The sequence below is a fragment of the Hippopotamus amphibius genome, chromosome 14, assembly GCF_030028045.1.
Source record: "Hippopotamus amphibius kiboko isolate mHipAmp2 chromosome 14, mHipAmp2.hap2, whole genome shotgun sequence".
NCBI classification, from domain to species: Eukaryota; Metazoa; Chordata; class Mammalia; order Artiodactyla; family Hippopotamidae; genus Hippopotamus; species Hippopotamus amphibius.
In genome coordinates this window covers 64,338,792-64,627,149 of record NC_080199.1, presented here as the reverse complement: position 1 = coordinate 64,627,149, position 288,358 = coordinate 64,338,792, and the positions used below count along the sequence as shown (strand labels likewise).

The 288,358-nt window shown below is 43.6% G+C and overlaps 4 protein-coding genes and 1 non-coding gene across 12 annotated transcripts; 3 read left to right on the top strand and 2 right to left on the bottom strand.

Annotated features, from left to right (window-relative positions):
- Positions 1–2,588: 2,588 nt before the first annotated feature.
- On the bottom strand, positions 2,589–3,409 carry CCDC70 (coiled-coil domain containing 70). Its single transcript, XM_057706999.1, has one exon. It carries the CDS (start codon positions 3,255–3,257, stop codon positions 2,589–2,591), a length of 669 nt encoding a protein of 222 aa, XP_057562982.1. The 5' UTR covers positions 3,258–3,409.
- Positions 3,410–41,092: 37,683 nt separating this feature from the next.
- Positions 41,093–51,998, top strand: TMEM272 (transmembrane protein 272). Its single transcript, XM_057707211.1, has 4 exons — positions 41,093–41,099; positions 42,134–42,193; positions 46,743–46,825; positions 51,636–51,998. Exons 1-4 carry the CDS (start codon positions 41,093–41,095, stop codon positions 51,996–51,998), a joined length of 513 nt encoding a protein of 170 aa, XP_057563194.1.
- An 11,762-nt stretch (positions 51,999–63,760) lies between these two features.
- On the top strand, positions 63,761–100,200 carry DHRS12 (dehydrogenase/reductase 12). 6 transcript variants are annotated; one of them, XM_057707866.1, is made up of 10 exons: positions 63,761–63,865; positions 68,214–68,347; positions 70,035–70,117; positions 75,471–75,563; positions 76,643–76,724; positions 93,076–93,137; positions 94,406–94,510; positions 95,926–96,016; positions 98,546–98,683; positions 99,575–100,200. In XM_057707866.1, exons 1-10 carry the CDS (start codon positions 63,810–63,812, stop codon positions 99,682–99,684), a joined length of 954 nt encoding a protein of 317 aa, XP_057563849.1. In that variant the 5' UTR covers positions 63,761–63,809; the 3' UTR covers positions 99,685–100,200. The 6 variants fall into 6 exon arrangements, with proteins under 6 accessions (XP_057563849.1, XP_057563848.1, XP_057563851.1 ...); XM_057707865.1 differs by having other exon boundaries at positions 63,788–63,865; positions 68,160–68,347; XM_057707868.1 differs by lacking the exon at positions 75,471–75,563 and having other exon boundaries at positions 63,788–63,865; positions 68,160–68,347.
- Positions 100,201–101,223: 1,023 nt separating this feature from the next.
- On the bottom strand, positions 101,224–271,081 carry WDFY2 (WD repeat and FYVE domain containing 2). Of its 3 annotated transcripts, XM_057707863.1 has the most exons (12): positions 270,641–271,076; positions 200,743–200,810; positions 186,749–186,822; positions 154,437–154,491; positions 150,114–150,264; positions 142,813–142,925; positions 129,860–129,986; positions 116,667–116,772; positions 112,747–112,848; positions 111,561–111,691; positions 109,269–109,377; positions 101,224–107,889 (listed from the first exon to the last, which is right to left on the bottom strand). In XM_057707863.1, the coding sequence occupies exons 1-12, from the start codon at positions 270,775–270,777 to the stop codon at positions 107,860–107,862; spliced, it is 1,203 nt and encodes a 400-aa protein (XP_057563846.1). In that variant the 5' UTR covers positions 270,778–271,076; the 3' UTR covers positions 101,224–107,859. The 3 variants fall into 3 exon arrangements, with proteins under 3 accessions (XP_057563846.1, XP_057563847.1, XP_057563845.1); XM_057707864.1 differs by lacking the exon at positions 200,743–200,810 and having other exon boundaries at positions 270,641–270,772; XM_057707862.1 differs by lacking the exon at positions 101,224–107,889 and having other exon boundaries at positions 109,173–109,377; positions 270,641–271,081.
- On the top strand, positions 203,864–203,935 carry TRNAE-UUC (transfer RNA glutamic acid (anticodon UUC)). The gene has a single exon. It is a non-coding gene; the product is annotated as a tRNA-Glu (tRNA).
- Positions 271,082–288,358: the final 17,277 nt, after the last annotated feature.

Genomic DNA, 288,358 nt, shown 5'->3' with positions numbered 1-288,358 from the left:
GTGCTTCAAGAAGTGTCTGGCCGGCGAATTCCTGAGTCTTGGGGAGAAAGGTGGCTCTGCAGTGTAAATTGGGTTGGTCTTTGTCTTTCCCCACTGCCAGCTGGAAATTCAGCTTTGTTTCTGCTAAGTCAGCTCCATGCATCCGTTTTTCTGCTTTCAAAATTTTTGTTGCTGCTGGCTTTTCTCTTATTCTTTGTTCTTGTGGATTTCCATCTTTTCAAGAATCTCTTTACCGTGTTTTATTGGGATTTAGGGAGGGAGTAGAAGCTGATGAATGCATTTGTATGTGATCTTTAACTAGAAATCCCTTCCTTTTCTCTTTCCATCCCTGCTTCTTCTGGGCTATTTCTTGCCCCAATTCGAGAGAGAAGAGGGCTTTAAGGAGATCATCGAGAAGCTTAAAATATGGCACCTAAAGTTTGGGTAATGTGGTGGTCTGGTGACTAAGTCATGCCTAAGAAATCCACAGGGCAGAACCGGTGTTACCTCCAGAATCACTGGAATTGCTGAATCTGCAGCTCTCGCTGCACTGAGGTTCCCACCATCCTGCACACCATCCACTGGACAGATCTTCTAGAGCGAGGGCCCCTAGCTGTCTCCCCCTGAAATCTTTTTTCTCTTAAATATTTATTTATTTATTTATTCACCTGTGCTGGGTCTTAGCTGCAGCGTGCAGGATCTTCACTGACGCATATGGGATCTTCATTGCAGCACGTGGGATCTTCAGTTGCGGCATGTGGGATCTTTTAGTTGGGGCATGTGAACTCTTGGTTGTGGCATGTGGGATCTAATTCCCTGACCAGGGATCGAACCTGGGCCCCCTCCATTGGGAGTGTGGAGCCTTAGCCACAGGACCACCAGGGAAGTCCCCGTCTCCCCTTGAAATCTGACTCTCCACACCAGCATCCTTTTCCCTCCAGTTCTGACATCTTTGCCCAAGGGCCCGCTGGGAGCTGAGGATGCAAAGCTGGGTGTGTGGCAAAGGAGAAAGTGGCTCCCAGTACCCTGGCCCTTGAGGATCAGAGGGCTTGCAATGAACCCCAACTTCCCCAGAGTGATACAGAGCCGTGGAGGCTGCTCCTGGAGTCGGCCCACTCTCCTGGTACCCAGATGTCTGCTCAGCACACCTAGGGGGACCCTGTCCTCTCCTCTCCCTGTTTCTCGACCACCACCCCAAACCACAGTGAAATCCCCAAGTGCTTTAGGCTCATCCAGCCCTGATGCCATCATTGGCTGAGCTACTCTAAAGCCATATCCCATGACCCAGTTTGTGTTAGAAAAGGAATGGGACCAACTGGTAGACAATGTGGGCTCTGGTCCCGGTTCTTCCATTTGCTACTTGTCTGGCCGTGTGCAGTCCCTCCGCTTCTCCAGCTCTCTGCTTAGGAACACACCTGTACAATGGGTTTATGTACCTTCCCTGTCGATGCACAAAAGTTGTGGTGAAGGTTACATGAGCTGGCAGATGTGAACCTGCTTCTCAAATAGTAAAGGATGCACAAAGGCAAGGTAAGTTGCTGTGTGAATGACAGTGAGGGACTGGCCCAAGAAAAGGGGAAGCAGGAGAAGTTGGCCCTGACATTTCTTACTACCCACATTCTGGTCCCTTCCATACCAGTGCCCACCTAGAGGGTCTAATTCCCAAAGAGAAGTATGGCATGAAAGTTATGGTGTGTAACTTGCTGACCACATTAGTGTACATTCATTCAATGTACTACCTCCTTGGGGCATTTTAAATTTAAATGAATGGAAGGAGGGAAACACAAAGGAAGGAACTGATGGTGCAGAAATGCAGGTATGTGCGAGGCCTGCGTGCATGGGAGTATCAGGGCAGGCAGGTCTCCCTTACTCCTCCCAGATGGCCCTACCTGGTCCACCAAACTCCATCAGCAGGGAAGGGCAGTGCTTTTGTGGGCGGAGCTCTGGAGGCTCAGCCTCAATGCCACGCCCCTCTCTCACGCTAGCAAATGGGCAGTGGAGAAGTTTGGCGGACCCCTGGAACCGTGAGTGAATGGACCATTAGGGGATGCTGCCTGTGTATTTTAAACGGTCTGCCAGGTGAGGACAACCCCCAGATGAGTCGGTAACAGCAGTGAAGGCTTTTCTAGAAAGCTATCCGCCCCCTCCAGGCCTCTAAGACTTCCCTGAATGGAGGAGAGATGACTGCCCCGCAGCTCGACAGAGGCAGAGACATCTCCGCCCCTCTCTGTCCCTACCTGCCTCTTGCTGGCGTTGTCTGAACCCCCACCCCCAGCCCCATTCTGACACTTTTAAGGAGAGTCCAGGGTCTCCACTCACCCCCTCCCACGCATGCCAGGCTCGCGGGAAGCTGCTCACGGAACCCAGCTCTGCGGACAGCAGTGCGGCCTGGAGGGTGGGACTATGACCTCACAGTCTCACAAAACCTGGAAGAATGCAGCTGGCCCTCCTCACAGAAGCTGGTTTTCCAGACCTCTCCTCAGGACTTTATTAGATCTTTTGAAGCCAGGAGACAAATAAGAGCATCTTTTCTCCAGCACGTGGGGTTACCCTGGCCTCCAGTCCCAGTCCAGCAGAGCGTGGACCCCGCAGCGCTTCGGCGCCTGCGCTCATGCCCTGCCCCGGATGGAGGCTGGCGACCGAGGACCACCGTTGCCGTTGTGGTGCCCGCCTGCCAGCATCTGCTCCTCCGCAGCCGGAACACCTCCTTCCACCCAGAAGGCCTTCTCCTCTTCCCAGAGGGCATTCTCCTCCTCCCAGAGGGACTTTTTATCCTCCCACAGGGCCTTCTCCTCCTCCAGAAGGGCTCTTTCCTCTACCCACAGGGCCTTTTCTTCCTCCCACAGGGCCTTGTCCCCCTGAAGGAGGGTCCGGTCTCTTTCCCACAAGGCATTGTCCTCCTTCCAGAAGGCCTTATCGTCCTTCCAGAAGATTCGGTACTTTTTCCAGAAGGCTTTCTCTTCTTCCCGGAAAGATTTTTCCATTTCCCAGAAGGCTTTCTCCTCTTTCCAGAAGGTTTTCTCCTCTTCCCAGAAAGGTCTCTCTTCTTCCCCAAAGCCCAAGATTTGGCCCCTGAAAGCACGGATCTTGCTGCGGAAATTCCACATCTTGTCCCTGAAGTCTTCTGTCTTCTCACGGAAGTGTCTCATCTCTTCCCGAAAGGCCTTTTCTTCCTGCAGCTTGTGGATTAGTTTCTTCTGGCGAATGTTGGATGAGGAGACCACCAGTGAGCGGAAGCAGGCAAGCCCCATCCATTTGCTCACCTTGAAGGGAAACATCTTTTTGGTCGGCCAGGATGGCGGGGTGGCTGCGATGGAAGACAGGGCCGCTGGCCAAGTCCAGGTCAGCTGGTCCAACCCTGTGGAGGCACCAGACAGAACATGTACATGAGTAGCGTGTCCCAGAGAGCAAGCCCTGGAGTCTGTGCCATTTATTTGGATTTTTTTTTTAATCTTACAGTTTTGTTTTTTGTTTTTTTACATACACATGTATCTATTCTTTTTCAAATTCTTTTCCCATTTAGGTTACTACAGAGTATTGAGTTGAGTTCCGCTTCTATACCGTAGGTCCTTGTTGGTTATCTGTTTTAAATATAGCAGTGTGTACGTGTCAATCCCAAACTCCCAGTTTATTCCTTCCTCCCATTCCCCCCAACCCCGCCCCGGCCCCGTAACAATAAGTTCATTCTCTAAGTCTGTGAGTCTGTTTCTGTTTTGTAAATAAGTTCATTTGTATCATTTTTTTTAGATTCTGCATATAGGCAATATCATATGATATTTGTCTTTCTCTGTCTGACTTACTTCTCTTAGTATGATAATCTCCGGGTCCATTCCTGTTGCTACAAATGGCATTATTTCATTATTTTTAATGCCTGAGTAATATTCCATTGTATATATGTACCATATCTTCTTTATCTATTCCTGTGTAGATGGACATTTATGTTGCTTCCATATCCTGGCTATTGTAAGCAGTGCTGTGATGAACATTGGGGTGCACTTTCAAATCATAGTTTTCTCTGGATATATGACCAGGAGTGGGGTTGCTGGATCATATGGTAGCTCTATTTTTAGTTTCTTAAGGAACCTCCATACTGTTCTCCATAGTGGCTGCACCAATTTACATTCCCAGCAACAGTGTAGGAGGGTTCATTATTGGGAAATTTTAACCATTGTTCTCTTTGTCCCCTTGGTGGTATTTGTGAGGGACAAGCTCTGGTAGAGAAAGATGCTGGGTAGTCATGGCTTTGCACTGAAGAGGTAGTCAGTACTTTCAAGCTCAAGGCTACTGAAATAATAGAATATCAGCCAACAAGGACAATGGTTCTCAACCAGGGTGTCAGGACACACAAGTGTGACATGATCACTTAAGAGGTATGTCACAGTTTTGTTTTGCTTTTAAATAATCAAGTGCCCCAGCCCCAAGTGACTTATTTGTGTTACATCAACCAGAATACATCTGAGGTTTTGGCTTTCTCACTTGGGAATTGTTCATAACCTTCTGATTGGGCGTGCTCACAGCAGGGGGCCACACGTGTGCATGTCCTCTGTTTTAAGCCACATGGGAAATAGAAGGTGAGACCCACGGACCTGGAGGAGTCGATTTTAGTAGAAGCATCTATTTTGGGAAGTTTAAAACCAAAAGGTGAAAGACGACACTGAATGTTGGCTAGGAGGTGGGAAAGAGGAACTCTCCCATGGTAGCCAGTCGTATTGAAGAATAATGGAGATATGTTATGACCCAGTAGCTCCACTTGCAGGTATATGCCCTGAGGAAACTTAGAAGTTGTGTCCAGGTTATGTGTACAGGAATGTTCAAGCAGCTCTGTTTATAAGAGCTCAACACTGCAAGCCATCCAGTGACCATCGCAATAGAATGGAGTTCAAATGTGGTGGTCTGTTCACGCAACAGAGAGCATAGCTACATGCAACAATGTGGATGAAACTTATAAACATAATATTGAAAGGAAGAAGCAGGATCAAAGACTTTGAAAGAAAAAGTTCCAAAACAGACAAAATTAAACTCTATTTTTTAGGGAAATATGCTTAGATGATAACACAAAAAAGACAAGCAAGGACTTGAGTCCCATTAAGTCAAGATAATAATTTCTTAGGAGGTTAGGATTAACACGTACACACTACTATGTATAAAATAGATAACCAACAAGGACCCATTTACTATATAGCACAGGGAACTCTCCTCAATCCTCTGTAATAACCTACATGGGAAAAGAATCTGAAAAAGAATAGATATATGTGCATGTATAACTGAATCACTTTGCTGTACACCTGAAACTACCTCAACATTGTCAATCAGCTATACTCCAATATAAACTAAAACATTTTTTAAATATATAGTAATTACTTGTGTGTGAGGAATGAGGTAGGGAGGTAGGACGCTAAGGGTTGTGATTGTGTGAGAACAGGAGAGGAGCTTCTGAGCGGCCGGCAGTACTACACCATTTCTTTACTTGGAGGCAGTTGCGTACGTGTTCATTATTTTTTTTAAAAATTGCTAATTTGTAGATATGTGGATGCTTTATGTACTCCAGTAAATGCATTGTATTTCACAATGAAATAAAATCTAGGAAGAAAGAAAGAAAGAAACAAAGGAAAGAAAGAAGAAAGGAAGGCAAGAAGGAGGGAGGCAGGGAGATCTCCAAGTATTGCCATTATCTGATGTATCAGGTGTCAGAACCAAGACAAAAATTCCTGTAAGAAAGGTGGGTTGAGAGATGAGAAGGAGGTCTGGACGTGGGTCAGCAGTTAGCGTGCCGGGGAGACAGGGGTGTGTGCCCATGGCGAGGGCACTGATTCCCGTGCTGAGCTTTCTGGAAGCAGCTGCCAGGGTCTGGCCTCACTCAGCGGGCCTTGCCGAGCACCACACCCTGGAGCACCGTGAAGCCCTGAAGGAGATGTCTGGGCTTTCTCCTTCTTTTTCTACTTCCTGACTTGGGAGCAGGGAGTTGGGGATAAGGAAGGACACATAGCTGGCATGTGTGTGTGTGTGTGTGAAAGAGAGACAACGTTTGTATCAAGTGCTGGACCGATGGATAACGAAAACATTTAGCAACTTGGTCACTAATTTCAAATGAAAGCTTCCCTCCTCATACAACCCTGCAGCTGAAGGAAAATATACAGACACCCACACTAAGAAGCAAATTTAAAAACACTGAATGCTATCACTAAAGAAAATAACTATATTTTTCAACAAACAACAAAGTAAGGTTTACAGAAATCCCCTTTTGTGTGTGAGACCTGTCTGTCCCCAGTGCGTGCCCTACACAATAAGGAAACACTTGTGCAGGCTTCTGACTTTCTTCTACAGTGTTTCCTGGACGTATCCCAAAGCCGAAAGTGACCACCTTCCAAAGTATACTAGAGCTTTATTTCTTACTCCATAAGCAATGTTTGCACTAACTAGACAACTCGCTGAAACAGTTGAATAAATTCCTCTTTCGTTTTTGCCATAGATACCAACTATCACCCAGTGCTACATTTCACCGCATCCATGTTATCCCCAGCCATTATTTTCTGGCTCTTTCTGGCCTCACACTTTCTGCAGGTCTAACACCAGCGTTGCTTTTAGTGGGCTTTCCTTTTAGGGCTGCTCTCCACAAAGAAACAGAGCGTGTCTGCCTTTATGAGGAGGAGGGAACCGCAAAGCTGAGTGGAAAAGTCAGTTCAGGGCAGCTGGCCCAGGGGAGGAGGGAGAGAAGAAAAGGAAATAGTCTTCATAAAAGAGCAGTTGACAACCACCACACCCATTCCTGTTATTGGCTCTGCACCCTCATCCTACAGCAAGCCTCTCCGTGTAACTGTACCTCTTACGATCACCAGTGACCCGCTAGTTGTTCAGTCCTTATCCTGCTGAGCTCTCAGCAGCACTGGGCATGAATCCTCTTTGACTCTCCTTCCCTCTTGACGTCTACAACGCCAGGCCATTCTGTTCTCCTCCTACTTCCCTGATGGTTCTAGTCTCTTTGTGGACTCCTTTTCCCAACAGAGTATACTTTACCCACTTAGAGCAGAACCTACCTCATAGGCTCTTGTGGGGAATAAATGGGTATGTCAAGGGCCTAGCACAGTGCCTGGCACATAGCAAGTGCTCAATACATAAGAAATAAGGATAACTATAGTTACTGTTTTGTGTCATTTGCAGTCTTCTTACAGTGGCATGCTGGGATAATCATGACCTGTCCCTACAAACATTTTAGCCTTATCCCTCTGCCGTCTCCCCTGACACCTAGGCTCTGGCCACCTGGAATTCCTCAAACATGCAGAGTTTTCCCCACTTCCACGCCATGCTGCTCTCTCTCCTGAGATAGTCTTGCCTAAGCCCACTTCACTTTATCCAGCTAACACTTCAAGACTCAGATAAGGAGTCCCCTCCCCTAGGCAGCTTCTCCTGAAACTCCCCCACCAAGTTCAGACTGAACAAGTGACCTCCCCACCCCCGCACCACCCCATCCCGCTAGAAACACTTCATCTCCCATCTCTATGTCTATCATCTAGCACAACCTCTGGTACATTTAATAGATGTTCAGTAAACATCAGCTGACTGAACAGCCGTCTTCTGTGTTAGAATGTTGGAAGAAATTGATCTTCAAAGTTTTTCTCACTACCACTTAAATTATCTTTGAGAAAGAGATAAAGTAAGTACAATATCAAACACAAGGAAGCCTATTTAGATACAAAGTCCAATATAACACTGTAAGCATGTGTCTATATAGATATAAAAGCATGAGTCAAAGGCACATGCTTAATCTTCAATCTTATGCTTCAGGGTCAGTAACTTACTTTTAAAGGAAATGTCATATATCACACTATGTTTAGAACAAATCTAAAGCCAACAGGTACTTACTGCTTAGCTGTTTCCCAACTGTGCAAGTCCCGTAGCCCTCAGAGGGCAGGCCGTCATTGTCACATCAGATCCCTAGTGATGTCACTTTCACAGGCTCCCCTAACACTGTTTGCAAAGACCCCTCTGTCCCTCCTCAGTCCTGAGTCACAGGGTGGAGAGGGGCAACATAGGACCCCAAATGAGAGACTCTAAAAAGTGGAGGGAGAACCTGGAAGGTTGGAAAGACTTCGTCTTCCATCTTTGACTCCACCAATAGACTGGCGCTACTGATGACTTGAAAATGATTGTTACCTCACCGTCTACCTGGGTTGTGTCCAGGAGCAGGCTTCCGGGGAATCGTGTTTTAGTGTGTGCGGGGGTTGCGTGTGATGAATCGCTTCTCTTGTTGCTTTCACGATTCCCTCTTTGTCTCTGTCTTTTGACAGTTTGACTATGATATGTCTAAATGTGGACCTCTTTGAGGTTATATTATTTAGAGTTTGTTGAGCTTCTTAGAGGTACAGATTTGATGCAGATTTTCCTCGCATTTGGGAAGTTTATTTCTTCAAATATTCTTTCTTCCTCTTTCTTTCTCCCCTCTCCTCCTAGGATTCCTATTATATTCACATTAGTAGCTTGATGGTGTCCCACAGGTCTCTGAGGCTCTGTTCAGTTTTCTTCATTCTTTTGTCTTCCTGTTGCTTAGACTGGATAATCTTCATTGACCTGTCTTCAAGTTTACCGATTCTTTCTTCTCCCAGTTCAAATCTGCTGTGAGCCCCTCTATTTTTTATTTTCAAGGCCAGAATTTCTATTTGGTTCTTTTTAAAAAATAATTTCTATCTCTTTATTGCTATTCTCTATTCGTTCATACATCATTCTTATGGTTTCCTTCAATTCTTTAAGCATGGTTTCTTTTAGTCCTTTGATCATATTTATAACAGCTGTTTAATAGCTTGGTCTAGTAAGTCAACATTTGTAGTTCCTCAGAGACAGCTTTTAACCAAAAAGAAAATAACTCAGAATTATAGTTTCTATTGCCTGCCTTTTCCCCCTGAATATGACCCATTCTTTCTTGTTTCTTTGCATGTCATATAAGTTTTTGTTAAAAGTGAACATTTAAATATATGTGCACCCAATATAGGAGCACCTCAATACATAAAGCAAATGCTAACAACTATGAAAGGGTAAATGCAAGGCAGAAATAGAGACACAGATGTAGAGAACACATGGACACCAAGTGATGAAAGTGGGGAGGGTTGGGGGGGGATGAATCGGGAGATTGGGATACCAAATTGTACACTCTAAATATATGCTGTTTATTGTCTGTTAACTGTATTTCAATAAAAGTTCTAAAAAAAAAAGTGAACATTTAAAATAATATAACCTTAAATAAGATAATTATATTACAAATAATGTAATGTGATAATTCTGGAAATAAGCTTGCCCCCTCTTCAGGTTGGTTGTTGTTTTGTTGTTATTACTACTTGTTTGTTTAGTGATTTTCCTGGACTAATCCTTTTTCTTTTAAATTATTTATTTATTTATTTATATTTTTGGCTGCATCAGGTCGTAGTTGCAGCATGCGGGATCTTTCATTGCAGTGCGAGGGCTTCTCTCTAGTTGTGGCGTGTGGTTTTCTCTTCTCTAGTTGTGGTGTGTGGGTACCAGGGCTCATGGCCTCTGTAGTTTGGTATGCGGGCTTTCTAGTTGAGGCATTCGGGCTCAGTAGTTATAGTACACAGGTTTAGTTGCCCTGTGGCATGTGGGATCTTAGTTCCCCGACCAGGTGTTGAACCCACGTTCCCTGCATTGCAGGATGGATACTTTACCCCTGGACCACCAGGGAAGTCCCTGCGCTAATTCTATATAGTCTGCATTTTTTGTTGTGTGTGGCCACTGAAGTCTGAAGTCTGCTTGATTAGCTTAGTGGTCAGCTAATGATTGAACTAAGAGCTCTCCTTGAACTGATTAGTCTCCCTTTCTTTGCTGAGGGGTTGTGTGTGTGTGTGTGTGTGTGGACATGCCTTCAATGTTCATTCAGGCAGTTTATGATTCTGCCTTAGGCTTCGCTTCCCGCCTGTGCAGCGTCTCAAGGTCAGCCTGAAGTGAGGAATTATGATCTAATCAGGTCTTTTGGGGGCATGTGCGCACTCACACACACGTGACCTTCCAGGTTTCCAGAAACATGTCAGAACTTTTAAAAGCTTCCATCTGATTCTCCGATTATTCTTAAATTATTGGTCAGCCTCTTTTTAGCCCCAGTTGGTAACACAGCCTCAGGCAGCTGTGATATTAAACAATTACACTCATTTTTTTTTTTTTTTGGACAAATACCCTGAGGCTAGGGCTGTTTGTACTAGCTAAGCATTAAGTTAGGTCAAATAAAGACAAGTTTTATGGCTGGAGCATTTCAGTGAACTGCCAAACAAGTTAACTGTTCACAATTCTTTGGAGATGAGAATTTGGGGGACTCTAATCCCGTTCTGTCCCCTTACTTAGTCATTCTAAGATTCCGGATTCATTTTTTTTTTTTTTTTACCATTCTTCTTTTCTAATGTAGAAGGTGGCTGTAATAATGGAGGTAGCAGATAGTCTGAATCATGAGTAGTATTGTAGCTGGGGAGTCAGAGAGGAGTAGATGCTACAGGGAATATTTCAAAGAGAGACTCAGCAGGTGATCAGGTGGTTGCATGGGATGAAGGTGGAGGAAGTAAGGACAGGGCTAAGGTACCTGGTCTCAGTGCCTAGAAAGTGACTGTGCACCGATTAGAAATTTGAAATTGAAATAGAGTTGATTTAGATGAGTTGGTGGAGTATTCTTACATAGAACCTTGGGATCCTCAGTGATTCACAATTAATAAAATGTTTGCTATTCCAAGTAAATCTTAAAGTCTCTGGAGGAAGTAGTAAATAAGATTACTATTGCTAAATGTGAATGGTGGGCTTCCCTGGTGGCGCAGTGGTTAAGAATCCGCCTGCCTAATGCAGGGGACATGGGTTCAAGCCCTGGTCCTGAAAGACTCCACATGCTGCATTGCAACTAAGCCATGCGCCACTACTGAGCCTGTGCTCTCGAGCCCACAAGCCACAACTACTGAGCCCACATGCCACAACTACTGAAGCTCGAGCACCTAGAGCCTGTGCTCCATAAGAGAAGCCATGGCAATAAGAAGCCTGCGCACTGAAATGAAGAGTAGCCCCCGCTCTCCGCAACTACAGAAAGCCCACAACAAAGACCCAAAGAGCCAATAAATAAAATTTATTTATTTATTTATTTATTTATTTTAAAAAATGTGAATGGGCACTAAAAATAAATTGATCCTCAGCATCAATGAACTCACATGATTGAAAAGGACAAAATTCTCTCTCCCACGCTTTGCGCCAAATCAACAGCTTCTTTTCACGCAAGATATGGAGTTTAGGTTAAATTTTGTTCAGTACTCTCATTTTAAAAAATAGTGTTATCAGTCTTGTTAGTCTTCAAAGCAATACATGTTCATGGTAAAAAAAAAAAGAGAGATATTAGAAAATTGAACAGAGATGAAGAAAATTAAAGTCATCCATAATCCCAATACACAGAGGTCACCACTGTAAACGCTTTGGGGGGTAGTCTTCCAGTTTTTTCCTGCACTTACAGCTACGTATATTCTAAACAATTGGTTTTAGGCTGTGCATACTGTTTTGTGGCTTGCCTGTTTATGTAATAATATGTCATAAAATTTTCCCCATTTCTTTAAATACTTCTGAGAACATGATTCTCTATAACTGCAAGAGTGCATATTCCCCTATTTTTGAAAATTGATTTATTCCATTAGGAATATAGATTATGTTCCTGGAAGAGTAGGTCAGATTGGAAAATTGCTCACCAATGAAGGCAATGGCAACATCATTAATCATCACTGCTATGGCCTCAGTCTCTGTGTTGAAAGGAGAGAATTCTTTCTGGCAGCTCTAGTCATAGAAAGGGATCACTCATGGGAAGTCGGCCTTGTGCAGGCAGACTTTGTTTTGTTCCTGCTATATCCACCGTGCTCATTTCACACAGAGCTTCTGAAATCAAGCAGAAAAAGACCAATAACCCAATAGATAAATGGCCAAAGGGTGTGAATACATTGATTGCATACAAATGCAAGTGGCTCTAACATAGTAAAAATTTCCAACCTCAATTATAGGGAAGCGCAATTGAAAAGAAATATTGCATTTCTCTTCTATCACACTGGCAGAAATCCAAAAGTTTGACAATACACTCTGTGAACAAAACTGTAAGAAAATAGGCGCCCCTATACAGTGCTGGCAAGGATGTAAAATGTTTCAACCCCTGTAGTGGTGGATTTGTCTGTACTAAGGTACTAACAAAATGATAGATGCATTTACCTATTGACTCAGCCATTCCATTTCTAGAAGTCTATCCCACAGGTATGCTCATACAAGTACAAAATGATATTGCGAAAGGTTATTCAAGTCCTTGGGGTATTGTTTGTAACTGCAGAAGATTGGAAAGAATCCAACTTTCTCACAATAGGAAACAACTTGAATAAACTCTGGCATGTCCACAGAGCAGAGTACTATGCAGCTGTAAACAACTGAGCAAAGGCTTCAGTGTGCTGATATGAAGTGAAAAAAACCCAACAAGGTACAGAATATTGCTACATATTGTGTAAGAAAGAAAATAAGAATATATACCTAGGTATTTGTTTACATTTTCACAAAGAAATACTTGAAGAAAAACACCAAATTAATAAAAATGATTATGAGGGAAACAATGGAGGAGGCCGGGGTAGAAGAAAGACCCCTTTGTAAATTGGAAACAAACAAATAAGCATAACCATATATCTGATAGTACCATACCCACACAGGGGAGGAAGGATTTATTTTAACTGACTTTAGGGCACAATGTTTTGACCCTACTTTCTTAGTGGGATGTAATCGAAGGACAAAAAGAACTACAAAGAAATTTGGAATCTCATCTTGTTAATTTTATTTTTTTAGTAGTGTTGGTATTGTTATTTGAAACTTTCTATTGTAGGACAAAGCATATAAGTAATTGTGTTAATAACATTAGGAATCAAGATTTTTAATGTAAAAGGAAAGGAATACAATATAATAACAAATAAGTTACATAAAATGCTATATGCGGGGGTGAGTCAAAAATTATCCGCACTCCGGTTATATTAAAACTTCTGTTGGCCGCACTGTCTTATCAGTGTTTTCCGTTCAAGGCTACTGTCTCCTCAGTCACTGCTGTGCAGGTGTGAACATGTTATATCAGTTCATTTGTAACAGGGGTGCGAGCAAAAATGGAAGCCCCACTTGTGATTTGCACAAAAGAAGAGCAGCGTGCAGTGATTTATTTTCTGTGGTCTGAGGGTGTACCTGGTGCCGTTATTTATCGGAGATTTTGTGCGCAGTATGGAGAAAGAGTTTTGTCACAAAGAAGTGCGTATGAATAGATAGAAACGTTCAAGGAAGGTCACACAAGTGTTAGCCATCAAGAAGGAGCCGGGTACCTGTCCATATGAAGACGTGAAGACAGTGGTGCATTCGTGGCTCACAGCTCAGCCTAAAACATTTTTTAATGAGGGAATACGAAAGCTTGTTGACAGATGGACAAAGTGTATTAAAAAGCAAGGAGATTATGTCAAAAAATAATGTATTTGTCTTTTCTAAAAGTTGATTAAATTCTACAGCTAGAGTGCAGATAATTTTTGACTCTACCTCGTAGTATTAAATTTAAATTTAAAAATTGTAATGAACTCATGACTGTAAAAAATTTGAATGTATACCTCTGCTTCTTGCGATGGACTAATAGCAACAATATGCCAGAAGTCATGAATATCTCCCTTGTGCTCAGATCTTAGCCCCTAATACCAGCCCTTACTAAGTGGAACCAGGGCTCTGCTGATAAATGATTGTTTCTCGATATAGGAAAAGGACGGTTCAAGGTGAACCTGAGACATGTTTTTCCAGAAATCAAGGCCGTTTTCTTGTCATGTCAAAAGGAGCCAACTTGAGTAGGCTCCTACTGACCAAAATTATGTGAATTTGACCATCAAAAAGAATAATGTTTGTAGTTAATTGAAACCTATTCAGTCTCTAAAATCCATGAATCCGCAATGATGCTAATGGTTTAAAAAGACAGAAAATGCCCTTGTCACCATTTAAAGTCCAATTAAGGCTATTAACGTCTCAGAAAAAATTGAAAATTAAGGGAATATTTGAAAATTAAAGGACAGTTGAAAGAATGAACAATGTATGCTGCCTTTCATTTAGAAACTGTAGACCACGCTACCAAACAGCCCCACTGATGTGGGAAAGCTTTGCAGAAGAACCTGGGCTGATATATGCAGAAGAAGTGATAGAATCAGGTAGAATCTACCACTGTTTCACATACCTAATGATATATTTTTGGCATTTTCATTCATAGTTTTTAAAAGCATTAGATGAATGATTGATGGGGACATTTGTATTGTTCCAAATAACACCACAGATTCCATGTCTCAGTGAAATATACCATTGTATGATGCAGGGATCGGGCTATTATCTTTCTCTGGAGGTTATTTTAACACCACAAAATGTGGGTCGACCACATATCACATGCCTCTTGATATAATGCAGTGTGACTGTCTCATATACATAGGGTTCTCTAGAAGCAGAGCCTGAGTTCTACTCGGGGAGGGTTCTTGGGAGAAGGAGAATGAGGGAAGCAGGGAAGGGCAGGGGAAAAACTATGCAGGAATGTGTCTCGGCTGGGGAAGAGCAACAGCCTGATCTACCGGGTAGCTGGGGAGCATGAACTGTTCCACACAGTTGATCCCACCTTGACGTCTGTGTCAGCACCTGCAGCCTCTCCCTGGGCATTCCGTGCCACCATTTCTATGGCCACAGCCACATGCTGTTGCTAAAAGGGCACGATGTGAGGTCCTAGAATATAACCTTCATGAAGGTGGGTGCTACAGGATGAGTTACGTGTCCCCAAGTTTCATATGGTGAAGTCCTAACCCCTCAGAATGTAACTGTATGTGGAGATTGTGTCTTTAAAGACTTAAGTTAATGAAGTTAAAAGGAGGTCATTAGGGCGGGCCCTCATCCAGTACAACAGGTGTCCTTATAAGAAGAGGAAATGAGGACACAGATACATACAGAGGAAGGTCATGTGAAGACACAGGTAGGAGAAGATGGACACCTACAAGCCTAGGAGAGAGATCGTAGAAGAAACCAAACCTGACAACACCTTGATCTTGGACATCAAGCCTCCGGAACTGTGAGAAAAATAAATTTGTGTTGTTTAAGCTACCCAGTGTGGTACTTTGTTACGGCAACTCCAGCAAACTAATACAGCAGGGATTTCTGTCTTGTTTACTGCTTCATTCCAGCACTTAGAACAGTGTCTGGCAGGTAATGAACACAGTCATTGGATGAATGAATGAATGAATGTTCTACTTCTAGAGTTTCAAATCAAAGCAGGAGAAAAGATGTCTGCTTGCAGATTTTCTCTCTCTGTATCTGTGGTTTCTATTCTCTTGCTCCCCTGCAGCATATTTTTTATCCCAGGAGAGGTTTCACTCTTACCTTCCCCTCCCATCTTCTTCCAGCAGAAGAAAGACTTTTACTCACTGGCCCATCCTCTGAAGGTTCTGTGTACAACACATTTTCTTCTGTTCAGTCCTTGGGATTTTGTTTTTGGTGGTTGTGGTAGATTGGATTTTCCGAAGATTGCCTTAGCAAGATCCCTCATTCCGTATTCTCTTCCTGCACTGTGACCTCAACAATGCCCCATCAGGAGGCAGAATCTACCTCCTCGCCTTGTGCCTGGGTGGATCTTTGCAGCTTCAACCAAAGGAGGAAGTGGTGCCACGTGACTGCTGAGCTGTCGTGGGCTGGAGCCCTTGCTGCCGGGGAGCCAGTGATCGTGCACATCTTTCCCCAGCTCCACGCCCAGTGGAGTCGTGTCAGTAGCCTGAAAACAGCCACAGTGGGATTATTAATATCACAGAAGCCAGCAAAGGCTACAGTCACAGTCACACACACACAGAGCTGGTTGTTAAACATTTACCAGCAAACTACCGTTTCTCAGGCTACGTCATAACAAGTGGTACAGCTTCCCCGGGTTCTCCCTCTTTTAGTACATGTGCTCTTAAATCCTTGCTGCCATGCTGTGCAAAAGCCCAGGGCCCATGCAGAGGCCACAAGTGGTGTCCTGGCCGACAGCCCCGGCTGAGGTCCCCTCCCCAGCAAGCATCAGTCACCATGATCCACGGGAATGAGGAAGATTACTGATAACCGCCGCGCCAGCCACCATCTGCCTGCCAAGCCCAGTCAACCCCCAAAACAGAGAGATATAATAATAGTAAATAATGAGCACTGTTGTTTTATGCCACCTGGAGCGGTCGTGCAATTATCAATAATCCGAACAGTGATACTTGCTCTGCTCTTCACCAAGGCATCATAATTTAAAAGGAATGAAAATGTACCAGTTTCACATTGAAAAAAAATCTCTGTTTTACATGATAAATCTTCATACTCAGAGAAAGATTCACTCATTCACTCATTTATTCAACAAATATGTACTGAGTGCTAATTAAGCATCAAACCCTGTGCTCCCTCAGCATTAAGGGTGCAGGACCCCTCAGTACGCAAATGGAGACAAAATGGAAACAACCAAATACAAGTGAAGTGTGAAAGGCACTGCATTAGAAGTGTGTTCAGAGTCCACTAGAGGGGCACAAGGGAGAAAGGGGCCAACTCTTTTTTAAAAACTTTTATTGAAGTATGGTTTATTTACAGTGTTGTGTTAATATGTGTGTGTGTATATGTTCTTTTTCATATTCTTTTCCATTACGGTTTATCACACGATATTGAATATAGTTCCCTGTGTGATACAGTAGGATCTTGGCATTTATCCATCCTATATTGAGTAGTTTGCATCTGCTAATCCCAAACTCGTAATCCTTCCCTCCCCTACCCCCGCTCCTCCTTGGAAACCAAACGTCTGTTCTCTATGGCTGTGACTCTCTTTCTGCTTCATAGATAGGTTCATTTGTGTCATATTTGAGATTCCATGTATAAGTGATACCATATGGTGTTTGTCTTTCTCTCTCTGACTTACTCATTTAGTATGGTAATCTCTAGATCCATCCATGTTGCTGCAAATGGCATTATTTCATTCTTTTTTATGGCTGAGTAATATTCTGTTGTATATATGTACCGCATCTTCTTTATCTATTCATCTGTCAATGGACACTTGGGTTGTTTCCATGTCTTGGCTATTATAAATAGTGCTGCTATGAACATAGGGGTGCATGTATCTTTTTGAATTATAGTTTTGTCTGGGTATATGCCCAGGAATGGGATTGCGGGATCATATGGTAGCTCTATTTTTAATTTTTTGAGGAACCTCCATACTGTTCTCCATAACGGCTGCACCAATCTACATTCCCATCAGCAGTGTAAGAGGGTTCAGAAAGGGGCCAGCTCTTGATCATTGATTGGAGGCGTGCAGAAATCGGAAGACAGTCAAGGAAGACTTCAGAAACAACGTCTGGGCTGAGTCCTAAAAGCGAGGCCGTTTTCCAGGTTATAAGTGGGGAAGGCTGTCCAGACTGAGAGCAGCTCACAAGAAGGAATGAAATGCTGGGGTCCTGAAGCCCTTGCTTTGTGTGACTGGACAGCACCCCAGGAATGCTAGACAGTTGCTGAAGGATTCTGAGGGGGCAAGTGCATGCTGAGGCATGTTGAGAAATATTGGGTCAGCCAAAAAGTTCATTTCAGTAACATCGTGTGGAAGAAACCGAACAAACTTTTTGGTCAACCCAATAGAAGGCTGGAAAGATATGCTGCGACCAAGTTATGAAGACCCTGACTCTGTCCTGAAAAAACTCTTGGTAAAATAAAATTAAAATATTATTTTTTTAACTATTTATTTATTTATTTATTTAAGGCTGTGTTGGGTCTTCATTGCTGCGCATGGGCTTTCTCTAGTGGGGAGTGGGGGCTACTCTTCATTGCAGTGTGTGGACTTCTTATTGTGGTGACTTCTTTTGTTGCGGAGCACGGGCTCTAGGCATGTGCGGTCTTCAGTAGCTGTGGCATGCGGGCTCAGTAGCTGTGGCTTGCAGGCTCTAGAGTGGAGGTTCGGTAATTGTGGTGCACGGGCTTAGTTGCTCCGCGGCATGTGGGATCTTCCCCAACCAGGGATTGAACCCATGTCCCTTGCATTGGCAGGCGGGTTCTTAACTACTGCGCCACCAGGGAAGTCCCTAAAATATTATTTAAAAATCTACTGTAAATCAACAAATGACATCATTCCTGATGAGAAAACACTTGGGGCTTACTATGTGCCTGTCATGTGTGTCACTGCACACATGACACATCTGTTCTGACTGGTTGTCCCTTAAATTCTGATTGGTCAGGGCCCTTGTCCAGTTTTTAAATATTTAAAAATATCATCCCTGAAAACATTATTAAAATCAAGAACAGGGCAAAGTGGGTAGGATTTACCAGTTTGTGAGTGATAGGCAATTTATTAGACAAGGAAATAAAACAAGAGGTAAATAATTACTAAAAAAGGAGGTAAACCATCATTGTTTGCAGATCATTTGACTTCATTCCTTTAAAAAAAGAGAGAATCAACGTAAAATTTTAGAATGGATAATAATCAGAAACAGTAATTAAGAATGCCACTTCTCTCCAAATGGATTTATACATTTAATGCAGTCTGGAACAAAATTACCATAGGATTTTCCCCCTGGGGAAACTTGATTAAATCACCTTTGAAAAAGGTGATTTGGAAAAATAAATATATGAGAAAGATGAGGCGTCTGGACCCAGTCTCTGGTCTCAGGATTCCAGGCGAGGAGAGAGAACGGGTTGCCGAGGGACTGGAGGCTTGCCAGGGGCTGGAAAGGAAGCCGTGGGCAAGGCAACTGTTTCTTGGAAGAGGCCGGTATTCCACGGAAAGGGGAACAGTTGGTGGGAGGAAGCAGGGAGAAGAGAGGCTGGAGAACTGTCAGGGAGGGGGGCACCAGTGTCTCAGGGCGGGTCCTCACATCCTCCCCAGAGCCCCGGGGACCGCTGAAACTGGGGCTCGAGGACACTCCAATACTTTCCTGGAGCACCTTGGGCAGCTGCCCAGTTCCACAGGGCCCTTACAATCTGAAGAACTGACTGCCTTTATTTATTTCTCCTAGACCCAGGAGTTTCTTTATTTATAAAATTGCAGTAAAATATACATAACATAAAACTTACCGTCTTGACCATTTTTAAGTGCACAGTTCAGTAATGCTAAGTACATTCACATTGTTGTGCAACCATCACCACCATCCATCTCCACAGCTCTTTTCCATCTTGCAAAACTGGAATGGTACCCATTAAACAACCCCCCCCCCAATCCCCTTCTCCCCGCAGCCCCTGGCAACCGCCATTCTGCTTTCTGTCTCTGTGAATCTGACTACTCTAAATACCCCAAACAGATGGACTCATACAGAATTTGTGTTGTTGTGACTGGTTTATTTCACTTAGTACAGTATCCACAAGGTGCATCCAGGCTATAGCTTGAGTCGACTGTCTTTTCATTCTTTGTCTTCTGTGAATTAGTTCAGGACTCAGATAGCCTCCTTCTCTTTTTTCTCAAGCTATCTTCAGGAAAATTATAATACTGAGAAAAGTCAACAAGAAAATGAGAGTGTCTATTGAAAATGCTTTCTGATACAGGTGGAAGTTGAAGGGAGGGACCCTGATGTTCCTCCCAAATTAGGAAACTGTCAGGATTCGTAGATGGTAAATATAGAAAAAGTGACTCAAATAGAAGAGTGACATCAGAATGGAAAGTTCTCCAAGGGAGGCATGAAAAGAATGAGAATGGTTACACAGAACTAATTTGTTTGAGAATAACACACATTGAAAGACAGCCCTCTGCACAGTTTGGGGGAGGCCGGTGGGAACGAACACTTGGGAACAGGGGAGTCAGTGTTGACTGGTTCCCTGATCGCTCATTATGTGGTGCTCAAATTGGTCTTTGGCCGACTTCAATACTCCCTTCGTTTCCGTGGCTTCTGTCAAGAAGTCAGGCATTCCCTCATTAACTCACAGACTCCTTTGTAATTAAACTCAGGCATACACTCATTAACTCATTACTCTTTTGAATTAAAGTTCCTTATGGGATACATTGGATTTTATAGAATAATCCTTTCACTCATAGTGTCTGGCTTGGAGTGAACACTACTTATTTGACGAATGATTGAACTCACTTTTACCAGCAGGGCCGCATTAAGCAGGCCATCTCGAGGCTTACAGGCAACAACATGCATAATAAAATTGATACTCTGAATTCAACGTGTAACTCAGTTCTACTAATATGTGGCCTTTATTCACATGGCAATAATTGTAGTGGCCAAGAGCATGGACTCTGGATCACATTACCTAAGTTCAAGTTCGTTATACATTTGGTAGCTAGGTGACTTTGGGTAGTTACTTAATCTCTCTGTACCTCACTCTACTCATCTGTGAAATGGGGATAAGAATGGCACCTACTTTGCTCTGGGCAGTCTTTTCAACAGCGGTTTTCCACTCATTTCCAACAGTAGCTGCTCCCACTCTGTTGCTAACTTCTGTGTTGCCCTCCACCCGCCACCACTGCATCTTCTGTTCAACTTTTCCCTTCTTCCACCACTTTTGTAAGTAAGTGCCCATATTAAAGTCCCTCTGTTTTCTTAAGTGATAAAGCTATTATTATTACTGTCATCTAGCCTTCGAATCTCATAATCACTTTCCAAAGACTCCTGCTTTTTCAAAAAATTCCTCTATTTCTGTACTTAAATATGTAGCGTCTGGTTTGGGAGAAAACATTCCCTCTTTGCTGCGTCTACAGAGGCACCTGAAAAAGCTACTGAGAGACCAGCTATGATTCTTTCCTTCCCTGACCTCCTAGGAGGACGGCCCTATAACCTGAAGTTTAGTCTGTTTTGAGCTCTGAGCTAAAACATGCTCAAAAAGGGCTACTGTCCTTCTCCAGCCAGCTCCAGGCTATGATGGTGGGTCTGGGAGTCTGGAGGCTCTGTCCTCCCTGCTCACAGTCACCCCACTTCAACCTGCTTGGGGGAGATGCGGCCAAACAGTGCAGAGAAGATTCACGTCACCTCACATGCCATCCTTTCCTCCAACGGGTTCCTCCGACTCCTAGCCCACCCCACCCCACCCCACCAGGCGGTGTGAAGTCTTCAGTTTGGATTCAGGGCTGGAGATGGGCACCGCCAGGATGAGGGTGAGACAAGAGAGGTAAGATTGAAGGAGATGTCCCCCTCAGGGCCACGCAAGTGCAGGATCAGCTTGAAAAAGGAGCCCTTCCTTACATTTTGTACAACAGGTGCCTCTCTGCCCCACCTGGTCTCACGCCTTTAGACCATCGCTCTTCACCAGAACAACAATGCGAAACTGAGAATGTCAGGGTTGGAGGAGGCGGAACTTCCCTGGTGGTCCAGTGGTTAAGACTCTGCACTTCCAGTGCAGGGGGCGCAGGTTGGATCCCTGGTTGGGGAACTATGAAGGCTTTTAATATCCTAAGACTCCCCTGCTTCTCCAAGTGTGGTACACGGAGACGTAGCAGGGTCGGAAATGCAGATTCCTGGGCCCAAGCCCAGACCTACAGATTCAGAATCTTTGGGAGGTGGGGCAGGAATCTGTATTTTAACAAAGAGCCTCGCGTACTTCTGATAAACTAACAGTGGAGAACTTCTGCTACTTGATGCTTACCTGTCACAGATAACACAGCCTCCCAAAGTAGCCTGCTTCAGATCCAAAACAACGGCGGTTAGAAAGTTTATCACACTGGGCACAATTCCGTCTCCCTGTCACTTCACTCTGTCTCAGATCTAGAGTCTGGAACGACACTGAATAGGTTTCATCTCTTTTCTACATCGCAATCCTCAAGCACTTAAGTCGTCTCTCAGGTCCTCAGCCCACTTCGAGGACCTTAAGCCTCTTTAAATAGTCCCTGTTCAATCGACTCCTCACAAGCCACCAGCACGTAGAGAGAGCAAGAAGGGAGACGAGGCTGCCAGACACGCCTGCACTACCAACTAAAGTAAGGCCCTGAAATAGAATGTTTCCAACAGTAACTTACAACTCCACTGCATTATAACTTCGGCATTTGACTTAGCCTAGCTTTCAAAGGCTTCCCAGGGGCTGCGCTGCTGCCCCCTTCCGGCCCTGGCAAGTACTGCAGGGTGTTGAAGCTGGCGGTGGGGATGCGCTTTCCCCACACGTGGGAGTGGGAACGCGAGATAATCCCTCCCTCCCAGGGAAAAGCCAGGAGTTGCTATCCTGCTGCGGGAGAGGAATCTGAGGCAAGAAACAGAGAAAGGAGGCGTGCGGCGGAGAGAGGGGACCGGCAAGCGAAGAGAAGCCCGTTGGCTGTAAACCTGGACAACCCCGGCCCCACAGTGGCCAAGTTCTGCCCGGTTCCAGACCTGGCTCTTTCACCAGCCCAAAAGGTGAGTCGGGACAGCCCTGTGCAGCCTTGGAGAAAGAATTCTAGCAGATGGTTTCTCAGAATCATTCAGAGGAAGATGATGACAACGTGCTGATTTGTGCTTCCTGAAAAGAAAATGACTACTTTGTGAAAGTGCTTTTCTTAATTGTGCGGAGGGAAGGAAAACGTTCATCTTCACTGAGTCTAAGGAAGATGGTTTTTCTCGTGGAAAGAATAGTTGTAAAGGAACAATGAACTTCAGGGTGAAAGCAAGTTGTGCTGGGCTCTTAGAAACAGCTTGGTAACTACAGGGCAGTGAGGAGGGATTCCCTAATGGGTCTCTGAGCAGGTGGCTTTGACCTAGTCATTGTAACAGTGTGGTAGAGCTCAGAGGAAGTACATTTTCCCTTTCATAGGGACCAAACAATGAAGGACACCTAGGGAAGTGGTGGGGTCACTCTGGCACACAGTACGTACGCAGTTACCTCCAAGGAATTCATGCAGGATAGAATAGGTGGCGGGGGGGGGGGGGGGGGGGGGGGCGGGGCGGGGAACAGAGCAGAGGATATGTGAAGAGCTACAGATAGTAAAGGATGTGTGTCCTGAGCACCCAAAACAAATGTTAGAAATATTCGATAACTCTGGTTAATATCTGCCTTTGGAGGAACAGGTATGGAGGTGGTTAATATTTAGCATTTAATGTTATTCAAAAGCAAGCAGTGAGCTAGGGTTCCCCCACATCTAATTCAGGAATAAACAGTCTAATTGACCAAGTCAATCCCTAAAAACCACAATCGCCAAGATATGCTCAGGTTGGAGCTTTGAGGTGAAAATGAGCAATGCTAAAAACTGTCGGAGTGCTAAATGTTAAGAAAAACGCAGGCACCTACAGATACAGGCTCGCTGTGGAATTAGGACACAAACCAGAGGTTTAAGATAAAGTAGTATTTTATACATTTGAACACTGAAACTGGGAATGTTAGTTATAAAGGTGTCAAACATAATTGTTGGCATTTTGGACTAGATAATTCTTTGTCGTGAGGGGCTGCCCTCCTGTTCTTGCAGGGTATTTAACAGCATCCCTGGTCTACATCCACTAGTCACTAACTCAGTCATGACAATCAACAGTGTCTCCAGACAGTGCCGAATGTCCCCAGAGAGGCAAAAGTACACCTGGTTGGTTACCACTGAGATACACCAATTGGATTGAAAAGTGAAAGTGTGTGAATAATTGCCATTCAGCGACTATTATCAATGAATGCCCTATTGTCAATTAATGCCCTTTTTATATCACTAAACTTCTAGGGGAGAACGCAACAGGGGCTCTTATTTTTTTTTAAACACCCATTTTTTAAAAAATGGTTCATGCTTTTATTTATTTATTTATTTATAATTATTTATTTATTTATTGGCTGTGTTGGGTCTTCGTTGCTGCACACAGGCTTTCTCTAGTTGCAGAGAGCGGGGACTACTCTTTGTTGTGGTGCGCGGGCTTCTCATTGCAGTGGCATCTCTTGTTGCAGAGCACGGGGTCTAGATGCGCCAGCTTCAGTCGTTGTGGCACGTGGGCTCAATAGTTGTGGCTTGCGGGCTCTAGAGCACAGGCTCTGTAGTTGTGGTGCACAGGCTTAGTTGCTCCGCGGCATGTGGGATCTTCCCAGACCATGGCTCAAACCCGTGTCCCCTGCATTGGCAGGCGGATTCTTAAGCACTGTGCCACCAGGGAAGCCCCAGGGGCTCTTATTGATGCAGAAGTAAATGAGAGACAAACAACCCCATCACTGTCGTACACAAGTCACTGCTGATTCCCACTGGAGAGAAGGGGCTGCCTAGCCGACTCCCCCAATCACTTCCTGTTTCAGATTTCTACCAAATAGGAAAACTTTCTACCAAGTGAGAAACATATTCATTTTCTTAGCACTTGGAAAGTTTAGAAATTGCCTAAGATGGTCCTTACCACTGTAGTTAGCACAGATCTACTCTGTTGAGCATCTCCTGTGTGTGAGGGGTCCACCCTCTTTTAGAAGAGCTTCCATTTGAAAGGGCCAGGAGGAGCGTGTGATGAGTTTTTATGAGTTTCGCATAATAGTGAATAGATCTGTCATAGCATATTTTTGTTTGTGTTTTGTTTTGTTTTGTTTTACCTTTTGACCCCCTTCACCCATTTCTCATTTCTACACACTCCCCTGCCCCCATACCTGCCACCTCTGGCAATCACCAGTCTGTTCTCTATGTCTATGAGCTTGTTGGTTTTTGTTTGTTTTTTTGAGATTCCACATATAAGAGATATCATATGGTATTTGTCTTTCTCTGTTTGACTTATTTCACTTAGCATAATGCCCTTGAAGTCCATCCATGTTGTCACAAATGGTAAGATTTTCTTCTTTTTATGGCTGAATAACATGCTGTTGTATGTATACCTCAATTTCTTCATCCGTCGATGGACTCTTAGGTTGTTTCCATATCTTGGCTATTATAAATGAACATGGGGGTGCATGTAACTTTTTAATTTAGTGTTTTTCTTTTCTTCAAATAAAACCCAGAATTGGAATTGCCAATTCATATGGTAGTTCTATTTATCATTTTTTGAGGAAACTCCATACTGTTTTCCACACTGACTCCACCAATTTACATTCCCACCAACAGTGTATGAGAGCTTTCTTTTGTCCACATCCTCACCAACACTTATTTCTTTTTTCTTTTTTTTTATAATAGCCATTCTGTGGCTTTGATTTTCATTTCCCTGATGATCAGTGATGTTGCACATCTTTTCATGTGCATGTCTTCTTTGAAAAATTCTTATTCAGATCCACCCACTTTTTAATCAGGTTTGGTTTTTGCTATTGAGTTGTATGAGTTCTTTATATATTTTGGATATTAACCCCTTCTCAGATATATGAGTTGCAAGCATTTTCTCCCATTCTTTTCCTTTTGTTGATGGTTTCCTTTGCTGTGCAGAAGTTGTTTTAGTTTGATATAGTCCTACTTATTTATTTTTGCTTTTATTGCTTTTACTTTTGGTGTCAGATCCAAAAAATCATCGACAAGACCTATGTCAAGGAGCTTACTACCTAAATTTTCTTCTAGGAGTTAGATAGTCTCAGGTCTTACTTTCAACACTTTCATCCATTTTAAGTTCATTTTGGTCTATGATGTAACATAGTGGTCCAGTCTCATTCTTTTGCATGTGGCTGTTTTCCCAACACCATTTATTGAAGAGACTGTCCTTTCCCTATTGTATATTCTTTGTTCTTTTATCACAAATTAATTGACCATATATGAAATAATAAATCCCACTGGAAAGGTAATATACAGTAAAAGTAGTGGATTAATCCTTTATAAAGCTAGTATGAAGGTTAAAAGACAAAAGTTATAAAAAACAACTTATGATTAGAATAATTAGTCAAAGGATACACAAAATAAGACATAAAATGCGACATCAAAAACAAAACTTGTGGGGGAGAGTAAAAACATTGAGCTTTAGAATTCAGTCAAACTTAGGTTATCAACTTAAGACCTCAAATTAACTGTTATAGGTACAAATTGTTATATGTAACCCTCATGGTAATCACAAAGCAAAAACCTATAGTAAATACACAAAAGATACAGAGAAAGGAGTATAAGCACAGCACTAAAGAAAGTCTTCAAACCACAAAGAGGAGAGCAAGAGAAGAAGGAACAGAGGGACTCCAAAACAGTCAGAAAACAATTAAAAACACGGCATTAAGTACATCCCTGTCATAGCATGTCTGAATCTGTAAATTCACACAGAGAGTTCTGTAAATAGAAAAGCAGATTCACTATTATTTTCTCAAATTGCAGCTTTTTGTGGGTTTGGCACTCAAAAGATATTTATTTTTGCTTTGAATTGAAATAAATCCATAGCAAAGGTCATAAAAAGTAATTCACGAAGCAGGACATAAACCAGAAAACAATCAGTGAAAGAATGTGCAGCATCACTGGTAATCCAAAATGTAAGCTAAAATGATAATTAACTTTCATTTTCGCTTATGAAAGTCATAAAAATGATCTAGTCTTTCTAATACCTGCTGCTGGCTATGACGTGGTGAAACTGGAGCTTTCATATATGACCAGTGGCACTGTAAATAGATACAAGTCCTTTGGAAATTAATTTTATCTCAAAAACCAAAAAAACGCTCATGCTTTTTAATTCAGTAATCCCACATCAAATTATTTATTCTAAGGAACTATCTCATGTATGAAAAAAAAGGTAATTTTCATGGAAAGATATGTCTCATAGGATTAGTCAAAACAGCAAAAAATTGCAAGTAAATATTCAATAATAAGATATAGGTTGGGTGTAGTATGGTATATCCTGCTCTGTGGAGTGTGATAAAAGTGTTAAAATGATGGTTACGAAGACCACACAGCTACAGAAGGAATTTGTGTGTCAAAATGTGAAAGGGGAAAAAAAAAAAAAAAAAAGGGGGAGTTGCCTGGTGGTCCAGTGGTTACGACTTGGGACTTTCACTGCCAAGGGCCCAGATTCAATCCCTGGTCCAGGAACTAAGATCCTACAAGTCATGCAGCACAGTTGGGAAAAGAAAAAAAAAGTGAAGTGTTAATTTAATAATTGTTGGGCTAGGAGTCCTGTAGCTTTTTATAATGACAAATGGTTTTCTTTTCTCTATGACCTAATTTTTCTGTTATGTACTTTATTTTCATAATTGTAAAGAAAATATTCAAAAAGAGGAAAAGAATATTTCCCGCCTGCCATCACATCATCGCTCCCCTTTTTGTTTTTCTTCTCAAGGGACTTATTTCTGCTTATCTGGGCCCCTAATAAGCTACTTTTTGTCTCTGGAATTTGGAGAAATAATTTACATTTCCTTTCCAATGATACTTTTTTTTTTCTTTTGGAGTAGGTCCATTTATTTCAAATTAATTTACATTAATTATCAGTGTTTCATAACTCCAGGGAGGAGAGATCAACATGCGTAGATCTGCCAAAATACTGGCACTGACACGCCATCACATTTTCTTGGTGGAAATGGAGAAAACAACTTTCCGGGGATTCATGAGTTTCCTCTAATTGTGCCTTTGGGCACACATGTATTTCCTGGAGATATGGTTCACTCTTACTTTTTTTAATTAAAAAATATTCAATCCAATGATACTTCTTGAATGTTTTAAATTGTAAAATTAAACCTGCTCATGGGTGAAAAAGTAAAGCAGAATTAGGGTATGAAATAGAAATGAACTTACTTCACACACCTGCCTCCAACACTTTCCTCTGGCCCCACCCCCCTGGCCCTATACACGGCCACTTCTCTCCATAGGTAACGGCTGTTAACCATGGTTTGGTGTGTGTGCTACGTCTTTTCCTACGCATGTATGTACACATGTGGGCATTTTTTACATGAATGAAATTGTACTGAACACATCCCCCTGCCTGCTCTGCTTGTGATAGGTTGTACCAAATTGCCCTCCAAAGAAGTGGCACCTTGGGACTTCCCTGGCAGTCCAGTGGTTAAGACTCCAAGCTTCCACTGCAGGGGGCATGGGTTCCATCCCTGGTTGAGGAACTAAGATCCCGCATGTTATATGGCTTGGCCAAAAAATAAAAATAAATAAAAATGAAAGAAGTGGCACCTTTCATATTCCCACCGACGATGTAGCCTTAGCTGTTTCCCTCCCCGCTCACTAGAATCCTAAACTGCTTTCATCTTTGCCTGTCGGGTAAGTGAAAGCTGATACCCCATGGTTGTTTTAATTAACATTTCATTCTTTATCATTGTGTGATGTTGAACATAATTTACGAAGTCTATCGTCCGGCATTTGGGACCTTGTATGGGAATTCTGTCTTCTCCTGGCTGGGGACCAAAGCTCAGTTCCTGCATCAGAGCCACCTGTCTCCTAGGGAACATGCTTTACGGTGTGACAGAATTAGCAGCACATCATTCTTTTTTACTTCTCATCCATCTTGCCAGTTTATAAAGTAAAGGGCTTGGAGGAATAAGAATGGCCTCATTTATAAGATGGATCTAATACCTGTACCTTGTGTTGGTGTGTCTCATTGGGTCTGATGTTATAACCGATAAAGTGGTTTTTTAAAATGGATGTTTCTACCACTCCTTGCAGTTAGTAACTAAAGAAAGCAGTCAATTTGGGATATTCAAAACTGTTTAAATCTCTCTGCATCCCTACACTGGTTTTTCTGTTTTTTTTCTTCAAGGTTCACAGGAAACTAAAGCATGTACCTCTTAGCCCAGTTAGTGATACAGATGTTTGTGTCATGATGTAACACAGGCAGATACAGGTGGTTTCCACAAAACTGCTGTGGATTTAAAGACCGGGATATCGTGTGTTGTAGGTGTGACAGGAACAATTCACATGTTTTAAAGGAAATTTGTGCATTTGTGGCAACTCCAGCACACAGCTATGAACAGTTTGCCCTTATCTCTCTTCCCTCTGTTATTTCCCTTCTATGACGTAGAAGGAAAGTGTTGGCCCTCGGCTAGATGTAAGGTCCACACCCAACCCTGGGAAGAAAAGCCCACTAGCCTCTCAGTGTTACTTGCATACTGCTCCCTGGTACCTTGGCCTGTGCTATTGAAGTTCACAAGTCCTAAAACTCTAGACAGCTGTCTGAAGGCAGGGACGCAGAGCATCTGGAGCTGAGACAGGAAGAGAGGTGTGTAGGGACGGGTGACATGTTCTGTAATGTTTCCAGGGACACGGGGAACGGGTTTCTCTCCCCCGCCCCCGACACCCGAGCAGGTGACGAGACTCGCCCAGAGCAAGTGCTTTGCGTCATAGCAGGGGACACACCTCTTCTTTACCTAGATGAGTGAGGTTAGGAAAGACCCTTAAGAGCCCTGCTGGGCCACAACCCTCTGCTGCCCTTTGAGATAACTGGGTTTGTCCTTGGGAACAGGACAGTTGTTTTTCTAGATGGCTTTTTAGTGGCTTAGCTTATGTGGCACTCCTGTGGTAATCGACCTCAACAAGTGTGGATGCCAACAAAAAAAAATCTGTAATTCATTCAGCAACCAGTTGTCCACGACTGGGGGCCTCCTTTCTGTCTGACAAAAGGGCGAGCACCTGGCAAACCCATCAGGCCAGGGAACTGGTCTAGTTTCATGTCTCTCGGTGAAAAGCCACGTCAGTGATGGAGAGGAGGCTGTTGTCTAATCCGGCCTGCAGTTCCCCTGATTTTCTGTGTGTAGGGCCACTAAGGTGACAGTTTTGCAAGGATATTGTAGGAGGGACGAATCCTCGTGACAAGACGTTTGAATAGTAGTTTATGGAATCATTCATTACGTGTATAATGAAGACATGCTGTCTGCTGCACACGTGTCTTCCACAGTTGCTTCTGGAAAGGCAGCGGGAGGAAGCAGGACCGTTGAGGGACTCGCTGGGAATTGCCCAGTCCTGAATTCTGTGGGAGAAAGGGTGTATGACACCCTTACGCTCAGCTCGGATGTTCTGTGTCCTATTTTCTCACCACAATCAAAACTAGGAAAGCCAGTTCTGATCGAGTGAGAGCAGGCCTCTCAAGCATGGCAGATCTTACGACCCCTGAGTTCCAATCCAGCTGCGTGGCCTTGGGCAAGTTCTCAACTCCTCGGACCCTCCGTTTCCTCATCTGTGAAATGGGCATGATATTCCTTACCTGGTGAAACACGATCGCACACCCGCAAGACTGATGGAGAAGGTGCTGACCTCCTTGCAGCCCCTGAGTCTCCCTGGGAAGCCCTTCCTGTCTGGGTTTATTCCACTTTCCTCCTGCTCTGTGGTAAGGAGCAGAGGCTGGGCTAGGAAGTTGCGGACATTAGGTTTCAAATGAGTCACAGAAGCCTCATTTCAAATCCCAGTTCTGCCACTAAGTAACTAAGTGGCTTTGAGCATATGAACTGTCTCAATCTCAGTTCTCTCTGTGCCTCCTGGGGAATCCTGGGGACGAAATGAGGCGACACATGGAAGACCTTGGCAGGGCGCTGGCGATTTGCCTCTGACTTCAGTTGACCCGTTTCCCATCACATGGACCCTGACTTGCTGTGGAGGGGCTCCTGCAGATACCAAGGCAGCTTCTGAGTGTGGCACGTCCTAGAAGCAAAGCAATAAGGAATAAAAGCCGCATATCTCACTGTAATCCCCGGAGCTGCAAGCGCTGGCTACGTCACCCTGCCTGAGAGTTAGCGGAGGATCAGCGGGAGAGAGACGCTGCCAGAGCGAGCGTGGGCTGCCAGGGCGGCCTCCCGCCAGCAGGCCCGCGCTCAGTGGTGGCACTGGAGTAAGTCACAGCAAGCGGCAGCCTCCAGCAGTGGGCTCTCCTCCTTAGTTATCACTTCCACCTCTGTCTCTGCACACACATACCCTGTCACCGCCAGCATCCTCGGCACTCAGGTCCTTCCACCTGGAAGGGCCAGCAGGCAGCACTGCCGAATGCCAAATGAATGCCATGGTCCCCGGCCTGCAAACCTCTGTGGTACCAGCAGTGATGCCTTTTAAAAAGCCTTCTTGCAAATGGACCCATGCCCATTCAGGACAGGTTCCTGGAGGGACTTTTCGTGTGAAGTGAGGATGTTTGCCCCAGGTCCTGTCTGGATCAGCCAGCGCCCCCCGCCCACCCTGCCAGCTGAACTCTCTCAAGCAACAAAATGGTAGAAAATTGCAGAACTGTCCCATACCCAGGCACTATGGGCAAAGGGACAGCCCCCCACCCCCTCCCCCAACATAATGCATTTATAGGGCTACCTCATTCCCTGGGCAGGAGAATTTGCTGTCCTACCTGATTGGTTGGATTTTTGTTCTGTATTTTTAAAGTTATGGGTATTTATTCCAAAGAAGGGAAGCTCTTTCTCATAGTGTCCACAGTGAAGCTGGGGTGGGTCTCCCGGCTTCCTGGGTCGGGTCCAGGCTGCCATGGTCAAGTCCATGCTTACCCTTCCTCCTTGGACACTGGAGAATGGTGTTATAATTGAGAAAGCTACATGTGTGTGCAGAAGTGAGAAGGGCTCCAGTTCTGTCGATATATCTGAATCAAATCTGGGCTCTGCCAGTTACTGGCACTGGCTTTAGAGCAAATCTTAAGTCTCTGAGTCTCCAAGGCTCCATCTGTAAATAGAGTTAATAGGGACTTCCTAGGTGGCACAGTGGTTAAGAATCTGCCTGCCAATGCAGGGGATCCAGGTTCGAGCCCTGCTCTGGGATGATCCCACATGCCTCTGAGCAACTAAGCCTGTGCACCACAGCTATTGCCCTCTAGAGCCTGTGAGCCACAACTGTTGAGCCCATGTGCCACAACTACTGAAGCCCACTTGCTTAGAGCCTGTGCTCCGCAACAAGAGAAGCCACTGCAATGAGGAGCCCGCACACCACAAGGAAGAGGAGCCCCCACTCACCACAACTAGAGAAAGCCCATGTGCAGCAACAAAGACCCAATGCAGCCAATAAACAAATAGAATAAATAAATAAATTTATTTATTTAAAAAAAAAATAGAGTTAATAGTACTTCCCCGGATCATTGTGGGGATTAAATACAAGAAGATGTATACCCACTGACCCAACACCTGGCACTCAGCAATCGCTTGGTAAGTGATACTCATTATTACCTTGCCCTCCAGGCCCTGTGTCTTCCCAGCTGTGCATCAGTGGGCAAGCTTCTTAACCTCTCTAAGCTTGGTTCCCTCATCTGTGAAATAAGGGGTGTTTCAGTGTGACCATGGCTAGTAAGGCCATGCCTGCAGGCTGACCAGTGTCGAAGCCGGCACCTGGAATCCAGGCTGACTGAGGCCACCTGCAGGCACAGGGGACACACACAGAGGTGGTTAATTGGTGCCAAGTCAATCCTGCCACAGCTTCCCTAATAAATTGTGACTAAATTATGTTTGATTCCCAGAAACTTGTCGGTGAGCAAGAACAATGCCAGGAGGTGTGGAGAAGGCGTGTTATTGGTGCATTTCTAAAATTGCCAGCAATGGTGAGTCACAGCTTTGAGAAATGCCCTAGTGTTGAAGGATTTGGGGCTCTGAGATCACATGACTTGTTAAAACCAAAAAGTGAACACTGCAGGTGGTCTGTCCTTGGCTCAGGGTGGCCCCAGGGTAGAGCTGGGAGGAAAGTGTCCAACCCTTTCTTGATGCCTCTACTTCTACTCCTTACTTGGGGACTTTTAGCTTTTTAGAGTACATAGGATATGTTTCCAACATAACATGTATTTGGAAAATGTTTGAGTGAATAGAGTCACTGATGCAACCAACGTATAATGGCAGCAGAGCTGGGGGACGTGCAAGGAGAAGTGAGTGGATTTGGATTGGGGTAGCTTCTTGCACCCCCACTCTACCCTGTCTCCCTGCCAAATTGGACTTTCCCCTACTATCTCCTGGTGGGGCCCTTTGTGTCCAGAGGGGTTGGCCTACATCACAGAAGTCCCAGGCTGTATCATGACATTTGGAATGTCCTTCTAGCAAATCCCAAGCCTTGGGGCTCCTTGGGATGAAAGCATTTACCTCCTGGTGAGACATGTGGTCTGTCTTTTATACAGATGAAATGTGAATAAAGGGAACCTTGTGGGAAGTCTTAAGCAACTTGTTGTAGAACAATCATATTTGGAAACATCAGGCAGAGGGTAGAGTGGACGAAGGTATAGGGTCAGGAGACAATGGGGTGGTGATTGGTGCCTGGCGACTATGGTATTGACATGCTGATACCCACATCTGGTCACCAACTCCCCACCTCCCTCTCCTCCCAGGACAGCTCATTCACTGCTGCATCCCCAGCACCTCCAATAGTGCCCAGCACATAGTAGGAGTGCAGTGACTGTCCACTGAATGACTAGGTGGGTGAATGAATGAACCACCAGCTCCTATGACAAGCTTCTCCCCTAGCCGATGTGCCCAGCCCCCATCTCATCCTCCTCAGGCACAGCTTGACATTTTACTCCCTGCAGTGGCTCTAGGGCGCACAGCCCCCTTCATCTCTGGAACACACCTACCATATGGGGACCAGAGTGGGGGCAGTGGTCCTGGACCCATTCCTGCAGAAAAGAAAATGAGCTTCAGATCACTTGAAAGACTCTTTGTGAGCAGACCCCTGTTCACCTTTGTGCCACCTCCTCTGCTTTCCCTTCTCACCCTGGAAAGTGCAGCTGGACAAAAACGTCTTCACTTTCCTAAAAACACCAAGTTCACTTTGTCCTCCAGGCCTTCTAAAATGCATTGTTGGTTGGAAGGGGGAAAATATAGTCATCAGGCAGTGGAAAAATTGGGAAACACTCTGACTGGGGTTCAAAATTAACATCACCAATGAGGGACAGATGGCCATCATCTGTGCAGCAGTCTGGCTGAGAAGGCACAACCTAATCCAAACACAAGGGGACAGGGGCAAACCCAAAGTGAGGAATGTTCTATTAAAAAAAGAGTGGGGAGGACTGTTGTCTTAGTCCTTTCGGGCTGCTGTTAACAACTTGCCATAGGCTGGGTGGCTTATAAACAACAAAGGTTTATTCCTCACAGTTCTAGAAGCTGGAAGTCCAAGGTCAGGGTGCCAGCATAGTTGAGTTTCGATGAGAGCATCTTCCAGGTTGCAGACTGCTGACTTGCCCTGTATCTTCACATGATGGAGAGCAGGAAGGAAGCAGGCTCTCTCTTGTTTCTGATGTGGGCACTAATCCCGCCCATGGGGGCTCCACCCTCACGACCTCATCTAATCCTAATTACCTCCCAAAGGTACCCCCTCCTAAAATACTATCACATTTGGCTAATGTTTCATCATGAATTTAGAGAGGACACAAACATTCAGTCCATAACAACTGTATTCTTCAAAAATGTCAACACCTTATGAAACAAAGGCTGTGGAAATGTTCTAGATTCAAGAGGACCAAGGAGATTTAGCAACAAAAGGCAATACTTGACCTTAGATTGTATCTAACCAAATTGGAATTTGGATGGTAGAATAAAGTATTCTCTCAATGTGAATTTAAGGAAGTTTGCCAACTGTACTAAGGTTATAAAAGAATGTCCCTATTCTTAGAAAATGCACACTGGAATTGTTTCCAACTAAAAAGTTTAAAAACTTAAAACAAGAAGCATACAGACAAAAAACCAAGTGGTATGTATCTGAATGTTTGCTCTATTACTCTCTACTTTACTGAATGTTTAAGAATCTTCACAAATAACAATTCTTTTAGAATTTAGACTGGAAAAAAGCCTCCCTGGTCTTATCCTGAATTTCTTACAATGCTGCACTACATGCATGTACACCACAGTGTTTTCCTTTCAAGTGATTTTTAAATTTTCTTCTATATAGCTTTCTACATTTTCCACCTTTCCTGTGAAATACTACATGCTTATGTAATGAGAGAGCAATGTTCTACTTTAAGAACAATCTTCAGATATTCCCTTTGGGTGGATTGGCAGCTGGCCCCTAGCCACATGTGAAGTTAGCTAAGTGGTGGAAGGGAAGGGAGGGGCTTGAGGCCTGGAGGAGTGACCCTTCCATCTGTCTGTCCATCGAGGGAGCAGAGCAGTCTCTGTCACGGCCTCAGACCCCACCCAGCCATCTGGAAAGCTCTCCTGAGCTATTGCCGGCCCTGATCGTCAGCCTCCCCATCTCACACGTTCTTTCCATCAAGTTCACGCTGCTGCAGTATAGCCGCTTCCCTGAGCCCCGACACTGGCCTGGGGGATCTATTCAACAACTGAGAAGCAATGAGACCTTGCTGAGTGCACGTGCAGTGTGTGCAGTTGGCCTCCGGCCATCACAGGATGACTCGACTAAATGCGACAGGTACGGTGAACCCAGGTCAGGGCACCTGTCGGGGCGTCCTGGGAAGCCCTCTTAGCACCACTTGGAGAGGGCGGCTTGGTGAAGCCAGGCACAGGGGAACACTGGCGGAGGGGCCTTCCCCCTGAGAATGGACCAGAGGCCCACGACCCTGGGTGTTTCTGCCCCCAGGGAGGTGGACAGAGGCTCACGAAAGTCCATGTACTTAATGTCGAGTGGCAATTTTATCCTACAATTCTGGCTGTGAGAAATAGCACATTATTTGATTTGATTTTTTATGTCCTTTTACAACTTTAAAACTTCTCGTTTTGTCAGTAAAATTAAGCTGCCTTCATGTTCCTACTTGCCAGAGCAGCAAGGAAATCAGTCTTGGGCATTGTGGTCACAGCATTCAGGGTATGGGGTGGGGGATCCCATGTACCTCTTTGGGGGGTTAGGGCAGGGAAGGCTCCTACTCTCTGGGCAAAACCGTCGTGAGCCCATACAGACCCTTTGTGCAGTTCTTAAAAGGTGCCCTCCTGGTAGGGGTAGCCTTAAGGACACACAACTTAGGAGCTTTTCTTCCCCCAAAGCGCATCCCTTCCTCCAGGCAAGAGGGATTTCCACATTCACTCATCCCTTAGCCTCACCAGGCCCCCTCTTTCCTGTACAAACTGCACAGCAGTGCACTCCGTTCCTGTGCCAAGCTTGGGATGTTGGGGTCTTTCCAAGCCTGGGGGCTTGGTGGCCCCTCCCTAGGTGTTCCTTGTAGTAATTCCCTCTGGACGCTGCGAGGAAGAGGGCCACCAACCTCAGGGCCATCCAAGAACTCCACTCCTCATCAGCTTAAGAGGTCTCCCCCTCCCCCACCCCGCTCCTCCCCCTCTTAGGGCACTTTCCTCCATCCCTTTCCATTAGGACAATCCCAGGGAATTACCCTCAGTGGCTCCAAGACGCAGAATTCGGCATCTCTTGTCAGACATCAGGAAGAGAGATGCTGACACCTGTCAGTGTGATATGTGTTACTATGTCATCCTGTTACATGGACAGTGGAGAGTCAAACCTTTGGCAAGTCCCCTGGCAATGGAGGTGGTTTTAGAAAATCCTGGAGCTCTGGGCTCCCAGCTCCCTGTGGGCTCCCCTGGCACGTTAAATGCAGTGAATTCTGAACCAAACATGTCCTGTCCCCAACGCGCCTCTTCTTTCCATCCCTCACATTTCTGTCAATGCCACCACCATTCTTGGCACCCAAGCTCAGCACCTGAGTCATTTTCTACTCCTTTCTTTCCTCTATCACCACATCTAACTGGTACCGGAGGCCCTGCCCCATCTACACTTTGTGATCTCCCTCCCGGCTAAACGATGGATCAGCCTCCCCGCAGGTCTCTCAGCCGCCGTCACCACCCCATTGGCTCCTTTTTCCCAATGATTTGTCTTTGATTATGTCATTTCCCAGCTCCCAATCCTACAACTCTGTTTATATTCCTAATAAAACCTTGTTCCAATCTTATCTCCCACTTATCTGTTATGGATGACCTATGCTCAGCTAAAGGGAGGTTGTGCCACTCCCCAAAACCACCCTGAGCTTTTCTTCCTTGAATCTTTCCCTTTAGGGTTTTCCCTTTGACCAAAAAGCTACTCCACCTATCAAAACCCTACCCATTCATCAATACCAGTGGCAATATCACCTCCTTCTGGAAGCATTCCTTGATTTTCTTGGGACTCTTTCCTCCTCTTGTCTTCCTTACTGCTTCATGCACCTCTGGTGGCCCCTCTCACATGCTGATTTGTATTGGCCCCTGGGTACACATCTCATCTCCTTTATGGCATTGTGAGGTCTGTGTTGCCGAGTCAGTGGGGGCCTGAGGAACAGGCCAGGTGAGAGGGTGATGCGTGCTGATACAGGGATGGAGAAGAGGGAAGGATGCAAAAAATGAGATAGAGACAGAATCACTGGATGTACCAGGAGAGGGCAGAAGTGGCACAGATGATTGAGGTTTTGGTGCCTTTATAGATGCAGGGACGTGGAGAGGGCAGTTTGGAAAGAGGACTTTAGTTTGAGTTCATCCTCCTGGACTCCTTGCCAATTGCCTCCTGCGTATTTGGTCGCTGAGTGGAGACCCCAAAGGGTGGTTTTGCAGAGAAAAACTGCTGGGTCCTGGACTCAGTTTCCCCATTAAATTATTTAAGCAAGAGAGCAGGGGCTACACTTGCTATTCAAAGGAATCAGGTTCTGGAGACCCTGGAGAGCAGACTAAGCTAGACACCGCCCACTTCTCCTACCAAGATTCCTCCTTTTAAAAATGCTTTGGATACTTCTGGCCATGTAGTGGGATGGATAGCTGGGTGCTACTATGTTTTTAAGGAGTGATGGTGAGAGCAGCAGAGCTAAACCCACTTCAGGATGTGAGCTGGAGCCCTGAGCTAGTTAATCCCGATACCACCCCATGAGGCCACCCTTCCAGGGGGTCTTTCTTCACAGCCTTCAATGTCAGGGATCAGTTCGTCTGTGTTCTTGGCATAAAGAAGGATTCTGCTCCAACCTCTTGATCCTAATATCCTCCTCCCACCATTGCTCTAATTCTGAATTATTTTCTCCTTTGGGACTCTCGGTTGACTTAGCAGTTTCACTTGGTTCTTTTAAATGGACTTGATAGAAACTCATTTCATCAGAAACCAGGATGTGGCCTCAGAGCCACATAGGAATTGGTGCTTAGTAAACTCAAAGGCAGGGCAGTATTTATTAGACGTGGTCATTGCTGTCAAGCCCCCATCCTGGCCCGAGCAAGGTCAGCAGGAGACTCAGCCACTATCTCGGAGGGCTGTCCTCACCCAGACTGCGTAACCAGGTCTCCAGGGATGCAGGGGGATAGGGGGAGAGGGGTTTCCAATCCCTGGCTGTGGCTTGGATGGTCCTTATTAGCACCAAGTGGTAAAGAGGCTCACTTGTGAGTAACTGCTGGTTTCTTTTCTCCCAGTGAAATCCCATAGCCCGGCGTGGCCCCAACACCTCACAATTCCCTGAGCAAACAGGCTCTAAGGAAGGCCTAGCTTAGAATCTCCAGCCCACTTATAAAAAGGCCGGTGTGTGGACCACCTACTTCACAGTCACTGGGGGAGATACTTGGAAACACAGATTCCCAGGACGCACTGGCAGAGATTCTGACTTCCTAGGTCCAGAGCGGCCCAAGGGAATCTCAGAATTATGTTTCCAAGGGTGAGAGCAGGAGTGAGCCTGAGGCCTTGGCGGTGGTGATGCAGAGAAGCTGCTGCTAACGGAGCTGGGGCCGCAGAGGGGCTCAGGGAATGAGGTCAGGTTCAGAGCCATCCCATGGCGGCTCATTTGAAGTCTGTGGGACCCACCAGGTCACGCTTGCCTGTTGTTTCTTCAGCTCTTTATTTGATCCGGGGAAGGGTTGGGGGGAGGTGGTGTCTGAGATAAGAGGGAAACCATGCCCCTTCCATCACGAAGGGAGAATAATGATGATGGTGGTAAGGCCAGCGGTTACAGAGTGTTTCTCCCAGAGCAGACCCTGTGTTTAGTGCCTTACATGGGTTATGACATTTGATCATTTTAACAAGTCTCTTAGGAAAGTCCTATGATTATGCTCATGTCTTAAATGAGGACATTGAAACCCCAGGGGTGAAGAGTCCAGCCATCCACACCGTAGGGCATGGAGTGGGATGGGAGCCTGGGCCGTCTGGCTCCAGGTGGCGAGTCGTCATGCTCTCCTCTGCGTGGTCCGTAGGACTGTTCTGGCCCCAGCCGTCTCTCTCAGCCTTGCTCCAAGGTAGGAGGCTTGTGTGACAGGGGCCTCTGTGTCACTGAACACCTGGACTACATGTGGCCAGGTGGCGCCATCTGTCACAAGCTCGTAGAGCAGTGAAAGATTTTCCGGGATGCCGGTCACTTTATCATCCTGATAACAAGCTCAAGGCCAGAAATGGAGATAGGATTTATCAGCTTCCTGCTTTTCTATCACGTATCGCAAGAAATTTCTTCCTTGACCCCCACTGTAAACTGAGAATTAAAACAGATGTGGCTTGATTAACTGACATTCTCCCTTGAATCAACCACATTGCAGGCAGTGCTGTGTCCCCCGTGATCAATAGATCACCCGGCTACAGAACTTGCCAGGCTCAGCTGCAAAATGAAAATGCAGAGCACTTTGTTCAAAAAGCAGGAGAAAAGCCCTGTTCAAGGTACTGAAAGAGAAAGCTTTTTCCTTTCTTCCGCAGTCTCTTTTGATCTGTCATAGTATTTTTTGTTTGCTACTGAATGTCATTTTAAGTAAAGAAAAAAGAAAAAATTTTAATTGACAATTTAAAATTATTATTATAAATTTTATCATTTGCCTGAATATTATATAATGACGGTTTTAAATGCAACTATAAGAGCATTTAACCCAGATCTAGGATCACCAAAATCACACAATTTGTGTTTCACACCTCTCACTCACCTATGTATTTGGTTTTTACCAGAACGGTATGAATAATACACAAAACTAATGCAGCTCTTTTCATTTCACTTCTTTATACGTGTGCTTTCTACCAACACCCTTTACCTTCTGCTTCCCGATGAGTAAGGAAGGGCTGAATGGAAACAGATCTAGGGATTGCCGTATCTTTCCCTTTCTTCTGTGTCATCATTTTGGGGTGAGTGGTTGGCTGGTTCGGGGACATTTCCTGGATGAAAAAGGATGTGATAGGACTCCTTGGTCATTTGTGTTCCTTAGAGCACCACTGCCTTCTGTCTGCATTTGAAGCAAGTTCTGGTTCAAATGAAAACGGTGGCCTCTCAGGATTGTCAGCACCCCTGCCTACTCAGCTGAAGACACAACACAGTTACTTTGTATTCATTTTCAGTCTCACTGAACCTCCACCTGCGGGCCCAGCAGAGCTGGAGAACGTAGCCTGGACAGGCAGCCACGCCCAGGACACCCATGCTCCATCGTCCCATCGGACTTCACTTACAAAGTACAAGTTCAAGGATAAATTCATTATGAAATTCAAGACAGCCACAGAAGAGCAGTAAACCAAGTGCAAGGTCCTCCTCAGCACAGGGCCCCGTGTGACTGCCCAGGTCGTGTGCCCAGGAAGCCAGCTCTGACGATAGATAAGTGTTACAGCTCATTCAGAGAAGAGTGGTTTGAGGCGAGGAGTGAAAGTTGGGGCAAATCACTCTGCCTGCCTGCCCTTTGGGGGCTTTTCCTGGAGGTGAAGGTCAAGATTGGCATGAAGGGCAACGTAAGGGGGCTTCTTGGAGGGGAGGGACCGTCCCCTGCCCTGTCCATCTCTGCTTGGAGGATTAGTGTCAGAGCTTGGATTTTGTGGTGTGGCTGTGGAGCTCCCAGCTGCAGACACTTGCAGCCTGGACCTTTTCTCCTCCAGAGATGACTGAGATTCACAAATAAATCTGAGATATTTGACCATCGGAAACTGGAATGGACCTTTGTAGATTAAACTAACTAAAGTGGGTTCGGTGTACGTAATAGAAAACCCAACTCAAAATGGCTCAAATAATAAAAGAGGATTTACTGGTTCATATCAATGGAAAGTCCAGGAATAGTTCAGCTTCATGAGCAGTGAGTCAGTGGAAGATGGATGCCACTGAGGACCTAGTTACTTCTTGCCTCTCCACGTTGCCTTCCAAGGGTCAGCCTCATTCTCAGGCTAGTTTCCCTTCTTGGTGGCAAGATGGTGGCCAACAGCCCCCAGAGCACCTTGCCTCCGAACCAGCGTCCAGGGAAGGAGAGAAGGCTTGTTCCTGGAAGTTCACAGGACTGTTCTCACTGACAGAAGAGTGAGAAGGCTTTTTTCCTTTCCCTCAGTCAATCTCCCCTTGAGTATCCTTGGCCCAAAATGAGCCAAGAGCCCATCCATCACCAAAAAACATATCCGGTGAGTACCCCTCTGCCAGTAACTTAGGGCTGAGCCTCATGTCCTTCTCAAAAGCCAAGGTGGGGAGTCAGCTTGTACCAGAGCACATGAACTGCATAGGAGGGTGGGGAGGTGGGGAGACCAGAACAAAATGGGTGACTCCCTAGAGAGGAGGGTGTGGTGGCCGAGGAGGCTACCATGCCGCGTATCTCAGGCAGCCTCTCTCTGCTCTCAGGGCTGGCATCAGACCTAGCAGGAAACATAAGTGTGTGATGCTGTCTAAACGTTAACAGTGGGAACAGGGGTGTAGTTGTACCCAAAAGGCACTCAAATTCATAATTAAAAACAAAACAAACAAACAACACAACGCTGCCAAGCAAAACCTATACCTGCAGGCCTTTTAACAAACGAGGAAACCAAGAACCAACAAGGGGGAGTCATTGCCTGATCGTCGTCGTTGCCGTATAGGGAGCGCGTGCGTGCATCTGCTAACGTACGTTACAGAAGAGGGAGACGGGGCTTCAAGGAGGCCACCTAATTCACTCGAAGCCACACAGCTAGTGAGTGACAGAGGCAGGGTTTGGATGCAGGTCCATCTAACTCCCGTGCCTCTGTCCTTGCCCAGTGCCAGAGGGTGAATTGGTTGCATGAACAGGAAGAAAAACCCCAAGCCAGTTCAGAGCTCTGTTCCACTGTGTATCTGTAGGAAGCTTTAGGAGACCATCTGATATCCTATACTATGGGATATATAACCCATACATAAATGGAAGGGAAAAAGACGTTGTGAAGCAGATTCCTTAAGTGATAAAGCGAGTTGTCAGGGAACCTTATGCGGGGCAGGGGAGAGCCATCTGGAGTGGAAAGAGGCCCCCAGGAAGCACAAGGTAGGTCCCGCCTGGCTCTGGGAACGCCGGTGGCTTCTGGCATCCTGGCACTGCCAGAGCAGCAGCTTAGGAACTCCTTTTCTAGAAGCTGTCAGACTTTGGAGGGGTTGTGCAGGAAACCTGGGCCTTGGAATTGGCAGCCTGATCAGAAGAGACATTCAGCTGTCTCAGAGATGTGCGTCCTGGCGTGCACCCCCTGTGTCTCCTGCAGGAGCCCCAGGCAAGCGGTGACCTCCTCCCCCATCTGCTGTCTTGAGAGAAGGGCAGATTTCACAGAAGGTGTGAGTAAACTGCAGTGGAAAGAAAGCGAGAGTCTCTGTGTTCTAACCCGGCGCCCGCTCCTTCTCCATTGCAGCCTGCTTCGTGTTTCTGCTCTGCACTTTCCTGGTGCTGCCGCTGTGCATGGCCTTCACAGGTGAGCTGGCTACTGAGCTGCTGGACGCCCCAGGTCAGCCGTGCCCGGCCAGGGGATGATGGGACTTCACCTTTAAACATAAAATGTGCGATGGGAATTCCCTGGCTGTGCAGTGGCTAGGACTCAGCGATTTCGGTGCAGTGGCCCAGGTTCAAGCCCTGGCCGGGGAACTGAGATCCCGCAAGCCGTGGGGCACGGCCAACCCCCCCCCCCCCGCCCCCGACTCCGCCAAAACCCAAAAGAAACAAACAACAAAATGCGCACTAGGAAGAGCTGATCCGACTGATGATTTCCAGACACATATTAGTCGGACAGAGTTACTTGCTGAATGTTTTTAAAAGGTGGCGTTCTGGGTCCTGCCCTGTGAAATACTGATGCAGTATGTCTGGGTGAGGACAGACACCTGCTTTTAAAAATCTGTCCGCAGATATTATGGTACCTCTTGCCCAGGTTGGGAGCCGCGGGGCCAGAGGTTTCCCAAGGACCTTCCCAGTTCCTGTGCTCCCGTGTGGAGTGTTACGGAAAACGAACCTCGGGCTGTGGTCATTGTTGGCGTTCTACGTATTCTTTTGCTCAATGAATGATTATTTCCATTAGTCACATATATTAAATGATTTCATTTATCCAGAAGTATGAAGTATGAGGAAAAGTTGAGAAGGTGGGAAACTCCTTGAGTACCCAAAAATCGTTGTCGCGTGTCAGTGAAATTAAACTCGCACCCTTGAATGTTGATAATGGGAGCCTCCGAGCTCTGTGCACCGACTCTGGCTACCCCTGTTTATAGAGAGGTCTAGCAAGCCTGGTGCTCTAGACTCCAAGTTCATAGCATATTGGAGCAGAAATTAAAAGGGAATAGGAATTGTTGCCAAAAAAAGAAGAAAAAAAAAAAGCCCCCAGTATTCAAATAGCTTGATGGGGATGGTGTTTTCTTTTGGGGTGATAGTTCCAAAAATGTTTTGGAACTAGATAGTGGTGATGAATACACATCACTGTGAACATTAAAATGGTTCATTTTGTGTTATGTGAATTTCACCTCAATTTAAAAAAAAAAATACTAAAACTCAAAAAAATACAAAAACAGTGCTCTTAGATTTGTAACCAGTGAAAGCTGACAGCTTGACAGGAAGTAAAAGAACAAAATTAAATTCTCAACTTAGCACAGAACTCATAAAGCCAAGTAGTCTGGGGCCCTCTAGTGTCAGGGCAAACCAGCCACTTCAACAGGCCCTGAAGCTGTCATTTTTACAGAGCAATTCCAAAGTGAATGTTTATTATGTGGCCCTGCTTTATCAAGAAGCGTTTATAAGGTGTTAGGTATACCCTGCTTAAGAGTCCCCCGTAAGGAACTTCCCTGGTGATGCAGTGGTTAAGAATCCACCTGCCAATGAAGGGGACACGGGTTCGAGCCCTGGGCAGGGAAAATCCCACATGCTGCGGAGCAACTGAGCAACTAAGCCCGTGCGCCACAACTGCTGAGCCTGTGCTCTAGAGCCCATGAGCCACAACTACTGAGCCCTCGTGCCGCATCTACTGACGTCCGAGCGCCTAGAGCCCATGCTCCGCAGCAAGAGAAGCCACCGCAATGCAAAGTCTGCGCACCGCAACCAGGAGTAGCCCCAACTCTCCACAACTAGAGAAAGCCTGTACAGAGCAATGGAGACCCAATGCAGCCAATAAAAGTAAATAAATAAATGTATAAAAAAAAAAGGAGGGGTCCCCGTGGGGAAATGTCCCATGCAAAATCTCTCGAGTAAAAGATAGATTTTTTATTGAGTAAAAAGTAAGCTTTTGGAGCTTATTATTCAGTTATCTGAATAATGAACTTACCTGAAACAACTCACCTGCTAACATGGCTGCATAAACGAGGGAAGACCCCACAAGGCCAATTCCCGTAGACGTTATATGAAAATCATCACATGCACTGCCACAAGTGGGTATCAGGGAATTACTGCTAAATGGTTATAGAGCGTTTATTTATGGTGACGAACAAGTTTTGGAAATAAATAGTGGTGATGGTTGCACAAGTTTGTGAACGTAGTTAGTGCTACTGAATTGTACCTTTAACATGGTTAAAATGGCAAAAATTTTGTTATATATATTTTATTACAATAAAAATATTAAAAAATGATTTTTTAACTTCCATAATATTGTCTCCCCCCCCCCCCCCCCCAATGCCTACATCTGGTAGTTTTACCAGCTGTATTGGGGAGAATTCTAAAGCCTGAAGAGGGTAATTGTGATACTGCAGGTCAGACGGGAAGAAAATCTAGAGGTCCCAGGCAGTACATGAAGCATACAGCAGGAAAGATGCTTTTATTAAATTTATTAGGGTCCTTTTAGGCCATCTGTGCGCTGATTGACTCTCCTGTGAGCAGCAGCTGTTTTCATTCCTTAGCCATGAGCAGGTATATAAGTCATTACTCATGTGCATTTCATAGCTGGGTTTTGAACAGAAAGGCAGTTCCTACCCAACAACTTTGGCATCAAGTATTTAAAGGTCTTTGTGTGAAAAGGTTGTCTTGAGACTTGGAAAGTGTTTTCATCTACCAACATATTCAGCTAAACATCAGAGATATCTAGAAAGGCAGGCCTCTGCAGGCTGGTGATTGGATCAACGTGTGTATTTGATTCTACTCTGTTTGGGGCCCTAAATTTGTAGGTCTCTCTATACCTAGAAATTTTTATTAACTTCAGTGGAATATGGTACAGTCATAGGAAAATGGTTTACTCTCTCTAGGTACCAAGGCCTTCATGGGAAATAAAATGTCAAATCATAGCTAAAATTTTAGATGTCATTTAAACAGAAGACTGCCGTTCTACAGTGAGAAGCCTCTTTCTTGGGTTCTGTTGGCAAATGTGTTGCTCAGGGTAACTTAACTATGTTGTGGGAACAAATCAGTCCTGGAATCTCAGTGGCTAAATACTACAAAGTTGTTTTTTTAATTTTTAATTTTTATTTTATATTGAGTATTAGTTGGTTTACAATGTTGTGTTAGTTTCAGGTGTACAACAAAATGATTCAGTTATACATATACGTATATCCACTCTTTTCAGATTCTTTTCCCATATAGGTTATTACAGAATATTGAATAGAGCTACTGTATAGACCTACTGTGCTATACAGTAGGTCCTTGTTGATTACAAAGGTTTATTTCCTGCTCATGAAAATTCCAGTTGTGGATCAGGAGTCTCTCTGGGGTTCCCCGGGACTCCCCCAAGTGATGTGATGATGTAGCACTCTAAGCTGCTTCAGTTTTGAGCACTGACCATCTCACCCCATGGTTTCCACTGGGTCAAAGCAGGGGAAGAAAATGAAGGATCATGTGTCAGTTTTTAAACGCTTTGGCCCCAAAATGTTCCACAGCCCATTGTCTAGAACTAGTCCCACAGTCCTGGGTACCCACGGGGGCTGGAAAATGTGAGGGGCACGTACTGAACAGTCAGTGCCTCAGCACAGCCGAGATGTCTGCTAGGACCCATCCGAAGCCTGTCACTGGAGCCAGACTGGTCACTGAGGGAAATGCGAGTTTCTCTCTTATAGTTTAAGTAATACACCCTATCGCCATTGTTTAAATAGTCCTAGAGACAAAGGCCTGAGAAAAGTAGAGAGAAAGCATTACTATGGGGAGAAAAATTACCATAAGAAAGGGTGTGGGTCCAGGGTGGTTGATTTGGTAGTTCTGCAATATGCTCTAAGGATCTGTCAGTAAACACGTGACCCAGCTTGGGGTCAGGTGAGGGAGTTGGTCAATGGTGATCATATGGTGTCTGCAACTCACGTAGCAGAGTGTCCTGCACACGGAGAAAGAGTTCTCTTCCGGCAACTTCCTGCCCTGTGGGCCCTGGAAGCAGAGCAAATGGGAGCCTTATATTACACGGTGGATGCATTTGGGGAACGTGACCCATAAACTGGATCTTATTTTAAGCACATCAAGACCCCTGGATATTTAAAGGGATTCTTTGGAGCCTTTGGTAAAATGAATCATTAGAAACAGGGTTGTCATTCGCTGGCTTCATAAAAGCTGAGCACACCTGTAGCCAATTAATATCCAGACCAATGGTGCTGTGACCTCTGGTCCCAGCTCTGATGCCCGATGGACTGCCATTCGGGCCACTAAGCCTCCCGAAGATTGGGTGGCTTGAGAGACTGAGCAGGTTCCCCAAGCGGGGGGAGTCAAGCTTCAGTGATTTATGTGATTAACATTTTGGCTTCTGTAGACGTTTACTTCATTTCCCTAACTGGCATTGTGTTGTGTGTGTGAGTGTGCGTTTTGTTTTTCACTTTTTATTTTTTTAATATATTTTTTAAAATTTTTATTAGTTACCTCTTTTACACATACTAGAGTATATATGTCAACCCCAGTCTCCCAGTTCACCCCACCCCGCCCGTGCCCTACCCTACTTTCTCCCCTTGGTGTCCATACCTTTGTTCTCTACATCTGTGTCTCTATCTCTGCCTTGCACATCGGTTCATCTGTACAGTTTTTCTAGGTCAGCATTGTGCTCTTGAAAACATTCCTCTCAATCTTCTGTTCTCTCCCCTTTGCAGGAATGAAGTTTTTGGAGGACTGTCCCGTACAGCCCCTCATCCCTCTATACTTGCTAGTGGGTGGGATCATCGGGGCCTTAAAGGTAAAGTCTTTATCAGTTGTTTGTCGTTTCTGTTGAAATTTGACTTACAGGCACCATGGAACACATCCTTTAACTGTTTGCTGCTCAAAGAACAGCTTTCCCCTAAGCACAGGGTTGTTGAAACAACAGGGCCAGGTGGATGCCTGAGGCCTGTCTCAGAGATCTGGATTTTTCCAGATGAGCAGTACTTACCCCGAGCTTCTCTGCTGCTGCTCCGAGTTCAATGTGCTAAGTGTAGCTTTGCTCTGACAACAGTCGATGCAGAGAAGTTACTGACTGCCAATTACTTACACTATCGATTTCAGCTGTAATCGTGGCTTTTCTCTGTGCTTCTTTTTTAAAAAGTTTCCTGTGTGGGGCAATGGAGTTAAAATTTGCATCTGGTTAAAATGTATTTGATTTTAGCAGTTCTTAGTTCTGTTTTTAACCATAGCTCCTAATTCTCAACCAACTAGCATGGAATTCGTTAGCTGCAGTCATCAGTCAAATGTGTTAAACTCTGATGTTTGGGGGCGATTCTGTGGCTCTCACGCTTATGTCAGTCTAGGGAGCTGATCTGCTCATGGCTTGTATCGACATATGTTGAAACAGGAAAAGTGATGGAAAAAGAAATATCAAAGGTCCTGCATAGCCTGCAGTTAAGTTTTCAAAATTCCTAGCCCACAGAAATGTCACACCTGCCAAAAGTACCTTAGGTTGAAAATACCTTAGGTCTACCTCCATTTATCAAGGACCCTCCCCAACCATCCAAGCCCACCTCAAAGCTTTCTGTATCAAAAGCTAGAAAACGCAAGCATCCATTTTTCCAAAAAGGTTTCATAAAAACGAAGCAATCACACACACACACACACACAGAATCGAGTGCCACGTATAGAATTTCATGTGGACCCACTGTCTGATTTCTTTGTCTACTTCTCTCTGCTGCCTGGGGCCTTCGAAAAAGGCTGCCCAGTGGCACTAATCATGATACTGGTCCGAGACATCAAAGGAATGTCTTCAAGAAGACTGTTCCCGTATGCAGTCAGTAGCCACAAGGTCTGTTCTGTCTCTGGAGACATGTCTGGTCTGGAGCAAGCATTTGGAGCCTTTTGTGTCTGAGATCACCTCACTATTAAATACCCTCCTCTTCTGGCAGTGGTCCGGCGGGCAGTGTTCTGGAATGTACACATGCACGATCCTTCCTCTTTATAACATCCCGATGGGATCTACCTGGGGCTCTGATTAGCTCCAAGGAAACTCTTGGATCAACAGGGTTGTGTATCCCCTGTGGCCCCGCCGTGTTAGGGGAAGGCTCTGATGGACTGAGTACCATAGAGATGCTCAAAACAAGGGCAGAGTTGTCAGCAGTAATTACCTCTGCCCCACCCTCTCTCACTGGACTACCTCATAATCAGACTGCAGAGTAGAACTTTCCTTTAGAGATGTTACTGTCCATGGAGTCTGTTCCTGTTAATAACAGCAAACTTTTCCTTTATGAGAGCCAGACCAGAACCCAAAGGTAATTTATTTTAATGAGCAAACTAGGGCCCTAATATACAGCATTGATTTTTTTTTCCTGGCAATCTAAAACTGTTTGAAGCCAAATTAAATTTTTGTGCTCATGGTAGCGAGACAATACACAGTGAGTCCAAAACCATGAGAGCAATAGCAAACAGGTTTGAAGGATCCCCAGACAGAGAGCTTTACTAGTGAGGCCAGGGCTTTCCATTTACCACCCTCGGAACACTGCAGAGCGATGCCCAGTATCCTGTCTGAAATGCATCAGATGGTACCACCATTGTATTGAAGAGAAAGCTGAGAAGTGAGTGGACATCGCCCAGGGTCACCGAAGAGAGCTGACAGTTATGACCCACTAGGAGATCATGAAAAAAAATTAAGTAGATTGTGATCCCTTAGAAGAGAAAATATGGGAGTGCCTGGTAAGTATCGTGTGATACACTTGCACACGTGTGTGTTTGGTAAGTTGACCACATAATTTATCATCTGAACAGGGACAGTGCTGAGAGTACCAGGGGGCTCTGATAATATCACAGCAGGAAACAGCATAAACCAGGACCTCTCTGAGCCAGCGGGGGTGCGCAGTCACCCGATGACGAGGCCGTGATGTGACGTGTGTTTGTTACTAAAAGAAAGTTTCGAAAACACTGATTTGGTGGCCGTTTGTCTACCCAACACCCACCTCATCTTCCAGGATCCTAATTCTCAGTAATAATCGCCACCACCGCGTGGGCTCACTGTGTGCCAGGTGCCGTGCTAAGGGCGCGGTCCCCGTTTTGAGCTTATTCAGTTCTCACAGTGCCCCTTTGAGGCAGGTCCTTGTATCAGAAAGGATTTTTTGAATATAAGGGACAAAAAGTCAGCTCTGGCTAACCTGAGAGGTAATTTGTTAGAGGAGCTTACGACTTCAAACCTTGGTGGAAGAGGAAAGAACCAGGTAGCTCCGGGAAGCCTGGGTCACAGGCTCCAGGCAGTTGCTCTGGGCAAGCAGTGAAGTGAAATGAACCCCAGAGGGTTCCTCTCTCCTGGCGTCAGGTGCCCATGAACCAGTCCTGGGAGGGTAGCCAGGTCCCTGCACCTTGGATGCCAGGCTGCCCCTGGTGTGGAGAAGGCGCCTCCAGGGAGGGTGGGCCCCCAGATTCCCCCTCCGGATGCAGGTGACAGTGGGGGCAGCCTCCCGGGGACAGGGCCCTGCTAGGAAGGGAAATGGTGCTGAGGAACTGAACCCCGAGCTGCGCTGTCAGCTCAAGCTTACAGATGAGGAAATTGAGGCCAAGCGGCTGCTTCTCTTGGGTTTCCATGGGGTAAATGGCCAAGGTCCTGTGCACCACACACCTGCTCGACCTCATAGATAGTACTCCTCTTAGGCCGCCCTGCTCCTTCCAACTGGTTTTCTCCTGTTCCCCAAACCCACCACCCTTCACCTTTGCCATGCTACTCCCATTCCCACCTCTCCCTGCTCACAGGGATCTGGAATATACCCCCTCCTCCAGGAAGCCCTCCTTGGATGCATCCACTCTATGTGAGTGGCTCTCTGGACCCCTTTAAGCCCTTACTTCCCTTTTCTTATGGAAATGTTCTGCCTCCCAGCCAGGCTGCAAGTCTTACTCCTAGAAAGCCTGGACAGCTGGAAAAATGGGGGCACTTTCCCAGCTTAGGAAAGAGCCCCTCTGACTTAATATCTTTGATTTAAGCATCTGGGTAGTATGGTGTAGACAGTGGTCAGAGGTGTGGACTGACACCCATCTCATCCTTTTACTCACTGTGGACTTGGGTGAAGTGACAACTTGTCTGAGCCTTATTTTCTCATCCATGAACCAGGGATAATAATATACAGCCCCAAGGTTAGTATGAACATTAAATGAGATCATACAGGCCAAACGCTGGCCTAATCACTTTACTTAGGTTTTGTTACCTTTCATAAGTGATAACTTTTCAATGTAGAAAATAAGAGAATACAGGTAAACACAAAGAAGATTTCTAACCCAGCATGGAGAGATCCTGGAATCCTTCCTGGAGGAGGTGATCTCTGTCTGGATGTTTATGGAAGAGTCAGGCTGGGGAGTAGAGGTCCTAGGACAGCATGAGCACACAGTCCAGGCAGGGAGATGAGAAGCAGCCCCAGACTGTTGGAACGTCAAGCACGGAGCTTCTCTAATGGGCCACACCCCACACATGTGCTGGGCTGGGTGTACAGAAGTGAACCCTGCCATTCCATTCTAGTGGCGGAGAAGTACTGGAGGTACACTCAGTATGGTCGCTATTGATTGGTTACATCGAGTGAGGAGCCGGGAGCATCCCTGGTTTCTAGCTTGGACATGTCACCAAAATGAACATGGAAGATGTCGAGTTATGTTTTCGACATACTGACCCCGAGGCTTGAGGATATTCAGTGGAGCTTCTCCTGAGCCTGAGAAACACAGGAGGGCTTGGTGGGAAGGGCCCCTGCCAGCTTTGGCTGAAGACACACCTGGTGTTATACTCTGACTCCCACTTTTCATGCACATGACCTTGGCCAACTCCTTCACCCAACTGGTCCTCAGTTCCTTTGCTTGTATTGTTTGTTTATTTATTTGTTTGGCTGCACCAGGATCTTCATTGCAGCACGCAGGCTCTTAGCTGCGGCATGCAAGATCTGGTTCCCTGACCAGGGATTGAACCCAGGCCCCCTGCATTAGGAGCCTGGAGTCTTAACCACTGGACCACCAGGGAAATCCCAATTCCTTTATTTCTAAAGTGAGGAAAGTGATGTGTGTTCCATAGGGTTGTTTTAAATAAGACAATATGCCTAAAAAGTCTTCATGTCTGTATTAGCTCAGGCTGCCTTAACAAGATGCCCCAGACTGGGCGGCTTGAACAACTAACATTTAGTTGGGGTTGGGGAGGAAGACACTTCCAACTGATGACCAGATCCAGGGGGTGGTCCCTGGAGGAGGAAGAGCAGGTCACTGGAGCCAGGGGGGCCAAGGAACTGACCTCAAGGCCAAGGAAGCAAACCACAGCAACAGGGAAACTCTGGGTGCAGAGGTGAACTTCAGTCAACAAATCCCTTGTCCAAAGCAACTCACACATCTAAAAAAAATGCCACCAAGGATGCTAAGGACTGATGCTTTCATTCTCACCAGTTCTAACTCTTTGAAATGAAATTTCACTCCTTGGCAGCATCTGCAACTCCAGTGTGTGCACTTTTCATAATAAATCTCTTCCTCTGTTTCTCTCCTCCCATCTGTCCCCTCTCCTCCCTTCTGTCCCCTCTCCTCCCCCTTCCTTTGCGGCTCTGCCCTCTGACCACCGGCTCCCTACCACAACCCAGGTGTCTCTCCTACTCCACGACTCCACCAGCATGAGGCGGCTTCTGTCCAAGGCTGTGGTGATAGATGACGATGACGGCAATGAGTATCCCTGGAGGCAGAACGCACACAAATATTACGTCCACCTCCTCCTCAGCCTCTTCCTCCTCCTCTGGTTCATTCTGGGAAATTACTGGGTCTTCTCTGTTTACCTGCCAGATTTTATCCCCCCTTTCCAGCAGCCCCGGGATTACTGTGACAAAACCCTGTACCTCTTTGCGGTGGGGGTCCTCGTGCTCGGCCACACCGTGCTGGGCTTGCTCGTGCTGGGCAGCGGCTGTGTCTACGTGTGGTCCAGGTGGAGGTCTGCTCCCGAGGAAGACTGAGAACCGCCCCCTCCGGCACACGCACGCACACAGCACAAGTACACACAGGCGCACACATGCATATACACACATGTACACACGCACAAATACACACATGCACACACATACACGTGTACAAATATGCACACACACACGCACAAATAGGCACACACACGCGCGCGCGCACACACACAGTTGCAGGAGGACGGCACGCTGTGAAGGCAGTAAAACCTTCCTTGCAGACATTTAAGAAACCACCAAAATGCTGAGTGTTCCAGCAGACGAAAGAAACGCTTGCCTGCCTGGGTCTGGGAAAGGCACTTTTGCTGTTTTCAGAGTGGGGAATTTGTATTCATAAGAGTTTTCAAAGTTTTGTTTTTTTTGTTTTTTTTGTGTGTGAGGGGATGAGGCAAAGAATGGGGGACCTTCTCAAATCACAGTTGCAGTTCCCGTGACTGCGAGGAGAGCGAGGCTTGTTGTTGTTACTGCTGCTACTGCTGGGTGGTCATTCAGCCATGGGCACCTTGAACTTATAGAAAGAGCACAGACTTCCAAACAAGACACAGCTCAGCTTCACTTGCGATGATGGCTTTTGTTATGAGTAGAAGAGTGCTCTTACTTAATGAGTCCACCTGCCTTTGGGGAAAGTTAAGGAGCTGCTCTCCCAACCCCAGATCAGCTGGGTTTGCTCTGATGGGTGGGGGCATCTCAAGGGCAGCTGTAAAATCTGCCAGGGTCAAGGAAGTAGATTCCTACTAGCCTGGCTTTGCAGAGAGAGCATCCCTTTCACAGCGTGCTCTGTGCTACTGAAGATCCTTTGCTTGGCCTTGAGTCTGCTTCTTTCCCTGGTTATCTGTGTACATCTCTGTGATTTGCTGATGGCGTAAACCAGGTTAGTGTTTTGGCTGGGTTGCATGCGCTGTTGGTAATGTAGGTGCTTCTGGTCTCCCAGTTTAAATACTATACAGTAGCAAATCTACTTAATGCCAGGCTAGGGTTTGGAAGCCTTCTCTAAATCCATTCGTTTGGAAGTCCCCGATGACACCAGTACCATACCCTCTCGCCACTGTCGTGAGAGGATGTTCCTGGGAGCTGCGGTGCCGTGTCAGGATGTCAGCCCCTGGGGTAGGGGGAGCCCCTATGATGTAGAATTTCTAGATGAAGAACTCTATCGTGTGTCATAGCCTCTGTCTATTTTTACATGGATCTGGGCTGGTGTGTGTGTGTGTGCGTGCTTTATAATCAAACCAACCCCTGAGTGGCCACCAGTGTGGGGCACCTCCGTTTATCAGAAGTGTCAGCTCAAACCAAGAGAGGCTCACTCTTCTCTGTGGCTTTAAGAGAAAAGGACCCATGAGTCCCATGGAGCATCCCCATTGAGTTTGGAGACATCTGTCACCTGGAGTCACGTTTGGTCCTGGTTTCCTCCCAGGTAAGAAGAAGGTGCTAGCTGCGCCCTCTGCTGGGCAAAGAGGGGAGAGCCCTTATTCTGCCCCTGCCCCTCCGGGTACTTTCTAGTTTCCTTTTCACTTGAGCCATGAAAGATCATAGGGTTTGCAACGTGCAGTTCTTGCCCTCATCTGTGATGCCCCATGCCATTCTTATCATGCCCCACGTCACCCTCTCCGTGCTGGAGGCCTGAAAGGGTCTGCGGGCAAGCAAGGCGTTCCATGGTGGGGGTGGGGGGGGTGGGGGGGTGGGGGGGGGGTGGGACCCAGAGAGTCCTCTGGGCCAGCAGGGAAATGAATGAACCCCAGAGAGTTCCTGTGCATGAATTCATGGAGGGGACACTGAGTGGCTCGGGGGGCGACACCTCCGGTATGCTGTACCCACACGCTAACAGGCTTTGAGAGGTAATTTATTAGGGCCTCCCTCAAGGGATTATGAGATGGTTATGACCAGGCATATTTCAGGAACGAAGTTCAGGGCCAAGGCAAGTGGTCCATGACTGTGGTTCTCAGAATGTCTGGCTTGATCCAGGGATGATGTCCAAACTGTGTAGGAGGTGATGGGCTGCTGGCCCTTGAACGGATCCCATTAGTACCATTCCCTCATCTGTTTTTGATAGAAGATGAGCGTGGCAAGCTCCCAGTTGTGATCGCTGGCAGGGCCCTGGAGTGCAGACATTCTGCACTGCATATTCCTGCAGACTGAATCACCAAGGCTGACTCCAAGCACGGCCACCCCTCCTCTGCTGAAGGCAGTGGTATTCTGGGGAAATGAATAAGGTAACAGCTGGCCATTCTGGATGTTATGAAAACTCAAAGAAGAGATCCACACGGCTGGGAGGGATAATCCGTTGTTCCCTTCTGAGAAAAGTCTGCAGCAAAAAGAAAGTGTACACTGAAGTCACTTAATTCTATTTGCTACATTGGGCGTCATGCTAAAAAACCATCATGATTCTCCTTGCCTGCATCTATCAAGATGGCAGTTGGACATGGTAAAAAGGGATTATCCCATTGGTGTCAGCCACACTAGGGGTCTCAGACTGCAGTGAACATCAGAACTACCCACAGGTTTGTTTAAGATGCAGAATCACAGCCCACAGGTATTCTGATGGGTGGGGTCCCACTGATTCTGATCCACGGGTTAGAGAACTACACGTGTGCCCTCAGGCCACACAAGAGGCATAGACTGACCCGGGACAGTCCCATCCTGGTGGTGACCATGAGGGCAATATGATGTTACTTTCAGTATTTCACATGATTTCCATCTGGTTCAGCGTGAGGAGAGGCAACGTGGTCCGTAACTTCCATTTTTGTAACTGAATCTTGTGCTTCAGCTCCTTGAGGGCATGTTCATGTTGATGAAATCAACTTGGTACGATTTGTTCCTCAGCGCCTTCCCTGAGTGCCCTGGGGGAGAGAACCCTCCAAGCCTTGGGACTCTCTACTTGTCCTTAAACCAGTGGGATTACCACGGGTGCAGACTTTGCACACGGAAGCCGACAGCCATCAGGGGCCTGTTCTAGGCAGACTTTGCTCCAAAGAACACGTAATCCTCAAATGGATGGATGAGTTTGTAGTGAAGATTCTAGAAACACGAATTAGCAGAAAATCCTTCTTATTTATTCTAGTGGTAATGTTTCTTTTCATGAGGATGGAAGTAAGAAGAAAACAAATCTCTCTTTTATAGAGATCAAATTTCAATAGCTCAGTTTTCAGGTCAGCCAATAATCGTAGCAGCTAAGTTATCTTGGGTATCTTGGGAGATGGCATTTTGCTGCTTAGCAGAAGGGAAATAGGAGGTGGGTGTTTTCATCTTTTTAAATGGAAATATAGTTGATTTACAATGTTGTGTTAATTTCTGCTGTACAGCAAAGTGATTCAGTTATAAGTGTATATACATTCTTTTCTGTATTCTTTTCCATTATGTTTTATCCCAGGATATTGAATATAGTTCCCTGTGCTATACAGTAGGACCTTGTTTATTCATTCTATATATAATAGTTTTGCACCTGCTAACCCCAGATTCCCAATCCATCCCTCTCCCACCTCCTCCCCCTTGGCAACCACAAGTCTGCTCTCTATGTCTATGAGTCTGTTTCTGTTTCATAAAAGTTCATTTGTGTCATATTTTAGATTCCACATATAAGGGATATCATATGGTATTTGTCTCTCTTTCTGACTTACTTCACTTAGTATGATAATCTCCAGTTCCATCCATGTTGATGCAAATGGCATTATTTCATTCCTTTTTATGGCTGAGTAGTATTCCATTGTATATATGTACCACATCTTCATTCATGTGTCGATGAACATTTATGTTGTCTCCATGTCTTGGCTATTGTGAATAGTGCTGCTATGAACGTAGGGGTGCATGTATGGTTTTGAATTATATTTTTGTCCAGATACATGCTCAGGAGTGGGATTGCTGGATCATATGGTAGTTCTATTTTTAGTTTTTTGAGAAACCGCCATACTATTTTCCCTAGATCAGTTAGCTCTTAAAGTTTAAAACTTTCTAACTACGTTGTATGGAAGTATAGTTCCACTTCATAGGCAAAGAAAAGGCAACTGGTACTTTCTGCAGGTTTGTGCCATCCCAGATGTGGCATTAAGGGTTCACACATGTGGCACTTTCTAATCAGGCTCCTGAAAAGTCTTGTGACTCCAAATCCCTCTGTTCTGACCACCTCCTCTTCATTCCATTGGTGAGAGAGGGGTCCCCTGCCCTAAAGAGTGTGGCCAGACACACAGCATCTGACACTGAACAGATGAGATGGACAGCATGAGTCACCTGTACTCACAGTCTGGGGAGGAGGACACAGCGTGCTGTGCAGTGCCACATGGAGGTTGCGTAGGAACAGAGTGAACAGCCAGGGCTGTAAGGCATCATGCTTTGTAGTAACAGGAAGGTGGGGTAACCTCTAGTTCTGCAGGAGAATGTGATTGGTTTGTCTGATTTCACAGGCTAGCAGCGAGGTGAAGCCTGTGAGGTTGAGGAGAGGATGGGGTGTGGCGGGTCTGACTGATCAGGGAACTAGCTGGGTGGGGAGGCATCTCTGCTGGGCAAGGGGCAGATCTGGTGAAAGCAGGGGACTCACAGCTAGGCCCTGGGGCCTCTGTGAAGCTCAAAGATGTCAAGGCAGCCCATGAAATGTTAGGCCTCGCAATGGACCCTGCAAGGTCAATCCCTGCCTTCATTCGTTGGCCATATTCCCTGGGTTATTTAGTCTTGGATTCAAATCTGGCTCTAAACTTTCTCAACCACCAAATCAGCAAGGGAGATATCATCAATGATAAGATATACATCGTCCATGAAGTTCACCCCCACAACTATCGCTCCCCAGGTGAGAACACTCACTGTCTCCTTCCTGAACAGCTCTGTCCCTGCTCGACAGCACCGAGATCCTTCTCATGATTTTCCCCCTAATTGCAAACATCTTACAGTTTGATTGGACTCTTCCAAGCCAATTTCTTTTTTTTACTCTTTATCTCTGAATTTTAATATTTCAGCCTTTAAAGTGTCCTGTAGCCTGTAGTTCTCCATAGCCACACACACAAAAAGGCATTTTGCAAAGCAATCTACAGCTGATACGTTTGTTAATAAAGAAGCCAGTTTCGGTTCAGTTCCCAGTCCTCTGGGGCAAGGGGCTGTGGCCCAGCTCCCCCTGGGATCCCTTGTGCCGGCTCAGTGGGCCCTGCAGCTGCAGCAGGTGTTAAAGCTAATGACTCACACCTGCAGCCTTTTCTGGAGCTCACGGCGGGTTGGGTAGAGCCAGCTAGTGCCTGAGTTACACTCCCGTGCTCCCGCACACGTATATACATGCACACATATACATACACACGCACACGGTCATCCATTGCTAAGGACTGATCGGGACAAGAGGGCATCCCAGCTTCAGGGCAGGTCCAACGCTGGTGTCATTTATGCTCCAGAGCTCCCCAAGGGGTCAGGCCAGACTTCGCAGAAGCCACATCCTTTCCCAGCTTCTTCATTTCTCCTGTCCTTCCTCGCTGTCTTGAATTCCGGTTTCTCCTGAGACCACTCCCTCGATACATCACATTAAGTGAAGCTTCACCTCAGGCTCAGCCTCTGGGGAACCTGACCCAGGACAGGGCTATTTCTCCACGGCTGGAGGCAGGAGATAAATCAGTAGTAGAGTCCCTTGGATAAACCCTTTCACATTCCTAAAATGACTGTTTTAAAACTTTATTTTCTTTATAAAAGGGATACACGCTATGGCTAAAAATTCAAGTGGTGTCAAAGGGTATAAAAGCATAAAAGATTTCAAATCCTACCCTAATTCTTAGTTCTAGTCCCCAAAAAGTTCACCGGCATTCATTTTTTAGTCTCTTTTCAGAACGTTATGTATATTTAAGCATAACTATGTGATTTTTTATATAACTTATGTCACATTATTCACACTACTCTGCAACCTGCTTTTTTCCACTTATAAACCATGAACTTCTTTCCATTATCAACGCAAAGACATCCGCCTCAGAAATGACCAATACGCCTAAGACTCATCTAAATAGGCACATCCTCCGTAACTGGCGTGGTCGAGCATTTCTGTGAATCAAAATGGAAAAACTAGTAACTTGACATTTTATTTTGCCAAATGAACAACTGAGAGCTCAATAGTGAGAAAGTAGTTGTCATTTCCCCCCCTCATATGCCAAATGAATGAGCCTGACGGAACCTGGGCTCCCTGTGGAAATGACTGAGGAGTCGGTTAGATCAAGGCCGTGCGACCCACTCGAGGGCAGCTCAACAGTCCCCAGCAGTGAATTAAAGCTCATGAGAGAAAAGCAGTTGATCTGGTTCTGCGTTATTCCCATCCACAAAACCACATACCTAAGGAGCGAACTATCCCTCCAATAGCGCATCGTGTGTGTGTGTGTGTGTGTGTGTGTGTGTGTGTGTGTATGATTAAGATGTATTAGGCAACGCATACACAATGGAGGTAGCACCTGAATATCACAGAAAGTATAAAATGTGTTTTAAGATACATAACGAGTAATAATTGACCACAGAGAGATACCATCTCACACCCACTAGGATGGCTACTATAAAGCAACACCAAAACCCAGAAGATAACAAGTGTTGGAGAGGATGTAGAGAAATTGGAACCCTTGTGCACTGTTGGTGGGAATGGAAAATGGTGCAGCTGCTATGGAAAACAGCATGGAGTTTCCTTAAAAAATTAAAAATAGAATTGCCATATGATCCAGCAATTCCATTTCTGGTTATATACCCAAAGGAACTGAAAACTGGGTCTTGAAAAGATATTTGTGCACCAGTGTTCACAGCAGCCTTATTCACGATAGGCAAAGGTGGAGACACCCCAAGTGTCCATCGAGGGATGAATGCATACACAAAACGTGGTGTACACATTCTACAGACTAATATTCAGCCTTAAAAAGGAAGGAAATTCTGACATATGCCACAACATGAATGAACTTTATGAACCTTCATGAGCCTTCATCATTATGCTGAGTGAAATCAATCAGTCTTGAAAGGACGGATACTATATGATCCCACTTATGGGAGGTCCCTAGAGCAGTCCAGCTCACAGAGACAGAAAGCACAATGGCGGTTGCCTGAGGATGGGGGGAGGGGAGGAAGACAGAGTTAACATTTAATAGGCACAGAGTTTCAGTTTTGTAAGATGAAAAGCTCTGGAAATGGATGCTGGTTGAATGTACTTAATGCCACTGAACTGTGCACTTAAAAAAAATTAAAATGGTAAATTTTATGCTACCTATATTTTACCTCAATTTAAAAATACACAAATAAAATCATGTATTCCTCAATCCTTCCAAGCCTCTGCAGAATGAAGGAATCTCCCAGGATTAAACAGTTGGCAAGGGCAGGGCTATTTAGTCATTCCGCACATATGTAAGGGCACCCCTGCTCACAGGCTCACAACCCAGTCTCCCTCTTAGTTGACTGAGGTCTCCGAGTGCCTCTGACTTAGAGGGGGAGCGGGGAGAGGTAGGGGTGGGAAGGGATGCTGGTGGAGGTGGGGTTCTGTGGGGACCTGAAGCCACCCAGTCAACACAGCAACAATCAACCAACCAAAAAGAGGAAGGAGATGGTGGGTGGTAGAGGAAGTTACCAGCCCCACAGATGTGACTAAAATAAGAAACTGAAGAGCAGCCACCAGGAGAAGTGTTCCAACCTTACAGAAAAGGGGTTAAATGTGTGGGGTCCAGACCCCGACTGTCAGGTTGCAATCCTGGCTCTGGTACTTTCTAGATTCTAGTATGACCGTGGACGCGTGGTGAAATTCTCTGTGCCTCAGTCTACTCATTTGAAATGAGCTTAGTATAGTACTTGGCATGTGGCACGTGGAGGGTAAGTATTATACTTGTTAAATAAGAGAAAAGGTCCTGTATTTCATCCTCACTCCTGTGCCTCGAGGACTGGACGATTGTAGTGCTGGGCAGAGGGGAAACTGAGGCTTGGAGAGGTGGAGTGTCTCTTCCGAAGAGGCATCAGAGCTGAACGTGGGTCTTCTGATTATTGATTCCAGTTCTTGCCACTGAGTGTCTGCCGCCCTCTCCCTGCCCCTTGGTGGGCCTTCTCCCCAGCCAGTGGTGGGAACCGTGCGGTACAGGGACCGTGGAAGAGGGCGCGCCACAGCCACCCCTCAGAGTATCAGAGCACGTGACTCCGGCCCCTGAGCCCCACCACAGAAAGCCAAGAGCTTTTGCCCTCGGAACCTGCCTGCCAGGAAACGACAGCCCTAGAAACAGACTGCGTGACAGTTTCAGACCAACACAAGCCCCGTCTGCGGGAAATCATTGCCTTCACCAGTTTGGTCACAGGGTGACTGATCGCCCCAGGCATCATGACTGCCCTATCCTTGGCAGTGCCCTCTCTCATCCACATGTCTGGTTCTTGGAAGGTGGATGGGACTAGGGGAAAAGAATTACTTATTTAATCTGAGTAGGTAATTCGTGAACATAGTACAAAATTCAGAGGCACAAAAGGGGGTGTTTGGTGTAAGCAGAGCCTCCCTCTCACTGACAAAGCTCTTGCCAGAGGCCCCCCCCGCCCCGTGATCAGTTTCCTGTAAAAGGAAGGACACCCTTAAATCACATGGATTTGCTCTTCAGGGAGATGGTTCAGATGGGCAGCAGACAGTTGCCCTGGGGGAAAGCGAGTCTGTGAAAGGCGGTGGCTTCGAGGGACTCGGGGAGGCAACCAGAAAGGCGTTTCTAGGTGGGGTTCTGCCTCCCGCTGGGTGCCTGTGTGGGTGGGTCATTATCTGCCATGTCATCCCTGGGCTGCTTCTCGCCTCCCTTAGTGTGAAGCCCTAAAAACAGCCTCGGGGTTCTTGTAAGCCTTTTGTGAGGAAGGTTGGGAGCCCCTATCCCTTCTCATCTATACAGAAGAGACGGGTTCCTTCATCCGTGTACAGACAGGGTCAGGACACTGAGGAATAACAGGGATCAGCATCCCAGACCTGCCTCCTCCGCCACCCCCCGAACCCTGCTCACCCTCCTTCTTTTTTGTTCCCTTCCCTTCGCTTTCATTTCTCTTCCCCACCCCCAAGTGCACACTAAACACATACAATGAGCGGTGCCTGGGCTTCCCATGGATTTATGATTTATGGTTTATTCAGCTTATTATCTAAGTGGTTTTGCCAGGTAAAATATGAAGGCACCACTGCCATTATAACCTTGTCTCCCATGATCTCATTGGCAGCTGGTGTTGCCATGACAACTGGGCTGGAGAAACTGGTACTGAGTTTCAGTGGAAGAGATGCGAACACGGGGGTGTGTGTGTGTGTGTGTGTGTGTACACACAGACTTCCCATCATGTGTATCCGTTGTGCAGCAAGTCATGGATTTCTCAATCCTCACCTTCTGTTTCTCCTTCCAATTTGGTCAAAATTAGCTTCAGGGCTCTAAATCAATTAGAAGGGAGTTTTGGAGGATGATTTCTTTGTGTGGCTTTTGAGTAGCAAATTGGAACTAGGAACACAGAAGAAATATCTTGGAGGCTTTCTACCCACATGAAATGAAGAAGCTACACCCACTGGATGTCGCTCTTTTAAGAGCACCTCGGGCCTAACTTATTGAACATCTTTGTGTAATTTGCTTATTAGTTATAGAAAGTCAGAGCTGGAAGGGACCCCAGATGTCATCTGTCTGATTTCCCTTTCATTTAGATGAGAAAATTGAGGCCCAGAGAGCCTAAGTGACTTGTCCCCATACAGTATGGTCCAGTGAGAGGCTGTCGGCTCTGGAATCACCCTGCATGGCTCAAACCCTGACTCCAGAGTGTATTTACTGTGCCCTCAGCCAGGTGGCTTAACCTCTAAGTCTCAGTTTGTTCATCTGTAAAATGGAGATAATAATGAGAGAAACCTTACTAGGTCATTGTGATGATTAAGTGAGATAATCCACAATATTTGGACATATTCAGCCCTCAATAAATTTTATCACTATTACCCAGGGTCACACTGGGAATCAGTGATGATACAGGACTAAAATCCAGCTCAGCTCACTCCTTAAACTGGACCCTTTTCCCATTAATCCCATCCCATCCTTTGTTTCTTGTTACTGTCACCCAGGGGAGAGTGGAGGACCCTTTTGAGATGGGGGTTGTCTTTTCTTAAAACCCCCTATGAAGTGTGTACAATACAGTCCCTAGTGAATACTTGTCGATTTGAGGATAAAGAGTACATGCTTCATGCATTTGTGGAACGTGGCTGGAATGTACACAGCATGGCTGTAGTGTAGGAGGGAAAGAATGAGAAGAAAACTTAAAGAGGGAAGTGAACATTTTTTGATCATCTCGTATGAAACCAGGCATTTTGCTCAGCTCTTTACAAATGCATGTAATCATCACAGCCACCCCAGAAAGTGAGCATATTCGCTCCCATCCTACCAACAAGAGAACTAAGACGGAGTAGGTCTGCAGCATCCCGGGGTTTACACGGCAGGTTGAGAGAGCTGGGTTTCCACCCACCCTTTTACTGCAAGGTGCCGCTGGTGCCCTCAATACACTGTGTGGTTCAAAAGAATTTCTCACCCCCTCTGTGAGCCAAAAGCACATTTCCTGAGGTGGTGAGAGAGCTCTCGGAGCAGACTGATACCTTTTCCATCACAGACACAAAGCAGAGTGTACAAAGCACAGTTGTGTAACTCTGGGGGTCCAAAATGTTCTCCCAGTCCAACCTGACTGGCATTGAAAGTCACACCAGGCTGGGTGGCTGTGCAGAATGCCACTTGTTTAAACTTCCTTTCATCACCCTGTCAAAAATAAGAGCAATGCAGTGGTACCTCACAGTCCTGTTCAGAGGAGCAAGCTGCTCTGGGGAAATCTGTTTCAAAAGGTATTCTGAATTAAATACACGCCCACTTGGGAGGGGGCAGCGATCCTATATCATCCGTCCTAGGTAATGAGGCCATGAAACCAGCTGGTCTCCGCACATCTTATATAAGAGTGGCTCAGTCTCTGGGTGAGTTGGGTAAACCAGTACAGAACTTAACCGAGTGAGGCTTCCTAAATGAGAGTTAGAGATGGAGGTCAGATGTGGACAGGGGTGGCTGATTCCTACCTAACAGAGCCCTGAAGGGGCTGGACTTGTCTAGGGTGTAGGTTGGCACAGCCTCTATGCTTTTCTTTTCTTTTCTTTTTCATTAACACAGTATGTTTATTTGGCCTTGGGGGATAGGGGAGGCTGATGAAGATTTGGAGGAGATAAAGGGCCCCTCCCCAGCACTGCAAGACATTGCAGAACTCGTGGCAACAGTCTGTACTTTGGAGACAGACTTACCTCTCGGGAGGGAGAGGGACCCAGCCCTGCCTCTCCCCAAGTCGTGTCACTGGGGGCATGTTACTGACCTGACTTATTGCACCTGCTGAAGAGGCCGTGTCCCTCTGCTCAGTTCCTGGGGGTATTCCCAGGAACCCTATGATAAACCCGTCAGGTGGAGACATCTTTTTAGTACCAATAAGCCTCATCGCTTTTATTCCACACGATTTTCTGGGTCATCAAATTCTAGGAGGTGCGTTGCGATGCCATCTTTGCATCCCAGTCATACCCAGCTGGCAGGTTGGCCCCCCAAAACGTACGGACGCCCGGCTTCGACCCTGAGGTGACTGTGCGGACCTCCAGCGCGGCCCGCAGCAGGGTCTGCCCTCCCACCGACCTCCGAGGCTGGGGCTGGAGGGGGCACTCGCCAAGCCGGGGCAGGAGGGCCGTTTCACACGGTGCAGAGACCCCGCCTCCTTCCCAGTGGAGAAGAGCCCCGATGGCCGAGGCTGTTACATAACCGAGATGCTGTGACCGCCGGCGGGGCGGGGCGGGGCGGGGCCGGGCCACCGGGGGCGCGCGGCCGCGGGACTGCGTGCGGCGCCCGCCCCACCATGCTCCTCTACCGCAGCGCCGCGTGGTTCGCCAAAGGGCTGCGCGACTACACCACGTAAGGATGCCGAGGGTCGCGCGTCCGGGGCCGCCGGCTGGAGGGCGGGCCGTCCGGCTGTCACGCGGCCCGCCCGGGCGCGGGCGAGCGGGCCGAGCGGGGACGCGCCCGCCGCCTCCCCGCGGTCTCTCGGACCCACCGGGCGACGGAGGCGTCCGCAGGCCCACGTGCCGGCGGCCGGCGCGACCCCGGGAGCCCTCGGGCGTCCGAGGGGCGGGGCCTTTGCCGCCCGGGCCCCCCACCCCCACCCCCACCCCCACCCCCAGTGGCGTCAGGCGGCCCGCGCGCAGCCCGGCCCCCGGGGCGCTCCCTTGGCGCCCGGCGGGGCGCGCTCGGGATGCTGTCTCCGTGGGGCTGTTTTCGGCGTCACACCGGGTTGGCTCTCAGTGGCTCGTCGAGACTCCCCTTAGTGCTTTTCCGGGTGTGTTTTTCTGCTCACTAATAAAATGCGGCTTGCGGACTGTGACGTCTCCCTCCGGCTGAAACGTCCCAGGCGCGGGTTTCAGGCAGGGTGTCGGCTGTGCACCCGGTGTGAGCTTGCTGAACGGTGCTGGATGCTTTCACCGGCCCCGTGATCACCCTCGCTGCGAGTTTTAAGGGGTGGCCAGTTCTGGCAGACGGAGAGGCGTTTCTTTTTTAGCTTAGAATTAATTAGGCTTACTCAGTGGTTCTCACCCCTGTCTGAAATCAGAAATCACCGGCGGAGAATTCAAGATACCAGTTTCCAGGCCCTCCCCCTAGAGTTCGGATTCAGTGGGTGTGCACTGGGGCCTAGACTGACATTTTATAAAAATAAAAAATCCTACAGGTGCTTCTCCTGTGCGGCCCTAAGAGACTTCCTCTCCTCCCTGCGCTAGGGTTTTTAGCAGTTCCTAAGGCAGCCCGAGCAAATTTCCGTCATACGAGGACTCCAGGCATCATTCCAAGGGGAGACAGCTGCCGCTGCTCCCTTCTCGCACCCCACATCCTTTTGGAAAAAGTGCAGACCCTCCTCGGGCCAGTGCTGCAGAGAACGTGGGAAATGTGGCCGTCACCCCTGACCCACTGAGTTTAGGTGAATACGGTGGCCCCTCTTTCAAAGGGGTGTGCTCATAGTAGTCACATTTGCTGGATCTTTCCGTGTTACCCAGAATGCAGCATGAGTCAGCTTCCTGCCCCAAGAAAACAGGCTTCTAATAGTCTCTGCCCCAGCTGTTTGGTGAAGTTGGAGGGATGAAAACTTAGGCGGGTTTCCCTGCTGTTGTGCATTTAGTGAATTGGAGGGAAAGACAACACCTTACTTTGATTCCAGCGTTAAGAGTGTGTAGTTTGGGTTTACAGTGTTTTTTCTTGGCACACTAGGATTTTTATAAAGCTTCCTTATATTGGGCCCCTAGGCAGCAGGATCTGGTTTCCTAAACTTGCCTGAACCTAAGAATTACCAGGGAGTAATTAAACAACAGCAACAACTGACTCCTAAGCTCCTAGTAGGTGTGGGTGGGACCTTAGCAAATGCCATATTGGGTAAATTGGGGGAGGCATGCTGGGGAGCTTGATTCCTCTGTTCGGGGGTTCAGGAAACACTAGTACAGTGGTTGCTCAGCTTGAGTCAGAATCACCTGGAGAGCATCTGAAACCACTGATTGCTGGGCCTCACCCTAGAGTGACTGACTCCGTGGACAGAGTCCCAGGTGATGCTGGTGCTGCTTGTCTGGGGACCACTCTTTGAGCACCAGTGGTGAAGTAGAAGGTGCTCTAGGCTGGGTGTTGGGCTTTATCACCCACCATCTCATGTCCTTGGTAAGTCATTTATGTCCCTCTGCGTTTGAAAAATAAGGACTGATATCAAGAGTTTATAAAGATTAAAAAAAGAGGGCGGGAAGGATACAAAAAAAAAACAACCTAAGTCTTATTGTTAACAGCAGACTAGATCAGGATGGAATCCCTGTGTGGAAGGCAAAGGACAAAGGGGGATATGACGTGTCCTGTAGGCCAGCCTGGCACTGCCCACTTGGCAACTGGCTCGCAGCCTGGAGTTTGAGGAAGAGGTTTAATCCACAGGATCTGCCCTCAGCAAACCTTAGTCTCTAATAGGATCTATGTAGTAACCCAGAGGTTAAAGTCTCCTCTAGCTGTGTGTCACAGAGAAAAGCCTCTCAACTTCGTGCCCCAGGAAGAGGGGGTCTTGAGGCCTGGTCCCGGTGGCCTGCACTTCTTCTGGCCCTGTGGTGGTTTGGAAAGCTCCCTCTCGCTCCCCACCAGTGCCTTGTCCTGCCTGGGCCCCTGTTCACTGACTCCCTGGCCCTTGGTTCTTTCTGAGAAACCTCTTTCCTCTGGAAGAAAATCTTTTCACAGTGATTCTGGGAGCCCCCACCTATAGAGAAAAACAAATCTTCCAGCTTCATCTTTGGTTATAGTCTAAATCACTCTCAAAGTCCCTAATGATTTGAAGGGCTGGGGTTGGGGTAGGGGGTGGGGGCAAATGAGCTTGGTTTTGAACGAGAAAGGTATTAATGTCATTATTAATACTAATAATAATGATAGCAACTATTATGTATTGAGTCCTTAATTTATTCTGAGCGTGTGATACATGCCTCGTATACATCGTCTCACCTGGGCTGCTGAAGAAGTAGCTTTTATTATCCCCTTTGTGCAGATGAGGAAGCAGGAGTTCAGGAAGGTTAAGCTGACACAGGAGATGACACAGCTGTTAAGAGGCAGAGCTGTGATTTAATCCAGGTTGTTTGATCCAAAGACCTTATGATTGGTATTATTTTTAGTTTCAAGTCCGCCTTTCAGGAAGCCTTGGAACAGTCAGGAGTCTTGCTTGCCTCACTAACTGGGCCACTAACAGCAGAAGCAATGGGAAGGGTGTTCTCTGAGCTTCCCTGGGTGTTTGGGCAAGTCACACATAGTGAGAACGGGAATCTTCTTGGTCTCTTGACTGTGAGACCAGGGGCAATGACTGCCCCTGTGGCAGTGACTTCAAACCAAACCCAAGCTCATAAACATTCTTTGGCCCTTTTCATCAGTGTCCAGGCATGTAATTGGCAGTTGTGCTGTACCAGGGCGTGGGGCAGGAGATCAGCTGTTGGCAGTCTGTGTGTAAACAGGGCATGGGGAGGGCACTGGGCTTCTTCCAGAACCTTCGGGGGAAAGAGTTGCATTCTGCATTGCAGGGAATCAGCTCTTTGGGTGAGAGATATACACTGAGACCCCAGCCTGCTGGTGTGTGGGGAGAGCTCCGTCCTGTGGGTCTCCTTCTGCCAATCCCCCTCCACTCTGCCTCCACTCCCCTCAGCCAATTTTTTTATTTTTTTATTTTTTATTTTTATTTTTTTGGGGGGTACACCAGGTTCAATCATCTGTTTTTTTACACATATCCCCGTATTCCCTCCCTTCCTTGACTCCCCCCACCTCGAGTCCCCCCCACCCTCCCCGCCCCAGTCCTCTAAGGCATCTTCCATCCTCGAGTTGGACTCCCTTTGTTATACAACAACTTCCCACTGACTATTTTACAGTTGGTAGTATATATATGTCTGTGCTACTCTCTCGCTTCGTCTCAGTTTCCCCTTCACCCCCCCTCAGCCAATTTTTTAACCAGGAAATACTAGGACAGTGAAGCTAGAAGAGGAATCTCAAAAAGCAGAGAGAAACAGTTAAAGAACTCAGGGTTGTTTCTATCCAATATGATGCCTTTGTGCAAATTAGAAAAAGCACCTCCTTCTCTATGTGCTTTGCTGTCATCTGGCAGAAAGTTGTCCTGATGCAGGTACGAATCTCTCATCACTGTGATCGGAATGGTGCCCCTAGAGTTGTGCAGCACACCCCCCGTGGCCCTGAAGGAGGCTTGGTTCCTCTGAAGGAGTGCAGCCCTCATATAACTGCACCGGCCCCCTCCCTCCTTCCCTACGTGCAGATCTACCCACTTTGCCGTGGTCCTTCTATACCTGGGTAGGGACACCTGTCCTGCGGTGCAGTAGGCATGATGCTTCTGGTCTCCTAAGCTCCTCTCTGCTTCCCACACCATGGGGAAAAGGCCCCAAAACATTCATCTATCAAAGGATTTGGAGGGAGGCTCACTTCCTGGTATCAGAGGCAGTCAGAGAAAGGTAGTTTGGCCGCCAAATTGCTGGAATCTCCAAATATTTTTAGAAGTTCAGGAAGCTAATGATATGGGAAATGTAGGCCCTGAGAAGATGGTGTTGTTTATGAGAACAGGGAGGAGAGCAGGGGGGCCAAGGAAGGAAGGGGCTGCGTGATGTGCTCAGAGAGAGCACAATACCCAGCCCAGAGTTAGGCTCTCTCCCCGCAGGAGACTCTTCCCAGATCCTTACGGGCATCTCTTCTGTGGCTCTGCTGCTTCCAGGAGTGGCTATGAATCTGCATCCAAGGACTTTGTCCCTGAAGACTTGGAGGTCCAAGTCCCTGGAAGAGCCTTCATGGTCACCGGGGGGAACAGCGGCATTGGAAAAGCAACTGCCACCGAGATCGCCAAGCGAGGTGAGCAGCCTGCTACCGCGTGCGTGCCCTGGGCCCCGAGGCCAGCCCGTGGCCGGCCCACACTGGGGAGAGTGCCCTGTGTCACAGGCGGGTCAGGAAGGCTCCAGGCAGCACCACCAGGAGCCCTGGACAGTGACCCTGTGCCGATCGGCGCCGCTGCCAGCTCTCTGGGCTGTGCATTGTTTCAAGCTGGAGGCGGACAGAATGAGTGACTGAAGGAGGCTTTCCTCAGCACAGTTAATTCACAGGAGAGCTGGGGTCCCATCCACATGTCAGTGTTTTCTGATTAAGAACAGTGAGGGGCTCCGGCCAACCCCAGGCATCTGAGTCACCAGTGGAACCTTAAAACGAAAAAAAAAAATGTGGGTACCTCGTCCCTAGTTCCTGTCTTCTCAACAAGAACAGGGTGGGGGGTGGGAAAGAGACTGGGAGTCCATTGCAATCCAGTTGTGGACCCTAGTTAGGGACGAGAGCCCCCGGAATAACAGGAGGTGGGCGTGCAGTGAACTTCCTTCTTCCTTCCTGGTGTCCAGCCTCCAGGGTTCGAGCAGCTGGAGACAGCATCCTCCTTCTCCTCCCTGAGCTTAATTCTGGGAAGAGGCTCTCTGGGTGCCTGTAAATTATTCAGTCAGCTGAAGTCTTCCTCTGGGCAAATGCCAGAATGTCCTGCATGAGCTCAACTGCCCTGGGTCACTCAATGGCCCTGTGGTGGCTAGAAACGTCTGCCGTGTCTCTCCAGAGCCCCTTCTCTAGGAAAAAGTTCCGGCAGAAGTTGGGGAAAGAAGTTGGGAAATTATCACTTTTCAAGATGCTTGAGATTTTTTTTCCTCTAAAATTAGGTTAGGCATTTTCCAGGGGCATGTTATACCATTTGGAGCTGTATTTAATTATCTGCCAAGTCAGAGGGGAAGGTTAACTGCATCTCAGCAACTGGGAGGTGCTCTGAAGAGTTGTGGGGAAGAAGATCAAGCAGAGGGGCTGGTTATGTGGTTAGCATGTAGCCTCCCATGAAACAGACCCCATTTGATAAAGCCGCTATCTTAGGGGAAGAAAGCAGGTTCCATGATGCTGATTTCTTAGCCACCGCAGCCAAGGCAATTCCCCTTTAAATAAGCCTTGATTGATGATGGTCTGGCTTTTGCTGGAATAGTCGGAGTGCCATTTATGGGTTCACCCGTTCAGTAAATATTTATTGAGTTTCTGCTACATATTGGGCCAGTGTTCCTCAACCTGGGCTGAACGTTAGGCTCACCTGGGGAACTTTTAAAACATACCCAGCCCTGGGCCCATCATCTAGAGCTTTAAAAACTTCCCAGGTGGGTCTAAAGTGCAGCTAGGTTGAGACCTGTGTGTCAGATACTCTGTGAGATGCTAGGGATGCAGGTGTGACTAAGACCCACCCTTCTTATTATCCTTGATGTATTCAGACCCTTAACAAAATCAGCACATTATCCCAGATGCACTGTCATTCAGCCTACGTAGGCAGGAGGACAGGTTCCAGGATCACCCTCTCTCTTACACCTGCTGCTCTGACTGTGGGGACCATCTGTCTAGATCTTCCAGAATAGTCTCCATTTCAGGTATGCTCTCTGTGAGCCCTGTGTCCTCATCCTTCCTTTGGAAAAGCTGGTCTCCACAGCTGTCACTATCGCTGTCCCTCACGGATGGTTTTGTTGAATTCCACCAGGTGGCACAGTTCACCTGGTTTGTCGAGATCAGAACCGAGCGGAAGGTGCCAGAGGTGAGATCATCCGGGAGACCGGGAACCAGGTGAGCTGCTCTGCGCCCCTCCTGCTGGGGGTTCCTGCCTGCAGGGTCCGCGGTGCAGGGGCTGGACTCCTGGCCACGCTCCCCGAGCTGGCAGTGGCCTGTCTGTGCTTCCGCTTGGGAGGCAGCCTCAGCCAACAGAGCTGGAGCTGCGCTTTTCTTTTCTTTTCTTTTTTTTCCAGTGTGTTTTCAGGACAGAGGTCCTATTTAATTAAATTGATTGATTAATTAATTAATTAATTGTTGTACAGAAAAGTGAATCTGTTATACATATACATATGTCCCCTCTTTTTTTAGATTTCCTTCCCATTTAGGTGACCACAGAGAACTGAGTAGAGTTCCCTGTGCTATACAGCAGGTTCTCATTAGGTATGTATTTTGTGCATAATAGTGTGTATATGTCAATCCCAATCTCCCAATTCATCCCACACCCCACCTTCCCCGCTGAGCTGCACTTTTCAAAAGCTGGGCTGGACCCAGGATGATGGGGGCAGTGAGGTTTGACCCCACACTCCATGAAGGCAGCAGTGCCTGCTTCGGAGACATGACATGGGACATGGCACTGCTGGATCCCACCCCCCCGCAGAAGGAGGCAACATCAGGGAGACACATCAAGGGTGACTCAGCGTGAGCCAAGCTCTGAGCTGACCCAGTGGCCTTCGGATAAAGACGGACAACAAACAACATTTTGGCCTTGCTGAGAGCCACTTTCTATCGAGAGCTTTCGGAGCTGGCTCACATTTCGCGGGCTTCCTCTTCTGAGAGGCTCGGAACCAGGACCAGCTACATAATCTGTGGGGCCCAGTGCAAAATGCAAGTGTAGAGCCCTGGTGTAAAAAAGCATGAGACTTGGAGGATGGTGAAGGCGGAGCATTAAAACAAGCGGGACCCGTACTGCAATAAAAATTAATTAAAAACAAAATTCCTCCTTGAAGGCACCCTGGCTGTGTAACACAGTAGAATCTCTACTTAACGGCCGCACTTAACGTGGAATAAGAACAAAGGTAACAGTTCCAAACTCCGAAGCGTGATTGCTAGGAGACTTAAAAAATCACAGGAATAATGAGAGGAATGAGTAGTCAAAAAAATTAAAAAATAAAAAACATTTGGGGCCCGGACGCGGGGTCCATGCACCTGCTCAGGGGGTACCCCATGGAGCTGGCCCCGATGGAAACCCCTGAACCCCCAGTGTCAAGTGGAGAGGAGCGGGGTGGCCGGCAGTGACCACGGGCCCCGCACTTTCATTCAGGGACATCTTGCTTCCTGCCCCACCTGGAGTTTCCTCTTCTGTCCTGTGCATCTGCTCCTGCAGCAGCTCCCACACCTGCTGCTGCTCCCGCAACCACCCACAACTGACAGGCGGACAGCGCCCCCCTCCCGCAGGCCTGGGCTCTGGCCAAGGGAAAAAAAGGCCCCAATCTAGAATGGAATATTTTGCATCTGCTCATGAAGGTTATTCTTTATTTTGAAGTAACGTTTTCAAGGCAAGAGACTTTCCGCAGACTCCGCAGCCTCTCGCCATCAGATGCCTCCCCGAGGCTGAGTGCTGGTGGCGCGCGCGAGGGTCTCTAAATCTTCCTCTAATGTCTGCAAGTGCGGCTGCGATCTGGGGGCTGCAGTTCTTGAGATGGAAAGCTGGCTGTCTGCCTGCTGATAACTTTCAGTGGTGCTGCTGCAGGATGCAACAGGAATACTAATCTCAGGCTACGCGCGGAGGAGGGTTTGCCTGGATTCCCGCCCACTGTGGTTTGGACTACGTTTTTTTACAAAGTAGATTTATATAGAAAGAGATGACAATATGGTTCTGTTTATGCCGTTGCGCCCTCCTTATACCCAACTGTACCATCTTTGGGAGGTCGAGCTGAAAGGGGAAGCAGGGATGTTTCCTAGGGCCGGGGGAGAGGGAGCCCTTCACCTACCGCCTCCCTCCATCTACGTTCACAGACCCACGGGAAATCCTCTCTCCTCTTTTGTGTTTGTACGTGGCCTCCAGCACTGAGAGCTCGGAGGGTCCAGGGCTGGTGCTACCCATCGGCTCATCCCCGTGGGTGTGGTTTCCCTGACTCAGTGCATCCTCCAGGCTCTGCCCAGGATTGGCTGCTCCCTCCTGTTTGTGAAGATGTGCCACTGCCCAGCTTCGTCAGGGAGATGTGGGCAGGAGCAGGGCTCCCGCGTGAGCGCTGGTGCTGCCCTCATGAAGCCTTGTGAGCTGGGGCAATGTGCTTAGCTTCCCTGAACCTCAGTTTCCTCACCTGAAAAATAGGGGTGGTATTACTTTATTCACTTTTGGACATCTGTTTGCGTGTGAACCCTATATCAGGAAGTGAGTGTGCTGGGAGCTGGAGATCGAGATGGTCGAGAGAGATACAGCCCCTCACAGTCTTGTAAGGATTAAGTGATTAACAAGCATTTTCAACAAAGCATGTGCCCCGCCCCGAGCCCACCTGGTCCACTCTGTATCGCAGTGGGGGTGGGGAGGTGTGGACGGCGTGGCTTCCGAAGTGTATGTACCTCCAGCTCCCACGCCAGCCGCCTTGTGCCTGGGTTTGGCCAGTGGTGGGTTTTAGAGGAAGATTGGGAGGAAGGGGGTGGGAGGGATGGGGAAACAGGATATTTGGCCTCCATGGCAACAGCTGAATCTCCTCTGAGGTTTCTGCTTCTGGTGGCGAGTCCTGCTCCCAGGCTCGGGTCACACCATTCGCTCCCGTTGCTCCTCCAGCCTAGGGCTGGTGGGAGCTTCCTGCTGCTGCTGGTCTCCGGGTTTCTTCGCCCGTCCCAGCTGAGTTCTCATCTTCCTTCTCCTCTGGGAAACCAATCCCTGTGTTCAATTCCCTCTGTTGAAAGAGATTTCTGTGAGACCCTGATTGACATAACACGGTCCGTGCTATGACATGGGAAGCTCAGGGCATCATAGCACGTACAGCTCTCGATCCATAGAAGCTATTACTTTTATCACTGTTATCAACATCGTTTATACTAATATTATGACCACTCCTAACCTTACATTCTCTGCTTTTCAAGTTCCCTAGTTCTCTTTAATCAGAGCTTTCCCATAGAGCAGGGAGGGCACTGGTGGGACTGGTCCTGGGTGCGTGGTTGGGTGGACATGAAACTGTGGTGGTCCCCTGGGCAGGAGGGTCTGGGTGGGGTGTGCAGCAGGTCAGCCAAGCAAGGTGAGCATGGGCAAGCTGGGCACCAGGGAAGGACAAGCTCACGTGTGAACCAGCTGCTTGGACACACTAGCTTGGTAAGGTCAGGTTTGTGGCGGATGGAGAATGCCTTCTGTCTTGTGGAGACTGACCCCATCAACAGCAACATACCAAGATAAAAACAGGCATTTCTACTCTCCAGTTCTCCCAGGCCAACGTGGAGTTCCAACTTCTTAAGAATTATTGATTTAGCTTCCTGAGTACCAGACATTCATAGTAACTGCCACCTCGTTCCTGCATGGTGATTTCTACTTCCAAGGGCACATTCACACACTGCCTCCTCTCTACTCTTCAGACTCACCCTCTGCCCTGGGTAGAGGCTTCCCGTGATGTCAACTCATGACTCCTGGGCCACCCAGCAGCTAGATGACGGTGGCTCATCTGCGGGAAGGATCCCAGCTGAGTTTTGCACAGTTTCAATAACCAGACTTATATCCCAGGTTTGAAGAGTGAGTACAGGGGGCCCCATGGCTCCCAGGTCCAGCCTGGTCATGTGTAGGTCAGCAGATCGGGGCTTTACACCTGCCTGGTTCCTTCTCCTGGTCACAGCAGACTACTGGCCTCTCCTTCTGGGTGCCTTCGGGCTTCCTAGTTTCTCTCAGAGGGAACCGGGTGATTCCCTTCACCTTTCCAGGACGCTTCATTTCGCCAGGCTCCATGGTTGGCTTGCGTATAACAGCAATTCCCTCTTCCCTGCTGCTGCCTGTTTTTAATTCTGAGACGACTTAGGTGCTTCCGGAAGCTCAAGGAGATTGTGGGATGATCAGAGTAAAATTGATTTCAGCTCGCTTGAATTTTGTTGTTCATTTGAATTTTGTTGTTTTTGTGAACCTGGATTTTGTGTGAGTGTTTGGCAGCCCTGCTGGGTGGGAGGGAGTTCTAGGGTGGTTGCGGGGAAGGCCTCAGAGTGAAAGGATTAGGTGTCTAGACTCAGTTTGCCGCCATTGGTAGAGGCTCATGGCCAACTCAGGTATGAGTCAGCGGCCTCGTGTCCACTCTGGTGGGGCGAGGGCCTTCAGAGACTTTTTAAAAGAGCATAGTCCTGTACAGACAACGCTTTTGCTCTGCCTTGAAGGCAGAGGAAGATTCAGTTTTCCCAGACTTAAGCCATATTCAAGCTGATTACAGACCTTCTGAGTCATGAAAATGTGGGATTGCTTCTGTGTTTTCATTCCCTGAGCCTTGGTCTCAGGGTGAGAAAATATGTGTTAAGATCAGTAGAAAGAAATTCTGACTGGGGTTCAACAGCTCAGTTAATGGGGAAACTGAGGCAGGGCACTGAACTCTGCTTTATCAAGGGAGTTATAGCTGCTGCTCACAGTCTTGCCGGTAGGCTCAGTTCTCGGCAGTGGGAATCTCTGCCTAGGATTGGTGGTAAGTCCCTGACGTCTGCTGGAGCTCTCGTTCACTGGACGCTGAGAACACAAGTTTCGTTTATGTCCTGGGTACTGAGAAAAAGGGCTAAACGGTCAACATGCTTTGATCATTTCTATGCATGGCTGTGTGCACCACGGAAAAGGAAAAGGGGACATTCAAGATGGCTCCTCCATTGAGGAGTTCTGAGTCTGCGGTGGGGGGGGCGGTGCTGTGTCCAGAGATGACCGTATCACAAGGCAGAAACTGACCTGCATCGTAAGCAAGGACTGAGTCACAGAGGAAGTTGTCATCTTTTAGTAATGATGTGCCTCAGATAATCTCTTAGGAGCAAAATATTGACAAAACCCCCCCAAATGATTGGTTGGAAACAATGACACATCCACGCAAAAGTATGTTTGGTGGCCATTAAAAGAAATAAGGTAGATTGATATATAAGAAAAAAATCTCTAAAACATATTGTTAAGTGAAAAACAGAGATATAGAACAATGTATACTCTGGCCCTATTTAGATGGAAAAAGGACACACACATATATAATGCTTAAAATATATAATATATAATGCCTAAAACATGTATAAATATTGTATGTACTTAAAATATTTCTGGAAGATTCACAAGAAACTGTGAACAATGGTGTACTTCTGAGGTGTGAGACTTTCCGTTTTGTACCATTCCAAATAATTTGAATTTTAAAACTATTTTTAATGGAAAAAATACATAGATCTTTTTTTTTTTTTAAGGCTTTACAGATTTTTTGGTTTTCTGGTTTAGAACATCTTTCTGCACATTGTGGATTTGTCTGATCCCAAGACAATCTGGAAATTTGTTGAAAATTTCAAGGAGGAACATACCCTCAATGTCCTGGTGAGCTTTGTGAACATAAGCAGGAGATCAGTCTCGTGCTTGTGCGTTTCTTGTCTGTGTGGATGCAGACTGGTGTGTGTGTTTGTGGATCTTTACAGCGAAACCTTAGTGAGAATCTTTTATGCGGAGGCCTGTTGGTGTCTCCAGTTTCACTTGTTGGAGTCAATCTAACCAAGTTGGTTGGATTTGTGGGGAAAGGAAGGGACCATCTAGTGGGTCTGCAGGGGGATGGGAGATTCCATTTTTTTCACAGAATGATGATTCGTATAGTGGTATTCCTGAGCTCTGCAGACTTGGGGCTTGGTGTCTTAAAATTAGAGGCTCAGGAAAATTAAAATAAAAAGCTTAGTCCAAAGGAACACCTGCTGCACACAAGCAAATCTTTTAGTAACACAGTCAGTTAACGCAGAGACAGTGGAGGACCTAGGTGGGTTGGTATCCTGTTCCCCCCATATACTCTGCTTTGCACTGAGCTGTTTTGCTACCCAAATAGTTTCTAGTGTGCTCCAGAATGTTTGGGCTAAAGTCTGATCTCACGCTTTCCAGTATTGCTGTGGAGCATTTGAAATGTAGCTAGTCCAAATTGAGATGTGCGGTCAGTATAAAAATTCGCTGATGTTGAAGACGATGGGGGGAAAAAACGTAAACTATCTCATTACCATTTTCATACTGATTACATCTTGAAATGATACTATTTTGGGTATATTAAGTTAAAATACATTATTAAAATCAATTTTACCTGTTTCTTTTTACCTCTTTAATGTGGCTGTTTTCTAGAAAACTTAAAATTATACACTCTTACTGGACAGCGCTGATCTAGACGAATTCCCAGGGCACTTTATTGTGAACTAGGTTGTCGAGCCCAGCCCAGCCCCGGTCATCGGAGGTCTCTGTCCAGTCCCGCGGCTGAGCTTGCTGCACAAATGGCATTTTCTAGAAAAGGATTTTGGAGTGAAGGGACAGTTGAGCAGAACTGTTGTCATCACATGAATGTGGGACCAGTGGTGGCGGTGGAGCTGGGGGGGTTGGTCCTTTGACCCTATTTTCCTTTATTTTGAAATGGAAACTTTGCTTTCTAGATCAATAATGCAGGTTGCATGGTCAATAAGAGAGAGCTCACAGAAGATGGACTCGAAAAAAACTTTGCTACCAATACTCTGGGTAAGTGTAAACAGTTTTCTTGTTTGTTTTCAGCAAAATAAACATAGACATGGATGACACTGTAGAACATTCAGAAATACAGTGATCAACTACTTGGGTTCTTGGTCCCTGGCGTGATTGCATTTGCTTTAAATTTATCCTTCACTGCATTATTATTTTTTCATAAAACACTCTTTTCATGTTTTTTATAATATGTGTTAGTGCCGGAAATACTTAGCATTGTTAAAGTTTTTTTTTCTAGGAAGCTCAAGGCTCATTATAGACCTGACTGTGGTGAGGAGGATAAGGTCATCTTAGGTGGAAAGTGCAAATATGAAAACTGCAGCCAAGGGAACTTCCAGCCCAGGGCTGAGGAAGGTGCAACCATGAGACCAGAAGATGGGCCAAGAAGGGCACTCACCTGGAGCTCAGGACCCCTGGGTTCCAGTTCCTGCTCTGTAATAACAGGCCGACTCATTTTGTGCCAGGCCAGTGATTCTCAAAGTAGGGTTCCTGGGCCCGCGGCATCAGCATCACTAGGGAACCGGGTAGAAATCTGCATTCTTGGGCACCACCCGCAGGCCTACTGAATCCAAAACTGAGATGGGGCTGAGAAATCTGTTTTAACAAGCCTCCCAGATGATTTTGATGTACACCAAAGTTTGAGAACCAATGTACCGGACTTCTAACCTCTTTGGATTTTCTCCTTCTTGAACCAAGGGGTCCAGAGTACGGACCTTCCTCAACTTATGATGGGGTTAGGTCCCAATCAACCCATCGTAAGTTGATCATATTGTAAACTGAAAAGGCATTTAATGCACCTAACCTGCTGAACATCCTAGCTTAGCCTAGCCTACCTTACACGTGCTCAGAACACTTACGTTAGCCTACAGTTGGGCAAAATCATCTGACACAAAACCTAGTTTATAATAAAGTATTGAATATGTCGTGTAGTAGTTTACGGCACTGAGTGAAAAACAGAACGGTTGTCTGGGCTCAGAAGGGCTGTGAGTGTGCGAGTGGTTCACTCTTGTGATCGCCTGGCTGACTGGGAGCCGTGGCTCCCTGCCCTGCATCCCGAGAGAGCATCACAGGTACCTAACCAGCCCGGGAAAAGATCAAAACCCATAACTCGAAGTACGGTTTCTGCTGAATGTGTATCGCTTTTGCACCACCGTTAAGTGGAGAAAAATCATAATTCAAACCATCGTAAATCGGGGACCATCTGTAGACTATTTCGGCGCCTTTCAACTTGGAGATGCAATGAATTTACGACTCTCCCCAGTGACTACACCCCTTCCTCACAGGAAGTGAAGCTTTTAATAAGGCATTTTAATTAATCCTAAATCACAAGATGAATGCTGAGGGTTCCTGTGGTTGTTGGGGTCGTGGAGGGTGTCCGTTAAGTAACAACCCTCTTCCCGCCCAAGAACTGAACTCTTTGAGGAGTAAGACACTGGAATAATGGATGAAAGCCCAGAATCACGGCTGTTATTGACAAGGCTGGTTGAAAGGCGTGGCTCAGGTGAGAGCCAACTGGCTTCCTTACGGCTGAAGCCCAGAGTCAGCCAGCCTCGCTTGCTTTGCTGCAGCTGGCAGGCCTCAGACGCACACCACCAGCCCCTCCCAGGAAGAGGAGGAAGGGGGAAGCAGAGCTGAGCAAGCCCAGTTTATTGCTCCCAGATTCACTGCAGTTATTATTTAAGTGCCCCCCTCCTCACAATGGAGGGAGGAAGGGGCCGAGGGAGGATGCCCACTGTTCTCTCTCCAGGAGGAAGGGAACATTGGTGGGGGGGAGAACCTGTCTCCCCAGCAGTGAGGTTGCATTTATTTCTTTTGAAACAAATTCCTGGGAGCTTGCTATGAAGTGCTGCAGGTTTAGCACAAAATATTCCCGTCGTTTGCTTTGTTCCAAATGTGGTATCCTTGCCCAGGATACCAAAAGTACGCAAATGTGGGGTCGTGCCGGGGTTTGCCTCCTAACTCTACTGGATGGCAAGGACTTCTAGGGTCCTAGCAGCTGGCCTCCCAGGTGGCTGCTGCCCAGGACCAGCTCTGTGATTTGCAGAGCCCAGTGCCAAGCAAAAATCGGCAGGGGCCTTGTATTCAAGCAGTGCAGGGCCCTGTGGGGCTGCACAGGATGAAGCCGGCTCTGCCGCTTCCCCAGCCACCCATCCACCATCTGACTAAATTCTGCTGGGTGTGCGCTGCGTGCTGGGCACTGGTGGGTGGTATGTGTGTGTATGTCATCGAACCCTCATGACCACCCTGTGATGGAGGTATTCCTGCCTGTACATTACCGATGAAAACACTAGGACTGAGAGAGCTTGTGTAACTTGCCCAAGGTCAAGTGGAGGAGGCAGAATTTGAACCCGAGTCTTTCTGCCTCCAGAGCCCATGTTCATAGCCAGGATGGGTTCTACCAGCCCCCAGCCTCCCCTCCCTCAGGACCTTCACTGCATTATCATGAAATAAGTGCTAAGAGGGCTGGGAGGGGGTGACCAGCCATGCCAGGGGGAGCAAGGCCCGGGGCTGGGGGCCGTAATCAGAGGGCCTCCTGGGGATCTGCATTGAATGAGGATGTGGGCAGATCTGATAGACTCTGAGGGGACTGCCTTTTTTTTTTTTTTGGCTCTGCCGTGCAGCTTGCGGGATCTTAGTTCCCCAACCAGGGACTGAACCTGGGCCACCGCAGTGAAAATGCAGAGTCCCAACTGCTGGACCACCAGGAAATTCCCTTTTTTAAAAATTTTATTTATTTATTTATTTATTTATTATTTGCCTTTTTGATTACACAGCTGGTTATACTGTGCTTTTGTATGGATCTGGTCTGCTTCTAAGGACCTTGATATCTCTTCATTTTCATTTCCTACTTGTGTTAGAAACATTTTATTGATCTTCCCAACCTCTCTGAGAAGCATAATAATTCTCATGCTTAATATTTATCCATCCTCTCCGGAGGGGAAGATGTAGTCCAGTATACACAGAGGCAAGTCAGTGACAGGAAGGGCAGCTTGATGTGCTTCTGCTTCACAGATGAGGAGATACAGAGAGGTTCAAATATTGTCATTCCGAAGCAGGTCCAGAGCCAGACGAACAGCCCAGACCTCTGTCTGAGTCCTAGGAAATTGCTGGCTGCCTTTCTAATATGAAACATGTTTTCATGGGCTGATTATGTAACACGGGTTAGGTTGTTTTCTATTTTCTAAGATTCAGTTTGGCCTCTAGAAATACATCCAGTCCCCAGCCAAACATCAGTAGATTCCTGATACTCTGAGGACAGGACAACACCAGTCTCTGCAGAATTTATCACCAGATCCTAAGGGTTTGCAAGGTGGAGGATTAGTGAAATACCATCAGAGCCCATGGCTCCATGTGGCTCTTTGTGAAGATATCATAGTACCTGAGTTAGATCAAGTTTGGAAATCATTCTCCCTCTCCTTTTGTTGGGGTGGAGAGCTTTTCATAGCTTACTCTCCTGGGGGACAAAAATGAACTGCATGGGGTAGGTTTGTAGGGAGACGACGCGTGGAGGTGAAGTGATCTCATGAGACAGATTCTGTTTGGTTGCTGTTCTCACCCCTATGTTCTGGGTCTTCTCAAATCATATGCATTTTGCCTGTTAGCATTCAGTGGCATTAAGAGTCCGTGAAGAGTGAAGACAGATGAGGGGCGCGGTGCTTCGCTGAGTGCTGTGCTGGCAGCCGGCCACAGTCTGAGCATCAGCCGCTTACAATTCTCACCCACACCTCAGCCCCTCTCACCCACGGGACACAAGGCGAGGACGCCGTCCACCTCCTCCAGGACAGCTGTGTCATCAGTTAATTGACTGTAATAAACAGGCCGTGGTGCCTTAGCTCTTTGGCAGGAGGTGGGGAAGTTCAGCTGAGGTCATTTTGGAAGGACACATACATATATCCGTGTGCAGTAAATGTTCCGTCACTTCACATTCTGTTATTTGGAGCTTTCTACTCATTGGCATAGCTTCACACCCAATGGTAACTGCTGTTTAAAGCAGGGACCCAGGGTCCAGAAAAACCCTACTACTAATAATGATAATAATAGTAATAATGGCATACACTTAAATGCTTTCCATGTGCCTGGGGCTCTGCTAAGTGTTTTTCTTGGATTATCTCATTCAGTCCTCATAACAACTTTACAAATTTCACAAACAAGGAAGCAGGATCAGAAGTAGTTTGAAACCAGAGTCTGGGACTCACCTTCCTAAATAAAGGACAACAAAATTATAGTTGGTGCATTTTCGCTATAGGGTTGTATCTGTCTGCTCTTGCTACATAACAAACAACTCCCAAATCTCTGAGGCATACAGTAATAAACATGTTTTTCTTGTTGACTCTTATGCAGGTCTACTGGGTGGGCTAATGTCAGCTGAGCTCAGTGGGGTATCTCTAAGTAGCAAGTTGGGTCTGCATTATGTTCCAAATTCTTGCATCCTCCTTGGACCATTAGGCTGGCCAGAGTATGTTCCAGTAGCAATAGCAGAAGCCCAAGTATGCAAGCACATTGCAAGCCACTGCTTGCTTCATATCTGCTAACTTCCAACTGACCAACACAAGTCATTTCATAGAGCCCAAAATCAAGAGTCAGGGAAACAATCTCCTCCCAGGAAAGTGGGGAAGAGGGGGTGAGTATTGTCAAACAATAATCTACGACAAGGGTCTATTTTATTACATTGTAAGTCTTTGGAAATGGGTCATCTGAGTTTGATGTGGTAATTATTAACCCCAAATATTTAATGAACAAAATATCTTGTTTGTTTAATAAACATTTATAGAACACGCTGTAAGCTGGACCCTGTGGTCAGTGACAAGGATTCAGAAATTATAGGGACTCCTGGTCCATGGGGGAAATCAGATACAATATCAGTAACCATATGGTTAAGTTCTCCTTTCATCTGTGAAGGGAGCTGGGGTCCTAACCCCAGGAAAGCAGAGAACAGTAATTCCAGGGTAGAATGTGCCTTCAGACACTGAATGTGTTTGGTGCCAGGCATCCTTATTTGTCAATAAGCCTTACCCTGAGCTTTACCTATGCACCATTTGGCTCCTAAAACCTCCTTCCAGCTCTCAAACCTTCAGGATTCCCAGAGAGATGCAGTACCTGGGAATAGTAAGCATTATAGAAATGCCAGCTAATATTGTTGTAACATCCAAATTTCTTAACCTGGAATTGAAGTCCTTTGTAACGGTACCTCCCCTACCTGTCCAAACCTTCTTCCATGATTTCCCAACATGGGTCCTCTGCCAGTCAGCCCATTATTTTTGGAAGCTGCCACCAGCAGGATACCTCCGTGCTTTTGTCCCTACGTCTTCTGTGCCTGGAATTAGCCCTTCCTGGTTCACTTTCACGTCTCCTCCGTGACTTGGCTGGGAGCACCCCTAGCCTGGAGCTTGGCCAGTGCTCCTCCTCTTGGCTCCCAGAGCATCCTCTGTGACCCTGTCTTAGCACCATAGAGGTCACCCTTTGATAGGTGGTTTCTGGCATAGGGCATGAATCACTGAGTGCAGGCACTGCCTGGCCCTTACCAGGAGCTCAGTCCGTTTTGAGCTGACCCACTGGGTGGGTAATTCAGTTCCTCCGGGTACGTGACTATATGCAAATTACTTAAACCTCCCCAAGCCTCACATTCCCATTCTGTAAAATGGAGATCCGGATAACTTTATAGGCTAGAGGTGAGGATTAAAGGATTTGTAAGTTATTTACCTAAGAGGACGTGTTCACGCAAAATCATGCACTACGCATGTTTATAGTTGCTTTATTTTTATTCATAATCAACCCAAGCTGGAAGCAGCCTAGATGACCTTCACCTGGTGAATAAACTGTGGCGCTTCCATACATCGGCATGCTATTCTGCAATAAAAAGGAACAAAATATTGATGTTTGCAGCAATGTGGCTGGATCTTAAATGCACTGGCGAAAGTCAAGCCAGACTCAAAAGGTTGCATTGTATGATTCTGTTTATGTGACATTCTGGAAAAGGCAAAGCTGTGGGGACTGAGAACAGATCAGTGGTTGCTGGCGGTTAAGGGTGGGAGGAGGGTGTGACCGCAAAAGGAGTAGGTGACTGTGGGGGAATATTTGGGGTAATGGAATGGTTGTGAATCACACCACAATCTAATGCGTAGAGTTACCCAATTGTGTGCATCTTCAAAAGCTCATAGAGCTATACACACACACACAGAATTTTACTGGATGTGAAAATATATAAGGAAAACCGAAAAGATAGGAAAGTATCATAGGTCTCAGCACGGTGAGTCTGTTTCTTGGTAAGAAGCAGACTCTTTATTATGATTGATTCGAGGTGCCCTCCTTGGTAATCCGTGCGCTCCTAGAAGGGGCACTGTCTTCTCTCCAGCTTAGATCTCGGGTCACCCTGCTCAGACCTGATAATAGTAGGTGCTCAGAAGTATCAGTTGGCGAGGAGTGAATGCAGAGGCACCTTCTGTACTGTGCTGTGCAGAGGCCGGGGAGAGTCCTTCCACTGTTCCAAGGATAGTGGAGTGCACAGAGGCTGTGGACGGAGAGACGGCAGCCTTGCTGTCCAGGGGAGCCTCTTGGGGTGAGAGAAGGTGGCCCCGTGAAGAACCCTTGACCAGATTTCAAGCTTTCTCTGAGCCCACCTGGTTCTGGGTGAAATTGGGAAGCTGGCAGTAGTCACAAAAGAAAAGGCAAACAGCCCACCTCCGTGTCTCATTGGCATTCCCATTGTTCCTCACCCCCATCGTTGTTCTAGAATTTTCTCCCCATCAACTCTCCCCTATGGAAGAAGAGAGGAAGATGGAGGAGGAGGGAGAACAGGAGAGGGCTGCTGTCCATCTACATCAGAGCGCTCCATTAGGTATCCTTCTCCCACTTTGAAGTCTGGCCCCAAGGTGCCCAAGCCCCTGTGATCTCTTCAAACGACTGAACAACTGGATGCTGGAGCGTTATCAGGGTCCCAGCAAAACCGGTACGGCTTCAGCAGCATCCCACATTCTGGACCATTCCCAGTTCCCTTCCTCACACCTCCTCTGTTCCTTCCCTCCAAATATTTGTCTTCTTTCTCTCATTCCCTTAGGCGACACTCCTTTCTGGGTTGCAGCTCACAGCTCAGTAAATCAAGAATCTGTGCTCATTTTAGCAGGTGCCCTCCTAGGACTTTGTATGTGGGGGCAGGGCAGGGAGGAGGTGTTTATTCAGGATCAATTTTTTCTTTTTCTTTAAAAAAGATTTATTTGTTTGTTTGTTTGTTTGTTTTATTTATTTATGGCTGTGTTGGGTCTTCGTTGCGGCTCACGGGCTTTCTCTAGTTGTGGTGAGCAGGGGCTATGCTTTGCTGCAGTGTGCAGGCTTCTCACTGCGGTGGCTTCTCTTGTTGCGGAGCACGGGCTCTAGGTGCACGGGCTTCAGTAGTTGTGGCACATGGGCTCAATAATTGTGGCTCATGGGATTAGTTGCTCCGTGGCATGTGGGATCTTCCCTGACCAGGGTTCAAACCCGTGTGCCTTGCATTGGCAGGGGAATTCTTAACCACTGCACCACCAAGGAAGCCCACTTTTTTTTCTAATCATAAGAAAAATGTGTATTCTTTCAGAAAATAGGGAAATAAAAATATCCAAGGGAAACTGAAACTCTCCTGTAATTCCATCATTAAGATAAAACCACCATTAACACTCTTGGTTTATTTTCTCCAGCCTTTTTCTGTGTCCCCTACTCCTGGTAGGAGCCACACTATAAATACTAAGTCCTGTGTTTTTCCATTTAACATTATATTATAGATGTTTTCTCATGTCATTGAACATTCTTTAAAATCTTACTTCTATTTAGAGTATATTCTATAAGTGTGCCATAATTTACTATGTTAATCCCCTACTGTGGGGATATTTAGCTTGTTTCCAACTTCTCACTGTTGAAAATGATTCCACGAGTACTTTTGTACATACATTTTTGTGTGTATCTTTGGTTATTGCCTTAGGTTGGATTCCTAGGAGTGAAATTACAGACATCTAGTTGGTGAGCATTTTTAAGACCTTTGATACACATTAACCAAATTGCCCTCCAGAGAGACTGTAGCAATTTATATTCCCACCAGCATTCTTGTGCTTCTCTCTCCCTATCCCAAAAAACTCTGCGTCTCTCCCATCATTTCCAAGAGAATGATCTTCACAAAACTGACAGATGAAACCTGGCATCTTAGTTTTCTTTGCGTTTCTTTGGTTATTAGTGACATTGAATTTGGCGGTGGTGGTTGTCTAGTGGCCACCTGTATTTCTTTTGTGAGTTGTCTGTTCATGCCCTTTGCCCATTTTTCTATTGTGATTATCATTTTTTTAAATAAGTTTATTTATTTATTTTATTGGCTGTGTTGGGTCTTTTTTTGCTGTGCATGGGCTTTCTTTTTAGTTGCAGTGAGTGGGAGCTACTCTTCGTTGTGGTGCGCAGGCTCCTCATTGCTGTGGCTTCTCTTGTTGTGGAGCACAGGCTCTAGGCACATGGACTTCAGTAGTTGTAGCACATGCGCTCAATAGTTGTGGCTCATGGACTCTAAAGCACAGGCTCAGTAGTTGTGGCGCACGGGCTTAGTTGCTCCGCGGCATGTGGGATCTTCCTGGAGCAGGGATCAAACCCATGTCCCCTGCATTGGCAGGAGGATTCTCATCCACTGTGCCACCTAGGAAGCCCTCTGTTGTGATTATCGTCTTTTAAACTGTTGGTTTATAAGCCTTCTTTGGCACATTTATCACAAGTGCCTTGCCCCCCCTCACCCCAGCCCAGTTTAACAGATTATGTTTTTAAAATTAATTAATTAATTAATTTATTTATTTATTGGCTGTGTTGGGTCTTCGTTGCTGCTTGGGGGCTTTCTCTAGTTGCGGAGAGAGGGGGCTACTCTTTGTTGCAGTGCACAGGCTTCTCATGGTGGCTTCTCTTGTTTCAGAGCACAGGCTCTAGGCACTCGGGCTTCAGTAGCTGTGGCACTTGGGCTCAACAGTTATGGCTCACGGGCTCTCGAGTGCAGGCTCAGTAGTTGGGTCTTTGTTGCTTTGCACAGGCTTTCTCTAGTTGTGGTGAGCAGGGGCTACTCTTTGTTGTGGTGTGAGGCTTCTCACTGCAGTAGCTTCTCTTGTTGTGGAGCACAGGCTTTAGGCACTCGGACTTCAGTAGTTGCAGCACATGGGCTCAGTAGTTGTGGCACAAGGGCTTAGCTGCTCCGTGGCGTATTGGATCTTCCAGGGCTCAAACCTGTGTCCCCTGCATTGGCAGGTGGATTCATAACCACTGCGCCACCAGGGAAGTCCCAAATTACTTTTTTTTAAAAATAAATTTATTTATTTTATTGGCTGTGTTGGGTCTTCATTGCTGCACACAGGCTTTCTCTAATTGAGGAGAGAAGGAGCTACTCTTCATTGTGGTGCGCGGGCTCCTCATTGTGGTGGCCTCTCTTGCTGCAAAGCATGGGCTCTAGGCACGTGGGCTTCAGTAGTTGTGGCACATGGGCTCAATAGTTGCGGCACATGGGCTTTGTTGCTCCGCGGCATGTGGGATCTTCCTGGAGCAGGGATCAAACCCCTGTCCCCTGAATTGGCATGCAGATTCTTAACCACTGTGCCATCTAGGAAGTCCCCCAAATTACCTTTTAATTCTGTTTTTGGTGCTTTGGTTTGCCACATAGAAGTTTAAATTTTTATTAGTCAGGCTGTATATTTATTATTGAGACTGATTTATTCATTTTTATGGTTAAAAAAATGCTGGTTACTCTAAACACTTACCCCTATTTCCTTATAACATTTTCTCTTATTTAGCTTGTTCATCCATTGGAAGTTATTTCGGCATTAGGGAGGTCAGGACCCTTTCTCCTCTTTCTTACACTTTTGAATAGCAGTGTCACAGCTCTGCTTATTTATTGTGTAATCTTTCTTTTGCGTTGTGATGCCATCTTCATCATATACCAAATTCTCATTAAGTTGCTTCTCTTTCCAAGCTCTAGTGTGTCCCACTGATCTATCCTTTATTATCACGACCACACTATTCTAACTATGCACATACATTTTAATATCTTCTAGGGCAAGCCCCAGCTCATCAGTCCTCTCATTCTCAAGACATTTTCACCCAGAGGATTGATAGATTGGGGGTAAGGAGGCCAGATTTCAGGCACCAGGGGAGACCAGTGGGGTCTGGAAATCCTGAAGCTACAAGTTAGGACCCCTTGGCCTCCAGGAGGACTTTGGAGCCCAGGGTGGGGCTCTTGGTCTAAAACTGCACTGAGGGGGCCTGTGTGGTCCTCCTGAGGACAGAATGGATAAACCCAAAAGTCAGAGATCATTTGCCCATTGGCTTTGGTTTTCTGCCAGCCTTTGAGCCTGGTTTGGATGAGGCAGAAACACCTTCCAGAGTTGAGCCCCTGGGCCACAATGGGCCTGCCCACCTGCCTGCCTGCCACTCTGGGGTGGGGTCTGAGTGGCTGCAGCACCCGGGCCCGGGCGATCTCTCCCGCGGCCCTGTGGGGACCACTGTTCCTACTCTCCCGGCCAAGAAGCACTGGCCCCAATCCAGGGAGGCAGTGAGGTGCCTGGCCCCATCCTGGCCTGGGGGCCCAGGACCTTGCCTGATGATCTGGCTGGAATTCCATGGGTGTTTTTAAAGGAGAGCTACTCACAGCAGTTCTACCATGCACCCATTTGGGGTATTTTAAAAACAAAACCCCAATTAAGCACCTTCATGCTTTTAATGAGCCCACACTCTCCCTGCTGGAAAGCAGGCTCTTTCCTTGTGTCCCAGGTGTAATATCATCAGTCTCCCTCTCGGATGTGGCAGCAGGGAGCGAATCAGTCGTCTTGCACCAGAAACACTGGTTCCGCTGTCGCACCCTGAGGCGCAGACCTTGGATGGCCTGGGGAGGACAAGGAAGCGACAGCATTTTCACTTTTGTGGGTGACCTGGAGCCCAAGACAGGTGCCAGGGCTCCCCCCCTCCTCTCAGGTGGCCCGTTCCCCCCAGAGCTCACAGATGTCCATTCCCACGTTTAAACAACCCTCTCCACCTGCCCACGGCGTCAGCCACCCTTGAGTGGGCCCTCCCACCCCCGGGCTCTTGGCACAGACTGTGCTCCACGCCTGGACACCCTCCTTCCCATCCCTGCCCTCTCCTAGCACTCTGCCAGCTTATCCCTGCCTCTCTCGCCTCTAAGTCTTAACTCAGGTGTCACCTCACTGCTAATACGGCCCCAACGCCACCCCCACCCCACCCCATGTGCTCAGGACAGCCTGCTCCGCACAGCACTGACCTCGTTGTGGGTGTAGCTTCAATTACATAATAACCTGTTAACGCCTGGTGAACACCCTGCGGCCAGGGAGCTCCCACAGTATCCCTCGTACTTAGCACTGGGTCTGGCATTTAGCGAGTGGAACTGGAAGAGCGGGGAGTTGAGCTTGGGGGCCAAGGGAAAGCTCTGGCTCCCCCTCACCGCTGTCTGACCCCAGACCGAGAGACACGGATGACTCCAACGCCTCTTACTGCCTCATTGTCTCTGGGACTCTGTGCTGCCGGCTTCCCCAGGTAGCATGATCTCTGACGTGGTCTTTGCGTAATTTGTAAAGTCAGTGTGTGAGTCACCTGGGCTCGCTATGGGATGTTTGTGTTATTGTATCAATGGGAGAAGTACCAAGTGGTATTCACCAGGCAGCTGTCTGCTCCTTTAAAATTTACACCAGTAACTTCCCAGGGGTGGAGGGACAATTATTTTCTCCGGCAGGTAGTGCCGTTGGTAGACGCATATACCCACATATACCCACTTAGTAACCAAAGTGGCTTTAATTCAAGCTGGCCGTGGAGGTTTCTTAACAGAAACTCTGATGAGTTCTCCTAAGCTAAATGTGAACACTGCAGTATGTTCTTCTCATCAAACAATAATTTTAATGCTATTAAAATATATCTACCCACCATATCGTATGATTTCAGGAGCACCAAGAGTTTAATATTTGGCTGGAAATGTGATTTCAGGAGCGTTTTAAGAGTACTCGCACCTCTCCTTCAGCATTGCCCGGCTTGACACAGTTTAACATCCCTTACTAATTAGCTTATAGAGAGAGATTTGCTTCATGTCATGTACCTATGTCATAAAGGTCCTTGTTGCCATATTTAGAAGACTGTGTCCAACATAAATTCCACTCCCAAATCTCTTTCTCATAAATGAACCTCCATCGACATAATGAGTTCCTTGGAAGGAAGGCGTTGTGTAAATTGAAAATACTAATGAGTCACAATGATAATGAGAGAATGAATTATTTTCCTTATTACTGGGAGCAGGACTCAGCTTGGGCACGTTAGCCCATGGCTGAAGGTGTCTTCCTTACACTCCGGCCTGCCCTCGCCCTGGAGCCCAGATGCTAAAATAGCTTCTCCTCCCCCCCCCCCCCCATCAGAGCTCTGAATCCCCCACATGTCCCTCATCTTAGCTAGTCAGTCTTGGAGGATTGGAAGTTACAGAGCTGGTTCACACTGAGATAGGAATGACCAAAGCACCCACAGCCGTTCCAGCAGGGCGCTGCCTGCACATTTCCAGGGATATTCTTATTAGCTGATGAGCACAGGTGAACTGGTGGATTTTTCTAGCTAAGACCAAGCCCAGTGTCTTAGAGATTGTCTGGGTACAAGGAAGAGAAACCCACTCAAGCCAACTAAACAAAATTGATTCACGGTGGGGAGGCAAGGGCAGCCTTCATAGAACAGCGGCTGAGGCACAGCTGGGCTGTGGGAGCACCGGGAACAGGCCAGGAGAGCGTGAGGAGCTGGGGTGCCCTTTTCCTGTTTCTCTGGGACTGTTGCCCACAGACTCCATCCCGGCTTTCCCCACCTCTGCAGGCAGAGGCTCTCGCTGCTCCTCTGTGCACGTGGGCCAAATATGGCAGCCCTGAACCAGCGGTCCTGGGTCCACGCTCTCATGGGGAGGGGCTGACTGGCACAGCGTGGGTCAGGTGTCACCCCTAACTCAGTCTGCTCTGCCCGCGGGGCCGAGGTCGCGTGGCTGAAACACAGTGCTTGGCCTAGGGTCACGACTCAGTTAGGTGGTGGTGTTACAGACAGGATGCAGGGCCCACCCTTAAGGGGAAGGGAGGGGGCACATCTCCAGAAGAAGTCTACTACGCCAGGCCCAGGAGTTTTCTGCTTAATTTGGCTGGGCGCCTGGAATGATGAAGGGCTTTGGGGCAGAAGAGTGGCCCTGGCGCCCGTGGGAACAGCAGGCCCATGGTAGGATCTGTGAGCTGGGCGAGGAGCCCCTGGTGCCAAGTCCATCCTAAGGGGGCAGTGACTTGCAGACCATGGGATTCATTCCTGTTCCCTTGGCACCGGAGTCGGTTGGGGCTCTGTGGTTTAATGACTCAAGAAAAGGGAGATTTGCCATCTGTTTTCTGCTCTGCGTGGACTTGCTGGGAACTTGGAAACATCACAGAACCTCTTTGGGATTCTCTTTTTTGTTGTTTAAATTTTACTGATTGATTGGCTGCATTGGGTCTTTGTTGCTGTGGGTGGGCTTTCACTAGCTGCGGCAAGCGGGGGCTACTCTTTGTTGTGGTGCACAGGCTTCTCATTGCTGTGGCTTCTCTTGTTGAGGAGCACAGGCTCTAGGCGCGGGATTCAGTAGTTGTGGCACGTGGGCTCAATCTTTGTGGCTCACAGGCTCTAGAGTGCAGGCTCAGTAGTTGTGGTGCATGGGGTTAGTTGCTTTGCGGCATGTGGGATCTTCCTGGACCAGGGCTCGAACCCATGTCCCCTGCATTGGCAGGTGGATTCTTAACCACTGCTCCACCAGGGAAGCCCCTGGGATTCTCTTAATTCCGATTCTTTTAATTAAAAAATATATAAATATGCACATACATATTACTTATATATTTTTATGTTATTAACTTAGCCGATGTTTTTAAAGGTCTTATTGGCTTTATTCAGAGATTCCTAAATAGGGGAGCATCAGACTAGCAATAGATGGGCACCTCAAAGAGCTGTACAAGGCGAGACATTTTACAGGCAGAAGGGAGCAGGAACAAGGAAGTTATCCTGGCCCTGTAGCAGATTTTTCTTCTGTTTCTTTTTGCTGGTCTGAAAAGACGCTGAGGGTACACAGGAAGGGCCTCAGAAAGCCAGCTGGGAGGCTGGAGGATTATAAATCGCTTGTGGCCGGAAAGAGAGAGACTTCACCTCCTTCTCAGGGAGGAGAAATGTTTGCTGCGTGTGAAGAGTGACATATGTGCTTTGAAATGTTAAAGCTGGAGACCTAGGAGGTGAAAAGCATACAGAAGCACACGGTGGCTCAGATCTGCTTTGGGGGAGTGGGTGGGCCTGGGGAGCAAGGTTGGGGAGGGCCCGTTTTGTGGACGTGGAATGAGGGAGATTTCTTTTTTTTAGAGATAGAAAAGGCCCTGGAAGGCCTGTTGCTAAAAACTGCAGTTTCTCCAGGAGTTTTAAAAAACCACCTACTACCTGACTGTGCCCTACAGGTGAGAGTATTTGGTAGGGATGAGTGATGCAGCTAATCTTCCTGCAGGTGACTCTGTTAGCATCTAAATTGATACGGGTATATTCTCTCAGAGGATGAAGTAGAAAACAAAACACACCACTGTCTCTTGGGTAGGGGGAGAGGCGCAGAGGCGCTACCCCAGCTCTCATCCATCCTGGAGGTGTGCCCGGCCAGCGGGGTCAGCAGGGCCGGCCCTTGGCCCAGCCTGGGCTCCGGGAGGGAAGCACAGGGCCTCTCAGAGGAGGGGGTGCAGGCCTGCGGCACGGAACCTGCTTCCAGCTCTCATTTCCTTTCTGCCAAGGAGTCGCTTATGACAATCCGTCATGGCAGGTTGATGGGGCTGATAGCTTTTGGCAGAAGTCCTTTCTACGTCTCGCAAATTAAATCACAGAGAAAGTCACCAGCAGTGAATGCAAAGAAAGTGTTCAAGGCCACTGCATGATGGTGAACAGCTGTCAGAGACCCAGTGTTCACCAGACTTTTAAAATCCACGAATGCTAATGAGGTCGGCCCCTTCCACAACAAGTTGGGGTGCAGAAAACTAAGGATGCTGTGTGGGGTGAAAGGCACAACTGAGAATCGCTAATAATAGTAATAATAATAATGATGATGATGATGAAATGGGAACCACCAGTGCGCACAGAGCCCTCCAGTCCACATGCACATTTTTATTTCACCACTAGACCCTCTGATCCTAGGAGGTGGGCTGGTCAGCTGTTGTCTCCCTTTCACAAGTAAAGAAACCAAGGCTGAAATGCTTTGCCGACCTGTCCACGGTCACACCGCCGGCAGGTGCCAGCCAGGACTCAAATCCAGGCTCCTGGCTCCCTGCTGTGCCCTTTCCGTGATGCCAGGCTGCTCCTGTGAGCTTGGGTGCGGGGCCGGGCATGGGCAGGGCTGGGCTTAAGGTGATGGGCAGAGCTGGTGGGGCAGAAACTCTGAGGAGTGGCCCAGAAAAGAGCCCAGGGCTTTCATTTAAGTCCCCCTCACCCCTTAACACAAGGTAATATTTGTTCATTGTTTGAAAAAAATAAAAAACAGAGAAGCATAAGAACATAGAAACAATAATTGCCCACTCAGAGATGTGTACCAAAATAGCATCCTTGCAGATACTTTTTCTTCATTTTGACCCATCTTTCCTCACAAAAGTGGGATTCTGTTCTTCCTGCCGTTTTGTAACATCTCATTCCAAATACTGTGAATACCTTTCCATGTCAAATACACTTCAACAATATTTTTCTCATTTCGTTAAAAATGTTATATATATAGTTTTTATATATAGTTTTTATGATTGCAGAAATAATCATACAAATACGTGCTCATTGTGCACATATTCAAATTCAAACCGTACAGAAATGCCCAGCAAAGGAAGCAAGCGCTTTACTTAATCCCACCCTTGGGGCCTAAGCAGTGTTGCTGCATTTCACATTTCCTGTTCAGGGTTTTCCCTGCACACACTGGACATAATGAACACGTGTCTATGTGCATTTTTTTTCTCCGCAAAGTGGGCTCACAGACTGTTGTGCCGTTTGCTTTTTCCCTTCCTCTGGTGTGGACATCTTATTGTCTCAGTCCCTGAGGTTCTAAGGCATCTTTGTAACCATCCTGGGGGAAGGAAATCCCGATGAAGCTGGAGAAGGGACAGGACAGTGAGGAGTAGCCACACGGGGCTGGTCCAGTGTTCGGATGAGACCCCCTCCGAGAGGAGGAGACTGCGGCTCAGGCAGCCACTTGCCGCTCACCTGGAGGATGCGGGTGAACGGTGCCACCTCACCACCACCCCAGGGCCACCTGAGAGGAGGGGTCCCACGGCACCAGATGGCCCCACGCCCCCCTCACGAATGCTCTGTGCCTCCCCAGGTGTGTATGTTCTCACGACTGCCCTGATCCCTGTGTTGGAGAAAGAACACGACCCCAGAGTGGTGAGTTGACTTTGGGGATGTCTCGTTAAGTAAACGACTTTGTTCCTGATGGGACATCAGTCATCCCATCCCAAGGGGGCCATGCTGTCCACGTCCATGGGGAGAGCCATATTCTGTCCCCTGGGTCCGTGGGCCTTCTGTTTGATGACCTGAGAGCCAGTGGCGGTATGCCGGACCACATGGCGTCCAGGTGGCTCTAGGGAGGAGCCGACGCAGCGGGGAGGGAGCCAGGTCAAGGTGAGGGTCAGCCTGGGGCTTCATCCCGAGGACACATGTACTTGTGGAGCTCACGAGGCATGGCCTGAGATTCCAGGATGCTCGCTGGTTCTGGCAGTAGAGACTTCCTGGGAGAGGCTGTCAATCCTGCCTCTCCCTGCTTTCAGGGGTCCCTCCACCTCCCCTGCTCCTGCCTCGTGTCCCGGCTGGGTGGCAGCTGCCCACCCATGGCACACGAATTCCCTGTGAAAAGGGAGGCAGAGCCATGCAGAGAGCCTAGCCCTCACTGCAGGCTTCTTCCTGGTGTTATCCGAGGGTTGGCAAAACTTTGGGAAAGGGGGCTTCTGAAGAGCAGGGGCAGCTGGGGGAGGCAGGCAGTCAGGGGTGGGTGGAGGGGTGCACTTCCTGGAGAACATGCTGCCCAAATGGGAGGGGACAGGCTAATGGAGTTTGGCTAATGGGTTAAAATGACAAAAATCAGAGAAGTCAGGAAGAAGGCAGTTTCCATAGGCCACCTTCTCTCTGCTGCAGAAGGCAGAATAATGGCCTCCCCCCACCCCAGAATTCCTGGCGCTGTGACTATGTCACCTTGACATGGCAAAGGGGACTCTGCAGATGTGATTAAGTCAAGGGCACTGAGATGGGGAGGGTATCGTGGATTATCCAGGTGGGCCAGTGCAGTCACAGGGCTCCTGAGAAGCGGGCCAAAGTCAGAGGAGGAGACGTGACAGTGGAAGCAGGGGTGGTCGGGGTGGTGCTACCACAGACCAAGGCATGCAAGTGACCTCTAGAAGCTGGAGGAGGCAGGGAACGAATTCCCCCCAAACTGCCAGAAGGAACGCAGGTCTGCTGACACCTTGGTTTTAGCCCCAGAAGACCCATTTCAGACTGCTGACTGCCAGAGCTTCCAGTGGGGGAATCCACCTGCGTCTTTATAAGCCACTAAGTTTGTGATCATTTGTTGCAAGAAACCAGTACGCTGCTTGACAGAGAGGAGGGATGGGAGGGCATCACGAACTTCTCTGTACAAATCTCCATTGTATTTGTTGCAGGTAACAGTCTCCTCTGGAGGAATGCTGGTTCAGAAACTGAACACCGATGACCTGCAGTCAGAAAGGACCGCGTTCGACGGCACCATGGTCTATGCACAAAACAAAGTGAGCAAGCGGAGTTTCTCAATCTGCCCCCTGGGCTCTTTTCCAAGGAGGCTTATTCTGGGATACACATTAATTTGGATCTTAGTAATTCCCAGCAGCACCTGAATGTTCCCCAGCAGGGAGAGAATCCTCTTCTCCATCAGGAGCCCAGCACAGCTCTGCCTGGAGGGGGTGGGGCTGGGGGGCTTCAGCTCACCGGTAGGAGGAGCCGCAAAAGCTGCTACCTCTCTTGCCTGGTTTCTGACTCACAGAGAGAATGGTGAGTGCGGGCGGCCCTCACAGCAGGAGCCCAGCAGAGGGAATCTGGACCCAGGAAGTCCCTCCTCTCTCCCTGGGCAGCCCCTGCCCACTGGCTGGACAGATGCCACCGGAACAACGCTGGGTTCCGGGGCTCCCTTTGAGGGCCATGTGCATTACTTCTGAGGAAATGCAAGGGCAGGGGTCCAGATCTCATGCCCAGTCTTAACAGAAAGTGTCGTCACGCTGCCGTGTCTCAGCTTATCACCGCTGTTTTTAGAAGCCGGCTATAGACCTTCCACAAACACAGTTCTTGCCCTCCAGGTCACCTGGTTGGGCTCCCTCGTCATTTGTGAAGCTGGCAGCGCCCACCAGCTTTCCCTGCTGTCGGTGTGGTCTGCCTCTGCGGGTAGCCCTGTGCAATGCCCCCTCCCCCACCTCACCCCCCCTCCCCGTGCACCCTGGCTCTGCCCTGCTTTTGCTCACCGAACCCAGACCAGATCCTGGTGGATTACCTCTCCTGACTCATGATCCTGACAATTGAAGGAACCATATTTCTTGACAGTTTTTCCAGGGAACATGGGAACCAGCCACTCACTCTGTAAATGATGCCCAGATGGAGCTCTTTGCAAAACATAATCAAACTGCCCTGGGATCGGGCTGGGGCCTCCACACAGCTGAGGCTTAAGTGGGGCTACTTAGTGATTTTTCAAGACATTTGCAACAGATGTGTTCTTTAGGCATCTCCAGTATGGCTCCTACTCTCCAAGGCAGGAGTTCCTTCGCATGTCCACGGACACCCACTCAGTGCCCGCCTGCGCGGGGCGGGGCCGGGGTACACCGTGAGCGGGGCCGGCAACACACGGTAACACAAGCAACTAGGAAAGTGGAAGCGCTGGGTGTAATTTCCTGGGGGGGAAGGAGGGAGGAAGCCCCCAGGCGGCGTGTAGCGTTCCTTCACTCCTGGTGCTGGTCCATCTGCATCTCAGATGGAGGGGCCAGGACGCAGCACTGGGCCGTAGCCAGAGCTTGTTGAGTAAAGAGCTGATGGCAGAGGAAGGTGGAATCGGACATGGTGGGGGCGGGGAAGGGTGGGCAAGGCGGGGGAGGGGCCGGCTCTGCACACCTGCCGCCCTCTCGCTTCCCGCTCCCATGTGTTCATCCTCACCCATCTCCAGAGGCAGCAGGTGGTTCTGACGGAGCAGTGGGCCCGGGCGCACCCGGCCATCCACTTCTCGTGCATGCATCCCGGCTGGGTGGACACCCCAGGTAGGTCTTTCATTTCCATGCCGCCTACGTTTCATCTAAAAATATCTTGGGCAGCCGCACGACTGACTCTCCCCAGGAATGACCTAAAACCGGTACCATGAGGACGGGGGATGGCTTCGTTTCCATGTGCGTGAGGCAGGCCGGGACTGGAGGGGGAGAAGCCTGGTCCTCACAGGCAGAGCTGGTGGTGTCAGTTTGCCCCACGCGTGGCGGAGGGAGGGGGCGGCACCGGGGTGGGGTGCAGCTGGGGGCCCCTCCCTCGGGACAGAGGGAGCTGGTCCACACTAGGTATTAGACAGGCACGAACAAGGGGGAGAGAGGGACCGAGGGAAGTCAACGGGAGACACGGGGGACGTGGGGATAGGCCAGGAAACCTCACCACTGCCAGGGTTTCTGGAAACACTGACTGCGCGAAGGTCAATAACAATCACTAAGGAGACAAGTGGAATTTTTTTGGAAGCGTGCTGGAGCAGCAGGGAAGGAGAGCAGAGCTCTCTTTGGGATCTGTCCCTCCCGACTCAGTGACCTCGGGCAAATCGCTTGGGCTCTGGGGCTCTTTCCTCTGCCCCGAGCAAGGGAACCAAAAACAGCCACCACCGCATCCCTGGGACACCAGAGAGCCCAGAGCTGCTCTCGGCGCTGTGTGGGTACCAACACGTGTATCCTCACAGCCCCCCTGCGGTGGGCACTAGCATCACGCCCATTTACAGATGGGGAAACCAAGGCACAGAGGGGCCAGGACATCCTGGCTGGGCCCAGCCATGGCATCGTAGGAAGCAGGCTCGCTCATATACATGCTGTCACCTTTCTGCAAGCCGCTTTAGCAGAAGCCTAAACATGTGTATATACGTCCTTGGAATTCATCCTAAGAAATAATGAGAGATGTGGAAAGCGAGGTTGCTCATCCCAGCACTGGTGCTAGGAGAGTGAGTTAATAAATCAGGCAGCACCTGTACAAGAAATCTGTTCAGCCCTGGAAACTGCTGTGGATAAATGTCTGTGGGAAAGGAAAACTGCACTACACTATTAAATGAAGGTATCAGGCCCTCAAATTGTACATGCCTTATGGTCTTATTTTTGCTACACCCACATCCCCATGGAAAAAGGGGTATATGGGTGCCACGTAGCATCCCACGGAGACCTGGCTGGGAAAGTTGGCGCAGATCCGCCCTCTGGGGCGTGGATCTGAGGATGTCTGGCAGCCTCCTGTTGTACACGCAGAGGGGGTGTCCTCAGCCAAGCACACCAGGAGGGACTCGAGCCAGGGGTGTTGGGGGAGGGTGGTTTCTTACTTCTTGTCACTTCCTGATGGGAGACGTGCCCAGCCCTGCCTGGCCGGGTGGCTCCATCAGGCCGTGGGGAGCCGCCAGCCTCTCATCCTCCCAAGGACATCACCCTGACAGCCCCCACGTCAACCTGTGTGCTTGCAGCGTCTGTGCTCCAAGTGCAGCCCCTGGATCCACCATCTGGGTCAAGGCGCAGTTTCCCATCTGTTGTCCACAGGTCACAGGGCAGCAGCTAGACCTCTTGGGTGCAGCTGGGCTGTCTGTGGACACAGAGGCCCGAGGGAGGGCTGGGCAGGGGCCTGAGCCCGTGGACACGTTTCCTCCCCGAGCGGTACGACAGAAGGATTCAAATTCCTTCTTTTTGCACATCAGTATTTCCTAATTTTTCTACAATAAGCAAGTACTGTTTCTGTAAAAAAAAAGAATTATTTTTAATTTAAAAAACGAGGGCCTTAGATTAGATGATCCTTTCTCTCGCTGCAATCCTCTGATCTCATTATGGCTCTCAAGTCTTGTTTTCTCTGCATTCTTTTCTTTCCTGGGCTTCAAGAGAGAACAGTTTTGTTTCCCAATGTGCTCACTGTAGAGACAGTGTGTTCCCTGAGGTCTGCAGGCAAACGGGGGTGTCGCCTGCAGCCAGCGCTGGGCTGCCGGGGTCCTGGGGAGGCGACACCAGGAGGGAGAACCTCCATGTGGTGGGCTCTGGGGTCAGGAGGACAAGGCAGAGGAAGGAAAAAGCTCTTTCCCTTCTTACTACACCCCCCCCCCCCCCCCAAAAGCAGCCCAAGGAACCATCAGCCTGGATCCTTGGAGAGGTCAGAAGCTTTTGAGAGAGATGCTTCACCCAGGAGGCAGGAGTCCGATCCCCTCTCGGCTTCAGTGTGACCCCCATTTCTAAGGATAGACAGTGGATAGGTGCAGGAGATTTTGCTCCCAGGGGGTGGGGTGGTCTGGGCTCCCTGGCCCCAGAGCCTGGGGAACACGGGACCCAACAGGCTCTGGGCTCTGGTGAGCAACACCTTCCTCCCAGGCTGCAGGACTGCACCTCAGGGGCTTTGTAACAAGGCTGTGTGAAATCTGCACGGCCTGGAGGGATGCTGTTTTGAAGTGGAAAGAGGGCAGTTGTGATCCCATCGCATCTCATCCTAGTTATTTTGGTATTAAAAGAAGCCAACCGCTGGCAGTCTCCTGGCTTGAGGATGCTGCCCTCACCTCCCTGTTGGGGTCCCCCCCACCCCCGCAGGTGTGCGGCTGTCGATGCCCGGGTTCCACGCCAGGCTGGGGGCCAGGCTGCGCTCCGAGGCGCAGGGCGCGGACACAGTGTTGTGGCTGGCCCTCGCCCCCACCGCCACCGCGCAGCCCAGCGGCCGCTTCTTCCAAGGTGACGTCCTCCCTGGGTGTGAAGGCGCCCATGACCCTCCTCCCCATGACGCTCGGGTGGGGGAGGGACTGTCCCCCTTCCCCGCGACTGTGCCCGGCCTTCCTTGGCAGGACAGCTCCCTTGCCTGTTGGGGTGTTTTGGGAAGGGCCTCACCTCTGACTCTGCACCACCTGCTTTTTCTATCCACCTTTCTGAACTCAGTGGGTCCCTTGGGGATGAAGTCCTTGGGTTTGACCCTTGTTCTGAGTCTTGGGCAAGGCCAGGCCCCGTGGGCACCTAAGAGATGGAAGGCCTTCTCCGAAGCCCCAGGGAATGGGAGCTGTCCAGCCGGCAATGGGAAGGGAGCGAGTCTCTGCTTTCCTGTTTCTGGAGGCAGTTATCTGTTAAGGATTTGTTCCCTACCTGGGCAGCATCCCGACAGGCAAGTCTGAGAGTGGAGGCAGACTGAGGGGAGATGGCGGAGGCCTGGGCCTTCTAGTTCTTTCCCCATTATGGATGTGGCCACCTTTGCTCGCGCCATGATGAAGCTCTGGTGATCCCGTGGCGGCCGGGAGGGTGGCCGTACCTTCTCCTCTGGGTACCACCTGCCAGTTCTCGAACATTCCACACTCCCCAGTCCCCAATCCCCACCCCAGCCGGCACCCAGGCCTGAGGACCCTCCCCACGGCCACCTGGAGTCCTGTCAGCACTCAGCCTGACACCTGTCTTCCCAACTCGGTCTCCCTCATCGTCTGTGGGGACCCTTGAGGGCAGAGGTGGCATCTAACTCCCTCCCGTGTGGGCACCTCCTCAGCAGGTGTCCGTGAAATGACTGACTTGGGGCCCGAGTGGCGGGCAGAGGCCCATCCACGCTGCCACGCTGCTCACATCTTTGTTTTTCTCCCTCTGTAGATCGGAAACCAGTGCCTACACACTTGCCTCTTGCTCGGACATCGTCCTCACCAGCCGAAGAGGAGAAACTAATTGAAATCCTGGAAGAGCTGGCTCAGAGATTTAAATAGGCCAGGCCAGACCCAATGCAGGGTTAGAATTGCCTCAGAAAATATGGGAAGGTGTGGACCAGGGGCCAGTGAGCAGACCCACTTCTAGATGGCCCCGTAGATTGGCCCATGTTCCACTGCTATGGTTTGAGCTGGTTTCCTCGCCATCTACAGTGATAGAAGTTAGCCCCATTCTTTATACAAAGCCTAGTATTGAAGACGACCCACCACCACTTCACTGTGGGACCACAGGCAGGCTCCTTACCCTCTGGGGGCCTCATTTTCCCTGCGAGTGGAGATTATAGTGCTGCCTACTTCATGGGGTGAGTTACTACTTGTCATCCAGTTAGAAGAATGCTTGGTGCGTCATCAAGACTCTATATGTTAGCTGTTAACATCAGCATTTAACTGATAAGTGTGCTAAAATTCATGAAAAAAAAAATCCCCCTAAAGATTACCCCCTGTAACAATGAGGAGCCCATGCAGAATGGGAACTTTTTGTTTTTTCAGTTGAGAAATAAAATTTATTAATGAGTTGCTTTTTGGCGATCATGTCAGAAAATATAGAAAGCAAGCATCAGGGACTTTCCTATTCATTACAGGATATTTGATTACTTGTTATTAATCCAGACAGAGACGTTTAGGATGAACAGCTGGCAGGACACCAACCCAGGGATCTAGGTACCATTTGGAATGGGAACTTTTATTTTAAAATAAATACGACTGGGGCTGGGAACAAGTGAAGCGTCATTTTCCACAGCAGCTTCTTTTCTTGTGTAAATTTCTCCTTTATTTGAGAATGTGGTTTTTTTTTTTAAAGATTCTATGTCACTGTTAGTTTGAAGGAAGCAGGGCTGGGAGGGGGGCAGGAGAGCCCCAGGAGCAAAGGGAACCAAGGGTCAGTGCCTATTTACAAAATAAACAGTCACGCAGGGCCTGGTTTACATTTGCTAAGATTAGAAACGGCTTCAGTTAAGCACCTGGCTAGGGTGCTACCATTTGGTAAAACTAAGTTATTTGCATTTTATGTCTTAGTGACACTGGGGAAAGGTGAAGCAAAGTCAGTGAACAGATTTAGGACAGACGTACACACGCTCTGGATGTTCAAGGCGAGATCAGCATAACTCCTCACCCACAGGGGAGGAGAACCCAGGTGGGCACAGCTCAGCCAGCCAGTCCCACGGGGCCCCGAGGAAGGGGCTTTCTGGTGAGTCTGCCTGGAAGGTCCGCGAGCAGCGGCCCCGCTGGACTGCATCTCTCCTTTCCTGAGGGAGGAGCGTGGGGGCTGCTGCGGTGCTGGGCGTGGGTGGGGCTGCAGGAGGGGCCACCCAGCTGCCCCGCCCCCTGGCCCCCGACAGTGTGCCAGTCATTCACTTCTTATCCATAAAATGGGTCTCGTGAGCTTTTACAAAGGCTTTTCCTGGCTGTATTTTCCCTGAGTCCTCCCTCTCTTCATTTGGAAGGTTTATCAGCCACAGGTAAAGCAGCCTTGTGTGAAAGATAAAGTAAAAAGGACTGCTCAGCCAGCCACAGTGAACGCCAGCGCAGGGCTGCTGGGGTGCGTGTGGGTCACATAGCGCAGCCCGACAACGACGACGACGACAGGACCACAGGTGCAGAAGGGTTTCCACAGAGATTTATTTTGAACCGTGGCGGTAACTTGCATTGAGCCTTTGACATTGGTCATGGCGACACGTACATTTCTGTTAGAGGGAAGCACAGTGGGAACGTGCGCAGAGTTCAGAAACATTCACAACAGTCAGCAGCATTTGAAGGGAGAACTGGATACAGACATTTAACACTGTGGGAAATCCTTGCTCATTCCCACCGAGTCACATTCAGGAAGTCAAGACTGCTTGGTGTGGTTGGTGGAATCTAGTGGCAGAGGGCGTGGCAATGCCAGCAGGGTTCGGCTGGAACCACATCTGAGAGATCTCTTCCAGCTTTGGCCTTATTACATTCTCAGCCTGACCCCTTGGAGAATCTCATTTCAAAAAGAAAGAAAAGGACACCCCTAAAGCAACACGCCCGCGGCAGCCAGGCTCCGACGCGGCCGCAGGCTGGCGGGCACGCAGGGTGGAAGCGTCCGTGTCCCTGGTTACGGAGACGGTGGGAGGCAGGCACAATGTGGGACCAGCACCTTCCTGGCTGTCCAGTTAGTAACAGTTTTTGTACTTTTCATATAAAGATTTTCTTCTGCAAGATGACAGTACATTGAAAAAAAGGCAGATGGCGTAAAACACAAATACGTACGTGTACAGTGGTTACCAGCAACACAAGTATTTTGGTCCATACTTCATATGCCACTAACATAAGGCAGTCATCCGTTTACATGAAAGAAAAAGTGTTTTTTTAGAAGTGAGATACTTGTTTCAAGCCATGTCCCCTTTTTGTGTTACAGTTTACCCTCTCATGCTTCCCAGAGAACCAAGGAGTGAAAAAAAGAAATATCCTAAATATCAAGGTCGCATTCTAAATCTAACCTTTAAGCCAACCTGCAATTCCCTTTCTCTCCCAAGAAAGTCAGATACACTTTTGTACACTCACAAAGGTGAACATTTTGAGGTATTTGTTTTTTAATGAGATGGTACCATGATTGACTTCCACCTTCACCATCTTTTTTCAAACCTCCTGGGCTCTAGACAGGAAAATAGAGGAAGCAGTTTACTTGATGTGACACAAGACAAAGGCAGTGGGATAGGCTCCCATTTACCTGAGTTAAGTCAGCCACATGTGTGTGGATCACTGGTAATGGGTAGGTTAGTCCAATGATGAACAACAGTCATGGAATCACAGGATCACAGATTGGAAGGGATCTTAAGAATGATCACTGAATTCAACTTTTACTCAAGCCTTTTGATTGCTTTTCCACATCTATTCCACTATAAATAGACAAGGGGGGCTATGTACCGTCTGTTCAAAAATTCCCTGAAACATGAAAGAGGAATCTCATCCCAGTGTTGGAGGGAACTAACTTTACACCCTGCTCTCTGGTGTTAGGCCTGAACAGGCGTCTCGGTGGGAAGGATAATGTTTAAAAGCAAAATTACAAACTAAAAACCCAAGGGTTGGTGTGCATCTAGATGCAAATCGAGCTAAAGTTTAAAAATGAACATGGATGAATTAAGTTATGGACGTGTGATACTCGGGCACTGAAGGAAAAAGGCAAGTGGATGGAATATGAGTATCAGTACTAGGAAGTACCAAGGCCCGCGCCGCAGTGGGATGCCGGGATGCTCCTGGCTCGGTAGAGCCAGGTCTCCAGGGTGGTGGCTGCCTGAGCCCTTTTACTGTCGCCGAATTGAGGAAAACATTCCCTTCCACTCGGGAGTGCCACTGCAATGAGGATTTATCACATGTACCACACTGTACTCAAATGACCCATTACTTGCAAGAATGATTTAAGACCGGACGGAAATGAGGGCAGCAGTGGCCTGCCCACTCACGGCAAGGCCGTCTGAGTGCAGTGCCACCACTGTCCAGAACAACCTCCTCCACAGGTCAAGGCCTGTCCTTTTTGAAAAGGGAGCACCTGAGCCTGGGCCCCTGGGTAATAACAGAATTAGTATGTTGTAAGCTCATCCGGGCCATGTCTGTGCAAGCAGTCCAGCCCCACCTCACAGCCTCCAATGAGGGGCTGTGCCCCCAACAAAGTTCAAAAATTAGTTACCAGGGGTCATTTTAGGATAATGATTCCAGGTATTTCCAAAGAAAAAGAAACTTTGATACTAGCCTCATCTGCAGGAAAACTTGACTCTCTGACAAGCTGCTTGAGTGAAGGCACATGGCAAACGATGAGCTGCCTCTCTCTCTGTGGCCACGAGAATCTGCGTCTCACGGTGACAAAAGCTTAGGCTCCAGGTCCGCAGCTGTGCACCGGACACTCTCCGGCAGCTCCAAACCACCTGTGGGCCCCGAGCACCAGGCAGATGCAGGTTCTGGGCCTTTGTTTACGTGGCTTCCACAGCCTAGAAAGTCATTTCCTTCCTCGACTCACAACAACTCATCCTTTAACGCTCAAGCTCAGAAGTCCTTTCCTCTGCTAGGCTCCCTTGGCTCCACCCATGGGGGTAGGAGCACCTGCGCAGCTCCTGGGACAGGATTGCACACGCCCTCTGTTACTGGATTTACCACCTGGCACTGAAATGGTCTGTCTACTCATCTGTGTGGCCTCTGCCCAAGCCGTGGAATGTACCTCGTTGACCCCAAGGCCTGGTTCAAAGACTGGAGGGTGATAGACACTCAGCAAAGGGTTGGACTGGACGAGAATTAGAGTCTCAAGGGTCATCTAGATCCCTCAGTGCTCAGGATGGACTTAACCTCTATGTTTCCCAACCATGTGGCTAGATAGCCACTTTCACATCCAGAACAATGTAACTTAACTTTGTTTCAAAGGAGAGAAAAAAAAGAATGTTTTGGCAAAATGCTTTCCTTCTCTTTAAAATATAAATCTTAGTGGACAAGGTCTTACATACAATTAAAGTACTATGAAAAGGCCAAACCAAAGGAATCTCATTTGATGAATATTTATGTCCAGTAACTTTGATACCTAGTTTAGACCTGGTCGCTGGCTTAAAAGGCAAAATTCCGGCTTTAAAAATTGATTAATGTTAAGCAAAAATAAGCTTTTGAAAAAATGAACCTCAGAACAGGGAGAGGCGATATTCCACAAGAAGGGCAGTGCAGAGACTGGCTCAGGGCCAGCCAGGAGACTGAGGGTAGGGTGCGCTTGCAGTGCCCCTGGATTTCCACTTGGACTGTGCGGCTGGGGTGGGGTCTATGGCGGAGAGTGTAGGAACTAGTTTCTGCTGATGGAGACCTTCCGTAACTACCTCACTGCACACACCCACCCGCTGGGAACCACAGCACTGGGGCCAAAAGAAGTATCACATGTGCCAACACTGAGAGGAACAGACCCGGTTCCCAAGAGCTCCCTGTCTCAAGGCTGGAAGCCACTGCTCCCACTCACGCGATTACTGGTCCCTGTTCAAAATCAACGGTTCCTCGAAAATTCTTCTTTTAGATTTCCCTCGTTGATACCTCAGCAATATCTAACTGTTTGGTGTGACCACAGTGTTTTGTGCTTGAAACATTCTAGATGTCTGAAGATCCCTTCCGGTTTTGTGATTTTATGATTCTTGGAATAATTCCAACAATCCAATGAGAGCGACATCACGGTTGACTGACCTCAGATAAAAAGACACATGACTCCCAGTACTTGACCTAAAACCACCTGTGCCGCTGTGGAGACAACCCAGGCAGTGAAACGTTCCAGTAATGTCATTTCTTTGGAGAAACTGAGAGCATGTGATTGGTTCTGTGCTACCAAATAAAGGACAGCCACATGCATGGGATGTGCGGGTTTGCCACTTTCCCAGCATAACTGAGTTAGGTATTCCTTGCCAGAGCTTCTGCATATTGAAATAACAGAGCAAAAAATATACGTAAAGTGCACTTCCAGTGGGTAAAACAAGAACTATGAGAGTTAACCCAGACAGGAGAAAAGCCAAGTGCTGGCGCCAGCTTCCACTCCTAATGAAGGAAGCCTCTATTCCATAAAGTGCTTGGAAGGCACCCCGACACCAACACATACCTATAAGTTACAAAATGGTGGCGATAATGTAATACTCAAGAATTCACAGTATTATAAACACACACAGTGGGCGTGCTAAAGCGCTTCTCACAAGATTCAAGCACCTACACAGATGAGGAGAAAGGAAAGAGCAGAGCAACGGCTACCTTGACATATCTGTGGTTATGTGTTGCGACTCTCATCATGAACGACGTGTCCAGTGGTTTTAGCCTCTGAGTGGCTCTGTGGGTTGGGCACAGCCAGGCCGGGAGGGAGATGGCTGGACTGAAGTGCAGAGTCACAGACCAGAGGGACCATGGTGTCACGTGTGATCCAAAGGGGACAGTCAGCTTTCCCAATGGGGTCGGAGCTCACGTAGACCCACCTCAGATCCACGTCAGGTCTGCTGGGCACCTGGTCCACCGCCTCCCTAACACGCTCTGTGTACCGGCCATGCTCCAAAGTTCAGGAAGGGAAAACAGGGTGATTCATTTCTATTACTCATTTCCAACACATAGCTTTTTAATTACATATAACTTAGTAAGTGGCTCCAGGTTCTAGCAGTAAAGCTACAAACTAGATATTTGAGTATTTTAAATTGAATTCCCTTTTTAAAGCTCTCTCACAGAGCAGTCATGCAGAAGAGACTCAGGTTAGTTACAATGGCTTTGACTGATGGCCAGCAAGGGTAGTGTGGAAGAGGCAGTCACGTGACAAGTGGTAATTGCATGCGTGCGTGCGTGCGTGTGTGTGTGTGTGTGTACACAACCTTAGAGTATGGTCACAAGGGCCCAACTGCCCTGATGACCCAGGTCATGGCTGTCACGTACCATGGCTGCACGGGACACACGTGCTGTCCTGCTACCCAAAGCTACAGCAACAGACTCATCTCTCGGAAGCCCGTGCCCAGGAAGCACACGGCTTGGTCAGTGCTGCAGGAGCAGGGAGCCAAGTTTGGCTCGGAGACCTTCTCCCAGTTAGAAAGAAAATTAATTAATGATCACAAGGGGGAAAAGATCGCTCTCCAGGAAAAGCGAAAAAAAATTGGGAGGACTTCACACACCTCCACCCCCAAATTGTCAAATCAGAAGAGAACAAGATCCTGCAGAGGTAGGGCTCAGATAGGGAAGGGCAAGTAATGGGCCTGTTTATCTGCAAGGCTTTGTTTAACCTGACGAACCCCAAGGACTCAGGAACCCCCCAACGCTCCTGACAGGTGAGAGCTGAATGAGTGCTACCTGTAAAGTGCTTAGAACGGGGAGGGCACAGAGCTCATGCCTGCTGCTAACTTCAATTCTGTTTTTACAAGTGAAAATAAGATTTTAAAAAAGGACTTCAATATCCCAAGTTGAGTCACTACACACAAGAATATTTCAATTTATCAAGTTTGACTGGATTTCCTTAAAATTAAAGCTCTTCAGGTTCATTTTCTAAAGCCTCCCCCTCCCCCTCTTTTTTTTCTTTTTATTTTACATTTCCAACTGGAACACAGCATGAGCTGTAGGATTCAGTACCTTTTATATCCCAGATCACACAGTTTTACTATGAAAGTGTGCAAAGTGTTCTGATAAAATACATGAAGATAAAAATCTTTAACTATCTGATTTTGAAAGGGGAAGAAAATACAGATGGTGAGGAATCAAACAGGATACAACCTCACAGCAGCGAACACGTCCAAGTTCAGAAGTAACATCACATAGAACAATACATCTTAGAGACACTATTCTTGAAGGACACAGGGTTTTGTTGTTTTGTTTGTTTTTAATATCAAGAGCGACAGAGAGCTGTGTCAATAAAGTAAAACCTAAAAGGCTCAGAAAGCTCCAACCGAATTAGAAATGATCCAGGCACTGACAGTTGAAGGTCTGAGTTATGATAATCTACTTCGTGGCTGGGAGCGGCTTTCACAGCATCTTTTTTTAATGTGGGAAAGACAGAGAAAAACTGAGGCAGAAACACGAGGTCATTTCCACTCCATGAGAACGTGAATGATCCCAACATTACAAACGGATCGCTCTTCAGGCGATTCAAGAAGTCAGCTGGGAAATCCACACGAACGGTTTTCCAGATCTCTCAATGGAAGGGAATTTCTATGAGAGCAGAAACACTGTGAATAAACCGTGAATACGTACACTCTGGGGAACAGCAGATGAAGCTGAGGGTGGATTCACAGAGAAGAAAAAGATGCCGACCACAGGATACGTGCCTCAGTGAAGGAAATACGGGAACTACTTTACAACGACCCCAAGTACCCTGACCAGTTACACATGCCTCATTTCTGCGACACGCGAAGCAACAGCTACAATGAAGTGATGAAAAATATAAAACTTAAAACACCCCACACTGAGTTTGCACTCTACTCAAAACAAGGTAGCACAGCCAGACTGTATAAACCATTTGTTAAAAAAATATCCTCTTTTATATTGTATGAACAAGTTGAAAGAGATCCCTCGCAGGAGCTCATCGACCGCTCACCATCGTGTGTGCGGGGACACACACGCTCAGCTCAGCTCTTCGGCTTCTCTCCCACCACGCATGCATCTGCTTTACGGCTCCAGTCATGATTTGGGTTAGAACAACCGTTTCTTGAGGAAATACTATCTTCCTGATGCCTGGAAGCAGCATCAAGACACGACAGGCGTCATATCCCACAACTGTAAGAAGAAAAAGAAGATCTCTGATGAACAACCATACAGCTGTATGGAGGAGCCACAGTCCTTACAACTGAATCCAAGTGTGTCTTTTAACTTGAAGAGGAACTCAGTACTACACAAACATCATTTATAAATCTATAAAATAGTATTTGTCCAACAAAAAATTCAATATAGCCCTCAAAAACAGGACAATGGTAGCTGGAAATTTTAATCCGGCTGATGGAGAATAAAGGCAGATTAGATTCACTAAAGGGGGAAGGGAAGTAACATATGAGGCAACAAATGGGTACCAGGATGTGCTGCATCCTATCTTATCTCATCTTATCTTCCAAACAGTTCGATGAGATGTCTCATTTTCAGAAATAAAGGAACGGGCTTCCTAGGTGGCGCAGTGGTTGAGAATCCACCTGCCAATGCAGGGGATGCAGGTTCGATCCCTGCTCCAGGAAGATCCCACATGCCGCGGAACAACTAAGCCCGTGCGCCACAACTATTGAGCCCATGTGCTGCAACTACTGAAGCCCATGCACCTAGAGCCCATGCTCCGCAACAAGCGAAGCCACAGCAATGAGGAGCCCTTGCACCACAATGAAGAGAAGCCCCCACTCACCACAACTAAAAAGAAAGCCCACGCACAGCAAAAAAGACCCAACACAGTCAATAAAATAAATAAGTAAATAAATTAAAAAAAAAAAAGAAATAAAGGAACCAAGGCTCCTAGAATTTACTTGAAACTTGCTCAAAGTCACAGAGGTCTGGTGGCTTCCAAAGGGGGTTATTTTTAGCACCCCATCCCGCTGCTGCCTCCAAGCAGGGACCAGGATGGGCCCAGGAAGTAGGGCTCAGTGAACCAGGCAAGCCTGAGCCTCTGGGTGCCCAGAGAATGATGCAGATGTGGCCCTTTCAGGTCTGGGCCTCTGCTGTGGCACAGAAGCCATGTGGCCTAGCACAGTCCTCAGAGAGCCCTGGAGGACTGTTTCTGGATTAATTGATCTCACTGGGAAAAGATCTTGTTTATGACTTGTTGGCTTATTCAATGCTCAGCTCAAAACCCGCCTGCCTCACGAAGCCACATCCAGCAGTACCACCTCCCTCTCCCGAACTCCTCCGGTAATTCTTGTCTGTATTACTCTTTTGTCCACTGAAGCTGTGACCTACTATTAACTGTCTTTTTAAGAGTATGTCCCCAGCAGACCAGCTGTTCCTTTCAGGCGACAGCCATGTCTTATTTGGTGTGTACAGCCAGTGACAGCACGCGGCATGTAATGGGTTCTCAAAACTGCTCATTGCCAAGGGTAACCTTTGGAGCAGACCTCACGCTCCTGTACATTTACACAGGGCCACGGATGGAAAGCCTCTAACATAAGACAGCCTCCTACCTTAATAACCTTGTCAGTTCCCGAAGTCAGTAACCATCCTCTGGTGGCATCGAAATGCACGTGCACGATGTTATGTTTACTGTCATGGAAGGTCGCCGTGGGCGCACGTCTGGAGGGAGCAAAGAGAGTTTCCAAGAGTAAAAGGCAGTAGTTTATTAAGGAAGAAGATCTAGAGTGACATTAAGCTCTAATTTTTAGAGCTAATTTTTAGCCGAAAAGTGGCTAAAACGACTTCACTGTCAGAAATGCTCCTCAGAGCTACTTTTATTCCCTGGTGACAGGTTATGACTTTTTAAAAAAATTAATTAATTTTCTAAATTGGAGTATAGTTGCTTTACACTGCTGTGTCAGTTTCTGCTGTACAGCAAAGTAAATCATCCATACATATATCCCCTCTTTTTTGGATTTTTTTGGGGGACATGGTATGATTTAAAAAAAAAAAAAAAGGTAAAAGGATTCTTATACTCTCCAAGACGGTCAAGAAATGATGAAGTTTCTAAACATCCTTTTGGAGACTTGGTTGCTCTGAGTCTATGAGAATCTCTACCTGTGCTGTTAATGATTCTTTAAAATGACCCTCAGTGCTTTTGCTAAGTTTGATCTCAGAAGGACTTGCTGGTAAAATAGTCTGCCTTTGTCTATTTCATTAAAAAAAAAAAAAAAAGCACACTTGTCAAGATGCCTAAGACACTATCATTCTCATCTAAGGGATAGTCCTTCTTTCTACTTTTTTCCCTGGTATAACTGCATACTTGGTTTCTCTGTGGCATTCTAACGCTTTAACAAGTAAAACAATATATAAACAGACACTGTGATTTGCTTTTTATTTTTTGAATCTGTACATTTTTTTTTAGTAAAAAGGCTGGTCAACTGCCTAGATGCTCTAGAGGCAGTACAGATGCTCCCACGGAGAAGAGGCAGAAGAAACAGTGATGTGGGAAAGGGGACAGGGACGTGGAGGAGGAGACTGCAGTTTTCTAATCATGTTTCAAGTTCCCACTGCTCAGCAGTGGGCTCCCTGAAGACGGCTGTTAATTGCTCAATCTGGAGAACAAATCATCTTCAGTATCCCAAAAATGATCACTTTAAAATATTTAGCATTAAAGAATTAGGTTTAATTTGTAGTCACTTAAACTCTCTGGGTCTGTGTCTTTAACAAAGAATTAAACTGGAATATCCCTAAAGTCTCTCGCAGCTCTCTAATTTAATGAGAACTCATTAATTTCACCACTTCCGATGAGCAGAAAATAATCAATGAACATAAATGCTTACTTATGCAAGGGCATCTTAATTTATACGCGCTATGACTAAATAAGAATGAAAACAACACATTAACATTAGGGTTATCTGTAAGAGAATGCTTTGTTTTACTAATTTGCCAAGAATTTCCTTTAAATGCTGACTTCCTTGGATGCATTTTAAATATGTTTTTATTTACATGCAGCTTTTAAGACACCCATCTAGTATGTAAAGTGATTTTACTATACACAAGTGCAGGGGTGGGTAGAGGTGGGAGAACTAGGCAGATAAGTCCCCTATGAGATCCTGCTGTAATTTACTAAAAGGGAAACTTGGTGGAGAGCATTCTGTTTACATCGCGGGCAGTCTGCAACAGCTGACATTAAAAAGACAAGATGGGGGAGTTCCCTGGCAGTCCAGTGGTTAGGGCTCTCAGCTTTCACTGCAGGGGGCACGGGTTTGATCCCTGATGGAAGAACTAAGATCCCACACGTTGTGCGGCTCAGTCCCAAAAATAGAAAGACAACATGGATCTGTCCCCTGCCCCCATATAAAGCCCAGCGGCACAGTAATCTCAGGTTCTTGGGCGACACCGACCAGCAAGACTCAGCAGCGGGGTAGCCGGTGGTACTGGCCTCTTAGGAGAAGTGGCTTAGGTCTTCCTGGAAGATAAAACCTCTGGACCTGTGGGCTGATTTGCTCCTATAAAGATACTGGCTTGGGCTAGAAAGTGAACCCTGGGCTCCTGCACTCCCGGGCAATTCTCAAGAACATGAGCAGACAGCGGGTTTGCTCCAAGAACATCTATTTTCAAGGTATACACCCCTGGGATTGACAAGAGCACAGAGATGATTTCTCAGCGTGCCCTCTTTCCTCCTGCTCACAAGCCAACAGGATCTCTTGGTGGAAAGGAAGGCTGAGCCCACCTGCCACGGTCTGTATCAGAAGCCAGCAGCACCAGGGCACTATTAGTCATGGCTGCGGTGCTGGGCGCAGCTCTCAGATCCCACTCCCTCCTTAACCGCGACAATTCTGCAGACTCCTGGGACTTACTCCTCATCTGTGATGGCCTCGTGGCAGCTGTCACACACCCTGACTTCAAACTCGAAGCCCATCAGAGGGATGGAGGAGCGCTTGGAGCTGCACTTGCCGCAGACGGCCTTCCCGCACTTCCGGCAGTGGTGCTGGAGGGAGAGAAAACATGCTCACGGCGGCTGCGGCACCTCGGCCTGGCCAGGGAGGCTCAGGTGTGATCCACGGCCTCCAGGTGAGGATGCTAAACAAGAGTGTCCCAGGGAACTGAAGGAACACGCCAGGTGCTCCCCTTTTGGGATTCTGTTTATTCAGAACGAGGACTGTTTGGGAAGCACGTGTGATTGTGCCACGGCCCCACGGCCCCCTTTCCCCAGTCTCGGTCCTTTCCACGTATCACCAGTATGAACTACAGCAGCGGTCCCCTATAGTTTTGGCACCAGGGACCGGTTTCATGGAAGACAATTTTTCCAGGGACAGGGGTGGGGGTGGTGGTTTGGGGATGATTCAAGCACATTACATTTATTGTGCACTTTATTTCTATGATTACTGCATCAGCTCCACCTCAGATCATCAGGCATCAGATCTCAGGGGCTGGGGACCCCTGAACTAGGGGACCCACCCAGCCGTGGGATTATCTTAAAGCTCGGTGTACGGGAGACGTGCCGGAGACCTCCAGAGATCACGCTGCTGGGTAAAGGAGAACTGGGACGAAACCTGACTCAATCCCCTGTCTACGCTTTGGCTGTGCTCAAGCTAGCCGACTGGCATTTGATTTCCTTAGGGCAGACCAAACCCAACCATGGAATCAGACTGAAAATGCTGTATTATAAGCAGATCTAAATAACTAAAACTAAGAAGGAAGGAAAGTGAAATTAAGAAGAAATAAATATCACTTAATTTCATTGTTTGGTACCAATATGAGCTAAGCACGGCCCCTCTAATTTTAAGGTATATTTCACTAGATGCCACCAGAATTCTAAAATCATATCCCTTAACTACTGGGAACAAGTCACTGCAGAAACGGAATCCAGCAGGAATGAGCTACAGTAGAGGAAGGGAATAAATTAGCACGCAGTCACAAAGCGACTCCAGGATAATAATTCACCCCCACCACAGCTCCCGCCTGGGGGCGCTATTTCTTCCACGATCACAAGGTAGTTATTTCTACACGGTTACATTTTGATAAAGCATTCATATCACCCACCTGTCTCAGGCCAATTTTCTTACTGTCCCACATTTGCTTGAAGTTCCAGAAAAAAGGCTGGTCACACTTCTGGCAGGAATCACTGTCCAACCATTCAGGGGTCTTGTCAAATAAAGCACACGACAGGTCACAGTGAGAAACAGCAACGACAGTGGAACCACTGTTATTGCTGAAATGTTCACAATCAAGATGTGTTTCTAAGAAACAGAGGCATGATTTCTCAATCATTTAAAAAATATTTACTAAATGCCTATGATGCATCAGGCCCTGGGGATGTAGTGGTGAAGAAAAAGAATCTCTACCATCATGGAGTGTATAATTTATCAGGGAAGACTAAACATGAAAATCTTATTAATAATAGTTATTATCTGAATCAGTATAAGGATCAAAGGCTTGAGAAGCAGAAGCACAGAATGCTGTGAGGGTGGGATGACCGGCTGGGGTTCAGGACTTGGTCTCTGACAAACTATAAGAAGCTGAGACCTGGGGGTGGATGGCAGACCAGGCACAGGGGGCTGAGAGAGGGGCAGGATGGCTGGAGCACATGTGTGGGGATGGGGAGGGGGAGGGGGAGGGGTGGGGTGGGCAGGGTATGAAGGGCTGAGGCTGGAGGGGATGCAGGGGCCACACCACAGAGAGCCCTGACAGCTGTGTTGAGGATTCAGGACTTTGTCTCATACTCTCTGATCACATGCAATTCTATTTGCTCTGACTGTGTACAATTACATACACCTGCCTGTTATGCATGCATGCAGCTACCTGCATTGGAGGGACAGAACCTGACCACAGCAGGCGCTCAGGGAAGCTACTGGTCCACTGTCGCGGTGGGGCCCGGCAGGGTGGGAGGCTCTGCTCCTTGCCTCGTGGGTCATATAACATCCTGGCTCTGTTCCCTATTTCCCAGCCCCTTCGGGAGTACTCTAACCTATGTCAACCAGGTTTAAAGGATGTGTTAAGCTTAAAGCTATTCTTTAGTAAATCTTTCTGGATTCTGCATAGTGACACTATATTGGCTTCTAGAGTTCCATGTTCAACCCTGTGAATTTATCCTGTGGCAGAGACTGGTCTCTTTCCACATATCACCAAATCCAAGAAACTGGGGAAAATACATCCAAGCCCCAGGTTTCCCAAAAGTGAATTCCAGGACATGTCATTTGGACTGACAGGACACTTACTGTAAAAGAGGCCTGAGAGCAAACGAGGTTGAGAAATGTGGTAACAATAGCCTGCCCCTCTACGGGCTTCACAACAGACAGCAGCACAGTAAAGGCTCAGCAAGGCCTCTGTCTGTTGATGTAATCCTTTCCTGAGGAAGAGCTGCTATGCAACAGATTCGGGGACTCTGCCTATTCCCCTACCTTTAAGCAGAAATGAACCTAAAGCTGTATATTTTCTCAGAAAGAAAGAAAGAAAAAAAAGAGTAAAAAGGTGACACTTTAAGAGCTCTAATTCGCAGTCTATTTATTTTATTAAAACTGAAGAAAAGAAGTAAGCCTTTGACTTGCTTGGTAATGTTAATGCCCTAAATCGTTTAAAGACAGATTTAACAAAATAATATAAAGCTTTTTAGCTGAAGACAGCATTTTTACCCCTGAAAGACTTATCTATGTTGTGATTTTTCAGTACACTTATGATGCAGGAAAATCAGGACGATTTACAAAAAACTTTCACACACACACACACCTTTTACAAGGAAGCACAGGTTTAGGACATGCATGAAATACATCAGTGAGTGTCTATGAGGAGGGAACTGAGAGCAGTGCTCTGAAAAGGGGGAAAAAAATCAGCATGTGTGGTATGATTCCTTTTTTGTCCAAAAAAATATCTGACGTGTATCTGCAGAGAAAAACGTAAGGAGGGATGTTTGCCGACACGTGAAGGGTGATATTTCTGGGTGGCGGTAGCGTGAGTAATTGACATTCTCTTTGTTAACGAGCACTCTAACTTTTCTACAAAGAACATGTATTATATATACTTAAAAAATAATAAAATTGTGAGAAATTGGATTTCGTTAACTGTATAAACACACGCTTAACCCACGGGATGACAACCTGACCTGCGTTCAGCCACCTAAGGTCCTCCCCCCCCCCCCGCCCCCCACCTCGGCTGCCACCCTTCCTCTCTGCTTCTCCTGCTCTGTGCGCCACCACTCTGTCTGGTCTTTGCTCTTGGGGTTTCCTGTCCTGGTCAGAGTGCATGCAGGCCCACCAAACTCTCAGCACTCCCTCCTGCCACAAACCCTTCGCTGAGGACATCAGCCGGTGATGACAATCCCCAGCCCGGATGCTCTAACTCACATCAACTGTGACTGAATGATTTATACCATTGAATAGTTTTGTGAAGTTTTCTCCCCCATGTCCTTTCTTCCAGAAAGGCTACCTGCCCTTCAGGGCAGTGACAGCTTCATTACCTCTCAGGCCTCCCAAGCTGAGCGCCGCACAGCACTTGTCACAACCAGGAAGCAGCTCCACAGATACACCTCAGGGGGTGTATGTTTATAACATATGACACTTGTGAAAAATGGATGGAACCATCTCCACTGCTCATTTAGAGCTTTAAATCACTCAAGAAGATTTAAAATAGTCAACAAGTACCGAGTGCCTATATATCTGCAGGTCAAAAGGCATAACTGAAGCAACATGGCTCAAAGGACTGCCCACCAACCACCTGGTTTCGGCTCTGGAAAACCGTATCGTTATCCTCTGTTGGGCCTCTGTCTATCAAGGGGAGAGGCTGTGGGCACAGAAGGAAAAGAGCCCAGCGGTTCCCCTCCCCTGGTCTGTCAGTCAGGCCTGGGAAGGAGCCAGGACAGACCAGCTGTGACCGTCCCTCACCCAAACCAGGCCGCCATGCAGAATAAGCGGTCACATGGGGGGCCTGGCGAGCGGCTACCGTACACTGTGCCGACATCCCTGTCTTTGTCCTGATGGGGCCAAGCGGTACTTTCAAAAGCAATAGTCCACAGTTCCCCACTTCCTGACTGTAAGGATCATTTTAATTAGTTACTAATAGAACTCCTGTGGATTTATGGTTTGAGCAAATCAAGCTTTAATCTCCTTACGCATTTAATTACTGGCATTTGAAAGGCATCGCATTATGGGTAATAGCAGCCACTCTCTTGAAATGAGATTGGGGTGAGGGTATGGAAAGAAGCTGGGAAATCTCTTTTGTCTAATTTTTAAAGTGTTGCTTTAAAGAATATACACTGTCAAAGGGACAGTATACCCAGCATAATTCTAGGGAAATGAGAAAATGGTTAACTTCAAAGTACTTGTCAAAGGGGATATTCAGTAAACAAATCAGTTGTTAAGACAGTCAGAGATAAAAAAGAAAATTCACTGAAAAAAGACTGCTATGATAAAACAAATATACACTTAAAAATGACAATGTATATATTTATATCTGGAGAACTCCTTAGAATATGACTCAAACACAAAATACTATTTCCAATATTTCCATTAATACCAAACTAAGAATTCTTACTTCATCAAATACCACTTCTCACACACTAGCCACCATTTCCCCCAATAACATAAAGTACTATGCTTTCTGTTTCCATAGGGCACTTTACAGCAAACGGCTACTCACCTGTAAACAGATGCTTCTTTTTTCTCCCCTGAACTTTTGTTGTAAATGGCACAACTAGATTCAAAGTCTAAATAGCTTAGTTTCAGTGGAAATTCTTATGAGATCTCCCATGAGTGTTACGTGCCAATTTGTAAGGAGTTAAAAAAGAAAAAGGAAGCTCCTCTCATACTAGAATTTTTAAATATTCTGACATAACATATCTTATTTCATGGTTTACTCATAAAAAAAAGTGAGCAGGAGAGGAAGCTGAGGCTTTTCTCAGCAGAGTCGGAGCGGCAGAGTCCAGCCCGGTGGCCGCGGAGGGGGTGGCCCGAGGCTGCTGTGACACCTACCTCCTGCCTCTCCACGTCCATGTTCCAGACGACAATCCCACCATCACCGCCACAGGAGATGAGCTGCCGCGTGTGCTGTGCATAGGACAGGGCCTGGACTTTGTCACTGAGAAAGAAGCCAGAGTTAGCGACAGTTCTCAAGAACAGTGAGAGCCCTGAGGGAAAGAAGCCCAGCCGTCAGTCATGGGCACACTCACCCCTGAGTCCCACCCAAGAGCAGGCAGATCTTGGAAACTGGATGGAATTGTCAGCACGCTATGCTCGTTTAATAACGAGCAATGCTGAACATCTTTTGATGTGCCTGTTGGCCATCTGTATGACTTCTCTGGAGGAATGTCTATTTAGGTCTTCTGCCATTTTTTGATTGCGTTGTTTTTTTGATATTGAGATGTATGAGGTGTTTGCATATTTTGGAAATTAAGCCCTTGTCGATTTTGCCGTTAGCAAATATTTTCTCCCATTCCATAGGCTGTCTTTCCGTTTTGTTTATGGTTTCCTTTGATGTGAAAAAGCCTGTAACTTTAATAAGGTCTATTTATTTTTACTTTATTTTGCTTTGGGAGACTGATCTAAGAAAATATTGCTATGATTTATGTCCAAAGGGGAAAGTGGGGGAGGGATAAATTAGAGGTATGGGATTAACAGATACATAACAGTATATATAAAATAGATAAACAGCAAGGATTTACTGTATAGTACATGGAACTATATTCAATATCTTGTAATAACCTATAAGGGAAAAGAATCTGAAAAAGAATAGGTATATATATAACTGGATCACTTTGCTGTACACCTGAAACTAACACAACATTGTAAATCAACTGTAGTTCGAATTTTAAAAATGCTCGTGTAAGATGCTAAGGCCCCAAGAAGAGGTAGTCTTTGTCAGTTACCAACACTTAAGGAAAAAAGCTGTTCATAATGTTACTGGTCATAATGTTACTGGTCCCTTAACTGATTAATTAAATAAAATCTGTGCCATCTGTTCATGTTATATTTGTAAAGTCATCCAACGAAAGGCCCACTGGGCGTACCTGATGGAGCCAGGCAACCTGTGCTGCCCGAGATGTGAGGCACCAGCACGGCTCCCAGGGTGAATCTAACGCAGCAACAGACTTGAGTTTCACTGATTCTCTCTCTCTCTAGTTTTCATGCCCTCTTTACTGATTTTATGTTTTATTTTTCCTTCTAGTTCGTACATGGCTGACAAATTATTCCCTCTTGGTGGGGAATTCACTTTCAGAGTCTGACAATTTGGTGATCACCAACAAAAGATGATAGAGATCTGTGCTCGCATGGGAAAGAGAGAACAGAGAATCTGGTTTCTTGGTTGTTTTTGTTTGAATATTTTTCTATTTTGAGCTCAAATTCACTAAGAATCCTGTGGCCACCGGGAAGGAGAATAACTCTGTGAAATCTGGACTGGTGACTTTTTGTGTTCACTTTGACTTGTGGCTGCAGTTGTAGGACTGAAGCTATTAAGCTCTGGGTGACTGTGCCTGCAGTTCAGAAGGGCCTTTACCTCTTGTGTATGGAACACTTTCCTATTTCCAGAGGGTACCGATAAATTAGGTTATGGCATCTTTTCTATTATAAGCACTTGCTTGCTTACATAAATTGAATATTCCTAAACTTCACAGAAAATAAGGAAATTGAACCTCTAAAACTTTAAATTTATTAGACTTAAAAATTATTTTACAGAAAATACACCCTAACTCAGTGATATTTTAAGAATTCAAGTTCACAAAATTAGGGTATCTCTTTGGCAAATAAGACTAGTATGAGTTTTAAAACACAGCTATGTCTCTTTCTGGATTTATCAGTGTTAAATATAACGCAAATCTATATTTGTTTTACTTGGGTTGATTTCTGCTAAGTTTATATAGGATAACTAGTCAAATAAGCTATGCCTATATGTTTAAGACTTTGAGAAAATGTTTGTGTCCAATTAAATAATTATTCTGATAAACTTTCTACCTATACAGCAATTACGTTTTATAGCATATCAACTTAAAGATCATGCCCAAGATCTTTAGGTAACTTACAATGGACTCACAGTAAGTTGAGCTAATTGACAGTCATTGGATACCTACCTAGATAATCTCTAAGTAAGTAATTGAAACTCCCAATTACAAAGCATAATAAGCATATGTGATTATACATGTTTGCTTATTTTTATATACTATAAAGAGGCTGTACTTCAGTGAGCCATGTCAAATGAACGTGTTCCTTTTCGCCACTTTCAGGGGATGTAAAAGTGATGTACGTCACAGTAGACATTGACGTCACGTGTTTCATGAGCTGTGCTAGTCCAGCTGTGCTGAAATGCCTGCACGTGGTGGAAAGTTCTCAATTACCCACATCCTCCCTCCTCCCATTCGTCTCTATGAAATATAAATTAGTTACTTCGGTTAATTATTATAATTAAAATGGGTGGTTGAGACTATGCCAGGTGCAATAATGAAAAGGAAATACAACTGTGTGTGTGTGTTTTTGTTTCAGGAAAAAAAAAAGATTTTTTGTTTGTTTTTTGGTTTTTTTGCTGCATCACACAGCCCGCGGGATCCTAGTTCCCCAACCATGGATGGAACCCAGGCCCTCAGCAGTGAAATCGTGGAGTCCTAACCACTGGACTGCCAGCAAACTCCTACTAGAGCAGTTTTGTTTTAAAGCAGTGGTTCTCAAACTTTTTGGTCTCGGGACCCCTTTCCATTCTCAAACCTTATTTGAGGACACCAAAGAACTTCGGTTTAAGTGAGTGATGGCTATCAATATTACTGTATTTGAAATCAAATCTTGAGAAATTTTTAAACCACTGATTCATCTGAAAATAACAACAATGAATCCATTCCATTTTAACATAAATAATATATATTTTGGGGAAAATAACTATATTTCCCAAAACGAAATATTTTGAGGACAAAATGGCATTGTTTGGTATTTGTGCACGTCTTTCTAACGTCGGGCTTAACAGGAGAGAACCACATACTCATCTCTTTCTGCATTTGTTATAATGTCACTCATGCAGCCTCTGGAAAACTCCATCTTATACTTTTGAGAGAGCATGAATGAATGAAAAAGGCAATTCTAAAGTAAAATATTAATTTCTTCCAGAACATAAAAGAGAAAAATAAAGGACAAAACATGGAATATGAATTTTATTTGCTTTATTTGCCTTTAAAAAAAAGTTCCAAAATACATTAAAATTTTTGCATAGTTCCCTTGGTTTTGAAGGCTTGCTTCCTTAGTTTACTGATTAATGCCTTGGATTGCAATGCAAAAGGATATTCTTTACCTTCTAGGGAATCTGCCTAGCTAGCAGAGATTCTCTGTCTCACCAAATTATTTTCAGAGCTTTATGTTGACTTGAAAAGCTCTTGATTATTTAAGGAAAGAAAAAGAACAAGGGCCCTCATTTGTGAGAAGAGCTAAATTTTTTAAGACTGTGTTACTTTCTACATGTATTTTCAAACGTCTTCTTGTTCCTTTGACTATATAGATAACCAAGTATTGTTTCTTAGGCACCTGTGCTCCTATCTTAATCAAGTATCTAAAGATATCAAGTATCCTCTGAAAATAATTTTGGTTTTGCTTTCCAAGACTGAACCCTGTATTTTGGGGAAAAAAATTTTTTTAGGGTATTTTTTACACCTAAAACTATCTTTAAGATTTCCTAGAGGTGTCCTAGAAAATCATAAAGATTTGTCTCCTTTGCCTTATAAAAATAGACATGCTAAGAAAAAAAAAGATGCAAAAAAAAAAAGATGCTACAAATAATCACATTTGTTTACTGTGTTACTGTTCTAAGAGTTGCATAGGAAGAGTTGTCAGATCAGAAGTGGTGCTTAGTTTTCCCTAGGTTAAGTCAGCGTGGGTAAAATATTATTAACATATTTCTGACATTGTATATTACATGGGAAGACCCTGGAGACTTATCAGTGCTCTCATTGTCTATGTTTTTGCCTTCAGGCAAAATACGGATCAAATCTCTTAGGAAATAGTTATGTAGGGTATCTCAACAGAGAATTTTACTCTTCTCAATTCCGATATTTGTCACAGTAAAAAATTAACCATTACGTCTCTATAATCTACAGGTAACTTTGTATTATTATTCTGATGCTTGCCTGAAGGCTCCACTATAAACTACAGGCCAGAAAGGACAATCTCAGAACATCGTGGAAAAGGATTCTATGCACCAGGCATTTTTAAATATCAGCATTTCAAAGAATAGACTCTTAGGCAAAGGCTACTGAACTGACATTGCTTAGATTATCTGTAAACTGTGCTAGTGGATTGAGTCAGGATTCTTTTTAGTCTGGATGCAGATGGCTTCACAAATGCAGACTGCTAAACCAAGAAACAGCAGAGGAAGAGTTAATGACACAGGCCTGAATGAACTGAAGAGGGAAATTTTACTGTGGTTGCTTGTCTGGAATACTGTTGATGTTGTTTTAACGTTCTGTTTTTTGGGGATGTATGAGGATGCCTTTTCCCCTACTTTTTATGCTATCTCTAACCTACAATTTGGTAAATTCTGCTTTGAAAAGCTAAATCCCAACATTTAAAAGTGACATCCAATTCTCAGAGATTCCCAGACTTCAAAATCTGTTACTGAGTCCCCTTGATTTTCACAGCAATATAGTTATTTCACAGGTTTAATCAGACTCTATCCACAGTATATCATTGGGCACCCAAGGCCTTACCTAGAGTGTTCACTGAATCAGCTATGACTAGCCCCTTTAAGAACGAAGGGAGCCAATACTTATAACCCCCTCCCCAAAGGAAAACAGACCTGGTACCTGGTTTGCAGGGTCCTGGAAGGAAGTTACCAGGCCAGGAAACTAGCAAATGTTGAAAACCTTGAGGAATTCAACCAATGTTATAAGTACTATAAATACCATAGGTGAAAAACGGTGGAGATTTTCTTGGGCTTGGCTTCCTAGCCTTGGGATAGCAGATAACAGAGGCTCTGAAAAGCCCAATCCAAGATTCCTTATAAGAATGTTTGTGAATTCTGTAGGCTTAATAGTTGTTTAATACTGTGTAGCTCCATATTTGCAAAGCAAACCAAGATGGCCCACAGGGTTAATTAACACTCTTACTGCACCAATGCAAATAATTAGGCCAAACTTTATGAGACCAGCTTTTTTTGTGTGATCAAGAATAACCTTTGAGGAACTCTCCTGCACTGTTGGTGGGAATGTAAGTTGCTACAGCCACTATGGAAAACAGTTTGGAGGTTCCTTAAAAAACTGAAAATAGAACTACCATATGATCCAGTAATCCCACTACTGGGCATATACCCAGAGAAAACCATAATCCAAAAAGAAACATGTACCGTCATGTTCACTGCAGCACTATTTACAATAGCCAGGACATGGAAGCAACCTAAATGCCCATCAATAGATGAATGGATAAAGAAGACGTGGCATATATATACAATGGAATATTACTCAGCTATAAAAAGGAATGAAATGGAGCTATATGTAATGAGGTGGATAGACCTAGAGTCTGTACAGAGTGAAGTAAGCCAGAAAGAGAAAAACAAACACTGTATGCTAACTCAGACATATGGAATCAAAAAAAAAAAAAAAAAAAATGGTACTGATGAACCCCGTGACAGGGCAAGAATAAGGATGCAGATGTGGAGAATGGACTGGAGGACACGGGGTTGGGGGGGCGGGGGGTGAAGGGGAAGCTGGGACGAAGTGAGAGAGTAGCATAGACATATATACACTCCCAACTGTAAGATAGATAGCTAGTGGGAAGTTGCTGTATAACAAAGGGAGACCAACTCGATGATGGGTGATGCCTTAGAGGGCCAGGACAGGGAGGGTGGGAGGGAGTTGCAGGAGGGAGGGGATATGGGGATATATGTATAAATACAGCTGATTCACTTTGGTGTACCTCAAAAGCTGGTACAAGAGTGTAAAGCAATTATATTCCAATAAAGAGCTTTAAAAAAAAAATAACCTTTGAGATTATTTTGATTACAGGAGAGGAGGAGGAAGAACTTGCAGGTAGACCAAAAGTCGAAATGGGCAAAAAGAAATTACCGGGTGGGACTTTCCTGGTTGCGCGGTGGTTAAGAATCCACCTGTCAATGCAGGGGACATGAGTTTAATCCCTGGTCCGGGAGGATCCCACATGCCGCAGAGCAACTAAGCCCATGTGCCACAACTACTGAGCCTGCACTCTAGAGCCTGTAAGCCACAACTACTGAGCCCATGTGCCACAACTACTGAAGCCAGCACACTTAGAGCCCATGCTCCGCAACAAGAGAAGCCACTGCAACGAGAAACCCGCGCGCCATAACGAGGAGTAGACACCGCTAGCGGCAGCTAGAGGAAGCCTGTGCACAGCAACAAAGCCCCAACGCAGCCAATAAATAAATAAATAAATAAATTTCTAAAAAAAAAAAAAGAAAGAAAGAAATTAATGGGTATTTTTTCAATGGAATATCAGGTGTGCTCCAGCACACTCTTCTGGGTTTTCTGACTTTATGGGGGTCTGCCCTTTCAGTATCTTTATGCTCTTTTATAACTCTGTAAGTTATAGAAAACTGATACTATTGCACATGAATCTTATCCAGTGAAGATGCAACTAACTCCCATGTCCCGTTCCTCACATGGAAGAAGTCAATTGTGAAAATACAAAGTCATTTCAGCATTCTCCATTGCCTCTGCATGTTTCTACTCTTTGGATTTTCCTTTGAACTGGTTGTAACATCTTACCAGTTCCTTTATTAATTAATGAGTAATATAAAATCTGTGACATGTATTCATTAAAAAACAAAGTCAATTGTTTTCTATCACTTCTGATTGTTATTTCATACATTTTAGAGTATGGACTGACGCCACTGTGACATTCAGGGACAAGAAAGAAAATCTATCTCGTTGAACAGATTCATTACCACCCTGTGATTTGAACTACATTTCATTTGTTAAGGCACCGTGATACACATCAAGGATCTTGCAAGACCAAATAAGCTACAGAAGGAATTGCTTTGCCACTCATAGCTGGCAGCAACATTCAGCAACAGATACATAATTTATGGGACTCCAGTCCTGTTAATATTCCAACACAGAAGAACACAGTGATGAATGCTGGATCCCAAGCTTTGTAATAAAGCTGCTCAGGGGCTTCTTGATTTAAGGATTCAAAATACGACCACCTTGCAGTTAAAAACAAGATGAGGGAACATCCCCAGGTTCACAGATCGACGGTTATAAAGAATAAAAGATAGCTCCTTGCATTCATGTTTCATCTGGCATCCCTGTGGCATTTATACTAGACAGCATCTCAAAACTGGTTACTATTTCATGGACGAGCATTCCAGGTACTGCACTGCAAATGCTCTTATGAGTGTATAAAGACCCCACTTTGCACAACCACCAGGCTCCACCACCTACAAAGACTATACCTAGTGGGAAGGTGTCACTTCCTTTCTCACCAGCCCTAGAAGCAGTATGCCTGATCGGGCCCAGCTACATAACACGGAGGATCCAATGCGAAATGGAAACACAGGGCCCCTTGTTAAAAAAAGAATCACAAGATGGTGACAGAGCATTAAACCAAGCGTGGGGCCCTTCTAAGCACGAGGCGTCGAGCAACTGCATGGGTCACACACCCATGAAGCTGGTCCTGCGTCTGATGCTTCTTAAGGAAAAAGGGTAGAGAAGGCTTTATCCTCTTTACAGAAACAGATTTTCAGACACAGACTAACATCTACGCAAATGTCAACTCAGACCCTGTTTCATCCTCAAAGAGTAGGGGAACTTAAATATACAGCAAAAAAATGAAACTTTCCAAAGTATAAGAAGTCCCAGTCCACTTGGTGAAATCTAATCAGTTACGCAACTCCCACATTTATAAGTTTTCCAAACCTCCAAGGACCAGAGAAGGCTTGAGCAATCCACATACGAGAGGTCTCCGGGATAACTGACACTTAGGCTACCCCACACCAAAGGCACCCAAGAAGGATTGTCTGCCCAGGGATCCTTGGACAACAGCCAAGGCTGAACCTGGACTCAGGGCAATTTCCTGAAAACACTGTATTGAGTTCATGCAGTTCTGCCTGGGTAACAGCTCCTGATCCTGAGAACTATGAGAATCTCTTCATCTCCTAAGGTCCAGATCAAGAGACACTCCCCCACAGAGGCCGCTTACTTTCCAGTAGAATGGCAAATTGCCCCACTTTTACCTCCATAGCGGCAGGGACTGTTTTCTTAGTCACCTTTGGGTCCTAAGAGCCCGGTACAAAGTCTGATCTGTAGACAGAGCTCAGTGAACATCTGCTGAATGTATTAGGTATAGAGGGAGTATGTGTACATGACAAATATTTCCACTGGAAATGCTACAATCAGAGAGAGACAGTAATCTCACCTGAAAGGTTGATTTTTGAATTATTATTTTTATGCTGATTATTTTACATGAATTATTTATGGTTTTTGATGACCTTTGAGGGCTTTTCTTTCCAATATTATCCTTATTTTAGAGATGAGGAAACTGAGGATGAGAGATGAGGCGCCTTGCCCAAGCTTACACAGCCCTCGGAGGGGCTGCCTCACACACAGCCTGGCCTGACTCAGAGGCTAGCACTTAGTCACTACACTCTACAGCCCATCTCTTTGACAGGATGCTACCCTCTGTGACAACTCTAGCTGCTAATACCTTGATCTATTATGTGTTTAGCTAAATAGCTAAAGATAGAAAAGACGTCTTTTCCCGTCACCCTAATAATTCGCTAGTGTGACAGTGAGAAACGCTTCTAATCTCAGATTCAGAAGAAGAGAAAGCTTTCATACTTATTTATCCTTGGTCCCCCTCCCCCAAACCCAGAAGAAGCTGAAGCAAGAATTTTACTTCCTTTCATAACTTTGACACAAGAAAAAAGCATAAATTCTCCCAATGTGTATTTATTTATGAAAAACCTATTTCTCTCTTTTTTTTTTTCTTGGCCACACCACACAGCTTATGGGATCTTAGTTCCCCAACTGTGGATTGAACCCGGGCCCTCGGCAGTGAGAGTGGAGTCCTAACCACTGGACCGCCAGGGAAGTCCCATGAATAGCCTATTTCTTTACCAAAAGAATTTGAGGTTGCTTATAACAAACGTCTTACCCATGCTAAGAGTAGGAAGAGAGAAACCCAGAGCTGGGATTCTGGAAAGAGGAGGCAAAGACACAGGCCGTGTGTGCCCAGGGTCCGGGCTGTAACCAGGTGGTGGGATCTATCGCAAGGGACTAGGCAGAATTTTTTGTGCTTTAAATCAAGTTACCATTAAATTAAATTGTCAGAAAGTCTTAGAGGCCTAAGCAAACACTATTAGAAAGAAAAAGTGTGGTCATAAAGTCGGTCATGAAATGACAGGTATTATCTAAGAATAAAAAAGGATCTAAAAAGTCCAAGTCCCATGATTAGATTTGACAAGTGGGCATGGCACAACAACTGTTCAGGTTCATGTTTCGATAATGTCCATCTAACTGATTCTTTTTTTTGGGGGGGATAACAGCTTTATTAAAATTACATAATTCACATACCGCATAACTCAGAATGCAGAGTACTAACCACTATACGATCACGGCCACATACCACATAATCCACACATGTAAATTGTACTGTTCCATGTTTTGAGTATATATACAGAGTTGTGCAATCATTACAATAATCAATTTTAGAACATTTTCATCACCCTCAAGAAGAAGCCCCTATACCCTTTAGCTATGACCCTTTCATCCCCTAGTCCCCACAAGCCTACACAACCACTAATCTATTGCCTATTCTGGACATTTTGTATGAATTGAATCATATGATATATTCCATCTAACTGATTCTTGAAAAACATAACTGGAACCTTTCCTTTTCCTTTCTTTCCACAGAGCAGGCACATAATCATGTTCTACTTGCTGCAGGGAAAAAAAACCGAAATGCCTCAAATGCAGATAATACTGTATGAGAGGAGTATACTTTCTTAGCTTTTTTCCCTCGGACTTGGAAACATTTCTGCTGTCATCAATCACTTACTTGTGCTAAAGCTGTCTGTGCTTTGATGGGATTTTTACACATCAAATCAAACTAGCTACATAAATATCGCATTTCTGCCACTGAAGGATGGTGTGAAAGCCCAGGACCCAGGACAGAAGCCACGGGGAACCGTCCCTCCACACTACGGTTGGACATTTCCAGAAAAGGGGAAGGCGGTCTCCCTGAGGGGCGGGGCTCTCTGGTCCAGTCTGCTCTCCCTGCCACCAACAGTCACCCTGGGGGAAGACGGGAAAGTGGGGAATTACAGGAGAATGAGGGGCAGCCTGGGGGCCCAAGCAGAAAGTCTTCGGCCTCTAAAGTAGAAAAGAGAAAATACCATGGGGCATGGTGGGGACCTTGTTACTCAGTGTTCATTTTTGTATCCCAAGAGCCTAGCACAGAGCTGGATACAGAGAAGGTTCTGAGAAGCTTTCTCTGCTGGACTGAACTGAGGTCCAGGAGTCCTAAGTTACTAGCTGGGGTCTTTGAGGATGGAAGTTCAATATTCATAGGGTTATTGTAAGATTAAACTGAGGTTGGGACTTCCCTGGTGGTCCAGTGGTTAAGACTTCGCCTTCCAATGCAGGGGGTGTGGGTTCCATCCCCGCTCAGGGAGCTAGGATCCCACGTGCCTCCTGGCCAAAAAACCCAAAAATATAACACCAGGAGTAATACTGTAACAAATTCAGTAAAGACTTTAAAAAGAATGGTCCACATAAAAAAAAAATCTAAAATTATAAAAAAAAGGTTAAATTGAGGTGTCTGTGTGTTCTGAAAGCTCTTTGACAAAATATTAGTTGCTACGCAAACACAAGAAGCACTGACCACCAATCCAGCAGCCAGTTTTCAGGGCAGAGGAAAGGCTGCTGGGCAAGCGGGCCTTAGCCTGCCCGACACCCTCGCCCTTCCTCGTCAGCCCCATCCTGCTCCTTCAGCCAGAAGCCCGGTGAATGCGTCCCTCTCCCCACCTCGGGCACTCAAACCCACTCTCACAGAGTGACACCACGATGTTGAGGAAGCTTACTTCTCCTAGTTCTGCGACACCAGGGCGACCCCTCTCAGGCTAAGGCCTGGTGACAAGGAGCCCCTCGGAGACCCAGCCTTATTACTAAGCTTGGATGAGATAAAGCCCCGGGCAAGGCCTTCTGCCATCATTCCTGCTCAAGGCAGCTCTGACTGGTCTCTCCTGACCTCACCAGTCTGCTCACCCCACCCAGCTCCAGGCGGTGATCCTATCAGGACAGACTCCAAGTACGGTCCATTCTGTTTTCTAAAAGGCCAAGACTGTATTTCTTAGAAACTGGAAGATCTATTCGTTTAGGTTTCATTTTTCGGGGACTGAGAGACGCCATCTCCACGTTAAAGCTTTTGCTTTCTTACCCAGCGGTAGGTGCACGTGTCCCAGAGTGTTCTGCCTGAGGACACGCAGCACCAGGGATGCTAGCGTGAGTACTGGCACCTGCCCTGCTTGCAGTCTTCGTGAACCGCTGTGTAAAAATAAAACTAGTTCTGAGCTAATCTTGAATGAGTCCAACGAATAGTACTAATCTTCATTCAAAGCCTGAATTTTATTTCTCCGAGGGAGCCCGAGGAGGAGGAATCACTTGGCAGAGTGGATGATAACCGAGCGTTATGAACAGGGCTCTATTTGACGTCTCTTTTTCTTCACTTACGTGGATGATGTCAAGTCTTTCTCCATGATCGCGATAGGTGTCCCCTTGTCATGGAGAGAAACATAAGGGAACGATTCCTTTAATGAGCTGATACTGAGGTCCGAGGGGCCCCACAAGCCAGGTGTAGCCCCAGACAACGGATCTGTTCTCTCATCAAGGAAAGAAGGGCTTAACAGCTACTTCTCTAAAACTAAATTCTCCCACAAAAAATAATTATTGTGCAGTGGCCCCTCAACATTGAATTCACGTATATCTAATAATCCCAAACTGTACATTTAACTACTTAGAAGTTTTTGAAAATCGTGTTTCCCGGCAGATCTATCGGCAGAGCTAATGCCACTTCAACCAGTCAGTTCATGGGAGTTGATACATTAGAGTCGTGGTTCCGATTGGGTTGAAAAATATCAAACTGTACACTTTAAATATATGCAGTTTATTGTATGTCAATTGCATCTTTTTTTCTTAAAGAAAAAAAAGATCAGGTTGAAAACTTTGCAAGTTAAAAACGATTCAGATTAGCTTTAGAGTTCTAAAGCAGACGGAAAATTCTTTTTGGCGACACGATCAGGCTTTGCCTCCAGGGACCGTGGGCAGCACACTAGGACAAGTCAGAGTGTGGTCCAAAGGTCACTAGCAGAGCTGTCTGGGAGGCTTGTTACGACACAGATGCCCCAGCTCCAGACCAGTGAACAGAATCTCAGAGGACAGGGCCCAGGAATCTACTTAACAGATTCCTTAGTGATTCTCCGCAAAGTTTGAGAACTGCTCCAAGGAAGCACAAAGCTTTCTCTGCTCTTCCCCTCAGCCCCCTGAAATCCACTCTTTCAGGAAGAAGAGCCTGATAGGAATCAAAGTGAGTACTCAATAAATACCTGGGGAAGTACACCATGTACTGAGTGACGATATTATCTCTCCCTTTTTCCTAAAGCTGCCAGGAATCTTGAAGCCACATTTGAACTCAATTATAGGAATTCTGTAGGCCTTCATGGCTTGTATTCTGAAGCTCTTTTTTCTCTCACTCTCAAATTTTTTCTCTTGCAGTCTTCCCTGGTTTCATTTGTACCTTTTATTTCTTTGCTGCCATTATTTTATTTTATGGTTTTTGTAAGCACTCTCAGATCCTCCGCGGATTAAAATGGGGTATAAATAAATAAACATACTTATATCCAGGCATAAATCAAAGTGGCCATTATTTGCATTCCTGCCATGTTACTCCCATGCTAAGCTCCTGCTGCAGACACTGGCCCACACACCTCTGTGCTGGCTTTCAGCTGGGAATCCTTTCCCAGGGTTCTTTATAAAAGCACCAGCAGGGAATTCCCTGGCGGTCCAGTGGTTAGCACTTGGCGCCTTTGCTGCCAAAGGCGCGGGTTCGATCCCTGGTTGGGGAACTAAGATCCCACAAGCCGCAAATGTGTGGCCAAAAATAAAAAATAAATAAAATTTTAAAATACAGTAAAAAAAATAAAAAAATAAAAGCACCAGTAGCCTTACTTGTGTCCTTGGAGCTCGATGGCTGTTCCTTTTCTCCCACCGATGTCCCACATGATGACAGAGTGATCGGAGCTGCCCGAGAACAGCACCCGCTGGACGGGGTCCCAACAGAGAGCAGTCACCCCACCTGAGAGAACACACAGAGCTGGCCATTAGTCACCAAGTGTCAACATCATTCATCAATAAATTGTGAGAGCAAAGGAGTTCGGACCTAGTGCACTTCCTGGCACACAATACACTTTTGTTGAAAGAACAAATAAGTTCCCAAAGGAAAAAACAAATTGGCCCTAGGAATAAAAGTCCGACCCTTTAAGTAATTTTTTCCCCAAAATTTAATGTGCCATGAAATCAATTACTGTAAAGACCAAAGGGATATGAAGAAGGCAATTAATTGACCTTCAAAAAATAGACACAGTTCTAAGAATGGAAAATACTGCACTATCCGGAAATATTAACCATATTTTTTTAAGCTGCTGTCATCTACCTCCCACCCTGCCAATAACAGGTGAGAAGTAAATGGATTTTGAAAAGCTCAATTAGATTTTTTTACAAAAATTCGTGAATACAGATGTCGATTGACAACAATGTCAGAATTTAAAATTTATTTTCTCTTTCTGGGCATTTAAATTTATAGATTCTGGGAAAATTACTCACATCCTCAAGTGTCAGTTTCCTCAGCTGTAAATTGGGGACAATGGTAATATGATGACTGCCACTGCCACTGATGAGAATATCAACCTAACCACTACCTGCTTCACAGGGTCACAGTGAGAATGGCTGGACCAGTTCCACAAGGCCACTCTGTAAACTAGTGTGCAGTACAGAGAGTTAATAGCATCACTCCAGTGGTGTGGCTATAAAATATGATGACAGATTTTCTTCCCTGGCAGCCCCATCATAAATCAAATTCTTGTACACTGAGAACAATAGTAACTCTTTCTGTATAAGATGAGCACAAAGCTTACGAATACTTAAGAATGTGAGAAATACTCATTTTTATTGAAAAATACTATATTTTGAAAAGAACATACAATTGCTTCTTATTTGTTGGAATCAGGCATTTTTCTTCTTTAGATCATCAATTTGTTCTAATGAAGTACTGCACTTGTAAAGCTTTTAGGAAAGTTTCTCTCATATAATGTCTCAGAAGATATTTTTTCAAGATCAAAAGGAAAAGAAAAACCCCATTATCCTGTATTATGCATAATAGCTTCTCCCTATACCGGCACCACATTCTGCTTGTGTATATTCCTGTCCCTGTAAGAATACACACCACGTGCACCTGCGCTGACCACCCCCTGCAGCTCCCATCCCCTCTTCCCTCCCCTACCTTAACAAGCACACAGCTGGTGGTATCTGCTGAGTGAACAAAGGAGCAGTTGAAGGAAGACACAAGAATCTTTTTTATTTTTAATCCACAAATCTTGTTATTTGGAACGCCTCTACTATGCTTACTTAGCCTTTCAAGGCTAAATATTTTCTCCTTCTATATAACTCATCTTCTCTCCCTGTTATTAAACTCCATATACCCCCACTCCTTTTTTAACCTTCCCTCAGTATCTGAGAATGTAATGCTTCAGGATATGCATTCCATTGCACAAAATGTTTATTCCCACACAGCACTCAAATGACTCACTTTGTTAAGTGTCTGTAGCAGAGTCAGCCAATTGTCTACTGAAATTCATGTTCCCCCCTCTTGTACATACAAGCGCTCCCTGGAAAGCTGCTGTCCTGCAGGGACTGCATTTACTGGTCCCTCTTGCATCTACGGGACATGTGCCCAGTTCTCAGCAAGGGAGTCCAGAAAGTATGCAGAAGTCATATGTATCTCAGCCAGGAGGAGGCAGTTAAGATGTCCCTTTTCCACTTTCTCTTACACTTCCTCCTGGAAGGCTCCAAGACGCCAGGGCACAGAGAAATTCTAGAAGGAGCCTGGGACCCTGAATCATCACATGGAAAAGAACTGGAACACTTGCAGTGGATTGTTACATGAGCGAGAAATAAATCTTTGCATTAAGTCATTCAAATGTTGAGACTTATTTGTTAGAGCAATACCATTACCTACTACAATGCCACAGAATTACTAGAATATTATAATAAGGCTGGTCCAAGAGGAAGGTGAGGGTCACCCAAAGCTTTACAAATGTCAGACAGTTATTAATTTAGACTGTTAGAGAAGACCCTGGTTGGAAAACTGTTACATGAGCCTCCAAAGCAACCCACTATAAACTCTGAATTGGTTTTTCCTCCAAAATGTATCTAGAATCTAAGCACTTTTCACCACCTCCACTGCTACCATTCTTCTATGAGCCACTGTTAAAATTCTTGCCTAGAAAATTAAAAAGTATGACACACATTTTGTTGTAAAGGCTCTGCGGGAAAGAAGCACTGTCATATATTGATGAGAATGCAAACCAGTAATACGGGGAAGGCCACATCCCACAAAACTACATATGCACTTAGCTCTCAATCCAGCCACCTCACTTCCAGGAATTTATCTTAAAGATACTGTCCCCACTCCCATCACATAACACCAAAATCCACACACACAAGGCTATTCCTCTCAGCACTGTTTGAAATAGCAAAACATAAACTATGGTACAGTCACAGAGTACTATGCAGCTATGAAAAAGAATGGAGAAGACCTGCTGGATGGATATCACGTAATTTCCAGGATAAACTGTAAAAGGAAAAAGGCAAAGTGCAAAAGAAGATCTACATTATGCTGCCTCTCATCCAAGAAAAAAGGGGAGATGAGAAATCACTGAGAATTGTTAACTATAGCAGGTGTGTGGGAAAGGCTGGGGAACGGAGAAGAGAGGAAGGAGGGAGACTTTTCATTGAATATTCTTTTTGTTTGGTTTTGAGTTTTGGAATCATGTTAATATTTCACATCCTCAAAAAAAAGCGAAAAACAAAAACTAGAAGTGTGTGTGTGTGTGTGTGTGTGTGTGTGTTGCAGGGGGGAGGGGGAAGGAGAACCCAAAATGGAATATAAACAGAAACGAGGCAACCTAGCCATATTACAAATAAGTGGATAAGAGCTACAACCTCACTGAGGGGGGTTAGGGGGAGAACTGACAAAATTAACTATGAAAAATGGTAACAAGGCCAAATATAACAAGATGTGTATACAAATACAGTCCTCTACTTAGTTTGTCAGATATATGATAAGAAACAGAATATTTCCATAGTTTCAAAGTATTTCCTCATAACCTACTGATGTATTGCAAAGGGTGATTCCAATGGAGAAACCTGGCAGATTAACCAAGTGATCAAAGTTAGCATCCCCAGTAGGAGGACAAATCAGTATCCTGTGCCTTCTGATATGATGCACTGAGAAGGCACATCATCACTTTTGTTTTATGCTTATAAAAAATGCAGAACCTAAATTTAACCGTAAGGAAACATCAAACTCAAATGAAGAGACTTTCTACAGGGGAAGGACAGTCAGGCTAGTACTCAAAAATGTCAAGGTCATGAAAGATAAAGAAAGACTGAAGAACTGTTCCAGGTTAAGGGAACTAAGGAGACATTATCACCAAATGCGAGGTGTGGTCATGGGCTGGATTCTGAACTAGAAAAAGGATATTAGTGTGATAACTGGAGAAATGTGACTAAGGTCTGCAGATTAAAGGACAGTGCTGTATCAATGTTAATTTCCTGACTTTTGACACGTGTCCTGTAATTTTCAAAGATGTTAACATGTGGGGAATAGGGGTAAAGGATAGACAGGACTCTCAGCACTATTTTGCACCTTCTTTAAATTCTAAAATTATTATACTAGCCTCGTACAAGGTTTCCTGCTTCTACCCCGTCCCTGTTGTCTATTCTCCACCAAAGTGATCACCGAGGAACGCAAAGCAGGTGATGACACCTCTTGCTTAAATCGCCCCTGTGGTTTCGCATCCCACTCAGAGTAAAACCCATGGTCCTGTCCAGGCTCTTCGAGATATGGCTTCTGCCACTACCGGGGGCTTCCCTCCCTCTTCCCTGCCACCTTACTAGCTCTGCTCCAGGCAGCTGGCCTTCCCAAAGTTCCTAGAACAGGCCAGGTTCATTCCTACTTCCGGGTCTTTGCATTTTGTTGCCTCTGCCTGTGACTTTCTTCCCCTAGATGATCACTGGCTCGTTCCCTCCCTTCAAGCAAGTTCCCACTCAAATGCCACCTCCTCAGAGACCTCCCTTGACCACTCTAACCACTTTCCTCCTTACTGTATTTTCCTTCAGGGCACTGCCTACTGTCCCAACAGAATATAAGCTCTAGGAGAGCTGGGGCTTTGGCTTTTTCCCACAGGATCCCCAGGATCTAGAATTCTGCCTGGCTTACCGTGGGCATTCAATAAGCAAACGACTGAACGAAGGAGGAAGTACATGAATGAATGTCCTTTGCCTTGTTCTCAGGACATGAAACAGGCACATGACATCTCTTTTGCTGGCTGACCCGTGCTGTGTGTGTGCTGGTCTTCTTCTATTCCACTACTCATACCTGTTAGGTCAGGGAATGCGCATCTCAAGGAGAAGCTCTGGAGATGGTCTTGCTTGACTGGTTAAGGATTAGGGGGATAGAAAAGAGAAAGATGACAAATGTATGATTTCCCCTATTTAACATGTGTTTGTGCCCCCCCCCCCCAATTCATACTCATATTCAATATTTGGAAGTGATGAGGTCGTAAGGGCAGAGTCCTCTCTCCCCAGAGAGCTCCCTCACCCACTCTGCTATGTGAGATTACAGCAAGAAGACGGCCGTCTATAAACCAGGAAGTGGGTTCTCACCAGACATCGAATCTGCCAGTGCCTTGATCTTGGACTTCCCAGCCTCCAGAACTGTGATTGAAAAAATATCTGTTGTGTATAAGCCACCCAGTCTATGGTATTCTGTTATGGCAGCTTGAATGGACTGAGACAACTTGCAAAATGGGTGGCTCGGGTTCTTTAAAGCATCATGTTAGATTTAAATAATGGTGGACACTGGTAAAAAGAATGGTTAGAAAGACTTTCTGAACTTTAACTAAAGCCTCAATTGGGTGGACTGTTCATCCTGTCCCAATAAACATGGAAATACTTAAATAGGGTTTTCCATGTGCCAAGTGACAGAGACCATTCAGCTCCCCCAACAAAGACACACCAACATGCACCAAGAGAAGCAGGCCCTCTGGACTTTGCTGGTGACTATGGGATGAGGATGGTTTATGGTGAAGAAACTGGAAGTTGATATACAGTATCAGAAGTACAAAGGCGCTGGAACCAGATTCTAGGCTCAAATGACAGCTCTACCCTTATTAGGTATGTGACCTTGGGCAAGTTATTTAATACTTTGAGCCTCAGAAGTCTCAAAGAGGGATGATAATAGTTTTGCTAAGATTAAATGAGTGAATATATAGAAGCACACAGAACAGTGCCTAGCGCACGGGAAACACTCAATAAACATGAGCTATGATTACAGTGCAGGAGACCATCTCTGCGACAGTGTCTTTTGTTGAGTCCGCCTAAGGCAGTGGCCAGAATGTTCCCATGCTATCTCAGCCATCATAAGATCAACTAAAGTTTTAGAAACAAGATCCACCTCTAGTTTTTCCACATTCCATCAGACTGTAAGGAGCCAGAGCTGGGAAGGGGAGTTCTTGGTAACACTGAGTCAGGAAAAGATAACAGATAACCAGGTTAAAGCAGGTCAGGGCATATTCATCAGACCCTCCCAGGGCTCAGAGTTATACCACATGCTTTAGTAAGAGTGGGAAAGACGGAAGGAAAAGCTGCAAGACAGGAAACAGGATGGGACTGGGGAGGCAAAAAAATCACTTTGTGGTCCCATCCCAGCTCTATGTAAATGACCTAACAGCAGAGTCTCTATTGGAGGCTGGCTTATAAATTGCAAATCACAGCATTCATTTCAAATCAGTTCAATAAGCATGTACCGAGCATCTTCTATATGGCAGGCACTGTGCTAAGCTCTGTGGATATAATCAAATCAAATAAGACTCAGACCTTACACCAACACAAAAGTACAACATTAGTTTTGAGAAGGAGAAGGGCACACACGTTGTTTGGTGGAGCCATTCTCTCACAAGATGTGGTTGGTTACCCCCTCTGCCTAGAGTGCTCGTTACCAAGTAACTTTTTCTTTCTCCCGCTTGAAGGTGGAGGTCAGGTGCCCTCTCCTGCAGGAAGCCTTCCCCCCAACACCCCCTATCTAGGTGAGGCTCCCACCTCTGCACATGTCTCTAATTGTCACCATCACTCACTGGATCCAACTCTGCTGGGTTACAAACTTGTCCCCACTGTAGACTTTAGGTTCCGTATCTTTGTATTCAAGCACAGTGCACAGAGCTGGGTGCAGCGTAGGTGCTCAGCGAGTTTACTCACCTGGCCCATTAATTGCATGGCAGAAAAGCATGGGAGGACAAGAGATGAGAGCAATAAACCATCACGACAGAGGCTTCGGCACAGCCTTGGGGCAGGGGCCAGCAGGTGAAGAGACACAGAGGGGCACAGACGGATGGGGATGGGAGCCGCCGACCCGACAAGCCTCTTCCTTCCGGGTGAGCAGCAGTCCTTCCCACCTGACACCTCTGGAGGCAGGGAGAGTCACCCACCCCAGCGAGCCCACCTCGCGGAGCAGTGCAGACACGCACACCTCCCGCTCAGTCCACACCCAGACCATCCTCCTCGCCCTCCATGACCCATAACCAGGATGGAGAGTGAGAGCCAGGGAGGCAATGGTTGTGGGTTTCCAGGGTTTATGATATTTTTCAGTGACAAAAATCATTTATTCCATTTCATTATCCCTCGCTCCAGATTTCTGCTCCCCTCACGGTTTCATTACATGCTTCTCCCTGCCTTGGCCCTCTACAATATGACCAACAGAGTAACTTCTAACATGAATGACTTCATTCTTAAAAGTCAAGGTTTTATCTCTACTATTATAAATGGAATATACTATATGCTATATTATACTATATTATATAGTATAGTCCACATATATAATATATTCCATAGTATATTATATATACTATATAACATACTATACTCTCGTAAATGGAATTTTTAATGGCTGCATAATATCCCAAGACATGGATGTACCTTACTTCATGCACTGTTAGATTTTTCACCTTTAAACTACTATAAATTTTGCTAAGATGAACATTTTTAAACATAAAACTTTATTCACATTTCTGATTTAGTTAGAAGAGATTCCCAACCGCAGAACCAGATCAGAGTATAAACATTTTTAGAAATGTCATACACGTTACCAAATGCTCAGTGAGCTAATTTTTGGAGACTTTTACAACATTTCTTGCAAAAGCTAACGACTAGGTGGAGACTCACAAAGTCAGGGCTGGAAACTGCTGGGTCTGTCTCTACCAGCGTGACCTGGTACCTCACCACGCGTGTCCCGTCACACTTGCACCGTGAGGGTGTGCAGGAGAAATGCGGCTAAAGGAGAGCCACCCACGGAAATCCTCAGACCACGAAGCCTCTTGAATAAAGGGTGTGACCTTCTGGTTACTGCTTTTCACTCCAGGTTGAAGTGGTGAGTGTTTCTGGAGAAGTAAATGTGCTCTGTCTCTAGGCTACACCCTCCTCCTGAGATCCGCAAGGGGACATCCTCAATGGGTGGCTCCTTGCCGCCTCCTCAAGGGTGCCTCTTGGTCATGATCAGTTTAAAGCACCACGATGTTCTCTCCCAAACCCGCTGTGACTTCCAACGTTCCTGTTTTCAGTAAATGGCATCACCATCCACCCGGATGTTCCAGACGGAAACACCGAAGTCATTCCTGCTTCAGCCAATCCTCCAGCGCTGCCGACCCCTCATCTCCTAAACAGACCCTGAGCCTCTCTCTTTTCTCCACGCCCACTGCTGTCCTCCCAGTCCAGACAGGGGCCCCCTTCTCCAGACACTCCAGCAGTAGCTTCCTTCTAAACAGCTGCCTCACATCCATTCTTCTCCCCACTCAATCCACCACCCGCTGCTATCACGTGACTTGTTACCATGGAAACCATGTTCCCACCCTGCCTCGACTTCAGCCCTGGCTCTCCACATGGCCCACTGGACTCCATTCACACTTACCCACTCTGGGCTTCAAACTGCTTCAACGCATCCGGGATCTGGAATGTTCCCATCACCTGGGTAACTCCTCAGTCTCCTTAAGGTGTGGTTTAAACACCACTTTCTTAGAAGACTCCCTTTAACTCTCTGGACAAGGAGAAGCCCTCTTGTTATATCCCAAAGGAGCCTATGTGTGGCACTGGGGGTTCACAACAGTTGCTACACTCATAATATTTCCAATTATTGGTTTAATTCCATGAGTGGGATTTGAACAGGGCAAGGACCAGGCTGATTTCACTCACTGATGTGGGCAGCACTCATCACATGCAGAGCCAGTGGTATGATGGGATCTGGATGAAAATCCACATCTGTTTATTAGATGTGAAAGCCTCCATCGCAAACAAAAATTAAGCTTTCAGCTTAATGATCTGAACTTGCATATTTGCAACTGACCTGTGCCTGTCCTCGTTTTGGTTATTTTTGTTATAGCTACCCTGTTACTTTCAATACTTCTCCTAATAGTCAATGAACAAGTCTGTATTCAATTTTCCATTAAGTAGCATGCTTTGGCAGGTTCCCTTTCAAGCCTTCCTCTTTCCAATATGTTCATACTAACCAACAAAATTCTTAGAAGATAAAAAAAAAAAAAAGATTTTATTGATAGTACTAATTTCCAATGGTCAAAATCTGATTTTTTCCCCTTTGTTCAAATCAGCATATGACTTTTTTTAGTAGAAACATATTCTAATTTCTGCAGAAATATCAAAGAACTATGATATTTGGCATTTAGCTCCAGAAATAAAGCCAGCAGAGGGAGCATAAGAACATAAAATTCATTTCCTAAACCCCCACGGATTAGTAAATGCCAGGTTTTGGCCTCTGGGTATGGCTGTTAGGCAGATTCCATCACTAAGTCGCATTTTTATATAACCTTCTGTCCTGTAACAGAGAGTGAAGGGTGAATGGCTGACTCCATACACATACTGAAGACTTTGCTTCTGAGTTTGGATCTGGACTGATTGGATCCCTAAGATCACTCTTTAAGGGATCTGGGTTCACATTAAGGTCTTTGTTTGAGGGCTAAGGGAGTGAGGAGATTAAACTAATCCTCCACTCACAGCCCTTTCTCCAGAACTGTGTCTGGCTGCGTTTGGGACCCCCCAGGGCCCAGATGGACTTACTGCACAGGAAGAGCTCGACAGTGTCTGAATCACCGTGGAATCTCTCAGACGCCCTTGTTCTAGCTTTAAATGAATGAGCTGTGCTGTAGCCAGACTGGAGATGGGTAGATACTACTGTCTAGGAATAATAACAAGTTAGATATGTGACTTGCCACACTTATTTGCCTTTGTGTTAGATAATGACCTTCCTGGGCCTGTCTTGCTCAAAGATATTTCATGATGAAATTATGTGAAAATATTTTACACTCTTTCAGAAAGATAAGATACCATATCAAGGCAGTATTTTATAATGGAACTAACCCAGAAGACATGAAACCCCTGGGCCACCTTGGCTCAACTCACACCAGTAAGAAGCAGTTACTTACCCCCTTCCTGACCCGGAGGCAGCAGCACAGTGCTGTGGGCAACGTCTGACTTCTATAGAGCCAGAAGGTCGAGCTGAAAGCCACCTCTGCCTACACCGAATCTGGGAACTCTCCAGCCTGTCACCAGGCCCACTGAGCTCACCGCCTAAGATTTTACCACAGGTCCATCCACTCCCCACTCTCCCATCACCACGGCCACGCTGCGAGGGGCAGTTTCCTACCAGCTTTCCCATCACACTCTCTACTCTCCTGCCAGAGCAGTCTTTTAAAATCTGATCAGGTTAACTTCTTTGCTTAAAACTCTTTCATGGTTTCTCCCTGATGTCAGGATAATGCTCTCAGTGATCTAAACTGACTCTCACTTCCTTTCTGGCTGCCCCCTGCGCATACTCAATGTTCCAGCCAAAAAGCGTTACTAGGCGCTCCCAAGAGAGCCAGGCTTTCGCAAATCCCCAGGTCTGGACTACGCTGGTTTGCTGTGTCTGCACGGCTCTCCCCACTTCTCTTTCATGAACTCAACACTTACTCCTCCCCAAGATCTTAGGTCAAAGTCACATCTCCCCACTGAGCAGACCTTCCCTGACCAACTCCCACCCCCATCCCAGCGAGGTGCCCGCTCCGTGTTCTTAGACGTGCTTGGTGCTGCCCCCCGGAGCCCCCCACTCTCCTCCAGCTCCAGCCCCCAGCACTATAATTACTGTTTAGCTTCTGTCTCGCTCACTGGGCTGTGAGGAATCTGAGGACGATGACGATGCCTTTTCTTTCTGTGACTGGGAGTAGGGGCCTAGGTCAACCAGGGAGAGCCCAGGAGGTGAAGAGACAAGGGTCCCGGGCAGAACCCACCAAGACGACCCCAAAGGAGGGGAGAGAAAGCAATCAGAGACTTCAGTCTGGAACGGAATGTGTTACAGAAAAGCCAAATGAGGTCAGTCACAGCAGGAAGGAATGGCCACAATGCAAAACACTACCGAGAGGTTAAGCAGGACATAGTTTAAAACGTGTCCACTGGATTCAGCAACCAGCAGGCCACTGGTCACCTCGGACAGAGCAGTGTGAGCCGAGTGACAGAGACAAGCCAAACTGCAGGTGGCGGGAGAGCCGTCGGGAGGGAAGGATGCGAAGCAGCTGGGAAAATGATGTCCTTTTAAGAAGCGTTGCTGATTGCGACACCATAAAGGTATTATGCTAAGTGAAATACACCAGTCACAGAACAGCAAATACTGTACGATTCCCTTCACATGCGGTACCTAGAGTCACTAAATGCATAGAGACAGAAAGCAGAATGGTGGTTGCCAGGGGCGGGGGGGAGGGGGAGGCAAGGGAGGGATGAGGGGAGGGAGTTAGTGTTTCACGGGCACAGAGTTTTTGTTGTGCAAGATGAAAAATGTTCTGGAGATGGATGGTGGTGAGGACTGCACAACAGTGTGAATGTACTTAATGCCGCTGAACTGCACACTTAAAAATTGTCAAAAATCATCAATTTTAGGTTGTGTACATTTTACCACTTTTTTAAAAGAAGAAAAAAGCAGCACTGCTCTTAAGAGAATAAGACGGGATCAGAGGATTTTGTTAGTTTTTTAACAGAGGCAAGAAACTCGGCATGTTAGTAACCTGAGAAGAGTGAGTTGGTCAAAAGCGAGACCAAGAGACGAACCTTCGGTGTGGAGACCCAAGGAGGATGAGCCTGGGGCCAAGGACAGCACGAGGCAGGAGGCCAAGAGAGGACGAGGGGGCAGAGAAGGAGCTTGCTTGTTGGGGAGGGAAGATGGGGTGGCCAAGAAATAAACATTTTTAAAAAGCTTCTATCTGACAACCTCCGTTTTTCTTTGAAGGAAGCCTGGGGAGAGTGGGGAAGGTCTGAGAAAGCTGCTGAGGGACTGAGAGGTGTGTCCTGTACAGGAGGGACTTGGAGTGGGTTACGTGAGGGGCTGTGAGGCAGCTCCTCGGTCTGGACTGGAATGATGACTCTGCACTGGGAACGATGGGCTGAGGCTCGTGCTGTGACCAGCGGCATATCCGCAGCTGGGCGCAGACCCCACAGCTGGGCGCAGACCCCGCAGCTGAGTGTGCAAGGAGAGACGTGGACAGTCTGAACCACAGGTGAAACTTACCAAGGAAGAGGAACGAGGGGGCCTGAACTGAGAACGCTGGGAAATGTGTGGCTGGAGTGATGGGGTGGAAGGGCAGATGGGTCAGAGGCACCGGGGAAGGAGGGCTCGAGGATGGGGCTCCTCAACAAGGGCAAGAGCAAGTGCAGGTGGGGTCAAGGGCTTAGGGAAGCCAAGGATTAGAAGAATGAAGTCCGCAGTGAAACAGTCCTGATGCGAGACAGTTTCAGGTCCCCACCAGGGCAGGCTTGGTCAGAGTGTAGGTGGCTAAAAAGAGAAATCCAATCAGGAAAGACCTGGGTTCTATCCACAGGGGAAGTTTCTAAGTGTTTTTCCTCCCTAAGGCGTAGATAATTAAGATGATCTTTTATGAATCTTTCCCCTGGATTCAATTTTCTCTTTTACTGCATCCCTCTTTTTCCCTTTAGGAAATCCCTTATGATCTAGGTACTTTCCCATTTTACATCCTCATTCACCTACTTCTGTTCTTATATGACATCTAAACTCAATATTAACCTTGTTCTATACTGAATTGGAGGCTGGTAAACTGCAGGAGACACAAAAGCCCATTAAGAAGGATGAAAACAGGCAGTGACTCATCCTCCAGGATCAACATCACGTGTGAAAAATACTAGTAAAAAATTAATCGTCATTTAGTCAAGTCTTTCAAAGGCTAAGTGTGGCTATAGTCTATCACCTTGCTTAAATAACCTTGAGCAGACCAGTCACATAAAGGGGGCCTTGAAAAGAGCCCCAGAGGAAGGGAAATTAAAGAGGCACTTGTACCTTTTTATGTAGGCTAGCTACCCACGACAAACCTATTTTTCATTTCGTGTGTCTTGGAAGTAGGAGTCTGTTTTGCACACCATCTTCTTGCTCCAAGGATGGCAAGGGCAGAGCAAGGCAGCTTTCCTTCTGGCCTTCCAGGCTTTGTGCAGTTGCCACACAGCCTCAAACAAGGTCTCATTAATGTGTGCCAAAAATGGCTTTCTCTGGCCTAACATGACAAAGAACCAAAGCACCACCATTTGTGAAATAGACTGTTTGCTTTTTTGTTTGGATTGATGGAGAAAATTTTTGACACTCTTACTGAACCATTCTGAAAGCAGTTACACGCATCATGGGTATCCCTGCACAAGCCCAGATTGTACCTTGCCACTTTCACAGCACATCATGTGAACATCAGAACATGCAGCAGGCAATACGTCACTGTGAGAGCAGCGCACGAAGAGTCTGCTTTCAGTCCCACCTGTATGTCCTCTGAATGTTGTGACCAGGGTGCAGTTTTCTTGCTCCAGCTTGAGGATGGTTACTTGGCCTGAGTGGTCACCAATAAACACATGCCGGGTTTCGACATCAAATCTATCATGTAAGCATTAAGGATTGTTCCTCAAAAGTGAGTGGAGGATTTACCCCACCCACCCCACACCAGAAAAAGCATAAATGTCAAAGAAGTGTGCAAATCTCACATGAGGAGAACTTGGATATGATGCTGAAAGACACAAAAGTGGGTGTAACAAAATGAAAGACACTGTACTATTGGACGGTAAGACTTAACATGACAAAGATGTCAATTCTCACAACATGAATTTATAAATTTAATATAAACCTTATAAAAATATCAACATTTTCCCCCTGGAGTGAGATATGTTAATTCTGAAGTTCACATAGAAAAATAAACAAGCAAGAAGAGCCAGGAGTACTCTGAAAATAAGAGTAATGTGGTATTGTGATGGAGGAGGTTAGCCCTACCAGACATTAAAACATGTTATAAAGTCTCTTTAATTGAAGGTGTGGTGCTTAAATAGGCAAACAGACTAATGGAACAGAATAGAAAGTCTAGAGATAGGCCCAAAAGCATATAGAAATCTAGTACATATCTGATTAAGGAAGCTTTTCAAATGAATAAGGAAAAGATGGGCGAAAAAAAAAAGTTGGCACAAACTGAACAGTCATTTGGAAAAATGAAACAGGATCTGTATTTCACTTTATATACTAGGATAAACTCCAAATGAATTAGGGATCTAAATGTAAAAAATGAAAAATATAAGTTCTAGATGGGCAAGTTCCCTTATAACCTTGGAGTGGGCAAAGCTATGACTCGAAAACACAAACAACAAAAAAATACCATAAGCAAAGCACAAGACAAATAGGAAGAAACATCTACAACTGATGTCACAAAAGGCCCAAATCCCTAATACAAAAAGAGCTATCCAGAAGAAAAGCACTATAAACCTAAAAAAAAAAAAAGAAAAAAAGGGCAAGGGCAAGATACATGAATCAATAGTTCAAGAAATGAAAATGGTGCTTTGCAAAAAAAAATAAAAAATCTAAAAATAAAAATTAACCTAGCAGGCCTGACTGCTATCCTTTGAAAGGCTGCTATGACAAGATTGGCATGGCGTCTGGGAACTTGGATTTCGGGAAGGTTCCCACCATTAGCAGACAAAAGTGGCTGACTGTGCCTTAACTGTATCAACAATGTGGTTTATGCCAAACACCTGCTTTCCTTCTGCGAGTCTGGAATTTAGGTACATGTAGGAAGAGGCTGCCTGTGTGACCGGTCTCCAAGTTACGACCCAAGGCCTTGAGTCTCTAGTGAGCGTCCCCGGTTGGCAATGCCTTAGCAATCCTACTTGTACAGATCTGCCCCAGAGGTACAATGGCCAAAATATGAAATGACACATGCCTGAAGCTATTCACTCCGTATGACAGGAATAGCTAAAGTTTGAAAACAACACAAGAGTTCGTCAAAAGAGTACTTATTAACTATGATACATCCATGCAAAAGAACACGCCACAGCTGGGAAATCTGACATGGAGTAATTTGCAGGATATATTATTAAGTGGGGGAAAAAAGCCAAGGTATATGAGGGTTTATATGCTACACTATCTTTGTGTAAGAAAGAGAGGGAAATAGAAATATGTGTGTGTGCTTGCATTTACAAAAGGAAGCCCTTTGATAAATCAAGACTGACCAAAAAAGGCTGCCTATGGAGAAGGGAGAAACAAGCTGAGCGGACAAGAGTGGCGAGACTTCTCTCTCATGTCGTTTCCATTACGGAATCTTGTAATTATTTTATGGTTGAAAAATATTCATAAATTAAAACAAAAACAAATTGACAACAAAGTAAAATGAATACACCTACTATCAACTTGCTGATATAACCACAGAGTTAACAAAATTATTTCAAGTGACTTTAACATACACTGTTTCGATTGTACATTCTTAGTAGAATATATTCTCAGGATAAAGAAAGCTGCACAGAAATGTAAAATCTCATTCAGTAGTCTTGTTGTTATAATACTGAGATTATTATTTTGAAACAACTTAAATCTACCAGAGGATAAAGCAAATGAAGAATTATGCTGATGTTTAGGAACCAAGGTTTTCAGCCCAAAAGAATCAAGTACAAAATTGAAATAAAAACTCTACAGTGTTAAATTTGAATTAGAAATATGTGAACCAATAATTTATTTTCTTTTTAAAAATACACATAGATATATTTGCTAGCTATCTCTGAACTCTACTCCTCACTAAGAGAAATGGCTGATTCCAGGGCTGGGACAGGAAGGTACCGGATGAGCTTAAGAAATGTTGCGTCAAAAAGCGAAGATGCTATCAAAGACCAGTGGGGTTGTATCAAAAAGACGCAGGAGTCAATATAATGTGGCTCTTAGTGGCCAAAGATGGGACAATATGAGCATCAAAAGGGGGGGAGGGGCAACTTACTGACATATACTGAGTATATTATTAAAAGACCAAACCCTAAGAGTTTATAATAATGCTTTAAAAGAAAAAAATCCCTACTAGAAGTAACCAGGGCCCTAAATCTCTGCTCTAAAAATGAACAATTGAAGAGAAATAATTAAGAATTTATGTTGATCTTCCTGTACAAAATTGTATTTTAGGGTAAATCAATAGCCCTAGTTAATGAGGGAAAGTTCTATTTTATAGAATTCCAACTAATAAATGTAGAAAAAAATGAGAGGACTACAAAATCACCATTTTGCAACCCTAAAGAAAGGACTGGTTCGGGTGAAGATCGGCAGTGGATGAAACCACCGAATGAGAGGCTGACGGGGAAGGATGCACGGCAGGTCTTGCTGTCACCAGCCGAACCACTTATCATCTTGGCCTCAACAGAAGGGTGACAACCCGACACGACGTGTTTCCTGCTGAGAAGCCGTGTGAATCACACAGCACAACCACCAAGTGTTCTAACCAAAAGCTGAATGTGAACTGAACCAAGGTTTTAGAGGCAACTTTCAGTTAACAGGGGAAAAAAAAAATGGGGGAGACAGGCAGGAGGAGGAACAAGTTAAATGACATCACAAGGAAGCAGAGGCCACTTTAGAATGTGGGACTGTCTACAGAACTGATTCAGTCCTTCCGACGAGGTACAGTTGCATTTTTTTTTTTTTAAAGTGAAAGGGAGATTGAAATTTAGGTGATTGATAAGTTTAGGAGCTGCAACAACCATATCCAATGCATGGACCTTGTCTGAACTTAATTTCAAACGGACCCACTGCAAAAAGTCACTTTTCAAACAATAAGTGAGATTTTGAAAATGCGTGAATTATTCAACATTATCAAGGAGTGATTACACATTTTTAGGGGTAATAACAGCACTGTGTAAGGATAAGAAGTGTGTAAGGATAAGAAGACATAAGGTCTGGAATTTGTTTTAAAATACTCCAGAGAAAAGAAATGGAAAGCAAAGGGACAGAGGAATCCACAGGGCACCAGAGTAATGAGGACATGAGCGTCCACTACACTATCTTCTCCAATTTGCTACATGTTTTAAAATTTTTCATACCAAAACAATTTTTTTTTAAAGTGAAGGAAAACAAGGTGTAACAAATTTTTCCAGTCTTAAGAACAGGGAGAAAAGTTATCAAGATATGCGTAAAACAATATTACGATTTACGCAGAATAAGATCACCTTAAATTTATCTTGATTAATTATAAGAACACAGATGAAAAAACAGATGCAAGTCCTTACAACTGCAGGAACAGTGTTCTCATATATATATGAATGCAAAACACATAAGCTATCTGGAAGAGGGCTAAAATAAAATTACAGTACAACCTCAAAGCCAGAGTGATTGGCATTTAGTATGCTATGAGGAAATATGAAAATCAAAATAATCTTCATAGCTTTTTATTTCCCAAAATAGGAATAGACAGACGAGAATGCTTGGTGGAAAGATGTTCGACTACATAGGGTGACATCTTGGAAATATCTCCAACAGGAAGAAATTCTTAAAGAGGACCTGAATTATTTTTGTGGAAGCATGAAAACTGTGACTAAGACTTAGTCAACTGACAGGCTGAAAGGTGAGGCTAGATAAAGTATGCACAGATTTAAAGACCAGCAATGGAAGTGGGGAAAGGAAAACAGTTCCGGTTCGTACATCAACCTGCCATTGGATCTTTGGGAAATATCGCTATTCTGCTGTATCGAGTTGTACAGAGGGCTAGCTGAAAGATCTTCACACCCAAATTCGAATCCTGGTTCCGCCAGGTGACGGTCACGTGACCCGGAGAAAGTCCCTTAATCTTTTCGCGCCTCTCTGAGGCTTTGTACAGCATGAAAATTGAGAATTAGGTCTTTACGTTTTGACAGTGAACAAGGTAACGTTAAGCAGAAGGGCCTGCAAACGTAAGATTTTTTCTTCCTTTCTCTCTCCTTCACTTCCTTATTATTATTATTGGGATTGTTAAATGAGACCACTTAATATCTGAAGCCTCAGATTTTTCGTCAAAGCAGCAAAGATTTTGAGGTGTTTCTGAGGCTGGTAATTCAGTTTGTGAACTGGGCAGTTTCTCTGTCATCCTGTATTCCTCTATTTGAATCTTGGTTACTTTCCCTGCTTGTTTACTTCCTCTGTTAAGAGGAATGAACGAAGAGGAAAAAGGCCGAATTCAATCTGACTTTTTTTTACCATTTGCTGGCTTGTTTTTTGGTTTGTTTTTGTTTTTTTTACCCCACCCCACCCCTCTTTTTTCTTTCTTTTCTTTTCTTTTTTTTTTTTTTTTGCTGGCTTGTCTGAATGACTGTTTGAGTGCAGATGGGAGAGAAATGGTTCTTCTCTAGAAGACCCTTATCTACGCCACCAGAGTCCACTATGAAGAGAAAGAAGGGTCGTAATATTATTCTGAACATTTTATGCTACTTCAACAGATCTTCTTTCTTTCCTTATCACTCAAAAAACCAAAAAACCTCAAAAACCTATAAGTAAGCGAGGTGGCAGAACGAAGAGGAGGGGGTGAGGTAGTGGAGGAGGGTTCTCACGGGAAAAAACGTGTGTTTAAAGACTGGATTCTAACGTGAACCTCAACGTTGCATGGGCTGCCTGTTAACAATCTATGCATCAGGCACAGAAGAAAGCCCACCTCCTTGGGAGAGTCGCATGGTTCTTGGCTGAGACCCTCTGGCATTCGCATGTGGCACTCGGAAAATAGCAGGCAGATATATGCTCCCAGGAGGAAGGGCTGGGACAGGGGCTCCAGAATTGGAGGCAGGGAGGCAGAGCTGGTGGAGGTGAGGGAGGCTTCCGGAAGGGCCGGCCTCTCTTGCTTGCAGTATTTGCAGCTCCCTCCCACCTTAATAGCAAGGTTAGCCTGGATGGTCATTTGCACTGGGGAAGGAAGCCTGAGACTTTCACTACACACCAAGGTTTCTGACAGCCAATCACGTGACTTTTTTCTGCTTGGTAAACCACATGATGTGGCCAAAGAAAAGAGTCAAAAAATGAATATGACTACTGGAGATGACGGAAGAGAGAAGTTAAAGCCTATAAGAGTCAGGACAGGGGTTTCCTAGGTGGCGCAGTAGTTGGGAATCCGCCTGCCAATGCAGAGGACATGCGTTCAATCCCTGCTCCAGGAAGATCCCACATGCCGCGGGGCAACTAAGCCTGTGTGCCAAAAAAAAAAGAGTCAGGACAATTTTAATTCTGGGTATTCATGGGTGTTTTGTTTTTTTCATTCGCAGATTGTTTAAAAAGTAAATTTCTTAAGGGCAAGATCTGTATTTTTTTCTAGACTCCTTGGCTTGGTTAGGTGATACAGAAGATACATCACTAGGTTTGGCTAGTGATATAGAAGCCAGAATGTTAAGAAGAAATTATATTGATGCCATTAGTTCTGTCCTCAAAGGAGTAATGCAGTATAATGGGAAAAACCAGCAGTTTTTTGGGTTCTGGTGGTGATTTTCCTACATACCAGCTGGGCAGCTGCAGATAAGGCACGTGACCCTCTCTGGGCTTCAGCTGGCTAATCTGTACATGAGAAACTGGAGGGATGATCTCTAAGGGAGATCCAATTCTAACACTACAAGAAATCATTAATCTATTGGCAGGAGAATTCATGTATTTCCATTGAAGCATTCTGCTTGTCTGAACTGGCTTCTAGAAAGTAAACTTTGGATCTCTTTTATCAACCACCCTCTCAAAGATAAGGTGATCTTGATTTCCGTTCCTCATCGACCTTGCTTCTGGTCTTCCTGGTAACTTGCCACTTTTACAGCCTTCCATATGGCCAATCTCAGTTTCTTCATCTTGCCCTTCCAGTAGGAAAATGAGTCACACACACACACAAATACAACTACTGCCACACGTCTGCAGAGAAACAGCAAGGTACTCTGTCAGATGACTGTGAATCACTGAATAGGCATTTTATAAATACAAGATGAAAATCTGAACGTAAGTCTTAGTATTTCATCCTGCTTTTGCAGACCAGTGACCTGTTTCCAACTATTTCACCATTTGTCAGAAGGTGGAGAGATTCTATGCTTTTTCAGTGAAGAAACTCAGGGCCCTTTCGTTACTCTTTACAATGGTAGCATCACCCATACAGGCTTCGTACTCAGCAGGTCTGTGCTCTCTGGAGCCCAGGGAGCCGGAGGTGAGGATTACGCAGCCCTGGCAGATATTCACACTGAACACGTGGGCCCGGAAGACGTGGCAGAGAAGAGTTACTCTCATTCTACACATCGTGGAAAAGCCTGGTACCCGGGACAAAGACTGTACGTAGTTTTACTGTGTAGATACCAGCCAACCTACTCTGGTCCTAGCATGGTGGCCTCTCAATAGATATTCTTAAAATGAACGGGAATCCTTTGGTTCTTCTGCCAGGCACCAAAATGGGAATGTTCCCAGCCTTAATACCTATGTGTAAACTATTTCTGTACAAAAATAAAAGACTGTATTTCAGTGATGGTTTTATCTCCGTGTTCCACAATTCTTTCCGACAGCTGAGGCTCACAAATCTGGGCCGTGTCCTGTCTCAGTGTTAGACTTTGTATCATAGCAGACCCACAACCTGCTCGGCAGGGGCTCTTATTTCTGATGCAATTACTTTACTCCACCTATAAGAGGCCCTTAATGATGTATGCGTTAGGGCAGTTGATACGCATCTTAATCAGTAGGGCAACTCAGCCAACAAAACGAGAAACGTTCAATCTGCACATACCCAAGATGTTCATGAAACTAAGACGTCAGCAGCTAAGTTCCCACCAGGGGATTCTCTCCAGCAAAGGATACTGCAGGCCCGAGGCCACAGCACTGGTGCGGTAACCCCCCAGGCGCTGCCCACTCTCGGAGCAGTGCCAGGCAAACTGCTTGTCGTGTCCCGTGCTCAGCACCCACTCCAGCTCCAGGACGAACAGGATCATCGTCACTCTGCTCTGATGTGCTAAAAACCAAGAGACAAGAAGACAACTGGTAAAGCATCCGAAAGGAGGCTGGGAAGGCGTGGTCCACAGAGATGCATCGTTCTCTCCTCCCCACCCCAGCGTACGCTGAACAGTAGATAATCGTTACAAACGTGGGCTAGAACAGTGGTTATTATCAGGGGTACAGATATGACCCTGGAGAGGGCCACGTCTGAGTTTCTATAACAAAAATTTCCCGGGACTTCCCTGGCGGTCCCGTGGTTAAGATTCCGCACTTTCAATGCAAGAGGTGCGGGTTCCATCCCTTGTTGGGGAATTAAGATCCCACACGCCACGTGGTGTGGCCAAAAATTAATTAATTAATTTTAAAAAACAGAAAGAAAGAAAAGAAGCTTTTCCTAATACCCAAAGGGCCCAGGCCACCTCTCTCAGACATGTTAGAACTGCTGGACTAGAGAAAGGCAGATCAGTGTGACTACAAAATACGTTAGGAACAATGTTCTTCTAATAAAGTCCCTGGGGTCTGTTTCAGATTTAAAACAAGCAAAGAGCGTTACTGTTCTCCTTTTGATGAAGGCTGGCTTTTAAACCCACATCAAAGTTCTAGATGAATTTTCTGTTAGAAATCAAGTGCTTGGAGCTTGGAGAGAGGGCAGAATGATTCCCAAGTGCCATATAAAAAAGAATGAAATATCGCTTACATCCAAGTACACACGAGATAATGAGAGCAAATTTCCCAGGGTTGCTCAAATACAAGGGCAACACCATCACAGAATTATTGCATCACACAATTTCAGAATTAGAAGAAACGATTCATGTCATTTACCCCAATCTCCCTATTCTACATGTGGGCAAACTGAGGCATGATCAAGGTGAGGAGTTTGGCCAGGGTCTCATGGCTTCTCAATTACCAAATAAAATCAGTAAAAGATTTGCTTTCGTCTTCTTACACAATTCCAGCGGGGGAGCTGTAAGGGGTCCCGGGGGAGAGGTACAGAGGAGTTAAGGGGTTCAGGCCATTGAACAGAGCTGAATGGAATAAAGATTGATATCATGGAACTTGGACCATACCGGGCTCTGTGCCCAGGAGCTGGCATCCTGAGTGTGACGAGGTGACACAGAAGACATCAGTTTCCCATTTTGCTCGTGAAAACAGGATTAGACATGGATGGATCAATGCAGCTCTATCAGCAATAACACTATCACTGCCAATTTCTGAGTGTCTAACAAGTGCCAGGTACTTAAAGATATTCTCTCACTTAGTCATTGTAATGACTCTGTAAAGCTTGATGGTTTCTTCCTTTTACAGACACAACCCAGCCTTGGCAAGATGGCCCTTCTAGACTGGCTACCAAACAATACAGTCAAAACACAGAGAAAACCTCCAGGACAGACATTTCACCAAATCCCTGATGTTTTAAAATCTGATATTTGAAGCTTGGAGAATTTAAAGGGATTTAGAAGCAATAATACTGTTAACTGCTTTACACACTATCTGCCTTTCAGAGAATTGCCCACCATCAAGATCAAAACGTTGTCTTAAACTAAAAGATGGGATTTCCTGGAGAAACTCCTGAAGATCTTGTCATATTTGTGTCATCAAATGCCCAATTTAAGTTCCACCAACGGTGGAATAAAAGCAGACTCTCTAATAGTTCACTTTCAAGTGTACCCATGTCTATTTCAGGCAGAATGTGGCCCCCAGCGCTCTGCTCCCTTTTCTTATGAAGGGGACTTTGATCTTCTTTCTGTTACTTTCTAAGTCCAAGGGGATGACAGTAGCCCAGAAGATAAGGGGGCTTACAGCCCTCTGAGCTGCCATCATGTGCCAGAGGAGGAGACAAAAATGCTATGTGACTTGCTCAAAGCTACACAATCAATGAGTGACGAGGCTAGAATTAAAAGGCTAGTCTCTGCCAACGTTGGTTCCCTCTCTCTGTCAAGCTGCCTATAACTACTGAAAAGACAGACAAAGCCAAACAAAAAACAAACCCTAACACTCGAAGCACATACTCTTTCTAAGGTGACAGAATTCTGTTATTCAAAAAGAAACCCTTTCAGGATACACACGTACACATATTGCTAAGCTCAGGAACCTGGGCTTGAAGCCTGGCTACACTTCTTAAATAGGGGCCATGATCTTGATCTTAGGGAGGAAGCATCTAGTTTCTCACAATTAAGTACAGTTGACCCCTGAACAACGCACATTTGAACTGCGTGGGTCCACTTATACGCAGATGTTTTTCAACAGTAAATACAACAGTACTACGCGATCCGCGGTTGGTTGAATCCGCGGATGCAGGGGAACTGCGGATACAGAGGCCCGACTATAAATTATACCTGGATTATCCACTGTGGGAGGGTTGGTGCCCTTCACCCCTGCATTATTCAACTGTATGAGTTAGTTACAGTTTTTTATAGATGTTTCTCTCAAGTTGAGGAAGTTCCCCTCTGTTTGTAATTTGCTGAGACTTTATCATGAATGGATGTTAGATTTTATCAAATGTTTTTTCTGCATCAATTAATATGATCATATGATTTTTCTTCTTTAGCCTTTTGATGTGATGGATTATACTGATTTTCAAAGGTTGAACCAGCTTTGCATATCTGGAATAAACCCCACTTGGTCATTGTGTATAATTCTTTTTATACGCTATTGGACTTGCTAGTATTTTTTTGAGGATTTTTTACATCTAAATTAATGAGAGATATTGGGCTGTAGTTTTCCTTTCTTGTAATGTCTTTGTCTGGTTTTGCTATCACTGACTTTTTAAAAAATGTTGATTGAGATAAACTTCACGTAATATAAAATTCACCATTTAAACCATTTTAGAGTGTATAATTCAGTGATTTCAAAACCACTGTATATTCACAATGCTGTGCAATTATCATGGAAAATGTTCTATTTCCAGAACATTTCAAAAAGAAACCCATACCCCTAATGCCCCTTTCCCCATCTCTGTTACCCACTAATTTACTTTTCTGTCTCTATGGGTTCTCCTATCTTGACATTTCATATAACTGTAATCATACAATGTATGGGTTTTTTGTGTCTAGTTCCCTTCACTTAGCATGTTTTCAAGGTTCATGCACACTGTAGTAGGTATCAATACTTCATTCTCTTTTTATGGCCAAATAAGAATTCACTGTACTAATATACTACATTTTGTTTATCCATTCATCCATCTGTGAACATTTAGGTTGTTTCCACTTTCTGGCTATTGTCAATAATGCTGCTATGCATATGGGTATATAAATATCTGTCCCTGCTTTCATTTCTTTTGGGAATAAAGCTCACTTGGTTGTGATGTACTTACCTGTTTATATATTGCTGAATTTGATCTACCTGAAATTTTGTTTAGGTTTTTTTGCATCTACTTTCACATGTCTTGTTCACTATTATAATTCTCAGTTATTGGAACACAATTGGTCCTCAATAAGTACTTGATAAGGGATAAGTGAAAAAAATTAAAAAGTAAATCCATAGGGAAATAAATTTTGGCTCAAAATCTAGAAATCAAGAACTTAGTGCTCAGAATTTTCCAAAAATCACAAGGGGCTTCTGTGTTTCTGGAGGTATCAGAGGAGAGGCTGTATGATCATGAATGAGGTCATGAGATTTGGAGGAAATGACCTCTAAGTGTTAAAAGGTCTACCTCTAATGTTCTGACCCCTGACATTATTGGCTTGGATGAAAAAAATCCTTAGTGAAAACTGCTCCTAATCTATACTATGTAAACGGCCTATGGTACACTGCCAATGTTGAAGACACAATAAAACCCGAATTCCTTCCCTTAGACAATATGAGCACTTTCAGCCTTTTAAAATATTTAACCAAAAATGAAATGAGCTCCATAAAAAGCAGCTCACTCCCAACCCTGGCCCCGCTCTCCAAGGCTGCTGCAGGGTTTCCAGGCAGTGGGGTGGAGGAGCAGGAAGACAAAGGACAAAGGCTGTGGGTTCTGGAGTCACACTGACCTGGTCTGGCTCCACACTTTACCAGCTACAGGACCACACGCCCAGCCTCTCTGGGCTTCTGCTTCCTAATTCAAAAACAGGGATAATATTCCCCACAAAGGACTGCTGTTTTGTTCCCGCTGACTATTGTAAAGTTAAGTCCTCTCTTGTGGCTGGAAGCCATTGAGAAACATTTCACAGCCTGAGACAATGAAAACACTGCTCTCATTCCTACCTTGATAGTTTTTCACGGGAGTCATCTTGTTATAATCTTCTGATAAAATAAATTCCTGCAGAAGAGAAGAAAAATATTAAGCAAAAAGAAATTCTTCAAGTGAATAAATATGTTTTGGTAAAACCGGATTGTATGAAGCAAACATCATCACAAGATTACATTTAACATTAGTACTTTGCCAATCAACTCAGCATTTTCTGTACCTCTTTAAAAGTAACAATCATAATTACGACCCAATGCAATTATCATAATTTTTACCTTATAACTCTGAAGTTGATTTTTTTTGAGTATACATGAGAAGAAAACTGGATCAAGTTTGGAGTCTTGATCTGGTCAATTTTGAATGTAAATCCAATTCAAATTACTTTTCTCTCCGTGGTGCCACAGCTGAAATTTTGCAAGGCTCTGGCCAGTGAGCAAACGGATGGCAATCTTCTACTTAGGGAAATAAATTAGCTATTTTAAAGATTCTGTTTCTAGCAGCAGTAGCTTATTTCCCGGTACAACAAGCTTCTCAAGGCTGCATCTTATTCATCCCTTATCCCTACAGCACCTGGCCCAGTGCCTTGGCTCAGTGGGTAGTCAATAAATAGTGAAAAAACTGGATATGTAAAAGGCATCTCCCAATCTGATGAGGTTAGTTTAGATGTCAAATTTACTCAAAAATATCAGTTTCTGTAATAACACATTGTGTGTATTCTTTGTGAGGGCACACAGGAGGTGATTTTGTGTGTATGTTCGCATGCTTCACCTAAGCACATATGATGACCTGTATGTAGTCCCTTAGCTTCTTTCAAATGCAAAATGCCCATATACTCTTAAACAGAAGGTTGTCAAATATAAGGAAAGCTGCGAAGTGCAATAAATTGATGCCTTTCTCTGAACTTAAAAACAGAACAATGAATCTTTTCAAAACATTTGGAGGCTTCCAGAATTTCTCCGTGATGACTTCAAGAAAGGTGGTGGGAGGACAGACGCAAAGACTCATGACTTGTTATCTGGGTATTTACTGAGCTCATACAGTTTGTGTGATTTTTCAGAAGTAAATAATTATACTGTTTTTGTTATAGATGCCACAAAGTTAAATAAAGTACAAGGTGATGTGAGAGAATGAACAGGGTAACAAAGTTCCTCTGGGTATTCGCTTTTCCACCCCAGCCCCCCTTAAGAAGCTTATCTACAAATGGATTTTCTTCACCAGGATTTTCTTGGTAATAACATTTTTCAGCTTGTCATTTTTAAAGTTCGTATCATTATTCCTTCAAGGAGTGGCACTACATTCATCTCTCGTTTCTGAAGAGCTAGACTCACAATTGAAGAGAGCAGACTAATTTTTAGAGAAGTCAAGTTGTTTTCCCATAAGGAGCTTATAGCGTGGGTAAGAGGCCACGCACGTGTCTGAGCAAGTTCACTACTACCCTTAAGCCTCGGCAAGAGTAGCTCAACCCTGGGGCCCCTACTTTAGAGTGCCCCAAGTTTCCTAACAAACATGCAAAATAAATTTCTTAAAGATGACTGTTATTTGGGCAAGTGTTTACTGAGTTCATCTAGTGCATATGTTATTTTGAATATACCGAAATGGTTCTTTAGCTTGGGCAAAAGGTACATTAATTTCTTTTAGAAACAGGCTGGGTATTAAAGCAACTTAATGTAGATCTGCGCTTAGGGTTAATATATACATACACAATAAAATTACCAGCTCACTGCATAGGTAAACTTAATTTTTTGTTCATTTGCTTTTCCCATGAAAACTGATACGTAATCATGGAGAAAATATGGGAAACTGTCAGCATTTTGTTCCATTATTACTTTTTTGATCAAAGAAACAATATGTTATTCTAAGAAATGTAAGACTGACAAATACTAAAAAGTCCCTTATGATACCATTTCTCAGAGATAATTATTACGGAAAGTATTACTGGAATAATTACATAATAAAACAAAATATTAATATCATTTAACAATACTTTTTTCTGGAAACAAATCATGCACATCATTCCATGAGTACATACTTATCAACTTCAATCTTTTTAATGACTGTATAGGATGTTCTTCTAATGACAAATATTTATATTGTTTCCAGTTTTCCTTATTGAAAAAAAACCACATGGTCAATCCATTTATAACAAAGGAATCAAGACTATACAATGGGGAAAGGACAGTCTCTTCAATAAACTGTTGGGAAAACTGGACAGCCACATGCAAAACAATGAAACTGGACCACTATCTTACACCATATATAAAAATTAACTTAAAATGGATTGAAGACTTGAACATGAGACCTGACCATAAGACTCCTAGAAGAAAACATAGGTGGTAAGCTCCTTGACATTGGTCTTGGTGATGATTTTTTGGATTTGACACCAAAAGCAAAGGCAACACAAACAAAATAAACAAGTGGAACTACATTGAGCTAAAACTCTCCACAGCAAAGGAAACCATCAACAAAACGAAAAAGTGACTTAATGAATGAGAGAAAATATTTGCAAATCATATATCTGATAAGAGGTTATATCCAAAATACATAAAGAACTCATACAACTCAAAAAGCAAATAATATGATTTAAAAATGCACAGAGGATCTGAATAAAACTTTTTCCAAAGAAGACATACAGATTGTCCAACAGGTAGATGAAAAAGTGCTCAACATCACCAATCATGAGGGAAATGTAATTCTAAACCATAATAAGATATTACCTCACATCTGTTAGAATGGCTATTGTCAAAAAGACAAAAGATAAGTGTTGGCGAGCATGTGGAGAAAAGGGAACCCTTCTGTACTGTTGGCAGGAGTATAAATTGGTGCAGCCATGATGGAGGGTATGGAGGGTCCTCAAGATGTTAAAAATAGAACTACCATATGATCCAGCAATTCCTCTGGGCATTTATCCAAAGAAAACAAAAAACACTGACCTGAAAACATATATATATTCCCATGTTCACTGCAGTATAATTCACAAATAGCCAAGACATGGAAGCAACTTAAGTGTCCATGGACGGATGAATGGATAGAGAAAATGTGATACATAACTACAATGGAATATTATTCAGCCATAAAAAAAATTTCTTGCCATCTGTGACAACATGGATGGACCTTGAGGGCATTATACTAAGTGAAATACGGCAGACAAAGATAAATACCATATGATCTTGCTTACACGTTGAATCTAAAGCAAAACATCCCCTCACCCAAAGAAAACTGAACTCACAGATACAAAGGACAGATTGGTGGTTGCTGGGGGTGGGGCAGGGTGGGATGATCAAAAGGGGTGAAGGTGATCAAAAGGTACAAAGTTCTAGTTACAAAATAAGTCCTGGGATATCATGTAGAATATGGTGACTATAATTAAAAATACTACATTGTATATTTGAAAGTTGCTAAGAGAGTAGATCTTGAAAGTCCTCCTCACAAGAAAAAACATTTGTGACTGTGTGGTGATGGATGTTAAATAGGCTTGTGGTGATCATTTTGCCATATATACAAATACTGAATCATGATGTTGTATACTTTAATATAATGTCATATGTCAATTATCTCAATTAAAAGTGATGCATATAAAAATAATCACATAAAGTGTATTGTATCTCTTTATATCACTAGGAATATTTCAATAAACTAAAGTTCTAGAAGTAGAATTGCTGGACCAGAGAAATATGGCCATTTAAATTTGATAGCTATTACCAAATTGACTTTACAAAGGATTTTATCTACTAACACTTACAAACAATATAATGTATTTTGGCTGAAGCTTAGAGTACCTTATTAGGACTGACCAATCAGAGATATACACATTTTAAATTATTTTATCCATTTCTCTACCCCCCCCCTTTATATTCAACTGTCTACATACCTATCATTCTAATTTTTATTTTTTAAGAGCATTTTTAGATTCATGGCAAGATTGAGAGGAAAGTACAGAGATTTTTCATAAAGCCCCTGCCCCCACACATGCATAGCCTCCCTCTTTATCAACATCCCACACCAACGTGGTACATTTGTTATAACTGATGACCTACACTGACACATCATTATCACCCAAAGTCCACAGTTCACACTAGGCTTCACTCTTGGTGTTATAATTTTGTGGATTTTGACAAATGTAAAATGACATATATCCACAATTAGAGTATCACAGAGTTATTTTCACTGCCTTAAAAATCCTCTGTGCTCTGCCTATTCCTCTTTCTCTCCCACTTAAGCCCTGACACTACTTATCTATTTACCATCTCCAAAGTTCTGCCTTTTCCAGATTGCCATATAATTAGGCAATCTTTTCAGATTGGCTTCTTTTATTTATTAATATGCATTTAAGTTTCCTCCATGTCTTTGCATGGCTTGATTGGTCATTTTTTTAGCACTGAATAATATTCCACAGACAGGCTCTACCACAGTTTACTAATCCATTCATTTACTAATGGACCTCTTGGTTGCTTCCAAGTTTTGACAATTATAAATAAAGGTGCTATAAACATCTGTGTGCAGGTTTTGTGTGAACATAAGTTTTCAACTCCTCTGGGTAAATACCAAGGATTGGCTGTATGGTGGGATTGCATTGAATCTATACATCAAATTGGGAAGAACTGAAATCTTGATAATATTGAGTCTTCCTATCTATGAACATGGAATATCTATTTATTTAGTTCTTTTTTGATTTCGTTCACCAGAGTTTTGCAGTTTTCCTCATATGGACCTTGTACATATTCTGTTAGATTTACACTCAAGTAATTCATCTTTTGGGGTGCTAATGTAAATGGTATTGTGCTTTTAATTTCAATTTCTACTTGTTCAATCATTGCTGGCATACAGGAAATGAATGACTTTTGCATATTAACCTTGAATCCTGAAAGCTCAATATAACTGCATGTTAGTTCCAGGAGTTTTGTGGTCAATTCTTTTAGATTTTCTACATAAATGATCATGTTATCTGTAAACAAAGATAGTCTTTACTTCTTCCTTTCCAATCCGTATATCTTTTATTTCCTTTTTTTGTCTTATTGCATTGGCTAGAACTGCTAGTACAATGTTGAAAAGGAATCATGATAGGGAATCAATGCTGAAAAGGAATCATTATCCTTGCCTGGAACCTGATTTTAGGGAAAGCTTCTGGGTTCTCATACGTGTTTTTAATGCTCACAGTAATAGATCAAACAACACAGTATATGTATATATGTGTGTATATATATATATATATATATATATATATACACATATGGAACAGGTTAGTAATTATCTCCACTGTCTATCTCAATCCTTTGACGGAGTCAGCGTTAACAGCCTATTGTATCCCTGCACATCTTTTTTTTTTTTTTTCCCCTAAAGAAAACCCTTATGCAAACATACATAAATATATAGACTTTTTGGTTTGTTTTGTTGTACAAAAATACAATCACACTATAGACATTATTCTACAACTTGCTCTTTTTATTTATATCAGAACTACGTTTCCAGGGCAAAACACACTCCAAAATATGGATACGCCACCATATTTTATTCCAGTATCCCCCATTAAATGGACATTCCGCTTGTCTCCTATTTTTCTACTATTACAACAATACAGCAAGAAATGTCTTTGAATGTATAAACATATGAACCAATGTATACATTGAAAAGGTTGCTGGCTCAAAGATTGTGTACACTTAGTATTTTAACAAACTCTGCCAGATCACTTTCTAGAAGTACGCAGTATTTCATTTCCCCACCATCTGGCCCTCATATGACAGCGTATTTCCCCATATCTTATGAGCATTAGATACAACTCATCTTTTCAATTTTTTGCCAAATTAATGTACAAAACAGTTATAACTCATAATGGTTTAGTACGTATTACCCTAACTGCTTATGAGTCAGAGCACTTTTTATGTTTATTTGCCATATTCGTTTCTTGTTTTATGAATTTTTATCTTTAAATTCTGCCACAGCCTGGTTTCCTAAAAAGTAGGGTTTGAGGTGAAACTTAAGTGCTATTAGTTTGTTTGGAGGTGTGGTATCAGTGGTCTGAGTGAAGCGGAGCAAAGTGAAGCAGAAAAAGATGATTGCTGGGTGTGTCATGAAGCTGGGCAGTGTATAGTAAGTCTCTGGACAGAACAAACACCAGACTTTAGAAGAATCCATTGGAGAGGGGGATGAAGAGGGAATTTATCTGCCAGCTCTCTCCTCCTATGTTTTGAAATTTGATCATAACTCCAAAGAACTTGTCTTCCCTCTCCTTCTGGAAGGTTGTACTGCCTATTCTTGTTAGCAGCCATTAGGGAAAGTCAGATTTTAGGCCTTGCCAGGGCTGTACTTCACATAACTCAGAAAGCCACTGAGGAACCAGAGAGCTCTCTTCCTTGAGTTTTGGTTTAAGGATAGCAAAGCACAGTAGCGGGTAAGAGCTCAGAGCTTGGGCACTGGGGCCAAACTGTCTCGTTTAAATCCCAGCTAAAACATGTACTAGTTACATGATCTTGGACAAATTACTCAAAATTTCTGTGCTTCGGTTTTCTTCTCTGTAATAGCCTCATAAGACTGCAGTGAGGATTAAGTTAATATTTATAAAGCATTTAAAACAGTGCCTGGCACACAGTAAATATTCTTCATAAGTTAAATAAATAAATGTTGCCTTTGGAAAATGAATTCAGCATCCTTTTAAAAAAAGACCTTTAAAAAACAATCTTCTGAAATATAATGAACAATTCTGAAGAATTAGAATTCAGCTATAAAATCATGCATACCTGGTCCTTTTAAAAATAGCAGCTTTTTAACAACTTTTCTAATTTCTAATTACAGCTATTGGTCTATGGAAGCTTTCTACCTCTCCTTGAGTCAAATTTATTAATTTATATTTTGATATAAAATCACACATTTTCTTTAAATTTTCAAAGATATTACCACAGAACTGATATCAACATAATATTGTCCTCTGATTCTTTAACTCTCTTATACAGGCAGTTCTGCTATACCACTTATTCTAAAAACATGAATTTATTTCAGCACGATTGGTATATTAGGTGAGCATAGCTCCAATTTCACAGCTGCTCATGCATGATTTTGTCCTCCAGAAACACTAGGTGAACACACAAAACCAAACCCAGCAGAATCAAGCCACATAGAAATACATAACACACACACACACACACACACACACACACACACACACACATCCTCAAACAGCTACCAGCTGCCTCAGGGTATCACCCCTTAAGAGCCACACCTATCTTCATCTGATATTAAAATGTGGCCTTCTGATTTTGGATAACCTCCTCCCATCAATTCAAAATAACTCACAAGCTGCAACCTTTTTTTTTCCATTCTATTTTTTGGCTGTGCCGCATGGCATGCAGGATCTTAGTTCCCCGACCAGGGACTGAATCCACGACTCCTGCAACGGAAGCCCGAAGTCTAACCATTGGACCGCCAGGGAAGTCCCAGAAGCTGCAACCTTTCTGAGGCCCACTTCCACAAGCAAATTTCAGGTCTTTTTCCAGGTAAAGCTCTGTTTATGGATTCCCCAACCATTTAATATGTGTAAAAACTGTGCTAGCATTTTAACAAGTGTTCTATCGGTATTTCTTGTGTATCACCAACAAAGTTCGTCGTGTTTGTTTTTTTTTTTTTGGACAAAGTTTTTGAGTATTGTGTCCATTTCCCCATATGTCCTATGGTTTTTACTGTGTGATTCTGCATAGTGCAGTGATTTTAAAAAACATATGTTGTGTTATAGCAGAATTAGGTGGTTACAAATATAATGTGGTTGTTTCTGTTTTCTTATACTTAATAGCATCTGCTTTTTATTTTTATAGTTTTTATTAATGACACATCATAAGAATTTATCTATTTTATCAGTACTTCCTAAAACCCAGCTTTCAGTTTTATTTGCTGTCCTTTTGTCTTCTCTATCTCTGATTTCAGGATTTATTTTTATAATTCTCTCTTTCAGCCTTCTTTTGGTTTATTTTTATCACTTTTTCATAAATTAAACTGAATGCTTAGGTTCACATGTATACATCTTTATTTTAAAGTAGTAATATTTTAAGGTAAAATTCTCTAAATACAGATTTGACTGTATTCCATAGGTTTTGATACAAAGTGGCTCGCTTTTAAAAAAATTTCTATATTGTTTTATGAATTACAGAAATATATCACTTATATATTTATTTCCTCTTTAAATTAGGAGTTAGAAAAAAATCCTTAATTTATAAGCAGTTACGTTTATGCCTTTTTTTGGTTAATTTCTAGTTTTATTAGCTAATATTTAGAAAACATACAATATTTTTACCTTTTAGAATTTAGTCAAGATTTTCTTTGTAGTCAAGATAGTAATGATTTTGTTAGCGTTCTGAAGAGGAGAAAAAAAATGTATGTTACCCAAAGTTCTAGACCTAATTGTATATCCGTCCAGTGAAACTTGATGATAATTTTCAAATAGTTTATATCTTTACTTATTTTTGTCTATTTGAATTTCAAATTGAGAAATAAACGTACCAAAGAAGTGTGCTTTATTTTTCATATTTATTTTTCTGATTATAAAAGTAATATGGTTACTATAAACAAAAAGTGGACCAATATCAAGAAGGAAATTTAAAATTGTCTATAATTCTACCAAATAGTCACAAATACTGTTAATATTTTGATTATTTTGCTTTTCAATCTTTTCCTGGGTATACATAAGAACACAACTGGGACAGTAGTATTATTGAAGCATTTTCCCATGTTATTAAAATATTCTTTGAAAACAGAAGTTTAATGGCTACATAATATTCCATTGGAAGGTGATGTAAGATTTTAACTAATTAGTCCCTGACCATTACATTTCTAAAACACCAGTTTTTATTACTATAAAAAAATGAAATTATCTTTATAAATAATCTTTGTGTTTATAATGGTTTCCTTTGGATGGCTTTCTAGGAGTGAAATTATTGATATAAAGGTACAAATACTTCTAAAGCTCTCATTGCATGTTACCAATACTTTTTCTAAACAGTTTGTGTCAATTTATGCCCCCTTTATCAGTGTACAAAAGAGCCTGTTTTATTCAATTCTAGCCAATATGCATATTCTAAAATTGCTATTCCTTCGATAAAGATATAATTAAAAAACTTTAACACTCTAAAATGTTTACTAGCCCTCAGTATTTCCTCTTTTGTGACTTTTCTGCTATCTACAGGATTTTAGTGTTTTTCTTATCTATTTGTATATGCTTCTCACAGATTGAAGATATCCTTTCTCTATCATATTTTAAGCAACTATTTGTTGTTTTCATTTAAATTGTATTTAGGCAGTTTTTTCAGATCGAGAAATCTTGAATTTTATGTAATCAAATATATTTTCCTTTGTGATTTCCACTGTTCTAAGCTTATATGTTCTTCCTGATAGAGACTGTTTATAAATGCCCACTGTTTACTTCCAGTTTTTTGTTTTCCTTTTTAAAAGCTTTACTTTGTATATTTAAAGCTGCTTAAAGCTCCTGGAATTTATTTTGGTGTAGCACGTAAAGTGAAGATAAAAATCGATCTTTTTCTTAAGAGAAAACCAACTGCTTCAGCACTATTTATTTAAAAACTTTCCCCATTCGCAACTGACTTATAATGTCTTCTTTACCATATTTTATGTTCTCACATATAATTGGGTCTGTTTGGGAGTTATCTAACTCTGCTCTATTGATCTGCTAGTCCATTCTTGTGTCAAAATGAAAATGACTTAATCACTGCAGATACAAAATATGTGTTAACACAGAAGCTGTGTCTCCTAATTTCTCTTCTTAAAAAAATGTAGCTAGATGATAATTATAATAATCTTTTTTGTGACAAAAAGAAAAATCACATTAAGAATTTTAATTGGAATTGCACTAAATCTCTAAATTCAGGAAGAATTGACATTTAAAATTCTTTTATGCATATTCACAAAATTTTATAACTTCTTCAACAAAGTTGCACGTTTCTTTTTGAGATCATATTTAGATTTTTGTTAATTTCTGTGAGTGGGATTGTTTTTTCATTCCTTGGAAAACTGAGTAAAAAAAAGAGACAGATTTATGATCGCTGCTTTTGGACTACAACTGAAAACCAGTGATATCGCAGTTCCTGAGAGACACTATGGACCCACTACAAATCTTGATTTGTGGCAGCTACAGTGAGAAGATCAGTACAGGAGAGGGTACAAGGTTACATGGGACACTTAACACAACCGTAACTGCCAAGGCAGAACGGAACACTGGTCCATTCCTAAGATTTAGAAGGAAAGGAATAAGGTATATTTCTGATCAAATTAAGGAAAGAGAGAAAAAGATTAAAAAAAAAAAACAACCTGGCAAGACTGGTTACGTCCCAATGTTAAAGGCTGTTATCAATAGTCAGTGCTATAGGCTGGGGGTGCAGCAGGAAGTAAAAAAGGAGTAATGCTATGAAGCTTTTCACATGTTTGTCAACACTTTTTCTACTCCTCCCCATCTCTTTGAATTCTTATGAAAACCAGTCAATCAGAGGGCAGTACGTCTTTATCTGGGCAACACTGTACTGAAAAGAAAAGTTGCCGACATGCCCTGTTATTAAAGAATGTCAACAAGGCCCATGCTTGTGTACACACATGCCCTTCTCGACCCTCTCGAGGCCTGTTTCACAAGAACAATATGGATTTATAAAAACTCATCTGTCAAGTAGATACCAGGGCTCTTGCTTGGTAACAGAGGTCACGTCACCTGAGTCAAGTTGTTCCTCAGCTTTTTGTCAGTCTCAGTAAGAGGTCAACAGGCAGTCCTTCCTGTTTTCACTCAAATGAAAGGTATGTTTGGGGTTTTTTCTGGTCATCCTTAGACTCCAACACATCACAAGTTCCAGGGATGTCCTGGATTTTTCTGGGAAATGCAGGAAGTAATGGAACAGCAGACTAGGATCCAGAGTGCAGTGCTGCCGCTTCTGGTTTCATCTAGGGACCAGGCAGGCATGACAGGAGCACAGGAACTGCAGGTGCTGGAAGAAATGGAAGTATCTGCACCCCTTCAAAGACACCCAGAATTTGTGTGAATGTCAAGGCAGCAGCCCCCTTCTTTCTTTCTTCCTTCCTCCCACCCTCTCTCTCTTTCTCTTTTTTCAAAGTGATGTTCAACCACCGCAAAATATAAGAACTTCTGAACAATCAATATTAATTAAATCCGAAAGCGATGAGCTCGGCTTCTCTGCTGTCCCCATGGTCACCCTGACTCTCTCTCTCTGAGTATACAGTAAGGGAATGCTACACAGTTCGAAGCACGGCCTACCTGCTCACTCACCAAGGTTCAGTGAAATAGATTCTGAAGAATTGTAATAATGGAACCATGGTATCGTCCACATAAAAAAATATATAAATGTAATGTTTCTTGCTTTAGTTGAAAGTTTGTCAATGATCTCTTATTTCTTAAACTATAGCACTACTTGAGGGAATAGAAATGTCTAAAATTAGATAATTCGCTACTGAGTCTTTGTCGTGTTTGTTGCATATCAGAACATATAAATTGATTTAATCTTTGATAAATCTAATCTGAGTCTCTGTATAGGTTCTCCTCTTCCTCAGGGAGGGCAAAAAAAAAAGTAAAACCAACCAGCAAGGTCATACGAAAATAAACAGGAACTCTTAACTCAGCCCAAATGTGATGAAAAATGAAGGAAGGAATGTTATCAACTTAACCACCCAGCAAAAGTGTCACAAAGTACACAGCTTTGAGGTACTCTTACATGTGTACCTATGCAAAGCCATTACCGAGGAGAGGAAATATATGAAATGTATGAAAAGTTTCTTGAACGCACAGGCACTACATTTCTGGTTGGGAACAGAGGTATCTTCTTGCATCTGCCTCCATAAAAGAGAAATTGATCTAAAGCCAAAATCTTGTTGAGAAGCTCAATATGGGTAAATTTCTCATTTTGCATTTCCACAGAAAATCCATTTCTGCCTCTGCTTTAAAAATGTTCAGGATATTGTCAGATTTATTACTTAGTGCCTCAATTATTCATTTACATAACAGTGTTGAGGGACTCCCTTGGTGGTACAATGGTTAAGAATCCTCTTGTCAACGCAGGGGACACAGGTTCGATCCCTGGTCCAGGAAGATCCCACATGCCACGGAGCAACTAAGCCCACGTGCCACAGCTACTGAAGCCCACGTGCCTCGAGCCCATGCTCTGCAGCAAGAGAAGCCACTGCAATGAGAAGCCCACGCACCACAACAAAGAGTAGCCCCCGCCCCCACTCGCAGCAACTAGAGAAAGCCCACGTGCAGCAATGAAGACCGAATGCAGCCAATAAATAAATTAATTTTAAAAACTAATAATAATTTACATAAGGGTGATTGACTTTTTTATTGTGGTAGGATACATAATATTGAATTTACCATCTTAACCATTTTTCAGTATACAGTGGTATAAAATATATACACACTGTTGCACAATGTATCTCTAGAAACTTTTTCATCTTATAAAACTGAAACTCTATATCCATTAAACACTAATTTCCAGCTCTCCCCCAGTCCCTGCTAACCATCTTTCTATTTTTTGTTTTTATGATTTTGACTACTTTAGATACTTCACATGAGAATCACACAGTGTTTGTCTTTTTGTGACTCGCTTATTTCATAAAGCAAAATGTCCTTGCATAAAGTTTATTTCATCAATGTTGTAGAATGTGTCAGAATTTCCTTCCTTTTCAAGACTGAATAATATTCTATTGCATATATTTACCACATTTTTAAAAAATCTATTCATCTGTCAAGAGACATTATACAACACTGTAAAGCAACTATATCCCAATTTAAAAAAAAAGAGAGAGAGAGAGAGACATTAGGGTTGCTTTCACCTCTTGGCTATTGTGAATAATGCTGCCATGAACATGGGTGTGTAAATCTCTCTTCCAGATCCTGCTTTGAATTATTTTGGGTATACATACTCATAAGTGGGACTGCTGGATCATAGGGTAATTCTATTTTTAATTTTTTAAGAAATTGACATACATAAGAAGGTAATTGATTAAATTCAGTATTAGCAAATTCTTAACTACCCTTGTAACTGCCTTCTTTTTTATTATCCAGTTTCATGATTAACAGTATCTCCTTGTTGCCTTGGCTACCAGGTAGTTCAGCATCAAATTCAAGTCTTAATCATACAAACTGTGCTAGTCCTTATCATCTGCACACTTGTGTTACTCTCTACGTTTCACTTGGGCTCTTTTGGTCACCAGGAACTCAAGCCAGTAATAAAGAGAGGATTTACTGAAAAGAGACAGAGGCCGTAACAGGGAAGCAGGGACCACTGAAGCCACCCTTGCCACCTCGGTCTCTCTCTTGCGGGCTCGTGGTCTCTCTCCTGTTATCTCAGTTTTTTACTACTATCCTTTCTCAACCAACCAGTCCCATCCAACAACTCAGCTTCTGCTCCCCCATAAGTGGTGCTTGCACGAGGCCACCACAGCCCCTCTGGCCCCCCTCTATAACGTGACTTTTCAGCTTTACCTTCACCCACTGGCTTGTTCTCTTAGCACATCTAGGTTCAAACTCAAGGCAGGAGTCTGACAGCCTAATTATCTTTTCTCACTAGGACCCTAGTTAGCCCATATAAGGCCCCTACCCAGCCTTTGGGCCAGTATCCACTCTAGGAGGTCACTGCTCCGTGGAACAAGGAGCAAAGGAGTCTGTATCTTAGCCATGGGGTTCTCATTCGGCCTGTCTCTACCAATATGTCTTGCTCTCTCTCTTTGGATTTGCTTTCAATATGTGCTTTATTTTTCCTTTTTTGTACAAGATTCAAAAAATCCAAGTCCCAGAAAGATGATGCTAAGAAAGAACCTCGAAGATTCTCATGTTCTTACTTATGGCTGTCTCCACACTCTGGCAATCAGTCGCCTGGAATTACACCTTTTAGTTGTCTTTCTGTTTAATCAGCAGTTCTCAAACTTTCGGGTCTCTAGTCTCTTTTACTCTTAAAAATTATTGAGGACCCCATGGGTTGGAGCTATTAATATTTATCATATTAGAAACTAAAATGGAGAAAATTATAGACAATTAATTCATTAAAATAACAGTATTAAACTTATCACATGGTCACATAAATAACATCCTTTATGAAAACATCTACATTGTGCAAAACAAAAAATTAGGTGGAAAGAGGGGCATTGTTTTCCATTTTTGCAAATCTCATTAATAGAAGATAGCTGGCTCTTCACATCTGCTTCTGCAGAAAAGGAAGAAAAAAAAAAAGGCAAACAGCATCTTAGTATTATTATGAAAACAGCCTTGACCTCACAGACCACAGTTTCAGAACAACTGGTTCAGGGACTGACCTGACTTTTGGTTTTGATTAATTTTCACTTCAATTTGCCTGGAGAGTTGAGTTATTCTTGTTTGTTTTTAAATTATGAAACAAGGCTTCACTGGCTACCAAATGATGGAACATTCTCTCCACTCAGGAACTTGGAGGGTAGGAGCCTTTTCCCCCTTCCATGAAATGCCTCATGGCTCTAATCTTTTCTGACCACGTGTATTTTAAGAAGTGGGGAGAAGAAATGCTTTAGCAGCAAACCCCCAGCCTCAGCTCTAAACTCTGTAAGAAACCCTTAGTCATATTTCTAAGAAGACTAACATGTCACATTACTTGGAAGCATCTGAGCAAGAGAAAAGATAATTGGGGTTTGTGTAGCAACAGCAGCTGTTAGCCTCTCCAGATTCAAAATAGTACCTACAAAGAAACAGATTCAAGTTTACAAATTCTTTCGACAAATTCTCCTTCAAATACAGGTTTAGACACAAAACACAATTTCAAGGTCCTTCTGCACATGAACACAGGTCTACCTACACTTTCTCTAGGTTTGCCTGGGTGCTTAATTGTTTACCTGTCACCACCTTTCTTTACATCAACAGTAACAAGTTTTTGTGCTTTTCCACCCCAGTTTTCCCCAAAACTGAATGCAGGTAACCAGATTCAGTTGGTTTTTCAATAATATCTCTCCCAAGAGGAGGGAAGGGAAAGAGAGGGTAAAAGGAAAAAGATACACAAGTTTGAATGCAAGCACTTCCAAGTCTGCCTCTGGCAAATTTCAGAATCTTAAAGACAAACGCTCTTGGAAGTTATTCAGTGAATGGGGAATATCCTGCTAAAGGCCAAAATATGAAGCCAGAACATTGATACATCACACAAAGAAAGTTGCTAAAGTATTCTGCGTCCCCATCACCTTTCACAGACAGTGAAAGAGACTGAATACTGTAAATAACACCCACATACAATAAAAATTCTGCTGTAATAGTGACAGCAAATTACATGAGAGATCAGTTTATATAAAGTCTAGTTAAGACTTTTTCTTTTTACACAAAAAAGCCTCAAAACTTTTGACAAAATTGTTTTGATCCAAACAGTTGCCTGTTGAAACTGAAATCGCTTATAGCTGATGTCATGAAGTTTAGTCCGATAGCCACGGCTGGCAAATACTGTTCCTACTTATGAAAGCAGCTGGTGAAAGAAGTTTGGATCTTTGGTTGTTAAGTTTTGGATTTCTTGAAATTTTAGAGTTTGTAAGGGGTCCTAGCACAATGACTCATTCTTTAGATAGAGAAACTGAAGTCCAGAGATAGTAAGGGATTTATTCAAGGTCACAGGCGTATGTGGTTGCACAACCCAGGCTTGAAACTTAGGTCTATCTCTTGAATCTTCTGTATACTGATCTTTTAACTCACACAAACCTCAAAAAGCCTCTTCAAAAGGAGACTGAAACCAGGTGAATGTCTCACTGAATTTCTATGAGCCAAGGAAAATATTAAAGTACAAATTCTGAAATCACTCTTCTTTTTAGAGAATCCAGATGACAATACACTATAACTATACAACAGACACAAAAGAAAGATAAGTACAAAGTACCACTAATGCCTCCATCATTATCCCTGTTTCCCATGTCTGACACCTGGAAGCAGGACCAAGGGGTATGTCATGGGCACTGACCAATCAGGACCCAGGCTGGATGTAGACAGCAGCAATGATGTAAACTGTCTCAAAACGAGCTTGGCCTGGGAGTTATCTTCGCCAACTACTCTTTCTCTACACTCAATTTCTCCTACACATAGCCAACAGATTCTTACCATCCTTCTTGAACCCATGCCCCTGCCAGCCCATTTCCAACTAAACTACATTTGTCCTTGACAGTGGACTAAACACCTCCACTACCTAGCTTCTCCCTGAGTCTCTCCTTTCCCAAGAAACTGTTCCCTTTACCCAATCTCCAACACTTTTCAAACCTAACCTTCTGGGCAAGGTTGAATGGTCTGCATTCGAATGATCACCCCAGGCAGAATAGATCTTTCCTTTGCTGAAGTTCAAGAGACTCTATAAATTGTTTTATGATATTGATCAGAATCTGCATTAAATTAGAGCCATCTCTGATAAGTTTATTTTATCCTTCCCTATTGATTTTAAGTTGAAAGGAATGGAATTTTTGTTGTCTTAAAACGGTATCTCCCATAGGTCCAACATTTTTCCCATTATACCACATATGAAAGTTAATAAATATTTAAAAATAATCACTCCTTGTTTTTTTTAAAAAAGAAACAAGTCAAAATTTTAATTGTACTAATATTATAAACACTTCTGCCTCAGGTGCTTTGCACTGGCCATGCCTCTCTTTTAAACACTGTTTTCCCAGGGGCTTCCCTGGTGGTCCAGTGGTTAAGAATCCGTCTTGCAATGCTGGGGACACTGGTTCGATCCCTGGTCGGGGAACTAAGATCCCACGTACTGTGGGGCAACTAAGTCCGCACACTGCAACTACAGAGCCCACGTGTTCTGGAGCCCGCGCACCACAACTAGAGAGCCTTTGCGCCACAACAAAAGATCCCACGTGCTGCAACTAAGACCTGACACAGCCAAAAATTAATTAATTAAAAAAAAAAGTATGCAGAAAGCAAAAAAGCATATAAAAAAATTTTAAAAACACTGTTTTCCCAGATATCGGCATGACTCATTACCCCGAACTTCAAGTCCTGTGTCCAGATGACACCTTCTCAATGAGGCCTAACATGTCCGTCACTGCAAAAAATTGCAATCCGTCTCCTCTGCCCCATCCTTATTTCCAATCCTCCTCACTTTACTCTGTTTTCCCCATAGCATCTATTACTTTCTAACATACATAAATTATCATATTTCATATTTACTAAATGCAACATACACAAAGAGAGAAATTTTTTCTGCGGAGTGAGGGGAGAGTTCATTGAAGTGTATCTCAAGCACCTAGAACACTCCCTGGCACACAGTAGCTGCTCAAAATATATGTGTTAAAAGAACTGAATGAAAGCATTAAAACATCATTTTAAGTAATATATTAATTTATATATAGTTGCTCTCTATTGGTATACTTTTGAAATATGTAAATACTATATTATAATGCTATACAAACATATTATGCAGTATAACATTTCAGTGATGGCTACAGTACGTAATTATGACATACAGTTTATGTTTTCATTTAGAGAAAACACCAGAAAAGGATTAAATGATTTGTTCATCAATAGTAGATGTGGACATACAAACTAGATTTCTCCATTTGAGGTTCAATGCCACCCAGAGCAGGTTTGAATCACAGTACGTACAATTACCAGAGGGTCAAATCATTAAAGAAAAAAGGAAGAGAGACTAATTGCTAAGCTATTACTTTTTGTAATCAATGCCAAAAAATGGACACTATACACTTTTGACTCACATTTTAGGACTAATCGATGTTTTACTTCCTAAGTCAATAGGAAAACAGAGCAATGTGTTGCTTTCTAATGTTAACTGTTTCTAACCATGGCCTCTGTGCTAAAATGTTAAAGTAGCTTTTTCTGGATTGAAATTCACAAATTTTCAGCCCTGAACATTATTCAAACCAATAAATATGCAGATAGCAAGTAATAAGCAAAAGCGGAAAACAAACATTACGTATAGTTAACAGTGCTGTACACTATCTAGGAGAGTTAAAAGAGTTAATTCTAAGAGTTTCATTACTAAGGAGAAAAAGTGGGGGTTTTTTGTTTTTCTTTTCTTCTTTCTTTTGTTGTATCGATAAGAGATGATGGAGGTTAGCTGAACCTATTGTGGTAACTGTTTCACAACATATGTAAATACTGTACACCTTAAACTTTTTTAAGAACTTTTATTGAGATACCATTGACATACAAGCTGTACACCTTAAACTTATGGAGTGATGTACATTAATTATTTCTCAACAAAACTGGAAAAAAAAAACACGTATAAAATCAGCTTTATTTGCCAAAAATGGTGCTCACAAGAAACAAATTGGTTTAAAAATTATGAATTTTTAAATATCATCTTTAACCTGAGGTAGCAAATACTGGCGTAAAAATAATACTCTTTGGTTTCAGATAAAACTATTAACCTTATCAAAAAGCAAATTCAAGTTCATCTTCTCTTGAAATGAAGAGAATTTCTGCTATAAAAATAACGGTTGCCAGTTTTTGAGGCCTTTATAAATTACCTCATGTAATCCTCACAACAGTCCCATAAGGAACATATTATTAATCCCAATCTACAGCACATGAACTGAGGTTTATTGGAAGTTCACCAACTCGTCCATCATTATTCAGCTAAAAAATGGTAGGGCTGGAATTCAGATATAGATGTCTCTGGGCGCCAAGTTCATGCCTCAACCACCAGAAGGTCTGCCCCTGCTATAGAGGGGCAGTGGGTAAACAATGATTTTTCCCACAAACTCTGAGTAAGCTCTACCTGATGAAGGAAGGGAAGAGAATAAAACACTGGCTTCCTCCACATCAGAGAGCTGGTGGGAAACGAGGGCTTCTGTAAGGATGCCTAGAATATAAGAATGAAAGCGAAAGAAGAAAGAACCTCTGGGTGAAAACACGGAGGAAACCGGTTTGGTTATTCATCTGAAAACTACTGCTGAGCTTCCAATTCATGTAAGCTCTGGACTGGGTACTGGAAACAGCCGTGCACAGAACACGGCTCCTGCCTTCAGGCTGCTCGGGCTAACAGAGGTCAAGAAAATAAGGGAATTAGCACTTATTAAATGTGTCTTACATACCAGGAACTTTTAGGAACTATATACGTGTTATGTAATACACAATCATAAAGGTGAAACCTACGTGTGAACTAATAACCACATAAATTCTGAAGTAGAAATTTGAATTAATGCTAGAGAACTCTTAAGAAGAGCCTTTTGGGACTTCCCTGGCGGTAGAGTGGTTAAGACTCTACACTTTCACTGCAGGGAGCATGGGTTCGATCCCTGGTGAGGGGAACTAAGATCTCACATGCTGAGCTGCGAGGCCAAAAACAAAACAAAACAATCAAAAAACAAGTTGTGAATGTGTATGTTATAATTAAAAAAAAAAAAAAAAGAAGAAGAGCCTTTTATCTGTACCCTGGAGGTAGGGCAACCTTCTCAAGAATGTGTTTGGGGCTCTAGGCTAATTTTTTTTTTTTATGTTGCCTTTTTTTTTTTTTTTTTTTTACACTCTTGTACCAGCTTTTGAGGTACACCAAAGTGAATCAGCTGTATTTATACATATATCCCCATATGCCCTCCCTCCTGCGACTCCCTCCCGCTCTCCCTGTCCTGGCCCTCTAAGGCATCACCCATCATTGAATTGATCTCCCTTTGTTATATAGCAACTTCCCACTAGCTATCTATTTTACAGCTGGTAGTGCATCTATGTTTATGCTACTCTCTCACTTCGTCCCAGCTTCCCCTTCGCCTCTGAGGCTAATTCATAAAGGTGGGAGAGGAGTTTCTCAGGGCGGGAGGTCAGCAAGGGGTAACACCTCTTTTTTAGCAAGGGGACCCCACGTACACAGGCAAGAAATAAGCCTGATATTTGGGTACCAGAGCTGTGATACACGGGGCTGACAAACTGGGCAGGAATCAAGGTGTTTGGATTTTATCCTTCTGGAAGTTATGGAGAGTTTATACCCAGAGGAATGGCCTAATTACACTAGAATTTTGGATATCTGGCCAGAGGCTGAGACAAGAGACAGGAGACAGTCTGGAGTTTATAGCAACAGTCCAAGCAAATGCTGCGGGAAGAGTCCTGCAAAGTACTCGGGGGGAACAGACAAAAGGCGAGAGTCTGGAGGCAGCTCTGAGACAGTCAGTCAGGCCAGGGCACTGGCTGCTGTGAGGTCGGAGGGAACATGCGGATGTAGTATCACTCTTATTTTTGGTTGGGGTGATTTGGTGATGCCATTTACTGAAGGAATAAGGAGAAAGAGTATATACTGGGGAAAAGAATTCTTTGTATTCAGAATATGCTAAATCAGAGGTGTCCTGGAGGCTCCCAGGTAGCAATGAGTCTGAGTTCAGGTTCAGGAGGACAGAATGGGCCATAGCCTTGAAAGCTGCAGGTGTAGGATAATTACAGGAGAAGGTCACCAAGAAAGAATACGCAGCACAAGGCAGAACCCTAGGGAGCATCAGCGTCTAAGGCTTTGCCGCAGAAGGAAGAGAGAGAACTCCAGTTTTACTAAATTTAAAACACCCCACTAATTACCCAGCCAAGCCACCACTCAACAAACTGCAAGTACCCTCCTAGCTCCTTTCTCTCCCATCCATGACACACAAGCTCTGGGAGGAAGAGCCTGCCCTATCGTTTTGACTGCTCTCCAATCCAGCAAACCAGCTGCACCTGAGTATTGTCACCAATGGAAAAGCCGTGCTGTTCTATGTAAGAATATGCTTAGCAGTCTTTTTGCAACTGTGTAAACTGCTTCAGTGAGCTTATGGTCTAATACTGATCATTTTCTTCCTACACCAAATGAATATTTACAAAATATAACATTGAGAGCAGAGTCACCCCTTCCTCTGTAAGGAGCCGAGACTGGAGATGAGTGGACTGTGGCACCTATATTCAAGGTGTGGTGCTGGAGGAGCGGTAAAAAAAAAAAAGGGAGGGGCACCCACTTTGCGAACAACAACCCCTCTGGGTTACCACCACCCCCAGTTGGCAGCATCCAACCACAGCGAAACAAAGAAACAGAAGCGCAGCAGGGCACACCAGCACTGCACCCCAGGCACCAGGGCACACCTAACGCTACTCCCCTCTCTGCTAACACAAGCTTCTAGCTGGCAAGGGGGCAGCCTGCTTCCAAGACTGTCTCAGATCAAAGAGTAGATGTAGTAACACCAGGTGGTTGCAGGGGCTATAAAAGAATAACTGCTTCCTTCACACACATTGGCTCTAGTGAGTTCTCAAGCTTTATAGAAAAGGAATAAATGTCAGGTGGTTCTTTAGGGGGTATTTTTCACGACTCTGCTGCTGTCAAGGTACTCTGGGAGGAATGCCTTCAAAAGTAATTGACATGGAAATGCCACCTCAGCCCCTCCGGGCTCTGAACCTTGCCATCTAAGTGACAGTGACATGGGAACCGCGGTCGGGCTCTATAGTCTGTATATGAGATTAACGCAAAATAAAAATTAGCAAAATATGTCTGCACACAGAGAATATTATTCTCACACGTCTAGATGGAAATGGTCAAGCAGACATAGCTGCCGCCCTGCAGAGCTTACACTGAAAACGTGTAATAATCAAATAATCACACGAATAAGCATAAAATAGAAACTATGACAACCGCTACGGAGGAGGCGCGCTCAGTGCTATGAACACTTACAATCCGGGGACATGAGCGGCTGGAAGATCAGGGAAGACGTCCCCAAGGAAAGAAAAAGTACACTGAGATCTGGAGGGTGAGAGTTACGTGGGTGACGAGAAAGGAAGCACACTCCAGGCAGAAGCCCTGGGAACTGACAGTGGTGGCCGAGGCTGAAATTCAGGGAGGAAGGGCACTGCGGAAAGTGCGGCTGCGGACGGCAGGGCCAGACCCAGCAGGGTCACACAGGCTGTGGGAAGAATTCTGGCCTGTGTGCTAAAGAGCAAGGGGAAGCCTGACAGAGGTTTGGCAGAGGATATGTCGTGATAAACGTGTATTTTGAAAAGATCCTTCTAGCTCCAATATGGAAAACAGAGTGGAAGAGGCAGAGCAGATATGGGGTGACCGGTGAGGGGCCCAGGGAGATGGTGGAGCAGGATAACGATGGTGGTGGTGGTGATGGTGACAGTGATGATGACGACAAAGGCGGGGGAGCTGAGAGGTATTTAGGAGGCAAAAGTCCGTAAATAATGGACTGGACAGAGTCGGGGGAAGAGGAGGAAAGTAACTCCAAAGAGCCCTGGCTTGTGCAATAGAATGGACAGTGGTTACAGTCACTTAAACAGGGGACACTGAGAAAGATCAGGTGTAGGGGGAGGAAAAGGAGTCTGACTTTAGACCTGGTGAATTTGAGGTTCCTCTGAGATATTCGACAGAAAATATTAAGAAGGAAGCTGGAACTTCAGAGAAAAGGTCTGGGTGGAGATGAAAAGTTGATAGTTACGATCACATGGGCAGCAAATTTAGGCATGACATGGGCAAGGCTACCCAAAGAGGGGAGAAGCCAGGGCCCTAGGAGGGCAAATGTTGAGAAACTCCAAAACTGAACCAAAGCCGGTCCAAAGACCTCCTGTGATGGAAACAGAGACAAAACAGCCAGGGAACAGGAGGAAAACCAGTAGAGTACTATGTTGTGGATAGACATAAAGAGAATATTTCAGGAAGAAACAGCAGAGCAAAGTGCTGCTGGGAGGTCAAACACCATGAGGACCTAAATATGTCAGTTGCACAGATGCACATGGAGATCTTTTGTAATCACAGCCAGAGCTGTTTGGATAGATTGATGGGACTGGAGGCCAGACGACAGTGGTTTCAGCAAAGAGGGGAAGGGAGGAAATATAAAAGGGGACAAGTCTGGGGAGATGTTTGATAATGAAAGAAGAGAGACTATTGGGTGAACAGGGAAGAGAGTTGTTTTTAATAAAAAGAAACTTGAGTGTGTTTAAAAGCCAATGGAGGACTTCCCTGGTGGTGCAGTAGTTAAGAATATGCCTGCCAATGCAGGGGACATAGGTTCGATCCCTGGTCCGGGAAGATCCCACATGCCACAGAGCAACTAAACCTGTTTGGCACAACTACTGAGCCCACGCACCTAGAGCCGATGCTCTGCAACAAGAGAAGCCACCACACTGAGAAGCCAGTGTACCGCAACCAAGAGCAGCCCCCACTAGCCACAACTAGAGAAAGCCCGCGCGTAGCAACTAAGACCCAACGCAGCCAAAAACTTAAAAAAAGAAAAAAAAAAAAAAACAAAACCAGTGGGCAGGATCCAGGGGGAGGGAGAGATTATTAAGAAATAAGGCAAAGGGAAAGTAACTTGGAACATAATACGCTCATCAATTCCTAGCACCATTGCCTTTCTGAACCATAGATACACGGCTTGATGTGGCCAAGATAAGATGACCACCAAAAGAATCTAAAAAAAAATGAGTGGATAGATGCGTATGTCTAACTGATTCACTTTGCTGTACACCTGAAACTAACACAACATTGTAAATCAACTACACTCCAATAAAAATTAAAAAAAAAAAGATGACCACCTCCTACAATAGTAATATAGGGAGTTCCCTGGCGGTCCAGTGGTTAGGACTCGGCACTGTCACTGCTGTGGCCTGGGTTCAATCCCTCGTTGGGGAACTAAGATCCCACAAGCTGTGCGGTGTGGCTAAAAAAAATTTTTTAAATAAATAGAATAGAAATACAATGACCCTAATGAGGACACCCTTTGCGGCAGATACCACCTGTAGAGAGTGTATAAATGACTTCAATCTACCACACACTCTACAGGATCTCCTTAACACCCAATTTAAAATATAGGGCAATCTGGGTGCTCCTACCGGTATTCATGCTACAGAATCAGTCTAAAAGGGGGATCAAGAGGGCTTTCAAAAGTTCATAATTGTAATGGAGGTGCCACAGAATAATTTTGGGCCAAAGAAAGCTCTTGGCATACGCATTCAGTATTACTTAATCAAGTTTTCAAATAACATTCAAGCACTGAACAAAAGGACAATAGGGCTACCTATACAAAATATATATTTATACATATTTAAGTTTACTATAACTTATTAGCTCAAGCTCAGAAGAGAATGGCCACCTAACAGTCTATAAAAGGAACTCCTCACACTAGAAAGTCCAGTGCCATCAAATGATGAAATGACTCCGAAATGATGGGTTTTTGTGGCAAAAACCATGGGAGAATGAGAGGATCATAAGCTAGGGTAAATAGTGAGGTTATGTAAGAGTTTAAAAGGAAGCCCTGCAGATTCCAGGTCTACATTTCTCTGAACATAGGGCCTCTTGAAACTTTCTTCAAATCCAGCCTCCGCTGACCTCATGATTAGGACATTATTCATGTATGGTAATAACCACATTAGAAACCCTGAAAGGCAGGGCAATTCCAGAAGCAACATCAATTCTTCTCTAAGTACAAAATCTCAAATGCACGATGATGGCTGACAAACGGAGTCAGTCGGCTGCAGCACTGTTGTCTGTGAGTCGATCACGGTAAAGGTTTTCAGAGGACTTTCCCTCCAGTAGGAGTGGCCTGACTGTACACTCAGCTTGGGTACAGCTGAAGTGCTTTATTTATAGGTTACTTCTCATCACTTGCAGAACGCGACCTCACCATTCGGGTTCGGTCCCTATAGGCTCATTATATCCCACAGAAACAAACAACTCATCCGAAACACCTTGTTACATTAAATGCTCAAGTTATCTTAAAAAAAAAATTTTTTTTTAGCAATGGCCAGACGCATGGAATAACACAAGCTTCCAATTCATTAGTGACCATCCTAGGGCAATTCCTTGCAATTGGTTTGTCCCAGTTGTATGAAGAAATCAGCCTGGTATGATAAGAAAATCTGTCCAGGGGTTGAGGAAGTCCTAGCTCTGCCACCACCATCTTGACACATGAGCTACCCAATATATGTCACTTAATCTAGGGGAAGGTGGCATTAGATGGAAGAATTGAAGTCCCTTTCAATTTTAATCTTTTCTTATCTCCCCCGAGGGGATTCTGAATCATCCTCTTTTAATATCTATAGACACCTCTTCCTGAAGGCATCATTTTACACATTCACAAAATTGTTTCCTAATCAATTGTTAGGACACTGCTAGGGAAATTCGATAGATACAGTACTACCAGGTGTCCTGAGCTGAATAATGTCCTTTCAAAATTTATGTCCACCTGGAACCTCACAACATGACTTTATTTGGAACTAAGATCTCTGCAGATGTAATTAGTTAAAATGAGATCATATCGGATTAGGGCAAGCTCTTCATCCAAGGGATTTATAAGAAGGCCATGTGAAGACACAGAGAGGAAGGTGATGTGAAGATGCGGGCAGGGACTTCAGTGACACATCTACAAGGAAAGGAACTCCAGGCTTTCCAGCAGTCCCACAAACTTTCAGGAACATATGATATTTCTACTTAGGTTTTTTAGTTGCTTGCTTCATGTATCTATGCTATTAATTTCAGGAAGCAGAGTATGGACATCAAATTCTCTATATGCCCAAACTGGTCATTTAAACACGATGCACTCTTTGTGTCAACTGTTGAGAGTAATTTCATCCTGCTGGTTAAGTGCCCAACTTTGGTTGTAGCATCCTGATGGCAGGAACTGAAATGCCTTCTCTCCTCCCTTCCACAGACCTTTTACAAAGCATCTGCCGTGGTCCCGGACACAACACTGAGGCAGACATAGTGTCTGCCCTCAGACAGCTGACAGTCTAGTGAAGGAGACAGACCTGTAAACGAATGATGCAACAGGCAGGATGGAAAGCCTTTAACAGAGGCAGGAATGGCTCCTGGCCAGCAGCGTGGGGGGAGGAGAACGCCCAGGCTTCAAGGCACACAGAGTCCCCAGTTCTGCTGAGAGCTGTTTCCTGGGCTAAGTGAGCCAGAGAAGCATGTGAACTCTCTAGGCTTTAGTCTCCTTATGCGAAAAAAATGCGAGTAATACCACCTACATCACAGAATTACTGCAAAGCTGGAATGAGGGGATGTATGTAAAGCAGAGTGCCTGGCACACAGTAGATGCTCAATAAATGTTTATTCTCCTTCCTTTTTCCTTTCCTTGAATAAACTATACGAACTACAAGAATATAATAACCACAAGAACTATCAAAACAGTAATAACAAATCCATACATGGTCAATATCATTTATTTTTATACAATAACCTTCATCCTGAATGCTAACCATTATACAGAACAATCTTCTTCTCATCCCTATCAAACCTCCCATAAGAAGTATATGAAATTAACCTTCGAAGAACAGAGATTTTATCATTTTGGTGCCTTGCTCAAAAAATCTTCAGTGACTATGCATTTATTTGGGCAAGATTTTAATAAACATTTTAGCACCTTAAGAGTTTTAATGGAGAAGAAAAAATATATTTATAAAGATGAGCATCGTTTTTTTCCTCCCCTCTATGCCATTCATTTTGCCTGAAATACCTTTCCTTCCTATCTTTAGCTAATCAAACCCCAGCTCACATCCAGTCTCCATGGAGCTGCCCCAGACCATTCTCTCCTCCTCTTACCTGACCTCACTGCCTTGCCAACAGCACACTCACTGGGGTACTGCTACTTTCACTGTTATTTTTTTTTACTTTGTGTTACGTATTTCATTACTTCATTTTTCATTTTGCCCCAGCTGAATGATAAGCTCTTTGAGGCCAGGAGCCACATGCTAAAATTGAGCATAATCTTTTGTACACAGTTGATATTTATATACTTATTGGTTGGCTAGAATATGACACACTATGATAGAAAAGTTTAAAGTCCTACTTCAGCATAAATAGCAGTTAGCACAATCTGATTTCTTTCAACACTAAAACAGAACGCATATCTGAAAACTCAAATTCAGGTTGAATTAAATTATTGGAATAACTTCTTCCCCTATGGAAGTCAATTCCATTGTGAAAAACATTTTGAATAGCAATAGAACTGTACCAATAAACTATCTCAGAATTTAAGCTGGTACTTATTACAACCAGCTATACTAATAACAATAGTGTTTATACTTTAGTCAACAATTTATTTAACAAATTATTCACTGAATCCTGAATTTGTATAAGGAACCATGATAACTAAGAACCACTGGGCAAGGAGATGAATAAAAGACTAGCCAGTTCCTTAATCCTTAATACTCAACACTTTAATGGAGGAGACAAACTTGAAAACTTTTTACAAAACGGGTTAAATAAGCAATATGATATAACTAACCCACTGAGTACTGTGTGTGATTAATTTTAATTGGGAGGCCTCAGGAACCACCTGTCCAAGCAAAAGAAAAAGAAAAGAAAAGAAAAGAAAAAAGAGAGAGAAAAAGGGAGGGAAAATGAAAAGATAACATTTGAACAAGAGCTTGATAAGAGATAATTGGGACTATAGACCAAGATGGCAGAAGTGGGTTCTAGGCTGCATGACCAGAAAGAACAAAAGTTATAGACATGAAAATATAACACCTTAATTTCTGCTTCTCTCAGGAGGTGATCTAACTTGCTACTTGGTGAGAAAAATAAAAGGTCATTCCTCTCTTATATCTCAATACTGTCTCTGTCTTTCCCTATCTTAAAAATTAAAAGTCTCTTCATTCTTAAAGAATCCAGAGGTAAACCCAAGCACATATGGGCACCTTATCTGTGACAAAGGAGGCAAGAATATACAATGGAAAAAAGACAGCCTCTTCAACAAGTGGTGCTGGGAAAATTGGACAGCTATATGTAAAAGAATGAAAGTAGAACACTTCCTAACACCATACACAAAAAAAAACTCAAAATGGATTAAAGACCTACATGTAAGGCCAAACACTATAAAACTCCTAGAGGAAAACATAGGCAGAACACTCTATGACATCCATCAAAGCAAGATCCTTTTTAACCCACCTCCTAGAATCATGGAAATAAAATCAAGAATAAACAAATGGGACCTCATGAAACTTAAAAGCTTTTGCACAGTGAAAGAAACCATAAACAAGACAAGAAGATAACCTTTAGAATGGGAGAAAATACTTGCCAACGAAGCAACTGACAAAGGATTAATCTCTAAGATATACAAGCTCATGCAGCTTAATACCAAAAAAGCAAATAACCCAATCCACAAATGGGCAGAGGACCTAAATCGACATTTCTCCAAAGAAGACATACAGATGGCCAAAAAACACATGAAAAGATGCTCAACATCACTAATCATCAGAGAAATGCAAGTCAAAGCCACAATGAGGTATCACCTCACACCGATCAGAATGGCCATCATCACAAAATCTGGAAACAACAAATGTTGGAGAGGGTGTGGAGAAAAGGGAACTCTCCTGCACTGTTGGTGGGAATGTAAGTTGGTACAGCCACTATGGAAAACAGTTTGCAGGTTCCCTGAAAAACTAAAAATAGAACTACCATATGATCCAGTAATCCCACTACTGGGCATACACCCAGAGAAAACCAAAATCCAAAAAGAAACATGTACCATAACGTTCACTGCAGCATTATTTACAGTAGCCAGGACACGGAAGCAACCTAAATGCCCATCAACAGATGAATGGATAAGGAAGATGTGGCATATATATACAATGGAATATTTATTCAGCCATAAAAAGGAATGAAATGGAGCTATATGTAATGAGGTGAATAGACCTAGAGTCTGTCCTAGAGAGCAAAGTAAGCCAGAAAGAAAAAAATACCGCATGCTAACTCACATGTATGGAATCTTAAAAAAAAAAAAAAAAAAAATAGGTGCTGATGAACCCAGTGACAGGAAAAGAATAAGGATGCAGATGCAGAGAATGGACTGGAGCACACGGGGTTGGGGGGGTGGGGGGTGAAGGGGAAGCTGGGACGAAGTGAGAGAGTAGCATAGACATATATACACTCCCAACTGTAAAATAGATAGCTAGTAGGAAGTTGCTATATAACACAGGGAGATCAACTCGATGATGGATGATGCCTTAGAGGGCCGGGACGGGGAGGGTGGGGGGGAGTCGCGAGAGGGAGGGGATATGGGGATATATGTATAAATACAGCTGATTCACTTTGGTGTACCTCAAAAGCTGGTACAAGAGTGTAAAGCAATTATATTCCAATAAAGAGCTTAAAAAAGGAAAAACAAAAAGTCTCTCCATTCCTTCCCAAAGCTAAATTCTCGAAATTGCTCTGGACCCTCTTGCTGTTCATCTACCATCACATCTTGTTCTAGCACTCACCCTCTCTCTCTCCCCTTCCTTTTTTTTAATTTTATTTTTAAATTTACTTATTTATTTATTTTATTGGCTGTGTTGGGTCTTTCTTGCTGTGTGCGGGCTTTCTTTAGTTGCGGTGAGTGGGGGCTACTCTTCACTGTGGTGCGCGGGCTCCTCATTGCCGTGACTTCTCTTGTTGTGGAACACGGGCTGTAGGTGCGTGGGCTTCAGTAGTTGCAGCACATGGGCTCAATAATAGTGGCTCACAGGGTCTAAAGCACAGGCTCAATAGTTGTGGCGCACGGGCTTAGTTGCTCCGCGGCACGTGGAATCTTCCTGGAGCAGGGATCGAACCCGTGTCCCCTGCATTGGCAGGCGGATTCTTAACCACTGCACCACCTAGGAAGCCTCTCTCCCTTTCCTTTGGCGGCCAAGCTTTTGAAAGAATGGTCTATATTTGTTATCTCTACTTCGTCTTTAATACACTCTCAGTTACACAAGGTTAACTGCCTCTTAAATCTCTTTTATTCAGTAAAATAAAGTGAAATAAGGATTTACTTTCCGATTTCCTCCTTTCTTTGTTTTCAAATAAGTTAACCAATAGCATTTCTTCCAAAATGTATTTGCTATATTCAGGAAACAGAAAATTTATAGTCTCTGAGAAGGATTTCTCATGTCTAGAAAGTAAACTATTAAACAGCTGAGACTCTGTGTAAGCATTTTCAGTAAAGAACCTGATATTGTAGTGATCAATGAGAATTCTGAACCTTAAACACACTGTTCTCTCACTGTATTGTTCCCTAACGAAGAGCTCTTTACAATTCTTCAGATGAGAACAGGTAGATTATACAATTCACCTTCTTCAGCAGCATAGAAGAGATACTTTTAAGGAAACAATTTCATTCAAGCCAGGCCCTTAATCTTTTTTAGAAGATCGAGTAAGGTAAGATTTGGTATCTCGACACTGAGCTGACACACCTAGAGAATCATCTCAGCCCAGTTCCTGATTTAAGTTCTGATTCTCTGGCAGTTTCATTTACTAAAGGAATAATGGCTAAGATAGCCTCTCCTCTTGCATAGAATAAATAGTCAGAACTCTCCATAAGTTAGTTTGCTCACCTGTCTTGCCTTCAAAATCAAGTTTATCAGCACCCACTAACCCCCTATATTGATTTCAAAAATGCAAAGAATCACCTACGCTAGGTACACACAAGGCTTTTCATGGACAGTGCATGTTACACACATGAACTGTTGGGCAATAAATGGATCTCAGCTCATCTTTCCAGATTCTCCTTTGTGATGAAACTTCAGTTCACTGAACAATTCAATTATCTCCCCTTATCTTTTTTTTTCTTTTTTTTTTTTATTTATTATTTTTTTGGGGGGTACACCAAGTTCAATCAACTGTTTTTATACACATATCCCCGTATTCCCTCCCTTCCTTGACTCCCCCGCCTCGAGTCCCCCCCACCCTCCCCGCCCCAGTCCTCTAAGGCATCTTCCATCCTCGAGTTGGACTCCCTTTGTTATACAACAACTTCCCACTGACTATCTATTTTACAGTTGGTAGTATATATATGTCTGTGCTACTCTCTCGCTTTGTCTCAGCTTCCCCTTATCTTTTAAAAATAAGTTTATCGTACACACACGCCAACAACTAAAAATGGCTCTCCTTAAAGAAGACAGAGATCTGTAACATGATCCTCTCTTCCGTCCTCCTAAGGAACAGGGTTTATAGACCTACGATGCATCAGATCTTACAGGACTTCCATAAATATTTGTCAATGGACTGATTTATATGTAACAATACTGTTAAAAATTTCCATAAAGATCACCAAACAAATGTTTTGACTAAAGATCAGATAGCAAACGTCAGGCCCACCTCTTCAGACCCCTCAAGGAGTTGGGTGAAGACTAGAAATGGAGACCCACATTCCATGTGTCTAAATATGTAAAAAGTATAAATCAAGTTAAACTATAAAATATGGTCTCTTCCTTCAATCTTGACAAATATACATTCAACCACCAGGAGGCACAGGTACAAAGTTAAAATTTTTAGACGCCTTGAAGCTCCACATCTAGTGTGGTGACACGGGAGGGCCAGCCCACACTCACTTTCCCATTTCAGCTCTATCAACACCTTGAGGGGCCTTGTGCATGCATGAGGACACCTACCCACCTCAAACCACAGTCCCTGGGGCACCCTTCAGGCCAAGGGTACATTTATTAGTTTTATTCTCCTCCAGATGGACCCAAGGAAAAGACCATGTAGGCCCTAGAAGCAGGACCTAAGCTGTTCAGGGGCAGGAAATTCCAGAATCAAGAACCCAGAGCATGCGGGTGGGAGGAGTGAGGGCTTAGGCTGGGCACATGCCCTTGGCCCCTCAGATCCCTCATCCTTTGGGGAGGCGTGGCCAGAGGAGGGTCTTCTAATCCCCAGGTCCCAAAGCAGGGTCTCTGAAGGCAATACTGGACCATATACCAAAATGGAGAACTTACCAGATCAGCTGTCTTACTGGGTAATATACTAGTTGAAAATAAATATGCAAAGAGATGATTAAGTAGTAAAACCTGAAATTTCAGTCTCTGATCGCTTCAGTTCCCTCAAGATCTATAACCAAAGGGTCTAATATTTATCTCGATCTACCCAAGCGACCAAATCTTGATCCTGTGCTTTCTTAACAAATTTATACAAATTGACAGAATTCTATTCACATGCTAGAGGGCGTTAAGAAGATGGCAAGGAACAGGAGAAGGAGGAAGGAAGACAATATCAAGTATCAAAGACAAGATCAGACACACAGGTCTAAGAGAGCCTTTTCCCTCGTGTTCCGTCCCTTGTGTGGGGAAGTGTGTGACGCCACAATTAACCATCTGATCAAAGCCGCTAGGCTCCCAGCTTGCTCTCGCCAACCCCCAGATCATGTAGTTCACTTCGTGGCCTTGTAATGCCCCTACTATTCTAGCCTCTGTGAATGTGTAAGTCAAGCTGAATCTTGTCAGCATTTAGGTTGAAACTGATGACAGATCTCCCTTTACCTCACCAGAATTTGTTGCACTGCAATTTCCACTTAACTTAGCAAGAAAATTAATTTGTTAATTTGAAAAAAAAAAACTAATAAATTCTCATCACAATACACATATTATACATACTCCACAGGAAGGGAAGTATTTCAACTGGAAATCTTATTTATGTGTACTTACTGAGATTGTACCATTGTCTAGACCTATGGACAGTCTTCTTGTTTCCGGGTTAAAAGACATGCATGAACATGGAGCTGAAAGAAATGAACATGTTGATGAAATTAACAAAACGATGATTCTCATGGATTCAGGAGTGACTAACTAGCTCAAAGTGTGTGGCTATTTTTTTCCCACTATTTCCTGACAAACAGTTCATTTAACTCCCACTCACCAAAAAATAAAAACAGTAATTTCACAGCCAACCCCTAGTTTTCCAGTTATCCGTTTACTGAATATAACAAATATGATATTCTCAAACAGCACAAGTTCCAAGGGGCATGGTCTTGGCTATTCTGTCAGTATCAAGTCTAAATTTGCTTTGACTAGATGAACAATATTTTGTGCTGCGTAAGCCTTCTGTCACCAATCTCTCTTTTCCATGCAAACCCCATCTTTAATGGAAATAGCCAATCTTTTCTGAACTAGGGAAACAAAAGAAAGATCTTATTACCCTCCCTCCTCCCACTCCATGCACAAGTACAGAAATCTACTTTTTTATTCAGAACTGATGTGGGGCATGTGGACTAACAGAAGTCTTTTACTCTCAGTACTCAAGGCATATGCTGGAGGCTGCCAACTGGAAAAAGATGGAGCCTTTGTCTCAGTCTAAGAATCAACTCAACACAGGGCCAGGCTCCAGAGGAAAGAAATCAGGTGAGTCAGTTCACCCAGTTTAGGATAGGACCTCTCTGCTCTGCAGAACTGGCTCCAAGGGGCCAAGTCAGCTTCCGGTTCCCAGCCTTCCCTGTCTATGCATGTTTGTAAGAATGCGGGCCTTTCGACATCTTATTCTATACTGAAATACTGTTCTAAAGAGCTCAACATAACTTTTAAATTTCTCCCCGCATCTTCCCAGTAGCGCTGTAGATCATGAATTACCCATCATCAAAATCATAATCAGCATCAAATATTTGTATTCTTACTTTTCAGTTATGATTAGGTGTCTTACCCAAGGTCACACAGGGGGAAAAAAGCTAGAAGAGGTTCAAAGATATATTTCAAACACAGTCCTATTTTCACACACCCAACTTAGGTTATCTTTAAAGTATAAAAGAATTTCAAGTTCCACTAACAGAATCACTTCATAAACACATCACTTAGTAACATTTTTTTGATTCTCTATAAAAAGGTCCCTGAACAACAACAAAAATCTTCTAAACTGCATAAAGTACTTACATTTTTTCTAATTTTCAAATATGATATATTTAGAAAATAGAAATATGTAAAAAATAATTTCCCCCTCAAACTTCCACCAGTACAGCAAAATACCTTCTTTTGGTTTAGCCACAAAGTTAGATTCACTGCAGGGAAAAAAAGCAATCAAATGATATTTAATGCACTGCCCTAAGAAAGCCAGTCTTTCTCGCCTTTGGCCTATAAACTATGTTGGCAAAATCTCTACACAGATGCTAATATGCCAGGTCTCATAATCCCATAACATGTGTGAAGGATTAAAATTTAATGATTTCATATGGAAAACTATCATGTTAGCTGAAAAAAGCAAAAGAAAAAAATACACTGACTACAGTACTACCTAAAGTATACACACACATAAAAATACATTGAAAAACTAAACACAGTTCTTGTGTTCGAATGACAAGATTATTTCTTTAACATTTTATTTTATTTTTTTTTGCTATTCCTGTTAAAAATTTTAAATAGCTAACAATTTATTAAGATATAAGCATGAGCATATAAGCAAAACTTGACTGCAGCCCAAACGGCTATATATAATTAAGAAAAATCTTATCACTTAGCTGCCTGCCTGACCATATAAAGGTATTTTCTATGTGATTCACTCCAAAGTTCCTATCTGGTTATATAATAATTAGAAAACCCACTGATCCTTGAACATGATTTAAAAGACTTTTTTTTTATAACAATACAGCACAGGCTGCCCTTAAATCAACATTGTTATTTCATTATTCCTTATTTTTCCCCCATTTACCAAATTTCATTATTCTTAAAATTTAGAATGCTTACTATGTTCTAGACATGTGATGCAATGATATATAAGGTACTATAGCTGCTACCAGGAATTTATAGATTATGACACCAACCATATATAGGAACTATAATATAAAACTTGTTCCCAGTGTCACTTCCTTAGTTCACATCGCTTTATACTGATAGTAAGAAATGCTACCAGAATTCAAAAGGAAAGACCTTTCCTATAAAGGACCAAAAACAAGTTTTAATAGAAATTCTGTTGCTGTAGAGCCCATATGCTTGAACACAGATGGTTATAGACAGGGGACTCCCAGAGACAGAGAACATTACCTCCCAGGCGCCCCAAGGTGCATACACACCTTCAAAGAGCCACTATGGTGAAACACCAAGCAACCCTCTGTGTGTGTGTGTGTGTGTGTGTGTGTGTGTGTGTGTATTTAAAGACTTTTGGTAGGTGAGCTTAAGATGCTCAACAAACCATCTCCCAACTGTGACACTCCCACGGGAAGAGGCCCTGGGTTGGTTACCCACAGGCTCCACAGGGCCAAGGAGAGGAATGAATTGAAAGAAACACCGATACCCACATTCGTTGTTATAGTAAATGTCTTTCCTTTGGTGGGTTGGAGGAGTAGATAAATTGACACAGAGGTCCTTCTAACTTCAACTCACCAGAAATTAATTAAAAAGCAACCCTGAAAGACCAGTGCTATGGCCCATACAAAATAAGCTCCTATCCATCTGTGCAAGAAAATATCAAAGGGCAAAACTGTCTGGTGAAGCATAATAAGACACAGAAAAGTAATGGCAATTATGACCAAATGGGAAAGGGAATCTTTTGGAAGGAAGAATAAGGGAGAAAACAAACAAAATATGATTTGAACACAATATTTGTAGCCAGATTGCAAAAATGTGATGTTTCCCAAAGAAGAATTCGGCTTTAAATGCTGTAACACGAATAATTCGTTAGTTGAGGAAGAAATAATTGGGTCTCTCCGATGGCTGAAAGTTCAGGTCATGAACTTGGCTGAGAGACTGTTCCATTTTCCCACTTTAAAACTACATTCTCGGGACTTCCCTGGTGGCACAGTGGTTAAGAATCCGCCTGCGAATGCAGGGGACACGGTCTCGATCCCTGGTCTGGGAAGATCCCACACGCCCATGCACCACAACTACTGACCCTGTGCTCTAGAGCCCGTGAGCCGCAACTGCTGAAACCCACATGCCCAGAGCTTGTGCTCTGCAACAAGAGATGCCACAGCAATGAGAAGCCTGTAACAAAGAGTAGCCCCCTCCAGCCTCAACTAGAGAAAGCCTGCGCACAGCAACGAAGACCCAACGCAGCCAAAAATAAATAAAATAAATAAATAAAATTACAATAAAAAAAAAACCCAACAACAAAAAAACCCTGCATTCTGCACAAGCTGAGTGCAGTGGCAACCAGTACTACAAAATCACAATGCAGCTCCCCTCTTCTGACTCCTCTATCAAAACTGCACTGCAAGACTCTAGTTGAAATACATTTCATCAAGAAATGAGAGAACTCTCATTTTCCAGGCTATCTGATCAAGATTTTCCATCTCCCTTCTCTGTCTCAGACTGATGACAATCAAAAGAAGTGTATTTGTTGAAATTTTAGAAAGTAAGATCATGAAAAGAACAAATATGATAGGAAAGAAATTTGCAGGGGTCTATGGGTAATGGGAAATAATATTCTCTTATATTAGTATCAGGACTTTAGACCTTGTGGCCTGTCAAAATCTTTTCTTTAAAATTAAACACTTTTGTAATACTGTTTCTTAAAAATGAAGTCTTTGTAGTTTAAGACAGGTATTCAGCTTAAAGTTTAGGCAGAGTGAAAATAAAGAGAAACCCCAGTCTGGGTGATTATATTAATGACCATATAATTTGGAGGGGGAAAAGCTCAGAATATGAGTCCTACGCAAAGGGATCAAGAAACCAACATCAACTCCAACAGAGCAATAATTAAGTGGTTAAGAGAGAAACTGGCTGCTTGTACTTCTAACACTTTTATCCCACGGTGATCTAAGAAAAAATACTGCTCTTGCTTTCCGAAAAAAAAAAAAATTTAAGTTGAGAGGAGGCATTCTCAAAATGGGGGAAAGTTTCCCAATTTCTATTATTTATACCTATAATTCTTTCATTTTATGACTAATTTATTTCTGGTCCTTTGCTGATCGGTTGAACTTTACTCGAATAAACACAAGTTCTGCTGAAGGTTGAACTGCGGATTTCAATCACTCTGACAGCTTTACAATGCTAAAGGCATTATTTGGCAGGAGACACTAATCTTCATGGGATGTGCTGGTGGGAACTTTAAATAAGCAATAGTACTTCTATGAATAAAACTTCAGGTGTCAAAGGCATCCTGGTGAAGTTAAATGTCAGGATCCTACGATAAGAGGGCCTTGAATAGAGAGCCTTACAAAGAGCACCCCACCACCACAAAGCAAAGATTTAATTCAGACACTATTCCATTCAACTGTATGTCACAAGGTAGTATTTATTTTGTTTACAATATTCAGCCCATGTTTTACTTTATTAAGAACACTAATATTTAGGATTTCACTTGCCTAGCATTAAAAAGGATTTTTCATTTAAATCAAATATTTTATGCACTCAACTGAAATTAACCCTCTGTTTTCTTTTAATTTAGTCTGAGTAACATCAGCAAAATTACAGTGAATTGGCAGTGGTCCCTTTTTCTCCCAGACAAGTTTTAAGTTACAGTAAAGTGATCTAACTACAGTAAGCTTTAAATTACCCTGTCAGATGAAAATCAAATAAGAGTATGCTAAATAAATGCTATACTTATTCAGATTAATTAGTATCTATTATCTTTCATTTGGATAATTTACGTTTTCCTTCATTTCTGTTAAACATCAAAGTTCCTTGGGCACCTTTCCAGAAGACCAGAATACACTATTATTTTTGAAAATGTCAACAGTGAAAACAACAAGTTATTTTCTATACATGGTTCTATAATACAAACTATACCAAAAAGAAACCAACACAGGAGCAATATATTTCCCAACTGGGAATCAAGAAGTTATCTGAAATAAGATATAAATTAAACAGCAGGATGAACATTTCCCAATTACACACGTATCCCCCACTGCCAAAAAACTCCCCCCGACTGAGTTAAAGGTATTATCTAAAAGCCACCAATCATTATCTTATAAAAACAGAAATACCAAATTCATTACTTTAAATACCTTTCAATCACTAATCTTCCCACATGAATTTCCTCTAAAACTCCAATAAACCAAGCAGAAGGGGTGGGATGGTACACGAACCATCTCCACTGTCCTAAATCCTAATCCTTAGACCCCACCAATGGGAAAATTAACATTTGCAATTGACATACAAAATAACTCATTTCCATCCCAGATATAAATATATCAATATAAGCATATTAATCATTTTAATTTTCTAAATCCTCAATTTCAAGTTGCTCTAAGGCTACAGTTCCAACAAATGGGAAAAGAAAACCAATCCAGCCAGAACCTCACAAATTAGCCAACCTTTCCTAGTCCCTCTGGGTTAAGATCAGCAATGAGAGGGGAACTCCCTGGCTGTCCAGTGGTTAGGACATGGCACTTCTACTGCTGTGGCCCAGGTTCCATCCCTGGTCGTGGAACTAAGATCCTGCAAGCCACAAGATGTGGCCAAAAAAAAAAAAAAGATCAGCAATGATACTACTATACCTTGCTAAACACCAAAAACCTGAAAGTACTTTACAAATACTTATTTGACGTTATCTCATAACCAAAATCTGAGAACAAAGAAAATGGACAGTTTATCTGTTAATTTCAGAGCAGAGAAAATGAAACAACTTGCCAGAATTGAGTCAGCAAATTGGTAGCAAAAGTGAAAATCAAATTCCCGTTTCCCACCCAGGCACAGGTACTACCCTACAAGAAGTTTTGAATATTCCAATCTTAAACAATGCATATTTTTCGGTGGATTTAATGTAAACAGTAAGACTATGTTCAAATTGCATCTCTCTATTTGTCTTACCTAAGATAACTTATTCAATGCATTCCCTATCTCATTTCACAAAGATTTTGAAGTGGCTTTAAAAGCAGATACAATAAAAACAAATGTTAGAAATAAGCAAAAAGTCTTGACGGAGGAAAATATAAGAAGGGAGAGAAAATCAAGATCTGTTGGGAATATAACAGATCCCATGTTTCACATTATCCGTAAGGACTGCGTACTAGGTCCTTACAATGGTGCCTCCTAATCTTCTCTGCCTCAAGATACGCACAGGAACTGAGATGTGAACAGCCTGGAGGAAATGGAAGCGACTGCTAGGGCCCAGATGACGGATCACCCCTGCCCAAACGGATCAGTCCTCGGAGCTGGTAATCCATTTGGATCATCCCAGGACGCTGCAGCACACAGGATGGGAAGTTCTGCCTTAGAGAAAGCCAAGGGCTTCTGGCTCTCCTACCGGAAAAGTAACCTCCCTTCGTGTTTCTTCAAAGGGGCACTGAGCACGATGGTAGACAACTGCCTGAAAGCAGATAAAGCATTTCATGTACACACACAGCAGTATGAACTGAGGGCCCCGTGAAGGAAGGCATTCTGCAGAGAGCTGACACGAAGCCGGAAACTCAGGACACAGATGAATAATCGGACTGTGTGTCCTTCACGCTGCCCACCATTGATAATAAACAGCCTTTCTCTCAACCACGCTGTTGATAAAAACTGAAAAGCGGACAGTTCAAAATCAAGTTTTTCAGTGAGGACTAGAGTTCCTATACTTTATTTTTGAGCTATTATTTATTTAGGTTTTAAACTTTTAAAAAAGCTTTAGATGATTTTTGATTGCGGTAACACTGGTTTATAGCACTACATAAGTTTCATGTGTACAGTATATTGCTACTTCTGCATACCCTATAGCGTGAAATTGTTTCCATCCATCACCATACAGCTGATTCCCTTTACCCATTTCGCCTCCCCTCCCCCCTGTAACCACTACTCTGTTCTCACTGTATCTATGTGTTTACTTTTATTTGGTTTGTTCATTTATTTTGCTTGTTGGTGCTTTATATTCTACAGGAGGGAAATCACACAGTATTTGTCTTTCTCTGTCTGACCTACTTCACTGAGTAGAGTTCCTATACTTTAAAAGTTAGCTGAGGGACTTCCCTGGTGGCGCAGTGGTTAAGAATCTGCCTGCCAGTGCAGGGGAAACGGGTTCGGTCCCTGGTCTGGGAAGATTCCCACATGCCACGGAGCAACTAAGCCCGTGTGCCTCAACTACTGAGCCTGCTCTCTAGAGCCTGCGCGCCACAACTACTGAGCCCACGTGCCACAACTACTGAAGCCCGCTCACTCAACAGCCTGTGCTACGCAACAAGAGAAGATACTGCAATGAGAAGCCTGGGCAATTCAATGAAGAGTAGCCCCCACTCACCTCAACTAGAGAAAGCCCGTGTGCAGCAACGAAGACACAATGCAGCCAAATAAATACAATTAATAAAAATCTGAAAAAAAAGAATCCGCCTGCTAATGCAGGGGACACAGGTTCAATCCCTGGTCTGGGAAGATCCCACATGTCACAGAGCAACTAAGCCTGTGTGCCACAACTATTGAGCCTGCGCTCTAGAGCCCGCAAATCACAACTACTGAGGCTGCATGCCACAACTACTGAGCCCACATGCCACAACTACTGAAACCCGAGTGCCTAGAGCCCATGCTCTGCAACCAGAGAAGCCACAGCAATAAGAAGGCCACTCACCACAACAAAGAGTAGCCCCCACTCACAGAAACTAGAGAAAAAGCCTGTGCGCAGCAACGAAGACCCAACACAACCAATAAATAAATATATAAATTTATTAAAAATAAAAAGTTCTAAGAAATAGAAGTTAGCTGAGCAAATGGTAAAGTGGCCACACTGGTGGGAAAACCACACCCTCAGACTGGACAAATGCCATCCTAACAGGCCAAGGCACAGAGCTGGAAATATGATAAAATCGGTCATTTTAGTTATTAGGTGTGCCTTTCATTTGTAATTACCTTTAAGAAACCATCTTCTGTTTTGCTTTGGGAACAAATTCATAAACACTTAGGAGTCAAAGTAAATTCCACCTGCCTGTCCTGGCAACGACAGACTCCACAGAGATTTTCCAATTGCCCAACCCTCACTCAGGCCTGAGATGCTGGCCCTCTTAACCTCCTATTCACTACACCTTTGGCAGCCAAGTTGCTCTAACTATTCTCCATAGGGGAAAAGTTGGCAGTAAAGGCCCAGACATGACACCTAATACTGCAGAGTAAGAAAATCTCAAACACCTGCCACCCAGGCTCCTGCCTGCGCTCTCTCTTCTCCACTCCTTTGTCTGACCCCGTGAATAACAAACCTAGTTGGTAAAGTAAATCTAAAATAACTCAACCATGAAAACAGGAATGCCTGTGCTTTTCATGCGTTTTTTTTCCTCTGTAGTGTGATGCAAATGCAGTGGGTGAAATGGTATCTATTAGAAGCCTGGAACAAATAATCACATTTATGGCTATAATTGAAACCTTAATTCTGTACCCTCAGGAAGGTCCCTCTCTAGTATCCAAGGTCAGGCAGTCCCAGCTGGGCAGGTTGTAACTTGACTGTGCAACAGGCTACTTTCCACCTACTATGTGAGATATGCCAAGAAGATACTATTTTTGAAAGAATATTTGATAAGGACTTGCACTTATTTCTCACTCAGACATAAAATTCAGCCTATAGGAAACTACAAAACAAGTTATCAGTCACCCCAAATTCTCTACAGACAGCAGGGTTTAAAATGGACCTTCCTTGGGGACCCTTTGTGACCATGTCCCTACTTCTCAGGTTATAACACACCATGCACCATGGGTGGTACTCATGTGAGGTCTGCCTGCCCCATCCGACTGTACACACCATGAAAATGGGAATCATCTGCTGTATTAAACTCTCTGTCCTTAGTACATTGCACGGTGTTTGGTATGGAAGAGACATTTAAAATCTGTTGAATGGGGACTTCCCTGGTGGTGCAGTGGTTAAAAGTCTGCCTGCCAATGCAGGGGACACAAGTTCGAGCCCTGGCCCAGGAGGATCCGACATACCTCGGAGCAACTAAGCCCGTGCGCCACAATTACTGAAGCCCTTGTGCCACAATTACTGAAGCCCTCATGCCACAACTACTGAAGCCTGTGCACACAGAGCCCGTGCTCCACAACAAGAGAAGCCACTGCACTGAGAAGCCCGTGCACTGCAACTAGAGAAAGCCCGAGAGGAGCAACAGAGCCCCAACACAGCCATAAATAAATAAATAAATAAATAAAATTTTTTAAAAAAATTTGTTGAATGCACTGTCCAAAGAAATGAAAGAAAACAGCGTATTTCTTTCTGCTTTTCACCTTTACTTGTCCTCACTTTTCCCACACTATTTTCAGCTCAACACCTCAGAGGCACCAATAGGGACATGTATGGCTCGGTTCTTTCTCTTTAAAGATCACAGAGACCCAGGAGAAAGTGAAAAACAGGAACTGGGAGGTGTACAGTCAGGGCGAGGCTGAGTCAGATACCTGCAGCGACAAGCAGCAGAAACCCACTGGCGTGGACTCCAGTGCAAAAGGGCACGTGGCAGTAAGAGAGGGGTTCTCTCTTGAACTTAAAGGCAGAAGCACAGCCAGGCTTGGGGGTTTAGAGGGGGAGGAAGAAAACCTTAAGGCATCACTTGCTCAGGCCTCTCTCCCTCCGGAGCCAAGGGGCCCTTCCTCCCTAATTCACACTTCCTTTTAGGCAGATCAGCTTTCACTGCTTCTTTATGTACACAAATGCCTCACAGCTGTTGAATTTCTGCATTTCCTACTCGGAACTCTGAATTCCTGGGAAAATCAGGCTGACTCAGGGGCAAACAGCCTTCACCAGGCACGTCTGGTTTCTCCTGGAGCCCTCCTGGAGGGGAAGCGGGAGCTTCTCAGAAAAGACAGGCTACGAGGACGCCCGCGACGCAGTGGTTGGGTTTTTGATCACAATGTGTCTGCTCATCTTTCTCTTACCTGCCACTCTCGGAAGTTCATGCAGTTTCTGCCTTTCAGGCTCACTCCCTGCCCTCAAACTTGGCCTTCACTATTCGTCTAAAGCCTCTGCTTCCTTCCCTCCACTCAACTTCAAATTCTTCTCAATGCTATAAAACGTTACTGTCCTACCCAGAATATGACAAATACTCTATTTATAAGGGTTTTTTTCCCCACTGTTTGCTTATTTCAGGTCCTGTGGCTATTTTTTTCTAACTTTATTAAGATATAGCACGTTCATCACTTCACATATTTAATTTTCTTGTGTGCGAGAACTTTTAACTTGTAGTCTCCTCAGCAAATTTCAGTCATAGAATAGTGTTATTAACTACAGTCACCATGTTATACACTAGATCCCCCGATTCCATTCATCCTGTAACTGAACTTTACACCCTCTTACCAATCTCTCCCACCTCTTTGCCCCAGCAACCACTTTTCTACTCTCTGTTTCTATGAGTTCAACTTTTTTTTCTTAAGTTATTTTAATGGACAAAATAAACAAACCATATATTGCACGTACAAGATATTTTCTTTACGTTTTCTTCTGGATTTGGAATACTACTTATTACGTAGTGTTTACTGCTGTAAACACACAACGTGGTCATATCTGCCTTATGGTGTCCATGTTACAGCCTCCAGATATACTGTACTTTTCCACTCACTTTGTAACTAATACCACATAACCATTATTTAGGGATAATACGAGTAACCTCTTAACAAAACACCTTTGAAAGGACTGGGGAAAAAAAAAACCCTTTGGAAATTCAATAAATGAATTCTAATGGACACGAAAACGTAGCCTATTTCCTTATGCAATAAGATTCTGCCTCTGCCAAGTTAAACAAAAATTTTGCTCAGAGATCTTTTCCTATGTTATCTAAGTGCATATGACCCCTAGGAACAGAAAAACCAATTCTGATCAACTGTGAAGAACGCAGCCTTTTGTTCTTTTACCCCCTGCCATGGTAGATGGAACCAGCCAACAATGAAAGGTTATGGAAATCATCTTGGCCATTCACGCATTGTTGGTCTGCATCTCCTGGCACCTAGCTTGAGGGCCTGTATACAGTCAGTGCGCAGTAAATATCTGATCGACTAGAATGTGTACTTACATCTACGTATTTACAAATCCACACTATACGGACAGGAGGCTTCACAAGTGTTCATATAAACATATGGAAATAGATCAGGGTGTGGGGGGTTGATGCCAAAAGGCAATCTTCTCAAACTTTAAAAGGCATTCAAATCACCTAGGGATCTTATTAAAATACAGATTCTGATTCAGGAGATCTGGGGTGGAACCCAATATTTGTATTTCCAGTAAGTTCTCAAGTGACCCTGATGCTCCATCCATAGACCACATGTTAATAGCAAAGTAATCCCTTCTTTACTCCCTTTAGTAGGAGGCCATAGGCAATATATGCAAATAAGTAGAGGGTCCTTTTCCTCAAAGATCATGTTCAATCATTTAGGAAAACGTATGATAATATTCTCAGGGAGGGCCTCCCTGGTGGCTCAGTGGTTAAGAATCCGCCTGCCAATGCAGGGGACACAGGTTCGAGCCCTGGTTGGGGAAGATCCCACATGCTGAGGAGCAACTAAGCCCGTGTGCCACAACTACTGAAGCCTGCGCGCCTAGAGCCCGTGCTCCACAACAAGAGAAGCCACCGCAATGAGAAGCCCACGCATCACAATGAAGAGGAGCCCTCGCTCACCGCAACTAGAGGAGGCCTGCATACAGCAACGAAGACCCAAAGCAGCCAATAAAATAAATAAATAAATAAATAAATTTATTTAAAAAAATTCTCAGGGGAACTCATCTTTATTACCAGATTCAAGTCTCCAATAGGTACTTCTTTACTGAGCACCTATGCCAGGTGCAGGAGCTACAGCAGCCATTCGTCATTCGAGGATACAGCTTAATAAAGGATGAAAATGCAACTCGAGGCTTCTCTGTATCCTCAGTGACATTCAAATAAAGAGACTATTAGAGCATGATGCCAATTGTGGGTGGATGTGTGTACGGGGGAGGGGGTGGGTAAGCAACCGCTTAGGATCCCGAATCTTCAAGAGGTTCCCGTCAACTATCAACATCCATCTCAAGAAGATTCCTTGCATGCCACCCCCGAGCCCTCATCACGCTGCCCACACGCACCTCTCCTCTGTCTTCACAGTCATACGGGAATGACAGGCCTCGGGGTTAACGTCGACTTGCTGGACTCTAGAACTTCCCCATCTTAACCTGTTAGATATTATGTCAAGTGTGATGAAGAGGACCATAGGTAAGACTGGTTACACCACTTAAAAACGAGAGAAAAAAAAAATCAGAGAATTCCTTTCCCTTTCCATTTACTTAAGCCCTCATCACTGCTGAGGCTTAAAAAGAGTTCACCCTGGGTCTTTACTGTGCCATGGTGTCTGCTGGAGGCACAACCAGTAAGAGGGGACTATAAGTACTCGGAATTATAAGTTTCTTTTTCACTAATGTAGAGGGGAATTATTTGGTTCAACTACGGGGTGATCATCTATTCACTACAATTCTAAAGAAATGCAAACCTCAGAGAAATTTGAAAATCACAGAAATCCATTACATCCTTAATAATGTATTTGTTCATAAACAGGAAGAATTGTTGTTTAAGTTATTACAGTATTCTTTTGCCAGAGGCATAATTCTTTTGGTTGTACACTGCAGTATGCAGTACTCAAACTGGGATACTTGTATCAGGGGAAGAGGTGCACACTGCAGGAAGCCAGAGGGTACAGGAACCCAAACCACAAACCTGGGGCATTTTCCTGGCATGTCAATTTCAATTAAGATTTGAAGGTCACGGGGGCTTCCTAGGTGGTGCAGTGGTTAAGAATCCACCTGCCAATGCAGGGGACACGGGTTTGATCCCTGCTCTAGGAAGATCCCACATGCCGCGGAGCAACTAAGCCCATGTGCCACAACTATTGAGGCTGTGCTTTAGAGCCCGTGAGCCACAACTATTGAGCCCATGTGTTGCAACCACTGAAGCCCACGCGCCTGGAGCCCGTGCTCTGCAACAAGAGAAGCCATGGCAATGACGAGCCCGCACACCACAACGAAGAGTAGCCCCCACTCACTGCAACTAAAGAAAGCCCACACACAGCAAAAAAGACCCAACACAGCCAATAAAATAAATAATTAAAAAAAATTAATTAATTAAAAAAAATTTTGAAGGAAGGGGAGTAAGAGAAACATTTAATAATATCACTTATAATAAATTTAAATAATTATTTTACATTAAAATAAATATGCAATAGATTAACCAAACTTCATTAATTTCAACGATAAAACACTAGACTAAAAAGAAATTTCCTATCTGGGGGAGCCAGCTCTCTCCCTGCAGGGGAACTTCTGCCAGTGTAATAATCTAAGAATCAGTCATCTTTTTAAAAAAAATTTATTTGAAAGAGTCACTATTTATCAGTGCAAGGACGTATGTCTCACAGATTTGGGGGAAATGAGATTGACTTCTAATTAGACCATTTCAATCCTAAGCAAATCCTTTTCAAAACTGAATGTTCAATGCTGAATGTCTTGAATTTGAATAAATAATAGAACAACAATGCAAGAACAAATTACTTCACAAATGTAATCACTGGACAAAATTTTGAGTTGTCTAAGGAAGTACTTTACAAAAAAGTTAAACAAAAAGTTGGAAAAGAGAGGGAGACTGCCGTAATCAGGGAGCCTAGGTGCTGTAGTCCTTCCGTTAATCTTATTCAGAAGCTGTGAATATACAGGCATTTCAGAACAATCTTCTTATTTTACATATAATACTGTACTTTCCATTATAATGATAACCCCAACCCCCAGGCATCTCTACTCAAGAAAATACAGAGCAGGCAATCTGGGAAGGAAGGGGAGTTGGGGTCCATGTCTGATGCTCAAAGACAGAGATCCAGATACTTACAAGGCATCACATGGTATATGCTTGGCCAATATTGTCCACTGTCTCTCTTTAACCACACACGAACAGTCCTGCAATAAAAGAAAATGTGTGTGTGAAATCACACTATTTCTGCTCATGGGCGTGTTGACAGACAGAAACCAAACCTCCTAATTACATATACAGTGGACCCTGAACAACATGGGTTTGAACTATATGGTTCTACTTATGAGCAGATTTTTTCACCAAATATGCACTACAGTACTACAATCCACAAGTGGTTGAATCTGCAGAGTATAGAACCACAGATACAGAAGGCCAGCTAGAAAGTTACATGCAGATTTTACACGGCAAGGAGGGTCTGTGCCCCAACCCCTGCGCTGTTCAAGGGTCAACTCTGTGTGTATATATGACATAATTATACTGCTATAATTATATTATTACATATAAATATGTGTAACATATGTTTGTTTACAACATATCTCTATATAATATGTGCATATATATCTTAACTACATATATATATACACATTATATATATATGTGCATGCACACCTATTATGACTCTTTAAAGATCCTATATGCCTTAAATTTAAGGCTGTATTCATTTAGACTTACATGACTTTTATAATTAAATATTTGAGGATAATTAAATTTTATGCTCATATATATTTACATACACGCGTGTGATAGTGTTTGAAAATTATTTTTGTAGTTGTTTTGCTCTCAGAGTATACGGCCTTTGCCCCAGTCTGCTGGAACCATTCATCTCCCTGGGGAGTAATTAGGATTTGCTAGGGAAGACGGTAGGAAGAGATAAAATGAAGCAATAAGCAACATCTGACACACACAGAAGGATTACATAGTAAATTCACAGGCTTACAAGTCATGCCATCTTGAGAGAGGGTTTTTCCAAACACGGTCAAGCATAAACTCTTGAGACTCAGATTACTGAGCTAGAGGGCTGGCCACGGAACCCACCATGGAACAGGGTAATCCTGTAGCAAAGGCTGTGGGTGAAGTTCCAGGCCAGTGGGCCAGACAGAGGCATGGCAGGCATCCAGGAGAGCTCAGAGAGGAGGAGCCGAAGAGAGAATAAACCAGTCAGGGGATGCTGCTGGGTTCTTACCAACCAGAAAGGCCCTACCACGAGTTACACCACCAGGCACTGCAAGGCAAACATAACTAGGAGGTAAAGGGACATTGCCCCAGAGACCAGAGGAAATAGCAAACATCAAACCAAGGGAAACGAACAGTGCCCCACTGCTGCTAGCGGATCATATACACCACACCCCTCACCCTACACCCTTAAACCATCCCAGGGTAAAAAGCAGACACTGAGCATTTTTGTCCCCGGGAGAGTTGGGCACTACCTAAATAGACTATTTAAGTCATCACATTAGACTAAGTTTTAAATTGTATTGGATTTCTTCCCCAGTTAATCAGTGGGTCTCCCAATCAGAATAGGAGGAAAAAGACTAGACTAACTACAGACGCAATAAAGAAATGCCATTATCTCTGCACAGCCACAAGATATGACATAGCAATATACAGCGATACCACTACATATACATGTAAAATTCCATCTTTTTGGTCAAGCAGCCAATTTGTGGGATGGACAGGTATAATGGAAAATAATTCTTAAGAAATATACATTATTTATATACATATCAGCCTTCACTTAAATTCTTTTTACAACATGTCAATACAACATTTTAATATGAGAATTATTATCTCAATAAGAATAAATACAGGAGTGACTTGGCAAAGTAGGAAGCTCCAAGAATCACTCCCTGTACCAAAGCAACTATTGAGCTGGGAAGAACTGTCAGAATCACTGTTTCAGAATTCTAAAGTCTGGTTAGACACTTGCAGCCTCCATGGGAATGCTTGATGAAGAAGCTGGTATATGTCAGTAAATTTCACATTTTACTTGTAGCTGCCATCATGCATGCCCCATCCCCGTAGCAGGCAGCTGTGGGGACGGTGGCCCTGTTCACAGAGTGGCCTGCTGGTACCAGGGTGGGAATCCTGTCCTCCAAAATTTGGGGATGTGTTTTGACTTGCCTGGCCATTCACTGAGAGACTAGAGAAGAGAGTGGCCATAGTTTCAATCCCCTAGGGCTGATGGGCTTCCGGAGCAATGTCTGCCAAAAAAATTTAAAGGGAAGGAAGACCTTTTTCTCCTTTATGAAATTCAGGCACTAAAAGAAATCACTGGTTGACCTCAGAGATAAAAGAACAGAAACTTTAGCAATCTCTACAGAGGAGGGAGAAAGTGATTTTCAGTTGCCACATTATAATATTTAAAATATTTAGTTCTCAGACTTCTGGTTGCCAAGGGGGAGGGGCAGTGAGGGAGGGATGGACTGGGGTTGGTAGATGCAAACTATTACATATAGACTAGATAAACAACAAGGTCCTACTGTATAGCACAGGGAACTATATTCAGTATCCTGGGATAAACCATAATGGAAAAGAATATTTTTTAAAAATGTATATATGTGTATAACTAAGTCACCTTGCTGTATAGCAGAAATTAACACAACATTGTAAATCAACTATACTTCAATTAAAAAAAATTTTAATAAAATATGTCTAGACATCAAAAAAATTTTAATAAAATTAAATAAAATATCCAGTTCTCAACAAAAAATTGCAAAGTATACAAAGAAGGAGGAAAAGGCCCATTCATAGGGAAAAAAGTGGCAGTAACCACCAATGAAGTAGTCCAAATACTGACTGGCCTTCCTAGACAAAGACTTTATCTAAATACACTCAAAGAGCTAAAGGGAACCGCAGACAAAGAACTAAAGGAAATCGGGAGAAGGATGTATGAACAAGCAGGGAAAATGAGTAAAGAGATAGAAATTATGTAATAAAATAAACAGAAATTCCAATCTGAAAAATACAATAGCTGAAATGAAAAATTCACTAGAAGTGGTCAACGATAGGTGTGAGAAGACAGAAGAATCAGCAGACTTCAAGATGGGACAAATGAAATTACCTAGTCCAAGGAAAAGAAAGAAAAAGAATGAAAGGAGAACGAAGAGAATCAATACTGACTTCACCTGGAATTGAGACCATCATCTTTGAGCATGAGACAAGCAAGCCTGAGGATAAAAGCTGATATGCTGAGGGGAGTTCCCCAGTGGTCTAGTGGTTAGGATTTGGCACTTTCACTGCCATGGCCCAGGTTCAATCCCTGGTTGGGGAAGTAAGATCCCAAGCTGCGTGGTGCGGCCAAAAAAAAAAAAAAAAAGTTGACATCAAACACCACTGACCCACCAACGCTTTAAACTAACTTTAGACTTGTTTGTGAGATGATTTTATTTTATTTTTTTACCTTAAGCCACTGTTAAGTGGATTTTATTACCAAGATCTGAATACATATTAACTGGGAGAGAAGATGAAGGAAAGGAATGTCTTTCCTCAGGTTTTGGGCTTGTCCAACTGCATGGATGATACTCTCATTGAGTGAGATGAGGGACACTGGAAAAGGACCAGATTTGGGGAAGTATCATGAGTTCACTTTGAACATATGAGTCGGAGGTACCTTTGAGTTAGCCTAGAGTTCCTAACCAGTGAACGAAAGACAATTATAATTCGAGGCTATCGCACCACAGCTTGGGAGCGTTCAAGAGCCCAAACCTTTTCCTGATTGGCCAACATAATGAACATCTCACTCCTTGTTACAGGGGATTTTATACTTAATCTACAAAGGTGTCTTATAAATTATTTATCCATTCCTGAGTGCATTTCTTTAACACGTACTGAACATCTGCTATATGCCAGGCTTTGTGCAGGAGCTCCACGTGGACAGACAAGAAAACATCATTAAAACAGTACCCGATAAGAGCTGCAAGTACTTTATCTATTTAAGGCCATGTAGGAAAGGTACTGTTACAAAGTCCAAGCTTGCTCTGCTCGCTGCACGACAGGCCAATGAATCGGAGACTAGGTGTTGAGGCAAGGAACACAACTTTATTCGGAAAGCCGGCAGACTGAGATGGCAGACTAGTGTCTCCGAAAAACCATCTTACGGGGGTTTTATATGGTTTGTTTTATAGAATCAGAGAGGGAGAGGCCGTGAGGAAGTAAAGTGAAAGGGCCATCAGTCTTGCAAAACATCTCTGGGAATGACCAGCCTCAGTGAGGGGATATGTTAATTTCTGCCATTCACACAGGTGGGCGGGGCAGATTGTCTGCCTGTGAGCTGAACAGAGTCACTTTAGTTTAACATTCAGGCAGAGGGGCAGTGCGCCCTAAAGCAGGCCATCATGTGTGATTATAATAACAAAAGCAACAAAAAGCAAAGGTTAAAATCAAAGACACAGATCTAACGTGGAGTCCAAGTTAGCTCTTCCCGGTTACAGTATCTAATCCACATGGGAAAGCGCAGCCGGTGCAGGAAGTGCTGACTCTGAAGGAATCTGTTATTTCATGTATTTCCTTCATGGCACTGGCCACAATCTGCTCTCTGATCTACCTGCTTGTAAATGTGTTCATTATCTTGTTAAAACCAAACTTGCTCATCCACAGGCAGGAAGGCCAATCTTCTGATACTAGGTTGTGGTAAAGGGAAGTGCAGCATCTATTTTAAGGCGCCAGACAAGTAATCTGGGACATGCAGTGCTCAGAAAGCCCGAACTCCCTGATGGGCTGCAGGACAGCAGTTTTAAAGGCCAGGTGAGGAAGGGGGGAGTCACAGGGTATGTGATCAGCTCTGATTGGTTGATGGTGAGGTCACAGGGTGGTATTACAGGGATTAACATCCATCCTTAGGTTCCAGTAGGCCTGGGGGCTACCGTGCTCATGGCCATCAAGTACTTAACATCTTCCATTTGGTGGGGGTTTTTACATCTGTAAAACAACTCAGGAAATGTGCATCACATACTATTATCTAGGTACTTCACAGAGGAGCTAAAGCAGAGGATACAGAGAAGGGCTCTGTCCTGGGAAGGCCCCACAGGGTCCCGCTCGGTTACAATTTGATTCGCCCACTAGAAAATAAGCATGAGGGGGAGTTCTCTGGAGGTCCAGTGGTTAGGACTCAGCGCTTTCATTGCCCAGGGCCCAGGTTCAATCCCTGCTCGGGGAACTAAGATCCCGCAAGCCACATGGTGTGGCCGAAAAGAAAAGAAGCGTGAGGATAAAGAACATTCTTTTCTTGCTCACTACTGTCTACCCAGAGCCTAGGAGTGCATGGCCATGGTAAATATATGATAAATATTTGTTGGATGAATGAAAGTAAGGAGGTAGAAATTTTCCTCTACCCTTCCAGGTTCTTCTGGCAGGTCTAAGAATTAAATTAACATGAGACAGATTAACAGGGAAAAAAATCAAAAGCTTAATAACATGTATACATGACCCAGGTAAACTGAGTAACTGTCCAAAATGACTGAAGCCCTCACCCTTAAATACCATCCTCAGCTAAAGACAAAAGAGGATATTGAGGGTGGGGAGAGTCAGTTGTGGGAAGGCACCAGGAAAAGCACAGTAAACAAGGGTAGGATTGTGATGCAGATTTAAGTCACTGCCCTCTGCACTGATAAGAGTTTCCAGAGATTTGGTCATCCTCCAAAGAAGACTTGGTGCATCCAGGGAGACACCCTTACACAAGCAGAGATTTCCCTTACAAATGTAAATGTTTCTTGCAAAACAGTAACTTTCCAGAGTTTTTCCCATGTCTACTGTTTCTTAGAAAATAACCAGTTTAAAATTAATATACCAAAGAGACATACGTTGGGGTGGCAAATTCTGCACCCCTACAAGGTGTTAGAGGCTTTCTCAGCCACTACACCGTGCAGAGCTGCTCCCTAACATGGTGAGGGAGAGGAAGGGAGAAAAACAAGGTGAGTTTCACTTCAATATACTGAGTTTAAAATGGCTACAGATCATCTGAGTAGCAATTACAGTGGAGCAGCTTCTTACATGAGGGTTGCAGATGAAGGTAGCACCTATGCTATGTGCACAAAGGTTGTTACCCTGTCGTAATGTTAGCTGAACCAATGATCTTTCAGATGCAAAATTATCTTAAAAATATATAAAGACATACACACACACACTTTTTTTTTTTAAGTAACAGTGTTCCTAAAAATCCCGATTAAAAAAAGTACACATCAATATAGTTAGCAAAGGTTTGTTTAAAGATTTTTTTAAATAGCTGTACAGGTCAAAAAGGTAGCAGGATAATATTAGCTTTAATGTTAATAAGAGAAACATTTCTACAGAAATAACAGCCCCCCAAACACTCTGCATACACATTCAATCCTTACAAAGCCCTATGAAATAGAAACCATTTTTTAGAGATGAAAGTGTAAGACCCAAAGAGCTTAAGCAATTTGCCCAGTGAGTGGATGCAGTTATTTTAAATTCTGTGCTCTCTGCACTAAATATACTGCTTTCCCTACACTAACATATATCTGGCAATTGATATTTTTTACAATCTAAAAATAAAGTGCCATAAAAACATCTGTTCTCTCATATTCTCTTATATTCGATGGTGTAATAGCAGTTTTAAAAAGAAAAAAGATACTGCATCCGAGAGGTCAAAAGCACAATTTGGATGGTTAGGAATTTCTTAGATATATGTAAATTCCACTATAGTAAGCGCCTATAAGTCAAATGTTCATTTTCCTGCAAGTTATATTTAAAAAGCAACACAAAAAGCTTTTAATACTGAGTGAAAACTTTTTTCCTTGAAAAAACATGTAAGAAAAAACAGCTGTGACTCAGTCAGAGTTAAGCCAGTAGAGGTCAGTGTATTGGAGAAGAAAAATGCAGGACCCTGCTGAAATGCAGGGAAACTGCATTCATCCCCCACACGTAGCCCCGGGGTGCAGGAACCCAACACAACACTGCACAGGCCACCTAGCCACGTCCTGTTTTCTTCTCTCCCTGCCTCTTCCTCTCCCCCAGGTTCCTAGCACTAGGCAGAAACAGGCACTGGGGAGAAGCGATGCTCGTCTCAAAAACAGTAAGACAGGGTACCCTCCGTGGGCCTCAGCCAGTTCGGCAGCTGGGCCATTTTGAAAACAGCATAGTCTTATCATATGTTGGACACAGCTGACCACATTTCAACAAGTAAAAATTACTTTAAAATATTGGCCTTAATTGTTATTCCTTAAACCTAAAAAAGTTTTTTTTTTTTTTAAGGTTAAAATAGATGTTAGATAAATTGCAGCATTTATCAAAACTCCCCTATCATCAGAGCTAGTTGGCTCTGTGACTGAGCTCTAAATACAGTCAGAAGAAACCACATTTTATCATACTCGGCATCTGCCCCGGGGCCAAGTCCCACAAGGTCGAAAGCTGTTGCTCATCATTTGTGACATATCAAAAGGATCGGTCAAAAATTCCTCCCTGCGGTCACCCACGCCCCACCTGTCCTCGTCAGAAAGTCTCTGGTTACACCTGCACACAGGCCTTGAGCAGAAGGGCAGCAACCAGGCTGGGTTGACACCAAGAAATCTGTACACTGTGTTGGATGAGATGATGGAAAGGAACTAGGAATCCTTCATTTTACAGCTCCAGTATCCACTCATTAAGAAATAAGAAAGGGAATGGTACCCCCAGGCTGCCTCCCATCTTACCCCAAGTCCCTCCAAAGAACCCAATCCAGAGCCTGTCTGAACTACAGCCTTAGCCAGGACCAGGGTGTCATCCTCACAGGCAGCCCTCAGCCCAGCAGCTAGCAGGATCACACAGAGCGGTGCAGTCAAGCAGGGGAGTCAGGTGGTCCCTTTATGAGATTCCCCAGATTTCCATCTGTGTGATTTCCTTGTTTTGACCTGGGCTGATATACGTACGCTGCCAGTAGAGTTTAGTTAGACACGGTTACTCAACTGGGTGTCTGTGTGTGTGTGTCTGTGCATGAACACACTGATACACAGATATTCGGTGGAGCACCACACCAGGTCCACCTCCCCCATCCCATCCAGGAATATAGCCTTTGTTTTACATTCTGGCAATCTTTATGTCTGCTTCTACTGGTGGGGACAATGAATTACCAGGATTGGAACAACTTGGATTTTCTAAGACTATTAATATCTAGAAGTTAGGAATTCTCCCCCACTGCCCACAAGCGCACTTACACATTCAATCATTGACTTGATCATTAATTCATTTGACATTTACTAAATACCCACGAGGTACTAGTATGTGAAATGTACAAAAACAAACAAATGCCACCTGTGCAAGGTAAGCTCTACAGTAGGGAGAAGCCAGTGCTGTTCCAGGAGCACCTGGGGCCGGGTCAGGTGACAGCAGGGAAAGCTTCCCAGAGAGGGTGGTGTCTGAAATGCAGGATGAGGAGGTATTTGCCAGAGGAAAGGAGGAGAGGGTGGCGCAGAAGAAGGAGGGGAGAGCAAGCAGGGGAGGGAGGCAAGGTGGGAGTCATGAGAAAACAGCCTGGACAGAGGAGCAGGCAGGAGCCCACCGAGGGCTCTGTCCGCCCTGCTGAAGAGGCTGATGTTGCTCTGAGGACACCGGGGAGCCACGCAGGATAAGCGGCCAGTCACAAACTCCTAATATTTTTGTTTGTTTGGGGGAGGCCTGGAAGAAGCCTGGTTACCCTACAGTAACCATCTGGGAGGATGTGGGCAGAAAGGCAGGCAAAAAAGGCAAGGCCCTAGAGGAGAGAAGGGGCCAGATTTCAGAGCATTTAGGAGGTAGAAGCATCTGGACTGGGGGTGACCGAGGTGTGGTGCTGCGTGGATGGTGATGCCATTCGTCAACGCGTGATTCTTGTGAAAGGCAGCGTTGACTTCATCTTGAACTTGCTGAGCCTGGGCACTGAGTTAGTGAACTAATAACTGCCTGCCTGCCTGAGGTCCAGTGTGAGACCTGAGCCGAAAATTAAGATCCGGGAGCCACCAGCACGCGAGCAGTAGGTAAGTCATGGGTGAAGAAGAAGAAAAGAGGGCCAAAGACAAAGCCCTGAATAACGCTAAAAGTTAAGGGGAGTAGACCAAAAAAGATCTGTGAAGACCTTCGTGTGGGCCGCCAGGGAAGTAGGAGGAAAAGCCTTTACTTCTCAGACCCAACACGTGTCCCAATTTTTGGTCCAGAAAATAAGGTCATTATAAACATACATAAGACTGAACCAAATTCACAGTGAGAACGTGCCCACAATAAAAAACCATCTATATAGGTCACTTTTCTGAGGGAAGAGGGAAGATTGGGGGTGGCGACACACAGGAGACCACAGGTTGCTAAGCTACTGAGTAAAATAAGACAGGGCGGCTACCCATGTCGAAATCCAGGCTTTTAAAAATGTGCCCTAGAATGATGCAACCTTCATTAGTTACCATAGCAATGAGCCTCACTTCCCAGGGGACAATTGTTATTTTTGCCACCACTGAAGTAATGGGGGGGAATCCTACTGTGTTTTGAAGACCCTGAATTTTCAGGGAATACTTTTCTAATAGATCACACATTACAACCTCAAGACTAACAGAAGGCAGTCCCTAACAATCTGCAAACTAAGAGAAGAACTTTGAGCAATGGGGTGTCAGTCAATGTCTTTTTGTAGTCTTTACAGTGACTTGTTTAAGGGTAAAAAAAAAAAAATGCCTCTCATGCAGAGAATGTTGTGAAAATTCTTGGAAAACAGAGCTGAAAGATTCTTTTCTATGATTATTGGTAGTAAGAACAAACTATGAGATTCTCATTATACGATTCAGATCACATGTAGTAAATAAACTAAACCCAATCTTTTACAAAACACTGTGTATCTGTATTGAGGGTTTTTCCAGGGATGGACAGAGGCTGCTATGTGGAGTGAATGAAGGAGGCCAAGGGTTTCAGAGTCAGGGGCTCAAGCTGGGTGCTCTCCAGCTTCTAGACCACACTGTCCAACAGCTCCGTTCCAAGGATTAACCACCTCGCAACATCAGACCTAAACAACTTTGATGAACCACAGATACCTGGGTTTCTTTTCCCATGGCTACAGCCACCGAGCAAACACAGACACCTGGATTTTCTCCCCCATAGCTGTAGCAACCGAGCAATCAGCGGCTGGAGAAGAGGTGTGGCTGTTCTACATTTCAACACCTAGAGCTTTGAATGGTTTTCCTGTTTTAAAAACAAAAACGGTCATTCTGGTCACTTACAGCCCTGTGCTTCATCAAGGTGTGCTTCCTGCAGCCATTCCCACCAAGGCATTTTAACCAGCTGGGTCATTTCTCTCAAACCAAAGGTCATGAAAGCCTTTACAATTTAGAATTCTTACAAATGACAGTCAAGTGGCAATATCTTCATTGCTTTTTAAAATCTATAAATGACATCTCTAAATGAGGTTAAATGGACCCAGATGCCAGGTGGGAGATTACAAACACGCGCAAAACAAATGCAACTGTAATCTTTATTGATCAGTAGGAAGGGGACTTCCCTGGCAGTTCAGTGGTTAGGACTCTGTGAACCAAAACAAACAAACAAACAAACAAAAATAAATCACTAGTAAGAGCCTTGAGAGAAAGAAGCCCCCACAAGGCCTTAATTCTGAGTACTTTTATTAGTGACAAACACTATTCTGTGCCTGCACATAGTTTCCTTGCAGTCTAGACTTGTTTTGCATATTTTGTTTTCTTGGTAATTTAACTCTTAGCGGCTAACGTGTAAGCACAGCCTTCCTGCCCTGGCATAGTTGTGGGTTTTCACGTTTGCAGACTCCTCCCCTCTAACAGTTCTCATCTGGCTATCTGCTCTCCCACATGAGCATAATTCCCCCACAAGCCTTCGGGACTCCTGGGCTAAATTAAGCTCCAGGATCACACAGTATCTGGCCAATGTCAGGACAGTCACATTAGCTGTCGATGCCAGTGAGCAAGTCCATCTCCCCACTGGAATTCCTTGAAGACTTCAAAATTTTTACCTTTGATTGTCTTAATACCTTCAGTACTTTTATTTTGAATACATAAAGTACTAAGTATAAGAGAGATGCTTGAAAAAGGTCATAAAAATGCATTAAAGAAAAAAAAAAAAAGAACAGAAAATAAAAGAGAAAAACAAATGAACACATTCCCAGTACAGTGGTGAAGAACAGCCCATAGGGAAGCACCAGGGATGCACCAGAGCTCAGAGGCTGGACAGTTCCTGGATATTAGCACCAGCAACGCCATCTGCTCCCCAGCCAGAGTCCCTCACAGGCCAGAGGACCGTGAGGACAAGCCTTGAGCTGTCACTCTGAGCAAGTCAGCAGCAGGAGTGTGTTCATCTGCATCGCCCATTAGGAGGAATGCAGATGGAATCACCAGAGGAACAATATATTACAGATTTAAATATGTTCCAGGCTCTGTATACAGCGGGAAGGCATATTCTATGTCATCCCACTTACCACTCTGTTCCTACAGCCAGCTACCGTGGCAGGCACAGAACAGACGCTCAACAGGGACTTAATGAAATAGTAAACTGAAAGAGCAGTGACTCAGAGAATGCCCCCGGCTGCCACTGTTCGGAATCCTTAGACAGATTAACTACTCTCTTTCAAGGTAGCCACAGGTTTGGCAAAACGGCCAAGAATTTTACACCTTAGAAACACAGCAGGGCTGGGGGAGGGGAGAATGGGGAGTTACTGTTTAACAGGTATGGAATTTCCATTTAGGAAATGGACAGTGGTGATGGGTGCACAACACTTTGAATATACTTACTGCCACTGAATTGTACACTTAAAAACAGTTATAATACATGGAGGGGAGAAAATAAATCGCGAGACTGGAACTGAGATATACACACTACTATATATAAAACAGATAACTAATAAGGACCTACTGTATAGTACAGGGAACTCTACTCGGTACTCTATAATGACCTATATGGGAAAAGAATCTGAAAATGAATGGATACATGTATATGTATAACTGATTCACTTTGCTGTACACCTGAAACTAACACAACACTGTAAATCAACTATACTTTATTTCTTTTATATTTATTTATTTATTTATTTAGGCTGCACCAGGTCTTAGTTGTGGCACACAGGAGTTGCGGCATGCGGGTTTCTTAGTTGTGGCATGTGTGTGGAATCTAGTTCCTCGACCAGGGATCAATCTCTGGCCCCCTGAATTGGGAGCATAGAGTCTTACCACTGGACCCCCAGGGAAGTCCCCAATAAAAGTTATTTTAAAAAATAATTATAATGCTAAATTTAATATTTATTTTACCACAATAGGAAAAAAAACCCAGTTTTTTAATCTTTAAAAAAAGAAACAGCCAGAAAGACTATCTCTCTAAAACTATAGTCTTCATAGAGTTGCCGGAGTCACTGCAATTAGAAGACAGCTGCGGACAGACTGGCCTTAGAACAGGTCTGCAGAGGGCATCCTGGCTGAGAATGTATAAAAAGAATTCACTTGCCCCCTCCAGCATGATAGGGCAGCAGGGTACCCATCCAGCATTCAAATTCAATTCGAACTTAGGGTTTGGAGGAATTAGACTTGGTATCCTATGAAAAAAGGAACAAAGGAGAGTTTCTGAAAGATGTGTAAGTGGCTAAGGTTACATAATGAAATGGGGTGTTTTTCAAAAGACGGCTTTGGCAGTAGTGAGCAACCTGGATTAGAAGAAAAATTAAAGGCTACAAAACCAGCGAGAGTCTGCTATAGGAATCAACATGTTAGAATACAGTGGTGACAGGAGAATAAGGAGGAAGAACCAACTCCTAGATACGTTTTTAAGAAGGAATCAAGGGACGAAGAAAGAGCCAAAGGTGACTACAACATTTCCAGCCTGGAGAGCCATCCATACTCATGATAAAGGCAGATTGCAAGAGATGCTCAATCCCATATTTTATAAACAAGGAAAGGCCTCACAAAGTCAAATCACTTTTCCAAGAGAGAGAAACTGGAAAATCTCCTTGATTTCCAGCAGTGTGACACAATAGACACTCTGAAAGATCTTCTGGGATTAGGACAATCAAAACGCTAGTTAAAATTGAGTAGAATTTGATTTTATTGCTGTTATTTTAAAACACTGCCAACTTGTTTGAAAGTGAAGGATCTGCAGATCCCCAAAACACTAAGAAGGGAGTTTTTAACAGCTTTTAACCTTAAAAGTTTCTTTTGGATCTTGGAGATCTTAAGTATCCATTTTACTCCTATATCCCACAGTGGGCATGGGATACAGGAGAAAAGGCCTAGGGCCTGACCAACGTGAGGAATCTAGTAAGAGACCCAAACTTAATTTGGGATTCCAAAGGCTACACCCTTAGTGTGAGGGTTTATAAGAAATAAACCCTCACATCCAAAAACAGGACAGCAAGGAAACTTGTCTGGATGAAAGGAAAAATTAAAATAAAAATTCAAGCTATTCTCCGTAAGGGGTCCCTCATGAAATATTCAGTACAAATTTAATCTACTTGTGTCATCTGGGGAGCCTCAAGTGGAGAATTTAATTTTAAGTGGTCCTAGATTTATGTCCTTGGGCAACCAGTAGAAGCAAAAGTAAACACAGTCTTACAGAGGAGTTCAACTTCAAGGAGACCTTTAAAAATTTCTCCACGTTAATTTCTAAGGAAAATTAATGGGTCACAATTTTGAAAAATGACAAAATTCATAAAGAAACCAGGCATCACAGAGTGAGAACCAGCAAAAGCAAAAGAACAAAAAGGGTCTAACAAAGACTTCAGGTACTAAAATCATTAGAAATAGAATATAAAATAACTACATTTAATGTGCTTCAGGATAAATAAAAGGTTTAAAAACGAACCAAAAGTAAGCAGATAGGAAAAAGAACCAAACGGAACTCCTGAAAGTAAAAAACATATTTTTGAAATTAAAATTTCACTGGACAAACGAAACAGATCAGACACAAAGGGAGAATTTATGTTAGAAGATAAATAAAAAAACAATCTACAGTACAGTCCTCCCAAAGATATGGAAAACAATAAAAGTTTAAAAACCTGAAGGACAGAGCAAAAAAGATTAGAACGAAAAGGTCCAAGATATGCATAATTGCAAGAACTAATAGAGACTACCCAATGCTCTGTGGTGACCTAAATGGGAAGGAAATCCAAAAAAGAGGGGATATATGCATATGTCTAACTGATTCACTATGCTGTACGGTAGAAACTAACACAACACTGTAAAGCAACTATACTCCAATAAAAATATTGGGTTGGCCAAAAAGTTTGTTTGGGGTTTTCTGTAACACCCCAAACAAACTTTTTGGCCAAACCCCAAACAAACATTTTGGCCAAATAAATAAATACTAATAGAGAGAGTGAAGAAAGAGGCAATAGTTGAGAGAGAATGGCTCAGACTCTCATAGAAATTTTGCAAGATGCTGATTCTAAGATGAAGAAAGGCAATGACAGGGAATTCGCCCAGATCAGATCAAAAGTTATTTCCTTTCCTAGATGAACTGATCAAACCATGATGCTGACTGTTACTCAGCTGCTCTGAATAAATCAGCTATAAACATACATGCAAATTAGGGAAATCTGAACATATTAAATGATATTAAGAAATTATTGTTAGTTTAGCTCTGATGATAACGGCATTGTGGAATGTAGAATGACTTATCTACAATATTAACAGGTGAAATGATATAGTAATCCAAAATTCATTTAAGGTGAATCTGACATCCCTACCCAACAAAGAATGGAGTGGGGAGATATACAAAACAAGATTGGCAAAAGACTGATCATTGAATATTGATCACACATTGTTATCTTCATGTGTTGTATATGTTTGAAACTGTCCACAATAAACTGTTTTTAACAATCTCGAGGCCTTGACTCATAACAACAACTGAATATAACTGTATGTAACAGAAAGGCATAGCCTCCTTTGGAAGTACAGAGAGATTATGAATAGAGAAACAGAAGTGCATTATTAATTCAAGTAGTACTAAACACTTTTGTCATCCACTTGGCAATCTGCGTTGGTTTAACATCATTTGTGGGTACTACTAAATCACGTACAAATGAAACACTATTTCTAGAGAATAGATAACTTCTGGGTCTCTAAAATGAATGAACAACCTTGAAAAGTTAAGCTTTAAAAGGTGTAAATGGTTGAGGCAAATTATTTAACATGTACGCCCAAAAGAAACTGGCACAAAGTATCAGAATAATCCTGGTAGAAATTTTTTTATAGTTCTCATGTTAAATATTCTCCATATATAAATTACAGTAGCATATGTCAATGATGAAGGAGACAATAATAACATATGGGCTGCTTTGAAGTTAGCAGAGTGGATAAAATGTCTATTTTGTGCAGTGCTTAAATGTATTTCATTAGGTGATTAAATTCTCCTTGCTACTAGGAAACACTAAATGGCATAAATGAATTCAGATTCCATATTAAATAATCTACATTATTTCAAACATCCATCTGCTCTCCTTTATGACAAAGAGACAAGTACTCAGTTTCTAGATGGAATCATAAAAGCCCTTACAATGCAGCCTATTTTATAAAGTAACTAAGGCTAACCATATTTCTCACTAATTGTAAATGCATCTGACATGCTTTGTAGTAGTACAAAGGAGGTATAAAGCAGCACAATCAAAAAGATACTGATACTACATCTTTATTCTGTCAGGTCAAATAAACATATAACAGTAGCTGTTGCTCTCTACAATTTTGCTTGATGTAAAGTGATGATTTAGCATGAATGGTTAAAAAATCTCATGTTATCTCCGAAACCCAGATTATACAGATATCCTCTCTTCCTATAATCAACCCTTTTTCCTACGGGTTTTTGAGATACATAATGTATACTCATGAATGTTAATAAATCCCATAAATCAAAATCACATTAACCTTCCTTCCATACTGAACCTTCCCCATAAGCTTCTATAGAATTTCCTTGACACATCAAAGCACATGGTGTAAAAACGTGCAGATGAACGTACAATGACAAAATTTCTTTATATGCCGGTTGAAGAAAAGTCTGTTACTGGAAATAATTCACTATATCTTGGTCTCTCGCGGAAAACATGTTTGATTTAAGCCATGCCAACAGAAAAGCATGCATGTAAACTCATTAAATGAAAAGAGCAAGCTGAAAAAACAGAACCTTCTGTTTACTAGTGAACCCCCATTTATGCTTTTGTGGGAGAAGTCAGGTGAAAGTAATAGCTGAAACAAAATTACTTTCTAAAATTCTTTTTAAGACTTCATTAACTTGCAAAAAGATTCTGAAATTCATAAGAATCCTGAGCTAAGGCTGACATAACACATAGCCCCTCCACCAAAAGCCATTCTGTAAAGCAAACATGCTCTGTAAATTCTTGCTCTACATAATATGCAGCAGAAGCGAGTTAATCCCTGCAAAAATAAAAGTCCAAAAAGCTTAGCAGAACCCAAGGTTTTTACTAGCCAGCATTCTCCCAAGGAGTTATATATGTAATAAAATGAATGAAATCAGCATTTTCTGACACACAGCATAGCTTTTCATGAATGGGTACATAAGTGTGAAGATGGATTAACTCTCTGATCTCATTTTAATGAGTTTCTCTTTGTCTTTGAGGGACTACTCTGCACAGATGCTCAATCACTCTAGTCGTTTAAATCAATCCATTTAAGAGCTTTGAGAACTGCTCTGACTTACACTTATTTGGTTATACTAAATTCGCCAAAATTTAAAGTCAGAGAATAATTTAAATTATGTAAAGTTACCTCTTCCATCCAATAGGTTGCTGATTCCTGTCAATTCTCCTTAATGTACAATAACTAAAGTCTCCTCTCTCTGCTGTCTACATTATTCTTCCATCCAGTACACTGCTAAACCCTGTCATTCCTATCTCCTTAGCATAACTAATACCCATTTCTCTCTACTATCTATAATATTGCCTTGGTCACACTCTCACTGATACCCACAAGAGCCTCCTAGCTGGTTTCCGGCCTCCTATTTCACCCTTGTCTAATCCCTTCACCCAGTCACTGAAGTCATCTTTCTAAATCGCAAATCCAATTCTGTCACAACCCTCAAAGACGTGGGGATCAAGTCCAACTCTATGGTCTACCAGGTCCTCCAGGATCTGACCCCTGTCTGCTTCTCTGGCCCCACCATCCCACCTGCCCAATACCTACCAAGCTACTCTTAGTTCTCTAACTCAGTAAGTTTTGATTGGCTTTCACAGGTCAGATGAACAAAAACAAAAACTAAACCTGAAAGGGAGATGAGTTAAATGTAGGTTTAGCAGGGTTTTATTTTGCCAAAAAGAAAAAAAAAAAAACATTTCAAACAACAACAAAAATCTACATTTTGCTAGCACCTTCATTTTACATAAAGTTGAGAACGTGATCTTAGAATTCTACAATTTGAACAAATTTAATTTTAGATACAAAAAACTCATTATATTGTCCTTTTTAAAAAATTTCACTACACATTGGTGAGAACTCTCGCGTGAACTTACTCCATGAATCCACTGCCCTCCCTCATCAAATCTTTATGCCCCCGAAGGCGCTGACCCTCTGCTGAAGCATGTTTCTCCCCCATCTCCCGTCTTCACCTGCGTAACTAGTACTCATCTTTAAATCTCATCCTATAAGGCAGTCCTTTTCAAATTTTGATGTGCATAAAAATAACCTGGGGGGGGGGGGGCTGTAAAATGCAGATTCTGGTCCCAAAGATTTTGTCCTATGCTTCTTCTAGAAGAGTTAGGGCTTTAGGTTTTACACTTAAGCCTATAATCCATTTTGTGTTCATTTTTGTATGTGTATGAGGCCTGCATCGAAGTTCATTTTTTTAATATGTGGCTATCCAGTTGTTCCAGCACCATTTGTTGGAAAAAGAATGCTTTCTCCACCAAACTGCTTTTGCTCCTTTGTCAAAAATCAATTGACCATATATGTATGTGGGTCTCTCTCTGGACTCTTCTCTCCTCTTCCACTGATCTATTTGTCTAGGCCAAGTTTTCTCACATGATCTTGAAGGCTCATGATCCAAAAACAAAAGTATTCTGTGCAAAGAAAGGACCTGTAATGTTCCAGACCTCCCTGATGTTTACCTGTGTTTTCTTTTTCCTGCAGTATTGTATCCATCAAAGCCTTAGGTAAGTATACTTTGTGCAGTCTTGTGAGTCCTTTTAATTAACTGACCCTGGGTAATTGCTACAATGATTTTGCTTTCTGTGATTAAAAAGACAGAAGGCAAAGCCAAAAGACTGGCTGTTTTCCATCCTGCCTAAATGGGTCAAGGTCAGTTACCTCTTTGTCCTCTCTGCTGGGAATTCACTTACCAAGTTTTACTGCTTATGCCTTACAGGTCTGTTTTGATAATAACCAGTTAACGATGGCCAGATTATCTTAGATAACGAAGAATAATCATAAAATAAGGAATTTTTCCATCTAAAGCACATTTATATATCAGAGTATGTGAGTGTAAACGTGCATGCATGAATGTGAGCTAGAGAGAGCAGGCTGAAGCTAACTGACCCATGCACCTGAAAACAAGCAAAACCCAGCAAAAGCCAAACTCTTTCAAGAAACATCACCAACCACCCAACTGACAATTGTCAGGCTTTCCGATATAAAGGAAGACAAAGGTGAACATCCAGAACCTTGTAAAAAAGTAGAAACGACGGGTGGGCATCTTATCCATTAAGAGGCAAGCCAGATTAAAGTGTAAATGGGAGCTTCCAGACTCTGAGAAGAGAGTTACACTCTGGCACTGCCCAGATACACAGGGACACCAGGAGAGAAATGAAGAGCAGTGGTGTGGTTACAGTAAAGCTTGCATCTCTCTATTAGTTGAGACAGTTAGCTAATAGTCGTAGAAGGAATAATAACTGTTAAGAACTAAATGGGACTTCCCTGATGGCACAGTGGTTAAGAATCCGCCTGCCAATGCAGAGGACAAGGGTTTGATCCCTGGTCTGGGAAGATCCCACATGCCATGGAGCAACGAAGCCTGTGCACCACAACTACTGAGCCCGAGTGCCACAACTACTGAAGCCCCATGCTCCTAGAGCCCATGCTCCACAACAAGAGAAGTCACCACAATGAGAAGCCCGCACACCACAATGAAGAGTAGCCCCCTCTCACCACAACTAGAGAAAGCCTGTGTGCAGCAACGAAGACCCAGCATAGCCAATAAAAATAAATAAAAATTTATTTTTTTTTAATGTTTAAAATTCAAAAAAACAACTAAATGGATTCCCCCCAAATTCCTATGTTGAAATCCTAAACCACTCCCACCATGTGATGGTGTTGGGAGGTGGGAGGTCATTAGGTCATCCAGGTGGAGCCCTCCTGAAGAGAATTACTACCCTTTTAGGAAGAAACACTGGAGACAGGATCGCCAGGAATTAAGACACCCACATACTGAGCATCTGTTATGGAAGACCCATCATGACTTGCTCCCTTCACTTCATCCACACAAAGGTTCTGAGGGAGTCTTGTGTTCATTTCCATTTCAGAAGTGAGGAACAATGGTCCCCAGGCCGCTGAGGGAAGAGCCAGGACTTGCTCCAGGCAGTCTGACTCCAGAGCCTCGGTCTCACCCACCACACTACTCCTGAAGTTGTCTGAGCACTCAGAAGGAGGAATAAAACCCAGCACGAGGACAACAGGAGACGTGAAGGAAGCCTGGTGCAGTTTCCAGTACGCAGACAACCACAGAAGACAGGCACCCGGGAAAAAGGCTGAGAGGCATTTAGAGCACCTGGCACCGGGCACTGCTCAGGTCTGGATCTGATCACATCTCATATGCTTAGAGGAACGCCGGGCAAAAAACATGCTGCTCTGTGACATTCTCTCCGTTACACAAAGCTGCTGTTCTTACAGGCTGGCATGGAAAATGATGATCACGTCATAATTTACCTCTCACCTCTTCTTATGCCATTTGAAAGGATTAGGGCTTCCTGTTGGGGCCACTGTGTATATTTCCCTACCTTCTTCTCCAACTCTGCTTTGTCGGTGTGGATGAAACCCACTTAATCCAAACATAACACATTCAACTGCTTTGACCAATACACAGATGTTTTAGCAAAAGAGTCCTCCGTGCTCTACTAAGGTTATTGATTGGTACAGAACATATGAGAAAAATCAGCCTTTTCCACTCCTAAGGTGCTAAAAAGGATTGTAATTTTACAAAAGTTTAATTGGCCCTCAACTGGATCCACCATATTTTAAATATCTTTGTTTATTAAGAGGCTGAAATATTACTTTTCCTTCATTTTGAAAAGCATGTACTGAGTGCTTATGACAAACCAGGACTAGTACTAGAAACACAAAAAGGGTAAAAATGGGGTCCCAGCCCTCACGTGCCCACAGAGTTGGGTTTTCATCCACTCCTCAAAAAACACACCTCCAGGACTTCACAAGACTACACTATGAGTTCTTGTACTGTTATTTATATAATTAAAGCCATGCTTCTGCTTGAAAGTAAGGGAGAAAGAAGATCATGAAGGAGACCAGTTTTTCGATCTCTAGTTTGAGAAGGTGGCCTTGAAAATTAGAAAGCCTGTGTTACACGGGGCAAGAGATTTTAAGATGTAATAATAGTAACTAACATTTAATGGGCACTTACACTGAGCCAAGTTCAGCTGAAATTACTTTGTGAGAATTATTTGATTTAATCTTTATATGGTCCTACCAATTAATGGCACCATCACTATGTTCATTTTCAAGATGATGAAACTGAGGTACAGAGAGGTTAAGAAACATACTTAACGTCTTAGGAATTAAAGGAGCCAAAATTCAAACCCAGGTAGCCTGTCTCCAAACCCCATGCTCTTAACGATGATTCCTGCCACTGAAGAAAGACTCGAATATCATGGCACTGTACTAGATGCAACAGAACAAAAAGCCCAGAAACAGACTCAAGTATCCTACTAATCCCAGTATACTAGAAAGTTATTATAAATAATGGGAGAAAGATAAATTATACAATATAAAAGGTGCTGCCCTAATTATTTATTTAGTTCCCCCAAAGTGGACCCTTACCTCACACCATTTATTCAGATAAATTTCAGTGGCTTAAAGAATAACATGTGAGTACCTGCAAGCATGTGACTCCCTTCCTCATGATGTCTTGGTAAGAACTAACTCAGTTGGGAACATTCTTCCCCACCAACTGGCCACTTAACAAGAGTCCCGCCCACACAGCGGAACCCTTGAGGAAAGTCAGCAGGAGGTGGTTTAGGAAAGAGCATAGTGAGTGGAGAAGCCCCATCAACAGCCAGGCCAGGGAACATCCATCAGAAAACGGCTGCCAGTCATCCGTTATTGTGAACCAGACACCCTACCAAGTGCCTTATGCTGTTAACAAACTTCAATTTTATTAGACACATGGGTAAACTGGTGCTCAGAGAGTTAAACAAGATGCCCAATGGTAAACAGCTACTAAGTAGCCAAGCCAGGATTGGAACACAATGGCTCTAAAACTCAAGCTTAAATTCTTAGTCACTCCATGCACACTGAGGGGCCAAGTCCACCAGGTCCCCTCTTCAGAGCCTGCAGACAGCTCCCGGAGCAGAGCAGAGGCTGGAGGCGAGCAAGACCAGTGCTGGACAACGAGCTGTACCGGAGCTTCTGCCTGGGTGCCAGGCCAGGCAGCTCTTCAGGGGGAAGGGAGACTACTCCAGCAGGCTCAGAGCTGCCAAAGCAGCACAAAAGGAAGACTGTTCGGCAACAAAGGGGAACTCTGCCCTGCAGCTGTCTCCCACTGCTCACAGCTCCATCCCCACCCCACACAAGCCATCAGAACGCTAAGCCGCTGCTGAGAAGTTACAGTCCTCTCACTTTCCCACTATTTTTGCCTGTAATGAAAAGAAATGAACAATGATCTACGCAGTCTCTGACAAAGCAGATTGCAGTTACCAATGCTGAACAAACTCGACCTCACTTGGCGGAGGAGCAGAGACGGTAGCAAAGTAGAGACTCAGACGTTTAAGAGACGTGGGATAATCCGAACAGTCAGGGCAACGGCAAGAAGCAAGACAATTTTACAAATTTTAAAATTTACATTCTCAGTGAGATTCAAAAGGACTGAATCTCTGATACAGATGTTATGACAGTGAGAGGTGGGTGGGAAAAAGAACCGGAAATAGTATTTGAAGGTTAAAGTGAAACGGGTGGCCTGCAGAACAGAGGCGGTGAAATGCAGACGGGCTACTGCAGAAAATCAAACCGGTGCCTGTGAGGATGCGGTTAATGAAGACTCCCAGAATTCACAGGAAAATAGTGAAAGACTGGAAATTATCGGTGAAAAGACAGTACCGGAACAACGGATCAAATATGTGTATGGTAGGAATTTCAGAAAGAGAAAATGAAACAGAAGGGAGAAATAAGTAAAGGAGAAATCATAATTAAGTAAATAATGGGGGAAAACAACTTAAAAATGAGTTTTTCAGACTGAAATTATTCACTCAGAACTTGGCAGAATTAATCATAAAAGATCCATGCATTCCCCAAATTTCTGAATGTCATGGAGGAAAAAAATCCAGTAAAATCTGAACCTCCACCAAGAGTTTTTTCTAAATAAAAATGGAACATGAATGAGATGGACATCAGGTTTCTCAGCTGCCATACTGACTGCAAAAAGACAAACGTCTGGAGGACGATTTCCAGAACTCGGAAGGAAAAAGACAGCGGGCTAAGAATTCTAAGTTTAGCTAAATTACCAATATTGTATTGATAAAGCAGAAAAAATCTATTAATAGACATAAAAGGACTCAAAAATATACTTTCCACAAATCTTTTCAGGGAAAAAAAAAAAACCTTAGGGAGTATAGACGTCTTAAGTGTAGACATGCAGAAGTATAAAAGAAATAGCGGGTCCAATGGTTAAGATTCTGTGCTTCCACTGCAGGGGGCACGGGTTCAATTCCCTGGTCAGGGAACTAAGATTCCATGTGCCATGAAAAAAGAAAAGGAAGGAAGGGAGGGAGGGAGGGAGGGAGGAAGGGAGGAAGGAAGGAGAAACAGCAGTGAGTAATAAAGCTAATGAAATTACAGTGGTCTACATTCTATATGCTAATGGTGTTGACATTGTGATAGAAATATTCAGCAAGGAAGATGCTTGAAGGAGCAAAATGTAAAAAAAAAAAAGCAGTATGGACAAACATTTCTAATTATTTCAACAAAATTCATGGGTGAGAGGAAGGAAGGAAGGAAAGAATATGCTGAAACATCTGGTTTAGGCAAATCCACAGATACTGTTCCAATGCTAAGTACAAATTTTAAATGTACCCACAATTAGAACAAAAATTAGACATATGACTCCCAAGTTACATAGAGAATTGTTTTCCTTCTTTTTTCTTTTTAATTGAAGGACAGTTGATTTACAGTGTTTCAGATGTATAGAAAAGTGATTCAGTTCTACGTATACATTGTTTTCAAATTCATTTCCATTACAGGTTATTGCAAGATACTGAATACAGTTCCCTACTGTGCTATACAACAGATCCTTGTTGTTTATTTTATGTACAGTAGTATATGTTAATCTCAAAGCCCTAATTTATCCCTCCCCATTAGCAAGACAAAACTCAGAAAAAGGTCAACAATAAGAAAGCATAATTTCAAAACACAGCACAAGACACCAAAGGTAAGATTAAACATTCAGGGAACACTAACAGGTTACTTAACAGGGCTATAAAAGAGGAACTCACAAACTGGGTGAAAGAGCAACATATCACTCACCTTCCTGGGTTATGAAACGAGGCAATGTGTGCAGAAGATGCCAGGCATATAATAGTTGCTCAAAAAAAGTATATATAAAGAAAGAACACTGCAGGGACTATGGTGAGCCAAACACTTTTAAAAAGAAGAAAAGAGGAAACTTTGCCAGTTTAAAACATCAAAACATTAAAATAAAAAAATATTTTTCAAAGTCTCACGATGAGCTGGCAAAAAAAATAAAGGAAACCCTCAAAGGTCAAAAACCTAACAAAGTATATAATCTTTGACCCAGAAACTTCACTTATAGAAATTTATTCTACATTCACATGTTATAAAAGGAATTATACATGGAAAGGATGAATAAATCCAAGGTAGTTTCCTCCATTTAGGATGATTTGAGCTGCAAATAACAGAATACCCAACCAAAGTGACTGAAACAAAAAGGATTTCCAGGTTGATTCAGTAGCTCAAATATATCGTTAATGCCCAAGGCTCAATATTTTCACTCTATCACCTTCAGTGTGCTGGGGACATCATGGTAGGCGAATACAAGATTTATAAGACTGTATATATTACATGAGCTTAACTATACTACAATCAGAAGAAAAGAAGAGTTAAAAGAAATCTGGGAATAGTGGTTGTTCCAAGATGGGATCATGGGTGGCTTCTTACCTCCTGCTTCATAGGCTTTTGTACTTTGCATATTTTTTAAGAATGTATTATGTGTATAAACCAAAACAAGAAAAAAATATATATACATATTAAAAAAGGAAAAGAGAAGAGCTAATGAAGAAAGGGGCTCAATACTCCTTGGCCATAATGACATAGGTATTTTGTCGTTTTCCAATTAGAATTCTTTCAAATTGATGTGTTGTGTTTAAGAGTTTTCTCCACCACATGCACAGCAGTTTTGTACAAAAAGCTTGTGATGTTGTAAACGATTATCCTCTATGTGGAGTGTAATACTTGTACGGAATGTAACAGTTCCCTTTCACATGGCTTTATTTCATGAATACTGACTACATCTTTACAGATAAATACAGGAAAATAAAAACAGATAAATAGAGCACTTTCCAGTAGGGAATTTGAAACTTCCATCATTTGAGAGCCTTTCCCCAAATCACGTGAAATTGGGAAATTTAAATACAATTTACCCCAACAGCATTCTCTTTTCATGTACCATATTTCATAAAGACAATATTAAAATAAATTCATGGTTATACTGCATCAGTTTCCAAGGGGCTCCAGTTCTTTTAGATATTTAATTAATACCAGTAACCATCTGTGCTCATAAATGTCCTGTAGACAAACTGAGTGTCTAGACCAAAGCAGGCTGAAGCCTACACGATCCATTTCCTGTGCATCAGTGACTTCCCAAGCGCAGAGCATCACTTAACCGCTAACTTCATAGGCTCTTCCAAGACTGCTTCTCCATAGCTTAAAACTAAAAATCTGGATGTCAGAATTTCAATTTCAAAACTGAAGGACACGTGACAAACGCTCTAGTCAAACTCTTCAAGGCGTAGTTTAAAACCATCAAAATGGATCACGGTTATAAACAGAAACGTTCTACTGAGCACACAAAGATATCTTCTGAAGAGGGCTAAACCCTGCAAGAATTTATCCTGCTGCTCTTTAGTATGAGCCTATTTTTAAAATGCTGGTCAAATCCGTTTCTAAGGTCCTTTTTAGAGATTACAAAGCCTCAAGTAAGAAAATTCCATTCTGTTAAATCATGACGTGCAGAGTAAAGCAGCTACGTGCCCTTCCTCTGGTGCATCAAGTTAGGTCATCCTGCCTCCTCTTCTCCATCCACAAGGAATGGAAATTAATCTTTGCCTTTTTGGTTACTGTTGTCTTCAGTAGCATGACGAGGCACTGAAGAGAGGACTGTGGAAACACCAAATTGTAAACCAAAAGTTCACTAAAATTTTTTGTGAGGTCGGTTTCATTCTGTTTTAGGCCCTGCCACCTTGATCACATAAATTATGAAATGGGATCCACTTCACATACAAAATTAAACAAACTATCAACCTCTACAGTTTCATTGTCCCTCAAAAGTAATGGTTTGAGCCATTGGTGGAGAAAGAGGAAGGAGCTGTTTAATGAGGCTTGCGCGGAAGATGATGCTTCCTGTACCTCTGTGAGAGTTGCCTGGTCTGATCCTTGCAACACTCCCAGTAAGTAGATGTGAAAAAACCCTGCTGTAAAGAGGAGGAAGCTGAGGTTGGGGAGGTAAACTTCTGTTCGAGCCTCACAGATAACAGGAAGCGAAGCTGGAATTTGAACCTGACCCGTCTCACTCCAAACCCTGTCTCCCCTCCACGGAGCAAAGGCTGTCTGTCACAAGTACGTGTGAAGCAACGAGAAAAGATCTGGGCCTTCCTGTTGAAGAATTTATGTTCTAAAGACAAACTCGGGCCTCGTTCCCTCACTTATTTAAGAGTTCAAGATTTTCAAGTGAAATTCTAGAATATTCTTGCCCCTTCAGCATCTGTCTCCCCTCAGATCCTCCCTAGAAGGCTGGTGCAGCAGCAGGCCTGACAGGGCGGCCAGGGGGGCTTTCGGCCGCCCAACTAGGAAACGTTAAAACAATCCAAAGGAAGGAACTCACTGGAGGGCTAAGTAGTAAGTGCTACATCAGGTGAAAATTCCCCCCCGTTGATATCAGTTTCCTTTTCAAAGTTCTGGCTGCACCTCATCCCTGCCGTCAGCGTTCTACCCTCAGCCAGGGCTGGCTGTATTCTGAGCTGCCTAATCTTGGCTGAATGCCACATGATTTTCGTTGGCCTCAGTAATATTTTTGCTTAGCTCTCAAGTCCAAAGATATTTATTCTATAAATGACTGCCATTTTTGTACTGAAATTCTGAAACCCTCCAAATTGAGGAATATTTTAATTGACCCTCACTGAAGAATATATCAAACATTAGTGGTGGCTGCCATAGGTAGGGTGAAACAATTTTGCTTTGTATACAGTAAATATCTTTGGGGTTTTTTTAATTTTTTATTTATTTATTTATTTATTTATTTTTACTTATTTTTATTTTTGGCTGCATCAGGTCTCAGTTGCTGCACACCAGCCCTTCACTGCGGCGAGTGGGCTTCTCTCTAGTTGTGGCCTGTGGGCTTTTTTTTAAAAAAGGCTTACTACTTTTAAGATAAACAGATACATTTTCTTTCTTTTATTACATAACTGAAGCTAAAAGATGGCTACATTCATTCCAGCTTTAAAGTGATTAAACTCAAGATTAAACTCAAGAGGTTTGTACCGCAAACATTTACACAAACAAGTTCTATACACATGCACTCTCAGAGGAGGAAACCGTCCACCAATACTAGGAATGTGTGTGGTTAAACTGCTATTCGTTCAGAATATGCTTGACTAGAAACTGCAAAGTAAAGTTTGGACTGTGAAAGTATATACAGTACTCACTGTACTACCTACATCATTCTATGCAAGAGTCTTGAGCATCTGGCACATTTTGGTATCTGTGGGGGCTCCCGGAACCAATCCCCCGTGGATACTGAGGGATGACTATATGTTCAGAACCCAACCACCTTTCATTACCTCTGCCACCATCATCCTGGTCTGTCATCATCACCTCTACTACTGATGGGGCCCCCAGCTTCTGTTCTCACTCCCCCCCACCCTGCACCTAGTCAACTCTTACACAAAAGTCAGTTGATACTATTAAAACAAGTCAAATCTCATCCCTCCTCTGCTCAAAACTCTGGAGTGGCTCCCTTTTACCAGAGTAAAAGCCAACATCTTTGCAATGGTCTACAATGCAACCTTTCACCCTGCGACAGTCCCTGACCTCGTCTCCTAGCACACTCCTCCCAGCCACACAGACCTTCCTGATGAATATCAGGGTGGTTCCTGCCCCAGGACCTTTGCACCAACTGTTCCGTCTGCCAAGAAGACTCGCACCCAGATGGCCTCATGGCTAACCCCCTCACCTTACCAATCTTTTTTTTCTTTTTTAATAAATGTATTTATTTATTTATTGGCTGTGTTGGGTCTCCGTCGCTGCACATGGGCTTCCTCTAGTTGTGGCAAGCGGGGTCTACTCTTCGTTGTGGTGTGGGGGCTCCTCATTGCCGTGGCTTCTCTTGTTGCAGAGCACGGGCTTTGGCGAGTAGGCTTCAGTAGTTGCAGCATACAGGCTCAACAGTTGTGGTGCAAGGGCTCAGTTGCTTCGAGGCATGTGGGATCTTCCTGGAGGAGGGATCAAACCTGTGTCCCCTGCATTGACAGGTGGATTCTTAACCACTGCACCACCTAGAAAGTCCCAACCTTACCAATCTTAATTCAAATACTCCCTCTTCGGTGAGGACCATCCTGGCCATTCCTTTTTAAAAAATGGAAATGTCACCTCCCTCCATGCCCCCCACACCTGCATTCCCAGTCCTTTTATTCTGCTCTGTGTTTTTTTCCACAGTGCTTACAACTTTGTAACACACTCTTTATCAATACCTACCTATTATGATCGTTTATTTCTCCCCATAAAAACATAAGCTCCACAGTAGCAGGGATCTTTGTTTTGTTTACTAATATTATCCCCTGCCTAGAATCGTGCCTGATACAATCAGGAATTCAACTAATATTTGTTGAACACGGGCTGAATGAAAGTAAAACAAGCAGAGTGAAAGTGGCCTAACGTGGTCACATGAAGATACCAGGACACAAGATTCCTGACCCTCCCAGTGATGAATGGAACAGGGAAAGCAAACCAGGAGTCACAAAAGTGTCCGAGTGATGGCTCACACCACAGTTCTTGGGAACAACCATAAATAATTGGGCCAGGCCTGAGACATAGGGTGAGAGTATCTCGGATGAAATCTGAACTCTTGCTTTTAGCAAATTCATTCCATCAGAACCCAGCAGTAATCCGCCTACAACTACCCTAAGAAAAGCAGGCGCCTGGAGTAGCCTCTGATTAAATGAATCAGCTTCACTTATATTGGTTTCTCCCAACCTGATCCTTCCTCTAATCCTTCATCCTGCATTACATTATCTCAAAACAGGGTTCAATCACTTCAAAGACCGCTCGCTCTTGAAAGGATATGAGGTGACAGTGGGAGCACAGTCATTTAATTATGTCTTTTTAGTCTGCCCCTTTATTTTATAAGCAAGGGGTGGGAAGTGAAGAAATTACTTCCATAAATTAAAAAAGGATCCATCCCTTAAAAAAGAGCTGCCTATAAAACTGCCCATTATGCAAAGACAGAAATGACCATAAGACTGAGGGGACAAGAACCACAGAATATCCAGAATTTTTAGAGGGAATGAGAAAAAGCTAGAAATAAGGTAGCTTCCAAGTGTCCACAGGATGTGCACTCAGACCTGTGGCGTGCTGGAGAGATGAGTGGGTTCACTGATGAGACTATGATGAGGCCTGAAGATTAAACCACAAACAGCTGTTGAGAGGCTATTGTGTGAAAAAACACAAAAAAATAACAACATCTACAACCAAGGAAAGTCACAGGTGACTACTGAAAAATGGTGGAAAAGATTTTTTAAAGTATGCTGAACTCTTAGGCAGAATTCTAGGAGCCTGAAATAACTCACAGAATGCTCATAAGGACCCCTGTGGATTAGGTGCTATAAGCAGCCCCATTTTACAGATGAAGAAAAGAAGGCAGGTGTGCTTGCACCTCCCTGGCCTCCTGCTCCTCCTCCAGGCCCCCTGTAGCTCTGACTTACAGTGCCCACTCACTTGGGTTTGCACAGGACTGCCCTGGTGTACATCTGTGGTCCTGGCCTAAGTAGTAACAACCCCCCTTTTTTTTCAATTGTAGGAAAAAACGCACAACATAAAATTTATCATCTTAATCTTTTTTCTATTTATGTATCTATTTATTTATTTATTTAGCCTGTGTCGGGTCTTAGTTGTGGCTTCCAGGATCTTTCATTGCAGCGTGCAGGCTTCTCTCTAGTCGTGGCATGCAGGTTTTCTCTCTCTAGTTGTAGCCTTCAGGCTCTGTAGTTGCGGCAAGGCGGGCTCTCTAGTTGAGATGCGTCAGCAAGCTCAGCCCTTGTGGCTCCGGGGCTTAGTTGCCCAGAGACAGGTGGGATCTTAGTTCCCCAACCAGGGATCAAACCAGTGTCTCCTGCATTGGAAGGTGGATTCTTTACCAACTGGACCACCAGGGAAGTTCCCATCCTAACCATTTTTAAGTGTACCTTTAGTTTTAAAGGTGTTGCCGTTTAGGGAATTCTGGCGGTCCAGTGGTTAGGGTTGCGCTTTCATGCTTAGGGCTGCGCTTTCATGCTTAGGGCTGCGCTTTCACTGCCGAGGGCGAGGGTTTGATCCCTGGTCGGGGAACTAAGATCCCACAAGCTGTGCTGGTGGCCAAAAGAAGGAAAAAAAAAGTGCTGCAGTTTGGATTAAATGATCACCCTTCTCTACTTTTAACTTCTCTATTGTAACTGTTTAATTCCCTGCCTCCCTGACCTGATCTGTGAGCTTTGGGAAAACAGAATGGTGTGTCCTATGTTTTTATGCTCACAACCCAGCACAGTACCAGGCATATTGTTTGTAATGTTTAATACATGAACGAACGAATGAATGTTATCCTAAAATCCCTACTGGTTAATTTTCATTTTACTGTCCTCCCCAGGTTCAGAATTTGAAACTTGCAAACTGTTCCACAGCTGTCTCCGAGACCAACCAGAGAAAGAGCCATGGGCTACAGGGTGCTGTAAGTGTGTGTTGTTGACCAAGTAAAGAGCAGCCATTTACCCACCAGAGGGCCACCCCAGGAGACTGGCTGTGAGACAATGGGTGTGGACTGATTCAGATTTGGACAGATTCACAAGACTGAAATAAGGATCAATAATGAAAACAAAGAAACGACCTAAAGAAGCAGGGACTCAGAACACAGAGAGGAATGTTAAGTGCTCCACTTGAACATTCTTGTACAATTCAAATATCATCTTTAGGGATGCAAATACTACCAAAGCTCCACACTGTCAGCATACGGCCTCCTGGTGTGAGCAGAAAGCACAACACAAATGTGTTCTGGGTTAATCCTCTCCCCTTGTGAAACGGGAAATAATCCTGACTTCCAATTGCAGTGTGATTTTATAAACCTAAAACACACTGTTTTATATGAAGCTAAACAACTCATCGTTCCCTGGCTCACTCTCTCTCTCCACCCCCCGCCACTCCTAGCTCTCCATATCTAGTTAAATTGAGCAAAAAGATAAAACAAAATTAAGAAAAAAGGATTGAAGGAAGCATTTTTTTTTTTTTGAGATACTGAAACCAGAAAATCCCACTGCATTACTAACTGGGGCAGTTCCATCATCATCATATTAATATTGAAGTTCTTTTTTTTTTTTTCTTTGAACTCCTCCACCCAAATTTTTGAGTCACTAGTACCATGTGGCCACTCCAGAACCGATTTAATCTTCTCTGTAGTCTTTCTGCTGGGAACTGCCATGTGTGTCAAAAGGATGGATCTGGCCACCATCACACCGTGTACTTTAAAACCTTCACTCAGAGAGTTGAGGCAGCTGCCACTTCAGTATTTGCAACTCTGTTTAAGATTGAAGTCCGCAGACTCTTCAATTCAAAATAGTTTTAAATAAGGACCCTTTAATTCTTAGAGATTTAATGAGAGAGTATTTTTGTGCTATTAACGTCCTTGTACTGAAGGCGACCACCACCCAATCTACCCAAGGCACCTGTCTGGCTCAGTGAGGCTTCTGTTAGAGCAGAAATGCAGTTGGATTGGGGCGGGGGCCGGGGAGGCACGTGTGGGACACAGGATTTTGCAGCAGGAATCCCAGGCTTTATCCAGAGAAAGTCTTTTTCTAAATCTTTAACTTCAGTAAGCATAATGAAGCCAAAAGGACATACTGAAGCCAACATCGAGTTTTATATGGAAAGGAAGTTCTGGGGGAATTCCCTGGTCTGGTGGTTAGGACTCCATGCTTTCACTGCCAAGGTTGGATCCCCAATAGGGGAGGGAACTAAGATCCCACAAGCCCTGTTACCAGGCCAAAAAAGAAAGATCTGATCGGATAGGATGAGAAGAGGAAGGAGCCCTGGCCCAGGGGGAAGTAGGAAAGAGGGGAGCCAGAATCAGGAGAGGACGTGGGTAAGCGTGAGGGCAGGGGCTTCTCCATGCTTCCCATCTAGGATCCTGGGAAAAGACTGCCTCGCAGGCCACACCACCAACCCCAGGTCAGTCATATCAAAGCAAACTCTGCTACAGCAAAGTCAGACAGAACAATGGCTGATGTTTCTCTTTCACCTCATGGCCTGACTTCTGTTTCCCGAAGACCCAGAAGATCCTGTCTGATGGATGTGGGATGAAAGCGAGCAGATGCAGGTGGGGTGGGATGGGTTGAGGGCCACAGAGTGCCTGGTAAGGGGCGAGGCAATGCCACTACAAAGACTGCGGGGGACCAGACCACCAGGCCATGAGCCGGATGAAGGACGTGGCAGAGACCCAGAGGGGAAGCATGCCTGCAAGAGCCACAGTGAATCGGAGCCCACCAAGAGCACCGCCAGGCATGACCCAGCATGACAAGCAAAACAGGAGGTCAACCAGCAAGAGTTTTCAGCGGCAGACCCCAGGGAGGGACGCCACCCCTCAGCCATCTCCAGTCCAGGCGGCTGGCCAGGGCAGCTGCTCCACGGCAGAGCCACAAAGGGTCCAGAGGTCATCAGGTGGGTCTCCACATCCCATCCACCCTCCCACCCCCTCCTCACCCAGGTGCCGCCTTACGGAGAAACGTGGAGGAAGAGGAAATATAATCAGAACACATTAGGTATGTAAAAGTGAGCATTTATCTAAAAGCTGCTTAAGGACTTCCCTGGTGGCGCAGTGGTTCAGAATCTGCCTGCTAATGCAGGGGACACAGTTTCATGTCCTGGTCTGGGAAGATCCCCCATGCCTGCGGAACAACTAAGACCGTGTGCCACAACTACCAAGCCTGCGCTCCAGAGCCCGTGTGCTGCAACTACTGAAGCCCGCGCGCCTAGAGCCCGTGCTCTGCAACAAGAGAAGCCACCGCAGGAAGAAGCCCACACACTGCAACAGAGTAGCCCCCGCTCGCCGCAACTAGAGAAAGCCCACGTGCAGCAACAAAGACTCAGTGCAGCCAATAAATAAATAAATAAACACAAAAGCTACTTATATTGTTGCATCAGACTAATTGTACTGGATTGAACCATATTTAAGCCACTCGCCCATTTCCATACTGGGAGCCCATTTCCATCCTGGGAGCCGGCTTGTAAGGCCAATCAGCCCAGATTATCAGAAACAAGGAATCATTCTCTCTGCCTGTGTGTATCTTAAGTAACCAGTTTCTTCTCACCCTTATTTTGACTGCCCACAATATGAAGTAGAATATGGAAAATAGCCCCCAATCCTATCTGAGGGAACCCAGTTCCTTATTTAATTTTGGAAGGGCCAGGGGGAGAACCTCTGCTAAACACTCGTTGGAGTTCTTTCTTTGCCTTTTCTGGAGGTGGAAGAAGTGGGTCTTGTGAGGAAGGAGAGAATAGACAGACGTGGTTGAGAGAGAGAATGGAAAGTCAGCGAAAGAAAGTGAGGTATCATTTGTTTTTTCTTACTTTGAGCTCTGCAGCTCACCATCCCAGCACATTTTTTGGGAGGCAAAGGCATCACATATTTTGTTCACTTCTCTAGCCTAACCAAAGGTGGACAAGCTCCAGCAGTCTTGTGACGGCTGCCTGATGACAGGAATGTGGCACTACCCATTCCTCTACACCACGCCCTCTTCCAGGAGCACAGTGGCGATGGGCAGGGAGGAGGCCCTCCAAGCCTTTATTGTTTTGCTCTGGCAAGCCTCCCATCTTCTAGAACTGGGATGTTCTGTTTTCAGGGAAATTCCAGCAACACTGTGTGAGAACATGGGTTCATTAGTCACAGGCTGATGCTATATACTAACAGTGAGGGTTGGGCGTAACATGAGTGACAGGAACAGACAGGTAGGTTCCTTTTACACAATGCAGTCAGGCTGCATTATACCCTACCATAGGAAACCCTTCACACAACCACTGATCATATCAAGATCCCATTAATTATTTGTAAATCATGAAGTTCTCCCTATTGAAGACCACGTGGTACCGCTGACTGAGTCCACTGGTTCCTCCATTCACCCATCCACTTACACAGGTATTCACTGAACTAACTTCACTGATACACACTGTGGGACACCACTGGGATACACAGTAGAACAAGATACAGTCCCTGCCCTCAAGAAGCTCGGCAGCTAGTAGCAGAGACAGACTAGTAAAGCACCACACTGTTGAGTCTTAGTTTATTATCAATATCACTGGTACTAACTCGTCTTAGAAACAGGCCATCTGTTAGCCTAGAGCAAACTTCTAATGAGGTTAGTGTAATAATACAGTGCTGCACATAGTCTACGTGCTCAGAAAGAATGCTAATTATCTTTCACATCTTCTCTCTACTGATGCTCAAGGAAATGCTGTCAAAATGTAACACTAAACCCAGGGGGCCTGAGAATAAGACAAAATTCTGTTGACTTCGTGGAGTGCTCGTCACTTGTACTTTAGAGGCACTCTGATGTAGTTCTACACCAGCAAAGGTGTGACTTCTCTCTTCACAGGAGTTTGAATTCTACAGTCAGAGCAGGACTGCTGAATAATGGCAGGAGAAATGATCATTAAATAGAAATACATGGGCAGTTTCATCCTTTATAACCAAGCTTCTTTAAGTATTACAAAGAATGAAGAGCTTTTTGTATTTAACAGCTAGAGAAGTAAGAAAAACCAAGAAATCAAACAAGTTAGCATGGAAAAACACTTTTTTTAATATTTATTTTAATTTTGGCTGTGTGGGGTCTTAGTGGCAGCACGCAGGATCCTTCGCTGGGGCGCACGGGCTCCTTGTTGCGGGGCACACAGGCTTAGTTGCCCTGCGGCATGTGGGATGTTGGTTCCCCGACCAGGGATAGGACCCACATCCCCTGCCTTGGAAGGCAGATTCTTAACCACTGGACCACCAGGAAAGTCTCAGTGTGGAAAACTGAAGGCCTAGAAAGTTGGCCTACATCTCAAATATATCAGGGTATGGACACGTTTCTTAAAATCTCTTGTGATTCAACGCACCATCTGATTAAAGTGGCAGGAGAGATTTTCTACTTCCTTTTAGATCCTAGGAGAAAGATTTGTCTGTCTTGTTCCATCCTGAGGAATTTAAGGACCTGAAAAGTCTGCATATTTATGAGAAAACAGGATGGAACTTATGACCAAGTAAAGATAAAAAGACAGAGGATTATGGGGAAAGGAAGGAAGATCAGAGAGAGAAGAGGAACTCCCTCAAGCCCAGAAGAGAACAACTTCCTACTAAATGATGGACCTCACAATAGTAAAGAACTCTTCCCTTTGACTTCAAGCGTTGTTGGCGAAAAAGATGGCCCTCCTGTTAATGGAATGTACCTTCCCCACTCAGCCAACAAGCATAGCTAAAGAGTTACTGCTATAAAATACATCCCTGATAGCTACTATAAATAGGAATATATTATTATATAGATTAAAATGTCACTAAAAGTTTTGTAAAAATACACCAAAAACCTCACAGAAATTTCCTTTATACCTGTAATAAACACTTTCTTCATAGAGTTAGAATGAACAAAGGGAGGAAGAGGATTTTCAAAATATTTACAAAAAGTTGTCACATCTTACTTTAAAAGTGCCTATCCATTAAAGGGAAAAAAAATAATAATAAAATCGTTAGGTACTAGACATAAAAATGCAAAAAAAAACCCCTAAAACAGAGCCTATCCACACACTGTGGGTAGGAATGTAAATTGGTGTAGCCACTATGGAAAACATTATAAGGGTCCTCAAAAAACTAAAAACAGAACTACCATATGACCCAGCAATCCCACTCCCAGGGGGAATATGGCCAAAGGAAATGAAAACACTAATTTGAAAAGATAAGTGCACCCCAATGTTCACAGCAGCATTATTTACAATAGCCAAGATATGGAAGCAACCTAAGTGTCCAACAACGGATGAATGGATAAAGATGTGGTATATTTATACGATGGAATACTACTCAGCCACTAAAAAGAATGAAATTTTGCCATTTGCAGCAACATGGGTGTACGTGTAGGGTACTACGCTTAGTGAATTAAGTCAAAGACAAATACTGTATGTTATCACTCACATATGCAATGTGAAAAATAACATAAACAAGTATAACAAAACAGAAAGAGACTCACAGATATAGAGAACAAACTAGTGGTTACAGGGAAGGGATGAAGGCAAGAGAGAGGTAGGGGATTAAGAGGCACAGACTACTATGTATAAAATAAGCTACAAGGATATATTGTACAGCAGGGGGAACACAGCCAATATTTTATAACTTTAAATAGAATATAATCTATAAAAATTTTCCATCACTGTGTTGTACACCTGAAACTAATATAATATTGTAAATCAACTATACCTCAATTTTGTTATGTATCTATGCACAAACAAATCTTTTTATCTTTCTCAAGTTTAGTCAAATAATGTGAACTCATCAAATGCCTATTGATCCAATAAATATACAAGTCATTTCTTACATATGTCTTAAGAAATTCATCCAGATTAGCAGAAATTACTGTGTATCTATGAAAATGAAAACACTTATAACTACCTCCCAGGCCCTGGTCTAGAAGCTCATCTCCCAGTCCCCTGTGAAGCACTATGAGAGTCACTCAGGTGTTCCTAAATCTTCCTATCCTCCTCCTTCCAAGCACGTGGTAGGATGGCACTTCCCAGCCTCTTTAAATTTAGACATAACCACGAGACTTGCTTTGACTGATGAGGTATAAGTGGAAGTGATGTGTGTCACTTCCGGGAAGAGGTCTATAGAAGCCAGAATAGGACCTACCAAGTCCCTGCCCTGTCATGGTGAGTGGCAATGCCCAAGTTGGTGGAGCCTCTGTTAGCCCACCAGCTTTGTTAGCAGAGACCACCCACAACTCTCAACAGCCATGAACCACAAGCGAGAAATAAATCTTGTGGTGTAAGCCTCTGATATTTGGAGGGTTTTTGTCACTGCAATATAATCTAGCCTATCCTGACTCATATAAGGTAGTTGAAAGATAAATAACATTTATTCTCTAATACTCCATCACTCAGGTTGTTCATTAGTCCAGGCTGTTTTCTCCCCACCACATCACTTGCTCCCCCTGCTCCCCTACAACTCCCAGAAAACAAGTCCTAAAAATCACTATTAGCATTTTAACACTTTCATAGAGTTAAAAATGTATACATTCCTTTATTTTTTTTAATTCTGCTTTAAAAAGTCATTACTGGCTTTTAAAAAAGGTAATTCATCCTTGCAAAACATACACATACACACAAAATTCACCCTTGCAAAAAATTCAAATAATACCTACATATAAAAATTGAAACGTCAGACCTCACTCCAATTTTTTTATAGCATACATAGATTCCTTTTTTAAGAGGGAGCGGTATCGCAAAAATAACATACGTTACTTTATTACTTGTCTACTTAATAGTCCGTAGACAGCTTTCCAGTTAATAACTGCATTGCATGACTATCACGTAACTTATTTAACCGCATCCCTACTGATGGACATTTTGGATTGTTCCACGTTTGTATTTAATTGCAATGCTACAATAAACATCTTTGTAAAATCATGCCATGTTTTTCTATAAAATTTATCCCAAGAAAGGTGCCTGCTGACTCAAAGGGTACACACATTTCACATTTTGACAGGTACTGCCAAACTGTTCTCCAAAATGATGGTATCAATCTAACAGTACTGCCAATAGTATATAAAAGTACCTTTTCTCCCTAGAATCTTACAAAACTGGATACTATCAATTTTTTAAAATATTTGTCAAGCTGGGGACCAAAAACATGGTGTTTCAATATTTCTTTTAATTTATATTGCTTTTTTCCAACTTTTTGGGGCTGTTTATTTGCTTCAGAGAAATGTCTGCTTTTCCATGTTTTTCATTTTGTAATAAGGTAAGTTTTTTATTATTTACTGATAGAAGCTTTTTATCTATTATTAATATTGACTTTTTAATCGATATTGCAAATATTTTCTCCAAGCCTCCATTTATGGATGTTAAGTTTCAACACACTGATTTCTTTTAAATTAATATAATTAAATTTGTCAAAATTTCCCATTATAATCTGGGTTTCAAGATACAGTCTTTTAAATTAATTCCAAGTTTACTTAACAGGTTAACCACAAGAACATTTCCACAAAGAATAAATTAATCCTGCTTTTTCAGCTCTTTAAATCCACCTTGAACTTATTTTATACTTTTATATAAATGTGTATATGACCTATCTGAGTGCTGAAGCTTAAATAAGATAATGCACTCAGAAGCAACCAGCACAGCATCTAGTATGAAGGAGGTTTTCAATTAATGTTCACTTATTTTATTCTTCCTGAGTTCCATTAGTTTAGAGACAACAGGCACATAATTCTTCTCAAAATATCTTCCATTAGAATTCCAATTGTGTTCAGGGTGTCGACATGCCCCACCAAAATAACTGTGTTTCCCAGCCTCGTGTACAGCTGGGGGTGGCAGTATGACACAATTCTGGTTAATGAGATGCAAGCAGAAGTCACTGAACTGAGCTTCCAGGAAGCTCTTTGAAAGAGAACAGGCACAGCTGGTACATGCCTTTTCGCCATCTGCCCTCCTTCTCCTCCTTGCCTGGAAGGCAGATGCAATGCTGGCTGGAGAGCAGCCATCTTGAGACTTCGAAGTGACAAGATCACTAAAGATGGCCAAAGGCAAAGGCAGAAGCAGTTTGGGTCTTCGATGGTTTTGATTAATTCTGGAATGCCCACCTCTGGACTTCTTATTACAAGAGGAAATTAACCTCTTTACTTGACTGAGACATTATTAATGTCAGGTTTTCTGTTAACTGCAGCAGAATGTAATCTTCATATAGATCTACAAATTCTCTCCATTTTCATGGCTCCTGGGAACAGCTATGCTGGTTTGAAGGGAAAATTCTCCATTCACAGATTTATTTAATTTTAAAAGGAGAAATCAAATCATTAAGCACTTCAAACAGAAATCCAAGAGGACCCTTAAGGAGAAGTCAGTAATCAGCAACATATAGAGTCACCTGCACTAATTCTGGTGCTAAATTATGCTTATCAGGACACCACATTTAGTTGTGAAATAAAAATTTTCTAATGGAAAAAAAAAGCCAGACACTGAAGATAATCTTAATAATTATACAAAACTGAATTTTAATTTTTGACATTAATCAATTTCCAACAATTTGGGCTTGCTTGTAGTTTTAAACAAAATTATGAATTAAGAAAATATTCTAGAAGGTGCCCAGTGAAAGCCCCACCACTGGCCGAGATCAGATTCTTCAAAGTATTTCACTAGATTAGGAAGGAAAAGAACAAGCTGAGGGAACTATTTAGCCACTTTGCTAAAGAGCAGATCCTGTCTTTAGTCCTCTCACTTCAGCTGGCAGGCCCTCCAACCCGGAGGAAGGAGCAAAAGGGCCGAGAGAAGAGCAGATTCTGTCCCCCACAGAGGTCCTCGCCAACGTGGCCACCGCTTCAGCCTGAGAAAGAAAGGGAGGAAGGAGACACACACTGTAATCTCCAGGAGACGGGGGACTCAGTTACTGCTTTCACTAAGAATAATTTTCTTTTAAAAAATACACCCAACCCTCCCCCATGTGTCTTTCACATGGCATTCAATATTTTTTAATTGAATTCTTCAACTATGAATAAACTCCTTTCCTCAGACTGAACACTGTCCTGGTTTGGCTCTGCAATAAGAAGGCATGGACCACAGGCCACTGATCAGTCTCTCTACCCTCTACCTGTAAGGGGGGAGGGACGATGAGGGAAGAGTGGGCTGGAATGCAGAGAAAAAAGTCAAAGGACATCCTGTAAATGGCATTACAAAGAACATCATGTATATGGTTAACCGTACCTTTCCATATTAACAAATGTCAGCACAGCTTCCAAAGCCAGACATAGAGCCCCCACTCGCATTCAGTCCAATAGGTTGGTCAGTTATTATTTTAATTCCTTTGCAAATAAAGCATATCATTTCTCAGAATTTAACACAATTTTTAAAATATATATCCACAAACTCAGGCAGAGTATAACAAACTTTTTGAAATGTATAGTCCCAAGACAGTTAAAAAAAAATTTAATTGTAGAAGGACTTCTCTTCAAGTTGCTAATTTGTAAATAAAGTTCCAGTTTATGTCAGCCAAGGTAAAAAGTAAATAGCAATATCAGTGAGTATTTCAAAGCAGTATTTGTCACAGGTAATCAACCACAAAATAATTAGGAACTATCTAAAAAGCATTTCAAACACAAATACCTAAATTTGGTAATTCAGTTCTCTCCCAAGTAGGGAGGCAGGGCTGTTTATACAGAAGCTACACAGTGGAATACAAAGAGCACTAGATGAGGAACCAGAATACGTGTTTCAATTCTCCTGGCTTCAATAGTGAAGTCAGCGACTAATGATGATCATTCTATTTAAAGATCTGTGAGTCTCAGTTTCCTTGCCTGTAAAAGGGCAATAAGGAAACTAGCATCAGTTAGAGTGTTCTCAACTGGAATAGGGAAAATTTATCCTCTGGTAACAAGAAGCCAAACAGCAGGGCAGCTCCAGGGTTGGTTCATTTGGTAGCTGGTTCTTTCGGTCTTTTTCTTCCACCATATTCAACATGCCAACTTACTTTCAGACTATCTCTCCTTATAAGTCATGAAACTCCTATAGCTGTTCCGGGTGGTCACATCCAGTCCTGACAACAGGCAGCAGAAAAACAGAGCTTGTTTCTTCCTTGTGTGTCTGGGAAAAGGGAGGGGACTTTTCCAAGATGTACCTCCCTCCCTTACTCCCAGCCGACCTCCCCTCTCACATCATTGGACAAAATTGGGTCACATGCCTATTCCTAAACCAATCCCTGGCAAAGGGAAGGAACTTACCGTAACAGGCTTAGACTAATAAGAATTTAGTTCTGAGTCACGTGGGGTAGGGATGGACACCCGAACAAAACTGGGGTTCAGTCAGCAAGAAAGAAGTAGACAACCAGGCAGATAATCAAGTGTCGGGAACCCCTTACTTCACATTACTGTAGGGAGGATCAAGTGATAAAGCACGAAAAAGCTGTAAAGTATAACATGCTTTACAGATGTAAGAGATTATTATTCATTCAAGGAGAATGTTGTGCACTGAGGAAGCAGAGTTCCCCCAAATCTCAAATGATGAAATAGATTCATTGAAAATAAAGGGTATTCTTTTTTAAAAAGTCATTCAACAGCAAACTATAATGACCACCACTCACATAATAAAATATGGGCTCTTGAGCGACTATGAAAATATGCATTTTTCAAATACACGCAGATGGACAATATGAAGCATCAGCAGTTGGGTTTACAGCCACTATACATTTCTGTTCTATATTCAGCAGTATTTTCTGAGCAACCACTATGTACCAGGCACTAGTCTAAGCACTGGGGATAACACCGCAAACAAAGCAAAGTTCCTACCTCGTTGATAATTAACTGCATAACGATTTTTGAAGACAAGCATTCTTAATCACCAACATACGACATTATCAGAACATGCGTAATTTTAAATTAATTACAATAACTTTGGCTTTTGTTGACTTCTCCTACTTTCCCATACCACTCAAAAATAAAATGAATCGGGGCGGGAGGGGTGGGGGGGACCGAAAGGCTCCCATCATTAAAACAAAGGATAAGTTAACCAGATTCCTCTTTGTTGCCCCCCCGCCCCAATTCTGGTTGAAGGCTGAAAAGCAGAACCACGTTTCAGCTATCATTTCTAAAAATGATACTTGCAAAGGGCAGAGCTAAAAAGCATCAATATCTATAGAATACAAACAATCAAATACACACAAAATACAGATAACCAAAGAATCCTAAGAACAAACAACGGATGTTTTCCATGATTGTCACCCATTACTGGCAGATTTGACATTACATATTTTACCACGAATCTTAACAAGTACAGTTGGCCTTCCATATCTGTGGGTTCCGCACCCATGGATTTCAACCAACCTTGGATTGGAAAAAAATTCCAGAAAGTTCCAAAAAGCAAAACGTGAATTTGCCAAGCACCAGCAACTATCTACATAGCATTTACATTGTATTTACAACTATTCACATAGCATTTACATTGTATTAGGTATTATAAGTAATAGAGATGATTTAAAGTATACAGGAGGATGTGCGTAGGCGATATGCAAATACTATGTCATGCATATAAGGGACTTGAGCATCCGCAGATTTTTGTATCCTCAAGGGTCTGAGAACCAATCCCCCCCAAATACTGAGGGACAATTGTAAATTTTACATTCACACCAATCCTTAACAAACAAGGTAAATAATATCACTGCATGCAAAGAGGATCTGGGTGCCTTACTGTTCATATCCACAAAAGCAGAGTTATAGGAGTCACACAAACCAGAAAAGGGAATGAAACTTACGTACTTAAGCAAGTATTCATTCACTGCCTGGGTTCCAGTGAAAAGAACTTTCTCTGGTAATTTCATACAACAAATACATAATACTTATGCACAGTTATTTGAGGGGGAAAAGAAACTAAACAAATGAGTGTTCAGCAGAGATTTTTAAGGATTTGTTTTACTTAACTCCTTTAGAGATCTTTACTCAAGGCCACACCAACTTTCCTCTTTTTATTCAGAAAGATACATGATTTCCTATATCTGTTTCTAAGCAGAGGACAGTGTGAAAGCATTACTTTGTGTTACAAAGCCACTCCCCCAGTCCCCTTAGTGTTTGCAACATACACAGTGACAACCAAATGACAAATTCTAACTACTCTTCCCCGAAACTTTCAGTTTTAACTTTCCTCTTACTTCGCAAATCCCTGAAACTTCACATCCATAAAAATTATCAATGGAAGGAATTAGCTAGTTGGCTATTCGGCCAAAGAAAGCCAAATAAGTTTGAGGGCAACACAGCAAAGATGAAACAACTCTGAATCCAACTCAGGACATTCAAAGCTAACAGCTGTTGAGACGAGGGATGTTAACTTCCTGTCTGTGCACTGCATCTCGTTCTATTCACCTCCCCAACTACAGAACCTAGTCAAGGCTTTCTTACGGTAGAAACTTGTATCTGCAATTTTCAGTGCTATCCTCTGGGCTTGGGTATAGGTCAGAAAAAAAAGACAAGATGTATATGTGCCTAAGATTCCATTCCATCTTTGACTAAACAGCACTGATCAGAAAGGATTCCTTTGGGGAGTTTACAAAACAGAATAGAGGAAGAACTAGACCTTCAGGGCTTGCTCTAAATCAAGTCTCCTAGGAACTTCCCTTATAATCAATTTAGCTTTTAAAAATGAAGCTCAGGTCGCCAAATGCACCATATAATGAATGTATAGATTCAACATCTCGGCACATTGAGGCAATCTCTCTGAGTGAATTTTCAAGGTAACAGGCAGTTAGCTTTTCGAATTCTATATTTTTTTTCTTTTAACCACTTTTAAAAAAAATTAATTAATTTATTTATTGGCTGCATTGGGTCTTCATTGCTGCACGAGGGCTTTCAGTAGTTGTGGAGAGCGGGGGCTACTCTTTGCTGCGGTGCATGGGCTTCTCATTGCAGTGGCTTCTCTTGTTGCAGAGCACAGCCGCTAAGCACATGGGCTTCAGTAGTTGTGGCTCGCGGGCTCTAGAGCACAGGCTTGGTAGTTGTGGCACATGGGCTTAGTTGCTCCATGGCATGTGGGATCTTCCCAGCCCAGGGCTTGAACCCATGTCCCCTGCACTGGCAGGCGGATTCTTAAGCACTGCGCCACCAAGGAAGCCCTGTTTTAACCACTTTTATGGTATTTTTTCTAAATATTTTCATCTGTGCTTAAACACAAATTGACGTTTTTTTTGAGGCCTTAAATATAGCTGTCCCAGGTGCTACAGTCTGACACAGAGAATTGCTTGTTCTAACACTAAGTGATCCAAACTCTCACTTTGCTTTTAATTCTTATATCCACTTTCTATAATTTTTCCAAGGTCAACTGTCAATTTTTGATCATATTCTTATGAAGACCTTAATTAGCTCTTTTCATGATACTAATATTCTTTTCTTTAATTGAAATATAGTTTATTTACAATGTGTTAGTTTGAGGTGTAGAGCAAAGTGATTCAGTTATATATATATATACACACACATAGATGTATATATTCTTCTTCAGATCACAACCCTAATATTCTGAGGATGACAAAATCTGTTAGAGGTCTCCTTAAGGTAAACAGCAGCAAATAATTAAGTTAGAATGCTGTTTGTTTACCTCGGGGGGCTGTAATCAGGAGAGGGCACACAAGGTCCTTCTGAGGGGTCAGCACCGTTTGATTTCTTGAAATGGGTGTTTCCTTTCCAATAGTGCACTTAACGATCCATTTATGTTTTAGGCGCTTTTCATAATGTAAAAAAAGTTAAAATAACACATACACAAAGAGTTGAATGGGAAGATACACGTTTCCCTTTCCCCACCCTTATTCTAGCACACATTTGCATAAACACACACACACACAAAGCGACATTCATTCATGTAGTAATTCAATTGCTTGCAATCGTATTTTTAGATGACAGCCAATGAGATTTGCAGAAGACACGTCATTTCAGCACTGCTTGTAACAGAAGAAAAGAAAGGAAAACGTAAGTGTTCTGTAATAGGGGAATGGTAAAATAAATTATGGTACTGAAGGAGGCAGATCACTTTATTCGGATATGAAAATATGTCCAAGACATACTTGCTTGTTTAATTAAATAAGCAAGTTGCAGAATGAAATATGCATGTCTGATATGATCTTATTTATACAAAAAGGAGCGAATGAATGTGACTATTTCTTTGGTCTTATAAATGCATAAGAAACTATTAACAGTAGGAATAGCTGATAAGGAAAAACAGGGGAATTTACTTTCTACCCTTTGATTTTATTTGAATTTCTAGCCAATAAACAACTATTTCTTTAAAAGTAAAAAATTATATAAATACACATTTCCATTTGCTGCTATAATAAATTACTACAACAAACTCAATGGTTTATATCAACACAAATGTATTCTCTTTCAGTTCTGGAGGTCAGAAGTCCAAAATGAGTCTAAATTAAGGGGCTAAAATCAAGGTATCAGCATAGCTGCTTCCTTCTGGAGGCCCCAGGGCAGAATCTTGTCTCTTCCAGCTTCTGTGGGCTGCCAGCATTCTTTGACTTACGGTCACATCAGTCTAATCTCTGCCTTCATCTTCACACGGCCTTCTCCTCTGACTCTAATCCTCCTGCTTCCCGCTTTTAAAGACCCTTGTGATTACGCTGGGCCCATCCCAATAATCCAGGATCTCTCTCCATCCCAAGATCCTTAGTCACATCTGCAAAGTCCCTTTTACCATGTAAAGTAACATATTCTCTGGATCTGGAGATTAGTATGGGGACATCTTTGGGGGGGGGCCACTGTTCAGCCCACCACAGCAAGTATACGCCGAATTATCCTTGGAGGATGCCTCTAGTATCTGAGATGTGGGGCAAAGGGAATGAGGAAGCACTTCAACTCTTAAACCTCTAGATTATTTTAAATTCTGACACTGAGTATGAATTGTTTTCATTAAAAACTGAATACATACACCCTACGTAATCAACTCTAAGATATCATCAATGACAGATACATTATTTTATATATGGCTGAGAAAGATAAAACACTGATTGAACTAGGATTTCACTGGTAAAAATGCATTCAGAAACCCCTCCTATCCCAGTATCTGTGGACATACTTTGCAATGTGACTGCCCCTCTCATCAGTGCGCAGAGTCTACTTCTCCACTGTTTGATTCTGGGCTTGGCCTTGCAACTTACTTTGGCTAATGGAACATTAGCAAAAATGACTCAAACAGAAGCTGGAAAAGTGCTTGCACACTGGGGCTCCCTTTTCTCTTGCTGCTGCCTTTCCACCATGTAAACAAGTCCAGGCAGGTCTATCAGCCACCGCAGCCAACTCACTGACCTTGTGCAAACAATAATTGTTGTTTGAAGCCACTACAATCCCAACGTCAGAAAAACTTAAAGGTTAAAATAATATGGATCTTCAAGTCAACGAAATATGGTCTTTCAGTAAGTACATTTCAATATAATATCAGCGTATAAGTGCCTAAAGGGTGTGTCTAGGAGGAAAATATACAAATTTTAGTGAGCAGCGTTTCTATATCACATTTTGGCTGCTAAAGGTCACTTTTGCTTATTTTCTGGTTTTTAGTTACATTTCACTTAGTTGAAGTCACTGAATTAAGTGATCACTGGCACTGCAGGGATACTGCTTTCTGCCACAGAATATCAGAGCAAGATAAATTATCTTGTCCATTCAATGGGAAAGAAACTAACAACCACTAAAATTAAATGGTGAAAAATTATTACTTTGTCATACAGGTAGGTACTGTGAATCATAAATTAAGAGTGACAATGCTGGCATATATCTCAGTTTTATTAAAGTATGTAATTTTATTAAAAAACTGAAAATACAGTGGCATACTGTGAGTTGTATTTATTACATCTGCAATTTTTTTAAATCAGAATGATTCTAAATACAAAAGAGGTTCCAGTTTCCTCTCATTACAATACTGACCTTCTTGTTCATACTCCGCTGACATAAACAAGATATATTTTGTTAACAAAAGGTCAAATGACAGTTCCCTTGCGACAGGTGCATTTCGTGTACTATTGCTTTAAAGCCAGTTTCTGGACTGTGATAATAGCTACCATTTACAGAGTGCTTGCTTCCCAAATAACTGGTTATAATAATACCTGACCTGGGTGTATAACTGAAGATAAATATGCAATAAAAGTAACAACTTTACCCCTAGGCAATTTCTTCTCCACATATACAAAGAGTTACATAAACTCTTGGTTATTAAGTTAATGCAGAGTTAGTTGCTGAGTGCTTATAATGTGCCTGACACTATACTTAAGACTATGGACACAAAAGCCTCACCAAAAACTTAAATCTCCTAAATTTTTGAATTGGAAATCAACAGAATTAAGGCATTTTCTAACATCTAAAAATCCTATCATGCACCAGAAACTTTACATACAACTCCTTCTGTATTTTAATACTTATAATACTTACAAGCACCACGACACATTTTAAAAATGACTTTAACCTCTCGGAGAGAAGTCACACAGCTAGTAAGTGGAGAGGCTTGAATTTAATTCAGGCAGGTCTATCTGGCTTTCTTTACCACCCAACACTGCTTTTTGCTGTCTCTGCCTTGTGCTTTTGATTTGTAGTAAGAAGAGAATTGCATCAATTTATGCTAGAATAAAAGACAAGAACAAACTCACAGAGTAACAAGGAAAAAAAGTCACCCTGGAAGCAACTTATCGTGATAAAATGCTTGGAAAGCCCTCCTCCCTGTCCCGTAAGGCACATGACCATTAGTCCCCAATGAGAACATTTTAAAAGGGCTCCTGCATCTTGTTAGGCTCTCTCACATGCACTAAGCACTCCCAGCACCCTCCTCAATCGTCCAGTGTGGATTTATCATCCAGGAATTCAATTATTCTTAACTTTATTAAACATAAAGTTTTGTCTATAAGGCTCTGAATAATGAGTTCCACAAGTAATGATTGTATTCACAAAAGCAAAACTTTTTCATTTACACCAAAATTATACTCTTCACATTCTAAATTTCCAACAGGGTGCCCTTTAGCTTTTTTGTTTGGTTGGTTTTTGTTTGTTTTTATAAATGTTTTTATTTATTGGTTGCATCGGGTCTTTGTTGCCGCACACAGGGCTTTCTCTAGTTGCAGCAGGGGCTACTCTACATTGTGGTGTGGGGGCTCCTCATTGCGGTGGCTTCTCTAGTTGTGGAGCACGGGCTCTAGGTGCTAGGGCTTCAGCAGTTGCGGCTCGGAGGCTCCAGAGCGCAGGCTCAGTTGTGGCGCATGTGCTTAGTTACTCTGCAGCACATGGGATCTTCCTGGAGCAGGGATCGAACCTGTGTCCCCTGCATTCGCAGGCCGATTCTTAACCACTGCGCCGCCTAGGAAGTCCCCTTTAGTTTTTGGGGGTTTTTTTCTTTTCCCCCTTTAGATTTAATAATACATACTTGGTGAAAATTCTCCAAGTTTGTACAATCCACATCCACCATAATTCTCTATTATTCGATACTGAACTTTCATCTTTCAAGGATGGATTCTTAATAACAAGAACATCTATTGAATGTTTACAATCTATCAGGCTTTTTAGTCAATCTTTATACGATTTACATCCCTTAAGCCTCACAACCTTTTGAGATAAATTCTATTACTGTGCCCATTATGCACCTAAGGAAACAAAGGTCCAGGTAATTACAAGCTTGGGTGCTAATTATTCAATATCACAGAGCTATCAAGTGGTGGCATTGAACCCAGGTTTGACTCTGATGCCCATGCTCTCAATCCAAATTGCTATCCTCATGTGGACGTGGACCAACTCTAAAATCCACTCATCCTCAGAAAGCTGGTTAGCATCCATCCCTTTCTGAGACCTTTCCCAACTAATGTTCCTCACTGCAAGCTCCCCAGTATTTTCTTTAATCACACTGCTCACCTCCTCCCTTTTCAACTTCTCTTGTCCCTGGATTATGGCCATTTCCAAGGCTTCAACAATACCCGTCTTTCAACCTAGGAAACTAAGCCTTAAGTAACTTGTCTAAGACCACACAGCTAAGAAATGGTAGAGCAAGGACTCAAATCTGACACCAGTCCTTGCTCTTAACTCCTACCCAATGCTGCCTCCCCGAAGGTAACTTTCCTCAGTAACTGAACTCCTCAATGTGCCCCACTGCCAACACTTCAGTTCAGGTACCACCACCATGTAGTTTAACCTTTAACTAGACCTCCCAATTCACACCTCTGATCCTCTCTCCACACTGCCCAACAGAAGTCTCTGCAATGATGGAAATGTTCTACAATCCACACTAACACGGTAGCCACCAGCCATATGTGGTTTCTGAGCACTCGAAATGTGGCTAGTGCCACTAAAGGATTTTTACTTGTATTTGATTTTAATTAATTTAAATTTACACTTAAAAAGCCACATGCGGCTGGTGGCCACCATACTGGACAATACAGCTCTACACAGTCCTCAGGTCTCTCCTGTTCCCAAGCTGTGGCACTCACAAGGCTCAGCCACATTCCCTCTGCCCCTGGGTCCCAGGAGTTCTCCTGGAGGCTCACAATAAACTTCCCTTTCTTTAGGCTTTTGTAAGTGTATTTCTGTTTACTAACTAAAGGTTATGACTTAGTCTGAGTCTTTTTTTTTTAAGAGGTTGAAATTGTATTTATTTATTTATTTATTTATTTATTTATTGGCTGTGTCGGATCTTAGTTGCAGCACGCGGGATCTTCTTTGCAGCATGAGGGCTCCTCAATGCTGAACGTAGGCTTCTCTCTAAGTTGAGGCGTGAGGGCTCAGTAGTTGTGGCACACAGGCTTAGCTACCCCACAGCATGTGGGATCTTAGCTCCCCAACCAGGGATTGAACCTGCGTCCCCTGCATTGGAAGGCGGATTCTTAACCACTGGACCACCAGGGAAGTCCCTCAGTCTGATTCTCAACTGTGAAAAAAGTCTCTCCTCATGAGTTTCTGTTTGATAGAGGCAGGCTCACAGTGATATGTTCCTCTCAACATACTCAGGGAAGGGCCTTTCAGTGAAGGGTATGAAGAAGAAATTTCTGAGGGGAAAAAATAAAGGAGGCAACCCTAATACGAATACTTTTTCTGGGAATTTCCTGGCAGTCCAATGGTGAGGACTCAGTGCATTCATTGCCCAGGGCCAGGGTTCAATTCCTGATCCGCGAGCTAAAGATCCCATAAGCCATGTGGCATTGCCAAAAAATTTAAAAAGAAAAAAAGAAAAAAAAGCTTTTTCTAACTGAGAACCTTGTCAATAAATACTATAAATTGGCATGCATTATTTTCAAAAGAAATTAATATCTATAGCACAAAGGGAAGACTCTGGCCCATGTTAATATTTTGCTTGGTTGGCAGAGTTTTTAAAAGCATGTTCGCACTAACTTTATAAATTGAAAAATTTCACATGCACATCAGGATTTTCAGTCCTTCTTGAAAAATCCAGTGATCTGGAGACTCCAGGCCTGCATTCCCCCATGGCAAACATCTGCTGGAGCTGAGAAGCAGCTGTCCTCTTCACTAAGCAAACACTCGCCAGTTTGCCACAGTCCCCACTACTCCCTCTCATACGGCTGACACTGAGGCCCGACACAGTTCCAACTAGAAATTATCCTCAAAGCAGGCTTTTTCATTCATTTATATTACATGCTTTGTGCCTATGGCCATGTGAGTCTATGACCCCAACAGAGCGCTACAAAGAATTTTCATATCCGTTATTTCATTTAATTCTTATCACAGTCTTAGAAAGAAGGTCATATTTATTCTCCCTGTTTTATCCATTAGGAAGCTGAACCTTAAAGAAAAATGAAGGCAGTGAGAGAAGCATGGTTTTAACTTAGGTCACATAATTCCCTCTCTCATGCTTTTTCTACCGCAGGACATACTGCTCGACAATAGTCCAAGAACAATTCTATGATTTAAATTTGGGGCAAATAACTTACATTATAATGTGAAGAAAACATCCTTCAATATCTTGCTCAAATTGTCACTGAGAAAATACAGCCAGGTTTGAGGATCTGGTTGCTATAAGTACAACATCAAAGCCATGAGGGACTTCCCTGGAGGTCCAATGTTTAAGACTCCAGTGCTTCCACTGCAGGGGGAGCAGGTTCGATCCCTGGTGCAGGAACTGAGATCCCGTATGCTGCATGGCATGGCCAAAAAATTTTAAAATTAAAAAAAAAAAAAAAAAGCCATGAATGTCCCTACAGAAGTGCTTCCAAACCTTTGACAGCACCCTGAGTCACGAGACAGGGGTCCTCCCAGCCAGAAGCACTCAGCTCAGGGGCTCCAGGTACTCCAGGCCCTATCAGGCAACCCTGAGGGCTGAAGGCATCCCTACCTCACCACACCTATATCTTAAATCCCCATGAGGACTTCTGCTCCAGATATTCTGGAATTAAAACATTCGTAGATTATGGTTACCAAAGGGGAAAATTGGGCGGGGGGGGTGGAAAATTAGGAGATTGGGATTAACAAATACACACTACTATATATAAAATAGATAATCAACAAGGACCTACTGTGCAGCACAGGGAACTCTGCTCAATACTCTATAACATGGGAAGAATAGCTACATGTATATATATAACTGAATCACTATGCTGTACACCTGAAACTAACACAACACTGTAAATCAATTATACGCCAATATAAAAATAAAAAATGTTTTAAATATGTCAGTAGAAAACACCCCATATGTTAGAAAGCATCCGTATGCTTGGGTACTTACAAGTTCTTTCAGTAGTTCAGTATCTGGTTTTGAATGAGAAAGCAAGTGAATGATTTTAGGTGGTTCTAAAAGGCTGGCAAACTTTCTGATATTTCTATTTGCCAGATTAACTGATGAACATTAGGGTGGTCCATGGCCAATTACATACATTACTCATAAAACTCCAGGCCTATGCCCATGAACTTAACAAACCACAGGTCTCTCATCCTGATATGAGGATTTAGATTACAGCATTTGGCCAATCTGGTAATCTGTTCCAAGCAGCAAAGGCAGTCCTGCAATGGGAGCAGAAGAGGCAGAGTAGGAGGAAAACCTGTCATCAGTTTTACTGGGTACAAAATTCAAATGGAACCCATGTGGGGACAAGGCTATTCCCAAACTTAAAACCCACTGGTCCAAAGAATACAGTGCAGTTCCCCTAGACAAAGAACTCGTTTGCAATCATACTAGTTATTTATCTCCCAAATATCCAAATTTGTTAGTGTTAAAAATAAATAAATCAATGAATAAACAAATGCCACACCCTCCCTTGTAGGTAGGCAGTCTTGTGATAGATTTATAACCAGATGTGACGCTGAGAGCCAAAGAGCCATCTTCAACCATGCGGCAACCACAGGGATGAAAGCCACAGGCTGGAGATGGCAGAACAGAAAGAGATAAGGAGTACCTATCTCCACATGTCTTGTTATGTGAGAAAAAGCAGCCTATAAACACCCCCACGCAGCTAACAAGGCCCTCCTCATTCACAGACTCTGTTGTCCATCAATAAATACATAGCCCTTCCTGATATCACTCAAAGTCTACCTACGATTTTGCTATACCAATACTTTGAGCAGGGAAAGAAGGCATTGCAAGAGTTTAAAAAAGATGCCTACCCTCTTTTTACTTAATTTGTGCTGTCACTTGTTGACTGGTTAGCTGATTTGTGAGCTTTTCCTCCAAAAAACCAAGTTCAGCCTGTTGTGATTTCCATGGAGGCTCCATACTGGTCCTTCTACACCTTCCTCAACAAAGGCCCTGAGAGCTGGTAGAGCACAGCGAGGATGAATGAAAGGGCTGTAGAGTCCAACGAACCAGCTGCATGCACAACTCCACTCCGCCTCTTCCTGGCTGCATCCGATCCCTCATCTTTCAAATAAGAGTAAAATACTAGCATGCTAAAATCATCTGGAGGATTAAATAAGAAAGGGCACATAAAACACAGTGCCTGGCACATGGCATGTACTCAGTACATGCTAACTATCATTCATTACTATTAATATCCTTGAGGCTTTTCAGCTTCCTCCCTCAAACAGCATACATACTGTGTCCATATGTGCTGAGCAGCCTAGTCTCAAGTTATTTTTTGAATTTCAGTTTGCTAAATGTATAACAAAATATATTATATATCTATATCTATCTACATATATATATATATATATGTATATTCACCTATCTATCTATATTCAACCATCAGGAAAAAATCTTTTATGCTGCCATGTGTTTTGATGTGGAGTTTAGAAATATGGTCACCATATGGGATCCACTCACCAGTGCTGAAATTTGTCAGATAACAATGGCTTTCTGGTCAGCAAACACTCATTGTGAAATATCTACCCATTCCTCACTTGATATTCACTAGAGGAAAACAGCAGTCAACATGTCAAATCAGCAAATGAAGCAATGAGGAGAAAATGGCTACCTGAACATGTCAAGGGCTACATACCTGAGCAGATTTCAAAGAAAAGAAGGCAATGAAAATCACAAGAAAAGCAAGAGTCAGTGTTCACTATTCTGCTGCTACCAGAGCAATGACCAACAACACGCCAAACTGCAAGGGCATGGGCTCATCTCACGCCCACCCACCCCAGTGGTGGGCACACGCTGGATTGCTGACCTTACACCTCTTTTCTGAGACTTGCCCTCCACTCCCCACGCACAGGCTGCAGCAGTGATCACCATACTCCTGCAACATGACACCACTTCTGGCCACAATCCTAGAACGGACAGCTGACCTGGCTGGGTCAATAAGTCCTTTCCCAAGGAATTCTGGAACTGGGACTGGGTGCCTGACATCAATCTCTCCCTGCTTAGCTAGACTGTAACATGTAAAACTCAGAAGCAGCTGGCAGCCATGCTCTGCCAGGTGAACTAAGTAAGAAACACTGGAAGCCGGTGTGAGCAAGAGAGAATGAAGCAGACACAGACAAGCCCATGAGCAGCAGGGAGAGGGCACTTCCTGGTTCTCCATAGGGTTCTCCAGTCTTTAGTGTACTTCCTAAGGCTCAAATGCATCACCATCCTTGGATTCTGCACAAGGTACTTGAGCCTCCTGCCAGGGTCATTTCTGTTCACAGAACCTAAGAAACCTAAGAGACTCCACCAGTATGTAGTATTAGAAGACAACTAGTTTCAGAGTGATCCCGATAAACCAGAGGGGGGCCTCACTGTGCATTAACACACAACACAAGCCTCTATTGCTCCAGGTTTGCCTACTATGTTCTAAGTCCTGAGCTGGAGGCCTTGAGAAACGCAGTGATGAGGATCCCAGAACATAAGGTAAGTGGAAAAATGCCCATGCATGTGAGGAGGCGTTTACATGAAGAGTGAGCTCAGCGAATGCAGGTATCAGGAGATCAGGAGGAGGCCCCTTGCAAGCATTGCTAATCCCAGATCAGTTTTACAAGTGAAAAGTTTACAGTCACTAAAGCAGAAATGCCATATCAGGGCACTTATCAGAGCATGTGCAAATCCCATCAGTTTTCCTTTCATAAAATCTTACAACCCATGAGTGGGAGGAAGCTTAACTTTTCTCAGTATAGCCTTCAGAATTTTACATATGCATGTACTATCACCTTACAAACAAGTTTAATTATTTTTTAAACATACTGCTAGTATCTAACTATTTTTACCTGCTATTTTTTAGTCAAACATCCAGAACTTCAGTTATAGTCTCCATGAACCTGTCCCTAAGGGAAATAAACTACCAAATAAGTAACCATTTTTAACCTTAAAACCTGTGTCTTTTGACTATGATTATTTAATTCTAAAATTGTGGCCATCTCCTAGTTAAATCACATTTCAAATAACTAAATGTTTTGCCATTTTGATCCATTCTCTCTGCAAATCCATCCAGTGTTGGTCACCAGATTTAACCTCACCTTTCCACATACACAGGCATGGCACTACTGGGCAACAAATGCAACAGATCAATGTTTTTAAAAAGAATGAATCTAGACACAGACCTTACACCCTTCACAAAAATTGACTCATAATGAAATATAACCTAAATGTAAAATATAAAACAACAGAACTCTGTTATATCGGTCCCAATCCTATGCTTGGACCTAGTTCGGGAGTGCCCTGTGTCAAGAATGCCTATGGCTCTTGCTCAGGTACACGTCACTTATAGTGAGCTCAGCAGACATTTCCCCCATTGGGGTCCCTATTTATGGCACGGCTGGCTCTTGTGGTTCTTATTATGATCTCAGGATGCACTCCAGCAAAAAATGATTAGGGAACTTTGAGAAACAAGATTTATTACTCACAGGCCTTGGAGGATATACAGCACACCTAAGAGTCACACAGCAAGGTCACAGGTTGGGAGGCATGGGGGGGAAGAGCGCATATATGAGAAGACCTGGGGCTCTGCCTTTATTAGTGTCTGAGGATGGGGTGTCTAGGGTTTCATGGATTCACTCTCTATTGGCTAATTTCAAGCATAAGAGTGGGAACTGGGATGCAGGAAGGGAGGAGTAGAGTCACTCAGGTGGTCAGTTATCTAGGTACCCAGGGCTTTCTGTAAAAGGGATCTTCACAGGTAGGGGGCATCTAATTCCTTATCTGGTTGTTTTGCTAGTTGCTGTGTCATACAGCTGGCAATAGGTTTTATTCAAGATGGATGTCATTTGAAATGGATGCCTCGGCAATTAAAAGCTTAATGTCAGGCACTTACACTACAAATTTCTAGAAGATAGGATAAGAGAAAATATAGATAACTTTGGCTGTGATGATGCCTTTTTAGATACAACATGAAAGACGCAATCCGTGAAAAAAATAATTAATAAGCTGAACTTCTTTAAAATTAAAAACTTCTGTTCTGTAAAAGACAATATCTAGAGGATTAGAAGAGAAGCCAGGAAGATTGGGATTGACATATACACACTACTATATATAAGATAGATAACTAATAAAGACCTACTGTATAGCACAGGGAACTCTACTCAATACTCTGTAATGGCCTATATGCGAAAAGAATCTAAAAAAGAGTGGATATATGTATATGTATAACAGATTCATCTTTCTGTACACCTGAAACTAACACAACATTGCAAATCAACTATACCCCAATAAAAATTTTTTTTTAAATTTAAAAAAAAGAAGAAGAAGAGAAGCCACAGACTGGGAGAAAATATTTGCAAAAGACATATCTGATCATCTGATAAAGGACTTTATCCAAAATAAAAATGGGCCAAACACCTTACAGACACCTCACCAAAAAGAAAACCTATACACGGCAAATAAGAATATGAAAGACACTCTACCATCATGACATCAAAGAAATGAAAATGAAAATAACAATAAAATACCACTACATACCTATTAAAATGGCCAGAACCCAGACCTCTAACAACCCCAAATGCTGGTGAGGATGCAGAGCCACAGGAACCCTCACACATTGCTGATGGGAATGCAAAATGGTGCAGCCACTGTGGAAAACTGTTGGGCAGTTTCTTACAAAACTCTTGCCATACAATCCAGCAATGGTGCTCCTTGGTATTTACCCAAAGGAGCTGAGAACTTATGTCCACGCAAAAACCTGAACATGGATGTTTATAGCAACTTTACTGATAATTGCCAAAACTTGGAGAGAAACAAGATTCAGGAGGTGCATGGATAAACAAATTAGTATTTACATTCAGACAAATGGAATATTATTTTGTGCCAAAAAGAAATGAGCCATCAAGCCATGAAGAGACATGAAGGAACCCTAAATGTATGTTACTAAGTGAAAGAAGCCAATCTGAAAAGCCTACACACTGGGTGATACCAACTATATGACAGACATTCTGGAAAAAGCAAAACTATGGAGAAAATAAAAAGATCAGTGGCTGGGGTGGGGTGGGGTGAGATGAATAGGCAGAGCACAGAGGATTTTTAAGGGCAGTGAAAATACTCTATGATATTATAATGATGAGTATGTCATTATACATGTGTCTCAACTCACAGAACATACAATACCAAGAGTGAGTCCTACGGTAAAATACGGACTCTGGGTGATAATGATGTGTCAGTGTGGGCTCATCCTTGATTACAGATGTATAATTCTGGTGAGTGATGCTGATAATGGGGGAGACTACGCATGTGTGGGAGCAGGGGTATGTGTGGGAAATCTCTGTATCTTCCTCTCAGTTTTGTTGTAAATCTAAAATCGCTTAAAAAATTGTCTCGAGTTAAAAAAAAAAAGAGAGTAATGTAGAATATTTCTTAAAAGAAAACAATCAAAAAATAAAACAGAAGGGGTAGGAGAACCACACCTGAGAAACAGGACAGCCCGCAGGCATACATGTACCTACAGATAATCTGCACATCAGATTAAGTACAACTAACCTCTCTAATTTAACCTGACCTTCTGGAGAAAAATTATTCATTCTTTCAAACTGTTTAACAATAGAAACTTTGAAATGTAAAAAGAACTTACTAAACCACTCAAATATAAATTCAAAAATATTTCAAAAATCAGAATATAATGAAATAACTAAGCTAGTTCCTACACCCCTTCTCCCCCAAATAAAATCTTCCTATAAACTATCAGACAGCTAGGATTTTTCAAGTTCCGTAAGTGCCAATATCAATACTAAGGCAGATTACTGAGATTCTAACAGCATGGGAAGCTTTTTTTCTATTGGGGATAACCAACTCCAGAAAAATATTAATCCAGAGCTACACAATAAAAGGTAATAACGTAATTTTAAGTTTTTCTAAAATTAGAATTTAAATATATATTTAAATATTATACTCATCGACTTTTAAAATGAGGATAAAAAAGACAAAACTCTCAATTCAAAGAAGTATATAGTCATATTTTATATTTATAACCACTTAAATGATAATGATCTTTAACATTTTTATAGGACCTTTGGTATAGTATTTTCACAGATGTCATTTAAACCTATGACAAATCAATTTCAGATGAGGCTCGAAGAGGGTTAGTGACTTTCCAAATGTCACAGAACTAGTGTAATGATGCTTGGGCACTCTTTTCAGGAGCACTGGCATATAAGGAAAGAGTGGGGAGAAAACTAAGGGAGAAAGGGAAAGAGAAACTGATTCAAAGTCAAAGAAGAGTTAGAGAGAAAAGATAGTTATTAAATAATTAGCGAACTAGTTTGGAAGAAGGGCAGCAAAAACCCTAACATTCCTGCAGGAATGACTGAGACCCAGCACTTTACAAAATGACATCGTTTAGCCCTGAGAATAACCCTATGAGGCAGGCACTGTCTGAACTCCCATTTTACAGCTGGGAAGATTTTGAAGAAGTAATTAAGATCACACAGCTAGGAGATGACAGAGCTAAGAGTCAAACGCAGGCTTCTGGACCTTGGGTTCCTGGCCCTGATCACTGTTACAAGGTGTCCAGAGAGGGGCAGGCTAGATGCCACACCTAATTTACCAATACCCGCCTTTATTTATACATTTATTTATTGTGTAAAACACCAGGATCTCTTATAAAAGGTGTCTTAATTCCCTCCCTCCACCCCCACTAATTTTTTAGAAATATAGGCATTCCAGTTATCTTTCAATTTCTTCTGCTTCTTCTTCCAAACACCAAAAAAAGCTCTAACCATTGACTCCGTAAAAGGGAAAGTACCCTTCAGATTCAGAGGAAGACAGGAAAGCTCTCTGACTATTGTGCACTATTTCCCCACCAGGCAGCAGGGGCAGCGTGGACATGGCCTTTCACGGCCTTACTCAGAGGACCTTAGAGGAAGTGGGCAGAGCAAGGGACCCACAGGAGGGGAACTCGCGGCCTGGCCTGGCTACATCTTCCCATTTGCCAAGAGAAGCCAACAAGCCCAACTTCTATGTGAAATCCAGATGTTTAAAACTTAGCTTCTGATTCAAACGTCTAAAAACACTGTGTACAGACAAAATCTGTTTGAGGGTGGACCTCAGCTCACTAGCTGTTGGTTTATAATGCCCAGTCTTCTAGTGGAGGGTAGCTAAACTGGGGTAAAATTTCACCCCTACCTCAATGTATTACCCATGGAAGACCAAAGATAAACAGCCTTTGCCCTCCAGGAGACTAGTAGGGATAATGAACACACCATTTCTGGATAAGATGGCAAATGGAGAGAGAAAAAAGGCTGCAAAAGAGAACTCAGGACCCACCAGCCACACACCTCCCCTGACCCTGGGTTTTCACAGAACAAGTTTGGGAAGTGACAGTAAAAAGATGCCAGAGTAACCCCACTTTGGTATATCTAGAGAAGAGATAAAGGGGCTCGGAACTATAAGAAAGCAAACAAACAAAAATTCAATAGCCCCACTTTTGTGTATCCACGGTGATTCTTAAAATAGTTAAGCCTTAATGGAAGCATAGCAACAGGCATGGTGGTACCATAAACAAAACATAAAACTAATTTCTAGTGAGTACCCTCTATGCTCCAGGTACAATGCCAGGTGCTACAGGAATATCATCTTATGTAAACCTCCCAACAATCCTGGGAGGAATCATTACTCCCAATTTACAGATGCAGAAACTGAGACTCTGAAATCCTGAAGTTTGGGAAAGAGCCAATCATCTAGAGCAGGGGTCCCCAACCCCTGGGTGGTGGACTGGTACCGGCCTGTGGCCTGTTAGGAACCAGTTAGCACAGCAGGAGGTGAACGGTGGGCGAGTGAGCGAAGGTTCATCTGCCGCTCCCCATAGCTCACTTGCGTTACCGCCTGAACCATATCCCCCCATCCCCACCATCCGTGGAAAACCAACCGGTCCCTTGTGCCAAAAAGGTTGGGGACCGCTGATCTAGAGCCAAATGATTCTCTTCCCATTAAGTCGCTAACCCGGCTAGAGAGTCCAGCTATTACTATAGATACATAACGGCAAACAGTCAAAAACAACTCATTAGCTACAATAATTAAAAGTGTAAGGGGGTGGGGAGGGTGGAATAGGTGAAGGAGATTAAGAGATACAAACCTCTAGTTATAAAATAAATAAGCCATGGGGATGTAGCAGACAACATAAGAAATACGGTCAATAATATCATAATAGCTTTGTATGGGGACAGATGGTTACTAGACTTATCATGGTGATAATTTCATAATGTATGCAAATGTAAAATCACTACGTAGCACACCTGAAACTAACATAATGTACACAAACTATATTTCAATTTTTAAAAAAAGAAAGAAAATAATTGTTTTACAAAAGTATAGGGCAGGTATTAAAAGCAGAGATCCTCAAAATACAACAGAGTCCATAGTAGACCTTGTTGATTATGAGAATTTAATTTTGTGATAAGGTAGTTTTACAAATAAATATAAAAGAAAGCATAAGGGCCATTCAATAAATGATGTTAAAATAACAGCAAATTTTAGAAAAATCATTACATTCCTCAATTTATACCATCCAATGAAATACATTCCAAAATAAACCAAGAAGTTATTTTCTCACCAAATTATATAACTAGGATGAAAGAAAAGTGAATATTCAATGAATCTCTGGGTAAAGAATTACTTTCAGAAACTTTCATGGTGGTCCAGTGGTTAAGACTTTGCCTTCCAATGCAGGGATGTAGGTTCGATTCCTGGTGGGGAGCTAAGATCCCACATGCCTCATGGCCAAAAACCAAAACATAAAAAAGAAGCAATATTGCAACAAATTCAATAAAGACGTTAAAAAAAAATGGTCCACATCAAACAAATCTTAAAAAAAAAAGAATTACTTTCAAAAATTAGGAATGATGGAAGAAATTTCAGTTATAGAAAAGGATAGATGGTTAAACTAAAGAGTAAACATTTTCTATATAAAAATAAAAAGGCAAACAACGGAGTATAAGACATATCTGGTTACATAACAGACATACAGTTAATATCCTTACTATATTTATAGAATATATATGTACAAAAAATTGTTCAGAAGAATCAGGAGACTTCAATGGTGAAACAGAGGACAGGAACAGACAATTCACAAAAGGAAAAAATAACAAGTAAACAAGCAAACAGAAAAATATTCACAAGCAGCCAAAACACACAAATTAAACATCGATGAAGTGCCACAATTTATCAAGTAAACTGTGAAGAAAAATGTTTTATTTTTTTACATTAATTTTTATTAGAGTATAATTGATTTACAATGTTGTGTTAGTTTCAGGTGTACAGCAAAGTGAATCAGTCATACTTACACATATATCCACTCTTTCCTAGATTCTTTTCCCACATAGGCCATTACAGAGCTGTACAGTAGGTCCTTAGTAGTTATCTATTTTATATATAGTAGTGTGTATATGTCAATCCCAATCTCCCAATTTATCCCTCACCCCCAGAAAAAATTTTAAATAATAATATCCATGGCTGGTCAGATGTGGCAAAACTAATATAATATTTCATATGTCACTGTAAATATTATAAAGTGACACAAGCCCTTTGGAAAGCAATATGGCAATCTTCTTACAAGTTTTCCTAAAGAAATAATCCAAAATCTAGAAGAAAAAAACACCTATAGGCACAACAGTGTCCCTCATAACATTTACAAAACTGAAAATAAATAGCCAATAGTGATGGATAAATGGCGATGCTGTACCCACCAGATTATGAGTACCCTGAGAGCAGGATGTCTTATTCATGATGGGAGTTCATATAGTACAAGCATTAAATAAATAAGGGTGAATACTGAAGGAAAAGAAAAATATACAGCCACTTAAAATGATGGTTAGGGACTACATAGCTGGTGGCACATTTTAAGTTGGGGGCAAGAATCTAAAAGTGTATGATTACAGTCATATTTTTGAAAGTTGCATTAGAAAAACTGCTAGAGGGAAATACATAAAACACAAACAGTCATTGTGCTGAAAGATTTATGAGCAAGTATTCTTTATTATGGTTAAATTATCTTTATTTAAAATGTAAACACATTCCAGAGGGATTATTATTATGATTACTTTAAATATAAACTGATCCTTAGAAACTGAGGAAAAGATTAAAAATTTAATAGCTAATAGAAAATACATAACCTCCCCAAATAGCTCCACGTCATAGTTAAATCCACCCAGCTAAAAAGAAAAGCACAGTCATATAGAGAGGTTTGCAACTGACATTCATAACTTAGATAAGACGTATCATTTCTGAATCCTAACTCAGTATTAAATGAACACTTCACAGGAAGCCAAAATGCAGCCACTTAAACACCTGTTCAATTTACTGCACTCCTGGTTTCTTCTGAACTCTCTCCGGCTCTGGGCTGAAAAGGCTTAGAACTGTTACCTCTTGACTCTGAGGCTTCCAATGAGACTAGGTCAATTCTCTAATCTATGAAAAGCAAGACAAGCCAGGGGTAGGGTAGGCTGGTGGGTATAGGTCCCTGAGTTGAACTGTATTTCCATCTCCTAGAAAATCAAAACTCCACAGAGAGAAAAAGAGCGTACAAAACTTTAACAGTTTCTCTAAGGCACTGTATTTCAAAAACTGTTGTTTTCAACCCATTATGGCTCATGAAATCACTTGTATGAGTCACAAGTAGGATTTTATGAAGGTTACAACAGAACAGAAAATATCACTATGCATGTCACATTAAAAGGATACCATTTAACAAAACTTCTGCTTCAGTTACATATGTGTGTTACGTGTCAGTGTACATGAACCTTGGGTAGCAAATACTAAATATATTTCTTGCTGTGATTTATGGTCAAAAAAGTTAAAAGCATTAATCTAGACAATCCAGGCCCTGACTTAGGGCCCAGAAAACCACCCAGAGTTAAACTGCTTAGTGTTTGAAACTAAAGGATTCATCTAGAAATAAGAATGTAGTGAATCCAGTTCAACTAGGTATTAGGCACCAATACAAAACAAACACCTCTTTAATATTTCATCCAGGAATAAAGAACCGCTTGCCATCCAAAGGCTCCGTAAAGTATCGTTTTACACCGCCTCACAACGCGCATGTCGTTTCTGCCCCGTCTGCACACTTTCTTCCGCTCCAGGTTTAGGATGATGGGGCTTCAGAGACTTTATGCGTATCTGGTCCCTATGTGGGCACATCACAGTGCCAGAGTCACAGCTAGGAAATCCTGTGCTCGCCTCTGCCAGGTGGAGAAACCGAGGCTTACAGCAGTGAAATGCCCAATGCCCAAGGTCAGTGCAGGGTTGAGCAGAGATCAGACTCCCAGTCCCAGTTCTTTTCCAAGATTCCTTAAATTAAAGGCACATGTAAAGAGCTTGGGGGAAAAAAAAAAAGGCACACGAAAGCACAAAGCAGCACTCTCTGCCAAGAGACACGCAGATGCCTTTTTTTCTTTTTTGGTCTTGTTACTTACACCTCTGAATCAATTTTTACTAATGACTAAATGAAGCATTTGGATGGAGAGGCCCCTTGCCCTTTAAAAAAAAAAAGGTTAATGCGACTACTTACTGAAGTTGCACGAGGGAAGTTATTTTTTCTGCAGTAGGGAATTTCTAGGTTAATTGTGGCACTCTCCTTGGGAGACCCATTCACATAAAAATAAAGGAGTGTTGCCTCCTTTTGAATTCCTTCTATTCTGACACTGTAGTTGAGAAAAAAAGCTTGGCTTGATGGCCATTTTCTTTTCTGGTAAGTATACACTGCGTAAAACTTAGTTTAGTGTTACAGATATCAAGAGATCACTACTTAAAATAGTCTTAAATCATAATTTATTTATTGATTTCTAAACGGTACTAAGTGCTTTAATTTCCCCAAAGCTGTTATTTTTTTTTTTAAGCTATTACTTTTTAATGACATCGCGATGGCTCTCAAACAGCAAATAGAAAATCTCTCTCTCAAATTCAAAGTGAAAACAGAGCCAGGGAAAGATGCTGTGCAAGGAAAAAATAGTATTTCCTTTTTTAAAGTTTTGATTTTGTTTGCTTGGAAAAAGATCAACTCACTAAAGTCTCTTCTGGCTACTACTGTCCTATGATTTTTTTAACCTATTTTTCTTTTTTAAAGTAAGTTTAGTAACACGAGATACAAGATAGCTGGTCAGGATTTCACAATCTGAGAGCCACTCATTTTAGGAGCGTCAGAACTGCCTCTAACATTTTCCACTATCTTGCAATATCCAGATGAATGTATCCTGATTAAGATCTTTGAGGTCCCAGATAGAATCTGGTTTAACTGTGTAAATTAAATAGGAAATTCAGAACCTTCAAGAGCTTTGTGGTCACTTGGAGCTAAGCCTCCTCTAGTGAACCTCCTTAAACAGCTTTCCCATAGTGATCTTTTCTTAAAAAGTCAATCTGTATTCTGACCTTTACAGACACAGAGGCAGCCTGCTTCCAGACAGATTTGCTGACATGAAGACTGCCTCATACTCTGAAAACAGGGTAAAGGGCTAATTTTCAAAATCATATGGGGCAAATTCCCATTTGGGGACCTTAAAACCAGCAATTACTACTGCCAAGTGATGAATCTCTAGTGTACAGTTGAAAGTTTATTAATTTTATGCCATTAGAGACTTTACACACTCAAAGAATAGTTCAGATGGCTTCTAATTTTGTCAACTTTAGAGATCTCACACCATCACTCTAGGAAGTCCTCAACTTTGAGACTATGCTTGCACATTGGGAAAAACTTTGATTTGCATTTTTAAAATTTTTTGATTCAAGTGTTATAAAATGTGTGGTCCATAAAACTCCATGAGCTCAAGTGAATCGAGCCAAGGTCTAATTAAGTGAAACTAATGGTTTCAACCAGAGAACGGAGACAGCACAATTTCACAATGGGAAGAATCACTGGTAAATGAGCCAATAGTATGAGGATTTATAAATGATACTTTAACCTATCTTTTCAAGAAATAGTCATAAATGAACCTATTCACCAAACAAAAATAGAATCACAGATGTAGAAAACAAACGTATGGTTACCAAGGGGGAGGGGAGGGATAAACTGGGAGATTGGGATTGATATATACACATTACTATATATATTAAAATATATAACTAATAAGAACCTACTGTATAGCACAGGGAACTCTACTCAATACTTGTAATGACCTATATGGGAAAAAAATCTAAAAAAGAATAGATATATGTGTATGTATAACTGAATCACTTTGCTGTACAGCAGAAACACATTATACATCGACTATACTCCAATAAAAATTGTTACTGCAATTTAAAAAAAAAAAGAAGATGAAGAAGAAATAGTCGAGTAGTCCTGGCCTCTTTGAGTGGTTCAGAGTTGGGAAAAAAAGCCCTTAAAAATTTTTAAAAATCCAACAGCTCTCATTCCAGCCCCTTCCCACCCCTATCCCTTGCTGTAACGTTACCCTGGCCCAAAGTGAGCTGCTAAACTTCTCTCAGGTTCAATTAAATATCTTTGCTCTGGGAAACTCACAACTTCCTCAGGCTCTTTCCCATCCAAACAGGTGACAGATGAGCCATTGCTTAATTCATTCAATGAACATATATACTGGCTATCTCCTTTGTGCTAGGCACTGGAGGTCAGATCTTATATTGAGACAAAAATGTGACTCCCTATTACCCACTGCATGGTTCTATGTGCCCTCAGGGCTTACAAAGAACACAGGTAACTCTGTTGCCTAAACTGATCCTGAATAAAGTCAGAATATAAGGTGGCAGTTCCCCACAGTCCCTCCCCATTTCTCTCATCCACTGCAGGCCCCCCCTCCCACAGCCTCCTCCACAGCACCCTACCACCACACCCTCACGTCTTTTTATCCAGAAAAGATTCCAAATTCTTGTACTCAGAGGTTTTGTGAATGTTCGCTATCATAATTACTCCTCTGGAGACACTAATTTTCCAGATTCCTCAAAGTGTGACACTCAGAACTGACTTCTGAATTCAAGCTGCCTTGCTCCTGAGTGCATTCTTAACCAGTCCATTCTAGTGCTTCTCAATGCACTAGGAGTTTTCTCTTCCCCCTCTAGCTAGAATGCCCTTTCCAACACCCTAGATTTCTCACACGAACTCCTACTCATCCTGCAAGACCCATCTGGAGGAGAGCTCCTTGGTCTCTTCGCTAACCACCATAAGCAGAGAAGATTCTGTGACAACCCCAGTGGATGCTGTTTGTACCCATCTTCAACCATCTCCTCATATGAGATAAAAATCTGACCCCTTTTACTCCAGGCGAAGGAACAATTTCCTATAACTGTCTAATAGTAATTACCTAGAGAAACTCTCTGTATGAATGCTAAGATTGTTGACTTGTGTTAAGATACGCATAAAAAGAACTTACAAAGATAAAGGTCTGGACGGGGCTGACTCCCACCTGGAGCAGTCTTTTCTGGCTTTCAACATTTGAAGAAGCTGCCACTGGACAAGGGAGCTGCAGGTAGCTTACCAGCTACCCTGGTAAGCTGCAGGCTAGAGATCGGTCTTGACCAAAATAAAGCCAAAAATGTCTGGGAGGAAACTCCCAAGCAAGGAATGTTAAAATGGCAGTCACTCAGAAAAGACAGTCCAGACTGATGCTAGGAAATGAGGAACCCAATGTACCAAAGTTGGGCATATCCTTTGGAGACAGAACCCAGCTACAACCAAAGCAAAGACGGACTCAGATAAGGCCAGTGAGTTCTGAGAACAAACTCTATTTTATGATTGTACCAGAAATCTATACTTGTAAGTTAGACCATTTTTATATTTCTTCTTCCTTTTTTTTTTTTTTTTGGCTGTGAGGCTAGGCTTGCGGGAGTTCCCCAACCAGCCAGGCCATGGCAGTGAAAGTGCCAAGTCCTAACCACTAGACCACCAGGGAACTCCCATTTTTATATTTCTTCTATTTCCTTATATTTTCTCCCTCAGTATTCAGTAAAGTCCCAGGCTGTCTTAACTGTGCTCAGATAAATTAAGGGTAAGGGTTTTTAGTCACTCTTGGGCCTGAGATTAGAATACTATCGGCCCACGACTAATGGCAGCCATAGGGTGAAAACGGTAGTCCAAGAGAAAGAATCCTCCAAGGTAAGTAAAATTTAAGGAACAATGAGAGCTGTGGAATCCACCTACTCTTCCCCATCTGAAAATTCTCTTTTCAGTACTAAATCTTGGAAGCTGTGGTTTTGTTTTATTTTCTTCTAAACTCCCCGCCCCCCCCCCCCCCAAAAATTGTGAGCATCTTGAAAAGACCTTGTCATTTTCACCAATGAAGTGTATACATGTGCTTGGAACATAGTAGGGACTCAAATGTTTGTTGATGGAATGAATGAAGCAATGCATGGACTTTCAAAGTTTTAAGGCACCTTTAAAGGCCATCCAGTCCAATCCTTTTCCATACACTTGCCCACAGAGAACTTTCATAGGTTGTCATAATATTCATTCAAACAAATATGAATGAAATGTCTACAATAGTTAAGATATTGTGCTTGCAAGAACAAGAAAACAATCAGTCACAGTCACCCACACAACAAATGTTCATTGAGGGCCTACTGTGTGCCAGCCACGATACCAAGCCCTACAGATATTACAAGTAAGACCCACATAGCCCCTTAGGGAATTCATAGAGAAGAAGATAAACGGACCACAAGTACCTATAACAGCTTAAAATGGAAAATGTTAAGTGTTATCGAAGGTATAGATAAAGGCTATTGGGAGTTAGAGGTCAAAAAGGAAAACCAAGGTTTCAAAAGAACTCATGGAACACAGCCATTCAGGAACGGGACAATATTGTGGTTTAACCTTACAGTTCAGGAATAAAAACTACTAGTTTCTAAGTGACGCGGTTGATGGAAATGGCTTGGTAGGTTTTGATGAAAATCAATATTCTATCTTCATATCTTTATCATTATGTCAAGTGACAGTGACACCAGACTTTGAAAAGCAAAACTACAGATCAGTTCTCTTTTTTTAATTTATTTATTTATTTATTTATTGGCTGTGTTGGGTCTTCGTTGCTGCACACGGGCTTTCTCTAGTTGAGATGAGAGGGGGCTACTCTTCGTTGTGGTGCACGGGCTCCTCCTCAAAGCCATGGCTTCTCTTGTTGCAGAGCACAGGCTCTAAGCGTGTGGGCTTCAGTAGTTGCGGCATGTGGGCTCAATAGTTGTGGCTCACAGGCTCTAAAGCACAGGCTCAATAGTTGTGGTGCACAGGCTTAGTTGCTTCACAGCATGTGGGATCTTCCTGGAGCAGGGCTCGAACCCATGTCCCCTGCATTGGCAGGCAGATTCTTAACCACTGCGCCACCTAGGAAGTCCCAGATCAGTTCTCTTTTAATGGAAAACATAATCGAAACTGAGCTCTAAATAACAAAGTTCTTGTCATGTGTGACTATGTGACCTACAGAAACACAGACTTGTTGACTTGAGTAATAATAAAATGTATGTAAAGAATAATCCTAGGACTTCCCTGGTGGTGCAGTGGTTAAGAATTCGCCTGCCAATGCAGGGAACGCGGGTTTGATCCCTGGTCCGGGAAGATCTCACATGTTGTGGAGCAACTAAGCCCAAGCACCATAACTACTGAGCTTGCATTCTAGAGCCCATGTGTCATAACTACTGAAGCCTGTTGTGCCTAGAGCCTGTGCTTCCCAACAAGAGAAGCCACCACAAGGAGAAGCCTGAGCACCGCAGCGAAGAGAAGCCCCTGCTCCTACAACTAGAGAAAGCCCTCTTGCAGCAACAAAGATCCAATGCAGCCAAAAATAAGTAAATAAACAAAATATTTTTTAAAAAAGAATAATCCTAGACTTACTTAACAGTAACTGCATAATAAAATACTTTCTATTACTTACATTGTACACTGAGAAAGTGAAAATTAAGTTTAATCTATAACTAAACATTGCATTCTTTTGCCCCATAATCAAACGAAACTTATCTTCACTTTCTTTCATATATACTATTTCAGCTTCTCCAAATACTCTGAAATGCGCTAAAGCTGTCTCCTTCAGGATAAACGAAGCAAAATGGGAATCAGGAGACAGGAGCCCAGCCTGGTTCCACCACCGGCTACATGAATTTGGGCAGGTAAATTCTCTGGGCTAAATTTTCTCATCTGTAAAATAAAGCTGTTAAAGCAAATAACCTCTATGATCCCTTTGAACACAAAAAAAAGAAAGAAAGAAAGAAAGAAAGAAAGAAAGAAAGAAAGAAACTATGAAAACTAACCTCTACTCCCAAAGCATCAACCAAAGCAGAAAGTTTCAAAACTAATATTAAAGAAGCTTAGGTTTAACTACCTTTCTCCCTCTCTTACTTGACTCAGCAAACTTACTTATGAATTTCTTACAGCAGTTACAGACAGGGAAGGTGATGTCTATCAATATATTCTTTAAAACACAATTCTGTGACAAAGAATTTCTAGGTCCAGAAGCAATCTCTTCAGTAGAATTTTGCCTCCATGGAAAAATTAAACACGCATAAGGCTTCTGTGTGAATTTCAAATACTTTCTAGAGCCATATATTCCATTGCAGCCATGAATTTCTTCTGTTCTTGGCAGACTGCTTGCCATTGGTATATGTTTACAATGCTTTCCCTTGGATCTGCAAAGGAAGTGAATCAGGCACCATTTGGCCATTAGTATGGAGTATGATGTAGACAAAAATATATCATTAATATAGGCATCCTAGTTATACTGAAAAAACTGTGATATGAATAGACCTATCAGGCACATTTTTTGAGGCCACAGTGTATGTAAAGCACTGAAATGACTATAAACACCGTATGACCACTTTGTTGCTTTACCTTTGCCTGAAATTTTACAAGTCACCAAAAAAAATATTTCCTACCTCAGCATAATTTGAACTTACATTAAGAAAACCTAACTATTATTTTAAGGTTAAAGCTCCTTGTCATATACCTTTATAATGTGACATTTTTTAGAATACTAGTTGACATTGTAAAAGCAATTAAAAAAGCAATTCCAGATCAAAACCATAACTACTATATTCAAGCATCATTCCTCTAGAGATTAGCTTCATCTGTATAATTTCTGCACATTAAGGAACATTAAGTTAAAGCAAAAAAACGCACTGTCTGAAAAAACGTATTGTCTTAAAAGTATTTAGGGAGAACACTCAAGGCAGAACAACTGGCTCTACTTCTGCAAATTAAGCAAAATTAGGCAAAAAGAAAGGAAGCGAGCAAAGGGAAGGAACTCGAGCTATTTGCAGCGGTGGCCCCTTGAAAGTTCTAGGAGCTTCCCCTTGAGCTTGAAGAGATAAGGAGGGCAAAGCAGAGAAGTCACCTCTCCTTCTGGGCAGAAGCCCAAATACTCTTCACAACTCGCAATATTCATTGAATTCGGTGTAAGATGTCTGGGAGATCTGGATTCGGTGGGAATGGCTGGGAGAAGGGAGTGGCATTTGCTCTCCTCAGTCTGGAGCCTGGAGAACTGTACCAGAGTTCTCAAAACCCCTCAGTTATCTGACAGAATCGGCCCGGAGCAGCCTCCACACGCACACACCTGCGGGGCCGGGCAGCTCCTCCCTCTCCCCCTCCGGTCCTCAGAGCTGGACCAAGGTCCAGCGGCCGGAGCACCGTTAGTCCAAGGGCCACCCTGGCGCCGGCAGACGCCACCCGGGCAAGGCCGGACAGAACACCGCTGTCCGAGCTCCGCTTCCCGGAGCCACGCAGCGGCGGCGACGCGCGGCTGGACACCGGCACGGCCAGGATGCGCATTATAATACGAACTTGAGGGAGCGCCCTGCACTCGCGCCGACGTGGAGACACAGCCCCCGAAGCGGGTTCGGGCACCGCCGGCCCGGCCCGCCCCTCCTCGCGGCCGAGGGGCAGCGGCTCGTACCTGTCCTCCGAGACACTGATGACGCCCTCCTCCTTGGGCACGATCACGGCCATGTTCACCACCTCCTGGGACCCCTCAACCCGCTGCAGCAGGATCGGCTTGCGGGTCAGCGGCTTGGGCTGGATCTCTGCCGCCATCGGAGGAGGGGGCGCGCCGGGGGCGCCGCAGCCAACTGCGCCGCGGGGCCGGGCTGAGGAGACTGGTCGGGCACGGGCACAAGCTAAGACAGGGACTCTGGTTGGCCGGAGCGGGCCGCCGGGGACCCGCGATCATAGCCTGGCCGCCGCTCCCGGGAACGACTACGCGCTCCCGGCTTCGGGCACCGAAACCGCCACGACCGGCGCAGCCACCCGGCGCCACCGCCGAAGGAGGGGGCGGGGAGCCGGGGGGGCGGGGCCGAAGGGGGCGGGGCCTGCCGCAGGGGGTGGCCGCTGGTGGGCGCGAGGGCGGCTGCACTTCCGGAAGGGTGGTGGGGGAGGAGGGGAAACTGAAGAAGGAGGCGGGGCGCTAGCGGCCCAAGGCGCGTGCGTCAGCCCTCCAGCCCATTTCCGCCCCGCCCCTCCGTCATTCCCGAAGCCTCACAGCACCGCCTGTAGAACGCATGCGCCTTCCATGATCTGCGGCTTCCTCTCCTCACCGCCTTCCACACCTCGTGTTTAGTCCCCTCCTTCTTTAATCTCTCGTGAACGCGCGCGTACACACTCCTGGGAACGCGCTTGCCAGTGGCCCCGCCCACTCCAGAATCCTTGAAAAGGGGGCGTTGGTGGGGCGGGGCAAAGCGCGCCTGGGCGAGGCCGGAAAGAGAAGAATTGCGCAGGAAGGGAAGAAGCTGAGTTGGTTGGGCGGTGAGTGGGCAGGCGCCCGGGTTACCTGTCAGGCGCGGCCCTGCTATGAACGGTGGTGTACTGTTCGCAACGCGCGCCAGCCGCAGGCCTCCGACTGGCACCCCGTGGGCTCCTGGGAGTTGTAGTTTTTCGGAGCCTTCGTTCCCTTGTCCTGGAATGCCCTATCGCCCACTTCTCGTCGCTCCAGGCCTGGGGAGCTCGGGGGCCTCCCGGCCCATTAGCCGAATCACGGCCTGCACTGGCCTCTAAGGCAGGGAACTGGAGGGCAGCCCTCGGCCAAGCAGACGGTCGCTCCGTCCTAGCCACTGCCCATAATAGTGGAGCGCCAGGAGTGGGGAAAGAAGAAAAGCTCTCCTGCCAGCATCTTTGAGGGCGGTTAGAGATGATCTGTAGTGTCAACCTGCTCGTTTTCTTAGACGGCTAAGTTACCAGCCCAGGGTTACTTTAGCTTCAAGTTAGGGATATAGCACCCCCAGACTTGAATTCAGGCGCCCCTGCTCGTCGTCCTGACTTCGTTCCATTCCGCAATAATCCTTCCTTTCTAGCTTAATCCAGAGACAATAGATAGAGTTGTTGTGATTACTGAATGATTGTCAGGTTCCTCCCACGAGGCCTGGCATATGGGGTCCTTGGTTATGTGATAGCCCCACGGGCCCTCCCAGAGTTAACAAGCTACCTGAGGAGTGGTCATGGTCTTTGTGGTGTGATTGGGCTGGCAAGGGCTCTGGAGGTGAGAAAAATAATATGCCAGAGCTGGACAGAGCATGGGACAAGCCCTGTAGAAATGCGTTTTATAAGGCAGATTTTGGGGCAGCCAAGGTGGTAGGTAGGCTGCAAAGGACCTGTCTCAAAGCACACAGTGCAGCTCTTTACCACCTCCCATCTTCATAGAAATTCTGTAAGGCGCTTGAAAGGGAGGTTGAGGTATTTTCCAGCTTTGCAACCTAGAACAAGGCATGCCACTTCTCTGAGCCTCCAGTTCCCCATCTACTAAGTGGAGGATAATAACACCCACCTTGGGTGGTTGTTGTGAGGCTTACAAATGACAGATTTTAAGTGCCTTCATACACAATAGGTTCTTTAAGATTCCAGGAATTAGGACGTGGACATATTTAGGGGGACATTATTCAGCCTGCCACAATGGTTTTAAATACCATCCATAAGCTGCTGACTCCTGTAATAATCTCTACCCTGACAGCATTTCTGAACTCCAGACTCACATATCTAAAGCTACTCCACTTTGTCGCTTAACTGTTTAATAGGTGTTATAAACATTCCCCAACAGTATCTTTAAATCTACTGCATCGTTCACCCATTTGTTCAAAACTAAGCTCCTAGGAGTCATCCTTGATTCTTCTCTTCTCCTCACAATTCTATCCAGACCATTTACAAGTCCTATCAGCTCCACCTCAGAACTATATTTTGAATTTTCCTATTTATATCATCTCCACGCCAGTCCAAGTCACCATAATCTCCGGCCTCTGCTACCACAGTAGCCTAACTGCCTTCTCTGTTTCTTCTCTTGAACCCATATAATCCACTTTTATCACAGTAGCCAGAAGGATTTTGTTTTAAAATGTAAACCAGATCAGTTCCTCCTCTACTTGAAACGCATCAGTGGCTTACCATTGCATTCAAGATGAAATGCCTCTCCAACCTCACCTCTTCTGCTCAGTACTTTCCAAGCCCTGGCTTGGAAATTCCCTGGGAACACCAACCCCCTTCCTGCTGGTGGCAATTGCACCAACTGTGTTCACCTCTCGGCTACTTTATTGTCACCGCTCAGGCTTCAGCTTCAATGTTAGTTCCTTAAAGAGTCTTACCCTCCCAACTGACCCCCACCTCTTCATAACACTCAGTGTCATATCACCTGAGTTTATTTTCTTCACAGTACTTACTTCTGTCCAAAATAATCTTGTGTGTTTCTTATTTATTTCTTAGTCTTCCTCTTCTAGAAGAGAAACACTAGAAGAGAGAGCTGTCTGCCCATTCATCGTTGTACTCCTAGCCTTTAGAATAGTACCTGGCACGTCAGGAGGCATGTTGTTAAGTTTTCATTAAATAAATGAATAGAAAGAGAGGCCATTCAGTATTTAACTCTATTCCATTAGAGTATAGTGGAAAGACTGGTATCTAGAACCTGCCCTAATTTCTGGGAGGGGGTGATCCTTGAGAGAAGACACAAAACTGCAGATGATACCCAACAGGCAGATGATAATAGAAGTATGGTAAAGGCAAAAAGTGATTAACTGGGGGCTTCCTTGGTAGTATAATGGTTAAGAATCCGCCTGCCAATGCAGGGGACATGGGTTCAATCCCTGGTCCAGGAAGATCCCACATGCCACGGAGCAACTAAGCCTGAGCGCCATGACTACTGAGCCTGTGCTCTAAAGACCGCGAGCCACAACTAATGAGCCCACGTTCCACAAATGAAGCCCACATGCCTAGAGTCCGTGCTCTGCAACAAGAGAAGCCACCACAATGAGAAGTCTGTGCACTGCAACAGAGTAGCCCCTGCTCTCCGCAACTACAGAAAGCCCACATGCAGCAACAAAGACCCAACGCAGCCAATAAATAAAAATAGATAAATAATTTTTTTAAGTGATTACTTGTTACCCAGAAGAAAGGCCTAGCATGAGATAAATGAGATGTACTAATAGGCAGGTGAGAGGAAGGTAGTAGTTACATGCAGTAGTTCTTAAACTTTTTAGACCACAGACCTTATTAAAAATCAGACAAACATTAGGAATCAGCTGGAGTGAGGGAAGGCATACGCACATGTACAAACAACTTTACATGCAATTTCACAAGGCACACAACTACCAAAAATCCCAACTCTCAGGAAATTTAAGACCGTTCAGCCCCACGTCCCCACATTCAGGAAAGGGCATTCTAATGGAGATGAAAGACAGAAAGGAGTAGACTACTGCTAGAAAAATGATACTCAGACCCCTTCGTTCATATTCCACCTTAAAGAATTTTGAAGAATTTCAGTATGTAAGTTTAAATATTCCAAAAAGTCTGAGGTCAAGCATCTTGTAAATAGTAACATTTGTTGTAAATAGTTTATGCTTAAGGATCTTTTTTTGATTTCCCTGTAATACTATCTGAAACAAATATATATGTATATTTGAATTCTATAATTTATTTAATATACTAAGTCCATAAGCTCTAATTTTTAAAAGTTTCTTTTACATTAACTGATCCTTACAATTAGTACACAATATGTCAAAAGTATATTAGAAATGTATATAAAAATTATTAAACATAAAAAGTAAATTTTTAAGTAGAAATGTTTAATGAAAATTATTATTCAAGATGAACAAGACTAGGTTTTTACATTCCCCTGTATCCAAGGATAAAAAATGTTTTATTGCTAGAATTAAGAGGATTCAGGATGAATTCTATTCCTATATTTTATCTTGCAAATGTAATGGCTAAGAAATCTCATTTATATAAATATATGGGAGTGGAATGAGTCTTGTTATATCAGTGCTACTCAACTCTTTGAACATGTTACATGTCAAAAATCACATTGTCAGAGAAAATTTTTGCAAATCGTATATATGATAAGGGAGAAATCTATAATATATAAAAAACTCTTACAATTCAATAGTGAAAACACAACTAAACCAATTTTTAAATTGACAAAGAATCTGAATAGACATTCTCCCAAAGAATATATATACATGACCAATAAGCACTTAAAAATATGCTCAACATCATTAGTCATCAAGGAAATGCAAATCAAAACCACAATTAGATACCACTTTACAACTACTAGGATAGCTAAAGTAAAATACAGATAATAGCAAATGTTGACAAAGATTTGGAGAGGTTGAAACCTCCTCATACACTGCTGGGGAGACTGTAAAATGGTACAGCTTTCCAGAAAAGAGTCTTGCAGTTCCTCAAACTGTCAAACATATAGCTACCATATGACCCAGAAATTCTACTTCTAAGTGTATACCCAAGAGAAAGGAAAACTGAGATCTACACAAAAACTTGACATGGATGTTGATAGCAGCATTATTCAAATAGCCAAAAGGTGGAAATGATCCAAATGTTCATCAACTGATAAATGGATAAAAGGTAGTATATCCATACAATGGGATATTCAGCAACAAAAAGCAATGACATACTGATACATGCTACAATCCAGATAAACCTTGAAAACATTATGCTAAGTGAAAGAAGTCAGTCATAAAGGATCACGTATTGTAAGATTCCATTTATATGAAATGTCCAGAATAGGTAAATCTACAGGCACAGAAAGCAGATTAGTGGCTGCTAGTAGCATTGGGGGGGGGGGGGGGGTGAGAGAAGGAGGGTGCCATTTTGATGGCTAAAGAATGTGTGGGAGGGGCTTCCTAGGTGGCGCAGTGGTTGAGAATCCGCCTGCCAATACAGGGGACACAGGTTCGATCCCTGCTCCAGGAAGATTTCGCATGCTGCGGAGCAACTAAGCCCATGCGCCACAACTAAAAAAAAGAAAAAAGAAGAAGAAAAAAAGAATGTGTGGGATTTCTTTTTCAAATAATAAAAATGTTTTAAAATTGATTATCATAGTGATTGCACAAATTTCTGGATATTCTAAAAGTCATTGAATAGCACACTTTAAAGTGGTAAATTATATGCTATACAAATTATACTTGTCTATTACCCAATATTATTTTTGATGACTTGCTGACAAATTCTGTTGTGTCTCCATCGGTTTTATTGAAAGCAAAATATTGGAAACCGCCTAACTTTTGAGAGGAATTTTTACATGTTTATTGAAGTAATTTATTTTCTCAATTTCCGGAAAGTATACAAAAACATATTATATGACTATTATTTTTATCTGTTATTCTTTTCACTTAAGACACTTTAACCCTAGATAATAAAAAAAATTAGGAAATTGTTTAATGTTTTAAATTGAGTATAACTTTGGTAATAAGTATTTTTTATAAAGTGCTTTTACCTCATCACATGCTTGTATACATTTCTCTCCGAATCTTAAAGTGGCACATTTTAATATAAGACCACCATGAAGCCTAGTTATCAAAGTCCTGTTATCAAATGAATCAGGGAAATTAGAAAATTTTTCTTTCACTTTCCATTCAAATAAATAAATATCAATAAGCATTTGGAGAATATTATAAACATAAAATGAAATGCATCTTGGAAGATGAATTATTAGGTGGAGTTCAATACCATATGAGACATCACCTCACACCTGTCAGAATGGCTGTTATCAAATAGACAACAAACAACAAGTGCTGGGTAAGATACACAACACTCACGCACTTTCAGTGTGAATGTAAATTGGTGCAGCTACTATGGAAAACAGTATGAAGGTTCCTCAAAAAAAATTTTCAAAAGCTACCACACGATCCCGCAAATTTGCCTCTCGGTATTTTTCTGAAGAAAATAAAAACACTAATTCAAAAAGATATATGCACGCCCATGTTCCACTTTATGGAATTCAAAACCTCTTAAGAGGAGCCAAAATATCCTTGTTTCTTCTCGCTTATCAGGAATACTTACAAGGAAGGCCGGAACAATCTGTGGGTTAAGTTGCCTTATTAATCATTAAAGTCTCCCCCAGGGAATGGGAGGGTGGGTGAAATGCGTGAAGGTAGTCAAAAAGGCACAAACTTTCAGGTATAAAATAAACAGGTCCTATGGATATAATGTACAACATGGTGACTATAGTTAGTAATACCATATTGCATATTTGAAAGTTGCCAAGAGAGTCAATCTTAAAACTTCTCATCCCTGAAAATTAATTAAAAAAAAAAATCATGGTTGACATCAGTCATTAATTGTGCTATTTTATGATTTCTAATATTGATACAGTATAGATTCTTAGCCACTTCCAAATACTTGCTTTCAGTACCCCTTTCAGGCTACTGCAGTTGAGATGGAAAACTTCAGTTTTTTTTTTTAAACAAAGCTAAACAAACAATACTAGCCATGTAATAAAAGACCTAATACACTTTAACTTTATTCATTCAATTATCCTGGGCAGGAAAAAAAAGGACTATGAATTACATGGTATCTGTGCATGTACTCTTTGGAAAATACTGAAAAATGAAAACATTCACAAGGAAAAAAAAATTTCCCATCCTAAGGGAAAATAAAGTTGTAACTATGTGTGGTGATGGATGATAACTAGACTTGTGGTGATCATTTCACAGTATATTCAAGTATTGAATCATGATATTGTACTCCTGAAAATAATATGTCAATTATATCTTGATAAAAAAGTTTCCCCCAAATCAATATTTTGTACCTTTCAGTTGTTGTTTTTCACCCCATGCAAAGCACCACAGTAAGATCTGGGAGTGGGGAAAGGTTATGAGATGGGAGAACATCTGATACAAATGCAGGCAGATCCTCAAGCAAATTGGTTTTAGGAAAAAGGACCTATAAAAGTTGAGGATCTGGGAATGGATACCCTTATAACGATGTATATCCGTGTACCACGTGACAAGTTTTCACAGAGCAGAGCTCCACAGGCCACTGATCTAGGAAACAGAAAGGGAGCTGCCACTCCAGGAGGGCCTGGAGCTTTGAGGGGAGGATTAAAAAAAAAGAAATTGTGCTTAATAATTGGACCAAGGCAGTTCTTTTGGACTGACCCCTCACTCTTGGAAGGCCAATTATAGGGAACAAGGTGAGCCCAGGGAAAAGGCGCAGAGCAGAGTCCAAAACTTTTTCTAATAGTAAACAACATGTATTTTTCTGGCTCATAGAAAACTTAGTCTGCCAATAGAAAGCCAGGCTAGTGTAAATAGTAAGAAATGCATACACTGGTCTCTGCCCTGGTTTCTGACACAGAACTCTGAAGACCCTTGTAATGTCCTAAGTGGTAAGAGCACTAGGAGCATCTCTCCTTCTAATGCAGGCTGGTCACCAGGAAAACCAAGCTGTAAGATTAGAAGCTTGCACATGTGCGCCCCTCCCTCCCCAACCACCATCCCCCCTCCTCGCCCCGTCCAGGGGAGAGGAGCTGGAAGTGGAGAAAATAATTGCTCATGCCTACGGGAGGGAGTCTCCATAACATCCCAAGAGTGGGGGGGGGTTCAGTGAGCTTCCAGCTGGTGAGCACATTTGCACCAGGAGAGTGATGGACCTCAGCTCTACAGGGACAGAAGCTCCTGCGCGTACGAACCTCCCAGACTTCATCCCACGTATCTCTTCATCTGGCTGCTCATCTTTAATAAACTGGTAAGCATAAGTGTTTCCCTGAGTTCTGTGAGCTACTCTAGCAAGTCAGTTGACTTAGAGGAGGGGGTGGTGGGGACCTCTGATTTATAGCCAAATTGGACGGAAGTTGGGGGTGACCTGGGGACATACTACTTGCAACTGCTTACAACTGAAGTGGCGGGGTTGGGGGGGGAGGGGCAGTCTCATGGGACTGAGCCCTTAACCTGTGGGAACTGGTGCTGTCTCCAGGTAGATATTGTCACAATTGAGTTAAAATATAGGGCCCCCAGCTGGTGTCAGAGAATCGCTTGATGGGAGAATAACCCACACATCTGGTGTCAGAAGTATGCATGCGAAAGTTAGGTGAGAGTAAAGGAGAAACACAGGAGAAGACATGGGTTTTCCCTAATGCAGCAGGGTTCTGGGGATCCGGCCTCATCAGATGAAAGACACACACACAGAGAGGGATCTGGGATACTGGTGTGAGAGCCAGAGGCAGTCGGTGAGCAGTGGGGACATCGGAAAGGCAGCTGTGCACCCACCTCCAGGCTTGGGTTCAAGAGCAGGGCATTCAAATCTGTGGTGACAACTTAGGAAAGCAACCCAGGGCCTGGGTCTGAAAGACTGGTGTTCTGAGCAAGAGGCCTAGACAAGGTCCTAGGTGTCAGAACTAGGGGGCAAGGTGGGAGTAGAGCCACTTACCAGTGTGTCCTTTAGCAAGTCACTGAATCTGTTGGAGCCCCCTTTCTTCATCTGTAACATGAATTACAGCACCAAACTCAGAGTTGTTGTGAAACCTGAATAAGATCATTCATCTGAAGGAACAGGCCAGCGTCCAGCAAGCAGATCCTCTGAAGGAAGAGGGGAAAGCTGAGAAGGACTTGGAAGGGAACCACAGGGAGAACACGGGGACGGAAGATAAGGGGTAGAGATGACAACTCAGTCTCAAAACAAAGGAGAAATCTAATGATCAGAACTGGATCACAAGTCAGGGCCACACCATCTTGCAGCAGAAGTTCCAACTTTTCAAAGGACAAAAATCTGAGAATAGAGATTCCACCTTTATTGGAAGTCTGTTGTCTAGCGTTCATTGTTTGGAACTCTGAATTTTCTTGCTGACTCAAATATGCTTTGGTGGGTGGGAATTCCCTGGTGGTCTAGTGGTTAGGATCCTGGGCTTTCACTGCTGAGGTCCAGGTTCAATCCCTAATCAGGGAACTGAGATCCTGCAAGCCATGCAGGGTGGCAAAAAAAACAAAACAACAACAACAACAACAACAACACCCATTGGTGGGTCCCAGGCAGGCTCACAAAATCCCCACAGTACAAAACTAACAATCCCTTGGAGTAGGACTTCCGTAGTGAATAATGCTTCTCCAGAAGACTATCTTTTAAATTATTGGTACATGCAGGAAAATCAGATAAACATCCTTCCATTTGTTTTCCAACTCCCTTCCCCATTTCCTTCCCAGTAGCAGAAACTAGGATCCCCTCGGCAACAAAGGTCTTTTGCTTCTGAAACCCAGCTGCACTTGAGTGCCTTGGGAACTTTCTGAAAATTCCTGGACCCTATCCCTGAATGGCTGAATTTGGTTTTCTGGGAGCTGGACCTAAGAATCTGACTTTTTATAAAGGTGATTCTAATGCAGGTGGCCCTGGGTGTCTAGGATAATCCAGGAACCACAGATGGGAATCCCATGGAAGGGTGCAGGAAAAGTGATCCAAGATGCAGAGGGCTGGGTCTCCTACTATGGGGCACATCTCCCATTGCCTTTCCTTTCCCAGAATGAGAGACTAGCCAGCCTGCGTGCTCTTCCACTGGTAGCATCTAGTGTTTCTGATCAGACCTATGACTTTTCTCCTACTCACCTGTGGCTGGAAGCAAGCACAAGGCTTTTTGCGAGGCCTTTTCCTTAATCTTCCTCTTCAACCCTCCCCACTCCTCTCTGGCCTGGGCAAGCTTGGGCTAACAACAGGTTTTCATGTACCCAAAGGGCTGAAGTAAGGTTCATTTCTCTGTCTCTATCTCTATCTCTATCATCTCTATCTCTATCTCTATCTCTATCTCTATCTCTATCTCTACCTGTGTCATCTAACTATATATGTATGCTTTTAATAGACTTCATTTTCTAGAGCAATTTTAAGTTCACAGCAAAATTGAGCAGAAAGTACAGAGATTTCCCATATATCTCCCGTCCCCACACATGTGCAGCCTCCCCCCCCCCCACAATCCCCCACAGAGTGGTACCTTTGTTACAACTGATGAACCTACATTGGCACATCATCATCACCGCAAAGTCCATCATTTCACTTAAGGTTCCGTCTTGGTGTCGTACATTCTAGCGGTCTGGGTAAATGTATAATGACATGTATCCATCATTATGGTATCATACAGAATAGTTTCACTGTCCTAAAAATCATCTGTGCTTTGCCCATGTACCCTCCCCACCCCCCTAGCCCTAGCAACCACTAATCTTTTTATTGCCTCCATAGTTTTGTTTTTTCCAGAATGTCACATATTTGGAATCATACGGTATGCAGGCTTTTCCTATTGGCTTCTTTCACTTAGTAATATGCTTTTTAAAGTGTCTTCATGTCTTTTCATGGCTTAATGGCTCATTTTTTTTTAAGCACTGGATAATATTCCATTGTCTGAATGTACCATTCACCTACTGAATCGTTGCTTCCAAGTTTTGGCAATTATCCATAGAGCTGTTGTAAACATCTGTGTTCAGGTTTTTGTGTGGACGTAAGTTTTTCAGCTTCTTTAGATAAATACCAAGGAGCATATTGCTGGATTGTATGGTAAGAGTATGTTTACCATACTCTGCCAAAATGTCTTCCAAAGTGGCTATACCATTTTGCATTCCCACCAGCAATAAACAGGAATTAGTTTCATCTACATTTCAGAGAAAACTAACTCTTCAGAGGACCTAGGAGGACAGAGTAGAATGAAGTGGGAGTGGGAAACCACTGTAGGGCAATGGTGACAGTTAGGGTGAAATAGTGATAGAAAAGGAGGAAGAGAACGTTTGTTTCTGTTCCTTCTTGGCTTTCTCTTTACTGATAACTGATGCTACTGCAACCCACCCTTCGACCAGCCCTGCCTTGGGCTGAAGTGAGGGGCAGAGACTGTGACCAATGAACAAACTCCTTAGGAGACCAAGAGCAGAGGAACCCCGAGTGCATTTGGTTAAGAGGAAGTGAGACTGCTATTCCTAGAGCAGGGTGGCTCTCAAACAATTGCTGACTGAAAGCAGAAATGAGAATATAACCTATTCAGCTTGTCATTCGTGGGGCTTAAATTTGTCAGAGTCCTCAGTTTAGCTCAAGAAAACTCAAACAAACTGACACAACTCCTTAGCCCTTATCTTCATTTATTCTTTCTTCCAGCAGATATTTGGTCAGTGTCTTCTCTGAGCCAGGTTCTAGATGTGACTAACTCCCTTATGAAGTCAAGGGCACAGCTGGGTTTGGTTCATATCTTGGTTTTATCATTAGAGGGCCACTGCCTCTGGAGTCCAATGAGCAAGCAGAGAAGAGGAGTTGGTGTGATAAGATTTCGGTTTAAAAAATAATGGTCAGGACAATGCTCAGGTTCTGGTGCACAAGTATGCAGTCAGTTTTGCTGTAAATCTCCTGCATCAAATAATGTTTAAAAGAACGTGTGAAGGAATGACATGGGATCTTGGGAGAATGAATATTGCCCATAGGAGATAGTGAAATGGGGGAGGGGTGAAATTTATTGCCATTTGGGCAAAATGGTTTATTCATTTGGAGGGAATAGTCTCTAACTCTCTAACTCTAATATAATTCTTTACAGAATGGACATTTTGTATATTACAGCAACTTTGGGAGATAACACATTTGTCTTACAAGTGCCTGCTTTTGGTTCCATTTTCCATCTGAAATTATACACGTCAGGAAGATAAGTGATTCTGTTAACAAAGAATGACATCATCTTTATCTTCCAAGACCTTGACTGAAGGTCAGTGGTCAATTACCAAAATTCTAATGTCACTGGAGTCCTGGCAGAATGGCATCTGAAACTATTTCATTATTTATTTATTTATTTTTATTTATTTATTTTATTGGCTGCATTGGGTCTTCTTTATTGGCTGCATGTGGGCTTTCTCTAGTTCCTGCAAGTGGGGGCTGCTCTTCGTTGCAGTGTGCGGGGTTCTCATTGCGATGGTTTCTCTTGTTGAGGAGCGTGGGCTCTAGGCACCTGGGCTTCAATACTTGCAGCACGTGAACTCAGTAGTTGTGACTCTCAGGCTCTAGAGGGCAGGCTCAGTAGTTGTGGCACATGGGCTTAGTTGCTCTGCAGCATGTGGGATCTTCCCGGGCCAGGGATTGAACCCGTGTCACCTGCATTGGCAGGTGGATTCTTAACCACCGCCCCACTAGGGAAGTCCCTGAAACTTTTTGTATATGTCTGATGACACTTTTTAAAACTTCTCATAAACTTAAGTATCAATACAACACCACAGTTATTGCCTCATCCACTTGGTTTTAGGAAAAGCATGGAAATTTTAGGAAAAGCATCAGCAGAATTTATACTACAAGCCCTCTTAAAGCAGAGATCCAGTTTTCCTGTCCTATTGTACTGTCCCCAGTATCAAGCACAGTTCAAGGCATGAAGAGGAAGCTCAGTAATGACAAGTGAGAGGAAAGATTAATTAAACCTTAATATCTTTACAGAACAGTTTCCCGTGAAATGGAACAGAGTCACATACCCACATGTCTCCTGTCAATAGAATTCACTTGGCAATTAATACTGGAGGCCAAAGAGGCTGGAACAAATATTTGTTATCCAAGATGCTACCTCTTGAGTAAAAGTGGTTAGGATCAGGTTAATTTCCCTCAAGAGAAGAGATACCATGGAAAAAGGGCTTTTGTGCTGATTGACTCAAAGTTTTTCTTTCTTCAACTGCCATCCTGTCTCTTGGTGAAAAAAGCAAAAACAAAAAAACCTTCAAACAATGAGGAAAAAAAAGACTGCCTTGACAAATAAATAAAGAGAGTTGAGAGGGGATATAGAAAAAACTGGAAGTTCTACAGAGAAACAGAAGGAGGCCAACATATTATTGATAGCCCAAATGGTAAAACCCAGACTTCGATCTCCTGCATCCAATCCCTGAAGAATTTTGGGGGCATCTAAAACATACATCCTACTTCCAGGGTACAAAATTCTAAAGAATTTCTTTCCTGTATCATATGTTCACAGATCAAGTATTTTAAAAAATCGCATTCCCTTTTGAGATTCCTGCAAAAAGAAGCTCGACCTTGCACCCTTGAGTGGAATGATGAGGGAAGTGGCAACGTGTCATGGTTTCTCAAGGCCCCAGACTTGCCCCCTCCAAGCCAAGTAATCTTTCTGAAGCTCACATCAGATCCTGTTACTCCCTAACATGGCCTGAAACCTTTGAGAGCTTTCCATGTCTCTCGAATTGAAACTATACTCATTGTCCAGCCGCTGCCTTCTTCTGCAGTCCATTCATTCCCCACCTTCCACCCCTCCAACCTCAAATCCAGTGACACTGCGCCAGGTGGAATGATTTTAGTGACAAGTAACAAAACATTCGACTTGATCTTGTAAAGAAGGAAGAGAACACGAGGATCCACTGAATCTCTGGACAGAGTTTGTTCAGGTCATTTGGCTGCATTTCTCTGCAATTCCCCTAGCTCCACGGGACATCTGTCTCCTCTGGTTGGCTCCCCTTGAAGTAACAGAATGGAAACGAGTGGCTCTCAGGGTTACTTGCTCCCTCTTCCCCCCACCATCCAGCCAAAGTCCTAGCTTCTTTCTGATTGGACATAGCCAGCCCTCAACAAATATCCCTGGAATGCCAAGGCTGATTTTCTTAGGCCTGGAGGACCTGCCTTTCTGGGAACCAGCCATGACAGGGGACTGGATGATGCCAGCTGGCTAAGGCCAATCAAAACCCATCCCTGGAGCTGGGAGTGAGGTCAGTTACACTCAACCCCCTGATTAGGAAACTCGCAGGGAGGGAGAGTATGGATGCTGTATAAGCATCTTCAGAATCCAAGCTGCTTAATAATAACCTAAGCTTTCCATTTCATGGTACACCTCTCTGCCCGCTTCCCAGAACGTTCTTCCCTGCTTCGTCTGGCAAACCCTTACTCTTCTCTCAGCCTCAGCTCGAGCATTTCATCCTCTCTAAGGCCTTTTGGGACCCTGCTCCCCAAAATTGTAGATTATTCCCTTGTGTGTGCCATTCTTATACCCGGTACAGACTCACTTTATTGCCTCATCCCATCGTTCCTCAATTGTATGTTTAATAGACTTGTCTCCCCAGATAGATAGAATGTTAACACCTTGAGGACAGAAACCCTATCATTTTTATTTATTTATTTATTTATTTTTGGCTGCGTCAGGTCTTAGTTGTGGCATGCAGGTTCCTGGTTGCAGCACACGGGCTTCTCTCTAGTTGTGGCCTGCATGCTCAGTAGCCGTGGTGCATGAACTTAATTGCCCTGCGGCATGTGGGATCTTAGTTTCCTGACCAGGGATCAAACCTGCGTCCCCTGCATTGGAAGGCAGATTCTTAACCACTGAACCACGAGGAAAGTCTTGAAACCCTATCCTTTTCATCCTTTCTCTGACAACTATGAAATGACCACAGCATATATGAGTACCATTTAAATAAATTCTGAGTTCTTTTCAGTTCTACTGGAGGTAGCAATCATCAAGTTGTGTGCTGTGTGTGTAAGTATGACCTCCTCTGATGTCATAAACTCAAGAAAGAGACAGGTTCTCAAAAATGTTCCTAGAGAGTGGAGCACATGCAGCTGAGAGGTGCACCGCCTACAGTGCGCTGGTTCTTGGCCTCTTTGATATGGATTCAGAGGGATCTAGAGGTTTTTGAGTCCAGAGCATCGTTAGTTATAATGATGCCCTCTGTCATATGAAAGCAACTCAGGAGGTATCACCTGGGCAGCCACATTCCCTAATTGCATGTGGTACTCCATGTTTACATGACCTTTATTATTCCTAATTGGAAAGGAAGGACATGTTCTAAATAATATCTCCTCTAACCTCCCAGCTGCAAGAAAAAATATACCACTTTTTACCTTTCCTCAACTTACAGTGTCTGAGGGTGGAGCAGAGAAACAGTTCCAAAGGCTGAAATAAAATTGCCAGCATTATTAGCAATTTTGTAACACATTTACTCTAGGTAGGGCACAGTGTACATGGCAGAGAAACACAGGAAGCGATTGGAAAATGTCAGGGAAGCAAATAACAAATTCGCCAATGAGAAGTGCTCTGCAAATAACAATTTGAACGGTGGTAACACAGCCCTCCTGGAGGGCCCTGGGATTCAGTGAGAAGACATTCACTAGGTTAGATACTAGTATCTGTCACTGGAGCCGCAAAAGCAGCAGAAGACAGGCTCTCTGACCTTAGCAGAGTCACATATCTATGGAAATAGCTAGAGACTATTAATAAGCATAAGCTAGTGTAATATGTTATACATTTGTGATAGCACTGTAGCAACATTATTTGACTGATTACTGAGTGATTGGTATGGAATGATATTAATCAGGAAAGGCTCTCGAAGGGGTGAGTCACGGATTTTTAAACAAGTGGCTGATGTGATGTGGATGGTACTCAAAAAATATTATCTTAGCAACTGCATGGAGAAGGAACTGAGACGGGGGAGCACAAAGCAGGGAGATCAGGCAGGAGGCGGTAATGCAAACGAGGTGATGGGAGCGTGGACTGGTGTGTGGGCTGTGAAATCGAGCTGGGATGGTTTAGAGAAGGCGATGCAGAGGATTGCATCACACCGTGGGATTTGCAAACAAGCTGACTTGGGCTCCAAGCCTGGCTCCCCCACCATCTAGCTGAGTTACTTGGCTAACTAACCTAACTGCTCTAAGTCTATTCCCTCAACTACAAAATGCACTTATGGGTGTCTGTCGTTTTTGCTGTGCATTATCTAAACATTGGTCCTAATTCAAAGGAATCCCAATGAGAGTGGGAAGCCACAAAAGAGAAGCTGTACCTCATGCTCCAAGAAGAGCCAGTTGATGCTCACCCTCTTCTCTGTGCTGGGTGGGGGATGAGGGGGTAGTGATGCAAAGGCACTGTGGTCAGTTGAGAATCGTTGAGGCCTCTGTGGTGAGATTAGCATCCAGAGGCATGGTGGGCGTGTCCTGGGAATTGTTGCTGAGGTTGGATCCCAGCTTTGTGCTCTGCTTCTTCTCTTGACCCTTCCCTGAAACGAGTTCCCCACCTGCCTATAAATTCTGTGAGTTGCCTGATAACTTTCCAGTAACTTGCTTTTCTAGTTAAGACATCTGCTGCCTGCTACCAAGACACTGCCTAAAACATGACCTCACAGAGCTATCTGAAGGTTGAATAAGACAGTGTATATAAAGTTCTTAGCCCAGTACCTGCCACAGGTAAACGCTTCCTAACTGGGTGATTCAAGGAAAAAACAAAGAAAGCATTTATGACAGAATAGTCATAGACTTTGATGACTAACTAGACGTGAGGGAAGAACAAAGAGGAAGAATGGGGAAGATAATGCTAGGTTTACCAGACTGCCTTCCCCATCCCTGTTCCACCTCTAACAACAGTGTGGAAGGCAAGAGAAGGACAACCTGCATAAAACGGGTTAGACACTAATGACAAAGTACCGCCTTAGCCTATCTACTGAGAACATGGGGTTTTACTGACACGACAAAGTCTAAACTTGTTCCGCCTGCACATGAGACACTTCATAACCCTGTCTGGACCTGCCTTTCCAGCCCCAACACTTACCACTCCCTGAAAAGCACCTGCTGTGGACTAGAGCAAGCTGTGTGGTGTCCCATGAACGCAGCACGTTATTCTCTGCTTCACTGCCTCTGCCCAGTGTATTCTCTGCCTGGAATGTCTTCCTCACCCTTGCTCAATTTTGACTCCTCATTTAAGATGGGTTACATATTTTCTCCTCCACGAAGCCCTTCCTAAATCTTTCCTAGCAGAGTTACTTGCTCTTACCTCTGGGCTCCCACAGAATTCCGCTCATGCCTCCCTGATAGCAAGGATCACATTTTTTTTGTTGTTTTTGGTTTTCTTAAATTTATTTATTGGCCGCGTTAGGTCTTCGTTGCTACACGCAGGCTTTCTCTAGTTGCGGCGAGCGGGGGCTACTCTTCGCTGGGGTTCGTGGGCTTCTCAGTGCAGTGGCTTCTCTTGTTGCGGAGCACAGGCTCTAAGGGCTCAGGCTTCAGTAGTTGCAGCACGCGGGCTCAGTAGTTGTGGCACACGGGGCTTAGTTACTCTGCAGCATATGGGATCTTCCCAGACCAGGGATCGAACCTGTGTCACCTGCATTGGCAGGCAGATTCTTAACCACTGTGCCACCAGGGAAGTCCCATGGACCACATTTTATTCTAATGTTCTCTTCATGTCTCTCTCTGTCATTGCCCTGTGTGGTTCCAGACACCAGGGAGGACGGATTGGTCATCCCTGCATCCTCATTGCCTGACGTTATGTGGCCCATAGACAGTACCTCACAAGCTTGCTGTCGGACACCCAGAACATTTCTTTATACACTTACTTAGAGATAAAAGGGTTTGCTTGTGAGAGAATGAACCAGACTTGACAATCTACACACAAAAATTAGTCCTGTTCATTATTTGTTCATGTATTGGGTTAGCT

Bases quoted from the DNA above. Each gene is read 5' to 3' on its own strand.
- CCDC70 (XM_057706999.1), bottom strand. From the start codon at position 3,257: ATGTTTCCCTTCAAGGTGAGCAAATGGATGGGGCTTGCCTGCTTCCGC.
- TMEM272 (XM_057707211.1), top strand. The intron at 42,194-46,742 runs GTGAGCTGGCTA...TCCCCTTTGCAG, and splicing joins GCTGTGCATGGCCTTCACAG to GAATGAAGTTTTTGGAGGAC. The intron at 46,826-51,635 runs GTAAAGTCTTTA...ACCACAACCCAG, and splicing joins GGATCATCGGGGCCTTAAAG to GTGTCTCTCCTACTCCACGA.
- DHRS12 (XM_057707865.1), top strand. From the start codon at position 63,810: ATGCTCCTCTACCGCAGCGCCGCGTGGTTCGCCAAAGGGCTGCGCGAC. The intron at 68,348-70,034 runs GTGAGCAGCCTG...GAATTCCACCAG, and splicing joins CACCGAGATCGCCAAGCGAG to GTGGCACAGTTCACCTGGTT. The intron at 76,725-93,075 runs GTAAGTGTAAAC...GTGCCTCCCCAG, and splicing joins CTTTGCTACCAATACTCTGG to GTGTGTATGTTCTCACGACT.
- WDFY2 (XM_057707862.1), bottom strand. From the start codon at position 270,777: ATGGCGGCAGAGATCCAGCCCAAGCCGCTGACCCGCAAGCCGATCCTG. The intron at 129,987-142,812 runs GTGGGACTGAAA...GTGTTCTCTCAG, and splicing joins AACATTCAGAGGACATACAG to GTGGGGTGACTGCTCTCTGT. The intron at 111,692-112,746 runs GTGGGTGATATG...CTCTCCCTCCAG, and splicing joins AGAAAATTGGCCTGAGACAG to CACCACTGCCGGAAGTGCGG.